Here is a 271736-nt window from a genome sequence, read left to right as displayed (position 1 = left end):
TTGGCCAAGGTGGTTTCTCGGAGGCCACTTTCAGTCCTGACTCCCTCAGTGTTGTGGATTCAGTGGGGACAGCAGGACCTGTGTCCTCATCTCAGCCATACCAGGGGATGCTAATGTGTTCTGGGTCCCCTCAGCTTTCCCTGAGACCTTCATCCAGAGGGGCAAGGTGGAGGGGCTTCTGAAAGGGAAGTGCATTATGCTGAGTGACAGGCTGGAGAGAACATAGAGGTCACCTTTCAGTGTACCTAGGTCTCTGACTCCCGTCCCAATGCTCCTTCCCTGCCCAGGTGCAGGACTGATGCAGGCACATGGCCAGTTGTGGGTCAGACCCACCTGGAGCCAGTGCCAGGCCAGGGGGAGTTTCTTAGTAGAGACTTGGCTCAAGTTCTAGTTCTGCCACTAGTTTGCTGTATGACTTCAGACAGGGCCCTTCCCCTTTCTGGACCTGTGCTGGCAGTCACAGATCTACCCTCATGAAGCTCAGGGCCCAGCACTGTCCAATAGAATACAATACAAGCCCCATATGTAATTTTCAATTTTCTAGCAGCCACATTAAAAACATAAAAAGAAACAGGTGAAGTTAATTTTAATATATTTATTTAACCCAGTATATCCACAATATTATTGTTTCAACATGTAATTAATGAACTATTTTACTTTTTTTTCTTCATACTAAGTCTTTGAAGTCTGGCGTGTATTTTATATTTCTGCATCTCTCAGTTTACCCCCTCCACATTTCAAATGCTCAATAGTCACATGTGGCAAGTGGCTAGTGGCTACCATATTGAATAGCATAGATTTAGACATTGACATCAATAATTACCCAACGGAGTGAAAAGTGCTCTTTTATAAAGACTGTTCAAACCTTTCAGGGACGCAGAGAAGGGAATCACTACCTCCACCTGGAGAAAGACGGAATGCTTCCTGGAGGAGGTGACAGTTGAAAGACAAAAAAATCTTATTGACAGCTAATATCTTTCCTCTCCATTTTGAGAAAAGTTTTTCTACCTCGTGATAAAGGTAGCCCATGCTCATTGGTAAAAGGAAAGAAGATACAGAAGAGTTAAGAAGGGAAACAAAAACGACCATAATTTCCCCAGCCTGAGAGGCATTGTTAATGTTTCAATCCATTTCCTTTCAGGCATTTTTTTAGGCACAAGTATTTTGCATATAACTATAATCTTGCTGTATGCACAGTGCTGTGTCCTATTTTTTTTCCCCACCTAGCACTGTAGAGCGAGCATCTCCCTGGGTTGTTAAAAACTCTCATGCGGGCTTCCCTGGTGGCGCAGTGGTTGAGAGTCCGCCTGCTGATGCAGGGGACACGGGTTCGTGCCCCGGTCCGGGAGGATCCCACGTGCCGCGGAGCGGCTGGGCCCGTGAGCCATGGCCGCTGAGCCTGTACGTCCGGAGCCTGTGCACCGCAACGGGAGAGGCCACGACAGTGAGAGCCCCGCATACAGCAAAAAAAATAAAAAAATAAAAAAAATAATAATAATAAAAAAAATAAATAAATAAAAACTCTCATGCAACACTATTGCTATTGGCTATGTACTATTCCAGGGAAGGACTGGCCATAAAACCTTTGTGCCTTCCTGCTTCACCTAAGGGTGCCTGCAATCCCAGCTCTGCTTTGGATACCCCTCTGAGAACAGAGGATGCAGGGATTGGTGCAAGGAGCAACCAGGAGGGTCAGGTGCCCTGAAAGCCATGCTGTGCTTCATGCCTCACTGCCAGTCCTGGGCTTTTGTGGCTTGGAGCTGGAGAAGGCTGGGCTGGGCTGCAGCTCCGAGCAGCCAGTCTCCCCACTGCCACCTGGCGGTCCTGGAAGTGAATGCACCCTCCAGGAGCGCAGCACCACCCAGGTGGCCTGTGTCAGGAGGTGCTGGGGTCCTGGGTTTCCACTTTTTTTAAAAAATAAATTTATTTTATTTATTTATTTTGGCTGCTTTGGGTGTTCATTGCTGCACGCGGGCTACTCTTCGTTGCGGTGCGGGGGCTTCTCATTGCGGTGGCTTCTGTTGTTACGGAGCATGGGCTCTAGTCATGCGGACTTCATTAGCTCTGGCACTCGGGCTCAGTAGTTGTGGCTCACCGGCTTAGTTGCTCCGCGAGCATGTGGGATCTTCCCGGACCAGGGCTCGAACCCGTGTCCCCTGCATTGGCAGGCAGATTCTTAACCACTGTGCCACCAGGGAAGTCCCCTGGGTTTCCACTTTTGACCCCTGGTCTCTGCACCACTTTGTGAACAGCCTTCTGCAGTGGAGGGCATCTGAGTTTTTATTCTGGAGTAGGGCTTCCTTCCTGCTCTCATTCTGAAGGGTTGTAGCTTTGGAGAAAGACTGCCCAGGTTCAAATCCAGCTCCACTTTTTAGGAGCCTTGTGACCTTGGGTAGCTACTCCATTTTTCTGTGCCTCAGTTTCCTTATCTGTAACATGGGATAATAATAGTCTATCCACCACAGTAAGTGCTTGATGTTTTAATTATTTGATGTCAGAGGGAAACTAAGTGCAAAGTATAGAGGGTGGATCTTATTTAGTCTCATCCCTTTTCTCTAGATCTCTGCTACTAACCTTCCAACCCCTGGAAGGTTTTCCTGAAACTTGAAATCTCCAATTGAGCTACTTTCCTGCTCAAAAGTCTTCAGTAGCTTCACGCTGCTCCCTGCAATAAATACAAATGCCCTAGCCTGGCATTCAAGGTCCTCGGGAACAGGACCCAGCTCAACTTCCCAGTCTTGTCTCCCAATTTTCACCTTTAGGTCCCCTTTGCTCCAGCCAAAGCGTCGTCCTCAAGACTCCAGGGGCATCCTCCATTTTCCCACCTCCACGCTCCTGTCATACTTAGCTTCACTTTGGACCACATTTTCCCCGTCCTCCAAAGACCTCATCACATACCACCTCCTCCAGGAAGCCTGCCATAGATCTACTCCCCGACTCCAAATCTCCACAGCAGGCTGATGGCACACGTCAATTTCCTTCATCTTGTATTCTTGTAAATCGCCTCCTGGGATGGAGAGAATCTGGGCTTTGGGGTTAAGGGAGGTACTTGTTCAAATCCTGTGTGATCTTGAGCAGGGAGGATACTTAACCTCTTGGAGCCTCAGTTTCTTTCTAGGTAAATGGTCCTAATCCTTACAGGTTTGTTATGAGTGTAGAAGGAGAGGACACAAACAACACACCTGCCACCTGCAGATACCTGTGAGACGTTAGCTCCATTCCCTGCTAACTTATGGCCCCTCTAGACGGGAAGCCCCTTTGGGGCAGGCTGCATCCTGTTCACCTCAGAATCCCAGAGGGCCTGGCACATGTGTCCTGTGTAAGTGCTCGCTATAGTGAATCGAAACTTCTCTCCCACCAACACAAAAAAAACCTTCTTGGCATTGGAAACAGGTGGTGAAATGCTATTCAGTATCCGTGAGCCATGGGAATTACCACTCAGAACCACAGTCACTTCCTCCTGGGAGCTGGGAGGGCCCGGATTATCCAGCTCGTAGCCGAGGGTCCTAGAAGGGGTGTTGTTCTGGCTTGCAATGGGCAGCCTGTCTCCACAGCCTGTTCCCACCCATCATCGCTTTGATCCTTACAACAGTCTAGGGAGCCGGGAAGCCCTCCCCATATTATAGTGGAGGAAACAGCAGCCAAGAGAGGATGTGACTTAGCTAAGGTCACTCAACAGACTAGTGAATGTTGGGCGTGGTGCCAGGTGTCCTGACCCCCAGATAAAGACCCTTTTGAGGCTGTTGCTATGGTGCGCCACCAGATTAAACGTTAGGAGGCCTGAGTTCAAGTCCCGATGCCCCCATTTACTTTCTTCATGGCTTTGGGTAGCTGTGTCACTTCCTGAGCCTCCGTTTCCTTGTGGCAAGGGGCCCTGTTGGGAGCTGAAAGGAATGGGGAGATAGGAATTGCTTCTGGAAACTGTGGAGTGTCGTATCCAGGTAAAAGGTTGTTACAGTTGACCACCAAGCCTGATACAGGATGCTTTGATCTTTGCACCACATCGGGAGTACACAGGGCTTTTATGGCTGCTCGCCTGGTCGGCTCTTTCCCAATTTGCCTCTCTCTTGGAGTTTGAAAGAGCTGTTTTGATAGGTGCCTGGCAACAGGGGTGCAGTAGGGTGGGGCTGCTGGACAGGCAAGCTGGGTGTGGCCAGGAGAAGGCATTGAAGGCCAGGAGAGCTGCCCCCTTCCAGAAAAGGCTCAGAGTGGGATGGGCACTGGGGTTGGGGAAACCCACAGAAGGGTAAATCATTCTTTAAGGACACTTGTACGTGAAAAGAAGAAGTCATAGAACCAGGTGTAGCTGAGCTCTCCAGTATAATATTGAAGTCCCATTAGGACAAAGATTACAGCTGGTTCATATTTAAATAGGACCAGGCACAAGGAAGTGTTCTAGAAGCTTTTACCAGATGGATGAGTGGATGGATGGATGGATGGATGGATGGATGAAGAGGAGGGAGGATGATGACAAGCAGGCAGGCTTCCAGGAGGTGGTGACATATGAGCTGGGAAGATTCTCTGGATTACAAGAAATTGACTCAGGAGTTTTTGGAAGGACACATCTGGCAATCAAAAAATAGGAATCTCTAGTCTATGATCACGTGTTAATGGAACGCGGGCAAAAGACTCAGGAGGCCTGAATGTGATCTGTGATTATTCAGAATCTAAGGCATCTCTAACCATTGAGATAATGATAGCAAAAACAATAGCTGCAAGGGGCTGTGCTGAGCATTTTATAAATGTTGTCTCATTCACCCCTTGAAAGAGTCCCTCAGCATGCTTGCTTGAGGCATTGGCCCCCTTTCTTCTCTCTGCAGTGTATTCCTCTCTGCATGTACCTTGACTGCCTGACTGTGCTTCTCGGGAGAAACTGGGATTGGTCCAGCCAGCAGCTCAGCCCAGGGTGGGCACAGCATTTATGTCACCCCATGGGTCCCTGGTCAGTCCAAAGTCCTCTGCCATTGGGTATCATGGGAGAGGGAACAGCGCTGCCCAGGGTCTCAGGGGGGTTGGGGCAATGTCAGGATGAGAACTCAGATCTCCTGGTGATTTTCTATCTCTGGGCTGGGGTGAGAAAAGACATCTGGGGTCCAGGAGAGGTTCTGAGAAGAGGGAAGGAGAAGGGGATTGAAGCAGTGGGCCTGAACTTCCCAGCCTTCCCAGACTTCTCTTGGACACACTCTGTTCCTGGGAAGAGGGCCTCAAAGTGCTGTGCCTCAGGACAAGTGTTTGATATTGGTGATGACAGAACCCTAGAATTTTTAAACTCGGAAGAGCCTGACATCAGCTTCTGCACCCCTCTCATTTTATAAATGAAGAAACTGAGTCCCAGAGAAGGAAAGTGACTAACTCAAGGTCACACAGCAAGTTAGTGGGTGACAGTGGTGAGGTGTTCTCTGGGCTATGGAGCCGACTTGGCAATTGGCCTCAGACTTCCAACCATGGAGCTGGGACGAGAAGCTCAAGGCGAGTCCAAGGAGACCAGGAAGGTGGTTTTCATCTTTCTAGCACCATCTCGAATGCTGTGCAGAGCTCAGCACTGTAACTGCCTGAGTTGGCATTGGAAAGTAGCCAGTTTGTCAATTCTACACATTAACTAATAGTCTATTATTTTCCTCTGGGATTAATGTTTAAATACAAATAGCATGTTTTATCACACAGTTGAACACTTAACATCCACCGATGGCTGATCTCTGAGCAGGGGCCAGGCCTTCCGTCCTCCAGTGGTTCAAGGGGCTCAGGCAGCCCCATGGGAAGGCAGGCATGGGGGTACACGTAGGAGCAGGTTTACACCTCTTGTTCCAAAGTTCCAATTCTGCACCTTACTCATGATATATTTGGGAAGGGCGAGCAGGAGGGTTGGCATGAGGGGACAGTGGTTGAAAATCAGGAGCCAGTTCTCCTTGCCCAGGACATTTTCCTCCACTTAATTAATATCACAAAGGGAAACTGGGTCTGCATTGGATTGTGGGGATTATGCAAATGAAGCCATGGAAAGGGAGATTTCTGAGCTCCTGGTTGTTCTGGCTGTGTAAAGGCCTGTCCAGAAAACACCCACAGAGGCCAGGGCTGGCACTAGGGCCATGGGGGAGGCCTTTGGAGGGACCCTGACTTAACAGGGCCCAGGCTGGGGCCAGAACTTCTAGAGGGAGTCTGGGAATAGGTTTTCCTAGCCGAGAGGAGCTTGGACTGGTCACCCTACAGGAACTCAGCCATAGAACCCAGAGCTTAGTTCTTCCTCTCCAAGAAGACAGAAAGGGTGAGGACTTTGGAGTCAGAACTGGGTTCAAATCCCTGCTCTGCTACTTACTGGCTGTGTGACGCTGGGTGAGTCATTTCACCCCTAAGCCTCGGTCTCCTCATCTGTGAAATGGGGGCAATGATAGCACCCTCATAGAGTTACACAGAGTTGATGTAAGGATTGCATGAGATAAAGTCCATTAACTGCCTGGGATGGCTCAATAGTGCCAACTCCGCCTCCTCCTCCACCTGCTTCATGTGGGATGACTGTAACAATAGTTCATGTAATATAATAGCATCAGTAATATAAATAATATAATAGTATAACATCAAGCTATATGTTATACACACACATATATATTTAATATAACAGTGAAAAATAATGTAACAGTGAACACTTGAAGAGCACCTACAAGAAGTGGGGACTGTTCTGAGCTCTTTATACGCATCAGCTCATTTAAGGCTCACAACAACCCTATGAGGTAAGTAGTCATACACCCATTTTATGGATGAGGAAACTGAGGTAAGTTAAGAAACTTACTAAAGGTCACACAGTTTGTGAGTGGCCAAGCCAGGATGACAGGCTGGCTCCTGATTATGAGCTGTGCCATCTCTTACCTTCCTCAGTGGAGGGAGAAGGATGGCAGGTGCCTCAGGGTCAGGAGACCTGGGGTCCAGGCCTGGCTCCCCTCGGAGTGCAGGGACTGGGCACTCTGATCTGGGGTCCCCAGGAGTGTGTGTGTCAGGAGGGACGCATTTGTTGTGCTTCTGCCTCTGAGCAGAGACTGACCGGTCAGGGGCCCTCATTACCAGCTGTATAGCTGCCATGGGAGGGCCCTGACATTCATCAGGTTTGACCTGCCCATTTTACAGTTGGGAAACTGCGGCCAGAGAGGGAAAGGCACCCACCCAAGGTAGCAGATGGAGTTATCAGCAGGTCTCCTGTCTGCCAGCCCAGAGCGTTCTTGCCCCCCCCACTGCCCCCTCACCACAGGAGAATTGATTTCTGAACCACCAACTGCCTCACGGGCTGAAAATGTTTGCTGAACCTGAGTCATGAGCTCTGAGCTAGGCCCTGTGGGTGGGGGCCAGCCCGAGAGCTGAAAAGCTTTCCTACCTGTCTGACCACAGAGCGAGGCCCAGACAGAGGGGAGCTCTGGGTCAGGGGCAGAGGAATGGGGGAGGGTATGGAGGGAGGGGGCAGAGAAATGAACAGACCCTGGTCTCTGCCCTCCAGGAACTCACGGTCTGTTGGAGAGGTCAGACCCGTAATAGTGACATCAGCCCCCACCACAAGTGGCATTTATCAGGAGCTTACCCTGTAGCATGCGTTGTGCTACAGGCTTATATTCAGTCTGTTCGTCAATCTTCACAAGGGTCACTGGCTGTTATAATCATAAGGTAGAAGATAATGATATAATAATACAATAATCGCATATAGAATATGATAGTGTCACCTCCATAATAATATCACATATAGAGAATCATAGACATTTTACAGATAAGGGCATTGAGGCTCAGAGAGGCTAAATAACTTGCCCAAGTTCACACAGCCCTACAGCAGGTGAAGGAGGAAGCATTCACCCCAGCTCTGCAGGTCCCTGAGCCTGTGCTCTCCTACTACTCTGTCCAATACACTAGCCGCTGGCCATAGGTGGCTACTGAGTACTTGAAATTTGCCCAGTGGGACTCGAGATGTGCCATTAATGTGAAACACACACTGGACTTCAAAGGCCTGGAAGAAAAAAAGAAGAATGGACGACATCTCATTAATATTTTTAAATTGGTGACATGTCAAAATAATATTCAGGATATATTGGGTTGAATGAAATATGTTATTAGAATTACTGTCATCTATTTATTTTTACTTTCTTTAACGTGGCTGCCAGAAAATTTTAAGTGACACACGTGGCTTGCATGATGTTTCTCCTGGACCCGCTGCTCTAAACCGGTGCTGTCCAATAGAATTTTCTGCCACGATGCAAGTGTTCTATTCTGCCTGGTCCTGTATGGTAGCCACTAAGTCCTACGGGGCTATTGAGAACTTGTAATATGGCTATTGTGACTGAGAAAGTGAATTTTTAATTGGATTTTATTTAAATTAATTTATATTTGAATTTAAGCAGCCACACCTGGCTAGTGACTACTGCATTGGACCAGCACAGCTCCAGAGAGTTAGGCTTTTCTGCCTTGTGAAGACAGTTAAGCACCATAGTGTGTTACAGGCGTCCTGATAGCTGTGTTTATACCAGGTATGGGGGTGTACAAAGAGAAGTTCAGTGGTTATTAGTCTCCAATGTAGTTGTGGAAACAGAGACTCAGAGAGGTACAGAGATTACACAACGGCACACAGCTTGGAGGTGTTAGAGTCGAGTCAAGGTTTGGCCTCAGGAGAACCTTACTCCAAGGCCCAGGCTTGTCCTCGAGATTTGCTGTCTGCTCTGCTGGGGGAACTGTCACCTAGGAGCCCCTCCAAGGCTAACACTGGCCTGCACCATCCCACCCCAAAGTCCTTCCTGCCTCTCATTCCCTTGCCAGAAAACCCCAGACGTGGTCACTTGCATCAGGCTGTCCTCAGGTACTGCCAACACCTGCCCCAGGTCTCTCTCCATCACCCCTTCCCTGCTCTCATCCCTCAGCACTTCATGCTCGAATGCCAGCCACATCCTGTCTCGTCCCATCCCTCTTGCACGCTCACCAGACCCTTTCCATCCCATCCCACCCCCTCCTCCAGGAAGAGTCGCTGCCCTTGCCAGTGGCCTGCTAGATTTCTATGGCTTCTAAGACTTCCCAGTACTTCAGAATACAGAACTTGAGCTCCCGTCTTGTGTGGAAGCAATACAAGGAGTAGCTGGGCTTGCTGCTCTCCTACCAGTGGGCTGGCTTCCCGCCCTGCTCTGCCACCCCTGTCTGTTTGACTCTAGGTAACTCACTTCTCTCTGAGCCTGTGTCCTCATCTGTAAAATGGAAATAATGACACCACAGGGTTCTTATGAACATTAAATGTAGCAAAGGATGCAAAAAACCCTGTTAACTGTAAAACGAAATACAAACGTGGGAAATAATCATGGCACTCACAATGAACGCTTACTTACCAGATCCTCTGCTAAGCATTTTCATGCTGTTTGAAAATATGTCCCCAAATTCTGAGCTCCTCCCCGCTTCAGGAGATGGAGGCTAATTCCCTCCCCTTGAAGGTGGTCTGGACTTAGTGACATGCTTCTAACTAATAGAATACAGCAGAAATGATGATATGTGTCTTTGGAGACTTGGTCGTAAAAAGGCACTGTGGCTTTCTCCTCTAGCTTGGATCACTCACTTTGGGGGAAGTTAGCTGCCATGTCTTGAAGACACTTAGGTACATGTTGGGAGGGCCAGGTGGTAAAGAATGAAGGCCTCCTGCAAGCAGCCAGCAAGGAGAGCCACGTGAGGGAGTCAGCTCAGAAGTGGATTCTCCCGTCCCAGTCAAATCTTCAGATGAGTGCAGCCCCTGCCGCAGACATTCTGACTGCGACCCGGTGAGAGGCCCGGAACCAGAACCACCCCACAAAGCCACTCATGAATTCCTGACCCACAGACACAGTGAAGTTATAACTGTTTTTTAAGCCATGAAGTTTGGGGAATAATTTGTTGCACAGTAATAGACAACTAAAACACACACATAATCTAGTTTAACTCTCATAACATTAGGATGCAGGCATTGTTATTATCCCCATTTTACAGATGAGAAAACCAAGGCTCAGAGAGGAGCTGACACTTGCCTAAGGCCACTCAGTAATGATGGGGTGGACTCAAGACCTCAGCCCTTGTCCATTTGAATTAAAAGCTGGTCTGTGTGGAACCACATGCGAGACATCTCTTAGAGATGCTCCAGTGACTGAATACGGGTCTTTCTGAGCTCCACAAGGAGCCGGTGCACTTACAAGAACGGGGGCTGTAAACTACACTCTTTGGCCTAATTCCCATGCCTAGCAACCAGTAGGTGCTCATTAAATGCATGTTTGAATGGGAGGCAAGTCATTTGGATCATGTGTGGCCCTGGGCAGGTCCCTCGACCAAACCCATCCAAACATTTGTGGGGTTCAGGGCAAGATACAAATGGAGGTTTACATACCATAAATCTGAATATTTTAAAGCTGCAAATCAAACTAATGAATAATAAATGAGTTATGACAACTATACGTTCATTACAACAAAATACAAAATCTGTGCAAAGCTGTGGTTTCTATATGAGTGAAAGTCAGCCAAGTATCAGAGATGACTACACGTGCCTGGGTTGTCTCTTGATGGGCTGATGATGCTTGAGTGAGTGATAAAATAAAAACAGACAGGATTCATAAGTTATTACACATTTAGTCTGTCAATTTTGTTTTTCCTGCTTTTATTTCAGCAAAATCAGTAATTGTGTTGTTATAATCAAGATTTTCACATAATTTCTGTTCTGTTGCTAATAATGTGAAATTAGACCACCTTTCTCAAGCCACTGTATTTCTCAGATAGTTTTATTTATTTATTTATTTATTTATGGCTGCGTTCGGTCTTCATTGCTGCGCGGGCTTTCTCTAGTTGTGACGAGTGGGGGCTACTCTTCGTTGCGGTGTGTGGGCTTCTCACTGCGGTGGCTTCTCTTGTTGCGGAGCACAGGCTCTAGGTGCACAGGCTTCAGTAGTTGTGGCTCACGGGTTCTAGAGCGTGGGCTCAGTAGTTGTGGCGCGTGGGCTTAGTTGTTTTGTGAGCTGTGGGATTTTCCTGGACCAGGGCTCAAACCCGCGTCCCCTGCATTGGCAGGGAGATTCCTGACCACTGCGCCACCAGGGAAGACCCTCTCAGATAGTTTTAAATTAATTTCAGTTGGGAAACACTTGCTCTGTTGAGACGTAAGAAGAAATTGTCAATAATATTCGAAAAGCAATGTTTAGGTTAGGAAATGAGCCATGAGTATCACATAGCAAGCTTAAATGTTGTAATGGGATTGCATCTGATAAATTATGATTATTGTGGAAAATATTACAAACTCTTTGAGTTCCTCATACAAATCCTATCATGTATATCTTGAGTTTTACTATCTCTCAAAGCAATATCTAGATCCAACACTCATGTGAGCGATTGGTGTCATGTGTCGTTTGTTACATCTGGACCTTCATATATACCAATTCAAGGACAATATGAATTATTTAATACTGCAAAATGTTCCCCAGCCGCCCTGTGCGTTTTGGATACCATGCCCTTTTTTGTGTACCTCTGGAACCACAAATTGGAACAGGAAAAGAAGCAAGGAAATGGACACTCAGTACCATTGGGAATTTACTGCGATTGTGCTAAGAGGAAGGATCTAAGAAGTCAATTAGTCTTCTCTCTTACCGAAGAGCAAAGGCTTTTCTTACTGTTCAAAGCCTCCCTGTGCTCCAAAGCAGGGAGCATCGGTAATGTCAACAGCCATACAACGCACAAGTGTTGGTGGCATTTGAATGCAGCCATCTTTTGTGTTGAGGACACAGCGAGGGATGAACAGAAGCATTCCCCTTTCCTCCTTGGGACCTGAACAGCGTCAGGCTCGAGAGTGTGCTGTGCCAGGTGACCGAGGCTCCAGGATTCCTTAAGAAATTGTTTGTACTGTGACATGCAGGTCTCTGGACGACTCATGTGTGGTCTGGGGGACCATGGCTGGCGCAGGAGCTGTGCAGGAACCGAGGGTGTTTCAAAACTTTCACAGCCATTGCTGCTACGCCCAAGCTCATGTTTGCTTTCCTAGTCATTCATCTTCTTGTAATCATTTTATAAAATGTTCTAAGACAAATACAATGTGTTTCTCTCATTTCCTGAACAAGTTTAGTACCGTTGCTTTATGAAGCATTGACTGTCATTTCAAAATAGAATTTCATGTATTGGCATCTATATCATTGTAAGTTATGAAACTTTTTTTTATTGTGGTAAAAAAAACATAACAAAATTTACCATCTTAACCATTTTTAAATGAACATTTCAGTAGTGTTAAGCATATTCACAGGGTTGTGAAACAAATCTCTTGTACTTTTTCATCTTGCAAAATGGAAACTCTATGCTATTTAAACTCCCCATCCCCCCCCACTCCCCGAAGGCCCTGGGAACCACCCTTCTACTTCTGTTTCTATGAATTAGACTATTTTAGATGCCTTATTAGTAGTAATTCATTTTTATTGTCTTTATAAAACGTTCAGTCTGTCACAGATTGGAAATTTTAAAAGCCAAACGGTCCTTTGCAATAGATAGTTTGCAAGCACTGCTTACAAAACGCAGGGACTAGGGACAGGGCTTCTCTTGCCCAGGTAGGTCTAAAGACATTGCTGATCCACTTGACTGGATCTCAGTTTCCTTGAGTGTAAAAAGGGGTGACGGAGCAGCAAATGCTCTGAAGGCCTTGCAGCCAAATCGCTCTGGGATGCTCTGGTCGCTGGAATTCCCCGTGTCAGGACTGGCTGTCCTGCTGGACAGCCGCCCTCTGTCCCCTCCCGGTGGGCCCTACTCCAAGTCCCATTTCACGCCCTGAGGAATTTTTTTTGTCTGCACTGACACCTGGTTTCCTGCCTCTGCAGTCACAGAAAAGCCTTCTCAGGGATGACAACTTCCACTGCTCATGTCCTGGCCAAAGGTTCACGGCATTTCCCCACCAAATCCACATTCCTCTAAAGTTGACTGTTGCTCCTGTTTTCCATGATTCACACCAAGGCTGAGAGGGACAAGATGATATTAATGAGGACGCAGCCAGGGAAGAGCCCCACAGTCTAGAATTTCAGAGCTGAAAGGGACTTGATTCTATTTGTTGTCTTACTTTATAAATAATATACAATCACTGCAAAACAACCCCAAAAGGATATTTTTTTTTTTTTTTTTTGCGGTACGCGGGCCTCTCACCGTTGTGGCCTCTCCCGTTGCGGAGCCTGTGCTCCGGACGCGCAGGCTCAGCGGCCATGGCTCACGGGCCCAGCCGCCCCACGGCATGTGGGATCTTCCCGGACCGGGGCACGAACCCATGTCCCCTGCATCGGCAGGCGGACTCTCAACCACTGCGCCACCAGGGAAGCCCAGGATATATTTTTTAATCACCCATAATCCCAGCACCCAATGATAACATCTTTAACATTTTAGTGAATCTTTTGCTTGTTTTTTTAACACACATTTTGAAACAACAACATTAATAGGAATGTGCTACCTATATTGTTTATCATCTGCTTTTCCTAGTCAATATTTTTCTACATCTATATATGCACTGCTATGTCATCAGTTTTAGTGGTTACAGAATTATTCCATTGAGTGGTTGCAGAATTATTCCATCAGTTTGAGTGGTTGCCATTGCCAGGACCAGTGTCCTTTGATTGGACACTTCTCTCTGCCTGTCTGTCTCGCTCTCTTGTATAAACAATGAACAACATTCAATGTTTTCATTATTTCCTTACAGTAAGATCCTAGAAGTGAAGTGTTCTAGGCCAAAGGATATGCATACCATATTTAAATGACTTTGGCTATAGGATTTGACAATTTTGACTAATCACTGTCATCAAAAGTATCAAGAGTGCTGGGGCTTCCCTGGTGGTGCAGTGGATAAGAATCTGCCGGCCAATGCAGGGGACACAGGTTCGATCCCTGGTCCGGGAAGATCCCACGTGCCGCGGAGCAACTAAGCCCGTGCGCCACAACTACTGAGCCTGTGCTGTAAAGCCTGTGAGCCACAACTACTGAGCCCGCGTGCCATAACTACTGAAGCCTGCACGCCTAGAGCCTGTGCTCTGCAACAAGAGAAGCCACTGCAATGAGCAGCCCACGCACCGCAACAAAGAGGTAGCCCCCTGCTCGCCACAACTAGAGAAAGCCTGCGTGCAGCAACGAAGACCCAACACAGCCAAAAATAAATAAATAATTTAATTAATTAAAAAAATCATACTGAAATGTATTTTGGAGCTTATCCATCCAGCCCTTTACTTTGACAGATGTGAAAACAGCCACAGAGGGGAAGAGCTTCTTCCGCAAGCAAGTTAGGACACACCAGAATGGTAACCAAGTAGTCGATGCCCAGGTGAGGATACCAGTTTCTGGGGTCCCTTGAGTTGACAGAGGAAGATACAGGGTTAGGAATGGAGAATGGAAAATGGCCCTCCTGTGGTCCAGACACTGTGTGACGTTATATAAGTAACTCCTCCCACCCAAGGCTCAGTCTTCTCACCTGTAGTTGAGGAGGTTTGATGAGTCGTTGCTCAGATCTTTCTCAGCTCTAAGATTAAGGCTATCCTGTCATCTCCAAGTTCCTTTCCATTTTTAATAGTTATAATGAAAATCTTGCATGTGCACAGCCCTTCATGGTTCACAAAACATTTCTGTGAGGTAGAGAGGAGAGGTATTGTCATTAATGCCATCTCCTAGATAAGCAAATGAAGGCTCAGAGAGTTCAAATGGCTCACTCTGTAAGAACCACTGTAACTTCAGACAGATGCCCTAGTCCCCCTCGGAAATGCCTTTTAACAAAACAGTGACCTCGAAGCTTTTCCTGCATAGGAACCCTGGACCCACCAATAATATCTATCCACCTGTCACAGACTTTTCATTCAGCTCCAAAATTCACTGAGCACTTACTGAGTGCCAGGGGTGGGGCATACAGAGGTGAGAGAGAAGCTTGCAATCTGATGGGGGAGACACACCAAAACAGAGATGCTAGATGCTCTGAAAGAGGGCAGTGTGAGAGTGGTGGGAGCACAGGGGAGACGAGAGGCATCAGGGCAGGCTTCCTGGAGGAAGTGATGTCTGACTCTCATCTTAAAGAGGGAATAGGTGAAGGAAGCCAGGTGAAGGAAAATGAAGAGGGTATTTGAGGTAGAGGGAAGAGTGTGGGCAGAGATCTGGAGACAAAAGAGGGAACAGCACCTTCAGGGAACTTTAAAAGGCCATGGGGCTTGGATTCAATCCAGTAGACTGAGAAAACTTTAAAATATTTACTTGTTCATTTCAAGGTAACAATAATAAACCCATTTCATTTAAAAATAAGTAATACCTTTTTATGAAAGATAACTGTATTTTCCAAAATAAAAGTATAGACTGGGCAGAGTGGCATCGTCTTACATTTTTGCAGATCTCTCTCTCTCTTTTTTAAATAAATTTATTTATTTAATTAATTTATTTTTTTGGCTGTGTTGGGTCTTGAACATTGCTGTGCGCGGGCTTCTCCAGTTGCGGCAAGCAGGGGCTACTCTTCATTGCGGTGAGCGGGCTTCTCATTGCGGTGGCTTCTCTTGTTGCAGAGTATGGGCTCTAGGTGTGTGGGCTTCAGTAGTTGTGTCACATGGGCTTCAGTAGTTGTGGCTCGCAGGCTCTAGAGCGCAGGCTCAGTAGTTGTGGCGCACGGGTTTAGTTGCTCCACAGCTTGTGGGATCTTTCCAGACCAGGGATCGAACTGTTGTCCCCTGCATTGGCAGGTGGATTCTTAACCACTGTACAGCCAGGGAAGTCCCTGCAGATCTCTTTTATGTCTGGTTTATTATCATGAAAAAAATTTGACCTCACCAACTCCCTGAATGGGGATCCCTGGAGCACAGCGTGAAGAGGATGAATGGGAGGAGGGGATCCTGGAGGCAGAGAGGCAGGTTTTGCATCCCATCCCTCGGAGCTGAGGCAGAGCCCTGCCTGAGGGCCTGGAGAGGAGGGGCAGGGTTGAGAGGTGTTAGTGGGGCTGAGAGGCGGGGCCTGGGGTTATGGTTTTGGCTGCAGGGCTGGGAAGCAGGCTCCAGCTCCAGCCCCAGCTCAGGTGCCTGAGTGCTGGCTGCCTAGTCAGGGCTGTGGTCGAGGAAGGTTTGGGGAGCAGATGGTGAATCGTGTGGGAAACTACTTGAGTTTGAACCCCACAGGCAGGACCCAGAGACTGGCACCTGGGTAATGGAGGAGATGAGCTTGTTTGGGAGGGAGACTGTCACTGAGGACAGAGCTGCCAGGATTGGGGGAAGGTCCCCAAGCTGGGTGCACCCACCACTGCTGTGAGACCAGCAGGGAGATGGGAAGGGGTGTGTGGCCTGGAGGCTGCACACCAGCCGGCCAGGAGCCAATCGATGGGGGTGGGGGGTCTGTCTCCTCCCAGCCTTGCTGAGCAAACACTGTGTAATCCAAGCCAGCTCCAAGGAGCAGCCCAGGAGAGGCTCAGCGAGGGCTCAGCCCAGAGGAGAACTGGGGACGTGGGAGGAGTAGGTGGCTGAGCGGGTGGCTGGAGACCCAGGAGCTGGGTGCGCAAGGTGCTCAAATGGGGGTGGGGGAGATTCAGGGGAGCAGCGTGTTCAGTGCATCACTGAGAAAGGCCCCAAAAGCCGTTCTGCTGTGTTTTGAGAATGTGGACACCCTGCCAAGTAGAGGCAGGTGCTGGGCCAGGTGAACGCGATGTGGGTCCTTCCACACAAGCCATGGGCCTGACCTCTAATACAGAGCACATCGGTCCTGTGCTCTGATACGCTTCTGGGAGGACCCTTACGGCTGACCTGGGCTGTAAGAATGCTAATTCCAGGCTGCCCTGGTCCTTCCTCGGGCAACTGGGTGAGCTCTGCCCATGTGCTAGCCCCACTCTGGCATGGCTGGATCCAGGACTCCCAGTGATGTCATCAGCCACCGTCTCTTACCTCTGTTCTCCTCCTCAAGCGCTTTATCCCCAAGCATCGTCTGCCCACGTTGGCAAGATGGCTTCCTGTATAGCAAGCTCAGTAAAAAGAGGGCTCCTGGGCTTCCCTGGTGGCGCAGTGGTTGAGAGTCCGCCTGCCGATACAGGGGACATAGGTTCGTGCCCCGGTCCGGGAAGATCCCACATGCCACGGAGCGGCTGCGCCCGTGAGCCATGGCCGCTGAGCCTGCGCGTCCGGAGCCTGTGCTCCGCAACGGGAGAGGCCACAACAGTGAGAGGCCCGCGTTCCGCAAAAAAAAAAAGAAAAAAAAAGAGGGCTCCTTTTCCCCAATATTTGTCCACAGAATTCCCGGGTAGACTCTCACTGGCCTGACGTGTGTCACGTGCCCGTTTTTGAACCAGTCACCGCTGCCATAGGAGAATGGCCTATGCTGATTGGCCAGGCCTGGGAGGTGTGCCCACTCTTGGAGCGGGAGGTGGGATGGGTGGAGGCAGCAGGATCAGCCCCTCCCAAATTGCATAGACAGAGAATGAGGATGGCGGGTCGCCGAAGGAAAGCCACGGGGCTGCTGCCAGGGGAAGGGCCTGGACCTTACAGAGGTGAGAGCCATTCCCCCAGGGTGGACGCCCTTGGAGCTGAGGGCCTTCCTCCCATAGAAGTAATGAGTGTCCAGCCCCCCTACATGTAGTATAGCATTGGGGTCCCCACATAACCCTTGGGGATCAGTTGGACTTGGCTCCCCAGCCCCTGGCTGTGTGACCTCCAGTGAGTCATTTCTCTTCTCTGAGCCTCAGTTTCCTCCTTTGTAAAATGGAATGAGTCTTTATAAGAAGAGGAGAGGACACAGAGAAGAGGTCATGTGAAGACAGAGGCAGAGATTGGAGGGATGCTGCCACAAGCCAAGAAATGCCAGGAGCCATCAGAAGCTAGAAGAGGCCAGGAAGGATTCTTCCCTAGTCTTCAGAGGACTCAGGGCCCTGCGACACTTTGATTTCAGACTTCTGGCCTCCAGAACTGTGAGATGATAAACCTCTGTTGTTTTAAGTCACCCAATTTAAGTCACCCAAGTTGCAGCAGCCCTAGGAGACTAATATACCATCTGAAATGATTTTATTTAGTTATGTGTTTATCCTCCATCCTTCCCCCCAAGGGATCAGCTCCATGAGACCATGTACTATCTGTTTTTTCACTGCTGTGTCCCTAGTGTTTGGAAAAGTATCTGTTGCGTAGTACACGCTCATGAAATATTTGGTCAAATCAAAGAATGGGTGATTGCATGAACACTTCACTGGCACTTTTTGTTTTTGTATTTTTTTTTGTGGTACGCGGGCCTCTCACTGTTGTGGCCTCTCCCGTTGCAGAGCACAGGCTCCGGACGCGCAGGCTCAGCGGCCATGGCTCACGGGCCTAGCCGCTCCGCGGCATGTGGGATCTTCCCGGACTGGGGCACGAACCCGTGTCCCCTGCATTGGCAGGCAGACTCCCAACCACTGCGCCACCAGGGAAGCCCCCAACTGGCACTTTTGAAGCACCTTTTCTCAGACTGCCCCCAACCTGCTGTTCTAGCCAGACCCTTCTCAGGCCCTTCCACTGCACTTCCCAGACCCTTTGCTTTTGACAAATTGGTGACAGACCATGACCTCATCCTCTTCTCATGCTCAGAGACACACATGCACACACACTATTCCTACATGGGCAGCACAGCCCAGCGGTGACAAGCTTGGAGGTATGGGGACCCCAAACTGGTTTAAATTCTGGCCCAGGCTTGCCCTATGGCATCAATCCGGTCCCTTACCTCTCAGTTTTCTCCTCTGGAAAATGGGAATAGGCTCCCCATCCTTTCAGTGCCTGGAACACAGTAGGTCCTCAATGAATAGTAGCTGTAGTCAACTCTCCTTGGACATCCTATCTCCCCCACAAGGCTGGCCTGAGTCCCTTCCTCCTGCAGGAAGCCCTCCCAGACCACCCCGCCCTGGCCCCAGCTCTCCCCAGCTCAGACTCTCTGAATGGCTCCCTCGCCGCCCGGCACAGTCTGCCTGGGATCATTAATTCTCTTTTTGTGCATACGTGGCCCGTCTCCCTGGCTGCCTCAGCCGTTGGCCATGTTTTAATGAGGATTTCTCTTTGTGAATAAAGAAGCAGGCCTTTGATCTCCCTTCTGGAATCGGCTGTCTTTGATAATCTGCACCGAGTAACTGCTGAGAGCCAGGCCAGAATTCAAGTCTGGGCGCAGCTGCCTCTTGCTGTCAGACCCTTAGCAGGTGGGCCTCCCTTCTCCCAGCCTCAGTTTCCCTATAAGTATAAAGGGCCCATGCAGAGCAGACATTTTGTTGTATGTAAATTAGCCAATCCATGAATTCAGCAACATGTCACCCTAGCCCCAGTTTCTTTTGTAACATCTCTTTCTTACATTTCAGCTACAAATCAGTAATTATCCCCACCTCACTGATGAAGAAACATAAGGCCAAGAGAGTTAACTTGCCTAACACCCTCAGCCAGTTATGGACAGAGGCGGGATTTGAACCCAGGTTGCCTGACTCCTGGTGACCTCATGGCCAAAGTTAACTAAGAATGCCGTGGTCCTTTGGTGACACCTTGGGGGTGAATCAGAATCAAGACCCACAGGCCCACTCTGCTCTGGGAGGCGGCAGTCTGAGAGCTCTGGGCAGGCGGTCAGGACAGGGGGTTGAGATGGGGGTCCCTGGGGGACACAAGGCATGGGAGGTTTGCGGGGGGAGGGGTAGAAGAGACAAGATTTGGAGGAAGGACCCTTTTCAAAGGTGAATAAAGTTCTTACATAGCTCCTCAAATCACTCCATGACTCTGGTTCTTGAGGACGGGAACGTTTGTGGCACCACACCTATCATGTGTCTTGGCCATGTGCACAGAGGGAGACAGAGGCCCTGTCCAAAACTGGCCCCGGACGATGACCTTGCACTGACCATCACCCCATGCTCCAGAGGGGGACACCATCAGTGGGGGAAGCTCCCAGGAGAGCCCCTGGTACACAGAGAGGAACACACAGCCAGGTTCCCTGGGGAAAGTGTGTCAAGGGCCAGAGTGGGGGCAGGGGAGCAACAGAGAGAGACAGTGTGAGTGAGAGAAAAAGAGAGAAACAGAGAGCAAGCAGGGAAAAGATAGGAAGGAGGGAGTGGGGTGTGGGAGGAGAGAGAGGGGAAAGAACCATGGGTTCACTTCCATCTTCCGAGCAGAGTCCACCTCCAGATCTGGGGAAATGAGAGGGGAGGATGGCTCACTCAGGCCACCCTGTTCACTGCGTGGCTCCTTGCTGGGCAGGGCCTGGAGGAAGGCTGGTGGGATGCAGGGACAGATCCCCTCAAGGGAGGGGAGAGGGTGGCTGGAGACAGGGCTATGCTCATTAGCTGGGTGATCTTTAGAAAGTTCACAGCCTCCCTCGTGAGCCTCAGTTTAGGAATCTGTAAAATGGTCAGAGTTGGGCCGTGTGTGTGTGTGTGTGTGTGTGTGTGTGTGTGTGTGTGAGTGTGTGTGTGTGTGTGTGTGTGTGTGTGTGTGCGCGCGCGCGCGCAGAGACAGCATCTGGGCTCTGATATTCTGAATTCCGCTACTCCCGGGCTCTGGGCCTCATGTGGTGGGGTGAGGGCCGGGGGCAGCTTGTCCACCGTCCCCTCCCTGGAAGGGGTTCAGCCTGGGCTCCAGCTGCTGCCTCCCTCCCCCTCCCTCTGGCTCCTTCCTCACTCTGTCAGACAAACCCCATCCATGGAAAAAATGAGTGTTTGGGGCCATCCATTAATGGGCGGAAACTCACTGTTTCCTTCTCTTCCAGTTCTGGGATCCATCCTGCTCTGGGCCAGTTGATACTATTACTGGCCACCTACTGTGTGCCGGGCCTGAGTTAAAGTCTTAACTGATGATCTTATCAAACCCTCAGAACCACCCTCTTCACAGATGCCCATTTACAGATGAGGAAAGCAAGGCTCCGAAGGGTGATGTGACCAGCCCAAGGCTGTAAGCCAGAAGATGGGAGAGCTGGGCCTGGGACCTGAGTCCAGCTGAGTCTAAAGACTCAATCTTCTCCAGCACCACCCCAACTCCGGACTACCGGATGAGCAGTCAGAGAGGTGAATTCAGGTCCGCATTCTACCATTACCCTTAAGTCAGTCACCTCTCCACGCTGAACCTGTTTCTTCATCAACAAAATGGGACAAATATTATCCGTCCACTCTTCAAAACTCTCGTGAAGAGTTCTACAACTGATAATGGTTAACATTTTGGAGCACTTAAACGTGAACTAGGCACCATTCTAAGTGACGATAACGAATGATTTCATCAGTTGAATTCTCACAACAACCCTATGAGATGGTTAATCTTACGCCCATTTTACAGGTGAAGCTCTTGAGCCTCATAGATGCTAACTTGTCCAAGGCTGCACATAGATTTATGAGGGCTGGGACCAGAATGCAGAGTAGAGCTAGGACTTTTATCTGGTCTGTGACCTTGGGCAAATCACCTTCTGCATCTGGGCCTCAGTTTCCCCATGTGTCCAAGGGTTGCAGGAAGAAATGGAGATGGTTGTAGAGCCCTGGCATAAAGAGGCTCAGCAAACTTCAGACTCACCCCAGTGAATGAATTTAGATTCAGCTCAGAGCTGAAATCCCAGCTCTGCCATGAAGCAGCTGGGTGACCTTGGACAAGTGACCTAGGCTTTCTGAGCCCATTCATAAAATGGGGTGCGGCAAGAAAAAGTAAGGGGTGCATATAAAGGGGTGCACTGGGGGTCTGGCACTCGAGAGAGGACCTTGGATCCCAGCCCCTCCCCCACTCCCATCCCTTGCCCCAGCCAGGCGCAGCGGTGTGGGAAGGGAAGGCGCAGGGCAGGAGGGGATTAGCCCAGGGTCCCCCTCCCGGGGCGGCCCTTTTAAGTGTGTTCTCCCCAGGGCTCAGCCGTGCCCCCTCCCAGGCCCCAGGCCAGGCCTGTGTTTGCTGTGGGGATCGGGGCTGGCCAGGCTGGCCTTTCATTCCTGGGCAGCTTTTGCTTGCTTTCCGCTGTGGGGCCAGGCGCCAGCTCTGCCGGGCTCCCTAGGAGCAGATGGGCCTCAGTGGGAAAGCGCCCGGCTGGTCCTAAGAGGATTGGCGCCTTTCTTCCCACCCTTTGTGCTGCTACCCACGGCTGCCCGCGCCCAGCCCACAAAGGCTGCTTGTTTGGCCGCCTCTGGGGGTGCAGGGGTCACAGCTGACGGTGGCGCCCCTGGAGACGGCGGCACCCCGTGTGAGCCAGAGAGCCGGGGGCACCCAGGCTCCAGGGAGGGCAGGAAGTCCTGGGCTACAGGCTACACTCCAGGGTTCACTGGAAGCAGGGGGGATGCCTCAGGCAGTCTGTTGGGGGACAGGCCCCGATTTTGTCTTATTCCCGTCACCTGGCAAGTTGATGGCCAAGCAAGACTTGCTCCCAGGGCCCACAGTGCCCAGCAAAGCTCCCTGCCTTCTTGAAAATGCGGTCGCCCTTTCGTGCTGGCTTGTTCCACGTAGCTGTGTGGGCCAGGAGGACCTGAGAAAAGGAAGGTTGAGGCCAGGAGAAACTGGAGGGACTTGGCAAACTGAAGCCTGGAGACCCAGGAGGAGCCCCGCTTGAGGCCAAGCTCCAAGTGAGAGGTGGTAGCTGGGCAGAGAAAAGGACAGGAATTATCTCACCTATGAATTTATTTTAAAAAATAATTGTTGATTGAGTGCCTGCTCTCTGGTGGGTGCTGAGCAAACAGAGAAATAAGCTGAGGGTCCACTCTGAGGGTCCTCAGTGTGCTGGGGGGACAGATTTGTACGTAATAAGCTCTAGACCAGGGTTTCCTAGCTTCGGCACTACTGACATTTGGGGACATATAATTCCTTCATGTGGGGGCTATCCTGAGAGTGGTAGGATGTCTAACCATTTTCTTGGCTTCTCCCCACCAGATCTCAGTAGCACCCCTCCCCACTGCTGTGACACCCAAAAATGTCTCCAGACATTGCCAAAAGTCCTCTAGGGGTGAAATCACTTCGGTTGAGAACCATTGATCTAGACTGTAATCCTGGTCATTTGTCTATTCCTTCATTCAACACATGTTTCTTGAGCTCTGAGTGTGTGCCAGGCGCTGTTCTAGGGCCTTGGGGATACAGCCATAGAGTTATAGGTGTCGAGTTCATTCCCACTGGGATTGCCTGTCGGAGGACGGAGTAAAATATTTCATGCAGGGATGAAATGGGGGCCAGGGTTACCCAAGGCTCTTGGAGGAGGTGACATTTAGCCAGGCCTGGAAGGATGAATAGAAGGTACTGGAACAGAGAAGGTGGGAAAGAGGACATTCCAGACTGAATAGGACAGAGTGGTCATCCTGCGTTTGTTCCGCAGAGGTTCACAGAGGACCTGCTGCATGCAGGGCATCTTCTGGGGATACAGATAGTCTACAACAGGGCCCGTCCGGCATGCGGAGGATTCAGGGCATCCAAAGAAGGGTCTCCATCTTGTCTGGAGGCTGCAGAGGCATCAGGAAGGGCTTCCCAGAGCAGAGACAGCAGCCAAATCTTGAGGCTGAGCAGGCTGGAGCTAGGCAGGCGGGGGTGGGGAGGTGGAGGGGGTGCGGGGAGGCGGAGACGGGGGAAGAGGGAACAGCTCCTGCAAGGGCCATAGTGCCTGAGAGAGCCTGAGGCTTTGGGGGAGGGGCAAGGAGGCTGCTAGGGTAGAGCACGGCATTCTGACAGCAGGGGGAGGGAGATGAGCCTGGAGAGAAAGGTCGGGGAGAAGGACTCAGTTAAAGAGCTGGACTTTATCCTGGAGGTGCCGGGGAGCCACGGAGGGCATTTGAGCAGGGCTGATTTATTTTAGAAAAATCACATGGCTGCCGTGAGATCGGCTGTTCGGGGAGCAGAACGAGAGGCAGGGGACAGTTGTAGAGGTTCAGGAGTGAAATCAAGGTGGCAGGAGTCTGGAGTGGAGGGGACAGACGCCACAGACACTTAGGAGGTAAAGCATTAGGATGCGGGCTTGAATGTATGGCTGAGGGAGCTGGAGGCGGCATCAGGGCAGATTATAAGCACTATAAGCAGTGCAGCCCTGAGACGAATCAGCAGATAAAAGACCAAGCAGAGAAGGATATGCCTGTGAATCTCAGGATGCAAATTATTTTTGAAACTTTGCTCTCATGCATCATCTTTAAATATGAATAACCAACATTTTTTTAGAGCTTAATGCTGTGCCAGGCACTGTTCTAAGCACTTCATGTGCATTAACTCGTTAAGTCCTTGCAATAGCCCTATGAGGGAGATAATTCTTACCATCTTCATTTTGCTGAGAAAGAACTGAGGTACAGAGAGAGTAAGTCACTTGCCTAAGGTTATACAGCAAGCAAGCGGCTGAGCCAGGATTTTAACTCAGGTAGTCTGGTTCTTCCAGAGACTGTGCTGCTACTATACTGCCAAAATGTAGAGTTTGTTTAAAGCCTGCTTAACTTCAGCTATTGATAAAGCCCTGTAGCCTTAATATAAAAGTAAAAAAAAAAAACAAGCAATGGGATTACATTTTATAGGTTGTGGTAGAGGATGTAAACTGGAAAATCACCTTCTGGAATCTCAGTGAAACCCTATACCTTGGCACTGACTGCCGCCACCTGGTGGCAGTGTACCCCAAATGGAGGAGCTATGACAAAGGCCACACCCAGTTCCTTTGGGTGTTGAATTTATGAAACCCCAGGCCTGGTTGATGAGAGCCTGCTAAGACAGGCATTACTATTATGAAAATGTGTCCTCTGTTAGACAGGAAGAAAGAGGCGAGGCCCACAAAGCCCAGGCGGCAGGGTGTGTCCCTGAGGATTGTGACTGTGGGCACTTGGGATGGGGTTGCCAGACCTCAGCCACACTCCTTCACCAGTTCCCTAGACGACCAGCACTAGGCATTTCTGAAACAGCTGGTGGGAGCTAGGGGTGGGGTGGGGTGATACTCTGCAAACACGGGCTGTACCCATGACCCCGACCTTCTAATCCCAGGGCTTAACTGACCTTATTAACTCCACGGGGCTCCAGAGAGACCCCCCAAATCATTCTCTGTCGAACCACATTCATAAAAATCCTGGTCCTGAGGACTGTGCAGGAAAACCTCCTGCCTGAAGACTGGGGACTGGAGGTGGTGACCCTTGGATGTGAACCCTCTGCAGGCTGGTGACGGGGCAGAACTGGCCCCACCCCCCTGCCTGCTGAAGGGCAGCGAGGGAGAAAACTGGGTGAAAGCAGAGCATACTGGGTAGCCTGGCCAGGAGCTGAGCGGTCCAGTCTCCCTCCCCTGCCACCCCCGCTCCCCCCCTCCCCCGCCCCGTAGTTGCCATAACAACTGAATGGGGGAGGGACGAGCAGAGGAGAGACCACTTGCCCCTCAGACAATGGAAACCTATTCCAGGTCACACTTGGCCTTGTCCTGAGGGCATTGGGGTGGTCAGAAGTTCTGGGTTCTTCATACCTTGCAGTATTGGGTTTTGGGGGAGCAGTTCTTAGCTCAGGCCAGGCTTGGGAACCCAGAATGGGGGTCACAGACAGGATCCCTTCTCCCGGAAAATCCCAACCCTACCAGAGCCTCCTTCCCGGGCTCTCCGACACCCCATCATAGGCTAATTCCAGATGAAGTTCGGTTCATATTCTGAGTGCTGTGCCCCTCCACTGAAGAACTTGACCTTGTAGTGGGAGGTGAGCGGCGCTCGCAGGGAAGAGGCGGCAGTCGCTTTGGGGACAGGCCAAACATTTTATGAGTAATTTAATATCTGGAGTGCGAACCACTGAACAGAGAACCCGTCAGCTGCCCGGAGCAAGGAGTGGGTCTGGTCCTCATAATGCAGGGGAGAAGATGGGAGACTGACAGGGACGACCAGGGGCCTCAGGGAAGTTAGCCCATTAAGTGCCCTGGGAGGGAGCTAGGAGGGCGCAGGGCGGGCTTCCACTCTGGGTGTGCCTGCTGTGCACCAGATACCGTGCTGCCGTGCACTTACCAGGGGTTTGAACACTTGAACTTGGATGGGAAAGTGTGCCCTGTGGAAGAGGCACTGGCTTTGAGACCCACAGACCTGAGCTTGGCTCCTGCTAAGTATGTGACACTGGACTAGTGACTCCAATCGTCTGTGCCTTAGTTTCCTTATCCATAAAATGGGGATGATGACCAATGGTACCTACATCACAGGTAAGAACTTATTGTCTAGTGACAATAAATACAAAGAATTCAGTGTGGTGCCTGGGACACAGCAGGTGGTCAATAAAGAGACCTGCTTCCACAACTCTGATGAAGTCACAACAGCTCTCTGAAGCTCCCAAACTTCCTTTGTGGGGTTGTCCCTGCCACCTGGCTACACCCTGGCCCCCTCCTCTCTGGCCCCGGAGTGGGGCCTGAAGGGCTTTTGTCACGTTACACACAGCCATGGTTGTGTCTCCTCCTGACACCTGCTTTAGAACCCTCTCAGGGTTTCTGGGGAGGAGTCCTGTCCAGCTTGGTGACAGGTCCTGGACACAGATCTGGGTCAGATTCCCAGTTCAGCCACATTCTGAACTTCATCTCTCTAGGCCTTCATTTCCTCATCTGCAAAATATGATTAATGAAACACCTTCCTCGTAAAGAGGCTGTCACAATTAATGGAGATCATGCTGTACAGAAGCTAGCAGAGAGCCTGGTACACAGTAGGTGCACATTAAATGATTTATCATCATCATTACTTCAGGAGTGCAGCTCAGGAGACACACTCTCTTAGTCCACGTCCCAGCTCTGCCTTAGCCAAGGTATGTAGCCTCCCTGTACCTCAGTTTCCATATCTGCAAAATGGGAGTAATAATAATACCTGCCTCAATTCATAATAATACCTGCCTTTAATTCATGGGAATTAAATGAGTTAAGATATAGGAAGTGTTTAGAACAGAGCCTGGAACAAAGGAGGAGCACAGTCAATGCCAGCTGCTATTACTCTCTTATTCTGATGTTAAGAAGCAATTGGTGAGAAGGAAGCTCAACTCCCCTCCCCTGCCCTCATTCCACCATTCCTAGGTCTGGGACGCAGGTCTCCCAGTGCCACCTTTATCTGGGGCTTGGGGCTGCAGCCTGGTGAGCTCACTCCCTGCTCTGGGTTTATCTTTCAGCCTGGCTCCGGGACTCCGAGAGAGTCCAGGGGTTTCTCCCCGGATGCAGCTCTGCCCTTTGGTTAATCATTAAACTGCCCTTTTCCCTCAGCCCAGTCCCAACCATTGTTTCCTTTCCTGAAAGAAATTCAATGTCCCTGAGTTGAGGTGGCCCAGAGATCACCAGGTCCAGCCTCCTCATGTTACAGATGGGAAACTGAGGCTCAAGAGGGAAAGCCACATGCCAAGTGGATGTTCAGGCCGGAACTTGAACCCAGGTCTCTAGCTCCCAGTCCAGTGCCCTTTCTCTGCATCAAGTTGTCTCTGAGAGTCTGGCCATAACTTGTGCCCAATGCTACTGATGGGCACATGGAGGCCCAGAGATATGACGGGACTGGCCTGAAGTCCCACAGCCCATGGCCTGGGTGAGGTAGGGGGCCAGGATTGAAATCCAGGCCTAGGGAGCATCAGAATCTCAGTAGCTCTATGCCCTGCCCACCAGGGCCAGCAAGGACATGGGCAGGCCAGCCTTCAGCCTCCTCACAGTGCTCCCGAAGGAAGAGCCTGGACAGACCAGGGATCAGCCCCCCATTTTAAAAAAAAATAAATTTATTTATTTGTTTATTTATTTATGGCTGTGTTGGGTCTTTGTTTCTGTGCGAGGGCTTTCTCTAGTTGCGACGAGTGGGGGCCACTCTTCATCGCGGTGTGCGGGCCTCTCACTGTCGCGGCCTCTCCCGTTGCGGAGCACAGGCTTCAGATGTGCAGGCTCAGTAGTTGTGGCTCACGGGCTTAGTTGCTCCGCGGCACGTGGGATCTTCCCAGACCAGGGCTCGAACCCGTGTCCCCTGCATTGGCAGGCAGATTCCCAACCACTGTGCCACCAGGGAAGCCCTGCCCCCCATTTTATAGTCCCAGAGAGCAGAGTCACTTACCCGAGGTCACAGTGAGTCAATGACTCTGGAACCAGTGCACCTGCATCTTAGTCTGCTCCCATTATCTATTTTTAATGTCCTTTCACTAAGGATCTCAAAGTCCCTACCAGCTTGGGTCCAGCTAAAGGGACATTCTCTGAGCATCTCTGCAGACAAAGTGTGCAGCTCAATTCCCCAGTGTCCACGTCTCTACTTTCCTGGTTGCCATGAACACCTGCTCTGTGCAAGTCACTATCCTGGGTACCTTACAAAAGTTATCCTTTACCTTCTTAACAGCCCGTGGCACATAGATTATTGTTCTTATTTTATAGATGAGAAGAAGGCTCAAAGGGCATAGGTGACTCCAGGTCACACAATTGTGGTTGGGCCTGGTTGGGGGCAGACTGTCCCACTCGCCACCCCTCGCAGGCCCTGTACAGGTTTCCAGCACTGAGAAGCAGGAGGAATGAAGACATGTTTTTCAGGTCTCCTTCCGTGGAAACCAGCTGGGGCGGGTCCCTGCAAGGCTGACATTTATGTCCTGTCTTTAATCACATTAGCTGACATGTTCTAAACAAGGTCTGCAGACGACTTTTTAACAAGGGCCCAGCTGTCTCTCCCAAGGAAACCTGTGCCTGTGGGGAGAGCTGCCCCGAGGGGTGCGAACTCAGGAACCAGAGCCTGCAGACAGCCCACACCGCGGTGCCGCCCACGTGCCCACTGCACACCCAGGCTGGGGGGAGAAAGGGAAGTTTGTCCCAAGGTGGGCACTGGACTTTTCCGCGTGCAAAGCTTGTTCGCCTCTTGCAGCTTCTCCGAACCCTACAGCAAGCAATAGTCTCATTTTTCAGATGAAGATGCCAACGTTTGTTGAGGATCTGCTGTGTGTCAGGTGTGGAATGTGGTTCTTTATAAAAAACACTCTTGATTGTGTGCCTACTACAGACCAGTCAGGTGCTTGACACGCACCAGCGCACTTAGCGTTCATGCCGATATTAGCCAATACAGCTCCATCTTACAGCCAAGGAAACAAAAGCTCAGGGTTGAGCTGACTTCCTTTCCCAAGGTCACCCAGCGAGAACGCGGCAAAGCTGGATTTGAACGAGGTGGGGCTCTCGTGAGAAGCCAATGAGGGAATGCACGCAAAGCATCGGGCGAGGTGCCTGATGCACAGTAGGTGCTCCGTGTACTGTATTTTGCTTCTCCTGCCCTCTTTCTGCCGATGGCTTGTTTACATTCTCCCTGCTCCCCTGGATGCTGTAAGGGCTTATAGGGACAAATACGTGACAAGAGGCACAGATGAGAAGAATCTGCAAAAGACAATGTGAAAATGAGGTAGGGGAGGCAGGAAGATCTGGAACAGAAGTGAGGAAGGAGGCTTCCAAGAAAATATGTTCCATCAGATGTGCCCACTCGCTGCTGGTGCGTCTGTTTGGAGACGCTAGGGGCTCAGTTCTCTTTGCATCATTGGGGAATAAGCCCCAGTCTCCTTGCCTGCAAATGGGGGTGACAATGCCCACATCAGGGAGGGGGCAGGGGGGATTGTCATGAGGATTAAATGGGTTAATGTCTGTATGATATTCATGATCTCAGTTAAGTTTCTCCTGTTGGCCTGTCTTTGTTTCCCCTGGAAATGTCAAGTCTTCCCAAGGAAATTGTCCCAAGGGCCTACGAAACATGACTGCATTCCCTCTCATTCTGGGCAGGACATGATTTTGGCATTCCTTCCATCTTGCCTTTCTTCCTTCCATTCAACAACTATTTATTGAGCCTATATTATGTATATCTGTCTCCAGACCTTGTACTCTCTGGAGTAAGAACTATTCATCAATCAATTAGTTAACTAACACACATATGCTTTCATTCATTCATTTGATAAACATAAATCTTCTGGGCTCTCTGAGCTGTGACATGTCTGTTTCTGGCCTCTTTTGTTTCCTTCTGGGTCCTGCCTATGGTCTGTATAGGTGAGGATGCTGGAAAATTGAGGTGTGTTGGGGGACTTGGCCACTGTGTCCTCCCTGGTCAGTGACCTGGTAATAACTCTTCTCCCTATTCCTATGGGTGTCACAAGCCCTCCTAAGGTTCGTAATCCGTAGGCTTGGGGCGGGCCTGAGAATCTCTGTCACAGGTGGGTCTAATGCAGCTGATCTAGTTCAAGCCCCTCCTTCTGTGGGGAAGTCTGAGGCTCAGAGAGGGGTAGCAACTTGTCTGAGGTCACACACTAAGTCAAAGTCCGAGGCCAGCCTGGAACTGGGAGCTCTTGGCTTCCCATCCAGGGCACTTCCTGCTCTGCCAGGTCCCCTCGCTGTGGGTGTCCCTCCCTGGGTGGGCCCTGCTGGATTTCTCGAACAACACCCTTTTCTCTTACATCTGGCCAACAGGGTTGTCTATGAGAATGCCTCCTGGCTACGTGCAAAAATAAACGCAGCTCGAGGCCTGCTCTGAAAGGAGGGTGTGTGTTTGTGTGCGTGTTGGGTAGTGGGGGGAAAGGCAGGGCACCTGGTGCCCGTTGTCAGCAGGAGACCAGAAAGGCAAAGATGTGGGGGAGAAACAGGAGCTAGATCCGCAGTGCTCAGAGCAAGGGGTGCTCAGCATCGGGGAGATGGACCCTCCGCTCTTCATCCTTTCCTGTGTCTGCCTGCGTACTTGCTCACCACCCCCAGCAGAACATAATCACATGACCACAGTGGCAACAATAACAGTAAGAGGTTCTTCACTGAGAGCTTGCCAGATACCACCACCTCCTGTGCTAACCGCTGCCCGTGGTTGAGAGAAATCCAGTTCACGGCAGGTCAACAGACTGAACCAGGGCCCCTAACCCTGCCCCTTAAAGTGTGGTCCCTGGTCCAGCAGCATAAACTTCCCCGGGGAGCTTGTTAGAAAAGCAAATTCTCAGGCCCCACCCCAAGCCTGCTGCATTAGAAAATGCATTTTACCAAGACCCTGGGTGGGTTTTGTGCACATTAGAGTTTGAGGAGCCCTGCACCATCACAGCACCCCAGTTCCAATGACAGCCCACATTGATAACTATAACTAATACTTTTGGAGAACTTTCTGCATGCCAGGGTCTCTGCCCTTAGAATCCCACTTAACCCTCATCAGATTTCTGGCGTGTATATGATTATCACCCTCATATTACAGATGAGGAAACTGTAACTCAGAGAGGTTAACTAATTAGCCTGAGAACACACAGCCTATAAGTGGCAGAGGTGGGAATTGAATACAGCCTCTCTGTCCTTCCGGTTCCTGAGCCCCCAGGCTTTCCTCCCTCACTGCGTTTCTCATTTTGTGTAGGTCCCAACAGACAAGAAATTTGTTTTCCCTTCTTCCCTCAACCCCGTGTAGCCCACTGACTCCTGTGAGCCAAGGCTGGGCTATACTGGTCGCCGCTTTCATGTCTAGCAGCTTAGCCTTCTCACTTGGAGCAAAGGTCCACCTGTACTAGAATCGCCAGGGGTGTTTGAGAAAAGTGCAGATTCCTGGGGCTTCCAGGTCCTACGGAATCAGAACCTCTGGGATGGGGCCTAGACACCAGCAAGTGTCCAGGGGATTTCGTTGCCCACCAGAATTGGAGACCCAGTGCCTCTGGTCACTCAGGGTAGGAATTGCAATGCCTAATTTACAGTCAAAGACAATGAGGCCCAGAGAGTTTTTCTGTCAATGTCCCAAGGTTGGAACCTGGCAGACTAACCTAATGGAAGGTGAACTGGCTTGGGAATCAGGCAGTTCTGGGTTCAAGTTCCTGCTCTTCCTTTTCCAAGCCTGGAGCCATACCTGGGTCTAGAGCAGAATGGCAAATCCAGCCCACAGACTGTGTGCAACTTGCTAGCTAAGAATGGTTTTTACATTTCTAAATGGTTGGAAAAAAATCAAAAGAAAAATATTTTGTGACTTGAAAATTATGTAAAATTCAAATTCCAGTGTGCTTAAAGATTGATTGGAACAGAGCCATGCTCATTTATTTATACATTGTCTGTGGCTGTCTTCATGCTACAGACCAGGGTTGAGTAGTTGCAACAGAGCCTGTATGGCCACCAAACCTAAAATAATTCCTATCGGGCACTTTACAGAAAAAGTTTGGCAGCCCCTGGTGTACAACAGTGATTCTCAAACTTTAGCTGCATCAAAATCACCTGGTGGGCTTGTTTTAAAACACAGAATGTGGGGCCCCATCACCAGATTTTCGGATTCACCCAATCTGGGGCGGGGACAGGGAACCTGTATTTCTAACAGGCTCCCAGGTGATGCTGTTGCTGGAGACACACTTTGAAGACCCTGGTTTAGAGGAACTCGGGTCTTCAAAGCTGATGCTCAGCCCCACCCCAGAAGCTTGTAGCCCACCCAGGGAGTGAGATAGGCTTGGGGAGAAGGGAGGGAGGAGGCAGGAGCTCCAGGTCCCATCTCAGCTGCCCGTCCACCAGCTCCTCTTCCAGGCTGTCCTTCTCCTGGTGTCTGCTCCCCCCTGGTGGCAGCAAGCCTGGAGCCGGCCTGGCGAGTCCAGCCTTGACAGATAATCCTTTCACATTTCAAAGCCTTCAAAGTTTACACATCCTTTCCCCTAGGGAATCCACTTCGAGGAATTTAATCCAAGAGAAGAATCACCGATACATACCAGGTGCGCACCGCATCGTTTGTTCGTAAGCAGGTAGCATAGAAGACCAGGGCAGTCACTTGACGTGGTCGCACAGCTGGTAAAGAGTTCAGGCAGGATTTGATCTTAAGTCTGTCTGACTCAAGAGGCAGTGCCCTCACCTGCCACACCACACAGCCCCTCAGGGACCTCCTGCCTGCGGTGGGGAGCAGTGACTCCGAAGCCAAACTGCCTTGTGTTGAATGCTCATTGTATTACTTACTAGTTGTGTAACATCAGGCAAAAGCCACTTAACTGTCCTGTGCCTTGATGTTCCCCTCTGTGAAAGGGGGACATGATTGTAAAAGTCACTAAGCATCAGGTACTCTGTGAGCTGTTATTATTATCACTTATCAAGCCCCCACCTTCCTTCTTTGCTTTCACCCTCCTTTCCTCTTCTTCCATTTTTTGGTTTTTTGTTTGTTTGTTTTTTGGCTGCATGGCATGTGGGATCTTAGTTCCCTGACCAGGGATTGAACCCATGTCCCCTGCATTGGAAGGCGCCTGCACTGGAAGGCGGATTCTTTACCATTGGACCACTAAGGAAGTCCCTGGATCTAAATTCTGAATCTTCTGTGTGACATGGGCAAGTAACATCTCCTCCTTGAGCCTCAACATTCTTATCTATAGAATGGGAGCAATAGAATTAGAGCAGTGGTTCCTAAAGTGTGGTCCCTCAGGCAGCAGCACCAGCAGCATGTGGGGACTTTTAGGAAATGCAAATTCTTTTTTTTTTTTGGCCACACCTTGTGGCTTGTGGAATCTTAGTTCCCTGACCAGGGATCGAACCTGCGCCCTCGGCAGTGAAAACAGAGTCCTAACCACTGGACCACCAGGGAATTCCCAGGAAATGCAAATTCTATCAAGCCCTCGTGGTGACTGTGATGCCTGCTGAAGTTTGACAACCACAGGATTAGAAGATTTGCTCCTTAGGCAAATCTTAAGGAGCAAATCTTAAGGAGGTGACTGTGACTAGTACAGGAGAGAATACTCACTGGGCGTTTAGGTCAATAACCATGAGCTACTATTATTATAGGCCTGCTCCTTCTTGGCCTCAGCTGATTGGGCCAGGAGTATTCTTGCTCCAAGCTGGGCCAGTCAGATCCCCTCTCCTGGGAACTGGGAATAGGAGACGTTAGTCTCTGTGTAACTTCCTTGAGGGGTAGGGGATGGCTTGGTGGTCCAGGCTGTTGTTGGGGGCATCCATGTATCTCCACTTGCCTTTAACAGTTAAGAGGGGCAATCTGCAGAGACAGGCTCAGAGCCAAGAGGTCCCAGCGGGAGACACAGCAGCCCCGGTCTGGCACCCATGTCCACTGAGACTGAGCTGTCCCACCTGCTCCTGGGTCCTGTAGGTCCTCTGGCCTCTCCTGGTAAGTCCCTCCTTTTCTGGAAGGTTATTATTTCTAGGAGGTTTCTTGGAAGTCTGGAAACTAAAAGGACTCTGGCATGTTGAGGGTTATGAGTCCGAGTCAAGGTGGGTGCATGAAGGTCAAGGGTCACAGGCCTGAGAAGACCACTTCCCTTCCTTCCCCTGCTCAACTAGCTAGCCCAGCCAGGAGATCTGAGTTTCAACCCCATCCACTCTGAGAAGGGGCAAAGGGGAAAAGGCAGGTCTGGACAGTGATGGAATAGGCAAAATCCCGAGACCCACCTATGGTCACCTCCAGGCTCCCCCCATCATTCTTGGTCCTGGTTCCTGTGATGAAACCTCAATCGTCTCTCCAGAGAGCTGACAAGGTGAACCCTCCTCACAGGGTAGGAAAGAGCAATAACAAAGGTAAAGGGTATGTTTGATTGCAGTGGGCATGGCTGAACACGCAGTGAGAGCCCTGGATTTCTGGCAGATCTGGAAGCTGGGAGGGGAGGCACAAAAGGGGCACAGTTCAGAGTGCTGTCAGGGTAGGGGTCTGACGGAGGAAAGGCGGCAGGATCAGGGTCTACGGGTCAGGAGTCAGAGGAGGGCAGGTCCTGAAGGAAAGCCAGCCGGCTTGAGGCAGCACTAGAGACGAGCTCTGATGTCTTGGCCGTGGCCGGCTTTGCCTGGGTCCTTGCAGCGACTTGGGGTGCCCTGCACGTGCTCACCACCAGCAAGCAGATCTGCCCTTGGGGTGGAGTGTAGCCCTGTGAAGACAGACCCAACGGTAGAGGCTCGGGAATGTGGACTCCTGAGGTCGGATGGGTTCAGGTGAGAGGCTGGGGACTGCAGAGGGAATTCCAACAGGAGAGGGTGGCAAGGAGTGATATGTCTATAGATTTAGCAAGAGCTTTGAGGCAAACAGAAGCAGGCCTCAATCCTGGCTGTATACTTGCATCTGTGTGACCCTGGGCAAATCCCTTGCCCTCTCTGAGCCTCAGATTCTTATTTTTTAAATGAGGATAATAGTATGTGCCTCCCAGGGTTTGTGGTGGGGGTTGAATGAGCTAATGCACACAAAACACTAAGTACACAGTAACTTAACTCAGTCGTGGTGTGGTTGTTATTATTATAACAATTCTTACAAGACACAAAGACCAGGCAGACAGTTGGTACTGAAAGGGTTGAGTAGCAGAAAGAAGGCCCAGCCCCTGGTGAAAAGGCTCAATCCAGGTCCCCTTTGAAGAGTCTGAGGTTGGGGGCAGGCCTGAAGCCCAGGAGATAGGGCAGAAGCTGCACCCAATGAACGGAATCCTGAGAAACAGGCTAGCCAAGCAGGAGGCTGGACTGGTGTTATAGCCCTATGTGATAGGCTGAAGTGCTTTAAATCCCTTCTACCTCTGGTCAGGATTGGTTGAGAGTCTTGGTGGGTGGGACTAGTAGGAGGGGCTGCAGAGAGCAGGTGCAGGGCTGGGAGGGGTTCAGAGATGCGCAGGATAGGGGGCTCACAGCTTAGCTGGGGAGACGGGGTGAGCATGAGAGAAATGCTAGATGCAGGCAGTGTGTGCTCAGACTTGAACAATTGAGAAACGGGGTTAGAGGAGGTTGGAGGGGTAAGAGCTATGAGGGCTGGCATGGTCTGCTTTTAGGGAGAGGGTGTGGCTTGAATGAGGTTTTAAAGGATGGTTAGATAGGCAGAGTGGAAGAGGAACAGTGAGAGTAAGGGCATCGAGGCAGGAAAGCATGTGTCTTGCCTAGAAGACAGAAAGGGCCCAGCTGGTCTGGAGTGGAGATATTCTTTGTCCGGGAGAGGAAGGATTGAGACTGGAAGGTCAATCCATAGAGAGCCTTGAATGCCAGCTCGTGGGCAGGGACTATGTCCAGTTGGCAGTGGGGAGCCACTGAAGATTATTGAGCAGGGGAGTGACGTGTGTTCTAACTGGATGGCTGAGCTTGAGCCAGGCTGGGAAGGCATTGGGAGGGAGAGCATGTGGTGAGAATCAACAGAGGAAGGGTCTTGATTCCAAGGTCACTTAAGACTGAAGAAAGGCTCCTTGATCCCTTGGGTGGAGGTGTGTGACGTTACACAGAGAATACCCCTTCAGGGGCCTAGATGCCTTGCCTTGAAAGAGGTCTCAGTGATCAGTGGGCAGACCTGCCCTCCCAGCTCTTCTGTGGGATCGAGGGCAATCCCTTCATCCCTCTGATCCTCAGTTTTCTCATCTGTGAATTGGGCATGATTTAACCTATCTCCAAGGATGAGTGCGAGGATTAATGAGAGAAGGGGGAAAGGGTCTAGCCCAGTGTTTTGAGCATATACGTGCTCAACAGATGGTGTTCCCTCCCCATCTCCCATTGTGCGTCTGGCACAGAACTGGACACAAAGTCTGGCCCTCCAGTCGCCACCAACTAGATAGAGCTTCTGCTTTCAGAGCTCATTCATTGTTCAGTCATTCAAGCAGCGTTCAAGCAATATTTCTGAGCACCTACTATGTGCCAGTCGCTGGGACACAGATTTGAATTAGACCACTGTCCCTTGGCCTTGAAAAGTTTATTTACTCATTAATTCAGCAATATCCAAGGAGCCCTACTGTGTGTTTTGGCCAGGTGGGGGCTGGTGTTGGGGGTAAAGAGAGCGTGGCTGGCAGGGGAGGGGGTGAATTGGACCCACAGGTCACGCCTCTGCATCTGGGAAGAGCAGGAACCCGGTGAAAATGCTGTTGGCCCCATCGATGCCTACCAGGGCGTTCTTGTCGGTAGCCTGCAGGAAGACGGTCTCCCCCAGCCCCAGCTTGAGCACGACGCTGCCCATGGTGACCTGGAAGGTGTTGTAGACATAGTCGCAGAAGGTGAGCACCTTCTGTGTCTCCTCCCGGCCCCGCATGAGGTTTACGCACAGGTTCCCTCGAGAGCTGGCATGGTAGGTGAAGTAGTAGAGGCCAGGCACCCTGCACGTGAACTTGCCGTTTCGATACTCGTAGTTGTTGTTGGTGTTGGTGATCACGTGGTCGAAGCGGATGACCTGGTCCCGCCTCAGGGGGCTGTTGATGGTGCGTGTGGCCGAGAAGGCGATTTTCTGCGTGGCCTTGTAGTCTCCTGATTCGCCCTTGGGGCCATGGGCTCCGGGAGGCCCTGGGGCACCTTTGGGGCCAACGGGGCCCTTGGGGCCGACTTTTCCTGGAATCCCAGGAAACCCTGGGTCCCCCTTCTCTCCAAGCTCACCGTGGTCTCCAGCTAGCCCCGGCAGCCCTGGAAGGCAGAGACAAGAGATATGAGGGGGCCAGAGATCGCTGAGAACCTGGAAGGAGCTGGGCTGGGAGGCAGGGAGCCTGGCTGCGTAACCTCAGACAGGTCCCCGCTTTTCTCTGGGCCTCAGCTCCCCATCTGTGAACAAGAGGACGGGATGTCGGAGAGGGCCCCCGAGTCTCCTTCCAGCCCAGCTTTCTGAGTCTGAGACGTGCTTGACAGTAATGGGGACCGATGCCCGTGGGTTGGGGAGCGGCGTCTCCCTCAGGCAGGTGCTGGACCTGCCCTCCTCGCCAGCTCATACAGGCTTAAGCCTGGAGCAGGGATCAGGAATTCCGGGCACATGTGCTATCCCTCTCCACCCCCTCCCTGACGGCCCATATCCCTCATCAATCACGCATTCTTTCTTGCTGAAGCTGGAAGTGAGTATTAGAATCCTTCTCACTCCACCACTCCAAACAGCTACTCCTCCTTGGTTTGGCAGAACACAAGATAAAACCTTTTCCAGTAGAGTAGCAGAGTATAGTGGCTGTGGACATGGGCTCAGGGGACAGGCAGATGTGTTTCTCATGTCACATCTGTCATTATTAGTTGGGTCACCTTGACTGAGTCACATTCTCCAAGGCTCAGCTTCCTCATCTGTAAAACGGGGATATTTTGTGGGATTGTGAGATTATGTGAAGAGAGCGGAAGGCTATGGTTAAATGAACACATGAACTACATCTTACAGGAGGGTTTTATGGCAGGAAGTCTCATTTGAACCCTGTGACAACTCTGACAAAGAATCATTATCCACATTTTACAGGTGAGGAAATAGCAATTCAGAGAGGCGAAGCCACCTACCCTGGAGGTAACAACCCAGGACTGTGTGACTGCAGTGGATTTAGTGGTAAGAGAGCCATGGTTTGGCCTCAGCCTCAACATTTACTGGGTTCCCTTGAGCAAGTCAGTAGCCTTTCGGACATCAGTCTTCCCATCTGTAAAATGGGAATCAGAATTCCTTCCTTGCAAAGTTATTGTGGAGGGCTCAGCAAGCTGATGGATTTGCAAGTGTTTTGCAATCCCTAAGGTGGGCAACTGGGACTTGGGAGGTAGGAGATGGGGCCTTGGTCAGTGACACTAGTCTGTTCCCAAAATCCACAGTACCTTTCTCTCCCTTTATCCCTGGAGTCCCTGGTTTGCCGTCGGAGCCCGGTGCCCCGGGGATGCCCGGGATGCCAGGGATGGCCGGGTGCCCAATGCAGCCACTCTGGGCCCAGGAGACGTGCAGCAGACTCAGGAGCACCAGCGGCAGCAGCACTGGGACGCTGCCCCGCGGGGTCTTCATCATGGCCCTGCTCAGCTGCTTCCTGTGTGTGTGGCGGCGGGAGACAAGAAGATGCGGTAGGTTACGGCCATGGTTTGTTCATTCATTCCTTCACTTGTTCCTGTGTTCACTGAGTGCCTTATCCCCCGGACCCTGTTCTGGGCACTGGAGATTCGCTGATGAACAAGACAGATGTGGTCCCTGCCCTCATGGAGCTGACAGTCTGGGAGACGATAAACAGGTCAACATACAAGTCAATAGAACTAGTTATAGGCCGTGGTGAGTGCCCTGGCTGAAATGAAAGGCTGCCTGGAGGGCTGGTTTTGTGAGGGAAGTCCTCCCACCAGGAAAGTCTATAGACATTCCCACCAGGAAAGTTTTTTTGTTTTTTGTTTTTTTTTTTTGCGGTACGCGGGCCTCTCACTGTTGCGGCCTCTCCCGTTGCGGAGCACAGGCTCTGGACGCGAAGACCCAGCAGCCATGGCTCACGGGCCCAGCCGCTCCACGGCACGTGGGATCTTCCCGGACCGGGGCACGAATCCGCGCCCCCTGCATCGGCAGGCGGACCCTCAACCACTGCGCCACCAGGGAAGCCCTGTCCATTCATCACTGATGGGCATTTGGGAAGTTTCCACTTTTTGCCGACTGTGACTAGTGCTAATGTGAACATTCATGTACGAGGATTTGTTTGAAACTTGTTTTCAGTTCTTGAGTATATACTCAGGAGTGGAATTACTGGGTCTTACGGTTATTCTGTGTTTAACTTCTTGAGGGGTCCTCAGCCTACTGTTAAGTCTCCTCAATAACATCTCTGCCAAGGCCCCTTCCGTCCATGACTTGTACCATCTCAGTGATGGGAAGCTCATTACCTTCTGAGGCAGCCCATTCCACCTCTGCCCAGATGCAAATTCTCTCCATCTTTCCAGGCCCAGGTCAAAGCATTTTTCCTCCAGGAAGCCTTCCCTCATAACCCCTCAGCCCACCAAGTCTGAGCAGTTTCCTGCTCTTAAAATAGAAGAGCATAGGGGTCCCTGCTCATCTCCCAAGATAACCGTGGGGAGCCAGGTGAGGCCATGGCTGGGGAAGAACCATAGGGCTTTGGGCTCTAGCTCAGACCCGTAGCTGGGGTTGTCTGATCCTCACAGCACTCCAGGGAAGTGGGTTGTGATTATTTTCCCACCTTGCCGATGAGGAAACTGAGATGAAACATTAGAAAACAGCCCTCCCCAGATCACCCATTGAGCTGGCTGATGGTGGGGCTGTGGCCAGACCCCTGCCCCCTCTGCCTCGTGAGGCCTGTGCCAGCCCAGAAAAACCTGCTGATGTGGGGCTCATGTGCTCAGAAAGTCAGCCCCAGCCGCCTTGGTCTCCTAATCAGTTCATGGCTCAGACCAGGAGCTGAATTAGACCAGGGGCTGTACTGGGTAACAAGGAAAGGAGGGCTGCAAATGTGGGTGCGACCAGGGCCATGAGTGACCGGCTTAGGCTCTGTCACGCTCCCAAGAGAGAGTGGCTCTGGGGACGATCCTGCTTATCTGGCTGGAGGTTTTGCACAACGACAATTTGACACCCTGAATAATCAACGTGTTGGGCGCTTAGCAGGTGCCAGGCTCTGTGCCAAACACTTCACGGGCCACATTCTCTCATTTAATTTGGTCCTTACAGCAGCCCCCTGGGAAAGCACCCCTGCTTTCTCATTTCACAGACGAAGAAACTGGGCAGTGGAGAGGGCGGGAACCTCGATCAAGGTCACGCAGCCCCGCTGTGGCTGAGATTCAAACCCGCTCCCCATTCAAACCCATCCAAACACCACGGGGTGTTACATCAAGAGGCCTCCCTACCTGGTGGTTAAAACATGGGCTTTGGAGCCAGACAGCCTGACAGAAGGAGCTACAGCCTGGGTTGTACTTAGAGCAGTGCTGGTTGTGGGCCGGTGCGTGGTGATGGCTTGGTGATGGCTTTTATCATTACTATTATTGTTGCTGTTGTTTGGCAGCAAACATTCACCAAAGGTGAGAGGCCTGGAGTGTCATAAGGAAAGGGACACTGCCAGGGTCCAAACCAGGCCTGTGCCCCTTCTTAGCTATGGGCCTTAGGCCAGTTGCTTCTCTCCGACCACAGCTTCCCCTTCTGTAAAAGGGAGATAATAGTAATCTCTACCTCACAGCGTTGGCAGCAGGACGGATGCGTTAGGGCTCACGACAGCCCGACATGTTGGAAGTGCTTAGTGAATATTAGCTAGTTTTTTTATTATCACTATCATCTGAGAGTCCCCAGGTTTCAGGACACAACGGAGGATGCTTGGAAAAGTAAAAAAGAATCTGGTCCCTTTGGGAGATTGGGCTCAGGGAGAGGAGGTCTCTCAGGTGCAGGCAGCGCAGGGGTGGGGAGCCCTGGCCACCTGCTGGGGGGTGGGGGGTTGAGGGGAGCAGGGTCCTGACCCATGATGAGACTTGGGCTTTTTCGGGGGAGCCGGAGGTGGGGGGGGTAGTGGGGAGATCTGGGTTCTGGCCCATTTCAGGGGCCAGCGAGTCTCAGACTTGGGAGAGGACTCAAAGCGCATCCGGTGACAACCCCCTGCCTTTACCGCCTGTCACCGCCATCAGCCTGGCTCCTCACACGTTCCCCATATCAGCCGCCCTTCCATCTCCTTCCAGCCCCAAGAGCCCCTTTCCCCCTGACTTGGAGTCAGGCCAACTTGACCTTGAACTCCCGCTCTGCTGCTGCCTCGCTGCAGGACTTCAGGCAAGTGCCTTAACCTCTCTCTGAGCCTTTGGCAAAGTTAATTTCAACCTGACAGAGCTGCCAGAGGATTACACGCGAGGGAACCTAGAAGGAGCCAGGTCCCTGGTGCAGTGCCCGACCCCACACCCTCCTTCACAAGCCTTACTGAGTGGTATCAGTACTGACTAACAACTCATCACAACTCCGCCTGCAAGTCAAATCATTTCCTTGAAAGAGTCAAGCTGAGCTTTCTCATCTGACTGTGAGGAAATAAGAGAAGGCGGGTGCTGGAGAAATGCTGGGCTGAGCAGAGGGGAACCTGGGTTCTAATTGCATCCCTGCCTCTGACATATCTTGCACCAGGTAGTGTGCTAAGCGCTGGCTGAGCTGGTATATCCTTTAGGGCTCACAGCAGCCCTGAAAGGTTCTGATATCCCCAGAGAGGGTCCAGGCTGAGAGGGGTCATGTGGCTTGGCCCAGATCACCAGCACCTGAGAGACAGAAGCAGGGCTCAGCTCCAGTCTTGGTGACCCCAAAGCCTTTATCCTGGCGCCTCCCCATTACCTGGGACCCCAGGTAGCAGCAGACTCCCAAGCTGACCCCCAGAGAGTTTGACTCCCGAGGTCTGAGCTTGGGCCCAGGAATCCACACTCCAGGTGTCTCTGAGGCAGGGGTTGCAGGGCCTATACTTTGGGAATCACCACCCTCTACCATATTGGTCCTGCCCGCCAGTCCCCCCAGGTGCCAAGCCCCATCCTCACCTGGGAACCTGGTGTCCTCTGATGCCGCTGGGCTGGGCAGCAGTGGGACAGGCAGCTGGGAGCCTCCTGTTCTCAGTCCAAAGCCGAAGTTCCATTCTCCAGCGAGAACAAGGGCCTTCCCCTGACGGTCCCCTCCCAGGGGCCCAGCAGGCCGGCCCCCCTCCCTGTCACCCCGCTCTCACCCTGTTCTGCTGTCCTCAGGCAGTTTCAGGTCCCGTTTCCGCAATCTGGAGGGATTTACTGTAAGTAGGACGGGTGGGTGCCAGTTTGGTTTTGCCAGCTCAGCAGCTGTGGGGGAACCGGGCTGTTCCGGGAGAACGTCCACAACCGGGGGCTTGCCTGCCAAGGCCCCTGACCTCATGCATTTCTTCAGGAACATGGGTGTTCCTCAATGAAATGGAAACATGGCTGCCCTGGTGCCCGAGGGCTGGATTTGGAGTCAGGAACCTTGATTCGTATGCTGGCTCTGCCACTTACCAGCTAAACATTCTCAGCCAAGGGAACCCCAGGGAGCCCCCATTTCCTCTGCCATATGGTGGGACCATAACTGCACTTGCTCTACAGACTGCGCTGGGGGGCTCAGATGGGATAGTGGAGAAAGAGGAGGGTAAACTGTAAAGTGCAGTGCACATGTTAATTGTTAATATCACACCATGTCCCAGGCCTCCCCTTTCTGGGCTCATCTTCTGCTTTCTTTCCCTTCTACACCCCGGCTCTTTCCCTGTTCTCAGAAAATAATCTAATAATGAAAAATGAATTTTAAATGTGGTCATGATTTGCTTATACCCCTTCCTCTGCTTCCAGCAGACCTGTGGCTGAAGACTGTAATTGGCACAGCCAGGAGCCTGTTGCTTGTTGATCCTGGCATCAGAGCAAGTTAGGACAGGAGAGGGGCTTGCAGGTCACCCAGCCCGTGCCGCTCATTTTATATATGGGGAAACCAAGGCCCAGAGGGGAGAGAGCACTGTTCAGCCAATATTTATCGTGAGCCTCTATGTACTCCGGCGATAGAGCCACAAGCCAATCAGCCCTGGGTCCTGCCCCGTGGGGTGTCTCTTCTCCCGGGGGAGACTGGTATTACACATCAAGTGACACAGTGGTTTCATTGCTCCTGTGATGAATGGCACAAGAAGTAGCTGCTGGAGCCCACACCTCTCACTAGTGGCAGATGCAGGACTTGGAGTCAGGCATCCCTGGCACCGGGATAGCAGCCCTCTTACCGAGGCTGCGTCTGAAGCAACGTGATGCCCCTCTCAGGGATGGTTGCCCAGCAAGTCCCAGGAGCTGCCATAGGTCAGGAGGGCTCTCTTGACATCTGGCCTTAGAGAGAGAAAATCGTTGGACTTGTGGATGCTTCTTGGCAGAAATTAAGTGTTTACTGCCGAGGGTGATAGGGAAAGAAGAGACTTGTGTGATAAAACCCAAGGGTCTCTGGGTTCAGCCAACTATAGACCCTCCAATGATTTGGTGGCTGGTAAAAATGGGAAAAGATGGGCTTGAATTTGGGGTAGAAACAGAATGAGCCTAAGAACAGGAAGCAGCAGGGTTGGGGGGGTCAGGGCATGGGCTTTGGAATCAGCCCCTCCTAAGTTTTTTCTTTTTGTTTTTTGTTTTTTTTTGCGGTACGTGGGCCTCTCACTGTTGTGGCCTCTCCTGTTGCGGAGCACAGGCTCCGGATGCGCAGGCTTAGCAGCCATGGCTCACGGGCCCAGCTGCTCCGCGGCATGTGGGATCTTCCCGGACCGGGGCACGAACCCGTGTCCCCTGCATTGGCAGGCGGACTCTCAACCACTGCGCCACCAGGGAAGCCCCCCTCCTAAGTTTGAATCCCACGCCTACCTCTTTCTAGCTATGTGGCCTCAGGTGTGTTTACTGACCTCAGTTTCCCCGTATATGAGTCAGGGGCATGGACACCCCCTCCTGGGGTGATTGTGGGGTCAGTGAGGTAACCCCGCATGTCCAGGGCCTAGCTGAGTGCCCAGTCCTCAGTAGGCACCCAAGGCAAACCTGGGAGTCGTGTGATTTCTCTGAAGAGAAGACAGAAATCTTGGAGCCTGGAGGCACAGGAGCCATGCCTGGATTAGGGGTCAGGAGCTAGGGAGACCCTTGGCCTTTGAGTGAGAGCCAGCTGGTCTCTGTACCCTTAAAACGCTGGCTTGCAACCCTGATAGAGAGGGGACAGTCCCTACAGAGGGTGGAAGAGAAGCCTAAGACCCTTGCACATCCCGTGGTCTGAAAGAGGCCCCCCGGTCCTTGGGGTGCCTCGTACTAGCTCCTGTCCCACCCTTGCTACCCCCCTTAAAAGCCCTCCCCCAGCTCCCCTCGGCCAAGCAGACAAGCTGGCATTTTCAAAGGCCTGTCTCTCCTGGCAAAGAGAGAACAACAAGGAAACAATTATGGAAAATAAAAATGGTCGTTTCCGAAATACAGGTTTCTGATCTGACACCGTGGCCTACATAAACGGTGCACTGATTTTTTAAACAAAAGAGAAATGAGAAGAAAGATGTGTCACTTGCGGCATTGCCGGGTGGGCTGCTAAGTAGCTGCTGGAGGTGAGCTGTGAGTGGAGCGGCCCCGTGACCCCCGCCTTGTCCCTGCCAGAGGCTCTCAGACTCTGTGGACCAGGCCGAGTTCCTAGGCCCTGGCCTCTGTTATTGCTGTGTGTGTGTGTGTGTGTGTGTCTTCATCTCTCCTTCCTTCTCATCTGACACATTTCCCAGGCCCCTACTATGCACCTGGCCTGTATCAAAGGGGCCCCGCCCTCAAGGATGCTCACAGTCCAGTGAGGGATGCAGACCTGTAAGGAAATAAGTGCAGAAAAGCCAGGTGGTGGACCTCGTGCATTGACTTCACCTGGCAGACCGTCCACCCACCCATGTCTCTGTCCTCCCCAAACCCTTCTTTTTTTGTATGATCATATTTATTTGTGAAATCCCGAAAAAAATGATTAAACTCACAGAAAAAGAATCATGCATCATGCTTGTGGCTCCCAGCAGCAGAAAATTGGTGGGAGGAAATACAGGATAAAGGTTGTTCAAAGGTACAAACTTCCAGTTATAAGGTAAATAAATACAAAACAGGTAATGTACAACAAAAACTCATACGCCACAATAGCAAATAATCAAACTATAATATAGACTAAGGAACTGAATCGACATTTATCCAAAGAAGATATACAAATGACCAATAGATACATGACAAGTTCCTCACCATTACAAAAGATGGAATGTACAAGAAGACCAAAATTAGCACAGCGGTAGGATACTATCAAAGTTGTTTAGGCAGTAAATCCTATTCATCACAAGAAGAAAAAGGTTTTTTTGGTAACCATTTCATAATATAGGTAAGTCATATCATTACACTTCAAAATTTGATATCATAAAACAAGAAAAACATTTAAAAGGTAAAAACTAAAAGTGCAAAATTATCAAAGAGGACAAACTACTACTGTTTTACCTTTAGAATTATTTTATTAAATCTTAAATGTACAACAGCTTCTTAACTCTACACACGAAATCGATTTTTTAAGAAGAATGATGTTATGTCTTATTACACCATGATTCTGGCTAATAGTCTTTCAAAACTTTGAGAAAAATCTTGAAAAAGGTTTCACATGTCACCCAAAACTTTGAAATTTGACATTATCAAAGAAGGGATTCTTCCACACTTTTATAGAGACCACTGGAAAGACACAACAATTCAAAAGCTAAGAAACTGTTTCAAAAGCATTTTTTATAGTCTTTCCTCCACAGGAAGGTAATGTTCTTACATAATTGAGTCCACTCACAAAATGGCTCTGTGTACCTGCTCTGGTGTCTTCTACCATATCCCTGCATGACTGAGATAAGAGTTTCCTGAACATTGTTATTTCGATAACCTGAAGCTCTTCTGTTACCTCTGGGCTCTAATTCTCTATTTATACAGTCAAGCCCATGGCAAATAAGAAGCTCAGTATCATCTTGTCTGTCCATAACCCCCACTTCCTCCATTGCCTCTTGTACCATAGCTTCCTCCACTGTATGATCCCCCCATGTTCCTGCTACCACTCAGTTTTCCACTCTTCAGTAATTCGTACTTAGAACGTTTCTGCTTATAATCCTCCAAATCACTGTAATTTTTCTTTTAATTTTATTTATTTATTTTTGGCTGTGTTGGGTCTTCGTTGCTGTGTGCAGGCTTTCTCTAGTTGCGGCGAGCAGGGGCTACTCTCCATTGCGGAGCATGGGCTCTAGGCATGTAGGCTTCGGTAGTTGTGGTTTGCAGGCTCTAGAGCGCAGGCTCAGCAGTTGTGACACAAGGACTCAGTTGCTCCGCAGCATGTGGGATCCTCCCAGACCAGGGCTCGAACCCATGTCCCCTGCATTGGCAGCCGGATTCTTAACCACTGTGCCACCAGGGAAGCCCCAATCACTGTAATTTTGACTTCCATAATTCCTCCTGCTATAGTTGTCATAACCAGCTCTGGAGCTCCCATCCTGGTAGCCATATCCACCACCATATCCTCCTCGCCCTCCTCCATGCCCAGGGCTACCCCCCAAATTGCCACCTCCAGGTCCTCCTCCAGACCCATGATAGCCATCCCCAAATGTATGTCCTCTTCCATATCCGTCAGATCCTCCTGTAAAGTTCCTTCCTCCAAAGTTTCCTGCTCCAAACTTTCCACCACCACCATGAAAACATACAAAACCAGCGTTTCTTCCTCTTCCACTTCTAGAACATGGGCCTTCTTGCATTTCTTGTCTAGACAAGGCCTTTCTTACTTCTGCATGATGACCATTGACGGTATGATTTTTCTGCAACACAACCTTATCCACGGGATCATGGTCATCAAAAGCAACAAACCCAAAACCTCTTTTCTTGCCTGACTGCCCATCAGTAATTATTTCAATGGCATTGATTTTTCCATATTTCTCAAAGTAATCTCTAAGATGACGTTCCTCAGTATCTTCTGCAATTCCACCAACAAACAGCTTCTTCACAGTGACAAGAGCCCCCGGCTTTCCCTAGTCCTCTCTTGGGACAGCACGTTTGGGAGTAACCGTTTTCCCATCAGTGGAATGAGGTCTGGCAGCCATGACAGCATCAACCTCAGCCATGGATGAAAACGTGACAAAACCAAATCTTCTTGATTTTTGGCTTACAGGGTCCCGTATTAACACACAGTCTGTGAGATATCCCCATTGCTGGTAGTGGTTCCACAGACGTTCTTCTGTGGTTTCAGAGCTCAAGCCACCAATAAAGAGTTTACGGAATTTTTCCTTTTCTCTCTTATTCCTCTCCAAAGCAACAGATTTTGAAGTTTTCTTCATCATGGGCTTACTAGCTTCAGCCATTTCTCCGAAACTCAGGGGGATGAGGGAGATCTCAGGGCACTAACAGGAACCGAACGGGCCCCTGCGCTATGGTGAGAACACAAACCTGGTCGGTCCTGACCCTGCGGTCAGAACTTCCACTGCTCCAGGAAAACTCTAGGAGCACCTCCACGGGGACCCGGCGCTGCTGCCTCTGGAGCCGCTGCCGCCCTTGAATCAACCTTGAGCAACTTTCAATTTTTCAGAATAGGTTGATTGGTGAAACAGGTCAATGCAGGTTCCCCCAGTCCCAAGAGCTGTCCTGTGACCCACTCCTGAGACGTAGACAGCCTGTAGCTGGAAATAGCAGTCCTCCCCAAACCTTTGTATAACAGGCTTGGGTCCAGAAATCTGTTTTTTATTTTATAAATAAGTCTGCAGGTAATTTTTTGCACCCCCAGATTTGGGAACCTGGGCTCTAACAAGTCATGAGTCTGTGGTTCATGTCAGTGGAGGACGCTGTGGGGACACGAAGGGGAGAATCAGAGAAGGCTTCATGGAGGAGGTGATCTTTGTGTTGATTCCTGACAGCTGAGTGTGTATTATCTAAGTGGACGGAGGATTTGTATGAGTGGGGTGGGGGCTCTACAAAATGAAGGAACATCATGGGCAAAGCTATGGGGGTGTGAAACAGCTTCCTTCAGGAACAAAGGAGCCAAAGTGGATGGCAGTGGCTGGAGAGCTGAGCTCCAACCTCTGCTGTTACAGCCCATCTCATGCCTTTGTGAGCTCTGTGGGGCCTTGTGGAACCAAGCTGAGAGCCCAGTCAGGCAGGGGTGATTTTCCCTGGCCTGAGTGAGCCTTGGGTTTCACTGGGCTCTGAGGCCAGACCCTCAATCTTCACAGGAAAGTTACACTTTTTATCTTTTTGAACCTGAACTGTCAACCCCTTTTCGTGGTGAGCGCAGCGAAAGGGCAGCAGCTTACGGCCGGCTTCCTGGTCCTCCAACAAGGATCGAGGCAGCTGGGCCCAACTGTCAGGAGTCTCACAGTGAAACCCTGATGGCTTGTGGGCAGTAGTGGTTTGGATGGTCTCCTGGGGGCCCCCAGAGTCTCAGTTATTTGGGGAAAATCAGACATCCGGGAGTCAGATTCTCACTCTCTCCCTCACCCATCCATGCCCACCTAGAGCATAATTACAAATATTAAATCATTTAATAGGTGGGTTAGCGTAATGCCTGGTGTATAGTGAGTGCTCAATAAATGTTAGCTATTATGATTGTTTTACTCATTCATTCGCTCTGCTTTTAGTCATTCATTTACCCACTATTCATTCATTCATTCATTCACCCCAATTCACTCATTAATTCAGCACAAATTCATTGCACATCTTGCCTTCATCTGTGCTGGGCCTGCCTTAGCCCAAACCCCTCCTGTGATGGGTGCTCCCAAAACTCAACATCGGTCAACATAGGTCTGGGAATTCAAACACACTCCCGTTTACCTGTGAGCACGAATACCTTTAATGACAGCAGTGCCTCTCACCCAAACAAGTGACAACAGATGGCCCCTTGCGGACCCCTTGCAGCCTTCAGCCACATTTGACCATCTCTCTCCCAAATGGCCAAATGGTGCTGAGTGTCTCTACCTTGGCACCAAGCTTTACTGAACACCAGCTAGATGCCTGAATCTGGAGCCCACACATGGCTGTGGCAGGGGCAAAGTGGAAGATGAAGGGAACTACTTCTTAGGGAATTGGCAGTGAGGATTCGGAGCCGTGCATAGCCTTTGATTTAATTATTTATTCATGTATCTCTCTGTCTCTTCCAAGACTTGGAAAACACTAATGACAGTATCAGAAGGTGTTGATTACGTGTCAAAGCAGTGACTCCTGAAGGAGCTTGGAGGAGGGAGAGAACTCAGGGCAGGAGGGCAGAGTGGGCTTCCTGGAGGAGGAGTCCATCCAGTGGCGAGAATGACCTGAGCAAGGATGTGTGGCCCAGTGGGTTCTTGCAGGGAAGCTGAGGGAGATGGGGTGGCCCCGGGGAGTGGAGCAGGCCTGCCTGCCCTAGTCAGGGAAAAGCAGGAAGCCGGAGAAGACACTGTCGGAGCCCTCGGTGCCCACCATGCCGTTGTAGTCGTTGACCGCCAGCCACACCTGCTCGCCCACCTTCATCCGCAGCAGCACACTGCCTGAGCTGACCTGCTTGGTGTTGGTCATGTGGTCACAGAAGGTGGTCACCTTGACACCGTTGCGGTACAGCTGCACACACAGGTTGGCCGTGTGTGACGTGTAGTAGACAAAGTAGTAGAGGCCGGGAACTTTGCAGGTGAACTTGCCAGTGTTCGTGTCGTAATCCCCCTGTGGGTTTGTGATGACTGAGTTGAACTTGACCAGGCTGTTGGGCGCTGGGAACTGGACTGTCTGCCGTGTGACAGTGAATACTGACTGGTGATTCTGCTTGTACCTGCCCTCATCGCCCGGGTCCCCAGGGGGTCCCATGTTGCCGGGATCCCCTGGAATCCCAGGGGTTCCCATGGGACCATTTTTCCCAGGATAGCCAGGTGTGCCAGGATCTCCCTTCTGACCCTTTGGTCCTCGTGTCCCAGGGATAGCTGGGATTCCTGGGGAGAGAGCAGGTGGGAAGGAAGTGATGGGGCAGGGGACAAGGAAGAGGGACAGGGCTATGCTCCAGGGGACATGCCACCAGGGTTTGGTCTCTGGACTCTCTTTCCCCCTGAGGGTGGCCTACTCACCTGGGCACAGTGGGCAGGGAGAAGAGGGGAGAGAGACCCTGGTTCAAATCCTGCCTCCCCATGGTCTTGCCCTCTGACCTTGGCTGCAGCACGGCCCCGTCTCTTGGCCTCAGTTTCCATGTTTGTGATGGAGAGGAGGGAAGGACCAGCCAGCTCAGGAGGTGGCAGAGCTGGGCTGCATCTCAGAGAGCATGCCAGAGGCCACGACTGTCAGCCCACGGACAGCATGCGGCCTCAGATAACTCTTCACCTAAAAGTCTAGGTTCTTAGTTTTTCTTGACAAACATCAGAAGATCGGTCAGAGGCAGATCTCCTGGAAAGGTCCTAAAACTTAAGCTCTGGGCCCCATTTACTTGCACTGGCCCTTTCAAGGCCCTTTGCATAATTTTACATTTATAATTTTTTCAACTTTTTATGTTGAAATAATTACAGATTCATAGGATGTTGCAAAAAAATAAAAGGACAAGGGGGCTTCCCTGGTGGCGCAGTGGTTGAGAGTCCGCCTGCCGATGCAGGGGACACGGGTTTATGCCCCGGTCCGGGAAGATCCCACATGCCGTGGAGCGGCTGGGCCCGTGAGCCATGGCCTCTGAGCCTGCGCGTCCGGAGCCTGTGCTCCACAAAGGGAGAGGCCACAGCAGTGAGAGGCCCCTGTATCGCAAAAAAAAAAAAAAAAGGACAAGGAAGTCTCATGTACCCTTTACCTAGTCGACCCCAATCTTACATAACTAAAGTACGAAATCAAAACCAAGAAATTAACCTTTGTAGGACCCACAGAGCTCCACTTTTACATGCATTATTTGTGTGGTTATAGTTGTAAAACAATTTTGTAGCACGTGTAGATTTGTGAAACCTCCCCCCGCCCCCCCATCAAATTCTGTACTACTTTTCTTAAAGAGGGTCCTCAACATTTTATAAGATTCAGAGCCCCACAAAACCTGTTTCCATTTCTGAGCCGGAACCACCCAGGCCCAGGCCAGCTTAGCACATGGGATCCACCGGATGGAGCCATAGAGGCTGCCTTTCCCCAGCTACCCCAGCCCCACTCAGCCCAATTCAGCCCCTCTGACAACTGGCCTGTTTCGACTTACTTCATGTTACATATGAGGAAACTGAGGCCAGAAACTTGCCCAAGGCCACGCAGCTGGTAGGAGGTGGAGTCAGGACTCACAGCTAAGTCTGGCTAGTCCCAGTCAGTGTCTGACTCTTGTTACCGCCTTAGTTATCTGAGCCCCTATGAGCTTCTTCTTCCCTTGTCCAAACCATACTCATCTTTTAGGGCCTGGCTCCAGTCTCCTCTTCCAGGAAGCCCTCTCTGACCACCCCTGCTGGCCCTCGTGGCTGCTTCCTCCTCCGACTTCCTTTGGGGTGGGTGTCTGTGCAGACCTACCGTGACGGATCTTCTGCGGCTTGTGAGCCTTTTAGATCCCAGGGTTAGGAGTGGGGAATCAGAACCCAGCAGACCTAAGCGTCAGGCCACGTGATCCCGGGCAGGTGATCTCCCCTCCTGGAGCCTCTGTTTGCCCAGTTGAGATAAGGGCATAATAGAACGGATCCCACAGAGCTGCTGGCAGAGTGGGGTGGGAGAATGCCCATGCCGGGCACCTCACAGGCAGTGCTCAGTAACGTCAGGTCTCGGTGACGGCTGTCAGCTATGATAAGCAGGGCTGTGTCTCATGCTTCAGGTTGACCTCCAGCAACCAAATGGGAGGGGGGGACACAGCAGTGGGGAGGGGGCCTGAGAGGCAGTGCAGGGTAGTGGTTAAGGGCATGGCCTTGAAGTTGGACAGGATTCCAGGGTGTGACTGGGGGCAAGTTGCTCAATCTCTCTGAACCTCAGCTTTGACATTTGTAAAATGGGAGGAAATCGTTTCTTCAAAGGATTTTGGCCTCAGTTTTCTCATTTGTAAAATAGAGTTAATTTTATCTACCTCATGAGATGAATATACGTAGAGCACTTAGAACCACGCCTGGCACAAATTAAGAGCTAAAAATTGGTGTCCGGGACCTCCCTAGTGGCGCAGTGGTGGGGAATCCACCTGCCAGCGCAGGGGACACGGGTTGGATCCCTGGTCCGGGAAGATCCCACATGCTGTGGAGCAAATAAGCCCATGTGTCACAACTACTGAAGCCCGCGTACCACAACTACTGAAGCCTACGCACCTAGAGCCCGTGCTCCGCAACAAGAGAAGCCACTGCAATGAGAAGCCCGTGCACCTCAACAAAGAGTAGCCCCTGCTCTCTGCAGCTAGAGAAAGCCCGCGCACAGCAACGAAGACCCAAAGCAGCCAAAAATAAGTAAATAAAAAATAAATTTATATAAAAAAAATTGGTGTCCATCAGTCATCCCACACAGTGAGATGGCCAGAGGCAGCTGTGAAGTACAGGGTCCTGGAAAAATGGCAGACCTGGGGGCTTCATTTGACTCACACTGAATTGGAGAATTCCTTCTGGAATGTTGGTACAATTCCACTCTATTGCCAGGAGGGAAGATGACAGTGGGAAATTCCTAAGGACATCCCCCTCCACTGGCTTCCCTTGCCCAGTGCCTCTGCCACCCCTGTCACCTCTGCCCAGCCGCACCCCAGCCTCCCCCATGGCCACTCTGGACACATTCCACCCCCAGATGTGCACCTACTCTCAGACAAGTCACCAGCAGACTGCAGTTCTCACCCAACACCAGTGCCTGTTCATGTCCTCAGCTCTTTTCACTCGTGCTAGGGCTTGCCCATGAATCTCCAACAGATGATTCTGTGACTGTGATCCTGACTCCTTACTCCCTACCCCTCCAACTACCCAGAATCCTAGGGAGTGAAGGGAGCACACATCTCTGATAAAAACAAAGATGACAACAGCGGTAACAACCATAGCCCACACTTACTGATACCTACCACGTGCTCGTACTGTTTTATATTTAATTTTATTAATAATCACAGCACACCTGTGCAGTAGGTACTACCATCTGCCCATTTTACAGATGAGGAAACTGAGGCACTGGGAGGTTCTATAACTTGTGCAAGTTCACACAGTGGAAAGTGGTGGGGCTGGGACTTGGACCCTGGCCACCTGGGCGTTGTGTACAGTCACTGGGGTCCATGTTGCAGGGCAAGTCGTGGAGGGGTTGGAATAAAATAGTAGCAGAGCGTTTTAGAGTTTGCCAAAGGCTTTCACCTGGATCATCTTCCGTGATCCTCCCTGCCACCTTCTAGGGCAGGTGCTCTTGTTCTCTCCCTGTTATCAGATGGGGAAACTGGGGAGGCCGGAGGCCTGGGCTCTGAGGGGGAGAGGGGCTAGACCTGCCACAAGAGTTAAGACTCTGCCCTGGGAGCAGGCATGGCCGGAGGGACCACACTCCTCGCCATCAAGAAGCTGTCCACCTTCCCCAGAGTCAGCCTCAGATGGACACTTCCGACTCCTGCCCCCAGGCCCTAGGTGACCCCTCCCCAGCAGGCCAGCAGACTCACCTGGTTCACCCTTGGGCCCTGGCAATCCGTCATGCCCATCCTTCCCTGGGGCCCCGGGCAGGCCCGGTATCCCGGCGATCCCATAACAGTCTGTGCCAGCTTGGCCCCCAGGCAGCAGTGCCAGCAAAAGCAGCAGCAGGTTTGGTACAAGGGGGGGCCAGGAGCTGGGCCCCATGTCCATTTGGGAAGGAGCTGGATGGGGAGAGAGCTGAGTTGTCCCCCAGCCCCTGGCATGCCCTCCTCACCCTCTCTCTCCCCAGGGGCCGTCCTTCTCAGCCCTCAGGAGCTGACCTCCCTTCCCCGGCCCCTCGCCCCTTGGGACTGCACAATGGATGGGGAATGGGGCCTTTTCTTCAAGCTCAGTCCCCGGCTGAGCGGAGATGGGGACCCTCCTTCCTCTCACAAATCAGGCTGTCCCTGGGGCCACGTTTCAGGAAGTGGCAGCGGGGAATAGCTGCCATTTGCCCTCACCTGGACAGGTGGGAGGTTTCTGGTCTGGTCACAGAGATGTCCTCAGATCTGCTTCCCCTCTCCAAGGCAGGAGGACACCGTGTCAGTGTGGACACAGCAAGAAGGGCCTGGGCAGGCTGTGCTGTCCCCTCCCCTCCTCTCCCCAAGACCACATCCCCTTTCCCATAATTTTTCCTGACTCAGTACTTTCTCCTGGGTGCTGAGCCAGGCTGACCGCACTGATGTCCCTGTGTCCCTCCACCTCCAGGTCATGAGTGTCTGAAATGAGGAAATGTCCGCTGCCCCGGGTCTGCTGAAGGGTGCCTATCTGTGTGTGTGCGTGTAAACATCAGCCGGGCAGACTTCCCCCCTAGAGTCAAGTTCAGCCTGGCTAACGCCCGTCCCTGTTTGTTGCCATTTACTGTGCCTGTGACCCCGTTGTTTCACAAGATCCCTAGGGGGAAGTTATAATTCCCCCTGTACAGATGAGGAAACTGAGGCTGAGGAAAGTGAAAACCCTTGCCCAAAGTCACTTAGTGAATGGTTTCTTGGGTCCAAAGCCTTGTTCTGACCCCTCTGCTTAGCCGCCCTAAGAAACAAGCCTCACATGCACCTGTGAAGTGACAGGTCTTATTCTAGAGACTTCCACATGCCCCCTCCCATTTGCCTTACTTGCGGGTAGACATTCAGGGCAAACTTTGACAGCAGGCAGCCTGCTATGGCCGACAGATTCCTCTGGCTACAAAGTCAGCGGCCTTGGGTTCTCCTTCCAGCCCTGCCACTCCCTGGCCCCGAGGCCTTCAGCAAACCACTGGCCCCTAGGTCTCAGTCATCCCATCTGTATACTGGGTGGTAGGGGAGAACCAGGCTTTGCATGTTGGTGCCTCTTCCTTTGCTGGGGCTCCTGATGATCCCACCTTCCCTGTCAGCACCCCCTCCCTCACCTCCATCCCTGGCCTCTCGTCTCAGAGCCTATTATGGCTAGTGAGGGGTTGCCAGTCGAGGCCAGGCTGGCAGAGCTGAGAGAGGCCCCTCCTCTCTTTCTTCTCCTCACATGAGATTCCAGAGAGGAAGGAGGTGATGGGCAGTGGAGGGTTCCAACCCTGATTCCACTCCTGCCACCCATGTGAGTGAGTGGTTTGATCTCCCCGAGCACTGATTTCTCCTCTGTAAATGAGGGTTTCCAGTAGCTTCCATGCAGGGCAGTGCTAATGCATACACAGTGCATAGCCATGAGCAGAGTTCCAAGCCCTGCCCCTGCTTTGCTGGGTGACCCTCAGGGCCTCAGTCTTCCCAGCTGGCTCTCCACCATCTGGCACAGGGCTGCAGAGTGTGCAACAAGAGCAACAACGTGAATGTACTTGTCCCTGGAATTCCCAGGTGGGTGGAAGGCTGGAGAGAGCAGAAATGATGGACACAGCATTATGGGGGGTGGGGGACCCGGCCAATGGCACCCAGGCCTCTCTCCCATCTTCAGTCCTCACCTCCTTCCTGCCTGGGTCCGGCTTCTCCAGCAGGTGGCAGCCTCAGCCCGCGCTCAGCCCGCCCCTGCCCCGCCCACCTGGGTTGTGGCTGGGTCCCCTCCTTCCAGAGGGGCGAGTGATTTGCCTCTGCGAAGAGGGGTGGGTATGGGTGGAATTTAGGGTGAGAAGCAGCGGGGCACTCCCTGCACCCGCCATTTCTATAGCCTGGCCTCTCCAGCTTCTTACGGGCCCTCTACCCCTGACATTGTCTTTGAGCCCCGTTGCGATGAAAGAAGCCCTTCACTTTGGGATCAGGCAGACCTGGTTCAAATTCAGGCCCTGCCACTTTCTGGCAGTGTGACCTTGGGTAGGTGTCTCCTTTCTGTGAGCCTCAGGGTCCTCACCGATTTTGCTGGGATTAAAGGCATCCATGGTTGTAAAATGGCCAGCGCACAGTAGGTGCTCACAGATCTGTTTCTCTTCCCAGTCCGTGGGTGTGTGTGTTCTGGGTGGGCAGGGGGCTGAGGAGTCAAGAACTGCTCTGGGGCTGCAGAGCCTTACTCTCTTCCTCCTGAGCCCTGAAGGCTGTTGATGGGCCTGGGCCCCCCTCCAAGTGGGTCTTGAGTGTGCGGCGAAGGCGGGCGTGGAGGTTGTGGGTACGTGAGGACTTGGAGATCACAGGCGTTTCTAAGGCACACGCATGTCAGAGAGAGAGGAGGGTGTGTGTACCTTCGTGTCAGGGGTGTGTCTGGAACACGTGTGTGTGAGAGCACTTCTGATGGTTGATGGGGGCACGTGGGTGTACGAGGTGGGTGTGCACGGGTATGACGCATGTGCATCCTTGAGTGCGTCTGTGGGTCTGGAGGCGTAAGGAGTGCGTCCAGGGGTGCAGCCGGTGGGTCGCAGGGAGTGGGTGTCTGGGTGAGGCGTAGACGAGTCTTGGTCCAGGAATGTAGGTCCACGTGCATCTCGGGAGGTGTGTGTGCAAGTGTGATGTGTATTCTTGTGCATACATGAACGTGTGCAGCACAAAGGTAAAATCGGCTTCCTTTGGGAAAAAGCACAGGACGCTGGACATTTTCAGGACTGAACTTCTGGTCGCCTTACTTTTCTCACATACGAAGGGCATAGTGGGGCTTTTTGCTTCTGAGCAGCACCCAGACAGGCTAAGTGGGACCCTGGGAATGCACCACAAACATTCCAGACCCTCCCAGTCCCCAGCCCAGCCTCTGTGCCTGCCGGGGTCGAAGTCCAGCGCTGGCCTCGGGCAACCTGGCTTCAGGAAGACTTCTGGATGCCCTTGGATGTGCCTTTCCGGTTGAGCGTTGGAAATGACACGTGTCAGTTGTCAGGCGTGTGTCTGTGGAGGCTGGCTAGGGTAGTAGGTAGACACACAGGCTTGGGCGTCAGTAAGACTTGGAGTCAAACCCCAGCTTCTCCCCTTACACACTAACCTTGGGCTTTAAGTTTGTCCCAGCCCCCTAGCCTCAGTTTCATTATCTGTAAAATAAGGTCATAATACCCACCTCAGAGCTCAACTGTAAAGATTAAACAAACTATCATTAAGGCTAACACGTATGTGTAACCCTTACTGTGCACGAGGCACTCCTCTGTAATTTTCATATATTAAGTCATTTGATCCTCCCAACAGCCCTCTGAGGAAGGTGCCATCAGTATTCCCACTTTACAGATAAGGAAACTGAGAGGCACTGAAGTAACACAAAATGCACGTAACTGGACACCTAGTAAGCGAAATGGTGGCCCAGGATTTGAGGCCAGGCCGATGAGGCTCCCAGGACCTGCTAAATATTTATTGTAAAATATTGAGTGCAGGCCTGGCCTGCAAGCACTCAGTAATTGTCATTCTTAAGCCTCCCTCCCCATGGCCAGGGTAGCAACTGAACTCCATCTCAGCAGACATGGACTCAGGTATTTATTCCAGGGAGAGTTCCAAGAAACGATCTTCCTTCAGGCAGCTAAAGCAACAGCACCCCGACTTTACAGAGGAGGGCATAGACACCAGAAAGGTGGAGTGAGTGGGCCAGGGTCACACAGCAGGAAGCGGAGGCCATGGTGGGGAGGGGCTCAGGTGGATGGGAAGATGAGGAAGCCGCTAAATACGCTGTCGGCCTCTGAACCCTGGTAAATGCGGCCCTTATTGGGGTCTTTTTCAATCCAGACCTGGTCTCCCTGCTGGAGCTGGAACACCGTACCCCCGGACACCACCTGGAAGAGTCCTTTGCTGTTGGCGTCACAGAAGCCCAAGGAACGCTGGACTTGGCCCCTCCCAAAGGACACGATAGACAGGCAGATGTCCCACTTGGACACCACCTGGAAGGTGAAGTAGTAGTAACCCGGCACAGAGCAGATGAACCGGCCCGAGTGGCTCTGGTATGGGCTCTCCTGGTTGGTGATGACCGTGTCAAAGATGACCACGTTGCCACCCATCGGAGGGTTCCGTCTCACGGCCGAGAAGGCCGGCTGCGGCTGGTTCTGGATGTTTCCTGGGTTGCCTTTGATGCCCTTCAACCCTGGGAGGCCAGGGGGCCCCAGGGGGCCGCTGGGCCCTGGGTAGCCCATTCTGCCAGGTTTTCCAGGGGGCCCAGGCTCTCCCTGGTCTCCTTTAAGGCCACGGACGCCTGTCTGGATACCAGCGGCCCCTGTGGGGAGAAAGGCCAGATTGGGAGTGAGAGTCCCAATTGGTCTAGTGTCCTCCAGACCTCAGGGAGGTGGCTGGGACCCCGGACGGCTGTGGGATAGAGGATGGGGGAGTGTCTGGGCCTTCAAGACATTGATTCTGACTGGCTGTGCGTGACCTTGGGCTCCTGTCTCAACCTCTCTGAGACTCAGCTTCTTTATCTGTAAAATGGAGAGAAATGTGAACAGGCACTTGGGAGTGTCACGTTCCGGGAAAAGCAGTCCACTGGCTTCACTGTACTCCTGCCCACAGCCGTGCACTCCACACTCTCCCCAGGGCACTGACCTTGACTTCTTCAGATTCACGGACTACATGTAGGACGCCTGTGTGCAGACTGTTTGCAGAGCAAACAGTCTGGTGGCCTGCTATGGACTGGGAGGCTCAGGGCGATTACATGAGACTTTCCTTTCCTGCTCTGGTCGCGCCCTCCTCCCTTTCCCTTCACCCTTAGCCTTTTTTCTAGAACATGAGAGTTTCTGAAGCTTGAAGGGGCAGGGAAGGGGGAAGCAGGGACAGAGTTGTGGGGAAGCTGGAAGCAAAAAAGATAGTTGCCATGAATTGATCCCTCTCCATGTGCTAGGTGGGGTTATTTCTCCATTTTACAGATGAGGAAACTGAGTCTCAGAGAGGATCAGTAAGTCGCTCAAGGTCACACAGCAAGACAAGGGCTCCTGAGTCTAAAGCCAAGGGCATTAATCTTTCTGGTAACTGAACAAAGACCAAGGACTGAGCACAGCTTTGGGACCTTTCATATTCATTGCTTGCAGTGACCCACTGTCCAGAGGAGGAAGGTGAGGCCAAAGAAAGAGGACCTGGGCAGTAAAGGGGATACAGAGAGGCCACTGGGGCCTGTGGACATGGCTTTGGAAGAAGGCTAGGCCCCCCTCGGCCCCTGGGACCAAGTGCAGACTGCAGAGCCTTCGTGTGTGGGCCCAGGTGGACTCCTGTTTCTCAGTGCCAACCCAAGCCTCCACCCTGGTGGCCAGGCGAAGCCCAGGGATGAGGGACTGGGGTTCAGAGGGAGGGCTTACCCTGCTCCCCTCGCTCCCCCTTGAGGCCTGGCCGTCCGGGTCGGCCGGGTATTCCTGCGGCCCCGTCCCTCCCATCCTGTGCTCGGCAAACGTCCTGGGTCACCGAAGAGGCCAGGGATATGGCCAGCACACCGATCACCAGCCAGCCCCAGGGGGCTTCCATGGTGTCACTGTGGAGACATGCGCAGGGCCTGGGCAGGCTGGACATCACACACTCATGCACACCCAACACCCACACTTGAACCCCCAATCCCGCCCAATTCTATCTGTCTATATATATCATCTCCCTGACCATTGCACACACACCCCCTCGAGGGCCTTCAATGTCCACCCTCCATCCAGCTCCAGGGACCCCAAACATACACAAAGAACCACAAACTCACACAGATACACACATGCAACTGAACATACCCATATAGTTACACACTCAGACACACAAACACAGCTTTTCGCTCACGCACCTACGTAACACAATAAGCAAACTCAAAAGTCCACCACACACTCCTGGACACACAAACTGACACCCAAACTGACGTGCCCCCCCTCACTCACCTGGACACACACAGTCATACACTCCTACAGGTGACTGAACAAATATTTATTGAGTGCCTGCTCCCTGTTTAATTTACACCCTCTCACCCAGATGGCAGAGCTGTGCATACACACCAGAATTCACAAACACCTGACACACACATCTGCTCTCTCCTCCACACACTCGGCCCCTTTCAGCACCCACTGGAGGACAGAGGGCTGACTGGCACTCTCTGCCATCCCTTCGTGGGACCCCTCTGCTGGGCTCTGACACCCCCAGCCTTTTCCCAGCTTCTTGTGTTTTGTGGTGGGGGGCAGAACCCAGGAACTTTGGTTACAGCTCATGGGTCTGTCACTACCTCCCCCCTCCCCCAAGCCCCTGGAGTTAAGGTTCCCCCACTCACTCATTCTGGGTCCTAGATCAGGGTCCCCCCAGCTCCCCCACCCCGCAACACTGTCCTGGCATAGAACCAGCCAGCAGAGCTCTCCCTCCCTCCCTGCCCGGTCCAGCCTCCTGGGCCACACCTCCTGGTTCCCTGAACTTTACAGCTCCCTCCCTGTCAAGCGCTGGCCTCACCTGCGTCTGGTCGTCGATGCACTGGATACTCCCGTCCTTCGCCCAGGGACCCCTGTGGGACACCAAGCAGGGCGGTGCTGGCCTGTGGCCAACTTTCACATCCCTTCCCACTTCCCCTTCTCCTTCCCTGAAACTACCCCCAGTGTTGCCCTAGGGCCACAGGCCTGCAAGGGACATTTTGAGCAGACCTCAGCAAGACTGAGACATGGGACATCCTACCCCAGCCACAGATGGTGTGGGGACAGGGACAGCAAGGCGGGAGTCTGCCAGGGGGGGCCGTGGTAGGGATACTGGGTAGGGCTGTGAGACCCATAGAGGCCTCGAACATCAGGGCAGAAGGAACCTTTACAAAATGAGTAACTTGTAAGACTTTCGTGATTATGAAAGCAGCATGTATTCATTGCCAAAGCTTGGAAATACAGAAATACAGAAGAAAGAAGAACAGTGCAGTAGTAATGGGAAGCTCAGTAATCAGCTTCCTAGACCTGCCACTTCCTAGCTGCATGTCCTTGGAAAGATACTTAACCTCCTGGGGTCTCAGTTTGTTCGTAAATTGGAAACAACAGATTCTACCTTGTCGAATATTATAAAGTTTTAATGACATAATACATATACAAAACAGTGGACGCACGGTGACCACTTAATAATTAGCTTTTATCAACATTTAAAAGTCAGTGACAAAACCCCATCTAGAGAATTGCTGTTAACATTTGGATGGATCATCTAGCCTTACTCACTCTCACTGACGGGGTGCTCACTACCTGTCAGCACAGCTCACTTTGTCATTGACACCTTGGACCTGGAGAATGTTTTTCTTTAGATTGAGTGATTCTGTCTCCTCCAGAATGGAGACCAATGTGTTCAGGCCTGGGCTGACCATGTCTTTCTGTTTCTTCCCATGACCATGTTTTTTGTCGTTGTTGTTGTTTTGTTTTGCTTTCCAGAGGGAGGAGGAGAGGAAGAGGAGGAGGAGAAGAGGGAGGGCTATTGTACCTGGGCAGGTGAAGACAGTCTAGGGCCAGGGTTTTCAAGCCTTTGGGACTCCTTTTTCATTTGCAATCTTGTGTGACATACAATATATATACAACAAATCTAGATGGGGATGCTCTGGTTTAAGGGTGGGGACCCGGAGCTCCTCCTGCCAGTCCCTCTACTGCTCCCCAGGATTCAGGGGCTTAGGGGAACTAGAATTTCTCTATGACCTTGGGCAAGCCACATCACTTTTCCAGACCTCAGTTTCTTTATCTGTAAAATGGGGATACAGTCCCCTCGGTGAGCTGCCGAGGGATTATATGAATATATGAGGAAGTTTATACTGTCAAACACTACATTAAAATAAGTCATCATTATGAATAATATCTGTGTGACCTTGGGCAAGTTACCTAACCTCTCTGAGCCTCACTTTCTCAAGATGAGAGAGTGATGGGAAGCAGAGAACGGCAGAGGCGGCATGAGGGAAAAACAAATACTGTGAAAGGCTTCTCAAAATATAGTTTTCAAAATATTAAATACACAATTCATATAGAAATACATAGTGAGCTCATGTGAATTTTCTTTGTAGCTTATAATGAAGGAACAAAGCTAGTGCAATGAAGGATATGAGAAAAAAATTTATATATTCTTATATATGGTAAAAAAGATTCAGTAAAAACAAAAACAACAATAACCAAAAAACCAAGAATTCTGGAATATTCATAAGGTTGCTAAGTTACATACAAAACTGGTTAATGTTCTATAGGGCAATAAAACCCTAACGTTGGGGCTATCTTCTGTACTGAAAAGAAATCATTTGCATCTCTACCAGACAAAAATAATTGGCAACTTATCAGTTTTGTACCAGCTAACAGCTATCTTTATAGAGCCTGGGCCCTAATCAATAGTAAATAATAAGTCAAGCAAAGTGACATTCCCCTGGAGTGTCAGATGATCCTTAGGAAGGCTTGTGAGACACTACTCGAATTTGACTTTGAAAGGACACCAGTTATCTATTTGCCTTATTTCCAAGTATTGGATGATTTCACTTATCAGGCTGTTACAAGAGTATAAACACTTCCCAAGAAATAAAAGACATCGATAGTAATAAGCATATCATTAGTGTGAAAAGTAATGGGTTGGCAATAGCCCTGTGAATGTCACAGCTGGGACACCTTCAATCAGAGGGATGGCGTTCTCTTCCTTTTCTCCAGAGCTCAGGCTCTTGGAGGGGAGGTAGGAGATATAGGGATGAGAGGAAACCCCTTGTCATGCTTGTGAGGATCCAGGCGCTCCATCCCACAGTATAGCCAAGGGTCTAAGGAATAACCAGAAAAATAATTTCTAAGTTACTCAAATTCCTTATGGTGGAGTCACATCTCACTCAAGGGCTGCGTTCCAAAATCAGCATATAAGGCAATAATTGCAAACGGTCAGTATTACCCTTGGAAGAAATTCTTAGGAAAGGGCCATGTTGGAGACTGTATTACCATTTCGGGATACTTCTATGCTGTCACTTTTAGCTTTGACATCAGAACAGATTTCTTGTTCTTTACTTGCATATCAGTTGGCTCATATATACTCCCTTTTTCAAAAAAAAAAAAAAAAAAAGAAATTCAATCTTTAAAGTTTAGAGTTGTACTCAGTGGTGAGGCATTTAGACCACGAGAGGCTCTGGATTTGAGGCAGACCCGGGGACTGCAGGAAAACGCTCCAGAATAGGCTCCTTGAGGGTCTGGAGCGATGGGCAGCATCCCTCACCTTACTTTCATTGGTATCATTAGCTCTTTCTCACTCTGAATTTTACTAGGCAAAATACAGATAGTCAGGTGTGCATATAATGTAACTCTGAAGTTCTTGTATTCCTTTTTTTTAATGAAAAAACATTGAGGTATAATTTACATACGGTAAAACGCACACATCTTAAGTGCCCTGTTCAGTGGCTTCTCATGTAGATGAAGATATCCTTTACCGCCACCCAGATCAAAATACAGAACGTTTCCATCACCCCAGCAAGCTTTCTCGTGCCCCTCGTCGTACAGTCAGCCCTCAGCGTCCGAGGGTTCTGCATCCACAGATTCCACCAACCGGGGATCAAAAATATTTGTAAAAAATTCCAGAGTTCCCAAAAAAAGGAAAACTTGAATTTGCCTTGCGCTGGCAACTATCATCTACATGGCATTTACATTGTATTAGGTATTATAAGTAATCTAGAAAGGATGTATAGTATAGGGGAGGATGTGGGTAGGTTATATGCAAATACTTCTCCATTTTATAGAAGGGACTTGAACATACTCGGATTTGGGTCTCCGAGGGGATACAGGGGTGTCCTGGAACCAATCCCCTGCCGATACTGAGGGACAACTGTACTCCCCCCTCCCCGCAATGTGACCAGCGTTTCGACTTCTCTCACCATGGGTTATTTCCACCTGTCCTTGAACTTCACGTAAATAGGGCTGTTCAGTGTGTGTCTTTTGTGTCTGGCTCCTTTCATTTCACATGCTCGTGAGAGTCAGCTGTGTTATTGCTGAGCAGTACTCCATGGCGTGCATGCAGCGCACTTCCTGTAGCCCTTCTCCCGTTCGTGGATGTTTTCGGTTATGATGAAGGGAGCTGCTGAGAACATTCTCGTACAATCCTCCTCCTTGTGCCACCCTGTGAACGGATGTGCTCAAATCCCTGTTGTACTGTTTGAACACCAAGTAGGGGACATGGAGTTGACGTGGATACTCCTTCCTCTCCCATCCACTGCCCCACACCTCCCTCTTGCACTCCCTCTCCCTCAAAAACACAAACCTCCTGGACCCTCTACCCTATCCGCTTGTTCTCCTTTTCCCAGCTCTTTATTATGGAGATTGTCTTCATCTTGGCTTTCTTGTGAAATCCTTCCCCTCCTCTGGGGCCTTCTGAATCTCTCCTTCCCTTCTCCTTCTCTCCACCCAAAAGATCAGGGTTTGTTTTTTGGGGGGTTGTTTGGGAATTGGGAAGGGAGCTGTCAGAAACTGCTACACGTTTTCAGGGCATGCTCTTTATTCTTTGCCTCTCTCGGCAGATAAAAGAGCTTTGGGGGATTGTTTTATGAAAAACGGAGGGCACTGTAGAACAAGAAATGATTTATTGTGGAGACGGAGGCAGCATGGGTTCAAATCCAGCATCTGCCTCCCTTTTGCTCTTGCACGAGAGAACTCCTGTGTCTGGGGAATGGCAGTGACCCCTCGGACTGGGACAAGGTTTCTGATCAGTGTGGCTTGAACCTGGCATGTGGCAGGCACTTAGCAAAATTCCCACCTGCTGCTCAGGGGGCCATGCACGGAGACCAGTTGAGAAGTTTGCGGGAAAAATGTAGAAAGAAGACCAAACACAGCACAAATGATTTTGTGGGAAGAGTAAGAAGACAAACTCCCCTAACAGCTGGCCACAGCTGGAGACCAGCATCCTGGCTGCCCAGGAGGAAGCAGCCAAGCCTGCAAGGGGCCAGGTGGAGCCGCTCTGGGAGAAGTTCCCAACGTGTAGATCACAGATCGCGGGTCGAACTGGAAAGGCGCTAATGGAAGCCATCAGGCATGCAGGCAGATGAGATGTAAAAAGATTAAGAGGATTAGGAGAGAGTTTGGAAAACAGACAGTGCAGGCTGTGAGAGCCAGCAAGGAGGACAGGCCTCTGCCTGGTGGGGGATGGACCCCGGGTCCCGAGGGCTGCCTGGACTCCACAGCCAGGAAATGCGGCACCAGGAAGGCCTGGATAATTCGAGCGTCAAAGGAGCTCACATAGATGCAAGGGGGAAGCCCCACCCTACCCCCACCTTTAAATCCCCCGCCACCCTTCTTCCCCCCATCCTCCTCCACCAGCGCCCCCAACTTGCCGTGCAGAAATGACCTCCCTCATTTGCCCATCGCTTGGCCTGCAGTTCCACTTTTACTCATTCTTTCCGTGGGGTAAGCTTTGCCTTCTCTGGGATGTTTTACAATTAAAGTTGTCTTAGTGCATTTGCAAGACGTTCATGGGCTCTACTTAGTGAGCCCTACTGCCAGGCTGAGTACTGGTGCTTAATACACTATCTAAAAATGTCATCATCACAACCCCAGGGAGGTAGTACTATGACAAGCCATTTTTACAGATGAGGATCAGAGAGGGTAAACAGTCCCCACAGGTCACACAGCCAGTAAGTGGTAATGTCGTTTCCACCACAGCGGGTACCTTTCCGAAGATGTTCACTGGCAGCCTGCAGATCGGGGGTCTAAAACAGGAACTCTGAAAGGGAGAGAGGAATGGAGGAGATAAAAGTATTGGGTGTGGGGACTCTGAAGGCAAGATTTGCCAGCTTCACAAGTTTACCTCCCCTGTGCCAAGCATTTTACATATATCATCTCACTTAATTTACACAGCATCCTTACGGGGTAGTATTTTGGTTCATTTTTAAAGAGGAAGAAACTAAGGCTCAGGTAAAGTGACTTGCTCATGGGTCTAGAGCCGCCAGATTTAACAAATAAAAATCCAGGATGCCCAGTTCAATTTGAATCTTAGATAAACAACACTATGCATAGGATATACTTATACTAAAAACATTATTCATCCTGTATTTTACCTGGCAGCCTTACAGAGGTCACACAGCCTGTGGGTGACCATTCTCCCCGCTCTTCCTGGCTCACTGGGAAGCCTATCTTGGTAGGAAAATGTGGGCTGAAGGGGATACTTGTCTCTGCCTCCCAGGGGAAAGGGGAATAGGTGCCTTCACCTCCGTCTGGGGGCCAAGATCACTGCTCTTGTGGGCGAGCCAAGACCCCCAGCCAGGTTCTCCCACTGTGACCCCCCATATCATTGCCAACTCTCTCCCTGCCCCAGACTTTCATCAGGAGAGGCCACTATGGGCGGAGGCAGGGGACTTGGGTTCTACTCCCAGCTCTGCAGGGTGTCCGTGGGCAGATCACCCCTCCGGGCCTCAGTCTCCCTATTTGTAAAAAAGAGGGAGGAGTTGAACCAAAGCAGTAGTTCCCCGGGTGAGGGTCACCCGGGGGAGTTGGGCAAGGATACCGTTGCCTGAGCTGCATCCCTACGTACCGCTTTAGAATCTGTGAGGTGGGGCTTCTGCCGTTTTCATAGGCGCCCTGAGCGAGCTGAGGCAGGCAGCCCAGCATCTTTCTGGAGCTCTGACAGCACCTGAGGGGCTCTCCAATCTTGTCAGGTGGGCTGGCCCTGCCTTTTTTATCAGACAAGTGGGGAGCAGGTGCTGAAGTGCCTAGAAATGCCTTGATGAAGTAGGAGAAGTGGGGGAAAGGCCAGGTTTGTTGGGCTGGGTGGGGGTGGCAGGGAGGGAAGGTCACTAAATCTATCTCCCTGGGGCTGAGACCATTTCCATCCTGGGAATTCAGAAATATTTCTTACATCCGAGTAGAAATTTATGTTTTACACAGCCCCTGCCTGCCTCACGTGATTCCCCGCCAGGGGACTGGTGAGACTACTGTTGTCAGTCCCGGTGAACTGATGGGAAGACCGAGGCTCAGAGAGGGCAATCCGTTTCCGGTGTTACACAGCAGAGCTGGTCCAGTCTCCTGTCTCTGGGGCCGGGACTCCGCCGCCAACCCCACCCTAAGGCGGTCCTGGAAGAAGCTGCTTTCTTCAGTGTGACGTTCTGAGCCTCCGCCTCTGTCCTGCCAGCCACTCACAGCGGGCAATTGTCCTACACTTCCCTACCTCAGGTCCAGTCTCCTTTCTCCTTTCCCTGAACGGGGGCAAGCCCAGGGGCAGAGCCGGGATTTGGGCGCAGGTCTGCGGTGATCAGCTCCTACTCATTTTTCCACCCACAGGGCGGCTTCGGAATTTGGGCTAATGACAGCTGCTTCAGCCTGTTTCCTCCCCCTCTTCCCAGCCCTCTGCTGATTACAAATAAACACCAGTCTACCCGGGAGAGTAATTAACTCTCCAACGTGGGGAGAACTAATCAGCCTGGAGTTTGCTGCAGGTGGGAAAAATGAAGGCTTTTCCTAAGTATATGCAAATGACACCCCTAGTATGCAAACCACCCTCTCAGGCTCCCAGGAAAGGCTGTCAGAGCTGCCGGCACCGGCTGCTGAGAAGGGAGAGGCTCTGGGAAACGGTGGCCCCAGCTGCAGGGGTCCTGGGCCGTCAAGTTTAGGGAGGTTGGAAGGGTCAGCGTAGGAGTAGGGGGCTCACCTTCGGGGCTCCCCCGCACACCTGCCGTCCTTGTGTCTAGAGCTCTGCGGGAAGGCAGAGGGAGAAATAGGCTCAGGGCTCAGAGAGGACTGGCTTTGAATCACAGCACTGGTCCTTGCTTATGTGACCCTGGTCAAGTCACTCCCACCTTCCTGAGCCTCCGTTTTCTCATTGAAAGATGGGGATACAAAGACACACTTTTCAGGCTTGTACAGAGAGTTGGACAGCACACAAAGTGTCTAACATGGCCCGGCATTTCAGCGTTCAGTAAATGGAAACTCTTACCAGAAAGCATCAAAATATGCCCGTGGCATCCCTGTGGGCCACGGACCCCTGAGTCAAGGCTCCGCCTCCTTGGGGGCTCATCCTCTCCCAGTCTGCCTTTCAGGGCTGCGGTCAGTCTTGTGACATGTGACTTGAAAGGCTTCAGGAATGGCCCTTCTATTCCCAGGTATGTTATTTCTCCTGCCTTGCCTGTAATTCTGGACCAGGACTAGGGTAAGGAGTGTAAGACTCCCAGGGAGGAAAATTTAAGGAGGCGTTCACTCAGGACCCTGTGAGTGCAGAACTGATACTGAGAGTGAACACCTCCTTAAAATGCATGCCCTGGGCACCTCACTCACCTCATCCTGGTCCGGGCTCTGCTGAAAGCCCACATTTGTCAAATCATCTCTCAGAGTTAAGCGTCGTCCTTTAAAGTGCAGGGATGGGAGAGGGGAGCAGGGAGAGGGACACGAGGAAATTTTTTGGGTGATGGAAATATTTTATATCTACGCTGGGGTATCAGGTACACGGGTGTACACGTTTGTCAAAACTTACCAAATGGTACATTTGTGTGTATTTCACTGTATATATATTTTACTTCTGTAAAACATAATTTTAAAATAAATAAAATGTAGGTGTCTTCTGGGAGACATCACACATTAATGTATAATGATGACGATGACCAAGGTGGTCATCCAGCCTCTGCTTGTATACCTCCGGTGACAGGGAGCTCACTACCAATGGAGCCAGGACATCACTTGTTTGGCAGTGGAACTAGGATTTGAAGCCAGATCTGACTCCAGAGCCCAAAGCCTTAGCCTCTACTCTACTGACTGTCCCAGGATTGTCTGTGCTCAGGAATCATCATGAGGGTTAAGTGAGGTGCGATATGTGAAATGTTTGTCACATATTGTGAGATATTAAGAGCTTCTGCACATCTGGAGACACAGGGGGATTGCACTTCCCCACCTCATCCTAGCAGTTAGGCGGGGTCTGGGACCAGTTCTGTGCAATGACACGTGAGCATAAGTGACATTGCTGGTGCAAATCCTCTAACACACTCTTGTTCTGCTGCTGCTGTTGTGGAGTCCTCATGGTGCGATGGTTAGAGCCACAGAATCCGAGTGGCCTGGCTCGCTGAGTGTCTGCATGGAGGACAACTGCCCTGCAGAGTCATCTGGACCACAACAGGCTTTGCAGGAGCGATGGGTAAATCTTGGTGGTGTCAAACCACTGAGGTATGGGTTGTTTCTACAGCATAACTTCCTTCTCCTGAGCCATACAGCACAGGATGGGCCTGACACAGAATGATAATGACGTTGATATTGTTGCTGGCCTCATAGTCTGAACCACCCTCCTCCTCTTCATTTTCAGGCTGTCGTTGTCATTGACAACACCCTCAAAGAACCCTTCAGGCTGCACCCTCCCCAGCTGATCCCCGTTGAGCTCCAGGGTCCTGTCCTCAGCCTGAGCTCTCCAGCACTGCCCAGACTTTCATCAGTTCTGTGTTGTCTAGGCTGGGCTCCCAGGATTCTAATATGAAAAATACCCAGATTCACCTTTGGAGAGCTTAAATTCTGTGGCAGGGAGGCAGATACGGAAATAACTCCCAAAGTGGAAGGCTTATCGGGTGCCAGACAGTGTAGAAACCTGAGGTGGGAGCTCCCAGTTGGCAAGACAAGAGTTACCGCAGTGCAGGAATCTTGGGAGACTTCTTGGAGGAGGAGGAAGAAGGTGGCCACAGCAACTCCCCTCTGGGTACTCATAGGCTCTCATCATGACTCAAGTCTGAGTCCCAGTTCCTTTACTTCCCACTGCGTAATGCAGAGCAGGCATCTTCCCTCCTAAAGTCTTGGTTGTCTCATCTGTAAAATGGGGACTATAAAAATACATCTTTATAGAGCTGTTCTGAGAATTGAACAAGTTAATATGTGTAAAGAGCTTTACTCAGTGCCTGGCATGTGGTAATTGCTCAATGAAGAGCTGTTTTTATGACCACATTTGACCTTTGCAACAACCCTGCAAGAGAATAGAAATAACTAGTATTGTCTCTGTTTCACAGATGAGAAAAATGAAGCTCAGAAAGGACAAGTGACTTGCCTAAAAACACACAGCTAAGAAGCGGCTGAGCATGGACTAGGAGCTGTGCCTGCCTTTCACCAGAGCCTGTTTGGTGTTAGGATTTGTGTCCTCACTGCTTCTTCTGACTTGACTACTCTTTCCATGCCTGACCTTTGAGATTCCACTCTTTTTTTCCTAATTGGGGCAAAATATACATAACAAGAATTTTTACCATTGTAACCATTTTAAAGTGTGCAGTTCAGTGGCATTAAATACATTTACCTTGTTGTGCAGCCGTCACCACCATCCATTTCCAGAACTCTTTTCATCTTCCCAAAGTGAAACTCTGTTCACATTAAACAAAAACTCTCCGTTCCTCCTCCCTCCAGCCCTTGGCAATCATGTTCTTTTTTCTGTCTCTGTGAATCTGACTACTCTGTGTACCTCACATAAGTGGCATCATACAGTATTTATTCTTTCATGACTGGCCTATTTCACTTAGCAGAATGTCCTCAAAGTTCCTCTGTGTTGTAGCATGTGTCAAAATTTCCTTCCTTTTGAAAGCTGAATAATATTTCATTGTATGTATTGTCCACATTTTATTTGTTAATATCTATTCATCTATTGATGGAACTTGGGTTGCTTCCATCTTCTGGTTATAGTGTGATTAATGCTGCCTTGAATATGGATGTACAAATATCTATTAGAGTCCCTGCTTTCATGAGACCCTACTATTGCCACCATCTTGGGGGGCCATTCCAAGGTCTTTGCCAGGAGCCCCAGTTCTCAATGATCCAGGAACAAGACCCCTACCCAGCTCACGGCCCACTGGCCATTCTGCTACCTGTTCAGCTCCATGCCTTTGCCGTCACAGTTCCCCTCCACCTGGCATGCCCTGCTGTACCATCTCCATAGTCCAAATCCACATGTTCCCCAAGGCTCATCTTGAATGCACCCCAAATCCAGGAAGCCATCTCTACCCTCCAGGGTTCTCTCCTGCCCCTATAGCGCCCAACCCTCCATCTGTCCCTTGCTTAAGTCTCTGATTACTTTAAACCTTAGATTACTATTATCTGTGCCTGGTGCCTCACCGACACCCTCCCTTTCATGATAGGGAATTTCCTTCAGAATATTGTTGAGATAATCTCCATTTGAAGAAAAGCAAAAATGAGAGTCCTCCTCCCACCCCCCAGAATGTGTCCAGCTTGGGTGACCAAAGACTCTTTGGTTTAAAGCACTAGAGGGATGAATTAGAGGTAACGTGGCTTCCTGAGTCTTGTCACGCTCTGACTTTTCAAGCTAGAAGAGGCAGCAGAGTCAGTAGCTAAATACTCCTTTTCTGAGTGGGTCTTAGAACCGAACAAGCCCTGGGGGGGCAAAGATAGGAAGCCCCCCGGAAACCAGACCCAGCTTGAAGGCTGTAGTGAAGGGAGGTGGGTGGGGAGGGATCATAGCAAGAGGGCTGAGCTCCGTGGCCTCTTCTTGCTCTACTGGGTGGGGATTTGAGACCTGGCCCGGCGCAGAAGCTTCTCCATGAGAACACACAATTGAAGATGGGAGCCCAGGCATAACCAAGTTCCACCCACAAGAGACTGTGGACCATGTCCTCCTCAAGAGAGAAAATGGGGGAAGGCAGGGGTGGGGGACAGGGGCCATGGACTCCCGCAATTTCCCTGGCGCGGGCCCTGAATTCCAGGTGAGAGGGCTTTCGTCTGTTCTGAGATGCCTGGCGTGGAGGGTCCTTGTGCGTGGACCCTGTGGTGGGTCAAGAAGGGTCACAATGGACTTTGAATTGTTTGAGCCACATAGAAGCCCCAGCAGAGTGTTAGTCCTGGGGGACAGGGGCAGGGGCAGGTGAGAGTCACCTGTTCCCAGCTTAACACAGTACCCGGCCCATGAACGGAAACTCCTCCACCATTTCCTCCCTCTCATCCACCCAGCCCCCTCACCCACCACCCTTGCTCACTTGCTAGAGAAGCAGCCTAGAGAGCCTGGGTTCAAATCCTGACCCTGCATCTCCCCAGCTGTGTGATATTAGGCAAGTCACTTTATTCCTCACTTCTCTGCACCTCAGTGTGTCCAGCTGTAAAATGCGGATAGTAATAGAAGCCACCTCACGTGACTGGGCTGGGGCTGAGTGGGGTCAAGACAGTAACGTCTTCAGAACAGTGCCAAGCACATAACAAGTGCTTACAAACTAGTAGATGTTATTTATTCCAGAAACACATAGTGCTGGCTCAGGGAAACTTGGCCAAGTTAATGGGAAGGAGCATGGAGAAGGAACTTGGGCTCAAAGTCAGCAGGTGCCTGGTTGCCTTGAGGCAACTTAAGCAAGGAGAGCTGCTTAGCCTCTGGCTCCTCCTTGTCTCCAGGAAGTAAAGAAGTGAAGGATGTGCCTGCTGCCTACACTGCAGGCTGCTGTGGGTGTTAGTGGGGGGCTTGGGGTGAAGGCACGGGGTTGGGAGGGAGAGTAGTGCAAACGGCCTCGGCTCAGCTATTTTCTCCCCTGGGAAGTGGACTTCAAAGCAGCCCTCTGTGGGCACCCCCCCGCCCCACTCGATTTCTCCAGCCTCTTGGCTCCCAGCAGACAGCAGTCGCTGGGAGACCCTGGTGGGAGTTGGCACACACTGGGGTAGGGGCTGGTGGAATCAGCACCCTTCCCTTGGTTCCCACCATCTCCCACAGGAACCGAGGCTGCTAGGGGGTTTTCCGGAGGCCGGCTTGACCTGGCAGGGAAGAGACAAAGCAAAAACTCCTGGGTTGGCCTCTGGGGCCAGCCTGGGTATGGGTTCCAGGCTGCTGTTAGCGTCAGGCTGGGGCACTAGTTCTGCCCAGGCACCTAGAGGGGGCCCTGGCTTGGGCGCTGGAGACTGGGTGCTTGGCCAGGCTCCGTCTATGCTGCCTCAGCCCCTCCCTTCTTTCTCGGGGTGTATCTTCACCTCTAACAAGCACCATCCTGCCTGCCTCGTGGGGCCGGGAGCAGACTCCATGGGGTGATGCTCAAGAAAAAGCATCCCCAAAGCCAGGCAGATATAAGGGTGTCAAAGTTCTGCTCGCGGGTGACTTGCTCAGGGTCCCCCACAGACATCCCACAAGAGGCAGAGCTGGGTCTGAACTTAGACACGTTTCTGGAACAGAAAGAGTGCTGGCTGGGTAGCCTCTGCTCCCTCTGCAGCCTGCGTGCTGGCCTTGAGTCCGTGACACCATCTCGGGGCCTCAGCTTTCCTGTTGCCAAAGGCGACGGCAGTTAGCCACCCTGTAGGGCAGGCAGGGATATTTAAAAAAAAAAAATCTCAATGTTCACAACTTCCCTGCCTGGGACATATATCATTCCTAGTTTACAAATAAGAAAATGGGGGCTCTGAGAGGTGATGTCATTTGCCCCAGGCCAAACACTAAGAGAATAAGAGAGCAGAGGTGTAAACTGGGTTTCGCTGTATACAGCTCTGTGGCCTTGAGTGAGCACCTTTGCCTCTCTGAGCCTCAGTTTCCACATCTGTAAAATGGGAGTGGCAGTCTCTTCTGTGCAGGCACTAAATAACGGCAGACAGTATAAGTCCTAGGAGGCCTGGCTGAGGTTTGAACCAGGGCTGTGTGACCTTTTGGACCTGCTCACATGCCAGGGTGCCTCTGTCACCTGAGGGGTGGGGCTGGGTGACTTCCAAGAGCCTTTGCAGCTCGGCTTGAATGTTCCCTGCCTTTAGCTAAGCCTCTGGATTCCTGGAAGGCCTCTGCCTGATTTCATTTGCTCCGCTGCCTGATTTTACTCAGCACTCAGGCTTCAGGCCCCCGGGGCTGGTTCTGGCCCCCCCTCCCAGCTCTGTTTCCCAGAACCCAGGTGTGTGCAGGGTCTTCTGTGGCAATGAGGTGTCGTGACTTCCTAGGGCCTTCAGCCTCTGTGAAGGGCTAACTGGGGGTGCCACCCCAGCGTACTCCCCTTGGCTTCTCAGCAGGAGGGGGTGGCCAGGTTATTTTTGTGATAAAAGTTTAATAAATTGAAAGGCACGGTTTTCATTCTGTGGGTAATTAGCTGCCGCCGCTGCGCTCCCTCTTAATTGTCTCGCTCACTCCAGACGGGTGTAGATCAATAGGAAGCGGCCACTGCACGGTGAAAGTCACAATTAATTAATTGTCGAGCACGTGTGTGTCTCCGTCTCTGTCACATCAGAGACCCGGGGGCGGCAGCTGCCCACATTTCTGGCTCTGTTGGCCCAGCCCAGGCCAGAACCCCCAGATGCATGTGACCACAAGCCACACCGTGCACGCTTCCTGCCTCTCCCTCGGGCAGCAAGGTTCTGGAGAAGGGGTCCCCTGAGACCCCAGGCTCGAGAGCTTTCTCTGACAGCCAGCATTTTCCTGGTACCCCACTCCAAATGCAATCACCACTAGATCTCTGCCCAGATGCCTGTGCCCTGGTCCCCTGCCTCATCCTCCTATCCATTCTCCTCCCTGCAGTCTAAACCCGCAGCTTTTCTAGGTTAAAACTTTGGCTGTATCCTAAATAGTGGTTGGTTACCTCCGGTACTGGTCGGGGGAGGTACTGACTGGAAGAGAGAACATTCTGGGCTGCTGGGAATGGTCTCCAGTTTTATTTGGGTGGTGGTTTCATGGGTGTATACCTATGTACTAAGCCATTTTTCTATACACTTAAGATCAGTGCAAATGGTTAAACACGTGGGACCAATGTCCCTCCCTCATTCAGTACTAACAACTTACATTGGTGGGCCAGGCACTGAGACAGGATGACGAGAACACGGCCAGAGAGTGATGCAACCACCTGCTTAAACATATCTTTCCTAATCTTCACCACCAACCTTGGAGAGAGACAGCGTTATCCCTGTTTCACAGATGAAGAAACAGAGGCACAGAGAGGGGAGAGGGGAGAAGAGGATGGGGGTTGGAGAGGAAGGACCTGTGTACACTGGGGGCTTGTGTGCACCAGACACAAGCTCGGGGTTCACACACCTCCACCGCTCCAAGAAGGCAGAGCGATATGTCCCATTTTACAGACAGGGAAGCTGAGGCTCAGAGAGGCGGGGCGCCTAGTCTGAGGTCACACAGCCTGGGGTTGCTGAACTGGGTCTGGAACCTCGGTTGTCTCACTCCAACGTCTCTCTGAGCAGCAGATGTGGAGGAGGGGGAGGGAAGACAGAGAGAAGTGAAAGGGTAGTGGGGGCCTGAGGTGGGATGAGCCCGTCGGGAATACGCCCAGCAGGTGTGAGTGTGAAAGAGGTGGTGCTGAGGACACACACATGGGTGCACCCACACATATGCACACTTATGCACACTCGCCACTACTTCTGCTTCACTCTAACCTTTCTAGTGGGGCTTCCTGCTGCTTCTCTGCGGCCAGTGGGTCCAGCCCTCTCTCCTCTGTAAAGGCGGACAGGAACCGCGTGGCCTGAGGTTTGCGGTGGCCGCACACTGCCCGGCACCCCGAGGGGCCTGGGTGAGGGAGCTGGGCCCTTCCTCTTCCTCCATCTCAGCCCGGCTCCCAGCCCCATGGCCACCCTCCCCTGCTCCTTCCCCAGCGGCTCGAGGCCTCAGCTCTGCAGGTGATGCTTGGTTCTGGGAGGGGTTAGGCCCTGGACCCCAGGGTCAGTGTTCCGTTCTGCTCCCACCCCTTTCCGCTTCCTCAAGCAGGACCATCCACCCACCCTGGAGCTCAGGGTTTGACAAATATTACAAGAACTTCCTCGCTGGTGGGGCAAGGTGGTGCCCGTCCTTCTGTCGGCTGTTTCTTGGTGAGAGCACAGCAGTGAGTCCAGCCTCCCCTTCACAGCTGGTCGTCAGGGGAGGCCACCTCTGTGCTCCCACCACCGGTGCCGACTGTCATTGAGCCTTTGAAGTGATGCCTGATTTTCCAGTCTGTCTGAAGTCACCGGCTGTTTATGCAGCAGCTGGTCCAGCAAGTCCCCCCGCCACCCCCCGCCGGGCCTTTCTATGATGGTGCCAGCCGCCAGGGACTCGGGGAGACAGCCACTGGGTCTTCAGGGGGGCAGCGAGAGGAAGCCGAGATGCCATTTCTGTCCTCAGGGTCTTCTAGACTGAATTTGCTTATTTTTTGTTTAAAAGGACAAAAAAAAAAAAAGTTTCCAAGAACCCTAATGTGCTGTTCTCTTCAAAGAGAAAGAATAAGGATTAAAAATAATAATAATAATGGGGCTTCCCTGGTGGTGCAGTGGTTGAGAGTCCGCCTGCCAATGCAGGGGACACGGGTTCGTGTCCCGGTCTGGGAAGATCCCACATGCCGCGGAGCGGCTGGGCCGGTGAGCCACGGCCGCTGAGCCTGTGCTCCGCAATGGGAGAGGCCACAACAGTGAGAGGCCCGCGTACCACAAAAAAAAAAAAAAAAAAAAAAAAAAAAAAAGGGCCAAAGGTAAAGCCTTAAATTTCTTTGAACATTTTAACTGCTGTGGCAGCTGCACAGGGGAAGGTGCTGGACTGGGAATCCTTTCATGATGCTAATGTGCCGTGGGACCTTGGGCAAGTCACTGCTCTCTGCTCATCAGATCCCTGATGAGGGCTGGACCGATTCTGCCCCACTCCACATTTTGGGAGCCTTCTTACAGGCTGTGCTGTTTGTTTTTCTCCGAGACTGACTGCCACAGGCCACCTCCTCCTTCTTAATATGAAAGTCTTCTTCAGCCCAAGAAATCAGAGAGTGAGAGGGTGGAGGGGATTTTAGGGATCAGACAGGCAGGATGGTCCCTCTCAGACGTGGGTGCATAAAAGTCTCCATTTGAGGATGTCACAGCTGGGGATCAGAGGGGTGAAGTAACTTGCCCAAGGTCACACAGAGAGGGAATCTGTAGTAGCAGGATTGAATCTGTGTCTTCTAGCTCCCCAGCCAGGGGCTTTTTCTCCTACCTCATCAAATAGTAGGAGGAAGTTCCCAGAGAACAGGGGCCACATTTATGTGACTTACTTTTTTCAGCTGAGGCCTCTGAGAGGGGAGTTTAAGGGTGAGGACTCTGGGGTTGAACAGAATTTGGCCCTGCATCCACCGCTCCGTTTGTGTGACCTTAGGCAATCAATTTCATGTCTCTGAGACTCAGTCTCTGTAACTGTAAAATGGGGCTATTCCGTGTGCCTCCTTTGTGCACAGCTGTAAGAATAAAGGGTAAGATGTGGTTCCTGGCACACAGGAGCCCTCCCTAAACACCGGCAGCTCCTCTTGCAAGTCCTTAGCTTGGGGCTAGAGCTACATCTGTTTCTTCGTCAAGCACTTGGAAAAGGAGGGCACCCGGGGCCAGCCTCCAGGGCCTGGTTGTCACATCTGCCTTTCACGCCACACCCCTCCCACCAGAGCCCCTTCCTGGGAGAGACAGGCAGCCCACGGCAGACTGTGCAGGAAATGTCAACCTCATCTCGCTAAGAGGTCTTTGCTGACACTGTTGAGACCCCTCCGGCAGGCAGAGTGGGCAGGTAGCGGCCCAGGGCCTGGCCTTGCTCCCCCTGGACCTAGACTTTCTTGGTCTCCCTGTCACAGCACTGGCTCCAGCCCCTGGGAGGTGGCCCTGAATGCTGCCTGGGGCCGGGGGGCCGTCAGTCCGGGGGCTGGTCTTAAATGTAGCTGGTGGGTGGGCAGCTGGGTGGGCTCAGCCTCAAGCAAGGGGTGCACAGGGCAGGTGCCCAGTGGGTGTGGGCTCAGGGCTGGGAGACAGAATAAACTGAGTTGGAATCCTGACCCTGACTCAGCCACCCACTAGCTAGGCGACCTTGGGCAGGTCTCTAAACTCAGGTTCTTCAACTGAAAGTGGGGACAGGGTTAATGCGCACCCCACAGGGCTGTTGGGAAGACTGCAACCATCTTCTAGTGCCAGCACCCGACACACGCACTAGGAACACAATAGGCGGAAGATGCTATGAATACTGTCATGCTCTTGCCCTCACCGCTGGGCATGGGATTCATCCATCCATCCATTCATTTACTATTCAATAAGGACTTATTGTGCACTTAATATAGTTTGCCAGCCCAGTTCCAGGTACTGGGGAGACATCAGTGAACATAGAAAATGTCCCTGACCTCATGGAGTTGACATTCTAGTGGGAGTGGTCCAGAGGGGACAAAGGATGGAGCTGCGCAGCAGCAAGAAGTAGAAGAAAGGACACAGAAGACCTGTGTTCAAATCCTGGCTCAGCCACGAACTTGCTGTGTGACTTTGGACAAAGAGCTTCCCCTCTCTGGGTTTCAGTTTCCACATCTGCAAAAAGGAAGTAATTGCCCAGCCTTGCATCACCAAGAGACGAGTCTCCGGTGAGGCACTAGGAGAATCCTCTTCCTGATCAGCTTCCCTACCCTGAAAAAGAGGGCTGAGAAACTAGCAGAGGACCGGTTGGTGCTGCCTGCCGCACTTCTACGCAACCTGGACGCCCCGTCCAGCATACCCCAAAGCTACAGACCTGGAAGTGGCTGCCCCTCCTGTTAGAGTCTGGCCCTAAGGTGGGGGCAGGAGCTCTGTATGTCTCCTCTGGCCCTAGAGCCTCCAGACTAGGACCTTGAGATCTTGTTTCTTCTAGTCACCCTCAGGGTGGGATGCTGGGGATCTAGGCAGCCTTGTTGCTGGAGAAGACCAGTGATATTCACTCATTCATTTAGTTGTTTGTTAGCAGTCACCCAACACACACTCATCCAGCATTTACCATGTGGCAACCCCATGTTAGGTACAGGAGATCAAGGGTGTGTCCATTTCTTTAAGCCTCTGTGCCTGGCACTGGGACAAAGTGATTAGTTGATTTATTCGATGTTTAGAGACACCTACCACGTTCCCTGTGCAGAGTGTCAAACAAATACTGAGGTCCTACTCTGTGCCAAGCACTATGACTGGTGCAGGAAACATAGACCCACAGGCTCTCTGAGCACCAGCTCTGAGTCAGGCACCACACGCGTGGGAGAACGGCAGCCTGCATTTTGTATGCGGACATGAAACTCAGAGTCTCCCTGTGGCTAATGAATCGTTGGGCTTCACGAGAGAAGTGCGAGCAGACCCCCTTGTCCATGAATTTGCTAATTGAGCTCCTCCAACTCAGACATTAACCTGCATTACCATAAATACTGCAGAGAACAGCCATCCACAATTGATGCTCAGTGCTAATGGAGAAAATCAGTCGAGGAATAAAACTGAAATGGAATCATAAAACCTTATTTTCACCATTAATTTGAACCTAGTCTCCCTTAAATACCTTTTGCTAAATCTTTCTATAACACTCCAGGGCTGGAGAGAGGGGGTGGATGCCGACAGAAGGGAGAGGCTCTGCAGTGGAGGTGGGGTGGGGGGGAACTGGAGCTGGAGGACTGGAGGGGCTCCTGGGCGGGCCGGCCAGTGTGCTCTGCTTCGCCGGGGGCAGCCAGCCCTGGTCCATGGCAGACAGAGGTGGGTTTTGGTGATGAGTGAACCCAGCTCCACACACGGAGAAAAATGAGGCGTGGGAAGAGCAAGGTGGATGGACGGGCAGACAGAAAGGCAGGACTAATGGACCCCCAGGTAGACAGAGGAAAGCACACAGACACTGAGAGACAGATGGGCAGCTGGCCTGACCGATAAGGGAGTTAATGCACAGACAGACTGACAGACGATTGTGATGACAGACTACAGGTGGACTGAGAGGTGGGAGGTCAGTCTGACCATTGGGAGGACAGGTAGATAGACCTAGTGGGAAAACAGAGGGGAAGACCAGTGGATAGACAGACTGACAGACAGATGGACAGCCAGACTGACCTACAAGAAGGCTGACAACCAACAGGCAGACCGACAGAATCACAGGCCGACAGACGGGCACAGTGACAGTCCAAGAAGCAGATCAGGGAGAGGCAGGTGGCCAGTCTGCCCATTGAGAGGACAGATGGACAGAAGGACTGACGGGCCACAGGGAGTGGAGGCTGGAGTTGGGGCAGAGGCTGGGGTGGCTAACCCTCCCTAGATGTGCTTGGGGGCAGGGGAGGGGAGGAGGAGGCCTGGTGGATGCCTTCCTCTCGCGTGTCAAGGACTTGCGTGAGGGAGACAGGCGTGCCGGGTGCTCCTGGGGGCCCCAGGCTTCCCGGCCTCTTCCCCTCCTTCTCTTCACAGCCACATGCAGTGTCTGTCACGCAAGGCAGGAGGCTCAGAGCTACCGCTGAGACCTGCTCCATGGTTGGGGGCTGCGGACAGTGACTGGACCCCTCCCTGGGTCACCTGGGCCCAGGTGTCTGTAGGTGGCTCAGATCCAGTGAAAGGTCCTAGCCCTGGGGACATGGGGCCTTTTAAAGCCCCGGAGGGAGCCTTCTGGTCCGCTGCCCCTCTGCCTCATTTATACCCTCTAACCCTGGCCACACCTCTGTGTGGAAGGTTCTGTTGTTACCCCCATTTAACAGAGCAGCAAACTGGGGCTCAGATAGGGGAAGCACCCAGGCCAAGGGCTCAGCCTGAGTGGTGGGAGCCAGGCTGCGCGCAGGAAGCCCACGTACACGCTGCTTCTTGGCGGTTGAGGCTGCTTCTGGGTCCAGGGCCCTTGTGGCTGGGCAGTGTGTCTGTCAGCCCCTGGGGTCACCATAGGAAACCTCCCAGCCCTCAGACAGAGGCCACTTCCTCCAGTATCAGCTTTTCCAGTGATCAAGATGCTTTGGGGCTCCATCTGAGGGCCTCCCATCTGCCTCTCAGTTGGTTGCAGAGTTAGGTGGGGCAAACCCCCAGTAATCAGGGCCCTGGTCAGTCGGACTCTGTTGCTTGTTCCCTGCTCTGTAAACATGGCTGCTGGGGAGAAATTTGGGGCTTCCCTGAGGAGCTCCCTGCTCCTCCATGAATGGAGCCTCAACTCCCACTTCCTTGATTTTCATCCATTTCTCGTTTTGGTCATCAAGCACTCAGGACAAGAAATGCTTCCATTCATCAATATAATGATGGTAGTAGCAGCAGCAGTAGTAGCAATAACAGCCTTCGAAGGAGGGTTCACTAAGAGAAGATAAACTATGTTCCAAGCTCTAGATAGGTTAACTCACACCTCACAGTGAGTCTGTGAGGCAGGCGTCCTCCCCATTTTACTGGAGAGAAAGCCAAACTTACGTGGCTTCTCTGAAGTCTCGTAGTAAGAGGCAGAGTCAGGATCTAGCTTCTGGTCTAATCCAAAGCCTGGGCTCATTCTGCTGCTCCAGGCAGGATTGGAGATGCAGCCAGAGCTTGGTGGGGCTTCCGAGAGCCATGGCTGGATCACGGGGAGCACGGGAGGAGGGGAAGGAGGTGGCAGATGGTAGGGCAGGGCGGGTCCGAGAACCTGCAGAGCTGGGAGGCAGGCGGCCTTGGTGACTTACAGACACCCTGGGCTGCTGCAGGTGAGAATCACTGTCCCATCCCTCATGAAAGAAACATCAGTGTTAATCGGATCAGGCCCCACACCCTGTGCCCGGCGCCTCATCCATTTTTAATTTATTTCTTCCTTAAAACTTAACCCATGAGGAGGAGGTGGGGAGGGAGCTGAGAGAAGGCTGTGGAGGGATGTCGAGGAGAAGGTAGTAATTCCACACCTTCTGGATTGGTTCAGGGAGACTTTGTAGCACAGAGGTTAATAGCACAGTTTGGAATCACATGCGTCGTCATGATTTCAGCTCAATTACCTACTAGTCATGTGACCTTGAACAAGTCACTTCCCCTCTCTGAGCCTCAGTTTCCTCTTCTGTAACATGAGGCTAATGAATACATGCCCATAGGTCGTGGCAGGCACATAATAGGTGTTCAATAAATTGCAGCTATTGTGCCTAAGGGCTGGTCTGCTCTCATGAGGACCCTAGAAAAATGGGATGTTTTGTCTTTCTCACTGTCTGGAAGCTCATTTCTTCCTGAGGCAAAATTATCCTTCACTGGGGGGACTCTGACCGTAAGAAGGGTTTCTAAAGTAGAGTTGAAATCTGCCTTTCTAAAGCCTCAAGCTTCCGATTGTGGGAGGAAATATCCCAAATCCCTTTCCCAGGACAGCCCCTCCAGGATCTGAAGACAATGATAGGCGATGCTCCCCTGTCCTTACTAGGGTCTTGACACAATCTCCTGTTTCCATGGCTCCCAGATCCCCCTTTCAGCATGGTATCCTCCCCTTGACACACCCAAGGCTCTGTTTACCTCCTTCAGCACAGTCTAGCAAATATTACTGAACCAGGACCTAGGCTGCATCAGCCTCACCCAGTCCCTGAGAAACTCCAAAAGAAGTATTTAGGCAAGAAGAGAGGCAAGGCTCTAGACGTGCCAAGCCAGCATGGAGCATGGCAGGAAAATCACTTCCCCTGACTATGACCCAATACTTCCAATAATCCAGCCTCAGCTCCTCTCAAAGTCCAGAGGTGGCCCCAGCCCAGGCCCTGGAGTCAGGCGCCTGCAGATGCAGAATCAGCACCAAGGACAGCTCCATAGTGTTTGGCTGCAAGAGTGTCCTGCTGGGTTTGAGGCTCAGTGCAGTCCACGGAAGGTGACGGCTCCAGTCCTTAGACCACTGGCTAAAGACTGGCAGGCCAGGTTATCTGGTCACAGGGTGGAAGTGCTGAATAAATGTTGAATAAATAATTTACTAAGTGTTGGTTTCAGGCAGGACAAGAATTAGGAGAAATTATGGAGCATAAGTTCAGAAATTGGGGACCTTGGGGGAAAGCAATTTGGCCTGACGTTGGAGGCAAGAGTCTTAACTTGTATGAGCCTCAGTTTCCCCAGCTGTGAAAGGATGGGAAGAATGATGGAGATATATATAAAGGGCCTGGTACATAATCCCTCCGAGACTTGGCCTTTCTTGAGGATAGTGCCAGGAGTGTTTGCCTGGCCTGTGAGTGATGCTGGGAGGATCTCAGAGGAGGGGCCAAATGCATGTGTTAAACTGGATTCTGGGGCTCTGCTGTGCATCTGAAATTGGACACTACGTGTCCACGATGTTCCTGTGAGGATCCGCACACTGAGGCAGAGTGATTCCTATTCTGAGCATCTTGACAAACATGCAGTTCTGTCACTGGAGGAGAGATTAGGGGAGGGAGGGAATCAGAGGTGACCATCCGAGCTTGGCATCCCTGCATGCACAGACACACACAGACACACACACACACACACACGCATGCTCCTACTACCCTCTACATAGTGACACACCACTCATACACTCAGTCATGCACTGATTCATGTCACAGTCATGGAAATGCATATATCACACACACACAGATACAACTGCATATACAATAGTACACCAACACCAATCACACACACTTGTGTGTTTTATGTATTTTACTCGCTGGGTTCTACATACAAAGACACATCCATTAACCACAGCCGCCTTTACCTTCATGGCATATACTTACTCATCAGAGTCATACTCGCAGAGACACAGGCACATACACTCCTACACCAGCAATCATACATACCCTTGGAGATAATGTCATACGCACCCTTTTGCACAGTTACTTGCTACCGCATGCACAAAAGTATTTGCACGATCTCTCAGAGTCGTCAAAACACAAATGCATAACAGTGTCTCCCCCCACCCCCGCCCCGCCGCCACTCTGTCCCATCACTCATCCTCTTGGTCCAGTGAGACTGGGAGGGTTTCCCAGGTGTGATCTGCTGACTGACTGGGTGATTCCTGAGCTTAGGACAGGGCCCACATCCCTAACCCCTCCCTCCAGCACACCTCACCACTGCTCTTCCCCAAGGAGTCATGTTGACCTGGTTTGAATCCTGGTTCACCACTCACCAGCTCTGAGCAAGTTACATAATTTCCCGGTGCCTTGGTTTCCTTACTGGTAAAAATGGAATAGTAATAGTAACACTCTCATAAGGCTGCTGTGAGGATTGGAAAGCATGCATGGAAAGCACTTGTCACTGTGTCTGGCACATGATAAAATTGTGGTAAATAGTGATCCATTAGTATTAATAAGAACAATAAGCCACCCATATAGGTTCCCAATAGATACCATACAGACAGCCTTCTTTTCATGGCCTCTTTCACACAAGTGCGTGGTCGGGGAGCAGGGGAGGAATAATTACTTTTTAGCATCCAAAGATGATGTCAGCATTGGGAGGGAGGGGACTGCAGCTGGGCTCCCCTCCCCTCACCGCCTTGGCCCCAGCCCCTGTGTCACCGTGGCCATGCCTTCACTTGAACCTTCCCTCGATGGTTTCTGGCTTCCTTCACCTGAGTCTGCATCACCTCTACCCCTGCCCTCTGCCCAGCCAAGACCCTGGGCCCCCTTCTTCTTCCCTTGGGCTCCTGCCACCTCAAAGCAGGAAGGTGGCTTTCTGGTTTATTTTGGTTTATTTTATTTGATGCTGGACCCCTCATCTTTGGTATTCAGAGAGGAGCTCTTGTGATAATCTCTCCACTCTAAATGCTCATCACATTTCTCTTAAAGCCACAGGCGCTCCCCCCATTCCCATCTTTTATTCATCATCTTCCACCAGCCCCAACACAGGAGACATGGAAATGCAAGCCCTCCAAGGACTGCGAATTTCACGCCAGTAGCTGACCCTTCCCCAGCCACCGAGGGTGGGAGAGATGGAGGTGTCCTAATGAGGTGCCCGGGGAATTGGGAATGGAGTTTGAGAGGTGGTGGTCCACGGGCCTAGGCCATCATCCCCTAGGTGAAATGAGAGATAGAGGAAAAATGGTGAGGGGCCTTCCGTGGGGCTAGGATGTTAGCCTACCCCTTCCTGCTTCCAAAACCTCACCCATGCTCATGGACTGCCTCACCCTTGCACCATCCCAGAGATACCCAGCCACCTTCCTTCAGCTATAGTGACCAACACCAGACACGACCCCTTGTATCTTACCCTCATCATCTTCTAATCCTCATGACAAGCCTGTGTGGTGTGTATAGTATTTGATCCCACGTAATGGACTCAGGGTCACATGGAAGGGAAGGATGAAGAAACTGACCCCAAGATAGGGCACTTACCCAGGACCCCAGTAAGGGGTATTTTTCTGTGTCTCTCTCATTCACTGAATTCTGACCACGATCTAGCCCTGGGCTGAGCACTGGGGTCCTCTGGCTAAATAGGAACAGCTCTGGCCTTAATCAGTCCACAGGGAGTGGGGGGATCTATCACAGTGTAATATAAGTGTTTTAATGGGAGGTCTGGGGGCCTGTGGGAGCTCAGAGAAGGGAGGCATACATCCCTAAGTTAGGGAGAGGTGTACCAGAGGTTGGGATCTTCAGTAGGGGAGGAATTAACCAGAGGGGGAAGGAGAGGAAGAACATTTCTCTAGTGGAAAACATACATGTTCCACAGCCATGGGAGAGGGCCGAGCATGTTTATGGACCTGCAGGTGTTTTCTTGCGGCTGTAGGGTCCTCTGTGGGTTTTCTGGGGAGTGGGCACAAGGGATGAGACAAGATACAGGGGTAGAGCCAGGTTAGAAACCTTTGCTTGGTGCCTTGGATCACCTCTTCTTACACCTCCTCTAACCCCCAGTCGTGCCATCTGTTTTCCTCTCCCCATAAGATCCCTCAGAGGGCTGGGGGGGTTTGGCCAGCTTTGCCCACACTCAGGGCCCAGAGAGTTATTCTTCCAGGGGGCTTCTGTTTCCTCAGGGGAGTCCAAGTAGAGCAAGGCTTGCTCCAAAGAGATGAGATACTAATGGTGAAAATTCAGGCATTGTATCTGATTAAAGTGTAAGGTGTTCATATGTCTGAGGATTTCCTTTTGATCATCAAACTGCTCCTCTGGGGAATTTTTTTCCCTTCTGCAGGTGGTCCTAGAATGGCGATACCAAGATCCAGGAGGTAGAAGACAGTCCAAAGCTGCTTTGGGAAGCCTTCCTTTAATGCACGTTATGAAAAGTTAGGTGGCCTGGGTTCAGACCCAGACTGTGCCTCTGATGCTGTGGGAACTTGGGTGAATCCTTTTCTCTCTCTGGGAAGGGCTGAGTTTCTTTATTTAAGAAACCTAGAGGGTGTGGAGAATGAACAATCTGGTTCCTCAAAGCCCTCTAATTCTATAATAAAACAAAGGAACTTATTCCAACATTCTATGATCCTATGATTTGGCTTCTATGTTTTCTCTAGCCTGTGAGCATCTTGAGGGCAAAAATTATCTTATATACTCCAGAATTCACAGATTCAAGGCAGGACCTATCACAGAAGAAGTGCTCAGTAAATATACATTCATTCATTCACTCATTCATTCATTCAACAAACACCTGTTACACACAAATGAGGGCCACAAATGTGCTGTGTGCTAGGGTTAAAGCATTGAGTAAGTTAGATGCCATACTTGCTTTTTAGAATGTATTGAATGATGGGGGCAGAAAATAAGTAAATAGACCATGTATAACCTCAACAGGTTTTAAGGGCTATAAAAAAATAACATTGGGTAACATGGTAGAAAGTGACCCAGGAAGAAGCAGTCACTGTCGGGCTGAACATTTTGAAGACATGGAAGAGCGTCCCATGAAGGAGGAAGAGCTAATGCCAAGGCCTGGCACGTTCAAGAAGTAAAAAGAAGGGCGTGAGTGAGGGGAGGATGAGTGGAGGGAGGTTGGAGAGGCCAGCTGGAGCAGGTTGTGTTGGGTGTTTTAGGCCAGGTGAGGGTTTTAGATGTCATTATCAACTTGATAGAAAGCTTTTGGAGGGTTTTATAACTAGGGAGGTGGCATGATCTCTTTAAAATTTTTAAGATCCCTCTGGCCATCCATGGAGAATGGATTATGGGGGCGAGAGAGGAAGCAGGTGGACCCATGAGGAGGCTCCCGCAGACCGCCAGGGGAGGGGAGTAGTGGTGGCTCAGACTTGGGGGCAAGTGGAGATACACGGTTAGATTTAGAGTGCAGTTCGGAGAGAGCTGACAGGACCTGCTGATCTGTTGCTGCACAGCCAGCCCCCAGCCATTGGAGTCCAGCACCCTGGACAGCGCACTCCACTTCTCCGAAGGGCTGGTTCCGGTTTCTCCCGAGACGCTGAGATCCCTGAAAGCAGCCCTCATTACTTTCTAATTATAAAACATGTCAACATTCAGAAAAAATCAGAAAATAATGTGACAGACGGGTATGTGTCCACCAAGATTAAATGGGTTTTTAACATTTTACCATATTTGTTTCAGAGCCCTCTCTTTTTAAAAAAGAAAATAACTGAAACCTATCAATACAGTTCAATACCCCCGCCTCCTTGCCGTTATTCCCCAGATGTAACTGAGCTGAAGCTTGTGTTTATCTGTTCCAGACGTGTACTGTCTTCATCTAGTTATGCATGCAAAACCTGTAATTCTACTGTTACATAAATTTTAAAAGTTTATATAAATGGTATAGTACCGTACACATTCCTTCATCATTTATTTTTTCACTCCATGTTTATGTTCTTGAGATTTACCTATACTGGGACATGTTGATATAATTTGTTCATTTTAACTGTGATAGATGATTTCACTATATTTATAAAGCAGCTTATTTTCCTGTTCTCCTGCTGAGAGGCAGTTAGGCTGCTCCTCATTTTTCTATCACATACTAAGGTGCAATGAATATCCTTGTCCATGTATCCTTTTTCATATGAGTTTCTCTAGGATGCATAGAAAACACTCTGGGTTCTCCACCCAGGTTCTTTGAACTGCAGGTGCACTCATCCTCCAGCTGCTGTGAGTGTTGGCTGCTAAGGGCTCACAGCTGCTCACAGCTTCTTGGGAATGTCCTCATCCAGGAAGTTATAAATTGCCCCCCTGCATTGGGCAGCCCATAGCCAATGACTGATGGATATGGGGGGGTGCAAAAGTCTGGCCCCCTTGCCTTAAGGCAGATTCGCTCTGCAATGTTATTAATCCTCCAGACCTCCCCACAGGATCAGATTGAAGCTAATCTCCAACTGAGAACCCACCATTACTTAACAGTTCCTCCTACCTTATCTGCCTGCCTCTCTCTCTTCACATGAGAGCCCTCCTTCAATAAATCACCTGCACAAGAATCTCAGGCACTGCTTAGGGGACGTAACCTAGGACAGGCACACACTAAGGCAGAGCTGCTGGGTCTCATCTTAAAATTTACTCTTTCCAAATTTCTCTCCAAAGTAGTTGTACCAATTTACATTCCCACCAGCAGTTTATAAATATTGCTATTCCCCCCCCACCACATTCATCAATACTAGTGTTATAGATTAATTTTGCCAATCAGATTGGTGTAATATGCTATCTAATTTTTGTTTTAATTTTCATTTCCATGCTTACTAGTGATGTTGAGAATCTTTTTAATATCTTTATTGGCCATTCAAATTTCTTCCTCTGTTATTTGTCTGTTCATAGCTTTTGTCCATTTTCCTATTGCTTTGGAATGTTTTGGTAAATTGATTCTTTGAAGTTGGAAAAAAAATTTTTTTTTTAAATTTTGGAAACTTATTCTCTCTTGGTTGGTTGCACAGTTTACCAATATCTTCTCCCAGCCATGGCTTTAACAAATTTATTTTTTGTCATGTAGAAGTTTTTGATTTTAATGAAAGAAGATTTATCATCATTTCCCTTTATCATTTGTGCTTGTTGTGTCTTATTTTCTACTCTAAGATCGTAAAGTTATTTTCCTGTTTTCTTGTAAAAGCTTTATAGTTTGCTTTTTCACATTTAGGACTTTGATCAACCTGGAACTTACTTTGTGAGTGGTGTGAGCAGGAATCTACTTTTATCTTTTTCCATGGGGGTATTTAATTGTCCTAACATCACTCACTGACTACCCCTTGCCATGTTTCAAACACTCATATATATTTGGATCTGTTCCTAGACATTATTCTGTTCTTTTTATCTGTTTCTCTATTCCTGGGACTAAGTCAAATGATTTTAATTATTAAAGCTTTAGAGTAATTATTGAGATCTGGCAGGGCGCAGTTCCCTTCCTCTTCCTCTTATTTCTTCTTCAAATCTGTCTTAGCTATTCTCGGTTCTTTATTATTCCATCTACATTTTGGGATGACCTTGTCGAGTTGCAGAGAAAACCTCATTGCAAGTGTTACTGGGAATAAAATGTATAGATTAAATTGGAAGCTACTAGTAAACTTTATAGCAGGGAGGCTTCCCATCCACCAGCATGATTTGTTTCTCCTGTGGCTGTTATTCTTTATCTCCTCTGCATTCCATCCTTGCACAGGGCGCTACCTAGGAAATGAATCTCCAAACCCTTCTCATCCTCCAGTGCCCAGCTGAATTCTCTCTCCTCCAGGAAGTCCTTGCCCTCCAGGCTCAATGTCCCCCACACGCCTCCTCTAACCTCCTTTAACCCCTCTGCATGCACCATTTTCTGGACACTTAGCCCCCTGGATCCAATTGAGGGAACCATTTTTGTGCGCTCTGTACCTCCGCCTAGAGTTCCGCTTTGTATCCCCAGTGGCACACACTACATAGTAGGTGCTCTGTAGGTCCTACCGAGATGGTTGGTCCTTAGGGAAGAGAAGTTATGTAATAACAGGTTCTTCCTCATAGGAGACAGCTGGTTCCGAGGGGTGGCGCCTAGATCGGAGTTTAGAGTTCCAGGGGGAAACACATCTGGCTTGAGCTCAGGCAGATCTAGCTTACATGATGGTTCTGCCACGTGGGACATTGGCCTGAGCATGATTATTAGTGAGATTGTAGGAAACACATTAAATGTGTTTTTTCCATGGTCCCCCTTTCCCAAATTGAGGGAGAGGCAGGAACGAAGACACTTCCCTCAGCTGGAGGGGCTACTGGAGATCATTTACTTGTTCATCAGCAAGACCCCAGGGGTATCTTCCCCAAATGTCTGAGCCATTGACCCAAATGGACACAGTTGGGCTCTGCTGCCACCACCCTCTCTCCTGCTGCTGTCCCCTTTCTCTGGGAGCAGAGTTGGGTCCTCTGCCTCTTGATGTAACTACGGAAGCTGCTTGCATCCTGTCTTCCCTTCCTTGCCCCATAGGACCCAGGTCTCTCAATGGGCCCCTTGTTCCCAGGGAAGCTGTCCCATGAGACGCTCTTTTCTCATGCATTCCTCCTCCAGGGCTGTCCTTCTTCCCCAAGAGACCGCGAGGCAAGGGCGATGCCCAGCTACAAGGGATTGAGCTCCAGTGTTAAGCACCATCTGTACCTCACAGAAGAAAGAACTGGGGTCCCATGGGGGTGCTTCCTAGCAGAGCATGAGCTTTGGAGTTGGACAAAACCTGGGTTCCAATTCAGACCCCCCCAAACTGACTTTAGGCAAGTTACAAGACTCAGCCTCCTCTTACACAAAATGGGCACATGAATCCTACCTCCTAGGATAGATGAGAAGACCAGAGAGGGGAAAAAGTATGTGTGGGATGCATACAGTAGGTGCACAGCATAAGGTTGGTCCTTCCTTACCAGGAGAGGTCACGGTTGTAGGAATGGGAAAAAATGGGGGACACAGGCAAAGATGAGGCAGAATTTATTCTCAATGTGGGTAAGTACAAGATTCAGGATGGAGACCACAGAGAGGCGGATCCCTGGGACTGTGAGGGGCACCTCACACTGGGGGCAGGGACCACACTTTCCCAAGTGCCAGGCCCACTCTGTTCCCCCTGGCTGTGAGGATACAGAGCCCAGGAACTGGGTGAGAGTGGGGTGGGGGTGGGAGGAAGACAGGGTCCTCCCCGGATCGTGTCCTGACCATGTTTCCGACTTCCATAGGAAGGAAGAACAGCTCGGCTATATAGTAATATAATATATAGAGGTGTAGAGAGCTGACCGCGGCACCTGGGCGGGGCTGAGACTCCCCGAATTATTGCAGGAGGGAGAGGGGGCTCAGTGCTGGTGTCTCCGTGGAACAGCTGTGCTGGCTACTGGAAGGGCTGGGCAGGGGGCGGGGCTGAGCTTGCCCCTCCTTCGGGGCCGGCAGGGGTAACCCGGCATCCTGCCCAGTGGGGTCCCTTGGGCCCCCGCCAGCTTCCCCTGGGATGGGGCTTTCTCACCCTGGGTGCTTCTTATGTGCTTTGAAGACCATTTTTGCATTGTCAGGAGCGAGGAAAAAATATTCTGACATGGTAGAAAAAGATATTTACATACCCTGGTGGGCCGTTAGAGGGAGGGTCAACTCTGAGTGGGGGGCGACTTCCTCCTCTGTGCGGAAGGATGTGGGGAAAAAGCCCCGGGAGGAGGCTCAGCTCTGAAACTTCGCTGCCATGTGACCTTGGACAAGGCACACTCCCTTGGTCTGTCCGGAAGGTGCAGGAGGGGTGGACTTGGGGCTGAAAAACCAGGATGTTATGGTCCTTGTTCCTAGGTGTGGGTCTGGGGGGCAGGCCAGGGCTGAGCAGTGAGGTTGGCAGAGGGACTTGCAAGTGAGGAGCCCTAGGCTGTGCAGGGGCATCAGAGACTAGAAGGAAGTTGGTGGGCCCTGGCCCCTGGTCAGGTAGCCAAGTTCAGCTGAGGGCATCTCACGTACCCTGTGTTGATGCCTACACAGAAGGTGGCCAGAGGGGTTGGCCGGGAACCCTGTTTCCCTGTTGAAGCAGTGGTGGGAGCCAGGTGGAGGATGCAGGTGGCCCCCCACCAGCTAGAGGGAGGGCTCAGACCTGAGATAGAGCGGGGGGTGGGCTCAGCTGGGCGGAGACAAGGGTGGGCCTGGTGCTGGTGTGGTTTGGAAGTAGCCCCTGGCCCCAGCCCCCAGGCTTGGGGGAGGGGTGAGCTTCTCCCCAGTCCCTGTGCGTGCTGGGACCTGGGCCCACAGCTGATGGGCAGTGTCACACCGAGTTCCCTGCTCACGCATCCTCACGCTGTGACACGCATCCTCATTCATGACATGCCATCCACAGTCACACACACGTGCCCCCAGCACTAACGAATAAGCACACTCACCATAACTGGCACACATCCACGGGGGACCTCATGGGTGGACACACACACACACACGATCACACGTGTTCACAAGGGCTCCTGTGACCTCGTGAGAACACACCCCTACAGCATGTGAGTGCGTGCACACAGGCACCCTCACGCACACGCGCACACACACAGAGGCAGGTGAGCGACATCGCCGTTGGGCTCAGTGGCATTGAGGCCCCAGCCTCTGGGAAAGAGAAGGCCCTCTGCCCTGGGGGCAGCTGTCCCCTCCCTCCTGGGCACCAAAGGTCCCTTCCCAGGTGGCCTGACCCCAGATAACTCCAGGTCTTGTGGTGGAGTCCTCGGCCTCCCTGGCACCTGAGGGGAAGGCAGCCAAGGAGGAGGGACAGAGGCCTGGGGCGGCCAACCCTGCGAGTCCTCTGACGGCTGGCATGACCCGGGCCTGGCTCGGTTTGGTCAGAGGTGCCGGTGGGGCCCCTGCGTGCTGGTCAGCTGGGCCCTCATGGTCTCGATGCTGCCCAGGATCTTCTTCTGGTGGCCCATGAGGGTGATGCCCAGGGCATGCACATCCCTGTAAAGGAAGGCGGTGCTGACCTGGGAGTCTGGGAGCTGTGGAGACGGGGACACACCCATCCCTGGAGCTGCCATCCTCAGCGGCTCCACCTCTGGCCTCTCCCCCTGCTCCCGTCGCCAGGGGCCCACCACTTACTGAGCATTCATACGTAGCACCATGCCCAGAGAGGAGTAACCCCCAGCAGCGAAGTGGTCCCGGTAGCGGCCCATGCGGATGGAGTCCAGCCAGTCCCCCACGGTGAGGCCCCCGCCGCCACCCCCGCCCCCGCGGAGGTCAAAGCAGCTCCGAGCAAAGGCGGGGGGCGGGCACCTGAGGCACAGGGGCCCTTGGTAAGTGGTCTGCCAGGAGACACTGGCGCCAGCCACTCAGCCTCCATCTAGGCTTGGCAGTGGCAAGGAGGGTCTGAAGGGTTAGACCGCAGGCTTGGAAGTAGAGCTCTGAACAGGGCTCAGAGGCCCAGGCTGGGTCTGGTCCAGGGGTCAGGGCAGAGCCATCCCAAGGCCTGGACTAAGTCTGGGCCTTGTCTAGGGCAAGCGGGGAGGGCAGCTGGGGCGGGCGGAGCTGGGGTGGGCAGAGCTGGGGTGGGCGCCAGGCACCTGTTGACAGTGGCCGTGGCCCTGAGACTCTCAGGGCTGCGGATCAGCGTGTCCAGGACGCTGACGATCTGGGAGAAGCGAGGCCGCTGGGCCCGGTCCTTGTGCCAGCAGTCAAGCATGAGCTGGTGCAGGGCACGGGGGCAGCCCATGGGCGCGGGCAGGCGGTACCCCTCCTCCACGGAGCTGATGACCTGTGGGGGGAACACAGCAATGGGCTGGAGCGGCCCTTCCCTCCAAGGCCCCGGCCGCCTCTGCCCAGCCAGGCTCCGGCACTCACATCCCGGTTGGTCATGTTCCAGTAGGGCCGCTCCCCGTAGGCAAGCACCTCCCACATGACCACCCCAAAACTCCACACATCGCTGGCCGAGGAGAAGGTCCGGAAGGCGATGGCCTCGGGGGCTGTCCAGCGGATCGGGATCTTCCCTCCCTGCGACGGACACACGAGTGTTGAGAGCTTCTCCCCAGCTCGTCAGGGAGCTGAAGGCAGGGATCTGGGCTGGGAAACTCGAAGGCTGGATGGAGAGACACGGCCTCCACCTTCCAAGAGCACCTGTTCTGATGGGGGAGACCTGCACATGGAGCTGGTGTGGAGACTGAACAAAAGACAGTGGGTGGAGGGCCTGGCACCCAGTAGATGCTCAGTAAGTATCAGTCAACAGGTTGATGCCTGAACAAGTGACGAAGCTCGGAGAACGTGGTCTAGTAATTTTCTAGCTCCCCTGGAGGGGTTTTTTTTGGTCACAAAATCCTTTCTCTAAGTGAAACCTTATTTGGGGTCTCAGTGGGCGAGATCCTAAGGGAAGGTCCTGACAGAGGCAGGGGTGGAGGCCCTCCACCCTTAAGGCAGCCCCTAAAGCACTGCTAGAGAAGCCCAAATCCCCCCAGAACACATTTTGAAAATGCTGGGTTTTAGTCAAACGTTAGAGACAGACGTGGAGTGGAGGCGATTCAGAGAGATGCCAACTCTCCCCAAAAATCCTAGTGAGTGAGTGATGGGGGGACCGGCCCTGGTATCTCCGCAAGCCAGTTAGTGACGGAACAGAGGTGGGAAAGCTTTGGTGCAAACTGAGGTGCAGAGAAGAGGTAGGACTCGCCCCAGGTTGAAGGCAACCCTGAAACGTCCAACTTCCCTAACGACACGTGGGGGGCTCCATCCCAGGGCCTGCTGGAAAGGGGGTGCGGGCTACGCACCGTGGTGGTGTAGGCGGCGTCGGGGTCATCCTCCAGCACCCGCGAGAGCCCGAAGTCAGACACCTTGCAGACCAGGTTGCCATCGACCAGGACGTTGCGGGCAGCCAGGTCGCGGTGGACATAGCCCAGGTCCGAGAGGTAGCGCATGCCGGCGCCCACTCCTCTGAGCATGCCCACCAGCTGCATGATGGTGAACTGCCCATCGTGAGTCTGCAGGGGGACGTGGCTTGGGCTTCAGGAAGGCTCTTTGCAGTTTACAAAGTGCCTCACTGCTTAGGAAGCATATTGCTGTTTAAGGTTTGTTCTCACGTCTCATTTACACTCACAGCAACCCTGAGAGGTAGGTAGGGTGGCAGTGACTGGTCATCCACTTTGCAGAAGGAGAAATGGAGGCCCAGAGAGGTTTCGCCCTGTGCCTAAGAGCACCCAGCAGATGAACGGCACGGCGAGGGCTGGGCATCTAGGGATTTCCACCACTACCCGCCATGCCTCCCAGCTGACTGGGGCCCTGGGTCCCCACAGAGGCACCCCTCTTAGCCTGTCTGCAGGACAGGGCAGCAGGACCCGTGCCCAGAGGGACTTCCACGTGATGGGGGGCTGAAAGGCAGTTTGATGGGCTGACCTTTAAGACCCCTCCCCACACCTGGCTCGCCTTCCCCAGGTCTGTTGGGTCCAAGCTCTGGGGAGGAGGGGGTATCTGGAGGTCTCACATTATCTCCCACCACCCAGACTGAACTTCCCTCCCCCGGCCCAGGTGAAAGGAGTGGCGGGGCACGCACCCTCAGGAAGGTGTCCAGAGAGCCGTTCTCCATGTACTCGGTCACGATCATTGCCAGCTGGCCTGGGGACGGCGCCGGGGAGGAGGTGGCTCTTGGTGGGGGGATCAGGAACATGCCCCCCCGCCCCCGCTATGAGCTGCCAGGAGCTGGGCCAGCACCCAGGGCCCCAGGGAACGTAGGGTTTCCATTGGGGTTCCAGGCTCTGGGCCCCCTTCCATGCCAAGTCATCTGGGGACCTGAGCCAGGGGGATGGGGCAGGGCAGGGTGGTCTGGGGATGCAGCAGAAGGGGCCCTGCAGGGTGAGGCTGCTGTCGCCTGGCACCTACCACGGGTGACGACACCTTCAAGGCGGATGATATTGGGGTGGTCAAACTGGCCCATGATGGATGCCTCGCTCAGAAAGTCCCGCCGCTGCCTCTCCGTGTAGCCGGCTTTGAGGGCCTTGATGGCCACGGGCATGTCCCGCTGCCCCGGCACCTGCAGATGCCCGTAGCAGACTTCCCCGGACTCTCCTGTGAACCCAGGTGGGGCAGGCAGGGGGTGGGCGGTGGGACCTTCCTCCCCTCACCCCAGACTCTGCACTCTCCCAGCCCCACATACCCGAGTGTCTGGCCATGCCGGGCATCTTGGTTCCCCCATCCCTCTGCACTGGGTGTCCCTCCCCTGGGCACCCCCTGTGATGTCCCCACACTCACAATCCCTGAAGCTCACCGGAGCCAATGATCTTCTCAATGTGGATTCTAGAGGCCTTGATCTCGCGGGTGAAAACGCGGCCCGCCCGGCCCGGCTCCTCGTAGGTGTGGGGTTCTGCATAGAACTGGGGCTCTGGGATCTTCCCCGGAGGGTGGTGCAGGGGCAGGAAGACGGGTGGAGGCGCTGAGGGGCCAGGAGAGAAGGGCCATCGGTGGGCTCCATGAGGACATTCTCTCCCAGCATTCCCTGGGCCTGGGACGGGACTGGTGGTGAAGTGAGAAGTGTCTCCGGGAATCCCAGGATGTGGTGGCAAACAGGTGCCCAATCAGTGCTTGCCAAGTGTAAGCAGGGTCTCTGTGGAGTAGCTCTGAGCTCTCTAGGGGACTTTGGGATTTCTCGTGAGTTGTGAGCCTGTCTGTCATTTTTCTGGGGTTAATTTTAGGGTCCTTAAGACCTTTCTCAATTGTCCTAGGGTAGGAATGTGACCAAAAAAGGTCACATCACAGTGCCAACTCAGACTGATGGAAAGCGGGTCTCTAGAAGACTGTGTTAAGAAGGATTCTGAGACCGCATTCAGGCTCCATGGGAATCAGTACCATGATTGATTCTGCCGTGGGCAAAGAAGTGGGGCATTGAGGTAGGCATCCCCATATTTGCCCTGTTTTCTGAGGTTTCTGCAGAGTCCTGAAAAAGTTCTTTGTAGCAGGGGTTCTTGTCCAAGAGTATATGACCCCCCAAAGGTGTATGTGAAATTGTGCGTGAATGCCAATATCTGTGCATTTGCCTGGGGAGAGAGAGGGTCCGTAGCATCCTCTTCAAACCCAGGCAAGTTGCACAGAACTGCACCTTGGGGTCTCAGGTCTCTGTGACAGCCTGCCGTCTCTCTCTGGGGCTCTAGTCTTTTCTGTGGGCGCCTTTCCCCTTCCCACCTGCACCACCCCCAAACCAGCACTGGGTCCTACTGTGACCTCTGCTTTTGCATTCAGATTCCTGGGCCCTGCACTCACCCTGCCCGTTCTGATAGTGCATCTTCTCCTCGTCCGAGTGCTGGAAGGCCTTGCTGTAGCCGCAGTGCCTGTGGAGGGTGGACTGTCCCTGGTTTCAGCCCTGACCCCGTTCAGGAACACGTCCAAACTCCTCCCTTCTACCCCCCTTCCCCTTTCAGGTCAGCTTCTGCCACCCCAGTCCCTGCCCCTGCAGGGGGGCAGTCCCAACCTCAGGCTCTCAACCCAGCTGAACTGTGACATTTATAAACACCATATAATTTACAAAATCAAGTCCACTTGGCCCTCACAGCAAAGTCTATGGCATTATTAGCTCAATTTTACACGAAAGCACCCCTGGTAGAGGGGCTGGGAGATGAGGCTTCTGAGGCCAGCTCCGCCGTGTGAGCTTGGCAAGCGCCTTCCCTTCCCTGGACCTCAGTTTCTCCATCTACGGATGCTCTTTCCAATCCTTGCTGAGTGGGACCCTAAGCCCGCACCACCTTCCTCTGGAACAGAGTGGGAGGGGGAGAGTAACTAAGGGCGTGGTCTTTAGTTTTAACAGACCTGGGTCCTGTCCCACTTCTGACACCTACTTAGTCGGTGGGCTGGTTTGGGGGTGCTGTGTGTCTGACACACATCCGAGTGGAGATGGGGCTGGGCAGCTGGGCCTCAGGAGGAAGGCCTGTGCTGGGGGCACACCTGGGGAATGTCAGCGTGAAGGCAGAATTCAAAGCCGTGGGCCCTGACAAGGTTACTCATGAGAGCTGGAGCTGGGTAAGTAGGAAAGAGAAAAGGGTCCCAGACCAGCCTGGGGCCCTTCTGCTTTCAGGAAGTTGTGCAGAGAAGGGGCTGGAGGAGATGGAAGACAGGCCAGACAGGTGGATGAAAGTGGGGGGTGAGCCGGACATGGAAGGCAAGAGAAAAGCGTCCCAAGAAGGAGGAAGGAAGAACAGGTATATCTGTCAGTGAGCCCAGGCACAGGGGATCACTGGCTCAGCAGGGCTGGGGACAGGCAGGAGACACAGTGCTCCAGGGGAGGGGGTTGGGGTGGCCGGGGGCCAGGACCACCCACCTCTTCTTGCAGATGACCAGGAGAAGCAGCACGACCAGGCCAGTGATGAGTGTCAGGCAGATCCAGACGATGGTCCGGGTGTCGTAGCGGGGACCTGTGGGGGGAAAGCAGGCTGGGGGGCCAGCCACTCAGCCCTGTCCTCAGGGCCAGAGGTCTGGTGGCCTTCCCGGGGCCCGGCGGCAGCCTCCTCGGCTGTGAGCCAGCCCAGAGCTGGGGCGCAGGCCGCATCCTCCTCTGCCCCACCCTCTCCTCTACAAGTCTCCCCTTCAATATCCTGCTTTCCAACCTGGTGCCAGCACTTCCTGGGACTGTGTAACCTGGGCAGAGTCACTAGACTTCTCTGAGCCTTAGCTTTCTCACCTGTAGTGTGAGTCCAGAAACGCCTGTCCTGCCCATTACTGTAAGAGTGACAAAGCTGAATATACGGAGAGCTGCACATTCCAGCCAGTAACCCACATCCCTTCCAGGGATAACCCAGTATTATCGTGAGTTGTCAGATGAGAAAACCGAGGCCCAGAGAACTCAAGGAACTTACTCAAGGACACACAGCAAATGGGATGGAGCCGGGCAGGATTCCTACCTGGGTGGTCTCAACATGGTATCAGACCTAAGAGCACTTGAGACACACAAGTGCCAAGGGGGTGCCAGGTTGAGGAAGGTAATCAACTCAGCCTTGAACCATCTGTCTTAGCACTGCCCCCCTGGAGGGTGCTGAGTATAGGAGAAGACCCCAACGGGCTGGAGATGGGGGCAGGGGGTTCCCAAGCTTGAATGTGCCTCAGAATCACCCTGAAGGTATGATCAAACCAAAATTTCTGGGCCCCCAGCGCCAGGGTTTCTGCTTCCGAAGGTCTGGGGTGGGGCCTGAGAATCAGCATTTCTGATAGCTCCCAGGGGCTGCAGCTGCTGCTGGTCCTGGACTACACTGTGGGAACCGCTGTTCTGGAGGCGGGGGGGTGCAGGGCAGGATGATACTGGGGAAGGGCACAGAGTTTGTCCCCAAGCTGACCAGGTTCAAGTCTTGCTCTGCTGGGTAACCTTGGGCAAATCACTTTACTGCTCTGACCCTCATTTTCCTCACCTGTAAAATGGGGATGTAGATATTGCCAACTCACTAGAGGGTCTCTGGGACGATTATAAGATAGTCCTGCTAGCAAAGGGCACCATGATGCCTGCAAGTCACGCTGATGCTCGGGGAAAGCCTGCAGCTGATGGGCTGTTACGAGCTCTGTCACCTCGGGCGTGTAACTTTCCTCCTCTGAGCCTGTCTTTTCACCTGTCAAAATGCTGATCTGGCCCACGCACCAGCTCAGCATGCACTCGTTCCCGTACTCTGACCACCACGACCCTGGCCCTGGCCCTGGCGCCTGGCCCAGCTCCCTCGCCCTCCCCCCTCCCTGCACTCACGGGGTTTCCCGGTCTCCACCTCCACGGCCTGGCTGAAGCGGCCGCAGCCAGCCGAGGTGCGGGCTCGGACCTGGAACACGTAGCGGGTGCCCGGCTTGAGGCCCGAGACGGTGGCCCTGGTGGTGACAGCCTTGAGGGTGGAGTAGCTCTGCATCTCCTTGTCCTGCCCGTGGGAGGGGTGGTCAGCCAAGGGTCCCCGGCCTGGTGGCCTCCCTCTTTCTCCCCTCCCTGTGGGTACCTTCTCGTAGTACTTGATCTCGTACTCCAGGATGATGCCATTGGGCTGCTCTGGCTCCTGCCACAGCAGCGAGACGCTGGTCTGCCCCGCCCGCTCCTGGCGGATCACCACCACCTGGGACGGGGCTGGGGCAGGGGGAGGGAAGGGAGCTTGGTCAGGTCAGATGGGTGGACGGGTGATGATGGGGAAGGGCCTCTGTCTGCTCCTTCCTCAGGCCCCGCCCAGGGATGCTGGCTTGGGCCACACTCACCTTGCTAACTGTCCTGCCGCCGCCCCAGGAGAGCCAGTACCCTCTGCTCCTCCTGGCAAATCATTGGCTGCCGTCCTGGTCAGTTATCTGGGGTTGGCACAGCCTGGCTCCCAACTGGGATGCTGGGGTTGGCTTGACCCAGAAGAGGCCTGACCCCGCAACTTCCACTGTCTCCTCCTCCTCTCTGGCCAAGCCCACCCACTGGAAACATGCTGGACCCCCGCCAGCCCCATCAAGCAGCCGCACTTGTCGACCCTGAGGCCCCATCACCTGATGTCTCTGTCTCCGTGTCACCCACCCCCGCCCAGGGCCTGGCGTGGAGCATGCTCTCAGGAGCACTGAGGAGGGAGGAAGAAAAGGAGAAGGGAGGGGAAGAATCAAGGGAACCAACGCCCTCACTGCCTGGGTTTGGAGGGACATGAGCTGAGCCTGAGGCCCATGTGAGCTCAAGTATTCTCGAAGTCACACTAGGTCACACTTTCGCCCCCTTGCTCATTCCCTCCCCCACTCCTGTGCTCAGTGCAATTACCCCTGAGGTGAGTCTGTTGGGAAGGGTCGGATGTCGACCCGGCCACAGCCAAACCGAAGGGACTGCCCTCAGAGCTGCAACCCCGTCCTCCCCGACCCCTCCAGCCGCAGCCCTCCCCTCTGCTCACCCGAGTTCCGACTCTGCCCTACTCCTCCCGTGCCCCCCACCTGCCCCATGTGACCAGCTCTGGCCTCATAACTGGGCATCCCATCTCTCTGGCACACGTGGGAGCTCCCCGAGGCAGGGGTTGCACATAGTAGATGCCCAATAAATGCTGCTGGACGATGCTGACATGAAAAATTAAGAAGCGACTCCACAGTTAAGCTGCAGAGTGTGGTACAGGGGAGACCCCACCAGCCTGGGAATCAGGTCTGGCTTCGCAACCCGGCCCGTCTCTTGCTGGCTGGGCCCATGACTACCTCCGGGCAGTTTCTCCACCCAGAAAGTGAAGCTGCTGGGTACCAGCTGCCAGGCGGAGGTGAGGCTCAGAGAAGACCACTGTACGTGTGGGACAGACACCAGTGCTGGAACACATGGGTGCCTCTTAAAAACCAAAAAATTTGCAAGGCAAGAGGTGCTGTGTGAGTCGGGCAGACACAGAGGGAGACTGGGGCTCAGAGGTGGGATGGAAACAGGGCGGAGCACCAGAGAGGGCTCCAGGGAGGAGGGGGGTGTAGAGAAGAGGCTACGGGGAGGCACGGGGAGGGGGACGGGCAAGTGGTCTCTGAGGACAGACCTCCGGCATTTGCTCAGGGCTGCTGTCTGCCCCAGGCCCCCAGCCCAGAGCTGTGGGTGTCCACTACATCATCTCCCTAGAATTTCCTGAATGACTCCCACATGCTGGGCAGTGGGCTAGGACCTGGGGATACAGCAGTGCCCGACAGCCCTCAAGGAGCTTATGGTCTAGTTAAGAGAGACAGAGTTAATAAGAAAACGAATCAATGCATAATTACAGGTATGCTAGGTGCATGGAAGACACGAAGAGGGTGCCGTGATGGAGAGGACCTTACGTCTGCAGGGGCCCAGGAGGGAACGGGGCCATTTCAGCTGAGGTGGTCCAGGTGGGCCTCCGAGAGGCAGGGGGACAGCTAACCGAGGACTGAAGGAGGCAGCGAGGGGAACGTCACAGGGAGGAGCACGTCATTCCGACCGAGAGGCAAGGCCAAGTCCCAGGGCAGGGAAGGGCATGGTGTGTCCTTCCCTGGACACAGGGATGAGGACCCGAGGCCAGTGTGGCTGGAAGGGAGAGAGCCCGGCGACAGTGGATGGGGTGCGGCTGGGGAGGTGGGCAGGGGAGGGTCTGATGGGTCCCCTGAATCATGGTGCAGGGTTGTCCAGGCAACATGAGATGGACTGAATTGTGCCCCCCTCCCAAAATTCGTCTACTGAAGCCCTAACCCCCAACACGATAGTATTTGGAGATGGAGGCTTAAGGAGATAATGAGGTGTAGATGGGGGCATTGATGCCTTTCTAAGAAGAGACACCAGAGAGTTCTTTCTCTCTTTCCTTCTCTCTCTCTGCCATGTGAGGACACAGCGAGAAGGCAGCCGTCTGCAAGCCAGGAAGAGGGCTCTCACCAGGAACCAAATTGGCCGGCACCTTGACCTTGGACTTCCGGCCTCCAGATCCGTGAGCTGTAAACGTCTGTGCTTTAAGCCCCGGCCTATGGTATGTGTTATGGCAGTCTGAGCTGACTAGGACCGATGGCATGTGTGTGTACGGGGTGGAGGGGTCGGAGTGTGGAGGGGGTCACGCTGAAGGGAGACCCAGTGGGACTGGCTGGTGGGTGGACGAGGCACGATGGAGGGATAGCCAAGGATGACGGCTGGGTTTGGGGCTCAAGTAACCCCACGAACAGCGGTGCCACGTCCTGAGATGGGGGCCTGGGGAAGGGGCTGGTTTGGGGGTGCTGTGTGTCTGAAACACATCGAGTGGAGAGGGGAGTGGGCAGCTGGACCTCAGGGGAGAGGCCTGTGCTGGTGACACACTTGGGGGACATCAGCACGAAGGTGGAATTCAAAGCCGTGGGCCCACTCTGGCAAGATGGAGCTGGGTAAGTAGGAAAGAGAGGAGGGTCCGGACGTGCCTGGGGTCCTCCAGCTTTTGGGAATTTGTGCAGAGAGAAGGGGCTGGTGGAGATGGAGAAGGACAGGCCAGAGAGCTGGATGGAAAGTGGGGGGTGGGCTGGGCATGGAAGGCAAGAGAAAAGTACTCCAAGAAGGAGTAAAGAAGAGCGGGGGGTGGGAGGGTGGAGTGCCCACTGCAAACTGAATTTCTGGGGATAGGTGGGCAAAGGCACCTGACTGGAGGTGCCCGAAGAGGCCCACAGGGGAGAGGACGCAGATGTGTGAGCAAGAGAGCTCTTTAAGGAAGCTTCCATGTAAGAGAAGGAGTCTCGTGGCTGGAAGGGTGTGTGGGCTCACGGGAGGCTGTTCTTTTTTTTTTTTTTGCGGTACGCGGGCCTCTCACTGTTGTGGCCTCTCCCGCTGCGGAGCACAGGCTCCAGATGCGCAGGCTCAGCGGCCATGGCTCATGGGCCCAGCCGCTCTGCGGCATGTGGTATCTTCCCGGACCGGGGCACGAACCCACGTCCCCTGCATCGGCAGGCAGACTCTCAACCACTGCGCCACCAGGGAAGCCTGAGGCTGTTCTTTTTAATGATGGAGCACACGGAGCAGTGTGAGCACCGTAGGTTCTCTGCTCCGCCCTCCACCCCTGACCAGCTGGACACCTGTCTCGGCCACCCCAGAGACATGTGGGCAGGGGCGGGGCCTGGCACCACGCACAAGGGCCTACTCCTCATTGCGTCACTAGCACTGAGCAGAGAGCTTGGCATCTCACAGGTGCTCCACAGGTGCCAGAGGAATGAGGGTCTCTTGGGAGGAAGAAGCCCTGGCGTCAGGGACGGGGTGCCCTGGGTTCAGGGTTGGGAAGCCTATTTCACTTGGGAGTGAGGCAGACCTGGGTTTGAATCCTGACCTGCTGCTTCTATGTGGTGACCCTGGCTGCCTCCGGGCCTCAGCTCCTCCTCTGTGACACGGTGGGAAGGGAGTCACTGAGCCAGGCCTGTGTGGTGTTGGGAGGAGACGGGGGTGGGGAGCCACAGGGCACGTGCTAGGGGCGCTGTTAACAGGGAAGCTGCCACAGGCGGCCCTCGGGTCAGGCTGCCACTCGACAGGCAGGACGCACCAGAATTTGGAAAGAAAGGGGCTAACTTCAGTCCAACAACTGGCTAGAAACAGAGAGATAAGTGGTTGTTGTCCAGACCAGTCTGACCAAATCCATCCCAGGGGCAGCAGTGGCAGCTGTTCTGGAAAATGATCATCAGAGTGATTTGATATTTTAATGACATTTATTGAGCACGTACCGTGGGCCAGGTACTGGGCTAAGCATTTTCAGTTCCTTCATTTAAGCCTCAGTAACAGAGCAGGTATGATTACTCCTATCACAAAAGGGAGGAGACAGAGGCAGAGAGGGAAAATTCTAGAACCCAGGCCTGGGATGGTCATGCTAGCCTGCCTCTGTGCTTTTTGGTTTCCTTCCACTTATGGAACATGTTTTAATTTTCTAAGGGCGCGAAGCCTGTAGCTCAGAGTCCTGGTGAGGAAGGCGGAGCCCAGAGAGGCAGGCGCTTGCCCAAACGCCACAGCAAGTCCGCGCAGTGCTCGGATGCCAGGGGGGACGAAGGGCCCGGGAGCTGGGGACGGGCGTCTCCGCCTACCTGCCTGGTTCGTGGTGATGTTGACGACGGCAGCCCGGCGGGGCTCTGGGCTCAGGTCGGACACACCGTTGACGGCCTCGATCCAGAAGGAGTAGTTCATGTGGGCCAGCAGGTTGGCCACCAGCAGGCTGGCCTGCACCAGGCTGGTCTGCTGGGGCACGAAGCGGGTGCTGCCCCCGCACGTCTCGCAGTGGCCCAAGGCCCAGGGGCAGCGGCGGCACACGGCATTGTAGGTGATGTCACTGCGGCCGCCCCGGTCCAGTGGAGGGGCCCACTCCAGGGTCACAGAAGTCCCATTCACGCTGGAGATCAGATTCACTGGTGCCGAGGGGGGGCCTGGAAAGCAGAGAATGACAGGTGGGCATGGAGGGCATGTATTTGGGCTGGTCTAGTCTCCCCCATCAGGTCAGGGAAGGGCTGTGGTTCCCCCATGATACTTGGGGCTCCCTAAGGATAAGGGCACACCTACTCCATCCTCTGGAAGCTCCCCGAGGGCAGAGGCAGTGTCTCTGCCATCAGATTGGGAACACAGTCAGGGTCTGGGCACAGAAGCCACCCTTCCCCCACCCCATGTAGCACCACCTGGATCCTGGGGTTTGTGCTTCACAAGATTTTCATCCAGAGCTGGGGAGAGTCTGCACACAGCAGCTACCCTGGGCGTGAGATGCCCCAGTCATCTGCATCCCCCACCCCACTCCTTAACCCCCTGGCTGGATTTAATGTCAATGACACTGAACACTGTGGTGGAGAAAAGCAGAGCCCCGTGTGCCAAGTGACCCCTCCCCACTGCCCAGGACGGGAGCCCCAGTCTGGGCAGCACAAGGACACTGGAGAGAGGGGCGGGGCTGGGGGCTGGGAGTCGGGGCAGGATCCTGGGCGTGGGGATTTGAACCAGGAGGGCCTGAGGGGCGATGGAATTCCAACTCCCAGAATCTCAAGCTGGGAATCTTAGATCTTAAGAAAATAGAATTGTAGAATCTCAGGGTCATAAAGAACCTTAGAATCTGCAGGGTGTGGAATACTAAAAGCCTAGTCGTTTACAATCTTAAGATTCCTAGAACTGGAGGGCACTGGGTTGTGGATTTGGAGAGAAACTGGAGTCCAGCCAGCTGAGTGCAAATGTTTGTGACCTAGAGCCGGGCTCACCTGGCCTGAGGAGCCCAGAGCAGTCACCACGCCCCTCAGCAATCCTTTCTGCCCCAGCAGGTCCCACATGGGGCAAAGGCACAGGTCTGGGCACAACAGGGGAGGGAGGGAGGGAGGGAAGAAGGGTTTACTCGTGCGCGCATGTGTGTGGTGTGGTGTGTGTATCTGTGTGTAGTGTGTGTGTGTGTGTGTGTGTGTGTGTGTGCGCGTGTGTGGTATGTGTGTGTGTAGCAATGTGAATACACCTAGGCCCTTACCTGCCCTGTGCAGGGGGTCTGGGGAAGGGTGGTGATGGAAGTTGGGGGAGGGGGTGATGGAGATCAGGTTGGGGTAAATTCTGGGGCAAAACCCGTCAGCACCGAGTAAAGTACCCCTCACCCCGTCACAAGAGCCCAAGGCTGGTGAACAGCGTGGGCTGAACTGGCTGCAGCTCTTCCCCAGCGGGGGTGGGAGTGAGAGGCCCCTTTGGGCCAGGGGAGGGGAGGCCACGGAGGAGCTGCATCAGCAGAAATGCCGAGACAGTCACGCAGCCCTGCAGGCACGGCGCCGGAGTCCCTCAGAGTCCCCTCAGGTATGGGGCATGCGCGCTGCCGCCTCACCCTCTCCAGGCGCACACCTCCCTTGCAGGGCCAGGTGTGCCCATGCTGAGCTCCCAAAGCAGGCTCGTTCAAGCTCCATGGGGACTCATGAGTCCGTTCCAGGTACCCAGATGCACACACACGTGTGCACACACCCCTCTAAGAACACTTTACACACGTGGGCACAAGCACTTGAACGCTCACACTCTATGCAGGCATCTTCTGCATGAACTGCTACCGACAAGGACACACACAGTCATAATCGCTGCAGGCCTCCCAAGGCACACACAGAATCTGACACACGCAGGCACACCCACTCCATATACACAATCATGCACCCCCCCCACTACAGCAGCTCCCCGAATTCTGCAGCTCCCCCCAGTCTCTCAAGGATGGCAGTGAGGCGGGGCAGGGGTGGGGGCGGCTCCTCTGATGCCCGCCTTGCCGCACGGGCAGTCCCCCAGCTTGCCCACCCCAGCCCCCAGGACATTGGCATGACCCTTGGGTCAGAAGATGACCAAAGCCACCTGGTGCTGGGAAGGGCATGAGTCCAGTTCTGTTCTGCCCTTTGGAGCAGAGAGGAGAGACCGAGGGAGGAATGGAAAGATTTCCATTGGAGAGATGGCAGGTGACCTATGATTTCCACTGGAGAGATGGCAGGTGACCTATGACAAGAAGCTGGGAGCCCAGAGAGGTCAAGGCCATTGTTGAGGGGTCAGAGTCACCCCCCATCGCCAGACTGGCCCCTGGCCCATGAGAGCCACCTGTCCCTGCCTCACCCACTGAGACCTGGCTCCCTGGGAGCTTGAGGGGCCGAGCATAGGGTCCTAGCCTAGTCTCGAGGGTTCTGGGGCCACGGGGTGGTACTCACGGGTGCAGGCTGCAGACGGCGGGTCCAGGGCTGCACGGAAGTAGCTGAGGTCGCAGCGGCAGGCCTGGGCGGCAGGGGCTGCAGAGTGGCTGTGGGGAGGGCAGCGGGCGCAGAGCTGGTCCCCGGGGGCCGACTTGTAGAAGTCCAGCTCACAGGCTGTGGAAGAGAAGGAGGCTTCAGGTGAGCCTGCCGGGCCACCCTGATGGGCCTCAGGGGCAGCTCTCTGGCCCCGGGGTTCCTGGGGGATCCCCTGAGGGACAGAGGTGCAGCCCTGCAGCATCACCTGTTCCTACTCTCATCTGCAGATGGAGGGACTGAAGCTCAGAGAGGGCCTCTGACTTACATAGGGTTGCACAGCGAGTCGGAGGCAGAGCTGAGGCTGGGACCCTGACACCTGAGTCCCAGCCCCATAGTCAGCACAGGGCGGAGCCTCTCTGAATCCTCCAATGGCCCCTCCCACCCAGGCTCTGTCGTTCACAGGGCACTTGTCCTTGAGCGAGACACCAGCCTCAGGGGCAGGGGTCAAGGCTAAGAATCTGAGGGGGGCCGAAACCCCAGGGGTGTGACCTGAAAGCCAGAGAGGGAATGGGGGTGGGGGAGGAACGTGACTGGAAGAGACGTGTGTGATGAGACCAGAGGTTCCCAAACACGGACAGGCGTGGAACCATCCCTATAAAAACACAGACCCCGGCCCCATCACAGCCACTGAGTTAGAAGAGCCAGGGGTGGGGCCTGGGAATCTGTGTTTTACAAGCGCCCCGAACAATGCTGATCGTCCAGGAATTGCAGGCTCCTGACCCTCCCAGTCTCACCGTGGCTGACCCGATATGTTTCTCGTATCTGACCTTCTCTCCGGCCTCTGAGAGGCACACACATCTTGCTCCTGATGACCACAGCAGCCTCCAAACCTGGCCCCCAGCACCCCCTCCCCAGCCCCACTGCCCGCGAGATGACTATTCCTTTAGCCAGTATCTATAAGCACCTATTCTGTGCCAGAGACACAGCCACAAACAAGGTCCACATGGCGTCTGCCCTCAAGAAGCTGGCATTTTTCAAGGCGGCAGGAGGAGACACAGTAAATGAGGCTGTGATCATTTCCAGAAGGAAATAAAGCAGAGGATGTGGCAAAGCGTAAATGGTGGGAGGAGCGACCTCCCCTGAGAAGGTCTTTGAGTTGTGGCCTAAAGGCTGAGAACGAGTCAGCCGTGCAGGAAGTGCGATGTTGTGGGTTGAGGGACTCTCTAAAATGACACTGCTGCTGGGCCAAACCGTCACAGGCTCCGCATGGCCTAAACAATAAAGCCTGGTGTTCAAAGCCTCCCTGCAGCCTTCTTCAGGGCCACTCCCTCTCCCTCAGGCCGAACTAAAGGACTGGCCATTCCCCACACTCAGGAGTTGTTTCCTGTCTCGGGGCCTTTGCACATGCTGTGCCTTTTCTTTTTGTCACCCTGTCGAATTCTTTCAAGATTCATTTTAACTGTGCCTTTGATGAAACCTTTCTGGACCGCTCCACATCTCCACATGTACACACACACACACACGCACACACACACACACACACAGAAGCAACCACTCCTCTCCCCATCTTTGCATCCCTGTTCGGTCTCACCACCTGCAACATTATGGCTGTACTTTTTCATCTGTGTGTCTGACTCTCTCTCTGCTTGTGGGTAGATCCTTGTGAACAGGGCAGGGCCGCCTTATTCATCTCAAAGTTCCTAGGGTCTGGCTCAGGGTAGAAGTTGTCAACACTGGTGGGAGTTTTCAAAGTGAGCTAATCCGGCCATTATCTGCTCTGGGCAGAAAGACAACCCAGGGGTTCAGGAGGACCAAATGCTGCCCAGCCAGGCAGCTCCCAGCTCCATCTGTGGAACTGAACTCCTCTGCAACGGGGACCACCAGGAAACTCACTGGGATCTCTCTCCGATAAGTCTCTTTCTAGAAAACTCAGTGCTTGAGAGAAGCTTCATTTGCAAAGCTATGTCACTTATTTGATTGTACCTCTTTATCGTAATAGCTAAAATTAGGTTAATTTGTAAAATTCGACAAACTTGAGAGAAAACCTGAAATCAGGAGAAATGATGATGCCCTTAAGTTGCTTCCCAGACTCAGAGGCCATGGAGCCAGAAGGGGCTTATAGGCTGGGAAGTCAGCGAGAATGTGCCTCAGTTTTGAGACCTCTTTCCTGCCCCCTGGGGAGACCCCAAGAGGGCTCAGGCCTGACTGGGGGCTGGGTGCTTGGAGTTGTGGAGAGGGTCCTAGTTGACACCCTGTGATCTCCCCTCCTCTTCCCAGAAGCCCGGGCACAGCCTAAGAGCTTCCTTCTGAGCCCAGGAAGCAGACAGAGGAAACGGGCTTTGCGCTTCACCAGCAAACATTTATCGAACCTGTGGCTGAAATGAATGACACTCTTCCTCACTATACTGATCGGGTCCACCTTGATCAAAATCTCGGGAACCGTTTGCTTATTCTGTCCTTTATTTATTCCTTCACCCAAATTTACTGAGCCACGGACCGGACGTAAATAAGACCTAGTGCTGCTTTCAAGGAGCTGTCAGAGCAGTGAGGGGCAGACCAGGACACGTGCGGTGACATCTTGGTGTGATGCATGGCACAACATGACAGCCTTTTTTTTTTTGTTTTTTTTTTTGCGGTACGTGGGCCTCTCACTGCTGTGGCCTCTCCCGTTGTGGAGCACAGGCTCCGGATGCGCAGGCTCAGCGGCCATGGCTCATGGGCCCAGCCGCTCCGCGGCATGTGGGATCCTCCCGGACCGGGGCACGAACCCGTGTCCCCTGCATCGGCAGGCGGACTCTCAACCACTGCGCCACCAGGGAAGCCCCAGCCTTTGTTTTCTGAGTCCCTGACCATTCAGAGCTGTGCTAGTCCTCGGGTGTTAAAGAGCAGAAACTTGGGAGCAGGCTGCCTGGGTTCCTTTTCTTTTCCAGCCCCTTCCCCTAGGCTAAGTGACATTAGGCAAGTTGCTGGGCCTCTGTGTCTTCACCTGGAAAATGGGGACAATAATAGTTCCCACCTCCGAGGGCTGTTGTAAGGATGACAAGAGTGAATACACGTGAATTCACACGAGCACAGCGCCTGGCACTCATTACCACTGTACGCAGTCAGCATGTATACGTCTGTTTGGCAGAGAGGAAACAGAGGCTGGGGAGCTTGAGTGCCTCGCCCCAGGGTCCCCGCTGAGCCAGGTTGCAAACCCCAGTCTTTCCCCCACCAGCCTCTCAACACCCGGCCTCTGCTTAGAGACGGCCCCGCCATCCTGCCACTTCACCGGTGGGCGGTTCTCACACGCTCGGCTAATACCCATATGGCTATAAAGTGTCAAGGCTAGATTAATCCGCTCAATGAAAATAAAATAATCTTGAATAAGAATACTAATCACCAGGCCTCGGGGAGCCCGGAGACCTGGAGGCAGAGCCGGGAATTAATGGCCGAGACAGATGGAGCGGCTCTGGGCTGGGGCCCGGCTGCCCGTAGACCCAGGGCGCTTCCGGAGTCTGCAGTGCCCGGTGTCGGCCGTGCGCCAGGAGGGGCTCCTGCCCCTGCCGAGGGCACCTTGCCCAGGCCGCCTGTCAGGCCGGCAAGCTGATGGAGACCCCGGCCACCTCTCTCCTCTCCCCCACGAAGAGCTTGAGATTTGACAAATAAGGTGTCTGCTGGTGGCCGACCAAAGGAAATTAATTCTAAATCAGATTTTGAACACAGTCAGGAAGGCAGAAGAGCTCGTTGTTCATGCGGCCCCTCTGAAATGAGATGCTCTGATATTTATAGAAAGATGATTAGGGCCACAGAGGGTGGTTCATATTCTGTGTCCAGGTGACAGAAAGGACGGTAGCCAGGAGACTCTGGGGGCTGCTCTGTTGGGTGATGTTCTGAGAGGTCCTTCTTCTCTCTGGAGGGGGTGGGGGGATGCAGCCACGTGTGGGGGGAGGTCACTGGGTCAGGAACTGGGTAGTGTGGGGAGCTTTCTGGTCAGGGGGTTGGGAGATTTGGGATTCAATCAACCACTCCTAGCTGTGTGCCCTTGGGTCAGTCACTTCGCCTCTCTGGGCCTCCATTTCCCCACTGGTAAACTGGACTAGCTCCGCGTGGCTCTGACGTTCTTCCGTGGGTCCCTGAGGCCCGAGTGCAGTCTCCATAAGGATGCTAAAAAGCCATGTGATTGGGCTGGTCCCCCCTCCTGGGCTTTATTGTCTTCTCCGTAAAAGCAACTGCTACCCAGCCACTTCTGAGGGGAGCCTTGAGGGTGAGACTAGCGAGATGGGAACCTGGCAGCTGGGAGGGTGGCTCTCTCCATGGGCCTGGCCGCTGTTGCAGCCCTCAAGCGCTGGGTCCCTTCTCCTATCACCAGAAGGAAGGCGGGGGGGGGCACTCGGGTGGGGGAAGACGGGACCCCCTCTCCCAGCCCTGTTTGCTCAGACAGAACTGCCCGATGGAGAAGGCCAGGGCCCCTCGGGTCTCAGGAGGCCCCGCTCAGGCTGGGCAGGGGGCTCCAGCTTTGACAGGCCATCTCAAGCAGCCCAGCAAAGGCACCCCCAGTCTGTATCCAGCTCCTGCTCGTGCCCCACCCTCTCCCACTCTCAGGCTACCCATTAGGGAGGGGTGGGGATGGGCGACACTGCAGGGCCGCTGGCCCAGGCCTCCCGTTGGGGGAGGGCCTCAGTTTTGCACCTGTGCTGTTTCTTTGAAGGAGGTTAACAGACAAGCACAGAAGCCCACCTACAGGGTTAAGAAAAGTCTCTCCTCGTGCGATTTAAAACCGGCATCCCCCTGGGCTTCCCTGGTGGCGCAGTGGTTGAGAGTCTGCCTGCCGATGCAGGCAACACGGGTTTGTGCCCCGGTCCGGTAAGATCCCACATGCCGCGGAGCGGCTGGGCCCGTGAGCCATGGCCGCTGAGCCTGCGCATCCGGAGCCTGTGCTCCGCAACGGGAGAGGCCACAACAGTGAAAGGCCCGCGTACCGCCGGCATCCCGCCCCCAAACGTCACTGCCTGCAGTGCACTATGAATTAATATTTTTTATAAAACCTGTAATTATCTTGCAACTGGCATAATTACACTGCATTGTGATTTAAATGTAAAATTCATAATATGCTGCAATTCCCTAACCCTGCTTTGGCATTTCTTCATTATTTTTTATTAACGTGCCAGCAGCGTCAGGAAATGGGAGTGGCCTTGGCTTCTCCCAGCTCTGAGGAGGTCCCCCTGCTCAGGCCGTGGAGTTTCCACCAAGAGTCCTGCCCTTGACATGCTGTGGGTCCTTGGGCAAGACGCATTCCCTCTTTGGGCTCCACTTCCCATCTCTATCAAAAAAGGAGGCTGGAGCAGTACCTCTGAGTGAGGCCCCAACCCCGAAGTCAGGAGGACCAGTCTCCCTCCTAAGGGCAAGGATGTACTCTGTACAAACAAGTGGCCTGCTGTGCTCACTGGCTCAATCCAGGGTTGGGGGCAGCTGACCTTGAGCAGGTATCTACTGGCTAGCCTGCCCGACTGTTACAGCTTATACTGTCCTGGTTACTAACCTTTTTAACGTTACCCCAGGGGGCTTCGCAGAGAGCTTTGTGGGCAGAGGAAGCAGTTCAGGGCTCTGGAGTGAGACAACACGGGGTCAGATCCCTACTCTGCCACTTAAGTTGAAGGGACTCAGTTTTTCATGTCTGTAAGATGGGGATATAATACCTCGCTTAGAGGAATATTGTAAGGATGAGAAACTGTGAACTCCCCGAAGGCAGGGATGCCCTGTGTCTCTATTCCTGATGCCCGGGACACAGTAGATGCTCAACAGAATGAGTAACTGACATAATGTGTACTATGTGCTCATTAAAGTGCCTGGCACACGGCAAACACTCAAAAAATTGTCACAAAGGGACTTTATATCCCCATCCGAATAAGGGGATGTTGGGAGCTGGCTCTAGTGGGGAATGCAGTCAGGATAGGCCAGGGATAGGTGAAAAGCCTACACACATGGCTCAGAGTAAGACAGACCTGACTCAGAGCCCAGCTCCACCTCTCACCAGCTCTGAACCTAAGCAGGACACTACCTCTTGAGCCTCAGTTTTCCCATCTGTAAAATGGAATTGTAATACCTGCCTTGCTACAACGAGCCAATGAATGGATGTGCTAGGAATCCCCTTGCAAGCTGTATAGGCAACAGGGATGTTTGTTGTTATTGTTACTACCCAGAGGGAAGTTGAGAAGTACAGGGATGTCTGTGAAGGAACCAGGAGAGGCTGGAGGCCTGGAGAGCATTGAAAACTAGGCCACAGAGGGTAGAACAAATCCAGAAACAGGCAAATGTCACAGAAGGTGCTTTGGGGTTTAGGGTCCAGGAGAGTGAAGACTCGTGGCAGCTGGAAGTATGAAAAAAGCTTTCTTAAGGAAATCAGAGAGCCCCAGAGAGGGGCCAGAAAGGGCCTGATGGCTGGACAGAAGAATCTAGTCCTGGAGATCTCGGGGCAAGATAACTCCTAAGCTGGACCAGGCTGGACTCTGAAGCTACTTTGCACATCACCTGAAACTGTCAGCCTGTGTCCTGCTCAGTCCTGCGAGCACCAAGGGGCCTTCCTGCCGGCTAGGGCAGAGGGGTGATGCTGAGAGGCCTGAAGGTCCCTCTAACTGTGGTCTCAGGGCCTGTGTAGTACCAGCAAAGGGCTCAGAGGATATTTCTAGTGTCCTTCAGGGCCCCGTCCCAGTTTTCACTGAGGCTGTCTGGGGACAGGCCCTAGTCTCTCTAATCCCTGCCCAGGAACATCTCCTCCCTCAGGAGAACCGTTGGTCCCAGAAGCAGGCTTCACTGAGCTCTGAGTGTCATGTGTCTAGTCCCTGGGGAGATCAAGGAAGGGCAACCAGGTGGAGACCACTAATAGCTGGGGCACCAGCTGTCTGTGCACACCAGCCCTCCCAGGGTTCCTGGGCTGTCAGGATGCCTGGCTGCACTGCCCCCACATAGGCGTCTGCTGGCCACACACACATGCACACAGCCTGGGCTCTGGATCCGGCTCCTGGTCTGTGACACAGGAACCCCAGCAGTACACTGTGGGAACAGGAGTTATTTCATGACCCAAGTGCTCCTGGCCGTCCCTTCCCCCACATCCCTAGATAAGTTCCCCCTGAACACAGGCAGGCTGTGACATGCCCACCCCAGACAGTCCTCCCGGGGTGCCCCTGCCCGCATAAGCTCACAATGGCCTTGTACGCCACACATTCGCCCTGAGCCCTGATTCTAACCCACACCTCCTCCCGCCCAACAGGTTAGAAGTTTAGTGGTTCTGAGCCCAGACTCTGGAGCCAGACTTCTGGGTTCAAATCATAGCTCTGCCACTTCCTAGCTGTGTCACCTTGGGCAAGTTGCTTTGCCTCTCTGTGCTTCAGTGCCCTCATGTTTAAAGCCAGGATAACAGTAGTTCCTGTTTCACTGGATGGTTGTGGGGATTAAATGAGTTAATACGTGAAAAGTGCTTAGAATAATGCTGGACCTGTTAGGTCACATCACTGTTCCCTAGCACAGGCACGTACCCAGTAGTATTCCCAATCACACTGGTGCCCAGAGATGTACCTCTCTGGGTACATCATGATGCCCACGGAGGGTCCACCTGGTTGTGGTGTGTCTCCCACCCCACAGCACACACACAACACACACGTGGGTGGCCTGGTGACACAGGAACGCTGGAGGTTCACGCATCTTCCCAGGTGCTGTGTGCACCACCCAGGAGCTTGCTGACTGTGCCAAGCCTGCTCCCCGGCCCCCAGCATCCCTGCCCAGACCGAGCCCAGCTGCCGGCCCACCCGCACAGAGGCACGCTCACCCACACAGGCATCCCGCCGCTCCTCGTAGCCCGCGCTGCACACGCACTTGCCGATGGGCACCAGCCACTCGCCCTCGGCGCTGCAGTACATTTTGGGTGTGTCCCGCTCCTCGGAGTGCCGCACGCACTGGCCCCGCACCTCCACCAGCGAGGATGAGTCGGCCCCCGTCACCGCCTCCGAGAAGGCGGCCAGGTTGCGCACCATGGTGGGGCACTTCTTGTAGTAGATGCGGAGAGACAGGATGGCAAGGCAGGCACCGATGTCCTGGAAGGCCAGGTAGAAGCCACGCTTGCTGAGGGGGCCCACACCTCGCACCTCCGTGTTGAGCTTGAGGCGCCGCACACCCAGGTCGGCCCCGGTGAAGCTCTCGTCGGCCGCGATGGTATCGATTTTGAGGAACTGGCTCTCCTGTGTGCTGGCGCCCAGGTCACGGTCCGACTCCAGGTAGTAGAGGTTGAAGGTCTCCTTGCAGGTGCCTAGCACTCCGGGCATGCTGTTGCAGTCCCGCAGGGTGAACTTGATCTCGGCGTAGACGCGCCGGGCGCCGTCGCGGGGCACCCAGCTGGTGCGCAGCCAGTTGTTCTGGTTGGGGCTCATGACGTTGCACACCTGGTATGTGTGGATGGGCCGGAAGGACTCGTCCACCTCGTTGATGGAGTCCCACTGCGGGCAGAGAGAGCACAGCCAGCTGAAACGAGAGGCAGCACCTGGCCCTCTCTCACCACAAGCCACATGCACTGTGCTGGTAGCTTCCTGGGGAAGAAGACGGAATGTTCTTCAGCCTCGAGGAGCTGACCTTCCAGCGGACTGCCAGCCAGATGCCATGCACCCTACAGAAATGATCTCATAGAGTGTCACATCCTTCTGGGGAAGTGTTATTTGCTGCCTTTTCACAGGTGAGGAACAGAGGGGCTCAGACATAGAGCCAAGCGTCTGGGGTCACATAGCTAGTGAGTGATGGAGCTGGGACTGGAACTGATGCCAAAGCTACAAAGCTCTGACCTCATTTCTACACGGCTACTCCATCACTCCCAGAGTGGGGTGACCTTTCTAATGCATGAACCTGACTGTGTTGCACCCTCCGCCTCAAATCCTTCAGATACAACCCCTGCATTGGTGCTTGTTGAGTGACTGTCTGATGGATGGACTCCCTCTGCCTTGCTGTGTGTGATGTTCCCTCTGCCCCCAACCTAAGGCTGGGGGCTCACGGGCTGGCCTGGATCCCACGCAAGGGGGATACCAGGATGTGAGTTGAGTACGATTGCTCCTGTGCCAGGTGCTGGCCAGGAATCACTGATTCAGAAATAAACCAGTGACCATCACTGACACTATCAACAGAGTGCAAAAGCAACCCACAGGATGGAAGAAAATGTCTGCAAATCACATATCTTAGATGGGATTAACATCCAGAATATGTAAGGAACTCCTACAATTGAACAACAAAGAACCAAACAGACCTGTTAAAAAATGGGCAAAGGACTTGAATAGACATTTGTCTACAGAAGATACACAGATGGCTAAACAGCACATGGAAAGATGCTTGACATCACTAAGCGCCAGGGAAATTCAAATCAAAACCACGATGAGATACCACTTCACACCCATTAGCTATTATCAAAACAACAGAAAATAACAAGTGTTGGTGAGGAACCCTGTGCATCGCTGGTGGGAATGTAAACTGGTGCAGTCACTGTGGAAAACACTATGGCAGTTCCTCAAAAAATTAAACATAGAATTACCGTAAATTCCTCTTCTGCGTGTACACCCCAAAAGAAACAAAAGCAGGGGGCACTTCCTTGGTGGCCCAGTGGTAAAAGAATCTGCCTTCCAATGCAGTGGACGTGGGTTCGATCCCTGGTCAGGGAACTAAGATCCCACATGCCGCAGGGCAACTAAGCCCGTGGGCCACAACTACTGAGCTTGCATGCCTCAACAACAGCCTGTGCACCGCAACTACAGAGCCCACGCATTCTGGAACCCATGCGCCACAACTAGAGAGAGAAAACCTGCATGCCACAACTAGAGAAGCCTGCGCACTGCAACGAAGAGCCTTCGTGCTGCAATTAAGACCCAAAAAATAAATAAAAATTTAAAAATATTTATTTATTTATAGGGACACAGACATTTGCACATCCACGTTCATAGCAGCCCGAAGGTGGAAACACGGATGTCTATCAGTGGATGAACTGATAAACAAAATGTGTCTATCCATACAATGGGATATTATTCAGTCTTAAAAATGAATGAAATTCTGACACTTGCAACGACACGGAGGAACGCTGAGGACATTATGCAAAGTGAAATAAACCAGACGCAAAAGGACAAATCCTGTATGCTTCCACTTATCTGAGGTACTTAAGTCAGATTCCTAGAGACAAAGTACAGTGGTACTTGCCAGGGGCCAGGGGAAAGGGGGCAGGGGAGTTACAGTTTAATGAATACAGAGCTTCAGTCTGGGAAGATGAAAGACTTCTGGAGATGGAGGGTGGTGATGGCCATATAACAACGTGAATGTACTTAATACCACTGAACGGTAGGCTTAAAAATGGTTAAGATGGTAAATTTTATGTTAAGTGTATTTTATCACAATTTTCTTTTTAAAAAAGAAAGAAATACACCAGAAATACTCCCTGCCCCCAAGCACCTCACGTCCTCACAGAAAAGGTGTGGAGGGTGACACATCGAAGGGGGTGGGCACATAGGGTATGGCGAACCTTCCTGTAGGCTGAAGCAGGACCCTCCTTCGGGGATGGGAGGGACGAGCCCCAGCAGAAGCTGGGAGGTGTAAGTAATGTTCTGCAAGCCCAGTGTGGACACAGAAGCGTCGTACTGAAGACACAGTGTTGTGAAATGATCCGAAAGTCCAGAGGCCTGGGTTCTGGGCCTGGGTCAGTCTCTAAATGGCTGTGTGACGTTGGGCAAATTGCTGCTCCTCTCTGGGCCCCAGCTTCCTCAGCTGCAGAATGCTGATCAGCCAGGGGCAGTCACTGTTGGGCTGAGCTCAGTGGACTCTGGAAGAGGAGGGGGAGGGGCTGGTGGCCAAGGGCAGAGGGAGGGGCCAGGCTCTGGGTCCCCATCCTGGCTCCACCAGAGGTGTAGCCCCTTGATCTCTCTTGGGCCTCTATGTGTATTGTCCTTGAACTAGAGATCCTACTGCTTAAGCAGGGGGTCGGGGAGGGGAGGAAGGAGGTGAAGACCACGCCTCACGGGGCTCCGAGAATCTGCGGGGTCCTGAGCTGTCCCACAAGCTCTGGAGTGGGGACTGTGGGCATCTCAAGTCTTTCCTTTCTGACGAAAGTCCCTCGGTCTGACTTCGTCTTGGCCAGTTATATATGCCAGTCCTCAGTGCCCTTATCTGTAAGAGGGGCTCAGAAAGGCCCCACTTCAGTGAGGCTTGAGAGGATGAAAGGAGATGCCTACAAAGTGCTTAGCTTGGGCCTGGCACAGAAGGCACCCGAGGAACAGGACTGGTATGATGCTGAATGGGCAGCCTCTTCCCAGCCCACCTGTGCCTGGGGAAGCAGTCCAGGGCGTGCCCGCCTCACCTGAAAGGCTGCGTGGCTCCTGCCTGCCCCACTCCAAGAAGGGCCCCCACACTGCACCCCGCTCTGCAGCTGGGGCTCTGGGCCGCACTGAGTCACATCTGGGGTTAAAGTCATTGTCACAATTAATGGAGCACCAAAGAGCCAGCCAGCTGCTCACTGTCTGTTTCCTGCCAGGGACCTGGATAAATTAATCAGCTCAATCTGAGTCTGCTCCAGCCGCTCCACCAGTGCCAATGGCCTGGCTCAGCCCAGGGGCTGCTGCAGACACCCAGAGGGGCATAAATTCCTGGAGGGTGGGAAAGGGCGGAATCAGCCCTGTTCTCCACCTGGGGCACTCCCACCCCAGCCACCTCTCTGCCCCCTGGCACACTCCTCCTCCAGCCCCCACCACCGCTCTGGAACTCTGTCCCCCTCCCGGAACAGAATGCAGCAAACCAGCTGTGCGTCCCTGGGTATATCACATTCCCTCTCTGAGCTTTGGGCTTCTCATGGGTCAAAGGGCGTAGTTAATGCCTGCCCCTTTCATCTACTTCATCAAGCGAGACAATAAAAAGGAAAGTTCATGGGCTTCCCTGGTGGCGCAGTGGTTGAAAGTTCGCCTGCCGATGCAGGGGACACGGGTTCGTGCCCCGGTCCGGGAAGATCCCACATGCCGCGGAGCGGCTGGGCCCATCGGACACGGGTTCGTGCCCTGGTCCGGGAGGATCCCACATGCCGCGGGGCGGCTGGGCCCGCGAGCCATGGCTGCTGAGCCTGCGCGTCAGGAGCCTGTGCTCCGCAACGGGAGAGGCCACAACAGTGAGAGGCCCGTGTACCGCAAAAAAAAAAAAAAAGGAAAGTTCACAAATGGCTGTTAATTCACCAGGTAAGGTGGAGCACCACCCAGTATGTGGAAGGAGGGGTCCAAAGAGAGGGGCGCAGCCTGGTTAAAAGCATGAGCTCTGGGGCCAGACTCTCCTGACCTTAGCAGAGATGCTTAACCTCTCAGAGCATCTGGTTTCTTGCCAGTACGATTGTCCTTTTCCCGCATCATCTCACGGATGAAAACTGCGTGGAACAGGTTCTGTGATCATCCCTGTGTTATAAACGAGCAGCTGGAGGCGAGGTAAAGCGACTGGCCTGAGTCACACTGATGAGAGGCGGCACAGCACCAGCTCGTTCAGACCCAGCACCGCTGGCTTTAGGCCTGTGGCCTGGCGGACAATCTGCTAACTCTGTGATGCTGGAGACAGTCCTGGATAACCCTGCTACCCAGGGTGCTTAACAAACTCCAGAATCAGAAGCGTGGATGGAACCTCAAGGACCATCACTCTCCACCCAGCTGACACTTATTAAACAAAGGATTCCCAGGCCCCTCCCCAGACCCACTGGATGTGGGCATCTGTGTGTTTCACCTGCCAGCCTGGCACAGGTTCAGGATCTAGAGTTTGGAAACCTTCTTTCCTCTCTGGGCAAGCCCAATCTCCAGGCCCCATAATGATGGGAGGTGGTCCCTGGCTCAGTAGATAATGCAGCATTGGTTCCCACCCCTTCACAAGGTGGCACAAGGGACTCAACACAGGCTCCAGGCCCAGAGAGATCTGAGTTTGCGTCCATCACTTGGAACCTGTCTGATGGTGGCTTTTTCTCATTGCTCTGAGCCTCAGCTTCCTCATCTGTGCAATGGGATGGCTGCACCCACTTGCAGGATTGGTAGTAGGGATGAAATGAGATAACGTCCATGAATTGTTAAGAGCTATGTGAATATAAGTTATTTGTTCTAACTCCTAAACGAAATGAGGTAACTCTGAGCCACTCTTGTTTTTTTTGGTTGTGCCACACAGCTTGCGGGATCTTAGTTCCCCGACCAGGTATTGAACCTGTGCCCTCAGCAGTGAAAGAGCAGAGTCCTAACCACTGGACCACCAGGGAATTCCCTGAGCCCCTCTTTACAGCACCCAGTAAACAAAAGAACCTTAGATCACCAACGTGATCGACCAAAACCCAAGTCTGGCCATATTCCTCACCCCCCGCTTAAAACCCTTCCAACTTCTTGTTACCCTAAAAACCAAGTCCTAAGCTCTGAGTGGGACAGAGGGACAGAGATACCCAGAGCCAAGCCGGGGAGCCAGGCCCATTCCTTCCTAGCTGCTGGGCCTCAGGGGAGATGCTGACCCAACCGACATCCAGGCAGTCACCTGCTCACGGGTCAGCCCCTGCCACTGGCAGAGCCGGTTCACCGTGCCAAAGCCCTTCCACACCCACGCTCACCCTGGGAGACAGCCACGTGGGACACACAAAAGAGTGCTTCACAGGGAGAGACTGAAGCCCTGGGGGGTAAAGGGACATCCCAGGACCCAGCCTTTGTCCTCAGGCAGAGAAGGGGGTCCTCTGGGCTCTCGGGGGTCCCTGGCCTGCCCCTCCAGCTCCCTGAAGCCTGGTGCATCGGGGCTGATGACAGCAGACTCAGCTTACTGATACCTGGGGACGAGACCCCCAGAGAGAGAGGAGTTGGGCTCATCCTGACCCCAGTCACAGGCCACAGAGAGCCCAGATGACAATCTTACCCCAAAGTAAAGAAATATTCAAATACCAGCTCAGTATCATCATCATCATCGTCATCAATATATTATTATCCCTCTGTCTCCAGAGGCATGGGGGCTGCCCAAGTGTTCGTGAAAGAAGTCCTGGGTGTATGATGCGTTTGTGTCTATGGTGGGGATGTGCGTGCTTGTGTGTGTGCGTTTCTGAGCACGTTTGCAGGAGGAAATTTACTGAGATGTAACCATACTACACACTAATAACAATGATAACGATTATACATTTAATGAGGGCGCACTGTGTGCCAGGCACAGTGCCAAGACCATGGAGGCCAGATGGGCCTGGGACACAGACATAAGCATCCCACATCCACGCCTCAGACTTGGAGAATCGGGAGGCGGCACTAGGGTCGGTTCTGGAATCCCAAAGATCTGCATGCACTAAATTTAAGAAATCAGCAGCTCTGTCTCTGACTGCTGTGTGTCCTTGGGTAAGTCCCTTCACCTCTCTGGGCCTCTGCTTCCTTTTGATCTGTCTGATGATAAGACTGTGAGTCACAGCCTCTCCCTGCTCACAGAGGGACAACACTGGCCCCACTGCCCATCACTTACCCCGTGAGCGGGATATGTGAGCCAGCCCCAGTCCCCATGGATGGTCGACGTGTCCAGCAAATTCACTGTAGAACAGGAAACAAGAGCACATCAGACCCCTGGGCCCCCGTTCCCCAGTCCCATAGGACCAGCCCAGCCTGGCCACACTGGTCTGCTCTCAGCCCAAACACGCCAGCTCCAGTCTCTGGGTCCTTTCTCACTTCCCCATCCTTCAAGGCTCAGTTCAAGTTCTTTCTCTTCCTTGAAACCTTCTTCCACCATCACAGCCAAAACATAATCGTCTCACCTCCCAGAACACAAGGGGCCCCGAGTGCCAGGCTACCCTGGTTGGTGGTGCAGTGGGGTGGCTAGGAGCTGGGCTCAGCAGTCCAGGGGTCTTGGGTCAGAATCCCAGCTCTGTCAGTTAGACGCTGTGTGTCCCTGAGCAAGTTTCCTCCCTTCCCCAAGCCCCCATTTCCTCCCCTAAAATGGGGTGACAGTGATGCCTGCCTTACAGGGGCTTGTGAAGATGACCTGACCCTGGGCCACTCATGGGACATGATGGCGTTCAAAAGCACCCACCGACGTTCGCGCTGTTAGGTCAAACCTCCCCCCAGAGGACTGGCCCCAGCTTTCCCATCACCAGTGTCCCCCAGTGGGTGCCTCGCACCAACAGGTCCTCTGTGCACACGGGACGTGGAGGGTCTTGGAGGAAGAAGAGCTGCCTCGTACGGAGCACCTGCTATGTGCTGGGCTCTGCTAGGGGAGCCTGAGATGCCTCATCTGCGGCCCCCACAACACGGCTGAAAGGTGTTCATTCTTATCTCCATTTTCCAGATGAAAACACTGAGCCTCGGTGAAGATCAGGAACGTGCCTGGAGCCCCACAGGTGTAGCTGCAGGGCTGGCATCCAGGGCACCACAGACAAGGCCACCAGCCCTGGTAGCTTGAGCCCAAGGAGCAGAACCTCTGGGCTGTCACTGTGGTGGGAAGGAGCGCTGGCCTCAAAGGCAAGTTTACTCTAAGCCAGACCCTCAAAGGGGACCCTGCAAAGTACCAACAACAGGGTGGAGAAAAGAGCCTGCCTTCAGAATCAGATATCACTGGGCTCATATCTCAATACAGCTACTTGGTAGCAGGTGACCTGCACTTCACCGAACCTCAATTTCCTCATCTGTAAAATGGGGATAATAATATGTAAGGGTGGGCGAGGGTAAACTGTAAAGCCTGGAGTCAATGCCTTACTAAAGCTCGTTCCTATTCCCTAAGTCCTGGCCCTCCTGCCTCTCTCTTGGGACCTAGGAGCCATCCACTCACTTTAAGGTGATAAAGATGCACTAAACTGTGAAGAGCAGGGCTTGAATCTCAGCACTGTCTCTAACTGCTGTGTGTCCTTGGGTAAGTCCCTTCCCCTCTCTGGGCCCCTGCTTCCTTTGATCTAGCCGATGAAAGGGCTTTGGGCTCCAAGGTCCACAGCTTTCACTTCACTTTCTCTTCTATGTACCCCCTCTCCCAGCCAGCAACCAGGGGCTTCCAAACAACCCAATCTGCAGACTCCGGCAGGTCACAGAGGGTTCAAACGGGGCCCTCCTGGAACTTTCCCGAAGAAAGGCTGGGTGTCCTTCTGCCTGAGATTTGCATAGCTCTGCGCCTGCCCCTCAAAGATGGAGACAAGTGTCCTCAGGAAATGTAGGAGTGAGGATGTTCTTATTCGCTGATTTTCTTCCTCTTTCTCCTCTCACCCTCCCCACCTATTGTCAGGGGCCCCAGAGGCTGGCTGGAGAGATTACTTGCCGAACCAGGAAGGGGCTTCTGAGGTCCTCCCCTGGGTCCCCAGGGGCCAGGTGGGATCAGGGGATGGAGCCAGTGTCCGCAGAGGGATCTCCCTTCCCCGAGCCCAGCCGGCCTCATGCCAGGGGCACAGGCAGAGAAGCCTTCCCGCCTCCCTCCCTCCCTCCCTCCCTCCCTCTCAGGCAATGGAGAGAAAACTGGGTCAGGCAGCTCTCTCCTCCTGCTGGCTGGGGGGAGGGGGAGGGGGCCGCACTGCAGTTTCCCCCAGACCAGCAGGGCCCAGTTTGGGGAGAGGGTGGGGAAAGGGGACGTGTGGGCTCCCCCGCCCCACCCACATCCCAGATGGGGTCTCAGCCCTTCGCCAGCATCACCCGGATACAGCTCAGACCTGCCTCTACCCAGGGGCAATGAATGTCCCCCACTGGGACTTCTCCCCATGAACACCCTGACTCTAGAGGCAACTGCCTGCAGACTCCACTTTCTAGACCCTTCCCTCCCCTCTGGAAATCCCCAACCACACCTGCAGCTGCTTCCTGATCAGTCAGCCAGGGGGCTCAGATAATCCAAAAATAAGTCAGAAGTCGATTCTATTGGATTCAGGAGGAGTTATAGGATTCCAGGGCTGCTTGCTCCAATTCCCTCCAGATCCTTCTCTGTCCATCCCCTCCCCTCCTCCCCCTCTGTCCCCTTCTTCCCTACCTCATGTCCCCTTCTGTGGGGGGAACACAGAGTGCCTCTCATGGGAAGCTCCAGGCCCACAGGAGGGCTCATCAGGGCTGGAGAGAATTCCAGCGTTACGCCCATCCAGCTTGGGCCTGAACCCCCTTGGAGATTCCAACCTTTCTGCTCACCTGGGCTGGGCTCTCTCCTGCCTCTTGCACTGCTGGACTGCAGGTCTGTGTGACATCTGTGAAGTCAATGACCCTCTCTGGGCCTGTCTCCCCACTTGTAAGTGGAAGGATTGGACCCATGGTCTCTTAGGGCCTTCAGTGAAGCAACCACTTAACCCCTCTGTGCCTCGGTTTACTCATCAGCAAGATGTCTGTAGGCATCCTTCCTGGGCCTACTTGCCAGGCTATTCTGGGGGATCAAACGGGTCCCTCTCCTGCTCTGAGAAGCACAGATAATTCCTAAGCCTCTCCTATTCGACTGTGGAAGGCATTATGCGATTTCTTTTTTTCTCCAGCACTGTCACCTTCCCCCATTCCATTTCACTGAGACTAATACCTAAATTGATTTACATTCCCTGAGGACGCAGCGCATGATGGTGAGGCTGGAGAGTTCAGGGTGGCCAGGGGATGTCAGCCAAGATGTGAATGCCTTGGAGATCACCCCAAAGTGCTGTATAATCCACACCACAGAGTGATAAGGGTTCGAGCCTGGTGGGGCTCAGGGGCATCTCTGCAGGTGTCGGACCGTCCCCAGCAGTGTGAGGGACCTGGCATATGGGCACTTGGGCAGCCTGGGGCACTGTCACCTTTGCAGGACCCCAGCTGGGAAAAGAGCCCCCTCCCTGAGTTCCAACAGTCTCCCTGGCCGATCCTGGCTCTGCACTAGCCCAGGGACTCCTGGCTGTTCTATGTGGAACCCATGCCCCAGGTCTCCACCCAGGACTGTCAGACCTGCGTGGGTAACCCATGTCCAGCCATGGGTACCCTGCTGTGTTGATCAGATAGGTATGGCCTGGCCCTTGGACAACGTCTCCCTCCTTCTCACCCTTGACAGACATCCCCCCTTCCTCTCTTTGAGACCTTGCCTCTTCCCCAACTGTCGCCCCTCCCTGGACACATCCTCTCTCGCAGGCTAATGGTCCGTCCTCTGCTTGGGAGCCTGGTCAAAGTCCCCTCCCCAGGGGCTCTGGGGTTTGCCAGCCTGGGATTCTGGAGGGTGCTGGCTCCTCGCTGGAGAAGAGAGTTGAAGCAAGGAGCGGGGGATGCACCACCCAACGCCCAGAGCCTTGGTGTGGGCCCTTCAGAATCCTGCTGGGTGAAGAATCTGTCCCCTTCTCCCCACCCGACCCTGGGAAAACCGTGTCCTCAGGCCACAGCCCCAAGAGCTCCCAGGCCCCTTGTGCACTCTTCCCCTCAGCTCCCTTGCTATGGTCCCTGCTCCCTGCATGGCCCCTGTTTCATTGGAGATTATGAGTTTATCCATGTCTCTGTGCGTTTATTCTGTGCACATGCATTTCTGTGGACACGAATGCAAGTTTGAGGGTCTTTTTATATGTGTGGTGTCTGCCCATGGATGTGCACATTTTCATGCGCGTGAATCTTTACATGTATGTGTGCACATGTGTACTGGCCGCATTTCCGTGCATCTGACTATGGCGTGGGGAGGGGGCTGTCCATGCACATGAGTCTCTACAGGCCTGGGTCTAGGCGCGTGAATCCTAACATGTGTTTGTTTGTGCATGTCCGGTTGTGGGTACGACTGCATCTCTGTGAGCCGTTCGTGTGTGAGGGGGTGGATCTGTGGTATATCTGAGCGTGGATGAGGAACACTGGCTCTGGAGCTTCCTGGAATCTGGAAGTTCATCCTGCCAGAGTGAGAACACAGCTCTGGACCCAGGATGTCAGTCCCAGGATCCTGCACAGAGCACCAGGTCTAGCCTCCCTCTGGCAGAGCTGCAAAAGCAGAGGAGGTCCAGGGCAGAGGCTGGCGTGAGGAGCAGAACCCAGGGTGGCATCCTGAGCCGGACCTGGAGTGTCCAGCGGGGCTAAGATGTACGTGTGTGTGCGCGCGTGAACGCTTGCACATAAGTGTGTGGAGACCCAGACCCTTTTGGTTCCGACTGCTCAGCCCTCACGCCCATCCTGTGTCCCCTGAGTGACCAGACTGCCCCAGCCTTGACTCCGGACAAGACCCAGCTCTCCAGGGCCTTTCCATCTGCAGCCCTCTCAGCCCCCTCCTCACTGGTTCCTTCTCCCCAGTGCCCACCAAAGCTGCCTCCCCTCCGGCTCTCACCCCCTGGCTGCTGTCCCTCGTTCTCCCCCAGTCCTCCAACCCTCCAGCCCGGCCCACTTCCAAGACCCTCACTTGCTGCCGCTCATTCCCATCTTCCCCCAAACCCAGTCCTGTTCTCTGATCCTCCTTGCCCTGAACCTCATCCTGCGTCCTTGTGTCCCTCTGCTCTCTGTCCTCTGTCCCCACCCCTGTCCCCTGCCCTGTCTCCTCTCTGCCCTATACCTCTTCTCCTGTCTTCTGTCCCCCCGTCCTGTCTCCTCATCCCCAGTGTCCGAGCCTCAGTTCCCTGTCCCCCGCTCCGAATCCCTCAGTCCTTGTCCTCCTGTCCCTGTCCCGGTGTCTCTGTCCCTCATCCTCAAGCCCTCCGGTCCCTCTCCCTCAGTCCTGTCCCCATCGCCATCGCTCTATCCCTTGACCCCAGGTCTCACCCGCGGTGCCACGCCTGCCCCCCAGACCCAGAGATCCCAGCTCCTTTGGCATTCGGGGTCGAGGGAAAGGAAGTTGAGCCTCACTCTGGTTGCGCGCGCCGCGCCCCCAGGCCCCTCGGCGCCCCCCCCCCCCCGCCCCGCCCCGCCGCCGCCGCCGCCGCTCACCTTCGCCGCGCGCCGCGGACACGCAGGTGGCAGCCGCCGCCGCGGCCGTGACGACCCAGAGCGCCGGGGGCAGGCGGCCCCGAGCGGGGGCCATGGCCGGGCCGGGCTGGCGGGGACGCCGCGCACCCTGGGCTCGGCCGCAGCGGCCCGCGCGTCGGCGCGCTCCCTGCTCACCCGCACACCCGGCTGCCGGGCGCACACACCGGCGCACACACCGGCGCACAAGCCGACTCGCAGCGCACACGCGGGCACCCGCGCCCGCCGCCGCCGCCGCCGCCCCGGGCGGGGGCCGGCCCGTCACGGCGCCGAGCCAATCAGCACCGTGGCGGGTGGGGGGGACACGGAGCCCGCACCGCGGACACCGACCCGTGGACACCGACCCGCGGACACCACAGACCGCCGCCCGTGCGCACGCTCGCCCTCGCCCGCCCGTACCTTCGGGGGCGGCGCGCGCCCCACGTCTGCACGTGGACTCAGCCACCGCGCACCCAGCCACGGTTCGGACGCCACGCGACACCGGGACCCACGGACCCACCCGGGGAGGCCCCGCGTGGACACACGCGGCCACACTCTCTCTTACACACGTGACCCTCAGGCACACGCGCCCCCAGAAAGTGCCTCGTGGGGTGATGCATACACACTAGTTCACGGACAGAGGCTCAGAGGCAAACTCGGAAGCACTTTTACTTAAACGTTCTCTCCCCTCCCCCACCCCAATGACTGGGCACCCCGGGAGGCCTTAGAGTGCAGTGATCATGAGCTCAGGCTCAGGGACCAGACAGATGTTTCAATGCTGGCCTTGGGCAAGTTTCTTAACCTCCCTGAGTCTCAACTTCCATGTCTGTAAAACAGGGACAAGGGTGTCTATGTCCTAGGGTGGTTTGGAGAACTATATTCAAGGACCCAGGTAAAGTGCCCGGCATACTGCCAGACACACAGCCAGTGGCCAGCTTGGATGACGGTGGTTACTATCCCCTGCTTTCCTCTCCCCTGACTTCATTCACTCCAATTCTGTTCCCAGGATTAGAGATCTCATCCTGGGGAGGCTGCAGGCTGTAGGGGGAGGACGGTGTCGTGGGGCTCCCTCCTGAAGCCTGACCTACCAGCCTCCAGCCTGGTGAGCACCTGGTGGGCCAAGCTGTCCAGGAAGCAGATAAGAGATCTGCAGCTCCTGGGGACTGGCTGGCAAGTGTGTGCCCACTGGGGCAAGTCTCACCGCTGCTCTGCCTTTCAGCTGGTGCAGACCACTGCTCAGCCCCTCTGAATACACTTCCACTCCTGTGCTCACTGGGGAAGAGTTAGACCAACGGCTGGAGGTTACATGGGATGATAAAGGCCATTTGGGGAGTGTGTGCTGTGTACCAGACCCTGTTTTAGGCGCTTTATAAACTTGCGTTACTTTAAGCCTCACACAGCCCCGCAGGGGAGGTGCAGCTAAGGAGACTGAAGTGCAGAAAGGCCATCATTCGCGTTAGATCACACAGCTGGTTAAATGTTAGAGAGGTGCTCAGATCCAGATCCGCTGGACTCCAAAACCCACTTCTTTCCTGTGCGTCTTTCTTTGTTACAGAAAGGGGAAGACGGCTCGTATTAGGAGCCCTTTTCTAACAGCTCAGACCAACTGCCTCAAAGATGTAGTAAGCCCCCTGTTAGCCGAAGCGTTCAAACCGACACTAGCTCGAGACTGTTCAGGGACGCTGTGAGGGGGGCTGGGGTTCAGGGGAGCAGATTGGATTAGACCCGGAGAGGCAAACTCCAATGCCCATGTGAGACAGGCAGGCAGGCTAATGAAACCTGCCAAGGGAAGTGTTCCCAGCTCCAGTCAACGTTGCCCTGGGGGTATGAGCCCAATTTTCTGCGTTTTCAAGAGAAGCTGTATATCTGGAATTTTTATGTGGTGTCTCTTAACATTTAAAGTTGGCAGCTAACGGAAACATTTTAATAACAAGTGTGTGCAAACCTGGAGAGAGGTGGCCACAGGCCTCTAGACCTTCCTTCTGAGCTTCTTTTAGACAGAAAAGTCCCTGGCTGGCACCTCGCTCCTGGGCCACTGGGGCAGTGGGCAAGGTAGGGCAGAAAGATGCAGATCGTGCAGTGTGCAGTCACGGCACTCATGGGCATCCTGTACCCTGGCCAGGGCTCCCAGAAATATTTGCTGGTGGACGAAGCTTTGTTGGGGGCTGGGGTTCTGCATCCCCAGGTTGAGGTGGAGCCAACCACACCTGGGTTTTGTCCATTTTGCAGGTGAGGAATCTGGGGAATCCTTGAAGGACTTGGTGAGCATGAGGGTCTCTGTCAGGGGCCTGCTCCATGTTCTGAATCCTCTTTGACAAAATAAGAAATTCATTTCACCAAACATTCTGCGGGCTAAGAGTGGTTTGCTTTCAGTTGTATCTCTGCCCCTCTGATACTCCCAGGACACCCCAGCCCAGGTGCACCCTCTCCTGGGGTCTCTCCTCCCACCCCTTCCCCTTTGCTTGTCCGGGGTTTCCAAGTAGCAAGTTGCCAGCCTGCCAACGGGGAGGAAGAAGCCATTAGCACCCCCTGCCAGCTTCACTTCTCTTCACTTCACTCACTGTGCACCTCCCAGGCTGGACTATGCATCCCTCTCTCATGGAATCCCTGCAACTTGGGGCTTTCACCCCATTTTTTTTTTTTTTTTTTGCGTAACGTGGGCCTCTCACTGTCGTGGCCTCTCCCGTTGCGGAGCACAGGCTCTGGACGTGCAGGCTCAGCGGCCATGGCTCACGGGCCCAGCCGCTCCGCGGCGTGTGGGATCTTTCCAGACCGGGGCACGAACCCGTGTCCCCTGCATCAGCAGGCGGACTCTCAACCACTGCGCCACCAGGGAAGCCCTCACCCCATTTTAAAGACAAGGAGAGTGAGGTTTGTGAGGGCTGACTGATGGAGTGGGAAACTCTGTGAGGCGCACGAGCGGGATCCGTGATGGTTGTGGAATGTGTCTCCTCTCCGGACTGGGTTCTGAAAGCCCACGGCAGGGTCCCGGCTGGGTCCTGCTGCATCCTTCTGGTGCACAGTAGGTGCTCTGGGGACGTTTGCTGAATGACCCAGCAAATCATGAGCAGACGGGCAGAAGCCCGCACCCCGTTGACCCGGTGCTTGAGGCCGTCGCTGCTGGAAGGCGCTTCTGGGTTACAGAACACCTTGCTTTCTGGAGTGCTGCACAGCTGTGCTAGCCGGATCTGCTACATGAGCTTGACCTCAACTCTCCAGGGGGTGAATCTGAACAGCGCTCACGCCCTCCCATTGGCACGCTGGCGCCTTGGGACCTTACTCTATGGAGCAAGGTGGAGGTGGGGCGGAAAGGGCTGGACTTGACCAAGCAGGGAGGCCACTGAGCCAGTCCTTTCCCACCCGAGGGCCCCTCCCTGACCCCTATCTTTTCCTTCTGGGAGTTGGAAGGGGGGTTGCAGGAACGTCTGACAAGCCCATTACACTCTCCGTTTCCTGGGATAAATACTCTCCCAAGAGTATTTCTTCTCACTGTACCTTTCGGAGCCTCAGTTTCTCCAACTATGTGAGAATAACGAGAATAATGCATAATGACGATATGCCACCAATTCAGAGGGTTGCTGTGAGGCTCATATGAGTTCACAGGTGCAAATGTGCTTGGATACCTAGAAAGACAGCTAGGATTGGAAGGCATTCTGTACTTTAAAGGAGGGGGCTGGAGCCTGGCTGTCCTGCACTCTGAGGGATGAGCTATGCAGGGCGTCACTTTAGGCACAGGTAGAAGAGGTGTCTGGCGGGAGGTGGGTGTGCGTGAGTGTGTGGGGTTGGGTTCAGTGGACAGTGGTTAAACCCCGCTCATCCTTGAGCCACCCTAGCCCCTGCCCTGGATGTCTTATTGCCTCAAACTGTCCACTCAGGGCCTAGACTCCTGCAGAGAAACACCACTCCGCTGCCCCGCCTCACCCTCCACCTGGCTCACTCTGTGACGGGACCGGAGGGGGCGGGCATTCCTCATATTTGCATAGAAACTTCTTCTTCTCCCCCAGGCATGGACGAGCCATTGGAGATCTTAGCTGGCTTCCTAACATGAAACCCATGTTGCTTCCCCACTTAGGGCCTCAGTTTTCCCATCTGTGACGTGCCTGCTGTACCCATTTTCCCGAGTTGCAACGGGCATGAAGGGCGTGTGGAGCTGGCCCTCCACTGGGCTGGTGCTGGGGTTCCCAGGTCATAAGATAGTACCCTGCCTGTGATGTGCTCCCAGGCTGGAGGGGAGGCAGCACCCCAGGAACTAGTGAGGAAGTAGCTTACATTACATAGGAGAGATTCACCCGGACCACGGGGAAGGTGTTTAAACTTTGTACTTCTAGAGCCAGGGCAGGAGTGCCTAAGACAGCCCTGTCAGATAGAAATATAGCGTGCGCCACATGTGTAACTTAATTTTTTTCTAGTAGCTATATTAAAAAGTAAAAATAGGTGGAATTAAGTGTAATAATATATTTGTTGAGTGCAATTGCTCAGTATGTAATATTAATTTTGTTAATCAATTCAGTAATTCAACAGCTATGTATTGAGCCCCTCCTGCAGGGCTGTACCAGATGCTGGGGATAAGATGGGGGTGCACCCCCGCACAGATTGTCCGTCTAACGGGAGAGCAGATCATTAAATAGGCAATTACAAAACCCCCCTCCACATAAGGGACTATTTCAGGAACTTTAGGCACCAAAACTTAAAATAAAATTTACAATTTAAAATATTTCAAAAAAAAAGTCCTCTTGAAGCAGAAAATACCGAATGTAATTCAGCCCTTTCTCAGGGGCTCAGAGTCATTGCTGTGAACACAGAACCGTTGAATCTCCATGTGGAAAAGGACCTAGAGATGAGTTAGTCAAGCCACTGCTTGCGGGACAGTAGGAGACAGAGGTGCCTTCAGGGCCACAGAGGTGGGTGGACCTATTTTCCCTTGTCCAATAAATGAGCCTGGGCTTCTCTGCTTAATAACATTTCTGTCTCCTCCCTCACTCTCAGGATGTCAGCTGCCTCTGCTCTCTGCCGTAGCGCTCCCACCTCTGACAGTTGCCAACTGCCCCCTAAATTGCTGCTTCGAATCTATTGTGGACTTTAAAAAAATGAATATTTATTAGCATTGCATGTAAAGTAAGAGTCAACGGGTTCTAAGTGAGGGACTTTCGCGTGAGTAAAGAATATATGAGATTGGTGTCAATGGTTGGGGCTGTTCAGAGGTCTCTTCCGCTTATTCCTGGCTGGTCTCTGGATGTTTGTTCTCGGGTTGGAGGGTAAATGAGGTGTTGTTATAAATACATAAGAGGCTTATTAATGACCAGGCATGCACGGACTAATTGCTTCCTCCTGTTTGCATATAATCAATCACTTCCACAGTTTGGAACCACTGGCCAGCAGCAGAATGGAGCGGGAAGATGACAAGATTGGGACGCGCCTCAAAGGTCTGGGCTGCTCAATCCTTCATGCTCAAGTCTTTCCTGTCCTGAAAAAACACGACCAACCCTTCCTTTATCCCTCATCCCCCTTGCCCATCCCTCTCTCCTCCCCTTCCCAGAAAACTTCTTGAAGGAATCATCTGTCCTCACGGACCTATTTTTTTCCTCTCTGTTTCTCTTTGTCCATTATCACCTCCACGGTCCCCCAATCACCCCCTGCCCAGATCCACACTCCGTGATTCTCTGTCCCACGCCTGGTCCTTGTCCGACACCACCATCCACCCAGTTGTACGTGTCAGGAACCTGAGCTTCATCCGCCTTCCTCCTTCTCCATCAGCTGTGTACCCAGGACATCCCCAAGTTCTCTGATTTTACCACTCAAATGTATCTCGACTCCATCTGCCCCTCACTATGGCCAACAGCCAGGCCTGAACCCCATCAGCTCCAACCGCGACAACTGTGGGGGCCACATCGCTGGCCCCCGTGCACACTCTTTAAGCCCCTTCAGTCGTGCACCACACTGCAGCCAGAAAGACTGGTCCGTGCAAAATATCATGGCCGGGCCCTGCCCCGTGCCCTCCCCTCCCCGGATTAGAACCTTTCCAGAGCCTTCCACTACTCTGCTAGATAAAGATCCCAATCCTTACCATGCCTGCAAGGCCCTGTCCAGGTGGTCTGGACTCTGTCACCTCTCCAGGCACCACCGCCTCCCTGTCTGCACTTCCTCGAATGTGCGGTGGTGGCGCGCCCTCCCATGCACAGCCTTTGCCTCTGCAACTCGGTCTTTATGACGCCCCCCACCCCACCTCCAGTACCCCCTGCTCGTCCTCAGGGAAGCCATTCCTGAGCCCTGGCCCAAGTCAGCTCTCTTGAGGAACCTCCACACCCTGGCTCAGTTAGGAAACTCACCTGCACCTTCCTGTGAGAGCAGGGACCACCTCTGCTCTTGCTGGACTCCAAATCCTCAATGTCCAGTATGTGACCACCTCCGTAAGGATTTTTGCCTTGGTCCTGGCACCTTTTGGGGGCCTGGCCCAGACCTGGAAGGGGGCCTGGATTCTCTTTGCCACTACCTGCCTGTGTGACTCCAGGCAAATGACATTACCTCTCTGGGGCGCTGCTCAGCGTGGGGGAGGCCTCCAGGGCCTCTCAACATCTAGGATGATGTGGCAGAGTATTCACTATTCTTATTAATCTTAATAACAGCCCTTGAAATAAGTTCTATTATTATCTACACTTTATAAATGAGGAGAATCAGGTGGGGGTGGCGGGGACATGATTTGTCCACGATGCCCCAGCTACAAAGCGGCAGACCCAGGATTCAAACCCAGATCTGTGGTTGCAGAGCCCGCGGGCTTCGTCTCGAGGCAGCTGGGAGAGGGGAGAGAGGGGGTACTCAGATGAGTGGGAGGTCCAGACTCGGGGTTGGTTGGCAGCGAGGGAGAGCAGATGCCATACTGGGCAACAATTTGTGGGTTATCCCTGGGGGCGTGCTGGCCCTTCCCTGAGCTGTGTGTCTTTGGGAGGTCACTTCACCCCTCTGAGCCTCAGGTCCTGGTCTGGAAAATGGGACACCACCGCCTGCTCTTTAAGGGGTATGGTGACTAAAAGGGTGCCTGGCACACAGGAGGCCCTCAGGCATCACAGCCCTTACACACTGTTCTCCGCCCGGCCCAGGACCTTCCTCAGGGAGGAGGAGGGATCGGGCTGTGGCTCATCATCAGAAAGAGGAGCATTAATATCCCCGATATTAAAAAATAACCTTATCATCATTCTGCCTGTCGGGAGGAGATGAGCCCACATCAGCGCTCTGACAGATGGGAGCAGCTCTCTGTGTTTGCGGGTGTTTGCGGGAGACAGTCAGACAGAGAAGGAGGGAGGGAGAGAGACGCAGAGAGACACAGAGAGACACAGAGAGACACACACACAGAGAGACCCTGTGTGTGTGTGTGTGTGTGTGTGTGTGTGTGTGTGTGTGTGTGTAGGAGAATGAGAGTGTCTGGGTGACATGACTTGCCGGGGGTGGGTGTGAGTGTGGGGCTAGGGGTGGGTGGGTAGTGATGGCCCCTCTCCAGAGCAGGGAATAGCTTTAGGAGGGTGACTTGGTAATACCCAATATTGAATGTATTGAAATGCTAAGCAGCTCTAAAGATCTGTGTCTGATTTTCATTAAGGCTGCTGAGGCAGAGGGTGTGACGGGAGGGGCAGGCGCTCCCTCACTGCCTGGGAAGGTCTGATTACAGGAGGCCGAGCCAGGGTCGTGACCAGCCCCGAGGCCACTCTCACCCGCACCACGGCTGCCACGACCACTGCCTTCACCACCGTCACCGCAGCACAGGGGCAGCCCTGGGCCTAGGTTGCTTGGCCACTGAGCAGCCTGATCGCTGCTCCTCCAAACTGAAGGGCGCCCCGCAGTGCTGCACCAGGCCTCCTTCCCGGGCCCACGTGCTCCTCTGTCATGCGGGCAAGGAACCTGTTGCACTTTCATCCCATTCTCTACACCCAATTTTCTGAGGCCCAGAAGTGTTAGGATGGGGAGTGCTGTGCTGCATGCTGGAGGGGGGTGCACACCAACAGGGCTGCGGGAACTGATGGTCTGCCAGTACAGAGAGACCTAGAATAGATCCTTTCATGGCCACGGTGGCAACACCGACAAGCTACTGAAGAGCCCAAAGGAGGGAGAGCTAAACAGGGTGGTAATGATGTGCATGTGGGGAGGAGGGGGGGAGGCGTCACAGGCCCAGAGAAGGCAAATGATTTCCCCAAGGTCACACAGCCAGCAGCAAATCTGGGACCAGAACCCAATCTCCTGGCTCTTTGTCCAGTGCTATGGCCCTCACAGGAGGCCATCTCACCACAGAGCAGCCAGGACATGGAGAGGGGACCAGGCCGTGGGTTTGCTCACATGCCAGCCTCAGGGAGAGGTGGGGTGGATCTCTGTGCTGCTTCCCAATGGCAGGGAAACGAGCAGCCAGAAGGGGTCGCCATCTACGCGGTGCCAGCTGGGGGCTGGATGCTTTGCAGTCCCCTCTCCAGTCACCCCACACCGAGCTTGCAGGGGTATCATACCATTTACTTTAGGCTCCCTGGAGGCTTGGAGAGGGAGAGCAAGCTGTCCAAGGTCACCCAGCCAGGAAGTAGCCGAAATGAGATGTGAACCCAAGGATATCTGACGCTCAAACCAGTGTATGTCACTCTCGGCCAGATGACTCCCTGGGGCGGGGTTCTTGGGAAGGAGACAGAGTGTAACTCGGAAGCTGGAGACCCATCTGTGTCTGGGGTCACTTAGAAGGAGCTCCCAAGAGTCCAGTTTAGTTTGTAATTGTCCCAGATGCAGATTTACTCCCTGGGATGTGACTGGAAGAGGGGGTAAGAGCCCAGGGCTGCCGGAGGCCCAGGCTGTTTGAATTCTGGCCAAGCTGTTCCCGACCCTGGCCCAAGGTCATTTGTTCCGGGAAGAAAGACAGCTTCTCAGCCCTGTGCGCCCTGCCCTCCCTGCTCTGAGCTGGGAGCTGGGGGACGCTGAAGGACAATGTTCCTGGTGAAAGCAGATTACCCAGTGAGGGGCCGGCTGGGCGGGATGGCACTGTGGTGACAGGTCCATCAGGGCCTCTCCAGGGGGATATTTCCTGGGGCTGCCGGTAACAGGCCTGGGCTGCGGAGGGAGTGCTGATGAGGGGGAGACAGCCTGGAGACAGCGATGGGCAGGGGCTCAGCCTCTCTGAGCCTCCTCCCCAGACGCCCAAGGAATCGCCCAGCCACCGTCCCTGTTCTGGTTTGGGACCACCCAGTGAATCCATCCCCCTCTTTAACCCCATCACCTCCCTCTCTCCTTGCCACTCCTCCAGTCCCGCTTCCACCTGCAGGCGGGGTAATCTTTCTGAAGTGCGCCACTCCCCTGCTTACCGCCTGCAGCCGTCCCACTGCCCCAGGAGAAAGCCCGGCTCCTTGGGCTGAGCAGCGAAGCCCTTCATGGCCTGGCTTCTGCTCTTTGTGGTCACACCCTGCACTCTTCTCCTACCTGCACTGGGCCTTGCACACGCCTCTGTCTCCTAACACCCACCCCTCGCCCTGCCACTTCCCCAGGGGCCTAATTCTTCTTCTCCAAGTAGGTCTCAGCTTGGACATCACCTCCTTCTTGAAGCCTTCTCTGAACTGAAGCCCAGAAGTCTGCGTTAGGTGCCTCCCTCCCAGTGTCCCTGGCACTCACCCCTTAATCATCCTCGTCATCCTAACAGCTCACTGGGGTAAATTCTCAAGCTGTGCAGGGTGTGCGCTAAGTGTTGTGTCCACGTTGCCTCATTCCATCCTGGCACCCAGCAGAGTGTGGTAGATGCCTGTTTGTCTGTCTCATCCACCTTATGGTCACCCACTTTGAAAAGGAGGAAATGGGGGCTCCAGGTGGGAACGATGTGCTCAAAGGTACCAGCTGGTAACTGGCTACTGTGAGCCAAGAATTCAAGGATCCTGATCACCTACGTTCTATCCCACATCCTACCCTCGGTATCTCGGCTTCTGGGGGCTGGTCCTGAGCTCTCGCTGGAAGTAGCCCTGGTAAGTCAGACTGTAGCCAGGGCCACCCCTCCCAGCAGCCCTGGGCTTCTGGGCCCTGACAGATCTGAGCAGCTTCTAGCTGGCGGCAGGAAGGGGCCGCTCTTCCCAGTGCGGCCGGGAATTCACAGCCCGCTCCTCGGACTCTCTCAGCTCCATTTCTGCAACCCCTCAGCTGACTCTGGAGTTCCTGACCTCACCCAGCTGTGACCTCCTGGCTTCCAGATCGGATCTCGTCTCCCGCTTGGCCCGGATCCCCATCTCCACACTCAGATCTGCCTCTGGCCCAGCCCACCTCCAGCCGGCTGGCTCTGCGCCAGCAGCTGGGGGTCCCACCCAAGGCCCTGCCCCGCCACCGCTGTCAGTCTGGCTTTGAACCCCAACGTGGGAGCTCAGCGCTCTGACCCCACCTCCTCTCCCCACCACTGCCGAGGGGCTGGGGTGCTGCAGATGATGAAGTCGTCTCCGAAGGAGGAAGCTAAAGGTGTCACGAGCCCGTGAAATCCCGGATGACAGCCGTGACCACTGTGGCCGTTAAACACAGAGCTTTAACGCCCCCGAAATACACCTGGGGCACTTGTCAGCAGCTGCTGCTCGTCACACGTGCACATGCGAGCCGTGCACACGTGTGCAAATGCGTGCACGCACACAGGCTCAGCGAGCAGCCCAGAAGGGTAGGATAGGGAACCCCGGCAGATGGTTTCAGCAGTCCCCTTGCCTCAGGATGGGGAGAAAGGGGTGCAGGGTGGGTCCCAGGCATCTTTCCATAGTCTGCATCCCTCGTGGTCTCTTCCTCTTTCAGATAGCACTTTATATTTGCATAGCACTCCCTCATCCCCTGCATCCTTCTGAAACGGCTTTGATGTGGGTCAGATGCGATCTAATATCCCCCCCGCCCCCCGCTTGTCCCACAGCACAGCCTCCGAACGCGCAGCACAGTGCCCGGCACACGGCAGGCACCGGGAGATGTGTGCTGGCTGAATGCATTCAGTTGCTGCAGCCATCAGGGAGATTCCTAACCGAGACCCTATTGTGCTTGGTCTGAGGCTCATTTGGTTGAGTTGAAAGCCCTGGATGGGGAGTCTGGGCTCTGAGTTCTGGCCTTGACGCTAACTCCTGTGTGACCTCGGCTTCTTGTATGACCAAGGCGTCCCCCTTTTTGGTGTCAGTTTCCTTATCTGAAAAGTCCTTGTCCTGCCCTGGTCATCGGAGCATCCGTGATGGTTGTCTGAATCACGTGGTGAATACTGGCTGGCCTGTGGCCCCTGCAGCCTGGCCTCAGGGCCGAGGAGGCTCTCTGAGGGGTGTTTCCTCTGCTGACAATCATCTTTGTTCACGTAGTGCTAAGTACACTGCACGTAGTAGATACTCAGGGAAGTCTGGCTAGTCTGAACTCAGCCACCAACTCCTGTAAGAGTGAATTTTTAAGAAGCGTTCAGAAATCCCTTCTTCTGTGTCAATTCCCCACACAGAGAGTTCTGTGGCCTGGCTCTTGCTTACCTCTTCAGCCGCAGGTCTCACCACTCCTCTGTCCCCACACTAAGCAATAACCACACTGAACTTCAGTTTCCGAGTCTGCCGTGGCTCCCCTGCGCCCCTCCGCCAGTCCCTCGGCTGGCGCACTCCTCTTCCCCTTGCCCTATCCCTTCGCCTGGTGAACTCAACTTCAAACTACTCCAACTTCAGGTGTCCAGAACGCCTTTCCCGGTTCCCCGCCCTGGGTGGGTATGTCCTCAGGCTGCTCAGCCTCCTGAACTTCTGCCATCACAGAACTCATCTCTGTGACATGTCCGTGCTGGGCGCCTTCTCCAGCCACCTTGAACTTGGGAGAGCTGGGGTGGTGTCCTCTCCAAGGGAAACTCAGGGTTGGGGGGGTTCTGGGATACACCCATGTCCCCCCACTGGTTCCCACTGTATGATTTGAGTGCCCTCCAGGCTCTTCAGGCAGCCGAGGGCCTGCCACATGTGGCCATTTCTGGGGCCAAGACCCCTCCACGGGACTGCTTGCCCAGTGGGCTCCACCCCTATGCCACAGCCACACTCAGCTGGGGACTGTCCTTCTACAGTGCCAGGCACAGGGCCGGTGCCCAAATGGCAGCCATGCCCTCGTGGGTGCCTTTTCCAAACACAGCGGGTCCCTCTCACATTCCCAAGGGCCTCGGGGCTCAATCTTCCCATCTCAGTCTCATGACTTTTGCCCTTTGCAGGGATCATCTTTCAGCCATAACGGGAAGAAGAGTCCAAGGACTTTTCAAGTTCCTGAGCAGAAAACTTCCTGTCCTTGCCGGTGGTAGCTTGTGACAAGACCAAACTCAAAGGATTATCTGCAGTGGGAAAGGTCAGACTGGTGGGGGGACAGCAATGGTGGAAAAGCAGGCAGGCCCGGCGGGCAGGGAGGGCGCTCCAGGCAGGCGGCGGGAATAGCAAGGGGCCCGCAGACACCTCGTGTCACAAGGGCAGGTGGAAGGCTGCCGGGGAAACTGAAGTGCAGGCCACCGGCGAAGGGCAGGCTCGGGACAGAGCTCCAGACCCTGGGATTGGGGACGCAGGAGGGCCAGCAGAGGAGGGTGTGGGAGAGCCGCTGGGGAGGAGCCTGAGCTGCTTAACAACTCTGTAAAATGGGGATAATCCCAGCAGCTTCGTCCCAGGGTTGTTCTGAGGATGGAACGAGTGGACGTAGACACAGCTCTGAGAGGCAGGCCTGGTGCGTAAGTTGGTGAAGATGCTGGTTGACTACCCACGCTTTTGCTCTTACTGTTGAAGTGATGGTGGTTATTTATTGAGCAGTGTGCTGGCCCTAGTCACGTGATGGCTCATTTCATCCTTGCCACACCGTGTGGGTAAATACTCTCACCCCGGGCCGTGGAGGAAACCCCGAGGGGTGGAGTCAGCTGCCAGGGAGCAGCAGAGGGACGGGGCCCTGGAAGAAGAATCTGTGCAGAGCCCGCATCACACCTCCTCCCAGGGCCTCAGGATCTCCATCCAGGACTCCTTCCTCTGTTTCTTGCTGCCTCTCCACAAGTCCATGGCAGGCTGATCCCCTGGGGAGAGGTGGGGAGCCTATGGGGCAGTGGGATCTCAGCCTGGTGAGGCTGGCGGCTGACCCAGGGAGCCCCCGGGGGGGGACCATGTGACAGGGCATGTCTGGGGGTGGCCTGTCAGGGAGGGGCCCCCACTCCAGGCCCGGGGATGGTGGCCCTGCCCAAACCCTCTGCCCAGCCCTCATTTCCAACAGAGACTCATTTAAGAGCAATGACCAGCTTGCTAAGGGACTTCAAAGATAGTATTTGATGTGTTTTAGCAGCTTCTGCAAAACTCTAATTTGAATTTCAGGCGCTGGTGTGTGATTTCCTTGGTGACAGCTCCGAGGGAGGCTTGGGCTCGGCTGTCATCCAGCAGCGGGGCCTCTCGCTGGCTGCCGCTGCCGCCACCCACATTCCCGGGGAGGAGAAACAGGAGGCTGAGAGGAGCCGGGGCTCCACTGAAGCTCAGGGAGGAGAAGAATAAACAAGTGACAGGGAGAGAGGGGAAGGGGGTGGCGAGAGCAGATGCAGAGGAGCAGAGACGGGGGAGGAGAAGGGGGAAGAGGAAGAGGAGGCTGGAGAGGATGAGGCTGAGGCCAGAGACCTCGGGAGAGACAGAGCCCCAGAGATCAACCCTGAAAGGAGGGGAAAGAGAGGAAGACCCAGAGGGAACAAGGCGAGAGAAGGAGAGAGGGAGAGTCAGAAAGGGGCAGAGAGACAGGCTGAGGGAGCCAGCGAGACAGCCTCACACTGAGCCCAAGGACGGAGGTGGAGACAGAGATGCAAGGACAGGGGAGGGCAGGAAAGAGACGGGGAGGGCAGGATGAATAGACAGATGAGAGCGCTGGGACGATGCTCGTTCACGAAGCGCCCAGGGCCAGGCCCGGGGCCCTGGGGTCCCAGCAAACACGTGGGGTGCCGGATCCCGGGTGTGGGGAGGGGCGTAGCTCAGGGCACTGGGTGGGGCAGGAGAAGAAAGTTCTCCCTCCCCCTCACACCTTAGCTGAGCTGAGGGAGCTAAGTCCTGTGTCTCCCCATCCCAGAGTCCTGCTGTGAACCCATCCTCCCTCCACTGCCCCGACCCCCAGCAAAAGGGCAGCTTGCAAGCAGGAATGATCATGCCTAATGCCAAGGCAGTGTGTGTGTCCCAGGGAGATCGTGGTCCCCTCTACCCCAACAAACACAAACTCGCACATACGCATGATGGCCGGGAAGGAGAGGGAAAGGGAGACGCAGAATGAGAGAGGGTTCAAGGCGCAAGGAAAAGAGTCCCTTCATTTCTCTGAGCCTCAGTTTCCTCCTGTGGGAAAAATCAGGATCAGAATATCACACATCCCCCCGGGCTCTTGGGAGGGTAAATTCGATGATTCATGTAAAGGGTTTAGCCCAGCACCTGGCTCAATTGAAGGGACACACACTCAGAAATGGAACCCGGGTCCTGAGATCTATTTTCCCCATGACATCACCCCCTCCTGGGGACGAGGAAGGCAGTGCCCTTCCCCCCTCCGTCCTCTCTTCCCATGCTGGGCAGAGAGAAGCCTTACAGGGCTGCATGTACCTTCAAGCCCTCGTAGGACTCCCCCAGCCTCAGAGGGAGCTCTTGGTGTCACAGGCCCTATAGCTGCTGTCCAGACTGGCTCTCAGCAGGTGGGGAGGGATGGGGAGAGAGAAGGCAGCCCACAGACCCAGGCGGGGGCCACAGCTCTCCTGGATGCGTGAGAGCAGAGGCTGGGGGTCAGGACAAGGTGAGAACTCCAGCCCAGCACCGTCCAATATGGCAGCCACTAGTCCCACGTGGCTACCGATCACTTGAAAAGTAGATAGTCTGAACTGAGATGATTTAGTACGAAAAAAATGTCAAATATCTCATTAGTATTTTTATATTGATTACACATTAAGATGAAAATAATTTGGATGTATTGGGTTAAATAAAATATATTGTTAAATTAATTTCACCTGTTTTTTTCTTACCCTTTTCACATGGCTGATAGAAAATTTAAAATGAAACTTGTGGCTTGTATCGTATTTCTATTGGTTTCAGAACATCTGAGCTGGAAGAACCACTAGACATCCTAGAAGGGAAGGGACTTGCTCCAGGTCACACAGCCAGAAAGGAGTGTCCAGAAGATGGAACTTAGGTCTCAGGGACAGAATTGGAAAGACAAACACTAGTCTCCTCTGGTGTTACCTGGGCCACTGGACGGGATGAGAAGGCAAAGCTTCCGAGAGTTCTAACAACTGCGAGGTGGATTAGGAGCTTGAAAATGCTCCTACTACGTCCATCAGAAGACCTTGACCTGAGGCTCTCACCAAGGATGGGGACTAGAGAATTAATGACGCCACAGCCACTGAAGGGTGTGCTCATTTAAAGAGGTGGGAAAAAAAGGCAAAGCTGAACTCTGGGCAATTGTGAAGGCTGCAGTCTTTACGTGCTTAATAAAAGGCAGAGTGGAGGTACTGCAAATAGGACCTGCTCTGGGCCTCAGGCCCCCAGGGACCCAGCAGAGGGCTGTGCAGAGAACAAAGCCAGTGTCTTCAGGCAGGAGACCGGGGCCAGTTCGTTAGCCTCTCTGGTGCCAGCTTCCTCATTTCTGGCCTAGTGTCCGAGAGTGCAGTCTTTGGAATCCCATGGACCTGGACACTGGCTACCCTATCAGAGGCCCTGAGCAAATTACTACTTAACGACTCTGAGGCCCCACTTCCTCTCTGAAAAAATGTGCCTAGCTCCTAACTTCAAGGATTGCTGGGAGGATGGGTGGGCGGCAGACGTGAAGGGCTCAGGCCCTCTGGGCAGATGGGCACGGGAAGTATTCATTTGCTCAGCAAGCGCTTTCTGGGCTCCTGCCATGTCATAGGTGCTGGGAATCCAACAGTGAGCTACACGGGCCAGGTCCCTGCCCCTATGCTGCCTACGGTGTAGGTGAGGAGACAGACCAATGAGTAGAGACATTTATAAAACTGTAGATGGAGACAAGTGCGATGAAAATGACTAAAGGAGAGTGAAAGGATGGAGAGTGATATGGGACCGTTTTAGGCAGTGTGGACAGGGGAGGCTCTCTGGGAAGGTGACACTGAGCTACAATTAATATTATTAGAATCTGAGAACCCTGGTGCTGGGAAGGTCCACAAAGGCTACGGGGCTCCCCCTGCCCCCACCAGGAAGAAGTGCTCTTCCTGCACAGCTGAGATGGCAGCTCTGGCATTGGACTTCTGGGTTACAACCCCAGTTCCACCTCCTAGTAGCTGTGTGACCTTGGCTAAGTGTCTCCATTTCTTCCCCTGTGCAATGGGGATGATAACACAGAACGAGGCTGCGCTGGCCTCCTGTGAGAGCCAGCGAGGCAGTTGGTCCACCTGCAGATCCGGACTCTGGCCCGGCCCTGTCCGGCAAGGCAGACCCAGAGACAGCGGCTCCTGGGGTCAGGGAAAGGCTAGGTTGCAACAGAGGCATGAAGGAGGGCTTCCTGAAAAAGCTGCCATCTGAGTCACAGCTTGGAATGCCTTCCAGCGGAAGCAGGAGTCGGCCAGGGAAAGGGGAAGGACAGGCACTCTGGCCTTCGGGACAGCACGAGCAGAGGCTCAGGGAGCAGGGGGCCGCTCTTCCTTCTCGCCCCAGTAGCGGGGTCAGGCACAGTGCGTGCGGGGCTACTGGCAGTTTGAAAACGTGGAGAGTGAGGTTTGAGGCGGGGAATCGTGAGTGATGAGGCTGGAGAGGCTGGCCAAGGTCAGGTTGCAGAGAGCCCTGTCTGCCCAGCTGAGTCGCCAGGACTTCATCTTGGGCTCTCTGGGGGGTTGGAGCCAGGGCACGATGTGACCCCATCCATGTCCTAAGCAGATCCCTCTGACGGTTGCAGGTCTGTGAAGACAGCTGTATGGCCCCGTGGGCCTTCCTTTTTCCAGCCTGGGATCTCCAGGGCCTCCGGCTGCCCCAAGCCCACCTCTTCAGCGTGTGCTCTGCTTGTAAACGGCGCCCAGAGAGTGAGGGATCGTGGCTCTCAGACGGACACCCAGGGCCGCCCTGGCTGCGCATCCAGTGCATCTGCCTCCCTAAACCCACCCCTGTCTGTGTCTTCGCACACCACACCCATGCCTGTTTTCAGCCAGTGGGTTCAAATCTTGGCTCCCCCACTAACTACCTGTGTGGCCTTCGCAAGTGACTAGCTTCTCTGTGCCTCAGTCTCCTCACCTGTAAAATGGGGAGGAATCTCCTCATCACCGGGGGGTGTGTGTGAGTAGATGAGCTCATGTGTCTGTAGGCTGAGACTGGCGGCTCCTGTGTGTTTTCCCATATCCATCGCCCTTGTGAAGTAGGCGGGGGAAGAGACTGTACTTATCTCCCGTTTTAGAGATAGAGGATGCTGACTCAGTACATCAGGGGCACTGCTGGGACCAAGAGTCAGGTATTTTGGCACCTGGTCTGGAATTCTTTCCACCATATCTGCTTGCCATCAAGAGCAGTATTTCAAGTTGAGGGATGGAGCTCTAGTGGGAGGATTCCAGGCATCTTCCAGTGGTGATGTTATTTTTGAGCTGAGGGTCTGAAAGAAGGAAATTCTCAGCCTCCCCTCAACCCACTCTTCACCCCGTTTACCCTGCTCACTCGGCATCTGCTCACTCGGCCCCTGGACGGGGAGCTGGGATCCAGCAGGCTGCCCTTGCCCAGAGCTACCTAGTCACCTGTCCAGCCCTGCTTGGCCCTATCTTTGGAGGCTTCCTGAGCCCCATCCCCACTCATACCCCTGGCCCCAGCACGGCACTTGTCATTGGGTATAATGATTGCCTAGTTTCTTGCCTGTCCTACACTAGACTGTAGCTTAAGGGCAGTGTCTCTGAGCTTGGTCACTTCTGTCCCCAGCACCAGGACTGAGCCCTGTTATTGTGTGGCCAAATGAGTGTGTGCTCCAAGCCCTGACCCTCCCTCCCTCCCTCCCTCTCTTAACCAGTGTGAGGGGTACGCTGGTCTTTTGGCTGTGCCATGTGGCTTGTGGGACCTTAGTTCCCTGACTGGGGATTGAACGCAGGCCACGGCAGTGAAAGTGCTGTGTCCTAACCACTGAGCTGCCAGGGACCTCCCCTAACTCTTTTTTTCATTATTGCTCCCCAAGGAGCCTTTTAAGACATCCTCTCCCCTAATCTCCATGCTCATGAAACTTTAATACCACAGATACACTGTATCTGTATATTTGTGTATGTAATTTTCACATATCTGCACTTTATACATAAAAAAGAGTAAGGTTTTTTTCACTCTCCAGTTGCCAATTATCATCCCCCTTAACCTTAACCCACGTCACTCGTGAGTCCTGTGGACTGCAAACCACACTGGCTAGGTTGACTTAATTGCTTCATCACAGTTAATCACTTCTTGGTGGAAGATGAACACAGCAAAATTTAGGTTAGGGCCCATTTGCTGGTCAGATGGGTGTTATGGGAACAGGAAGCCAACGTGGACCCCAACCCCAGCTCCATCCACCCCAGCTGTGGGGCCCAGCTCAGGGGAGGCCGAGGGAAAGTTGGCCTCATGAGTTTATGGGAGGTCTGAGTTGGTTGAGCGCTTCAAGATTGTCTGGTCTGAACTCATTTTACCAAAGGAGAGATTGAGGCCAAGGGAGGCATGGGGGAGTGGGAGGCCTGGAGAATTTATAACCAGACTGTGAGCCTGATGAGGGGGGGACATGTCTTACTAATTCCTGTATCCCCAGCACCTGCCACCATGTCTGACACAGGTTAGATGTGCAGGGCATGGTGGATAAACAGGTGAACGGGTGGACGGATGGATGGATGGATGAATGGGTGGATGGATGGATGCATGGATGGACGGATGGACGGACAGGTGGAGAGATGCACAAAGGAAGGGCAGATTGTGACACCTGGGTCTCTGGAAAGCTCTGGTGATGCCAGGTGCCACCTGGGCCTCAGGAAACAAAATAGGAACGCTGGACAAGGTGATCACTAACGTCCCTGACTCCAGACCCATGTTTCAACTGCCTACTCTACAACTCTCCTTGGGTGTTTAACTGAAATCTCAAACTTAACATGTCCCCAAGTGAATTCCTTATTTTTCCTCCAAAACCTGCCCCTCACTCTTCTCCCCTCCACAGCATATGGCAACTTCATGCTCCCACTTTCAGACCAAAAATCTTGGGAATCATCCTTATGCCCTCTTATTTTTCTCAGGTCCCACGTCTAATCCATCAGCAAACCCTGTCTTCTCTACTTTCAGCATCTGACCACTCCTCACCAGCACCCTGGTCCAAGCCAACATCATTTTCCTTGCTTGGCTAACAAATGAGCCACTCAGAAACTTATTTAGGTTGCAGCCTCATTTTAATTTTTTATCTTTATGAAATTCTTCTGTGATGCAATATTGCAATAACCCCTAAGTCATCTCCCAGCACCCACCCTTTCTCCCTATGTTTATTCCCTACACAGCAGCCGCAGCACTCGATCAAACCCTCCACTGGCCAAACCCTCGCAATGCCCTAGAAGGTCCTGTGTAATCTGGGCCTGACTACTTTTCTAACTTGATCTCCTACTACCCTCTCCCTGGCCCACTCTGCTCCAGCCCACTGGCCTCCTCTGTACCCCTCACACTGGCCACGTGCAATCGCCTCAGAGCCCTTGCATGGGCTGTTCCCACTGCTGGGGATGCTCTCCCCTAGACATTCACACGGCCAGGCTCTCAAAGCCATCAGGTCTCTGCTGGAATCATTTAATAAGTGAGGCCTTTCCCAGCCCCCCTATCTAAACCTCTGCCATGCCTCCTGCCCCGCTGCCAATTTAATTTTTCTCTTGGGCGCTCAGCAATGCTCGGCAGACTATATATATACTCATCTATTGTCTGTCTCTTCTACTAAAATATGAGCTCCACGAGAGCAGGGATTTTATTCTGTTCTGTCCACTGTGGTGTCTCCAGCACCTGGAACCCTGTCTCAGCCACAGTGCGTGCTTAATAGATGCCTGTCATCAAATGACTGGATTCTAGGAGGTTAGTGATGTGAGGGGCGTGGCAGGGGACCAGGCCTGTCTCAGGAAGCCTTAGGCATCACCTTTGTTCTTTTGCTCCTTCATTTGCCGCTTTTACTCAGTCGCTCAGTAGAGGCACAGGGCTCTATGGAGGGTTAAGACATGAACACAGACAGATACTGCATAATTCTACTTCTGTGAGAAACTTAGACTAGCCAGAGTCAGAGACAGGAAGCAGAATAGAATGGTGGCTTCCAGGAGGAGTGGGGAATGGGGGGTGACGCTAACAGGAATGGGGCTTCCTTCAGGGGTGATGAAAATGTTCAATGGGGACACAGTTTCAGTATGAAATGATGAGAAAGTTCTGGAGATGGACAGTGGTGATGGTTGCACAACAATGTGAATGTAGTTCACACTGAACTTTACACTTAAAAATGGCTAAAATGGGGCTTCCCTGGTGGCGCAGTGGTTGAGAGTCCGCCTGCCGATGCAGGGGACACGGGTTCGTGCCCCAGTCCGGGAAGATCCCACATGCCGCGGAGCGGCTGGGCCCGTGAGCCATGGCCGCTGAGCCTGTGCGTCCGGAGCCTGTGCTCCACAACAGGAGAGGCCGCAACAGTGAGAGGCCCAGGTACCGCCAAAAAAAAAGGCTAAAATGATAAGTGTTATGTATATTTTGCCACAAAAAAAAAGTTAAAAAAAAAAGACATGAACACAAATTACCATATGATCAATATTGTGGGTCACACAGCGTATCAGAAAAGTCCAAGGGAAGACAATTTTGGCTGAGGTAACTGAAGGAAACTTTCTGGAGTGAGAGACATTTGGGCTGGGCCTTGAAGGATAGGGAAAAGCTGGGTGGAAAAGGCTGGCAGGGGGCAGGGGCGGGTGATGGGGACAGCTTGGGCCAAGTCCTGGAGGTAAGCTTGCCCCTGAGCGTGTATGCTCGGCTGGGGCACACAGGGCTCCATGCTGGGAATCTTGGGTCCCTGTCACTTCTCCCTTCCACCTGGCAGCCTGCTCGTGAGCCCCCAGGAAGGCTTGTGGGGAAGCTTCTGACCAGAAGACGGGGGCAACCTGTGGAATCCAGGGGGTCCTATCTCCTCAGGCCTCCTTACTGGTGGGTTGAGGAACCCCCCATAAACCTGGGGTTCTGGTCTCGATTGCCCAGCCAGCCAGCCGGGCCTCTCCCTGTTAGTGCTAAGGTCACAGCCTAACTAAGGTCAGGGGTGGAACTCCTAGCAGGACTCCCTCCTCCTGTTACCCTGTGGGCATCAGAGTCCAGACTATGAAGCACAGTCTCCTCCTGCAACAGCTGGCCTTCCTGGGGTCGGGTCCAGGGAAGCTAATAATAACCACTTATGGAGTCCCTTCTCTGCCTGGCACATAAGGGCCTTCACGGGTGTAATTTTATAATCCTAAGAGGCAGGCAAGGACTATTATCCTTCCCATTTCATAGACAAGGACAGTAAGGCTCAGAGAGGTTAAGTGCTTTGCCCAGAGCCAGAGAGCTGGGCAGTGGCAGGGCTGACGTTAGACCACATGACTCCACAGCCCTGACTCTCAGCCCCTGGGCTACCCCAGGCCCTAGGCTTGCTTCAGACCAGGGCTCGCAGGGCCACTGTGCTGATGGCCCTCTAATCCTGGGGCAGCTCCTCCCCACAAGCTCCAGGAAGCTTCCCTCTCCCAGGCCTAGATGCTTTTGTCGCCTGTCCCTGCCAGCTCCTCCCCGCTGTGCTGGCGGTCCCTCCTACGGTGAGGAGAGGCAGGGCTGTACCAGCTGGATGGTGCCACAGGAGGCTCTCTTTGGTATAGCTCTTGGCACCTGTGCCAGCGTCTTGGCCCAAAGAGGACACGTTCCCCTTCTTCCAACTTCTCTTCCTTGAGAGTGGGGTGACAAGGTACTGCTGGGTGTTGTGCGTGCAGCCCTGAAGCCCATCAGGGCCTTCCCTGCACACTCGCCACGTGGCAGCCCCTTGTCCAGCTCAGGCCTCACGGCGCTGTGCGGTCAGCACCAGGACAGGTGAGGAACCAGAGGTTCAGAGGTAAGTCACACAATGTGAAAGCAGTAGGGTCAGGCCCAGATCCTGATTTCTCTACTACTTGTGGGAATCATAGGACACTGGAGAAGGGCGCTTAGAGGTCACCTAATCCACTCGCTGGGGTGGGTGGGGCTGAAGAGACCTGTCCAAGGTCACGCAGCTCGTGAGTGACAAGGAACTTAGTTTTCCCATGACTCTCATTATAAACGTGCTGGCACGTTGCCACATATCTTATTAGCTCCAAGAGAAACAAAACTTGCATTTAAGATTGTGGTAGGCTTTTAAAAAAATGTGTTTTGAGGCCAGTGCCTTCCACTACAATAGTTGTCAGAAAGCCACAGACACACAAAGGTGAGCCTGTCCCCCCAAAGCATGCGTGGCCCCTGGCGCCCCCCTCCTGTGTGGACAGTGGCTGGTGCCCAGGCAGCGTGCTCAGTGCAATGTCTTCTCAAGGACAGGACAGGGAGAGGGCTTCCTGGCTGCCTCCGTGGCACCTTCTAACTTCAGTTTAGCTCTGGTCTAGAGCTGGAGAGAAACAGGAGTAAGAACTGGGCATTCTGTATTTATTATACCAGCGTGACTCTTCCAGCAAGAGGTTACCCAGCTTGGACAAGTTTCTCAACCCTTTTGAGCATCAGCGTGCTCGTCTGTGGAATGGGGTAACAGTAACGTCACTGTGGAGGAATTAGCAGCATCAGTCACGATGGAGTAGAGCCCCTGGTACAATAAACGGTGGAGATGACGACGAGGATGAAGATGGGGGGGCACAGAGCAGCGATGGCACTAACCATATGAGTGTAAAGCAAGGGACAGCCTTACTGAACGAAATTAAGTGTTCTGAGCCCCGCAGCCAACGTCTACCACTCACTCACGTGCACCTCCCTCCTGACACGGCACTGGGGAAAGGTCATGGTTTTCGGAGTCTGACAGACCTGGGTTTGAATTTAGGCTCAGCCACTTGCCATATGACGTTCATCCCCGGGCCTCCAGCTAGTTCTATGCCATCCAGACGATCACCACTAGCCACACGTGACTATTTAAATTAAAACGTAAAATTCGGCTTCTCAGTCACACTGGCCATGTTTCAAGTGCTCAAAGCCACATCTGACTAGTGGCTCCCGCATGGCACGGTGCAGGGTAGACCGCTTCCCTCATCACAGGGAGTCCTCCTGGACAGTGCTCACCTGTGCCCTGAACGTGGACGTGGCGCCTGCACGGGGGATGCTGCACACACGGCCTGGCGGGGCAGAGGGCCACAAGGGGCGCTCAGCCCGTCCCTGCTGCGAGCACTCTGGCTGAGCCCTGAGTCTCCTCCCTCACCTGGCCTCAGTTGTGCTCTTTCTTGCAGCGTGGATGTAATGCTGGGCCCAGCAGCTCTGACTGCATTTCTGCTACAGACTTACCACGTGACCAAGTGACGTCACCTCCTGGAACTTCAATTTCTTCATTTGCAAACTAATAATCCATACCCCTCCAGTCTCAGAGCAATGGTGCCGGTCAAGCAAGTAAATGATTGCAAGTGCTCTGAAGTGTGCGGACTATAGAGTCGCAGGGACAGCACAGTGAGATGGGGAAAGCCTCCATCTGGTGTCAAAACTGGACTGCAATCCCACCTATCACTAGCTGAGGACCCTTAAGTCTTCAGAGGAGGCCGCATCTAAACGCCTTCACTGTAAAAGGGTAACAATGAAGATACTGTAAACTTTCACATTACTGAGAGGATCAATGATGTATCTGAAAGCAGCAGAGTGCTACTCAAGAGCAAGGCATTACGGGACCACTGCTCCTGTACAAAACGAGGGAGGCCCAGCTGAGCCAAGCACCTGCCACCTCCACTCCTCTCTGTGCTCCACTTGCCGGAGAGCCCTGCTCCCACCAGGTGAAACCCCTCCTGCTCCAAGCCAAGAGACCAGGTTGGGACAGAAATGGGGGCACCAAGTGGGTCAAGAAAGCCTGTTCTGCTGATGCCCGAAAAAGACACCAAGCCCGCTTGGGCCACACGGCTAGGTCACATCTAGGAAGTCCGCTTCCATCTGTGACGTGTCCCTTGGGCTGCAGGATCTCGCTCCAGGTGGCTCCGAGGTCCCAGGCCTCCAGAGCCCAGCGCTGCTCCTGGGTTTGCTGCTCAGCAGTCATAAAGCAGGTGTTCCCTGGACACCAGACAGGTGCCAGACACCAAGGAAATGGGGGATGGAGAGACGGCTAATACCAGGCCCTGCCCTCCAGGGACTCTGTCTGGCTGGCCCTCTTTTTCAGCTTCCACTCCCTCACAGAAGTCCACCCTACCTGAGCTTCAGAAGCACCCAGTGGGGTCTCTACACTGGGACAGGGACCACCCGAGGCTTTGGGCCCCTTGATAACATGAGTGGTATCATTTTTATTGAGCACTTCCTACATGCTATGATCTACACCAGAGTCTTACACGTGTTCCTTTTAATTTCCACAATTCTTAGAGTTTTTATTACCTCCAATTTACAGATAAGAAAAAAAAAATCAAGGAAAAGTTAACGTGCCCAAAGCACACATCTAACAAGGGACAGAGCAGGGATTTGAACTCAGATCTGAATACTCTAAAACAGGACCCTGAACCACGGCATTTTATATTGTCTTCTGATCCTGTATTCTCCAATGAAATGACTGCTCTTCTAGAAAACGTTTTTTCCTTCAGGAGCCCAGGATAAGAGGAGAGATGGGGAAGGCAGAGAGGCCAAGATGCTTCCCTGAGCTGCCTGGTGGGGAACCACCCTCACCCACTTGGGCCAGGCCCAAAGCTGGGCTCAGTGGGAGCCGAGGCAGGACCTGTAGCTGTCCTCTGACTCTAAGGAAGAGCCCCGCCCGAGCCATCAAGGGTCAACTGAGGATGGGTGACACTGTGAGGGGCAGTGGGGCCCCCAAAAGTGACAGTTCCCAGGCCACAAACAATCTAGTCCCCAAACAAGGCAAAGAACACGACTCCTGCTGCTACTGGACACATTTCCAGCTGAGAAAAGCAAAGTTTCAGGCCTGGCGGGCTGTCTCAGGCAGGATGGATAGAGGGGAAGAGGAAGGAGAGAGGAGGCTGGGAGACGTGGTAGGTCCATGACAACAGCCCAGGTGGCACAGACCCGTGGCTGAAGGACTGGGAAGTATGGCTGCCTAGGTATTTTCTGGCTACCTGGGTATTAAGCAAGAAATGCTTGAATGTAGCTTGGTGTTTAAGAGCAAGCCCTGGAGTCAGGTAGCCTGGATCACATCCCAGCTGTGCAGCTCACTGGCCACTTAACTGTCAAGTGGCTTTTCTGGTGTAGGTTTCCTTGCCTGTAACGTGGGGTAACAGTACCTACATCATGGTGTTGGTGAAATAAAAATTACATAAAGCTCTTTGCCTAGTATCCAACACGTAGTAAGCACCTAATAACAGTAATTATTAATTATGAGACTGTTTCTCAAAAATATTAATCCTCCTCCCCCCAAAAAAAGACAAAAATAAAAAAGAAACACAGCATTTATAGGTATTTAGGTTGTGCGTTTGGATTGGCACGGTGCTTTTTTTTTTAATATTTATTTATTTGGTTGTGCCACATCTTAGTTGCGTTAGGCAGGCTCCTTAGTTGCGGCACACGGGCTCCTTAGTTGTGGCATGCGAACTCTTAGTCGTGGCTTGCATGTGGGATCTAGTTCCCTGACTAGGATTGAACCTGGGCCCCCTGCATTGGGAGCACAGAGTCTTATCCATTGCGCCACCAGGGAAGTCCCTGGAATGGTGTTTTTGGTACTTGTTTCTCATAGACAACCCTTGCCTAGCCAACCAGGTTAACAGTCCCCTAGAAGCAGACATCACACACTATTTTAGCCCGATATGGCCCCAACCTCTACAGCATTGGGCATGGGTCCACGCACATAATAGGACCTCAGAGACTCCAGAACTTCAGGACTAAAAGACACCTTCTGTGCCGGGCTAACTGCGTGTGTGTGTGTGTGCGTGTGTGTGTGCGTGTGTTAACTAAAAGGATAACGCACGGTTCTTGCCCTTGAAAGGGTCACAGTTTAGCGAGGAAGGATCTTAAATCATCCCGTGACAATCTAATAATCCCATGCTCCCAAACCCACACGCACTCTTACCTGACATCTCTCTCACCCCGCCAGAGTCATGCATGCATGCACATTTCCCCTCAGTTCCCTGGGCTCACAGGCAGCTCTAGCCCTGGCCTCTCTGGAAATGCTAGCTTTGGTCTGGACCCTGCGTGGAGCACAGAGCTTTCAACCTTAAATGGAGTGAAAAGCCGTTTGGCCCTGTGCCAGCCTCATGGGTCCCCTTCCCCACCCCCTGCACATTTTTATCAGACCCTCCTGATGGCAGGCCTATGAAATCTCCCCTGGAGAGGGCTGTGGGTCCCTGGACTGATGTGTTTGACCAGCTGTTTCTGGTCTGCGCTGGGGGAACCAGTGCAAGAAGAGCCGGCAGGAGTGGTGTTTGATCAGAAAAGCTGGGAAGCTCTGGGCCCAGCTAGCTGCTGTTAGCCTTCTGCTACGCTCTCCTCAGAGCACAAAGAAAGGAGGATGTTCTGATGGACCAGCCCACAGGGAACCTGGGAACCTGCTCGCTGGCCAGGGTGAGAGGTGGAAGCTGGGCTCTAAGCGCATGAGGGCTGGCGGGAGCAGCACTGCCCGCTCCTGGCTGAACGGCAGCAACACCTGCCAAGCTCCCCAGGCTCACTGTCTGGTGCCAGGTATGTCAGGGAGACAAGCGTCTAGTGGACGTGGGACCTCTGCTCTGGTAGCACTGTGTGACAGAGCAGAGGACGGGACAGATGCACAAGGAAAAGCCTGGAGAACATTCACCAGAAGGTGAGCGCAGCTTCCAAGCCCATGTCCTAGATCCTCTCTTCTCAGTGAAAGCTTGAGTCCTGGAGTGTTTCCCAACAAAGGTCTAGGACGAGTCCACATTGAGCCATAAGCTATTTCTCTTTTTTCACCCAAACACGTGCCCGAGTACCAGCTCATGGAGGGGAAGATAAACAATGAATCTGAAAGCTCCAGAGGCAAGGTAGGAAGGCCGGAAATCATCACAAACGTAGTGCTTCCATTTCCCTGGCTCTCACTGGGTGTGCTCCCGCCTGACATCCAGTCTGTGTCTTTCCTCGGACATGACCCCTCAGCTGTGGCACCAAGGAGCTCTGAGAGTCTGGCTCCAACCCAGGAGGTCCTGTCCCCCCTCTTATCACCATCCACCCTGGCCTGGGACAGAGGCTCTGGATTATTATATATAATGCAGCCCAGAGAGCTCCATCTGACCTTGGTCTGGGGCTCCCCTAGCCTCCACCCCAGGCCCTTTATCTTAGGATACATCAGGCATCCTCCTTTCCTGCCCTTCTCTGCCCTCTTCCCTCAGGTTCTTTTAAAGTGTTAGAAACACTAACACACACCATCTACAAAGCATCTATACTGTTAGCCATTTTACAAATGTTGCCTGTCCTCCTCACTGTCATCATTAGGGATGACTACCCCAAGGTCACAGTCTGTTTAGAGGGGGGGCTGGGAAGCTCCCCAGCCCGTGCACTTTGCACCACGCTGCTCTGCCTCTTGCAGCCAGCCCCCTGGCCCAGGCTTAAGGTAACTACACCACCAGGGAATCGCTCGGCCCATTTCCTACCTCTGCTCAATCACTCCTGACCCACAGCAGCACTTCACCTCTGTACACACACAGTTTCATGGCCGGAGCCCAGCTGCCTGGGACACTCAGGATTATTGCTCCAGATACGACACTCCAGCCCCTCTCCAAAGACATCACTTAGGCAGAAAGGCATACTTCCTAAAGGTCCTGTGGGCTCTGGGCAAGGGTTAGGACTGTCCCAGGAGAAGTGAGCAGAGTCACCCCCAGCCCTGCCTCAGGGCAGACCTGAGCTTAGGGGCTGCAGTATATGACACCCCCGCCCCTGGCCTTACCTGCAGGACTCTTACTGCAGAAATTACGCACATCCTATCCGTGTGTCTGCCTCTCTTGTCTCTTTGTTGGCTGTCAGCAACATGACATTTTCAGCTGTTCACCATGAAAAGTTTCTGCTTATTTTACAGTTATCTGCTGAGCACTTTGTGCTTTGGGGGCAGTTGAGATTCAAGAGATAAACGAAAAGTGCTGTTATAAAGATCCCTAAGGATGCAGACAGAGAGAGGAAGATGAGAGACACGTAAAGGTATAGGAATGAACAAGACACGTAAAGGTGCAGGAATGAACAATCTTCCCAGTGCTAGAAAGTGTAGGGAATGGCTGACCTGTATGTGAAGGACTTTATTAATTACAACTAAAATTTTCAACACCAAATTTCAAACACCAAACGTTAAATCTAGGCTTTTGATTAGTACTACAATTCTGTGGGGTAAATACAATAATTTCCTCCATTTGTGAACGGGAGCTGGAAGGAGGGAGCTCAGAGAGGATAAGTATCTCACCAAGGTCACACAGTCATAAAGTGGCATAGCTGGGATGTACCCAGGTTGGACACCAAAGCCTGTCTCTGAAACCCTGCACCACACTTGCTCCCTGGGAACGAGGGTTTAGAAAAATGAGGCTCCACACGACAGGAGAGTTTTTTGTCCTTCCCAGGCCATGCTAACAAGGCCCGCAGGTACACAATAGCCCCTAGGAAACCAGGCCTATCAAGCCTGGTCCCATCTGACAGCTGCCCAGAACCAAAGAGAAAACAGGTTTATAGCATCACAGTCCATTTGAAACTCATGCAGCATGATTTTTTTCAAAGTACATATTTTATTTACATAGAGTAGTGCAAGTTGAACACGAACAATGGTTTGTAATCCAATTTAAACAGCCATAGTGTGCTGGCTGACCTGGCCTGACATGTGCACCCTGTCCTGACCGTGGGTGGTAGCAGGTGTGACTGGCCTTTGTAAGGGAAATGATGCAACATTTCCATGATTTGGAAGCAATCTAAATTAGTTGATGGGATAATTTTTTTTCTTTTTTTCCCCAACAATGTAATCCCCGAAGCACAGCAACTTCTCCCTTCCTTACAGGCCAAGTCACAGATATAGCAAGTTTCTGAGTTCTGGCTGTGCTTCTGGCCCAGGTCCTACCAGCCCCAAGGTTTTCCATGGCGACAAAATACTCCCTTCAACCCCTAATTTTTCTTTCACTCCCACTTTCTCCCTACTTCCCAAGTATCCCTGCAATACACTAGGCCAAGTGGAGCAGGGCAGGGGCTGCTGAAGTCTTCCTTTGGGAGGACTGGTTAAAGCATCCCAGGATTTTCTCCACCACTGTCCAACTTCCTAGTCCCAATTTAATAGAAATATTGCTTGTTCCCTAGAACCATGCTAGGTAAGGCTTGCAGCTCCTCCAACCCTTAGTCAGTTCTTAGATCTCAGGCACATGAGAGTTAAATCCCCCGCCCCATATTATTAATAAGTAATCAGCCTATGGTGACCGCAACATCACCTGGGGTAGAGAAACTCTTTGGGCCCATCTCATCTTTCTCCTCGATTTACACCATGAGCAGAGAACAGGGCCTTTGTCTCCCCATTTACCCCTGTTTGACTGGATCTATTTCACCCTCAGTCCGCGACTCTCAGGGCTCTTCCCTGGGGGATGAAGCTGAAATACACTCCATGGCTGGTGGGAGGGGAGAGTCAGACAGCTTCCTCAGAGGACATGAATGACCAGGGAACCTGGCATTCACACAGTAGACTGCGGCACTTGCTGGACTCAGGCTTTATAAAATAAACAAGTCTCTGCCCCTTTGCTGCCCCTCAGGCTCTGCTCACACACTGCACAGTCCCATCTTCCCAGAGCGATCCTCGCTCTTGAGCCATCTATCTGCTGTCTGTCTCACTCACCAGGGATGGGCAAATGCCGTTCCGTAAGTGGTCCCCACGGAATCAGACTCCAGCTTGGAATCTGTCTGCCCTTTTCTCCTCACCAGGTGTTTCATAAGCTCTGGAGGCAGAGAAGAGTTGGGGTCTTACTGAATAAATATGCGTTCCAAGCAGTCCACAGACTCCTCTACACCACTGCCAGTGCCCCCAGGGTTCAGCCCTGAGGCCACAAGGGCAGCACCACGGCAATAAGGCAGAGACCACCACTGCCACATGAGAGCAAGTGATGTGGACAAGGGGACCCCGGTAACATGTCCTCCGTGGCAGCAATGCAAAAGGTCTCTTGGGCAGAAGTGGGAGAAAAGAATAAAGTGGCCAAGTAGGGCTAGAAAAAGTCTTCCCACGATAAAGTCCAGGCTTGGGCGTCTCTAGGCAGCAGCGCTGTGAAAGCGCTGTTGGCGCAGCAGCTTGCCGAGGCCCACTCGGAGCAGAGACGAAATTCGGGGCGGACCTTTCGCTCATGTTGACCAGAACCAGCACAGGCCTCGTGCTCCTGTTGGCTGTGCCACAGGGTGAGGGTGCAGCCGGCAGCATATCCCACTGCTCTGTCTGCTCTTGGCAAAGTGAGTTGTGAGTCTGGTGATTCTGAAGAAAACGAGTGTCCTGCCACGATCTGGGTCTCCACCAGCAACCTGAGAAAGGGTGCCTCAGTACTTGAAAGGATCTGGAAGTTGGGTTTAAAGCTTATAGCTTTCTTTATTCAGAAGACTTTTTAAAAAGAAAAATCACTTTCCCCTACAGGTCCTCAGCAATTAATTTTTAAATTTATTTTGTTTTTTTTGGCTGGAAGAAGTTTTGATAACGCTGCGATTCCCACCCACCCATGCACTCTTATCTGCCGGGCTTGGCCTCCGTGCCCTGTAAGCAGGGCTGCTCCACTCTTTCAATGGGTTTTATCTGGTGCTAAGGGGAGATTCAGTGCCATCTCATCACTTGCTGATCAAGAGCAATCCCGGTCCGACAGCTCACAGAACTGAAAACCCTTAAGAAGACAGAGACGGCCTTGGTAGAGAAGCAGTGAGGGCCTCACAGGGAGGCAAAGTCTTAAAGGTTTGAGCACCATCTTCTGGTCAGTTATTGGCCTCTGAAAACTTCATTTACTTCAGAATGGGACGATCCCCGAGCCGACAAGCTCAAGTGATTTGCACATAAAATGAGCACACAACTGGAGGCGGGGTGAGCTGGCCCAGCTGCCTGCACAGAGCAGGATGGATGCCAGCAGACACACTGGCAGTGTTAAGGTCCCACCTTCTGCCCTTCCGGCAACGTGTGATGGCGACAGAAGTAGCGACCATGACCCAGATCGACCCCTCCCCTGCTGGTACCTGGTGATGTGAAATGTGCTTAGAAAGAAGGGGTGGCCTTGTCTTCTGCCAGCCTGTATTTTGAGGGTGAGTGATCTAACTGGGCAGTACCTTCCGCAGGGGGTCAACCACACAAGGTGGCAGGGAGCCGTGCTGGGTGTGTAAACACTGCCCTAGCAGACTTCAACCTTCTGCCATCAGGGAAAGGAAGATAAATGCTAGTCATTCCTTCCATCTAATTGCACTTCATAATGGATTCCATAAACCATTAATTATCAGATTATATTTTAGGAATTGAAGATGAAAAAGCTTTGTAAAATTCAGACTCCAAAGGATCACTGACCTGCAGTCACAGTGGCAGCTGGAAAGAGCTCAGACAACAGGCTACTCACAGGCAGGGAAGACCCTGGCAGGAGGAAGCCTCAGGGGCCACCACGGGTGCTACTCCACCTGGCGCTGGTTCACTGCTACGTTACATGTATCACGTGCTCCTCAGGGAGGGGACGAGGCCTCCAGGTTGGGTAGAAGCTTTAGGCTTTGATTAGGGAAAGGGGATTGAGGACACCACAGAAAAGCTATGGGAACCAGCCTCAGGTGCAGAATACCATGAAGAGTTTCCTGGTAAGGCAGAGACGGTTTGCAGCTAGATGGCCTCACACTGAACACTCCCAGAAGAAACACTCCAAAGGCTTTGTTTTGGGAATGGCTGACTATACTGACAAGGTGGGACTCAGCATGGAAATGAAGCCTTCCTGTGTCAGCATGCTGCTACCTGTCCTACTGCCACCATGAGAGGAGGCTGGAAGGATGACAGACGTGAGGAAGGTGCTGAGTGTGCTCAAGGCTGGGAATCCCCAGATGGTCTGATGGTGCTTTTCTTTCTTTTTTTTTTTTTTTTTGCGGTATGTGGGCCTCTCACTGTTGTGGCCTCTCCCCTTGCGGAGCACAGGCTCTGGACGCACAGGCTCAGCGGCCATGGCTCACGGGCCCAGCCACTCCGTGGCATGTGGGATCTTCCCGGACCGGGGCACGAACCCGTGTCCCCTGCATCGGCAGGCGGACTCTCAACCACTGCGCCACCAGGGAAGCCCCCTATTTTCTCTCATGTTTAAATGGCCAGAAGGCACTGGCAGCACCTGCAACCCCACTCTGTGGGCCACTGTCCTGCACTGAACTGCTGCTCTGCATGCTGAGGGCTGCCAGCACATCACACCGCTCTGGTTACTCTGGTCACCAGCTCCTATCCCACTGCTCTTTCAGGCTCTATTTCAGAAGCTATACTCCACTTGGGGATGGACAGTGTCAGAGAGGCCACAGCAGCAGGCCTGTGAGGAACAGGCCTGCCTGCTACGGAGGGCGGTCGCGTTGGTGTTGATGACTCAGACTTGGTTTTATGAGAACCATGATGCTTCTGTCCGTTTCCCAAGTGAGACCACTTAGGTTGGTGCTAAGCTAAGATGCTCAATACTCAGGACATCGAGGGAGGAAGGGCAAAAGGCAAGTGTGGAGCATTCTCTCTATTGCAAACGTAGGACCCTCCACGATGAGCAGCCACTCACTTGGCCTCTCCACAGATTAGGGTCACGGTACCGTCTAGCAAGTCCTCCACGGTCACTGCCACAAGCTCAGAGCTGGTCTGGGATGTCTGCGAATCTGGCAACGTCACAAACACCTGTGAACCAGCAAGCTGGGTCTCCTCCAAAGTGATCACCTGCTCCGTCTGGGCCACCGGCTCTGGGGTTTGGATCACCTGAAAGGGAAAGACGGTGAGGCTGCTCTGGGCAGTGTCCACAGTTGGCTCCCCAGAACTTACATGGTTTTCATCTCACGCTGTAATGATGATATTTATGTTTTCACCAGAGGACAGCAGTTACATGTGCTTAATGGGAAGAGGCAAGTCTAACACACCACTGATGCAAAAGAGAAGGCAGGCTAACAAGTTAAGTAACTCTGTGCCAAACTGCTATAATTTAGCTCCGTACGCCACCTCAGGGTGCCTGGACTCTGATTACACACCAGTGAACGCGGGCTCAGTTTCTCACACTGGGTTTTCCTGTCTTGAGGATTACACTGCAGAAGTAAGTGCCGTGTGAAAGGAATGCTACTGAATCAAAGTGGTTCGTGTCATGCTTGAACCATGGAAATGGGAGTGGTTTACCAGAAGCCTCGGGTTGCCAAAGGTGGCATGTCTGGACCTTGATCAGGCTAAGAGCCTTACTTGGAGGCTACGTGGCTACAGAGCTAATGGCTACAGGAAGAAGAACGGGTAGACAAAATGTGGCTTCTGTCAGCTCCCTCACGCAGCTCACCAGGCTGGAGGGCACTGGCTTCTCTCCTCCACAGGCCACACACACCCCTTCCAAATCTGCAGCATCTGTTAAAGATGACTTTCCCATCTCAGGGAGAACTAGTCTGGTTAAGTACACCCAGTTCTTGCCTGAACCTCCGAGTTGATGTTTCTGAGCCATGGAGCTCGGAACAGCTGGATGTTTTCAATACAGAGCGCCCGCAGAGGGCACAGCAACCCTGGATCTTGAGAGCTGCCGAGAGCAGAAAGTGCTTTCCACTAGACCTGAGTGGGCAGAAATGGAGATGCCAAGCTCAGCCATGTCTCTGCTGTAGGAGTGAAGAGACCAATTGTGATGTTCAATAAAAAATCATCCAGGACAGCAGTTTTCAAACTGTTTTTCTTTTTCTTTTAGCAATGGAATATTTTTTTCGCCCCAAAGGACATCTTACCCAGAATCCTAATATATAAAAAAGATAATAGCAGCGCTGTTCTCATTGAAATGGCAGCAGGATTGGCACCCAGAGGCCTGGCCGCCTGACTTGCCCTCTGCTCCCCACAGAGGCCTGTAAGAACACGGCTATAAGGGGCTGCTCTAAGGGACAGGACGGGGGGCGGCCCAGCCAGCTCACAGTTCCTCTCCCATCCATTCACAAATTACTGTCAATCAACAGAATGGAGTTTCTTTTCCCTTCCTGCCCACCCTCTCTGGAGAAGACGGGAAGGCAGTAATAGAACTAGAGACACAGAGAGGGGCTGGAGCAAGCGTACCCTTGAAATATCAGAAGAGGGGGGGCTTTACACCCAGGTAAAGGTGAGAAGCCCAGACGTTCAAATGTGCCCTGTGCCCAGCCCAGAGGAGTTACCAAAGCATTTCAGCTGAAGGTGGTCTCAACAAAGAGCTCATCTACGCTCCTCCAAGGTTTCCTGCAACTCTCACTACATCCCATGGTGTTCTGCAGAAGGTGAGGGAGTGTGTGAATTGGGAGGAGAGGCCAATGTCATTCTGCTTTTGAAAATTCTTGTTCCAGCTTCCCTCTACTCAGGGGCCATTTCACATGTGGTTACCAGGAGGCTAGAATTTTCTGTTCTGTTTGGTAAGAGGTCCAGAGAGACTCTTCTGCAAGATCCTCTTGGTCATGAATGCATCACTCACGGGGCCCTTTGAGAGCCCCGGGGAGAAAGCCTAGGTGTCGTGATGGGACTGCCTCCAGAGAAGCCTCAGGGACCCCGTGTCAGCACCCTCATATCTGATGGCCCCAGAATCACCTGCACCATCTGTGAGGCGGCCACTTGGCTTTCAGTGCCCGTCACCTTTGGGTGTTCAGACTCCAAGTGACAGTCCAGCTGGGCCTGGGAGGTGAAGAGCTCCCCGCAGAGCTCACAGGGGAAGGTGCTCTCCGACTGCTTGAAGTGCTCAGTGGTGACGTGGTGCTGCAGCGCCCCGGGAAAGCGGAAAGTGGCTGCACAGTACAGACACCGGAACGGCTGTGACCCTGGAGGAAGGGGACAGAGGGAGTGACTGAGGGAAACGAGAGGAGGGAGGGGAGAGGAAGGTACAAGCGGGGGCGAGGAGCACAGGCAGGTCCAGAGGCAGCTCTTCAGCTCCTGTGGGGCCTGGAGCGTGTACAATTTGGGGAGCCCTCTCTAGGAAGACTGATACAGAATTACACATACAGGATTGGGGCAGATCTTTGGAAGGGTCCCACCAAGTGCAAGGCTCCAAGGCACAGCTTCATTAGCATCAGATTCAGGCGAAATCTGCCTCTGCCAAAGTCCATTATTCATTCAACTGTAATGATGCTGACAATGTTTATTTCGTCAATTCTAAGAAGCACCTTTTAACATCTCTGAAATGGGATCAATGGCATCTTACTACTGTTACAGGCCATGGAGGTGGGTGTAATTGTCAACAAGTGCACTTGCACGGACATCTAAAGGGGCAGCATCAAGACTTGCAGAATGCATGTCCACAGTCTGAAAGAAAAGCCCTAAGACAGGAGCGGTGCATGTTTTAAACTCACAGGAAACAAACGGTTTAGAGGGAGGAGGTAAGGGTTGGATGTTCAGCTACATTCCCAAAGCAGGAATCAGAAGACTAGTTTTGCTAATGCTCGAGAGACCAAAACCACCTTACCGTGCTCTCCATCACCAATGCTCTTGACGGTGGAGGGCAACACCACGTGGAATAACACTCACGCCAACAATGTGAACTGAGAGCTACTCTGGGAAGCTGAATTCTTACGTTGATCAACTTATTTCTTACGTTTCCTTTTTTTATGTATGCATACAAGAGTGCATACAATCTACATCAAATTAAGTCCAAAGCAGCACTTAGGATAACCTGCAAACTCTAAGTGACAAGAAAGCATAGTTTAACTGGCAGCAGTTTTCCTTTCTTAATGGTTCATTAAAAATGGTGCCTCTTATAGAACTGGCATTTTAGATTTGATAAGGTATAGCAGGAACAATGATAATCATGGGTAACGCTTACGAGATGCTTACTGGTGCCAGGCCTTAAGTGTTTTCTGTGTATTAACATATTCAACTCTCACGGTTCCCCTATGACGTAGGTACTGCAACCGTCCCTGTTTTGTAGATGAAGAAACTGAGGCCAAGTTAGCTGCTACTTAGCCTGGGTCGCGCAGCTGTGGGTGGTGGAGACGAGACCCATCCCTGGGCAGTGCAGCTCAGGAGCATCTTGGAAGGGGCACTGACCTGAATGCTGGCACTTGATGTGAACCTGCAGCAAAGCTGGCGTGGGGAAGAGCTCCTTACACTGGCCACATTCATGGAACTTCATATCTGAGAAGCACACGAGGAAAGAAGTGGTGGGAGAGAACAAAAGGAAGATTCTCTGAGCCTGGGGAGTAACAGGGCTGGGGGCGGGGTGACGGCTCACACTTAGCGAGCATCTACGAAGTGCCAGGAACCTGATGCCTATGCTACATTAGTGCAATCTGTGGTAAAGAGCACCAGATCCGGATCCAAGTGCCCGGACGCAAAGAGGGTTGTTGTGAGAATTAAAGGAGAAAACACACGTGGGTGCTGAGCACAGTGCCGTGCACTCAGGAGACACTTCATAACTGCGAGTTGTTGTGATTATCCCCCAATTTATCTGTAACACAGGTATGAATAATTGACTTTCTGAAGAAAAGGAAACAGGTTCAGAGAGAGATGTCACTTGCCAAGGTCACACAGCTAGAGTTAGGACTCCCACCCTGGCCTGTGTGCCACCCTTCCCACATGCCACGACCAATCACCACCGAGGCTGGCAAGAGTCACACTGCTCTAGGTCTCCAGTTGCAAGAACTACTGCTACTCAAGCTAGTGTTACTGATGGACTGACGTGGCACCTGCCGGTGTGCTGGGGAGGAAGAGGGTGTCACTGCAGCACACCACACTCTAGCACTAGAAGTCGGGATTTAGGGCTAGAACCCAGGATGCTACGTCACCAAGCCCCTTCCACTCCTCAGCCCCCACTCCCAGTCCAGGGCACCCCAATTCACCTGCGTGCTCTGCTTTGATGTGCTTCTTGTGTTCAATGGTGTTGGGAAAGGTTTTGTCACAGGAGCTGCACTGGAGTGATGAGAACTTGGAAGATCGATGGTTCTGAGCAGCAAACACGTCAGGGTGGTGGGTCCGATTGTGGTACCACAAACCAGACAATTGCTAAAAGGAATGTGGCAAATGTTAGATCTTGGATGTTCCAGCAAGCTGGAGAGTTCACAAAGCCTCAGGAGAGAAAAGCGCTCCCAGGGAAGCTTATGGACCTGGAGTCACACTCTTACCCACCACAGTGAGTGCTGACATGCGAGGGGACGCTGGTGCTCATGGGAACAAGGCACCTGTGTATCCACTGAGGTCACCACAGGGCAGGGCCGGGGCCTTCAGAAACCCATTCCTCACAAGCTTAGGAGGGAGGTGTTAGGCTCTTTCCAGTGACGTGGAAGCTGAGGCACAGAGGGGTGAAGTGACTTGCCCAAGGTCACATGATCAGTAAACAGGAGGACCAGGATTCACACCCTGGCCTTCTGAATGGAGAATCTGTGCTTCACCACCGAGCTGTCTTGCTGCCTGTCAGAGGCCCAGGGCGCAGTAGGGAAACCTGCTGGAGAGGGGCAGGTGCTACCCCTACTCCGTACGCCAGTGCCCCCTTCTTCCCGGGTTCCAGAGCAGCGCTGCGACACTCTCCGTACAATTCCATGGTTTCCTAGAGACCAAGCCCAGGTTTTACCCAGCTCTGTAACCCTAACGTCACAGCACAAGGCTTGGAACAAAGTTAGCTCTCAATTTCTGTTGAGCTGAAATTAGCTGCTGGGTTTCTCTCTCTGTACCCAAATGCTATAGGTGCCAGCGAGGGCCATTCTTTTCTCTGTGGTCTTAGAGTTTCTCAAAGAAGTGGTTTCTTTTCAGATCTGTATGGGGTTTCCCTTCAATTACATAGCAAATTCTAAGGTAAAAAAGCAGAGCTCTTCCCCAGGAGTTAAAAAATCCTCCAAAAAACACCAATAATTGTGCTAAACAAGATAATTCCAGGTAGTGTTACACACCCCAGTGTCATTCTCACATCCCTCAACACGTGGGATCAACAGGTTCTAAAGAATGTAAATATCCAGGGAAAATGCAGGATTCAGTTCAGGACGAGGCTGAAATCTAAGAGAAGAAGTGCAGGAACTCTTGCCTCCAATTAAAGCTCCCCCACTGACCCCACTCTGACCAGGTCACCACAGAGGATCTGAATAACCTATCAGCTGCATTCTTCATGAGAACCGGCCAAATGGTCATATCCTGGAGACAAGAGGTGTTCTGCAAGCCACAAACACGGGGGCCAAGGGAGACCAAAGGGAGAGCGGATGAGGGCCCGGGAAAGGTGCCCGCAGAAGCTGAGCTCACCTGATAGGCCTTGTTGCAGATCCCACAGCTGAAGGGCTTCCCTCCGACGTGGGTCACCATGTGCCGCTCCAGCATCGAAGGGGCGCTGAAGATCTTCCCACACGTGGGGCAGGGGTGGTACTCCTTGGAGTGCACCTCGTGGATGTGCTTTCGGTGATCCTGCAGAGTGGGGAAGCTCATCCTGCACTTCTTGCAGTCATATGGATCTTCTATGTCTGGTTCCATGAGGGGAGGGAGGGAGACACCACAGGCAACAATCAGTGACAAGTGGTTTTCTGTGTGCAGCTCCAGAAGCCAGACTGTTTAGAGGTCATGCAGGGTGACAGACTCGAAGGACCAGAAATCACTGCATCCAACACCTAACTACCTCCTGCTTTCATCCTGGGAGGTGGGGTTCCTCTGAGGCTTCTGGATTAACCACCTCTGAGCATGAGTTTACCTCAATTCCTCATCTTACATCTTACAAGTTAAATTCCATCTTACTACTTTCCAGGGAGTATCACCTTTGCTCTTCCCCTGCCTGCAGTGGGTGTTTTGAGGTTTTCTAATTCTCTGTAGAGATTTCCCACATACTCCCCAAAGCATCACTATTTCCTTTTTTGTCAGTAGTACAATGCAGAGGATGAATGCTTCCTTGATCCCCACTTTAGATTCAACAACAAAAACATTTTCATAAGTAATGTTTATTAAGTGCTATATGACATGCGTGTTTTAAGTGCCTACATATATTAAATCACTTAAAACTTCCAATAACCCTATGTGTAGGTTCTACTACCAGTCCTATTTTATAGATTAGGAAAATCAAGGTTTAGAGAGTGCCCAATGGCACAAGTATGATATTGCTGAGCTGGGTAACAATCCCAGCTTTCACTCCCAAGGTCATGCTCTGAGCTGCATGCTGAATTGGACAAGGCAACTCCTCAGTGGGACCTCAAAAGTAAGAACTAGCACTGATGAAGAATACATTTGCCATCCCTGTGGCAGGAAAGTTCAGTCTTTTTCTGAAGGTAACAGAAAGTAAAACATTTGAATAATAAAATCCTTTGCCCACAGAAAGGCCCAGCCCATCAGCCAATCTTATGTGTGTGCTGATCCAGGCTAATTCAGGGATTCTGACACGCAGCAGCACTCGGCATCATTAACTAGTATCCCTGTGGACGTGAGCTCTTGAGATCTCAGTTTCACACTATCTTTTAAGATACACGGAAGGAATTCTCCGTAAGCAATGATGTGATCCTATGAAACAGGCAAGGAACAGTCAATGAGAGAGGGGCCTGGATGCTGGGCCTGCTTTGGGTGATCCGCTCCAAGTCATGGCAAAGTTTTTCGGGTCTTCTCTATTCTGAAAATTGATAATGTCTTCCCCTTTCCTGACTTCATGTGATGCTACTGGGAAAAGGAGACTAAAGCGGAACGTCATTTAAAGAGATTGAGAGGACTTCAAAGTTGTGGCACTGGATCCAAGCCAAATCCCACTCACCTGGAAGTCTACTGCAACTGGATTTGCTGGACAACCTTGTAAACTCCTTGGGGGGAGTGGGGGGCAGCACTTTATGTTTTCCTGTATTGCCCAGTGCCCAGCCACATGCTGGGCACATACAAGCTCTGGCGAAGTGCCTTGTTGGCTGGCTGACAACAGACTTGAATGTGTTGACAGAAAGCACATGTTTGTGAGATACTGTATTTGCCAACAGTTAGGAACTGGTGTGTGAGAAACAAAGGTAGGGAGGGGAAAAGGGAAGAAGGGTATGCAAGGTGCATGGCATGAAAAAAAAGGCAGGCTCTTATGGTGACAGGTGGCCCTGGAGAAGGCTGCTCTTGTCACCAATACTCTCTAGCATTTACTGAGCATTCTCTATGTGGCAGGCATGGAGCTTCATGCTTTACGTGTGATACCTCTTTTATTCTCACAACAGCCCAATGTGGTAGTGTTACTATTTTCTCTACCTTACAGAAGGGGCATAAGAGGCTTAAAAAGGTAAAGAAATTTGTCTAAGGCCTAAAAGAAGTAAATGGCAGAGTAGTCAAGATTCAAGCCCAGGCCCGTGTGATTTCAGAGCCCAAGCTCTTAACCACCCTGCTGGGCTGTGCTGATCACATGACTGCTACAACAAGAGCAGCTGAAGATGATGTGACGTGACCAGCGGATGCCTCCTTGGCGATTTCCTGATGATGTGATAAGGAATCACAAAATCTCCTCTTCCTCCCCTGTGTGTGTTGAATGGAAGTGTGTTTTTGTCTGTATCAGTTCTAGTAGAAGGGGACAAAGATGGGGGCAGACCCTACTAACTGGGTAAATACAAGGCATTTGGAAGAGAATGCTGGGCAGAAGGCTTTTAAGGGAACATGACTAGGGACCACTCACAGTGGTACACATTAACTCAGAAAGTGTCCAGGCTGCTCCTATGGGGAAAGGCACGTTATGACCATAAGATGAGAGTGGGAGTAGGAAAACGAAGCTCAGCGGACAAATGGAAATATTCTGGTGCTCTGCGAGCCTGTCTGTTATAGAGACCCTTTCCTTCAAACATAATGGGCCTCTGTCAGCCAAAAAGAGCCAGGTGGGCTAAAACGGAAGACAAGGAAACAGCCTGGACAGAGAATCACACAATGACACGTTAAAATGGGATTCTTCTTGAAATAGGAATGAGGGACTCTGGCTTTTGCAGCAGAATAGGAGAGGGGAAGGCACTGAACGGGGCCCAGCTCTGGTGGAGTGATGACTTCTGTTATGACTGCTGCGTGCCTTCCCAGCGCCAGGCCTGGTGCTGAGTGCCTAATATCCACAATCTCAGTACATACTGTGAAAGGTGTGCAGGTGGATGGAGAGGCCATTGGCTTGCCGGAAGCCCTTGCCACAATCTCTGCAGACGTATGGCTTGTCCCCGGTGTGGGTCCTCACGTGGCGGGACAGCTCAATGGACTGGGCAAACACAGCGTCACAGTACTGGCACGCATACATTTTTCCTGGAAATATACGTGAGTTTATTAGAGGCAGCACTAAGCATTTAGGGCATTCATAAAAACAAAATCACATTCTAAGGCACACAGCAGGGAAACATAATCTGGGAGATGACAGTAAAACACGAGGCAATTTGTAATACACTGGGTGAGAGGTCTGAGCCATCCTATCAGATGGTACCTCACAAACACAGTTGATCACACAGGGAGGGTATCAGTGTCTCCCTACCCTGAGGGATAAGGACAGAGTTCTCATCACACAAGACTAGCCATCTGTTAATCTGGCCACTACAAGTATGTAAGAGCTCATTCCATTCCCAGGAAACAGATATATCCTTGAGCCCAGAAAGACGTGAGCCTGGATCCCTTAAAAAACATACAGGGCAGAAATGCAACTGCACATAAAAATGACAGACATGGACTCAGAAAAGAATGAGAGCTTTCTGCCAGCGACTTGCTATAAAGATTCTCTTGGCTCCTCTATTTTCTCATGCACTAATGAAAATACAATGACCAGACTGCCAGAGAGCATTAGAAAATACCGGTAAAGAGCAAGTCTGGAAAATCAGCATTTGTAAAAAAAATGCTAGACCAAATGTACCTTCAGTCTCCCTTATGGGCTAATAGAGAAATGGGAAAATCAATAAGGTGAGGGTCCAGACAGCCCAGATCCTAGGGGTGACTTCAACTAGGGCAATCCACCTCATTTTCATTTTTTATATTGTTACACTTTGGAATAAGATTTTGTTAAGAAAAAAAGGGTTTCTTACCATTTCCTCTAAGATCAGAACAAGACAAGGGTGCCCACTCTCACCACTATTATTCAACATAGTTTTGAAAGTTTTAGCCATGGCAATCAGAGAAGAAAAAGAAATAAGGAATCCAAATTGGAAAAGAAGTAAAACTGTCACTGTTTGCAGATGACATGATACAATACATAGAGAATCCTGAAGATGCTACCAGAAAACTACTAGAGCTAATCAATGAACTTGGTAAAGGATACAAAATTAACGCACAGAATTCTCTTGTATTCCTATACACTAACAACGAAAAATCTGAAAGAGAAATTAAGGAAACACTCCCATTTACCATTGCAACAAAGAGAATAAAATACCTAGGAATAGACCTACCTAAGGAGACAAAAGATCTGTATTCAGAAAATTATAAGACACTGATGAAAGAAATCAAAGATGATACAAACAGATGGAGAGATGTACCATGTTCTTGGATAGAAGAATCAACATTGTGAAAATGACTATACTACCCAAAGCAATCTACAGATTCAGTGCAGTCCCTATCAAACTACCAATGGCAGTTTTCACAGAACTAGAACAAAAAATTTTACAATTTGTATGGAAACACAAAAGACCCCGAATAGCCGAAGCAACCCTGAGAAAGAAAAACGGAGCTGGAGGAATCAGGCTCCCTGACTTCAGACTATACTACAAAGCTACAGTGATCAAGACAGTATGGTACTGGCACAGAAACAGAAATATAGATCAATGGAACAGGACAGAAAGCCCAGAGATAAACCCACGCACATATGGTCACCTTATCTTTGATAAAGGAGGCAAGAATATACAAAGGAGAAAAGACAGCCTCTTCAGTAAGTGGTGCTGGGAAAACTATACAGCAACATGTTAAAGAATGAAATTAGAACACCCCCTAACACCATATACAAAAATAAACTCAAAATGGTTTAAAGACCTAAATGTAAGGCCAGACACTATAAAACTCTTAGAGGAAAACATAGGCCGAACGCTCTATGACATAAATCACAGCAAGATCCTTTTTGACCCACCTTCTAGCGTAATGGAAATAAAAACAAAAATAAACAAATGGGACCTAATGAAACTTAAAAGCTTTTGCACAGCAAAGGAAACCACAAACAAGACGAAAAGACAACCCTCAGAATGGGAGAAAATATTTGCAAACGAAGCAACTGACAAAGGATTAATCTCCCAAATACACAAGCAGCTCATGCAGCTCAGTATCAAAAAAAACAAACAACCCACTCCAAAAACTGGCAGAAGACCTAAATAGACATTTCTCCAAAGAAGATATACAGATTGCCAACGAACACATGCAAGGATGCTCAACATCACTAATCATTAAAGAAATGCAAATCAAAACTGCAACGAGGTATCACCTCACACCAGTCAGAATGGCCATCATCAAAACATCTACAAACAAAAAATGCTGGAGAGGTTGTGGAGAAAAGGAAACCCTCTTGCACTGTTGGTGGGAATGTAAATTGATACAGCCACTATGGAGAACAGTATGGAGGTTCCTTCAAAAACTAAAAACAGAACTACCATATGCCCCAGCAATCCCACTATTGGACATATACCCTGAGAAAACCATAGTTCAAAAAGAGTCATGTCCCACAGTGTTCATTGCAGCACTATTTACAATAGCCAGGACATGGAAGCAACCTAAGTGTCCATCAACAGATGAATGGATAAAGAAGATGTGGCACATATATACAATGGAATATTACTGAGCCATAAAAAGAAACAAAACTGAGTTATTTGTAGTGAGGTGGATGGACCTAGAGTCTGTCAAACAGAGTGAAGTAAGTCAGAAGGAGAAAACAAATACCATATGGTAACACATATATATGGAATCTAAAAAAAAATTGGTTCTGATGAACCTAGGGGCAGGACAGGAATAAAGACACAGACGTAGAGAATGGACTTGAGGACACCAGGGGGCTGGGAGGGGAAGCTGGGACGAAGTGAGAGAGTGGCAATGGACATATATACACTACCAGATGTAAAATAGCTAGCTAGTGGGAAGCAGCCACATAGCATAGGGAGATCAGCTCAGTGCTCTCTGACTACCTAGAGGGGTGGGAAAGGGAGGGTGGGAGGGAGGGAGACGCAAGAGGGAGGGGATATGGGGATATATGTATACGTAGAGCTGATTCGCGTTGTTATACAGCAGAAACTAACACAATATTGTAAAGCAATTATACTCTAAGATGTAAAAAATAAAGTAGCAGTACAGCAGGGTAAAAAAAAAAAAAGAAAAATAGGGTTTCTTGAATCAAGAGTTGAAATTATTGAGAAGCCCAGGACTCAGCCTTTGGCCTTCTTCTCTGTCTCCACTTTCTAGATGATCTTATCTCAGAGCCTTACATTCTACCTGTACATTGCTAGCTCCCACATTCTCTCTAGCTCCCACATTTACTTCTCTATCTCCCAGCTGTCCCTAGAACTTCAGACTTATATCCACTGCCTATCAGCCTAGTTGTCCAGCTGGAGGTCCGAGTAGCTCAAATTTACCACCACGCCAAAACAGAGTTCCTGAGTCCACCGCCACCACCCCCGCAACCCACCCACCTATAAATACACACACACTCCAGTTTCCCCCGTTTCAGTAAATGGCAGCATCATTTACCTGGCTGCTCATGTCAACACCCCCAAAGCCACCCTTAATTCCTCTCTTTCCCTCATACCCCACATCTAATCCATTATCAGTCCTGTCACTTCCACTTTCAACAACATATCCCCAAACTTGAACATTTTTTTACAACTCCTCCAACACAGCTTCGTAAGATCCATTCTGGATTTTTAACCTCCAAAGTGATGAGACAATACATTTGCAATGTTTTAAGCCACTGCTCCTGGTAATTTTTTACAGCAGCAATAGAAACGAACACACCTCACATAAAAACCAAAGTCCTTACCTTGGCTTAGAAGATCCTATAAGATCTGGCCTTTTGCTTTCTTTTTTTTTTAAAATAAATTTATTTATTTTTATTTATTTTTGGGTCTTTGTTGCTGAGCGCGGGCTTCCTCTAGTTGCGGCGAGCGGGGGCTACTCTTCATTGTGGTGCACGGGCTTCTCATTGCGGTGGCGTCTCTTGTTGCAGATGACTTCTCTTGCTGCAGAGCATGGGCTCTAGGCACGTGGGCTTCAGTAGTTGTGGCATGTGGGCTCAGTAGTTGTGACTTGCGGGCTCTAGAGCGCAAGCTCAGTAGTTGTGGCGCACGGGCTTAGTTGCCCCGCAGCGTGTGGGATCTTCCTGGACCAGGGCTCGAAGCCGTGTCCCCTGCATTGGCAGGCAGATTCTTAACCACTGCGCCACCAGGGAAGTCCCAAGTTCTGCCCTTTGGTGACCTCTCTGACCTTATCTCTCAACACTTTTCCCTCACTTACTGTGCTTTAGCCCCTTCTACTTTTCTTCAGTCCCTCAAACAGGTAAGTCTCATTCGTTCCCACTTGGAGAGGGGGTGCTCTGCACTCGTGATGTTCTTCTCCTAGATCTTCCATTGGTTCTGTCTCTCATTGTGTTCAGGTTTCTACTCAAATCTCCTCTGCTCTCTCTGATGATACAAATATTAATAAATAGTTCCCAATCCCCACCCCTGCTGCTTATTCTGCTTTATTTTTCCTCATTGCAGTGACTACTATCTGAATTTATATTACACATATATATATATGGTCTGTTTTACCCACTGGAATGTTAGCTCCGCGGGCTTGTGTATAGTTACACTATCCCTAGTGCCTGGAATAATGCTCAATAAATTCATTCACTCAGTAAATGTTTATTGAGGACCTCCTATTGCTAAGTACTATTCTAAGTTCCACAGATACATCAGAAGGAAGGAAAAAAAAAAGACTAAGAGCTTTACCCTCATGGAGCTTGTATTCTAACAGGAGGAGACTAACTATAAACAAAATAAGTTAATACGTAGATGATAGATCCTATGATAAGTGAGAGGGAGAAAAATAATGCAGGGGAACTGGGGCTGGGGCACTGAGACTTTACACAGGGTGGTCAGGAAAGGCCTAAAGGAGAACGTGAGGTTTGTGTAAAGACTTGAAGGCGGTGAGGAAGTGAAGCCTCGAGGTGTCTGAAGGGAAAGCATTCCAAGCAGAGGTCAGAGGTCAGAGGCCTGCAGGTCAGAGGCCTTGCAAGGAAGCTGCAACGGGTAGAACAGGGCAAGTGAAGGGGAGAGCAGTAAGAGATAAGGTTGGAGAGGTATCGGGGACTTGATCATGCGGGGCCTGGCAGGCTACCCTTCAGATTTTACACTGAATGAAGTGAAAAGCTTTTGCAGGGTTTTGAGCAGAGAAGTGACCTAACGTGGTTTAGCTTTAGAAGGATCACTTGGGCCTGTGTACTGAGAACACTGTCCAGAGAAAGGGTGAGAGGAGGAGACCAGTTAGGAGGCTACAACAACACGCCAGGCGAGATGATGGTGGCATTTGTACTCACACATAAATGCTCCAAATGATGTACAGAATCCTCCGAGAAGCCTTCCGTGACAACACACCGCCCCCCACTCCAACTGGACTAGAAACCCCTACTTCATTCTTCCGTATCTCCCTGTAATGGTATTATTCCATATCACACCTCTGATGGATGACCCTGACCCTGCACGGTAACTGTCTCTATACTAGAGACACGCTGGACCGTCAGCTCTGTGATCCCAGGTATTCCAGGTAAGTCACTTAGTGTCTGCCATTGCCCAGTCCACAGCAGATGCTCAACCAAGGGTTTTCTTATGCTTGAACTCCACCTCAAAGCCCAAAGGATTCCTGGCTTTATGTAAATTCTATAACTAGAAAGTCATAATATTATGTTAACCAGCTTCTCTTCAGAAACGCTCACCAAAAGCATTTTACATGTCTTTGCACATATGTATTTCCCAGCAACTGTGCACCTAGAGAGTCCACGTCTGTTTCTGTTTTTGATCTCTTTGAGATATATATCATGCCTAATCCCAAATGGGTTTTTAGGCAGCTCACAGTGTTAAAGTTTGTAGGAAAAGTGAAGAAATTCTCCAAGCCTTACCTTCTGAGTGCTTCTTCTTGGTGTGGTAGGCCAGGGCAGAGGCCTGGGTGAAGGTCATGAGGCAGTGCTTGCACATGAATGGACGGTCCCCAGTGTGAAGGCGAAGGTGGTTCTTCAGGGTAGAATTGGCCGCAAACTTTGCCCCACACTCCTCACAGGAGAACGGCTTCTCGTCAAAATGCTCCGTCAGTTTGTGGTATTGCATGCCTAGGGAAGCCATACCAGGGGCCAGAGATGCTAGTGATCAATGTTATGAATTCAGCAGGAGGATACACCTGAGTACTGTCTCAGGCCAGGCCTCGAGAGGAAGCACAGTGTGAGCCACAGGATGCCAGGCCATGCTGCTCATCAGCCCACCACCCAGCGCTCCAAGCAGCCTTGGTCCGTTCCTGGCTGGGTCAGGCATCAAGTGTTCTGGGTTTATCTTGTCTATCTCCTCTCTCTCTCTTAAATAGGACCCAGTCACCCAGAAAGAGTGAAACAAAACTCACTTTTCTGTTTCATTAGGTTTGGGGCAAGGGAAAACAATTCAAATTCTACATCCCCTGGTTTCTAGGACTCGTTTACTATCAAGAAACAAGTGATACATAGAAACCTAAGAGTCAGGTGTGAAATAGCTGACTATTATTATTAATAGGTATTATTATTATGAATAATCATAGCCACAATTTACTGAGTACTAACTCTATTGAAGGCACTGTACTAGGTGTTCAGCTATATTATCTTAAATCTTCATAGCAATTCAAAAAAGTAGGTGGTATCAGGGTGCCTATTTAACAGGGGGAAATTAAGGCTCAGGCAGCTGATTCCAAAGCTCATGCTCTTCTCAAAACATTACCCTGCCTCTGCTCTATTTTCTAAGCCTTTCCACAGCCCTTATCGCATACTGGAGGAAAGGCCTGGAATGCAAACTACAATATCTGAATTATCATCCTATTACTTCGCCTTCTTGAATGTACCTGAGGCGTGAGCAAATTCTCTTCCACAGAGGTCACACGTCACTGGAAGCCTCTTCTTCTTCTTCTTGGGGACGTCAGGCTCTCCACCTGTACCATGGGCCTCCAGCTGATGTTTCTCCAGCTCTTTCTTAGAGTCCTTGGTCTCGTTACACTCCTTACACTGCACCTGTTTGCTCTTGGCCACCCGACAGCGCTTCATGTGCACCTTGAGGCGGCAGTAGAAATGGAAGCTCTTGTCGCAGGCCTTACAGACGAAGCTCTTCTTGGCAGAGTCTGGGGAGGCAGAAGTATCTTTCTCTTGTTGTTCTGGCAAGGAACCAGTCTCTCCTTGACCGTTCTGTTTCCCAGGCTGGCAGTTTTCTTCAGCTGGCTCAGCCGCCTTTTCATCTGCTTTGTCCTTGGCTTCAAGGTAAAATTTATTACTCACCATCCACCTTTCCTTCTCTCCCTTTTCCTCAGTAAGGAAACCTGCACAGGAGAGAGATCTGATGGCTCTGGGAATTTCCTATGTTTCTACTTTGCTTTCTAACTTTCCTTCTTAGGGGAGAATGGAGACTACTTGGGACTGTCATCTTTACTCTCTGATAAACACAGATAGCATCATTTTACATCTATGTCTATGACTTTTCTAAGTATTTGAGAGCATATAAAATAAAGCAGCGATGGGTGAACTCCTAAATGAACTGCTGCCTCTTCTCTCCGATAAGGAAACAACCTGGGGGCCTAACAGGACCCCACCCACCCTGTTTCTTACCAGCATACGCCAACTCCTGCATGACAGGCTGCAGGCCTGGGGAAGATCTGTGGATGCTGCACAGGAGCTGACATATTTCAATGGCCGAGGTGGTTTTTTCCATGGCTCTGCTCAGCAATGCTCTCAGGGAAGCTTCAGGGCTGGCTGTCTCAGAGGAAATGCTCAGAATCTAAATGAATACCATGAGACAAAGGTTTGCGGTTAATATCAGCAGATTTTCTCCATGGTTTTCAACGTAGAAAACAAAGCTAATTTCAGGGAGGCATTGCTCCATCTGTAACAAGTATACATTTCGTGCCATAAATATAGTGGAGAGCCCTCTTTCTCCAAGAATAGGGAAATTAACAAAATTTTAACAAGGAGGCACATATGAAGACAAATGTGCAAATATAAAGGTGCAAGCAAGGAAGCATTGAGGATTTTCTGTGAGAAGTATCTTCTCAGAAACCAGGAGTCTCCCAAAGAACTTTTCTAGAGTTTAGTATTATATGCTTGGAAAGCTATAGGACTTGGTTGTTGGCATTTCTGTCTTGATGATCAAGATAATTTTTCGTAATATATAACTGTTTCAATGTTGGGAAGTAATTCTGCACGATCAGTGGCTTCACGTTTTTAGATACTTAGGTGTACCCTTTTAAACATCATTTTCTTTCATAAAGAAACTCAGGTTGTTTTTTTTTTTTGGCGGTACGCGGGCCTCTCACTGCTGTGGCCTCTCCCCTTGTGGAGCACAGGCTCTGGACGCGCAGGCTCAGCGGCCATGGCTCACGGGCCCAGCCGCTCTGCGGCATGTGGGATCTTCCTGGACTGGGGCACGAACCCGTGTCCCCTGCATCGGCAGGCAGACTCTCAACCACTGCGCCACCAGGGAAGCCCGAAACTCAGGTTTTTTTTTTTTTTTTTAAACAGATTTTTCTTTCTTTTTTTTTTTTTTTTTAGTTTATTAATTAATTTTTGCTGTGTTGGGTCTTCGTTTCTGTGCGAGGGCTTTCTCTAGCTGTGGCAAGCAGGCGCCACTCTTCATCGCGGTGCGCAGGCCTCTCACTATCGCGGCCTCCGTTGGAGCACAGGCTCCAGACGCGCAGGCTCAGTAGTTGTGGCTCACGGGCCTAGTTGCTTCGTGGCATGTGGGATTCTCCCAGACCAGGGCTCGAACCCGTGTCCCCTGCATTAGCAAGCAGATTCTTAACCACTGTGCCACCAGGGAAGCCCGAAACTCAGGTTTTTAAAGAAGGTTCAAATAGGGGCTTAAAGAAGCCAAGAAAATTATTTCAAAGCCATCCTCTCAGAATGTTACAGCTATCAGCAGAAAAGAGTCAGTACACTGAGAAAATAAAGCTAAACCATCCACAGATGGCCAAATGGAATTTTCATTTTGGAAGATATTTTATTTCTGCCCTTTTCAAGTCTATCTAAATAAACCTGATGTCCCTGGAGGCAGGCTTGAGACTAATTAGTGAGGCTAAAACTGATCAACGGCAGAAGCCCCATGTCTGAAGTGCGAGGCATGCTGGAGAGAGTCTAGCAGATGAATCTCTCCTCTGAAGCCCCACAGAAATGTGTGCCATCTTCTGCCCATCTGAGAGTCAGACCAAGGTGGGGCTGTCACCTGTGTAGACAGAGTTAGGACAGCCTTTCTACACACCTTCCACGCCTACTCGGATCAAAAAGCACGACAGGTGAATTTGTAATTTAATTTTATGCTCCTTTATAATTCTTTCCCACTCAAGATGCACATGATCCTGGGATGAACATCCGTGAATTCCCCCTGCAATCCCCACCTGGTTTTTCTGGGATGCTGGCCACACCGTGAGAAGCCTTACAGAAAATGAGTTGGCACTATTTGTTATCCCATATGGGCAAAAGCTTTGTTCTTTCTATGTTTATTTTGGCTCTTTCTAGAAGCCAGAATAGAGCATGTAATAAGACCAATTTTACTTTTCTTCCTCTGAAAAAAGTTGCTTCTTACAACATGTGAGAGACCAGTATCATGGTTCCCTTTGAGTTTTCCTAGGTTTAAACAAATGGAATAAATCTGGGTTTGAGTCACTTGAACCTGAGTTCCAGTCCTGGCTGCTTCTATGACTAGCTGGTACATCCTATAAACATCACTGACCTATCAGAGCACGAGCTCCCTTATCTGTAAAATGTGGGTGGCATCACCTGTCACCCAGAGTTGGGAGGATTATAAGAGCAAAAGCATGACAAGTGTTGCTTAGCCTGGGCCTGCCCACAGCAGGTGCTCCAAGGAGCTGGTTCCTCCCTTAGGAATGAAGACAGTCCCGGGCATCAATGCTGTAAAACTCCCCCAAACACTGTGTTGTTATCCCCACCACACCTCTTTCACAGTCTCTGCCAGGCGCTCTTCCTCTGAGGCCAAGCACTTGAGTTCAGCCCTTTGCTGGATGGCCTCTAGGATCAACCTGTGATGCCTCAGGATGGTTTCGAAGGCAGCACTTTCTGGGGTCATCACTGAACAAAGAGGGATTGAAAACTCATTAGTAAAACTATGAGTACCATTTTTCCCTTTCATCTTTTCTCAACTCAGTTCATCATAATGAGAATATACTTCATCTATCTCCCACCTGGAGTTGGGAGTGAAGAAGATGGCAAACATCACTGTAATCAGAGTATAATTAATATAAGCTTAGAAGAATTGCTGCACATTTTACTTTGAAATGTTTACAGACTCCCATGTCCTTGAACAAAATTGCCAGTCCTTACTTCTACTGGTCAGGATGTGGAAGACTACCGTAAGAGAGCTGTTTCCTGCAAAGACTGACAATAATCTCTGGTGGGGGCAAAGCCAGCACAGAGGCCAGGCAACCTACCTGCCCGGAAGTAAGCGTCTGCGCCAGGCTCCCTTCGTATTTCCTCCGTGAGCAGGTTCAATGGGCAGGCCTTTGTCTCCTGAGCCACAAGCAGCAGTCGCCAAATGGCTGCTGCAGAGAGAGTCTGCTCTTCTAGAACTGCTGACATCAGAGCACTGAAACCACCTGAACCAGAGTCACGTTTCACAAGCTTCTCCATGACCTTCAAGATGCGGCACAAACATACACATAAGGGACTTTCTAGCCACTGGCCCAGCTGCAGAGCTGCAAGTCTGAGCACTGGGTCGTAGTGAACGTATTTCTGGGGAGGAGTTTTTCAACATCCTTCACTTCTTTCAACCTAGAGATGTTTATACACGAGAAGGTTCTTCATTCCTCCTTTTGAATGCTTTTCCTTATCACTGCAGAAATTACAACTATCCTACTTGTCACTCTTAGCAATTGAATCACCTACTATCTCCTTCTCTGCTGACCCCTTAGCATTTCTCAACACGGCTGCATGTGTGTATGTTTATATAAAATAGAAATACATTAAAAATATATATATGTTAATCTTTTTTCCTTCTTTCTCAATTTTGCCCACCCTTCCTCCCTCTCTCTTACCTCTCTTTCTCCAGGGGCTAAACTCTTCACATGTGGGATCATTTTTTGTAACATCTGGTTGTCTGTGAAAATCTCTGAGAGGTTTTCGTGATACCGCCTCAATAGTTCAATCCCATAATCATCAGGGCTTGCTTGGACTGTAAGGATATTAGCACAACAACAAAACCTCCTTAACGCCTTTTCTACACGACATGAGGGGAGTTACAAATGCGGACAGAAGAACAGATTAGCACAGCAGCTCTGTCTCTTCTGGAGCATAAGTGCAGCTCGTGGCTTGGGGCCTCACACATGTATGCTCACGTCTCCTCTGGTCTACACTTAATCACTCAGTGTTGCAGGGTCACAAAACCACCAATACTTTGAAAGTTAGCGCCCAGTGGTAGAAGCTAGTGATTGCTCAACCAGGGGGTAATTAGAAGGCTGCACTTGTAAGAGGTGCAGATGTAGAGATTCAAGGGATGTTATCTACCAGGCCTGAGGTAAAGGATCCATGCAGCGATCCAAAGTACAGGCAGGCACGAGTCAGGACGGCGGTAGCAAAGCTGACCCATTGTTCTTCTGTTTATATGCCCTCTCAGCCAATCTGTTAGTTACTCTCTTTTAAGAAAGGTTATATTTATTTGAAAGTAAAGAAAAATCAAAACTATCAGGCATTCCCATTAGCTTTGTAGATATTTAAAAATTTATTTTCCTCTCTGGCCCAGTAACTCCACTTCTGGGAATCTAGCCTTAAGAAATGATCTGAAGGCAAAAAAAAAAAATCTGTGTACAAAGGTATTTGCCACTGAGAAGCTTGTGATGATGATGATAACAACTAATATTTACTGAGTGCGTATTATATTATGTGCTGAGCACTGTGCTCCATGTTTACCTATATCATCTCAAAGTAGCCACAAAAATGAAGGTGGAAGGTACCATTCTTACCACCATCTCACAGGGGAGACAATGAGGTGCAGAAGGGTTAAGTCACTTACTCAGGGTCACAGAGCTACCAAAGAAGTCAGGATGCAAATCCCAGTAATCTTGATAGTCTTTACCATTATGCTACATGTGCCCCTAGACATGGGCATGAGTAAGACAGCATAAGTATACTTATGATAGAAACTACATAGCCTTAAAAAAAATAGAATTCTAGGGAGTGTTCTGAAATGTGGAGGAGAATGTTTATGTTATATTGATAAGTGGGGGAAATGGTAAAATATGGTAGAGTATCTCAACATTGTAAAAATAATGTGATAGATAAAATATGTCAATGTGTTTAATACTGAAATTATCACGTGGTGGGATTTGAAGTTTTCTTATTTTTTAAACTGTTCAAGTTTGTATAAGTATATATTATTCTTACAAGCTAGTTAGAAAGTTCTCTCATTTCCCAAATAGCCTTCTTCTGAAAACCATTTCATTCTCAAACGTTCTGGGACAGGGGATGATTGGCTAGAGTTGGGTTGTTTTTCAAAGGGATAGTCGCAAACTGGCTGGACACGAGGGGTGGTTAATTCTGGGCACTGCTGGGACTGAACAGCACTCCAGTGGGAGTGGGGACGTCAGGACCTGAGTTCCTGCTGCTCACACGTGTGAGTCCATCTGCTCCACAGGCGTTCACAGGTGGCACGTGACAGCCCCGGGAAAGCCACACTTCTAGACCCTGAACCACGGAAACATCACGGGGGAGCTTAATGGAGAAGAAATTCTTAGATTTCCGATCCTAACTCCAGAGATATCGAGAATCACTGATTTGTGACAGCTAGTTTCTCTTTCACAACGGCCTTTCTTAACATTGTCTTATCTCCCCCGCCAGCAAGGAGCCAAAAGGGTGTTTTAAGCTATAATTTTCTGTAGGAGTGGTTCCAGTCCAGAGAGTCAATAATTAACTAATACCTGTGGTGCTCGGCAAAGCAGCTAATTTCTGCAAATTCTCCAGCAGAAGGCCCAAGTTTGGGAATGTCATCTTCACAGCCTGAAGGAGTTTTACCAAACTCTCAGCGCTCAGGGTCTTCTCTTCAGTCATTCTGTGCAACAAATTTTCTATTGTCTCCTTGGGTGTTCCACCCTCACAGCAATTCAGAATCACCTGCAGTGGCAAGCAATCAACCCGACACCAGTTACTGGAAATTCTAAGTGCATTTGACACACCACTGGAAAGACCAGCAAGACAGCATTACAAACCGCCCCGACTCCAGGTCCTCTTCTGCTTGTCTCTAGCGCTAGTTTTGTCATAGTCTCTTCCTTATTCTGGTTCAATAAAAATCCAAAACATTCTCCAAACAAACAGCTCCATGAAAATCTTTCTTTCTCAATTGCGGGTCTGTGCATATTCTTTGCCTCTGACAGTTTGCATTTTGTGAAAATATTCTTACGCTAGGCCTATATGATAGAGCAAGCAGCTTACATCTAAGCTTTAGATTGAGTTTGTTCAGACACTAAGATTGCAAAACTGACTGGCAATTAATAAATACAGTTACAGTGTTTTTCATCTCTGTTCAGTCAAGTACATGACAGTGGCAGAGGCTGCAAGTTCAGAGCAATTCTATTACTTTACTTCCTTTTACGTTATTTGCATTGCAATTTGAATACCCGGATACTTCATACATTTGTCTGTGGCCTCCAAAATAATAGATTTAAAGTGCACTTCAGGATAATTTTTCTAGCAGATTCCTCATTATCCAGCCCTCTCCTCCCCAGTGGCCACATGCACCAGCTCCAGTCACCATCCCACAGTTCTACCCACTTGTTCTTCCCTGGTATGCTAGAGGGTTTTCTGAGTCAAGAGGGCACAGGTCTCCAGCAAAAGGTTGAAAAATCAAACACCTGACAGTTATTTTAAAGATATTTTCCAATCACAATAGAACTAGCCTTAATGGACTGCAATTAAATATGTATAACTTGGCTCTTGTGGATAATGCAGGGGATTATTTCAATACATGTAATCTACAGTAACTGAATTTTGAACTTTCCTTTGGGAAAATGCCAGCTCTCCGGAGAAAGAGTCAAGCAGATGGTCACAGTAGCATGCCAGAGGACGCTATTATCAAATTACTTCTGTTTTAAAATAATAAATTTAGCTATAAAACCAAATTGTTTTTATATATGTAAAAGAAATATCTATATTACATATATGAAAGGCATGTGTATATTATAAATTAAGTTGTCACATACCTTGTCCATACAGAATATAGTCTTTCTCTTTGTTTAAGGTCTAATATATATTAGATTTCTACTAAATGAGCTAAAATTTAAAACTTAAGGGCTTGTATCTAAAAATCATACTGATTTTTGTGCTATGTCTTAGCTCGTAAACAATAACCTGATACAAAACGAGGCAGCCAGATACTGTAAAGAGTGGGTATGAACTTTAAAGCCGGACAGGCCTAGTTTGAAATCCAGTTCTAAAATGTATGGCCTGTGTGACCTTGGGCAATTAAGTCTTTAAACCTTATTCTTCTCATCTGCAAAAGAAGATAATAATACCAACTCTTGCACTGTCAGTATGACAATTCTCTAAAATGAAGTTGCCATTTGTACAGCTGAGCAAAACTCCTAGGACATATGTGATTGTTAATAAATGATAGTGGTTATTGATATCATTAGGAAGCAGGATGCACAGTGGGTAAGAGATGTGCTTTGTTTAGAAGTCTGGGTTCCAATGCTGGCCCCAAGCAGCTGTGCCTTTGGGTACGCTGCTTACCATTCTTAGCTTCTGTTTCTTCATCTTTAAAGTTAGGGTATTAACCATAACTTCATAAAGTTGCTGCGGGGGTAGAATTTAGTAATGCTTTAAAGGTCCTCAGTACGTTACTTGGCACACAGTAAACAATAAATAAATAAATAAATGGCAGCTATAGCAATTACTATTCTTGTATCTGTTTCCAATCCTGAAGTGAAAAAATGCCTATTTACCCCCAGAACCCAAGGTATGTTTACAGAAGGGCCACGGTACCTATGATTAGCATCATTCCATAAGAGAGAAAAAGTTCCAAAAGGCCTGAGAGCATGTTCCACATGGTGTAAAAACCCTGTGCCTATGCGATCAACATTCACCTCTACACTCATGCATTATTATTTTGCTTCAATTTTCATGAGAAAGAGTAGCCTAATGAAGCTCTGGTGGAACCCCAATCCTAAGAAGTGTTTTTGTGATTTACAACTAATTTAAGTTCTTCTGCTTCAGCCCTTTCTGTCAAGTAAACTGAAAGTGACAGAAGAAACAGACAGCATGGTCTGCCTGGCTGCAGGGAATGGGGCTGAGTTTGGGCTCTACCTATAAATGCTATTTTTATCAAGATAATGAAACAGTTCAAAGGACACATTCAATCTAGCTAATAAGGAAAAAGTTTGAATGAGTAATTGAATGAAATCGCTAAACGAGGAATGAGATATTTCTAGAGCTATAAGCAACTTACTTAAACTGAGTGCCTGAAATTAAACTTAATCTGAAGTCTAAGGAGAAAACAGGGGTTTAATCTTATTCTGTTCATATATTATCTTTCTCAAGAAGTGCAAAAGAGTTAAACTTTTAAAAACATAATTTGCAAAATACAAGTTTGAGATTAAAGGTTTTCCCATTTTATATGAAAAAAAGAGCAATATAAGATCGAGAAGAAGAAAATCTAGGATCCAGTCCTCACTATCAATCCAGTACGCAGCCATCACACCAGTGGTTTCTAAACATTTTCTCTCCTGAACATTTAAGCCACTTCCCACAGTTTGATACCACAGAAGTTCTCTGTCCCTATTCCTTCCTTCCAGATATAAAAATATTTTTAGCACAAAGTTGAAATCATAACACCAACAAATACAGTTATCTAGTTGATTTGAGAAGTCATGCCAGCAGTTTTATGAGGATTTTAGCAGCTGGCTGGTGGGAGTGTAAATTGGTACAACCTTCCTGAAGGGCAATTTGGCAATATATATCAAACACTTGAAAAATTTTACTCTCTATTCCAAAATCTCACTTCTTAGAAATTATCCTGAGAAAATAATCTGAGAAGTATGCAACAATTTGTGTGTAAAATGTTCCCCTGTAACATTATTTATAATAGCAAAATATTGAATAGCAAAAACTAAGAAACAAATGCCCCAAAATAATTAATGAATTATGGTATATCCATTAGATAATACAATGCAGCTACCAAAATCCTTATGTAGGTATGGAAATATATTCACAATATATTCAATTAAAAAATAAAGTTACAAAGCTATATGATAATCCCATCCCAGGATGATTCAAATGAGAAAAAGTGGGAGCACATGTTCCAAAATGTTAGTAGTGATCATCTCTGGGTGGTGAGATGGTGGAAGATTTGGACTTTTTTCTTTCTGCTTGTTTTCCCAATTTTCTAAAGATGAACAGTGTATCATTTCTGTAAAAAGTGTCATAACAATTAGAAATGTGCCTAAACACTTTAACTCTTGGGGCAAATGTTTTATATCAAAATCCCACAGAGTCAGAGCAGGAATATCCAACCATCCACGCATCTAAAGATGTAATGTTTGACTATAGTATGCAAGGCACTCAGCAAGCTGGTGTAGCGGATACACGGAGGCATGAAGCAAGAGCCTGAGCTTCAAGGTGCTTACTATGTAGTAAGTGAAGAAATACTGCAAGGTAAAAAGTGCTCGGTGTCACAAAAGAGGTTTAAAACAAGTGCTGCAGAAAGGAGGAAGAGATACTCGACAGTTACCCTTTTCTCAGAGCCAGTCAGGAATTCCTCCTCGCCCGTTTCCAGGAACTCCAAAATAGGTCTCAGCTGTGTTACACACCGGATCAGGTCCTCTTTGTGCTCTAGTAACAGAACAGACAAGGTCTTTCCCTCCTCTGTGCTCCCTGGGGGAGAAAGTGCTAGAGACGAACAAGAGAAGCTCGTCAATTTGAAGAAAATGACAGCATGGTTTGTCAAGAGAGATCTAACAGAATAGTAAAGTGATTCTCAGCCAATTCTGAGCACCCGAATGCAGAATCTCCTTTTGGAGAGGAAAATGCTTTGTTATTCTGTTTAAACTCTATGAAAGGAAAAATGTTTCATGTATATGTCGAAACACAAAGCTGTAAAGCCAGCCAGAGGTTAACCTCTGGTTGGCAAGGCCACTGCTTTGTATCTAACCCAAACGAGAGAAACTTCAGCCTTTAAGTGCTGTCAGCAAACCAGTTCACTGTGGGCACTCAAAACACTGATTTGGATGTGTGGCTTTCTGAAGGGCAGGAGAACACTGATGGTATTCTCCAACTCCAAGGTGTCAGATTAGTTAACTAGGGGGTAGAAATGAAGACTCAAATTCAGTTTGTATATATTAACATGCAGTCTCTGGAACTACAGGTAGAATTTATGTGAAAATCACTTTAACAATAACTAAGCCATTGAAGAAATGTATCACTGGAGCAAGCTTTACAGCATCTGCCCAGAATAAAATTCAGTCACTCAGGTGGATAAGGTTTCTCGTACCTTTTGGCTGCACTGCTTCTACAGCCTCTGGCTGTCTGTCTAACAGTGTTGTCTTTACCGCAGGATTAGAATCTTGGAACAGCCTCAACAGGGACACGACAGTCTGAACATCCAGGCTCTCACTTCTTACTTTATCCAGGATTCTCCGGAATGCTGACTGTCCTTCTTCACCCACAAGACATCCCATTATGGTCTGTAGAACACAAGTGCCCAGAAAGACAGATTAGCCAGCCACAAGAACTCCATGCTCCTTGGATTTGGCAAGTGGGCCCTCAACAGTTTGATCCCCACCTACTTGACCTTTCTATGGCATTTGACGGTACTATCACCTCTACAGCACAATTCTCCTCTGACTTCTTGACACTGAAGCATTTTGGGTAAGAACTCACCTTTCTGATCACTCTTTTTCTGCCTTCCTCACTGGCTCTTCTTCCAAATCCATAAGCAAAAGCAGTACCTAAGACTGGTTTCAACTCTTTATTTTTTCTCACTTTATATACTCTCCTTTTGAAAAGCTCTCACACATATAGCTTTAACTATCACCTTTATGAAGACAACCCTGAAAACCAGTGCACTAATCTTGAACTCTGTCTCAATCCAGAGCCACAGTGTCTGTTAGATGTGCCTTATTCTCCATGGGTCTCAGCACCATATGCCCAAAACCCAACTCCCTTCATGACTTTTCAAAACCTAGAGCATTAAAATATCAACAACTCCAGGGGTAAAATAAACAACATTAGCATTCCTTTCTTCGGTCTGACAGAGCATCTCTCACACAAATGGAAGGAATGCCAACTGGAAGGCAGAATTAATATCTCTATTTCAGCAATAATGAAAAATCTGGTAATTGAAACTTAATTTCATGAGTATAGTCTTATGTATAATCTTTATATTTCTACTTGGCAAAACTACAACTTACCTCTGATGTTTTTTAGTGTCGATACTATAAAAGAAAATATTTTCTCATGAGAGTCTTTAGAGAGCAAAAAGGTTTTCTAGACACACACATGCACACACAGCCACATACACAACACAAAAGGATCTCTTGAACATGTACACTGGCAAAGTTCACCTAGACAGTTATTATATATTCTGACAGTAATTATATGTTTAAAATTGTTGTTTAGAGGAACTTTATCTCCTTCTCTCCTCCCAAATAAACAGGATTATAAATGAGTTAGACTTTGTATTTCTTGAGTTTGTTCTAGCTTGTTTCCTGATCAGAGAGCTAAGTTAAACTTAAAAAAAAGGTTCCTATGAATTTTGGTCATCTCCAAAAGTAAACATAGATAAAACACAATTTAATAATCCTTATTAAGTTTTTATTGGAATAAGTAACTTCCATGAACATAAGATAAACTCATTTTGTCTCTATTTTAAAAATAATAAACAAATGAGATAAAAATGTAAGTTGAATGCTTAATTCTCTTTGGTTGCATTTATTCATCCTTTCTTGCTTTTATTAGTTGGCCTAAAATCTCTTTAGAATGCCTCTTCCCTGACAGCAGTAGGGACCTGAGTAGGCAGCCTGGGGTTCCCAGTATGCCTCCAGGTTTTCATGCCCTTGAGCTGAACCTAATGACTTGCTTCTAAGGAAAAGAATACGGCAAATGTAATGGGACACCACTTGTGAGGCTAGGTTACTGTGACTTCCATCTTGCCCATGTGTGGACTCCCTCAGTGTCTTTCCTCTATGGGATGCAAGCTGCCATGTTGAGAGGTACCCTATAGAGAGGCCCATGTGGCAAGAAACTCACATCCCCGGTCAACAGTCAGTGAGTGAGCTTAGAAAGAGACACTCCCCAGCTGAGCATCGACATGTCTGCAGCCCAGGCTGACACCCTGAGTACAGCCCTGTGACAGACCCTGAGCCAGGGACTCAGGTAAGCTATGCCTGGATTTCTGACCCACAGAAACTGTGAGGTCATAAACGTTTGTTCTTTTAAGCTGCTAAATTTTAAGACTAATTTGTTCAACACAGGAGTAGGTATCTTATAAAGACCCACTATTGCTAATGTCCTTAGTTTTAAACCTGTTTCTTCCTCTTTATTCTCCATTTCTATCCTCCCTCCCTCCCTCCCTCCCTCCCTCTTGTGCACTTAACTGATACAACATACAGCTATCTCATTCTATCCTAGGCCAGTTTTCTTCCCCCCGAAGCTCTCTGAATACCCCAGATCCACCTCTCTCAGTATCCAATTTGTCTGGCATTATCATTTGAGCCAGTGGGGAAGAGAAGCTTTCATCAATGGTGGCATCTGATGCACTTCTCATTATCCTCTCTGCTGTTTCCTCCTCTGCAGAACTGCTCAGCAGTGAAATTAAAACATTTGTTAACTTCATTGCTCAGCAGTGACACCAGGGTGACCATCTGGGAAGAGAAGCGGGGGTAGGCTGATGAAAGGGCCAGAAGGGAGCAGACAGCTGCCTGGAAAGCCCTGCTCTCTGCTCTTTCTTCCAGTACCTACTGGGGACCTGCACCAGAGCCAGTGCTGTAGCTTACTCTACCAGCCCCCTAAGCTGCCTGGGGTTCCACAGTGGAGTTAGCCCTTTTCTGAAATAGGCGATCTGACTAAACAGAAGTTTGTCACATATTGCAATAGGCTGGAATTCACTGATTGCTATCACATAACAGAACTCTAAGAAATGGACCAAAACAGTGTTTTATTCTTTAACCAGACATTTGGAACTCCTTTGATTCTTAGAGTTAAAGGTACTTCAATAAATTTGTATCAATTCATGGTCACAGAAGTACTCAAAGTACTTTTATCTATGAGTGAAATATAGGTCAATATGTTTAAAGATGGGACAGTTTTCTTTCCCTCTGTTATATGTGAAAAAACCATTTAATCTTTCCCTTACGCTCAGATCTTTTAATTGAATTTACTTATTTTCCCAACCATTTGCCTACTGCCTTCGGATTTGTCTTTGTTACACTATATTCTTGTTCGCTCATGCCTTCCTGAATGCTGAGGGCCAGGCAATGGCAATAATGAGACAGACCACAACAGCTCAATACCATCCCAGATACCGTGCATACTTGCCATCTACTTTACTACTTACATCAGATCCTGGAGGCATTACTACGACTACTTAAAGGAGAGTCAGAGAGGTGAAGTAACTTGCCCAAGTTTGCATGGCTAGTGAGCAGAATACCCTGATGAAACACTGAGCTCATTCCAATGATCTGGCACACCTTTCACCCAGTTCCATCTCCCAAACTTCGAGTGTAACCAAATCCATTTCACTGGATTTTATTGGACTTACTAGAATCAACATCACTTGAACACTGGGTAGCATCTAGACAATCTGTACCATTCCTCCTGGTCTCACTGATTAGTGAAGAGACTGGTATACAATAGGTGATTAATAAATGTTTGTTTAACTGAATGAAATTCCCTTCCCATAAGACCACTAACCCTTCTAGCTATAGCTGCATATCTTAGATTTAATAATTAGCAGAGAGGAGATCTGAAAAAAACAACTTAAGTTCATCTCTCATAGACCTGTAAAGTGAACCCTATCCACTCACTTCTCAAGAAGGTTACCCTATACTGTGTCAGTGAACACAGTCCACAAAACACAGACCTACAGGTCTTGACAAACCTCTGAAGTAGTAACACAGATGAAAACATCAGATTCACATAAGAGCCTTCACTGTTGTCTGCCTTTGAAACAAAGCTGAAGGAAAAAAGGATGCTACCAGGTCTTCAGCTTTGGGAGTCTTTCTAGAACTTTAGGTGAAAAGTGGATCAAACAGCAAGGAAATCAATAGTAGAAAAAGTTATCTCCTTATTCTAGTCAAACACTCACCTTGCTATCTACACAATTAATTAAAAGCAGGGACACAGCTAGGAATAAAGCAAGTAGACAATTAAAAGTTCTAACATAAAAGGTGTAAAAAAGTATAAGTTTGCCTTTAAATACAGGTTTTACTCAGCTCAGCCAGAAAGCCTCTTAGGTCAGTATCAGCTTTTTCTAATGGTAAGAGATACTACACTGAGATAGAGACAAGGGGAAGCCACTTTCCCATCCCGGCACCCAAGAGATTTCTCCTTAATCAGTTTTGGCTTTGGTTTCACGCAATTCAAGCTGCCCAGATTCTTCTCATATTGCTGCAATCACTGCTCAGGGAATGGCTTTGCCACCTTTCATCATTTATCTCAGGAAATAAAATAATCAGGACACTGGTTCATGATGTCCTCCCTTAACGCAATCCAGGTCAGGTACATACCTCATATCTGTTTTTAAGAAAAGGAACAGGCTGGTCCATCTCAATCAGAACATCACTCACAAGCCTTAACAGGCCTCAAAATTACACACCTAAGTGTAGATTATAGTTAACGTTGAGCCATTTTTTTAATTTATGATGATGAACCAAATAACAGCCAACAACAACAAAAAACATTCAAAGCTCTCTGGGAGCTAAAGATGTATAAACAGAACAGTGACAAACAAAACCCCCAAACAACCTTTACAACTGTAGCTAAAATGCAGAATGATGTTCCAAGTGAACAGTTCTAATAAATACGTTCGACACTGAAGTCTTTTGGGGATTCCTGTAGTTGGGTGACTTCTGTATACACGTCTCAAAAAATTACATACGTGGCAGGATTTCTTTGCTGTCAAGACATTCTGTAAGGATAGGGATCCAGTCTTATTTATGTTTATTTTCCTAGCAACCAGCTCAATGCCTGGCACATACCAGTTGCTCAGTAAATATCTGCTGAATCAAGGAGAAAGCAAAGAATAACACCTGGGAAATGCGTATTCAGCAGCTACTCAAAACACTGAGAGCTGTCAGCACAGACACTGTGACATCTGCCATCATACATTAAGAATTTTGTTAAGCCATTAACTTCTCCAGCAATGCTTCTCAAAATGTAGTCTAGAGATACCAAAAAAGCAGTCCACGGGGAACTTGTTAAAGATGGAGATTCCCAAGCTCTACCACAACGTAAGAATCAGACTCTGGAAATGCGGTCTGGAGGTGTACATTTTAACAAATCCACCATTTTAACAAGTGCATCATTTTTATATATACTGAACTGCTGTTCTAGAGACTGATGGCTTTGTATGAGACACTACACCTGCAGTTCAGGAAGCTACTTCCAAGGGTAATGGTATCTATCTGAAAGCATGACTTAAGCAAACTAAGCTTAAAACATCAACAGCAAACCATCTCATGTCAGAGTAAGTGACCACGGCACTAGGATATTATAAGGCATTAAGTGAAAAAGGAGTTTCAAGACTGACTGAGTCTAAAAATGACTTTTTTTAAATGACTTTTTAATTTTTAATATTTTTTAAAATTTTAATCACTTTATTTTATTATTTTTTTCTTTCTCTCTTTTCTCCCTTTTCTTCTGAGCCGTGTGGCTGACAGGGTCTTGGTGCTCCAGCCGGGTGTCAGGCCCGAGCCTCTTAGGTGGGAGAGCTGAGTTCAGGATATTGGACCACCAGAGACCTCCTGGCCCCACGTAATAGCAAACGGCAAAAGCTCCCCCAGAGATCTTCATCTCAATGCTAAGACGCAGCTCCACTCAACGACCAGCAAGCTACAGTGCTGGACACCCTATGCCAAACAACTAGCAAGACAGGAACACAACCCCGCCCATTAGCAGAGAGGCTGCCTAAAATCATAATACAGTCACAGACACCCCAAAACACATCACCAGACACAGTCCTGCCCACCAGAAAGATCCAGCTTCATCCACCAGAACACAGGCACTAGTCCCCTCCCCCAGGAAGCCTACACAACCACTGAACCAACCTTAGCCACTGGGGACAGACACCAAAAACAACGGGAACTACAAACCTGCAGCCTGCGACAAGGAGACCCCAAACACAGTAAGTCAATCAAAATGAGAAGACAGAGAAACACACAGCAGATGAAGGAGCAAGGTAAAAACCCACCAGACCAAACAAATGAAGAGGAAATAGGCAGTCTACCTGAAAAAGAATTCAGAGTAATGATAGTAAAGATGATCCAAAATCTTGGAAATACAATGGAGAAAATACAAGAAACGTTTAACAAGGACCTAGAAGAACTAAAGAGCATAAAACAATGATGAACAACACAATAAATGAAATTAAAAATTCTCTACAAGGAATCAATAGCAGAATAACTGAGGCAGAAGAACAGGTAAGTGACATGGAAGATAAAACAGTGGAAATAACTACCACAGAGCAGAATAAAGAAAAAAGATTGAAAAGAATTGAGGACAGTCTCAGAGACCTCTGGGGCAACATTAAATGCACCAACATTCAAATTATAGGGGTCCCAGAAGAAGAAGAGAAAAAGAAAGGGACTGAGAAAATATTTGAAGAGATTATAGTTGAAAACTTCCCTAATATGGGAAAGGAAATAATCAATCAAGTCCAGGAAGCATAGAGAGTCCCATACAGGATAAATCCAAGGAGAAACATGCTGAGACACATATTCATCAAACTATCAAAAATTAAATACAAATAAAAAATATTAAAAGCAGCAAGGGAAAAGCAACAAATAACATACAAAGGAATACCCATAAGGTTAACAGCTGATCTTTCAGCAGAAACTCTGCAAGCCAGAAGGGAGTGGCAAGACATATTTAAAGTGATGAAAGGGAAAAACCTACAACCAAGATTACTCTACCCAGCAAAGATCTCATTCAGATTTCACGGAGAAATTAAAACCTTTACAGACAAGCAAAAATTAAGAGAATTCAGCACCACCAAATCAGCTTTACAACAAATGCTAAAGGAACTTCTCTAGACAGGAAACACAAGAGAAGGAACAGACCTACAATAATAAACCCAAAACATTTAAGAAAATGGTAATAGGAACATACATATCAATAATTACCTTAAATGTAAATGGATTAAATGCTCCAACCAAAAGACACAGACTGGCTGAATGGATACAAAAACAAGACCCGTATATATGTTGTCTACAAGAGACCCACTTCAGGCCTAGGGACACATACAGACTGAAAGTGAGGGGATGGAAAAAGATATTCCATGCAAATGGAAATCAAAAGAAAGCTGGAGTAGCAATCCTCTTACCAGAAAAAATAGACTTTAAAACAAAGACCAGGGCTTCCCTGGTGGCGCAGTGGTTAAGAGTCTGCCTGCTGATGTAGGGGACATGGGTTCGTGCCCTGGTCCGGGAAGATCCTGCAAGCCGCGGAGCGGCTGGGTCCGTGAGCCATGGCCGCTGAGCCTGCGCGTCCGGAGTCTGTGCTCCGCAACGGGAGAGGCCACAACAGTTAGAGGCCCGCGTACCGCAAAAAAACAAAAAACAAAAACAAAGACCATTACAAGAGACAAAGAAGGACACACATAAGGATCAAGGGATCAATCCAAGAAGAAGATACAACAATTGTAAATATTTATGCACCCAACATAGGAGCACCTCAATACATAAGGCAAATGCTAACAGCCATAAAAGGGGAAATCGAAAGTAACACAACAATAGTAACACCCTACTTTCACCAATGGACAGATCATCCAAAATGAAAATAAATAAGGAAATAGAAGCTTTAAATGACATATTCAACAAGATGGACTTAATTGATATTTATAGGACATTCCAGCCAAAAACAACAGAATACACTTTCTTCTCAAGTGCTCATGGAACATTCTCCAGGATAGATCATATCTTGGGTCACAAATCAAGCCTTGGTAAAATTAAGAAAATTGAAATTGTAACAAGTATCTTTTCTGACCACAGTGCTATGAGACTAGATATCAATTACAGGGAAAAATCTGTAAAAAATACAAACACATGGAGGCTAAACAGTACACTACTAAATAACCAAGAGATCACTGAAAAAGTCAAAGAGGAAATCAAAAAATACCTAGAAACAAATGACAATGAAAACACGATGACCCAAAACCTATGGGATGCAGCAAAAGCAGTTCTAAGAGGGAAATTTATAGCAATAAAATCCTACCGCAAGAAACAAGAAACATCTCAAATAAACAACCTAAACTTACACCTAAAGCAATTAGAGAAAGAAGAACAAAAAACCCCCAAAGTTAGCAGAAGGAAAGAAATCATAAAGATCAGATCAGAAATAAATGAAAAAGAAATGAAGGAAATGATAGCAAAGACCAATAAAACTAAAAGCTGGTTTTTTGAGAAGATGAACAAAATTGATAAACCATTAGCCAGACTCATCAAGAAAAAAAGGGAGAAGTCTCAAATCAACAGAATTAGAAATGAAAATGGAGAAGTAACAACTGACAGTGCAGAAAAACAAAGGATCATGAGAGATTACTACAAGCAACTATATGTCAATAAAATGGACAACCTGGAAGAAATGGACAAATTCTTAGAAAAGCACAACCTTCAGAGACTGAACCAGGAAGAAACAGAAAATACAAACAGATGAATCACAAGCACTGAAATTGAAACTGTGATTAAAAATCTTCCAACAAACAAAAGCCCAGGACCAGATGGCTTCACAGGTGAATTCTATCAAACATTTAGGGAAGAGCTAACACCTATCCTTCTCAAACTCTTCCAAAATAAAGCAGAGTGAGGAACACTCCCAAACTCATTCTACGAGGCCACCATCACCTTCATACCAAAACCAGACAAAGATGTCACAAAAAAAGAAAACTACAGGCTAATATCACTGATGAACATAGATGCAAAAATCCTCAACAAAATACTAGCAAACAGAATCCAACAGCACATTAAAAGGATCATACACCATGATCAAGTGGGGTTTATCTCAGGAATGCAAGGATTCTTCAATATACGCAAATCAATCAATGTGATAAGCCATATTAACAGAGTGAAAGATAAAAATCATATGATCATCTCAACAGATGCAGAGAAAGCTTTTGACAAAATTCAACACCCATTTATGATAAAAAACCCTCCAGAAAGTAGGCATAGAGGGAACTTACATCAACATAATAAAGGCCACATATGACAAACCCACAGCCAGCATCATTCTCAATGATGAAAACCTGAAAACATTTCCACGAAGATCAGGAACAAGACAAGGTTGTCCACACTCACCACTATTATTCAACATAGTTTTGGAAGTTTTAGCCACAGCAATCAGAGAAGAAAAAGAAATAAAAGGAATCCAAATTGGAAAAGAAGAAGTAAAGCTGTCACTGTTTGCAGATGACATGATACTATACATAGAAAATCCTAAAGATGCTGCCAGAAAACTACTAGAGCTAATCAATGAATCTGGTAAAGTAGCAGGATACAAAATTAATGCACAGAAATCTCTTGCATGCCTATACACTAATGATGAAAAATCTGAAAGAGAAATTAAGGGAACACTCCCATTTACCAATGCAACAAAAAGAATAAAATACCTAGGAATAAACCTATCGAAGGAGACAAAAGACCTATATGCAGAAAACTATAAGACACTGATGAAAGAAATTAAAGATGATATAAACAGATGGAGAGATATACCATGTTCTTGGATTGGAAGAATCAACATTGTGAAAATGACTCTACTATCCAAAGCAATCTACAGATTCAATGCAATCTCTATCAAACTACCAATGGCATTTTTCACAGAACTAGAACAAAAAATTTCACAATTTGTATGGAAACACAAAACACCCCGAATCGCCAAAGCAACCTTGAGAAAGAAAAATGGAGCTGGAGTAATCAGGCTCCCTGACTTCAGACTATACTACAAAGCTACAGTAATCAAGACAGTATGGTACTGGCACAAAAACAGAAATATAGATCAATGGAACAGACAGAAAGCCCAGAGATAAACCCACGCACATATGGTCACCTTATCTTTGATAAAGGAGGCAAGAATATACAATGGAGAAAAGATAGCCTTTCGATAAGTGGTGCTGGGAAAACTGGACAGCTACATGTAGAAGAATGAAATTAGAACACTCCCTAACACCATACACAAAAATAAACTCAAAATGGATAAAAGACCTAAATGTAAGACCAGACACTATAAGACTCTTAGAGGAAAACATAGGTAGAACACTCTATGACATAAATCACAGCAAAATCCTTTTTGAGCCACCTCCTAGAGTAATGGAAATAAAAACAAAAATAAATAAATGGGACCTAATGAAACTTAAAAGCTTTTGCACAGCAAAGGAAACCATAAACAAGACGAAAAGACAATCCTCAGAATGGGAGAAAATATTTGCAAACGAAGCAACTGACAAAGGATTAATCTCTGCAATATACAAGCAGCTCATACAGCTCAATATCAAAGAAACAAATAACCCAATCCAAAAATGGGCAGAAGACCTAAACAGACATTTCTCCAAAGGAGATATACAGATTGCCAACAAACACATGAAAGGATGCTCAACATCACTAATCATTAGAGAAATGTAAATCAAAACTACAATGAGGTATCACCTCACACCAGTCAGAATGGCCATCATCAAAAAAATCTACAAACAATAAATGCTGGAGAGGGTGTGGAGAAAAGGAAACCCTCTTGCACTGTTGGTGGGAATGTAAATTGATACAGCCACTATGGAGAACAGCATGAAGGTTCCTTCAAAAACTAAAATCAGAACTACCATATGACCCAGCAATCCCACTACTGGGCATATACCCTGAGAAAACCATAATTCAGAAAGAGACATGTACCACAATGTTCATTGCAACTCTATTTACAATAGTCAGGACATGGAAGCAACCTAAATGTCCATTGACAGATGAATGGATAAAGAAGATATGGCACATATATTCAATGGAATATTACTCAGCCATAAAAAGAAACAAAATTGAGTTATTTGTAGTGAGGTGGATGGACTTAGAGACTGTCATGCAGAGTGAAGTAAGTCCGAAAGAGAAAAGCAAATACCGTATGGTAACACATAAATATGGAATCTAAAAAAAAATGGTTCTGAAGAACTTACAGGCAAGACAGGAATAAAGATGCAGGCATAGAGAATGGACTTGAGGACACAGGGAGGGGGAAGGGTAGGCTGGGATGAAGTAAGAGAGTGGCATGGACATATATACACTACCAAATGTAAAATAGATAGCTAGTGGGAAGCAGCCACATAGCACAGGGAGATCACCTCAGTGCTCTGTGACCACCTAGAGGGGTGGGATAGGGAGGGTGGGAGGGAGACGCAAGAGGGAGGGGATATGGGGATATATGTATACATATAGCTGATTCCCTTTGTTATAAAGCAGAAACTAACACACCATTGTAAAGCAATTATACGCCAACAAAGATGTTAAAAATAAATAAATAAAAAATTTTAAAAAAATACTGAGTTAATGTATCAGCAAACAAAAGCAGTCGTCACCTACTGAGCTCCTTCTATGTGCCTGCCGTTTTAGTGTGAGTTTTACATAAAGCTTAATTAATTTCACAATGACCCTATGATGTAGGTGATAACACTACCAAATTTTACAAATTAGGAAATTAAGGCTTTCAGGTATTAAGCTGCTGAAGCTAACAATACTAGTAAATGGTAGAGCTGGATAAATAAATGGTATGTCCATACAATGGGACCCTGCTCAGCAATAAAAAGGAATGAACATGCAACAACTTGGGTGAACCTCAAAATAGTTATGCTGAATGCAAGAAGCCAGACCAAAAGGAATACAGATTATATGATTCCATTTATAAAATACTCTAGAAAATGCACATTCATCTAGAGAGAGAGAAAACAGACAAGTGTTACCTGGAAAATAGCAAGTGGAAAGGGGCAGGATGGACGGATTGCAAAGGGATGTGACAAGATTTTTAGGGGTGATGATTATGTTCACTATCTTGATTGTGATGATGATTTCAGGTTTCAAAACTTAGCAAACTATAACCTTTAAATATGTACAATTTGCTGTACATCAATCATACCTCAAACTGTCTAAAATAAAGTGAGAGAGAAAGAGAGAAGTACAGGGCCTACATACAAAGCAGTACCTCCCCAACTCTATATTTAATTTAATCTTACGTTCTTAAAGTATTTTTCCTTTTTTCTTTCTGTAGCTGAACAATTTATTATAGAATAAAACAGAATCAGTTTTAAATATAGCTACCAAGTGATTTGTAGTGCTCTTACTCTGACCTCTAAAACCGAGGAAGAAATAACATAAGCCTATAATGATCACCAACAGTGAATCAGTGTTATTGCAAAGTACTATTAACGTTATTGCCATCAAATGATTAGGACAAGCAGTGGGGGGGAAATGTTGAATGAATCCCTGTACAGCAAACATTTCTTGAACACCTGTATGTGCCAGACACTTTTAGGTACACGTGTTGGGAAAAAAATGCATAAGGCACAGTTTAAGTTAGTACAGAGGTGACACTAATAATTTGAGTATTGCTGATCTAAGGAATGATGTTGCTCCTCTGTAACCAAAGTTAAGTGGAGAGGAAGTCTTAAGAGAGAAAATGAAGAGGTGTGTCTATAAGCTATCGAGGTAGCAAACTAGTGACAAAATGATGGATTGAACAGCTAAGAGAACATCCAAGTGCAAAAATACAAAACCATAATGTCCTTCAGCATAATCAGTACAAAGAGTATCAAGGATTTACCACTTGAAACCTCCCCTAAGAGAGTCATCAGGGTCAGCCCAGTCTTGTAAACAGCTTATCTCTCAAAAAAACAATTTAGAGCCAACTGTCGATAAACCATGGTTAAAGTAAATACTTGATCTTGAATTTGTTTTTTAAAAAGTAACTTGCTATGAATCAGGGAACTATTTAAATAGTAGAAGGCATTTATTGCTTGGATTAATAGTAAATAACAGGGCTCCCCTGGTGGTGCAGTGGTTGAGAGTCTGCCTGCCAATGCAGGGGACATGGGTTCGAGCCCTGGTCTGGGAAGATCCCATGTGCTGCGGAGCAACTGAGCCCGCGAGCCACAATTACTGAGCCTGCGCGTCTACAGCCTGTGCTCTGCAACAAGCGAGGCCACGATAGTAAGAGGCCTGCGCACTGCAATGAAGAGTGGCCCCCGCTTGCCACAACTAGAGGAAGCCCTCACACAGAAACGAAGACCCAACACAGCCATAAATAAATAATGAAAAAATTAAAATTGCAACCTCCCTTTAAAAAAAAAAAAGTAACTAACAGACACTAAATTGTCTACAGCAACATGGGAGGCCTCCCCACACTAACCCCTCAGTCAGATGAGCAAGACTACAGGGGCAGTGCCCGCTCACTCTGCCAGCACCTCTCAGAATGGGAAGCATGGCCGGAAGAAAGGGGAAGCAAGGGAGTCCTAAAGTGGCAGTGCAGTCAACCCTACAGCACCAGGTGTGAGGAACTGGGTAGTGAGGGAGCCCACAGGTGGGGATGCACCTCACTGAGATAATGAAAAAACAGAAAACGTCAGCTAAGAAATAGAGCATGATAACCATTTGACAGTTTTCTGTCAGGTGATGCCTATGTACCTTTATACATACATGACATACACGCATCATTTTTATCCCTTTGGGAGGCAGTAACTCAATGTGTAAGAGGAGAGCTCTAAAGTCAGAATGCTTAGGTTTGAATTCTTGCTCAGAGCTTAGTTTTATGAGCTCTGCAACCTTGGCCGAGTTACATCACCTCTTTGAGACAGTTCTTCTCATCCATAAAACAGTGATAAAAAATAATAAAATAGTATCCACCTCAATGATTTTTGTGAGGATTAGATGAGATAACATATGTATTGATACCAAGTGTATCAAGGTAAGAATTCAATAAATGTTCACCATTATTGTTTTTATGTCTGAAAATGACCACTGTATTCCTAAACACGATGCAATTTACTGTGTAAGTCCATATTAAATCCTTTTCGTACCATGTTTTGAGTATTTATTGTTGTTTGGTTTTTTGTTTTTATTACTTCATCTCTGATTTGGGGTTATCCATAACTACCTTCTGCCCCATTTTATTCCTGATTAATCAGGAGGAAATGGTAAGCTCAGTTAAGTATCCTGGATCAAAACCGGTTGTAAGCTGGGATCCACCTAGTGATCAAAATATAACTTCGTTTTGAAAGTCTCTTGCCTAGCACTTTTGCATGACTGTCCTTTAGGGGATAAATGTCAAAAAAAAAAAAATTTAAAGTTTGAAAAAAATTGAGATCCTGATAACTGATCTGCTATCCTGAGAACACTAAACCAGCAAACAAATAAAACTCATGGTACCTACCTCCTTCTGTGCACCTTTAATTTCTGAACATTCTTCTAGTCTTTTTAAAACATCCTGGGTAATCAAGAGTGCATCTGAGAAGATTTTTTCATTTTCTAGAAGAAAATTCAGCTGGTAATGCTTCCCCTCATACTCTGAATGTAAAACAAAACAAAATTTAAAAAATCAGTGATTGATTACTTGAAATAATTTTTAAAAGTTTAAGCTGCCTGAGAACCTTTAGGTCATGTATTGCATTTGTAAACAAAACAGCTAATGTATCAGTTATGAGTAATAGCAAACAGCATCTCTAATAGCTTCCTCCTTTGTGCCATCATCATCCTAGTTAAAATAACGGGTAAGAATCAAAGATGGTACATGGTTATTTCAATACTGCTTTTCTGCTCTGTGGTTCATCTTCAGGCTTGCAACACTCAAAACCACAGACACTTTTAAAAGAAGAATACCCTAGTACAAGTACTGCATTGGATTTTGGTTTCCAATCTAACAGTGATCTTTGATAAATTTATCAATGAAACAAACAAACAAACAAAAAAATCATAAAGATCACTGAATCTAGTAACTGACAACAGAAGGACAGATTACAAAACAACTATTAAATGAATATTACCTGATTCTGGGCTTGCTTCCTTTGCCTCACTAAAGGTTTGTACAACAGGAGAAGGGGAAAAATCTTCAGCTGTCAGAGGAGTCTCCACTGGGGTGTCTGCATTCCCCTGAATCCCCTGGGCAGCGGAAGGATCCACACTCATCTCTTGCACAACCGTCTGGATCACTTCCCCCACCTCGGCTTTCACAGGGCCCCCTGGAGGGGTGGAAACATCCGGGGAAGAATGAAGCTCTCCAGCACCCTCGGAGGAAAGGATTTCTACTTCAGGCTTCTCCAACTCCTTCCTGGATGACTCTGAGGATGGTGTGGAGACATCCCTCACCAGCTGACCCTGAACAGAGCAGTTTACAAGGCTAGCTAGAAGATTTTTACAACTAACAGCCACATCAAACATCTGTAGGCTGTCGGCTAAGGAGATGATTTTGGAGAAGTTGTGTTTGCCCACAGGTAGTTTGCCAGTGTACATCATTTCTAACAAGAGGGCAAACTCCTCAGGGCTCACGACAGATGCATCGATGGAGATGGTGTCTGTGTTGTCCAGCAGGGTTTTGAACAGGAGGCTGGCAGCAGCCAGGACAAGTTTGTGGGCCCTGAAGTAAATGGTACCAATGGAAATGGTGCAGTCACAGAACTGCTGCTCCTTGCACAGCGTGTAGAGCTGCTGCAGCAGCTGCCGGCTATAGTTGGGAAGCTCCATCGCATCAGCTCTGTCTGAGGACTTCCTTTACTCTCTTCTTCCAGAATCACTTTGTGAGGATCAACACTAGATCCTGGAAAAACCCCAAAAATGCCATGTTAATACTTCATAAGCACACAGGGAAATGCCCTGAATGAAATATGAAAATGAACAGGCAATTCACTGGTTCATTCAGCAAATGCTGCTGAACAGGAAGGGGTACTGTGCCAGGTATACTGAATTAATCATGATAATAACTGGCATGGGTTTAACTGCATGAACAGGACTATGCTTAGTGTGTCATCTGGATGATCTCATTTGATCCTCACAAAAACTCACTGGAAAAGTACTGTATCCTCTCCATTTTATACATAAGACTGAAGCTCAAAGAGACTGAGAGAACCAGCTTAAGGAAAAACAGCCATTAAGTGGCATACCCATGTCTCACTGATTTCAAAGCTGTAAGTGACTATATTGCTAAATGCATTCTGCTCTCAAGTTCTCAGCCAAATGAAGGAGACATATATATATATATATAAACAGATTTATAATACAATGTCCTCATATTACTTGACTTATCTGCAGCCCTGAATACAGGTCGTCATTCCCTCCCCTTTAAAATGCATTTTTCACTTGATCCTGCACTCTCTGGTTCCTTTGCTGGGTTCTCTGCATCACTTTGGCCTCTAAAGTTTGCTGTGCTCCAGGACTGTCATCTCACTTCTTCTCTCTCATCTGATTCCATACCTTTGAAATAGCTAAATGTTGAGAGCTTTTAGATTTGTATTTCCAGCTCAGCCCTTTCCTCTGAACTGCAGACGCACACTTCCAACTACCTATTGAACATCTCTAATTGGAGGCCTGTTAGGTTTCTTAAACTTAAATCCAAACTCCCCTGCCATCTTCCCCACTTCACAGCAATTCTTCACAGAACAATTCTTCTAGTTGTTCAGACCAAAAACCTAGAAATCATCCTTAACTCCTGTTTTTTCTCATATCCCTTACCCAATCCTTTATAAATCCTGTTGGCTCTACCTTCAAAATATATCCAAAATCCAATCACTTATTACTACCTCCACTGGTTCTACTCTGGTCAGCCCAAGCCGCCATCACCTTTTATTTGGATATTGCAACAATGTCCTAACTGGTCCCCCATGCCTCCACCCCTTCCTAGCCCTACCCCTACCCTACTCTATCTTCAACCCAGTAGTCAGAGAGATCTTTTTAGCACATAGCCATATATGTCACTTTGCACAAAAGCCTCCATGGTTCCTGGTCTCAGAGTAAAAGCCAAAAGCCAAAATTCTTACTCTGGCTGTCATTAGCTCTAAAACCTCATCTTCTGCCTCGCTCCCCCTCACCCATTCTGCTGTAAGCACCACGCCTTCCTTGCTGATTGTGGAACACCCTAAGCATATTCACCTGTAGGTTTCTTCACATGTGTGCATGGCTCACTCTCTCACTCCCATCAGGACTCTGCTCAATGGCCACATGATCAGGTCTTCCCTGACCATGTTCTTTATTTTATTTATTTTATTTATTTATTTTATTTATTTTATTTATTTATTTTTTAATGATTTAGAACATTTAATCAAATCTGACCATGTTCTTTAAATAGCAACCTCCTCTCCAACCACAGAACATTCCATCCCTCTTACTCTATTTTTTATCATAGCCTACTGACACATATTTTTACTTACTTATCATGTACCCCCCTTCACTAGAATATAAACTCCATTAGGGAAGGAACTTTTTTTTTTCATCATCTGCTGCATCCCAGTGCTTAAAATTCTGCCTAACACAAACACTGTTGGTTAGTTGGTGGAATGAATAAATGAATGGCAGGAAATGTAATGATAGAGATTTGTACTTAGAAGCCCAGTTTGGGGAATAGGGATATCCAAGAGTTACAGTAAGGTTTTTGTGGAGGAGCTAACAGCTAACCTGCCTTAATAAGTGAGGAGGCACTGATGAGGTGAAAAGAGTGGGAGAAAAAGGCACTCCAAGCAGGGAAGCCTGCGTGAGGCACACAAATAAGAAAACATCACATGGCAGGAAGGAGGTTTAGGAGGGGATTATAAGGAGTTCAGTGATACTGAACATATAGAAAGGGACAGGGAGTGTCAGGAGATGAATCTGGAGAGGCAGGCAGAGGTTCTGGCCACAGAAAGATAAATGGGCCATGCTTAGGAGCTTGGATTTATCCTAAAGACAATGAGGAGTCAATGAAGGGTTTGAAGGGCTTTAAGCAGGAAAGTCACATGGTCTTTGACATTTGTCAAAATAACATTGGTTGCCTTTGTTACCTTTCCACTCCACCACTATTCCTTATTTTCCCACATTTGAAACTGACAAATAAAAATAAAAATGAAAATATTTCCAAGTTCTGGTTTCCAGGTTTCTGGTCTGGCATGGAAGGAGCTTAAAAGTCACCATTCTAACTTGGCAGGTAAAAAGGCAAACAGATGGAAAAATCAACAACTCTTCTTAGCTCTGTCAGAGAAGTGAGGTCACAGGGCAAAACTACTGCTCCCAAAATTGGAGAGACTGGCAGAGAATCACAACTTCTCAGAGCAGAAACCCACCAAGAGAAATCCATGGGAAGCAGTGCCAGAATAGGAAAACTAAACCTAAGTTAACGAACTGATGGAGGCTCAGGGTGGACAAGTCTGAGAGTTAAAAACTCCAGAGGGACAGAGTCATAATTTTGTGAGTTTTAACTCCAGGAGCTCTACTGGGTACTCAAGTGAATACTGGGGGAAAATTCCCTTCTGCTTCTGGCAGGAGGAAGGAGAAAGTAACCATTTTAAAATATGACAGAGGATTCTGTTCTTCTCAACAAGGCCTAGTATCAGAAGAAACTATTTTACCAGAGTCTAACCTAACTGGAGGAAAGGAAATACCCAACGTCAGCCCACTCTAGCCATCCTGTACCACTTAAGGAGGTGGGGAGGGGGAGACTGAAAAGTATCAGTGAAGTTCACAGTCCAGGGGCACAGACTTACCAAAAGACTGAGACCTAATGATAGGTCTATAAAACACACTTCCTCCCTTCACATCTTACCACCCCATCACTATAGTTATACTTACCACAGTTCCTTTTACCCAGTACTTTATGTCTCCCTTTCAAGAAAAAACTACCAGGCATACTAAAAGGCAAAAAACACACTTCAAAGAGACTGAACAAGCATCAGAACCACAGTCAGATATGTCAGGAATTATCAGACAAGGAATTAAAAAAAAAAGATTAATAAAGGATTTAAAGGAAAAAGTAGACAACATGCAAAAACAGATGGCAATGTAAGCAGAGAGATGGAAATTCTAAGAAAGAATGAAAAAGAAAAGCTAGAGGTTAAAAACACTGTAACAGAAATAAAGAATGCCTTTGATGCACTTACTAGTAGACTAGATATGGTTGAGTAAAGAATCTCTGACCTTGAGGATATAACAATAAGAAACTTCCAAAACTGAAAAGCAAAGTGAAAAAGGTCTGAAAAAAACAGAACCAATATCCAAGAACTGTGAGACAACCACAAGAGGTAAAACATATGTGCAATGGGAATATCTGAAGGAGAAGAGAAAAAGAAACAGAAGCAATATTTGAAGCAATAAAGACTAAGAATTTCCCCAAATTAATGTTAGACACCAAACCACAGGTCTAAGAAGCTCAGAACCCCAAGCAGGATAAATGCTCTTAATAACTATACTTAAGCACATCATATTCAAACTATAGAAAAATCAAAGTTTAAAAAACAAATCTTGAAAAAAGCCAGAGGAAAAAGGACCTTTCCTTCAGAGAAGCAGATAGGAATTACATCTAATTTCTCCTCAAACAACCATGCAGGCAAGAGAAGAGTGGAGTGAAATATTTAAAATGTTGAGAGAAGAAAACAAACTACCAACCTAGAATTCTACCCTGAAATTTTTTCCTTTAACAGTGAATGTAAAATACTTTCCAGACCAGCAAGGTTGAGGGACTTGCCTGCCAGTAGACCTGCCTTCCAGGTAATGTTAAAGAAGTTATTCAGAGAGAAGGAAATGATAAAGTACAGAAATATGGATCTACATAAACTAATGAATAGCACTGAAGAATGAATAGGTGAAGGTAAAACAAAAATTGACATAGATAGCAGTTTTATTTTTTATTCTTAACTGACATAGATAGCAGTTTTATTTTTTATTCTTAACTGACATAGATAGCAGTTTGTTCAAAATAATGACAGCAACAATGTATTTGATTATGCATGCTTATGTTTATACAGGTAACCCTTGAACAACACAGGTTTGAGCTGTGAAGATCCACTTACATGTGGATTTTTTCAACACTAAATACTACAGTACCACGTAATCTGCAGTTGGTTGAATCCACAGATACAGAGGGCTCACTACAAAGTTATATGCAGATTTTTCCCTGTGCCAGAGGTCAGTGTCCCTAACTCCTGCATTGTTCAAGGGTCAATTCTATATGCTTATGTATAAATGAAATGAATGACAGCAATAATACAAGGGAGAGAAGGGAAAGATTAAGATTATGTTATTATTATTATAAGGTACTTATAATACATGTGAAGTGGTACAGTGTCATTTGAAAGTGGATTTAGATTAGTTGTAAATCTATTGCAAACTATAGGACACCACTAAAATAAGTTTTAAAAAGAAGTATAACTGATATGGTAAAAAGAGGTGAAAATGGAATCACGTCAAATGCTCAATTAAAACTACAAAAGAATGAAAAAGTATGTTAGACAAAAGTAGGAACAAAGAACAAGGGCAACATACAGACAACATTAACAAATATGGTAGATCAATGCTCTAAATATACTAATTAAAAGACAGATTGTCAGAGTGGATCAAAAAACAAGACCCACTCTGATGCTGTCTACAAGAAACTCACTTAAAGTTGCATATAGATTAAAAATAAATGCATGGAGAATGATATACCATGTTAACAGTAATCAAAAGAAAGCAGGGGAGCTATATTAATTTCAGACAGAGCAAACTTCAAGTAAGGAAAGATATTAGGGATAAAGGGGAGTTACTTAATGAAAAAGGGGTCAATACTCTAACAAGACATAATAATCCTTATTGTGTAGGCAACTAACAAAAGAGCATCAAAACATGTAAGGTAAGCTGAAAGAAATACAAAGAGAAATAGGTGCATCACTATTATAGTTGGAGACTTTAAACACCTCTCTATCAGAAATGGATAGAGCCTGAAGGCAGAAAATCAGTAAGGACATCGGTGAACTTAATGGCACCATCAAGCAATTGACTATAGACTACTTCATCTACAGCATATTACATATTCTTCTTAATATCACATGGAACATTCAACAAGATAGACCACATTCTGGGCCATAAGTTACCTTTCACAAATTGAAAAGAATAGAAACCATACACTCTGTTCTCAGACCACGATGGAATTAAACTAGAAATCAATGACAAAAAGATAGCTGGAAAAATCTCCAAATACTTGGAGATTAAACAACACACTTCTAAATAACACATAAGAAGAAATCTTAAGACAAATTCAAAAATATTCTAAACTAAATGAAAATGTAAATACAACTTATCAAAATTTATAGGATGCAGCAAAAGCAGTGCTTAGAGGGAAACTTATAGCACTGAATGCATACATTAGAGAAGAAGAAAGATCTAAAACCAATAATTTAAGCCTCCACTTTGGGATACTAAAACAAGAAGAACAAAGTAAATCCAAAGTAAGCAGGAGAAAAAGAAAATAGTGGACAAATAAATGAAACTGAGAAAAGGAAATCAAGAGAAAAAAAAAACAAACCTAAAAGCTGGCTCTTTGAAAAGATCAATAAAACAATAAGCCTCTACCAGGCTAACTAAGAAAAAAGAGAGAACACAGATTCCTAATATCAGAAATGAAAGAAGGGACATCAGTACAGATCCCATGCACAATAAAAGGATAAAAAAGGAATAATATAATAATATGCCCACAAATTTGATAACTTTAATGAAATGGATCAATTACTTGAAAGACACAATCTGCCAAGACTCACACAAGGAGAACTAGACATCTGAATAGGCCTAATCTATCAAAGATACTGAGTCAATAATTAATAACTTTCCAACACTTGAAGCAGCAGGCCCAGATAGGTTCACTGGTAAATTCTGCGAAACAGTTTAGGAAGAAATTATATCAAATATCCACAATCTCTTCCAGAAAATAGAAACAGAGGGAATACCTCCTAACTCATTCTATGAGCCTAGCATTACACTAACAGCAAAACCAGACAAAGACATTATAAGAAAAACAAAGACCAAAATCTTCAACAAAATATTAGGAAATCAAATTCAACAATAATAAAAATAATTTAACACCATGACCAAGTGGGATTTATCCCAGGTATTCAAGGCTGGTTCAACCTTTGAAAATCAGTAAATGTAATCCATTATAACAACAGGTTAAAAAAGAAAAATCGCATGTTCATATCAATAGATGCAGAAAAAGCATTTGAAAACATCCACAAAATTCATGATAAAAACTCTCAGCTAACTAGGAATAGAGGGGAACCTCCTCAACCTGATAAAGAACAGCTACAAAAACCAACAGCTAAGATTAGAGTCGAAGCTTTCTGCCTAAGATCAGGAACAAGGCAGGGATGTCTCATTTCACCACTGCTTTTCAGTATCATTCTGGAATTCCCAGCTAAAAGGTATACAGACTGGGAAGGAAGGTGCGAAACAGTCTTTGTTCACAGATGATATGACTGTGATGAGGTATGTAGAAAATCCAAAAGAACTGACAAAAAATTTAATAATAATAATAACAAGCAATAGCAGCAAGGCTGCAGGATACAAGGTAAATATAAAAAACTTAATCACTCTCCTGTCTATCAGCAATGAACATGTCAAATTTGAAATGAAAACATCACCATTTAATTGGCACCCCCAAAAAAGAAATTAAAAATGTGAAAATACTTGAGGATAAGTCTAACAAAATACATACAAGATGTATATGAGAAAAACTACAAAACTCTAATGAAAGATATCAAAGAAAAAATAAGTAAATGGAGGGATATTCCATGTTCATGGATAGGAAGACTCTGTAGTGTCAAAATTTCAGTTCTTCCCAAATTGATCTATAAGTTCAACACAATCCTAATCAAAATCCCAGCAAGTTATTTTGTGAATACTGACAAACTGATTCTAAAGTTTATATGGAGAGGCAAAAGATCCAGAATAGCCAACTCAATATCAGGGTAGAGGAACGAAGTAGGAAGACTGACACTACTCAATACTCAACTTCAATACTTACCTACAAAGCTACAGTAACCAAAACCGTGTGGTACTGGTGAAAGAATAGATAAATAGACCCACAAAAGTACAGTCAACTGATCTCTGATAATGGAGCAAAGACAGTATTTTCAACAAATGGTGCTGGAACAACTGAACATCCACATGTAGAAAAATGAATCTAGACGCAGACCTCATAGCCTTCACAAATTTAGCTCAAATTGGATCACAGACTTAAATGTAAAAACACAACACTATAAAACCTCTAGAAAATACAAAGAAGAAAACCTAGGTGACCTTGGATACAGCAATGACTTTTTAGATACACCTCCAAAGGCATGATCCCTGAAAGAAATAATGGATAAGCTGGACTTCATTAAACTTAAAGAACTTCTGCTCTATGAATGTTAATGTCAAGAGACTGAGAAGACAAGTCATAGACTGGGAGAAAATATTTGCAAGAGACATATCTGTTAAATGACTATTATCTAAAACATACAAGGAATTCTTGAAACTCAACAATAAGAAAACAACCTGATTAAAAAATGGACCAAAGACCTTAACAGACATCCCACCAAGGAAGAGATGCAGATAGCAAGTAAGCATACAAAAAGATGTTCAACGTCATATGTCATATGGGAATTACAAATAAAACCTATTAGAAATGACAAAACCCAAATCACTAACAACACCAAATGCAGGTGAGGATGTATAGCAACAGGAACTGCTATTCATTGCTGGTGAGAATGCAAAATGGTACAGCACTTTGTAAGACAGATTAGGAGTTTATTATAAAACTAAGCCTATCCTTATCATATGATCCTGCAATTGTGCTCCTTGATATTTACCTAAAAAAACTGAAAACTTACGTCCACACAAAAACCTGCACGCAGATGTTTACAGCAGCTCTATTCGTAATTGCCAAACTGTCTTTCACCAGATAAATGGATAAACAAACTGTGGTACATCCAGACAATAGAATATTATTTAGTGCAAAAAGAAATGAGCTATCAAGCAATGGGAAGACATGGAGGACACTTAAGTGCATATTATTAAGTGAAAGAATCCAATATAAAAAGTCTCTATATTATATGAATATAACCATATGACATTCTGGAAAAGGCAAAACGATGGAGATAGTCAAAAGATCAGTGGTTGCCAGTGGTTGGGAGTAAGGAGGGATGAATAGGTTTAACACGGAGGATCTTTAGGGCAGTGAAATTATTGTGTATAAAACTACAATGGTGAATTCATGTATCATATACATGTCAAGTTCCAGAGAACGTATGAAACCAAAAGTGTACCTTAATGAAAACTATGGATTTTGGGTGACAATTACGTATCCATGTAGGTTCACTGATTGTAACAAATGTATCACTGTGTTGTGGGACAGTGGGTGAGGTTGTGTGGGGACAGGATTATAATGGGAACTCTGCACTTTACTCTCAATTTTGCAGTGAACCTAAAACTGCTCTAAAGAATAAAGTGCATCTATTAAGAAATTTTTCCTTTTAGGAATGTAAATTTTCAGTACTAATCACCCCAAACCCTATCTATACTATGGTATAGATTGTAGAACATTCATGAATTCATATAATTTTTTTAAAGCTTACTCAAAGAGTAGCTTTGAGAACATCTAACCTTACTGTTTCACTACAGCTTGTTTTAATATCTGTGTTATAAAAATGCATACTTTTTAAAGATAAACTGTGGCCTAGGAGCTAACTGACTTGTTGCTGAAATAGTAGTAGCAACAGGAGCAGGATTGGAATATCTCCCAGTTCTTGTGGAAAACAGAAAAAAAAGTTCTGTAAGATTTAAAACAGACAAAAGTACGAGCTATCTTTAGAAAAAAAAGGAGGTAAGTCTGAAAATTTGTAAATTAACTTATTTTAATATCTGAGAAAAAAATCAGAACAAGAATTCAATTTGCAAATAACACAAAACGACTAAACAGACACTGATGTGGTTTTTCTAAAGAACAAATGATATCAGGAGAATATGATTTTCTTCCTAAGACAAGACATAGGCTCTATGGATTACAGTAAATCAAAAGACTTACCTGGACATAAATCTTTTCAAACAATCCTATTAATAAGGAACACATTATTGGGATTATATTTTTAGGACAAACTAAAACTTACTTAAAATGTCGCTTTGGGGTCATTTCTGGTCAGTCTTTCATCAGATTAAAAAATACGAAGAGCCACCAATGATGCAGAGGGAGGTACTTTGAGCATTAACTACAGGATTGTGGTCAGAGCTATTTCACATTTTTGTTGACAACTAAATTAGATAAGAAAATAATAGAATAACTGTAACAGAATAAGCAACTGAGCAAGGTTAAAAAAAAACTGAACAAAATTATGTGGTTTACCAATATATAGATACTAAAACCATGGTTATAAACTTGAGCAATAAAAGGAGAATGGGGATAGTTAAGGCAGAATAAATTCAAAGGTTACTTAATGAATGTAAGCTGGTAAAGTTGAAAGTTGAAATTTTACTGAGATTAATAGGAATACTAATTAAAGGAAAGACTTTTGGCAAAATGGCACACTGAGCTGATGTAAATGGACCTTTTCCTCCCACTTCACACACAGAAACACTGGATAAAATGTAACAAAAATGCTTTAAAAATATATATTCAAGCTAGGGCTTCCCTGGTGGCACAGTGGTTAAGAAGAATCCGCCTGCCAATGCGAGGGACATGGGTTCGAGCCCTGGTCTGAGAAGATCCCACATGCTGCGGAGCAACTAAGCCCGTGCGCCACAACTACTAAGCCTGTGCTCTAGAGCCCGCGAGCCACAACTACTGAAGCCCACACGCCTAGAGCCCGTGCTCTGCAATGAGAGAAGCCACCGCAATGAGAAGCCTGAGCACCACAACGAAGAGTCACTCGCCACAACTAGAGAAAGCCTGCAGGCAGCAACAAAGACCTAACGCAGCCAAAAATAAATAAAATAAATTAAAAAAATATCTATATATATATATAGTCAAGCAAGAAAAAAAAAAAAGGAAATTCCCAGGTACCTGAAATGGAAGTGACATCAAAATCAAAGCTGAAACAGTAAAGTGGGAGTTGAGACCATGATGGCCCAAAGGGGTTTCAAACTCTAATACAGGCCCTAGGCTTGGAGGAGAAAGCATTAATGCTCACATGGAGACTGGAAATATAGCTTCAGGCAGGTAGAAGGTGGGGGAGTTGGAACTGAGACCCTTGCACAAAGCACAGAGCCTCAAACAACTATCCCTCCTTTATATGCAGTCTGAAAAATCTCTGCTCACTGGCTCAGGGAAACAGAATAAAAGTTGCTAATTATCTGGGCCTTGAGTAGAAGAAATGGCACCCACAAGAAATCTAAAATGTAGGCCTATGACATACAGAGGTGAAGGATCCAAATTTATATATTATATCGTATAAGAATCTTGGGCTGAGAAATTAACATAAAAATTGGTCTTTGACATGCAGGAGAAAAAAAACAGAATACTTTCAAAACCCAAGGCACAGAGACTCTCACAGGAAAAAAGAAAAACATAGAGAGAAATGAGCTCACTATTACAAACCATATGAGGAAGACCTGAATGTGAAAGGTAAATTTATAAAAGTTAACAGTAGAAAATGTCAGAGGGTATCTTTGAAGCAGGTGTTGGGAAACTTCTTAAACATTGCCCCAAAAGCTTAAAAAAAGAAAAGATGAATATGATTATACTGATATTAAAGGTTTCTGTCAAAGAACTCTATAGTCTATAGATATGATTAATAGACAATGGACAAATGGTAGAACCAGGAGATATTTATACAGTTTAAAGACAAGGAGTTAATATCTAGAATACATAAGAAATTCCTGGAAACCTTAGGGAAAAAAAATCCAATGGGGAGAAAAATGGGCAAATGACGTAACATGGCAATTCAGAAAAGGAGTTCACTTAACTGGCTAACAAGTAAGAGTAGTTGTTACAATAGCAGTAAAAGCAGCTAACATTTATTATATATTCAGGAAGTGCTTATTATATTCAGGAATATGCTTTACATATATTAATTCATTTCATTCTCTTAACAACCTGATGATGCAGATGCTGTTATCATTCCCTTTTACTGATGGGGAGACTAAGGCCCAGAGAGGTTAAGTAATTTCTCTAAGGTCTTACAGTAACATGTGGTAGAACATAAATTTGAATCTAGAGTAAAACTGGTGGTATATAAATTCATATAGCTATTCTGGAAAAACACTCTGGTAATATTTAGTGAAATTTTCTGTGCATATATGCCTTGTGGCCCAAGAATCATATTTCTGAGTACATTTCCCAGAAAAGTTCTCACATAGGTTCATAAGGACACATGGCCAGAAAGATCACTGGGCCATTGTTTTCTGTAGCAGGGAAATGAGAGGTCATTTAGATGTCAGTCACAAAAAGAATTTAAGTAAATATGCAAAATGTATCCTATGGAATATAGTGCATTAGAAAGAAGCAACAACTGACTATTCAGACAGAAACAGATCTTAAATACCCAATTGAATGAAACAATAACAACCAGAATGAGATCTAGAGCATAATTCCACTTATGTAAGTTAAAAACACAAAAACAAAACAATGAATAACAGTAAGGTAAAGTTACATTGTAGCAAAAGACATTTTATCAAATACATTAGAGTAAGTGCTATAAAGGGGAGGGAAATAGGAGTAGCGGTAGGAGGTGAAGGAGGAAAAAAAATCAAACGAGAAGGGCCTTGCCAAGATAGATGCTAGAGTGTCTCAGATGAGGAGGATTCCTGTGCCACCCCCAAAAGGCAAACAGTAAAAACAAAAAGTCACATGAGGAAATGAATCACCACAACGGAAAGACATTAGATGCAAGAAAGAGTACAAATAGCATCTCCAAGAATTGAAAACCCTAAAAATTATAGAATACTATGAAAAAATGCTACAAATTAATTGTTTCATTTTAATAAACAGGCAAAATGAAGGGAAGCCATAATGGAAGAAAAAGATAATATGAAAAAAGAATAGGCAGATGTGAAAAAGAACCAAAAGAACTTCTAGGAATAAAAGTTAAGTCACTGAAATTCATCTATCAATGAATTAAACAGATTAGATACAGCTAAAGAGAAAATGAGTAATTAGGAAAAGAAGTCTGAGAAAATTACTCAGAAGGTAGCAGAGAGGTAAAAAACAAAACAAAACAAAAAAACCCCAAAAACAGAAATATGAAAGAGAGGTTAAAGGATATGGAAAACAGAATATGAAGGTTTCACATGCATCTGAATAGGTGTTCCGGATAGAGATAATGAAGAACATGTGGCAGAAGCAATTTGAAGATATAATATCTGAGAATGTTCTAGGACTAAAGTCAGACATGAGTCTTCAGAATAAAAACTTTGAAGTATCAACAACACTGAGAAAAAGAAATTGTAAGCAAACCAAAAGAAAAGATTATTACTTAATCAAAGAAGACGGTTTGACTGGTACAAACTTCTCATTAATAACAATAGGTATAAGAAAATGGAGTAACAGTTTTCAAATATTAAGGAAAATAACAATCAACCATGTATCTATATACAAGTTGAAACAAAATCACCTTCAAACAAAGATAAGAGGCTCAGAGACTGTCACTGAAAGAATTACTATAAGAAGCAAACTGAACCAGAAAGAAAGGATAGAATGTAAGAAAAAATAGCAAGTAGCAAGCAAAGAAACTGCTAAACGTATCCACTAGAAAAGTTAAAATCAGAAAAACTGATAATACCAAATGTTGATGAGGATGCAGAATGACTAGAACTTGCATACATTACTGCGGAAAGTGCAAAATGGTACAACTACTTTGAAGAACTGTGTGGAGGTTTCTTATAATAAAAGATTAACCATTGATACAAGCAACAACATGGATAAACCCTAAAACAGTATGTTAGGTCAAAGAAGCCGGGCACAAAAGAGTACATATATATGATTAAATCTACAGGAAAGAGACATACAGAAAAAACTAATCTACAGTGATAGCGATCAAATACTGTAGTGGTTGTGGAGGTTGTGGGGTGGTGTGGGGGAAGGGAATTAAACAGGAGGAGACACAAGGAAACCTTCTCGGGGAATGGAAATGTTCTGTACCTTATTTTGGATGGTGGTTGAAAAGTAGATATTTGTCAAAACTCTTCAAATAGAATTCATTGAACTGTATGTTAATTATATCTTAATAAAAAAGAAATTAAGAAATGTGTTTTAAAATGCACTGGCTATTTTAAAATGGATATGGGAAGGGGAGGTTAAAAACAAAGTAGAATAATGACAACCATAGTAGCTACCACTTATTTAATGCTTACTATGTGCCAGGGACTGTTCTAAATGCTTTGCATCTATTAACTCATTTAATCTTTTCAACAACCCTGTGAAGTAGGTACTCTTATCATCCCCATTTTACATATAAGAAAATGTGGCACAGAGACGTTATACAACTTACCTAAGGTCACACAACTAGTGTGTGGCAGACCTGGGCTCCAAACTCAGGCAGTCTGGCTCTGAGGTCTATATTCTTAAAAATCCACTGCCTCTCTGAAATTAAAAATCAACAAGAACATGGAAGATGAGAGAAAGAGCACTAGAGTTAGGATGTTCTAAGAGTCAAGGGGATGACAAAAATAATGATTAACTTTAGCTTTTAGCCTAAGAAAAGTATGTATGTTAACAGGTAAGGATACAAGGGAACAGAAACTGAACAAATATTTGCAAACAAGAAGTATAAAAGGGAATTAAGAAAATGTGATTAATACAATAGCAAGTGGAAAAGGGGAAAAAGAAAGGCAAAGAAGGTAAAGGCAAAGGTAAATAGAAAAAAACTTAAGACGGTAGAAATAAATAAGTCCAAATGTATTAGTAATCACAATAAAGAAGCAGATTAAACGTTCCTGTTAAATGGCAGAGATTCTCTGATTGGATTCTTAAAAAAACAGCCATATGCTACTTATAAGAGAATTAATGTGTAGGTGTGTTTACACTTAAAACAGTGCCCAGCACGTAGTAAATACTATATGTGTTAGCTGTATTATTATTACCAAGAAAGACTGAATTTTCCTCATTAAATAGTTTTGAAACTAGCCATCTGACATGACAGCTGAAGTACCTACCTGTAAATAAACAGTTAAACTATATAATCTTTGTAGACCACTTTCAGGTACAGAATACTGTTATTAAATAAATCTAATATATAATCATGAGGGATACATTAGTGACTTGGGGGCTACTGAAATGTACTATAGAGGCTAAACTACACTTTGTTGATCGCACAACTAAAATGTAAAAGCCTCTAACATATATTTTACTATTTCCCCCTAACTCCCTTTGCAAGGAAGTTAAATGGAGGGGAGAGAATATAGCGCTAAATATAATGGCACGAAAGCATGCTTTTCAGAGCTAAGAAACTATAGTGGAACACAGCATGTTGGAATCTTTAAGTCCTGTAGATTCCTGTATAGAGGCAACCTAAATTATGTTATTAAGCACTTAACTGAAATCACTAGGCTTGGGAAAATTGTCAAAGGTCCCAAGGGAAGAACATTTAAGCAACAAAAGAGCACCAGAAGGATGCATGTTCCTCAAAGCAACAATATTAAAGCTTCAAGACTATACTGATATAGAATAAAGATACTTAGAAAAAACTTAATTGGCTGAACCTAGTGCTGCATAATGACCCAAAACACAAATGGGAATTCAACACAAAGTGGAAACTAGGCCAGCTTTCTAAAAGAAGCACAAAGATTTTATTTATTTATTTAAATTTTTATTTTGTCTACTTCCAAAAAGAATCTGAAAGTTTGAGGATTCTTTAAGCTACAAACAAACAACAGTTACACACAGGGGGGGAAAAAACCCCAAAAAACCAGGAAAAGCACAAGTGAGAACTTAAGTCAGAGCTGGTAAGAAACATGGAATCCCTTTGATGAACAAGAAGGAAAGTAACACTAAAGACTTACAGTCTCTTATATACATCAGTTAATTAAATAAAGTAGATGTTCTGAAATCCACAACTGCTGGCAATGTCCTCAGCAAGACACTCAAATAAAAGACTTTGCTGCCACTGATGAAGGGTAAGAGACTCTTTTCTGGGCCTCAGGAACTGGACCTGCCATTCCCCAATTTACTGTACTTATTTCCCCATAAGTCTTCAGCCAGCAATACACATATGTCAACTAACAACTATTTATGGGTCAATTGCCTACCAATTACTCAGCCCACTGCTAGGTGCTGTGTGGGAGCCAAGTGAAATATAAAACAAGGTCCTTGTTCACAGAGAGCCTGTAATAAAGTTGATTCAACTTATTTCAACTGGAATGACTGAAAACAGAAGTCTTAAAAGGACTCAAGAGACAAGAAGAGGGAAAGGAAGACGAGAGAAAGGAAAAAAACAGATTGATCCCAGTGAGTGGAAAGGAAAAGGGTAGGACTGGAGTTGGTAAATGCAAGTTAGGTACAATTTCAACAGGTAAGAGGGAGAGTGCTCTGGAATCATGTATGTGCACAGGCAGTTAGCACTGGACCCATTGGAAAGGCACTGGAAAGCCCTCCAGTAAGTTGTTGCCATCATTATTATGGACACTGGGCTGGCTAGGGTGGGTCTCCAAAGATACCCACTTAAGAGGAAATGTGGAACACTAGGCTGCCTAGGTCAGGGAGGCCAGAAAATGAGCAGAGGAACTTAACCTGCTTTGAGGGAGGAGTTTCTGAAATATAGCACAATTAAAGCAGAGCTATTCCAGTGACAGATGGCATGGTCTAATACGGAAAAGTGCCTAGCAATGGGAAGGAAGAACAAGCAACCTATATATATTGTCTAATAATAAATAAAGCTCCGTAGGAGCAGAAGTTGGACACACATCTGCCTAGATTTCTATAGCCCAATACCCAAGAAAGAAAAGCCATCCTAATACTTGATCAAGGGCCCTCCATTCCAGTTCTCCTAACAATTCTGCACTCTCCTTTGGGCACATCTATCTCATAGTCTGAGACATCTCTCATATGGCCTGGCTCAATGCAACCTTATCTGCTTAAAGTTTGTTTTGTTTTTACTGTTGCTATTGATAATCCCTATCTCCAGAATATAATCTTTAGTTCTGTCTTGACTTCTGGATTCTGCTGGAACCAGAGAGCTGGAAGGGACCTTGGAGAGCCCTATTCATTGCTTTCAGCAAACAGACGTTCATTACTTTATTACTTTATTCTATCACGTACTCTTGTCCAATGACCAAATGACCTTAGTCCAATCCCTCCCCTTTTTAACAGAGGAAACTGAGGTCCTGAGAGGCTGAGTTGCTCTTTGATCCGAGTCAGCTTTAACCCCATGGCTATTTAGTATCTCACAACCAACCAGAATCAGGTGAAATAACAGGCACTCTCAACATAATTAGAGCAAAGATCACACACTCAGAGACAAGAAATGGGGCATCTGCTACACACAAAAAGATGATTTAAAATGTAACGTATCTAAGGAATCAGCTAAGTTAAAAGAGAACCACTAGCAATTATTTCTGAGAATGCAAGGAGGATTGGTGAGGTTAGAAAAGGGTGACCATAGCTTTTAGCAGGCCCACATTGCTCAAGTTCAAAAGCAGCTGTCATTTGGTTTCTTCTCTTACACTGCCAGCCTGAAAGGCAGCAATATATAGTGTAAGGGATGGAGATTTTTGTATTTGATAGTCCTGGGTTCATGGTAGTACCTTTTTATATGTATTGTCATCGTTGTTTCTAATATTATTATCATCACTATCATCATCATTCCATCCCAAATACTAGTCTACTACTGTTCCAATCTTTGAGATTTGTAATAATACCTGAACGGCCTGTGTGCTTTCCTAAGGTACGTTCTGGTCATTGGGAAATCCAGGTAGCCAGAACAGCTCTGAAGAATATCAGTACTGAAGATTCTAAAAGCAGCTGAATTGGCCTAAGAGTCACCTTTGGGGATTCGGGAGGCTGTCTACCGAGCTCTATGGTACATATCAAGTAGGGATAATACCTTGCTATATTCTGGGATTTACACCTCATCCTTCCATTTACCTTTGTTTTACAGATGAAGACTAAGGCTCAGGGATGTTAAATGGCTTGTTAAGGGCCACAGAACTAACAAGGGGCATAAGTGAGCCCATGTCTCAATTCTCAAGCCATAGTTCTTTTCTCCATAATAGGAAGGCCTCACTGGAGTCCAAGACTTAGCTACCACTTCTGCAGATTATTCTCCCTTCCAAGGGCTCAGTAGCCATTAAAGAGTATAGCTGTCAACTCTTGGTTACTTAACGTACACTTACGGTCTCACCCTGAGGGGAACTGTTTAGTGAGCCAACCACATCCACGGACCCATCGGCTCAGGAGACTGTACTTTTCTCAATTACCAATTCATGTCTCGTGAACAGTTAGCCGTAATGGTATCCTGCTCTCTCTTTTCATATTCTATCAAGGATATTATTTATCAAATAATCACAAATAAGAGCTACTAATAAGCACATTTTACATGTTACCCCCTTTAATACTAATAACCCAGCAAGACAGTTAAACCCAATTTATAATTAAGTCCCAATAGTGGAGAGGTTAAGGAACACGCCCAAGATCACATACAAAATCCAGTCTGAGCCTTTTAAAGCTCATGCCCTTCTACCCACTAGAACAGTTTCTCGTACTTTAGTGTGCGTGAAAATCACCTGGGGATCTTGTCAAAGAAAAGATTCTGATCCAGAAGGTCTGCAGTGGGATCTGAATTCTGCATTTCTAATAAGCTGTGGGTTGACTCAGATGTTGATAGTCCAAGGAATCCTCTCTGAATAGCAAAGCACTATACAACATTACCTGTTCTCAAATCACATTTTTTCACATCTAATTATTATCAAATATGTTTTAAGCAACCCTTCACCTCTAAAAAGTTCCAAGTCATCCTCAAAACCTTCCCTTTTGCACCTGCCCTTGCTCCAGTCAGAACAGCTTTAAGAATAAAACCTACAAAATACGGAGGATTCTAATAATCAGGCCTTAGGTGAATAGCTCTGTGGCCTGGCACCAACCAAAACTCCTTTAGAATGCATTCCAGCAACCCGGACTTCCAGGGCTAGACAAGCTTCCCTGGCTGCTACTAAAGTAAATGGAGGTCAAACTGTTCCTGATCTAGAGTAAACTGGTCACCTGAACCTGGTTAAGCCCTGGCAGGTTCTAGGATGGTACAGCCAATCAATAAATGTATGCTGAACTGGACACAGTGAAGAGATCTGGGCTCATGGCACCATACATGACCTACTGTGACATTTCCATTCTAACTACTATGCCCATCTGTCTTCTCCCACAGAGAACAGGACAACTCTGCTTGTCTTCCATAGCCTTCCATACCCAGATTCCCTAAAAGCCATATCGAACAGCATTTCAAGGTCTATATTCTCTTTTGTGGTATAAAGTCTAAAGATTAAGGCTTAATATTACGTGCTGCCTTGACAGCTGGTAAAATCAAGAAGGCCTCAAATGTCCTAACCACAAATTCCAGTACCCACTCTGCTCCCGTGGACAAGGTCCCCTAGTCAAACAATCCTCCTTATCAAAGGGGCCAGGCACTGTTCCTGTTTATTCCTGGGTAGTGGGTTTCAGTTCCCTGCCAGCCCCCAAAATTATTCAAACAAGTCAATCACATCCTCTGGCATAAACCAGAAAGCACCCACCTTCTTGATACTGCAAGCCTGCCTCCCACAGCCCCTGGTTGTTAATGCTGCTCCTGAGTACACCCTCTGTGTCCTCCTCTGGGGCTGTGAGTATAAATTGCTTTCAGTCTCATCTGCCAGTGTCCAGTGTTGTGTGCTTAGCCATCCCCACAACCCTAGGGTAGGAATCCCTCCCTCATCAACGAGGTGAAGAGGAGGTGATTAAAACATCGTTTTTTGCCCAATCCACTGATCTCTGCTCTTTTTCCTATCCTTGAATCTCCTGAATGCCTTTGGCAAGGTCATTAACTACTCTATGATGGTAATGATGTCCAGCATTTGTTCTAAGCTCTGTCCATACATTTTCCCACTTAATTCCCCAAACATCCCTATGAGGTAGACACCATTATTATCCCTAATACACAGATGAGGAAACTAATGTCCAACAAGATTATGCAACTTGCCCAAGACCATACAGGTATTAAGTTAGAGCAAAGCTCAAATGCAGATCTACCTGGCTCCCTGTTCTTAATTACTACCTTAGTCTTGAGAGGATTTCGGGGCTCAGTGCTATCATTCCTCAACTCCTCTCACAGACAGAGATGTGCGGCTAGATGCCCTGACAGGATCACCTGCATTTGAGATGCCATGTCTTTTGCTGGTCTCTGCTAAAAGATGGATGGAAATGTGTCTATTGGAACAGGCCAGCTGGCTTGCCAGGAAGAGACTGGCAAGAGACTTCCCTCAATGGCTTGAACTTAATTTACCAAAGGTCTAGTTTGGTTATCAACCTCATAGATACAAACACCCTATCCTGTAAAAGTCTCAAAATTAATCAGACTTGGGGAGTTTGGATAGTACTGTCTAAACTAATTGTTTAAGAGAAGAAATATAAATCAGAAAGTCAATTTATTAGTTCATTTATTAGTGAAATGTGCCTACTCTCTGCAGTCATCTGTGAAAAAATTCCAGCAGCAAGGTCAAGTATGATCAGAAAGCCTTTTAGGAATCACAGAAGAGACTACATCTCTCAACATTCAGTGGTGGCCTGGTGCATCTGTCTTTGACACTGCACAGTGCTGATGGGAGTGTACACTGGTAAAAATCATTCAGGGAAGTAATCTAGTAAATAATCTGCTCATGTAGAGCTATAAAAAATGTCCTTGGAGAGGGACATGAGAATTTGGGGGGATTGAGGAGGATATACTTTACGTGCCCTGTTTGAATGTTTTACCAGGATGTGTTTTACAGAATGTATCTGTAATATATATCAGTTGTATAATTACAAATTAAAAAAAGAATGAGAATCCTATGATATTAGAAGAAAAAAATTGTTAATGTTTATTCCTTTAGACCCACTTCTAAGTATCTATCTATAAAGAGATAATAATTAGAGATATAATAAAATATTTATGCACACTGTATTCAGAGCAATAGATTTAATGGTAAAAAACTGGAAACTTAGATGTATAATATGAGATTTTTAAAGTAAACATGGTATACGGACATATTATAGAATATCATGTAGCCATTAAAAATCAGGCTCTCTATATGGTACCTACAGCACAAATAACCAAAGGGAAAAAAAAATAAGTTGGACTTCATCAAATTTAAAAACTTCTGTGTATCAAGGGACACTATCATGAAAGTAAAAAGACAATCCACAAAATGGGTACAAATATTCACAAATCATATATCTGATAAGGGTCTGGTATCCAGCAAGTGCTCAATAAACTGATTATCTGCTAGCTGCCAGCATCAGCATCAGCGTCATCGTCATCATGATCATCACTACCACCACCTCACCACCATATTCTCAAGGAGGTAGAGACAGGAGATTAAGGACCACTAGAAAGGTTGTTTTTCACGTCTCAAAACTGGCAGCTAGCATCTGATTCTTGATAAGCCTATAATAACTATCACATTCAACTAATTTCTTTTTCCAGATTCTCTCAATCTCTAACGAAACTCTTCTTTTGAGGTGTTCAAAACAATGAGGCAAAACATCAAACTGTTTGGCATAACAAACTGCTTGTGTCCTCTTATCTTTTGTCTAATTCATAGAAACAAGCAATTTTTCAAGGCTATTATAATGGAAGGAGGCTTTGAGAGACTTATCTGCCTTTCCCCTGCCTTTCCGGGCCATGCTGCTCTGATCCAGTAGTTCATCAACGATGACTCTTCACAGGCCAAACTGCAAAATCTCCTGAGCAACATATTCATCTAATGAGTGGCTGGGGATTGTGACTGCATTACACCTAATGCCGACTCTTCCATCGTGCAGTCAAGACTCTCAACAAGCAATCATCACTTCAGTGCTTTCACATTCAACCTCTTAGGTGTTACAAAAGACCCTTGGCTTCATCACTGACACTTTTGTCCTGACCTGAAAATATGGATGAGTTCTGCGTTTTCACCAATCTGATTATGATAATACACTTTTCTTCACGGGGGAATAAATCTCAACCACACAGTAGCAAATTCCAAAATCAAAGATACCCATCTAATGTAAAAGTAAAGAGCTCAAGCAACTGAAGAATACCAAAACAGGCCTTGTGACTTCGGAGGCTGTGTGTTTAACAGTAAAGGTTTAGGGCACAGGCTGTAGAGACAGCTCGCCCGCGGGTGAATCACAGCTCTGCCTCTCTTACCAGCTATACAACTTGAGGCAAGTTGCTTAACTCTCTGGGCCTCAGTTTCCTAATATGTAAAATGGGGATAATATTAGTTTTATCTCATGGGGTAGCTGTAAGCATTAATAAGCCTCTGTTAGTAAGTCAATGCACATGAAGGGCATTTCCTATAACATTGTAAATATTCATTAAATGTTAAAAGGAAGCATAAAAATACACCTGCCAAAATACTTGTTTTTACAGTTTTTGGCTGGTGATCAGTTCACAGATACACTGTTTTTCGTTTTTTAAAATATTTATTTATTTATGACTGTGTCGGGTCTTCGTTGCTGCACATAGCCTTTCTCTAGTTGCAGCGAGTGGGGACTACTTTTTGTTGCGGTGCGCAGGCTTCTCATTGCAGCGGCTTCTCATTGTGGAGCACGGGCTCTAGGTGCGTGGCCTTCAGTAGTTGTGGCACATGGGCTCGCGGGCTCTAGAGCACAGGCTCAGTAGTTGTGGCACACAGGCTTAGCTGCTCTGCAGCATGTGGGATCTTCCTGGATCAGGGATCGAACCCGTGTTCCCTGCATTGGCAGGCGGATTCTTAACCACTGACCACCAGGGAAGTCCGATATACTTGTTTTTAATCACTCTGCCTCATCACTTATATAAGTTACATATATATCTTCTATATACTGTATGTCAAATATTATATAATTCTTTAAAAAGAATTTATAGACAATCACATTGCAAGTTTCACAGCTGAGTCAAGCTAGGAAAGGGAGAGGGTTAGGCCTCTCATAACAGCATGCTGGATTATATAATCTGAGAGATTTCACACAAAGCCTTTAACTCACTGAAATTAATAGGAGATACAAAGAACTTTCGAAATCACCTGCTCCAATTCCCTTATTTGTAGATGAAGAAACTGAGGCCCTGAGAAGTGTTTTAAGATCTTCCAGTTCACTAATAACAGAAATCAGACTCTTCTGTTAACTATGACTCAGATATATATTTTTTAAGTGGAAAGCAATGAGGAAGACATTATGGCAAGGGGGAAAAGAAAGACATAGTTTGGAAGAGTTACGGTAGCAACCTAACAATGGGAGCTAACATTTTATGAAGATTTATTATATCCCCGACACTGTGACAAGCATTTTGCATGGGTGCTCTTATATAATTTTTGCAAAACCTGGGAGGTAGTTACTATTATTAACTCCACTTTAACTGAGAAAGTGGAGACCTAGAGAGATTAAATGACTTGCCCCAAATCATAAAGCCAGTGAGCAGTAGAGTCAGTAAATGAACCCATGCTGTCTGACTCTGGAGCCGGACCTTTACCACTGGATATTGCCCAAGCTTAAGAATTTAAAAAGCAGTGAAGCGCTTGATCCTTGAGTCTTTCTCCTACTTTTTTGGTAACTTCTCTGTTCAGAGGCAGTGCAAAGATACACAGTAAATGAGGTAGTTTTAAAGGAAGAACATGACCTTGATTTAGAGCCTACTTATTCCCCGCTATATGAGGCAGCATACACACATTACTCTGGCCCCCTGACTTGTCCAAGGCCATACAGCTGGTAATAGTGCCACTGGGGGATGTGGAGCCCATGCCGTCCCAGCAAACCTCCAAGACCCATTTCCCAGCCTAGTCAGTGGACAGTGTATGCTTGTCTGTCCAGCAGATCTTTACTGAGCTCAGCCAAATGGCCTTAACTGGCTTGGAACTACACAGAGAAGAAATCAGCATACTCCCTGCTCTCAAGGAGTTTATGGCACAGCTGGGAAGAAGAGACCACTTACAGCTTAAAATCCTTCTTTTCTTCTACATTGTAGTTAAGCAGCAGAAGCACTGAAGAGTCTATGGAGCCCCAACTTCCTGTGAGACTGTCCTATTACCCTACTCAGATCACCCAGCCTTCAGGACACTTCTGTGTATATTTCATACATGAACTCCATTCTCCTCTCCCCTTAGTACTGTAAGCTTTTTCTCTTGCCTTTGAAGAAGTGGGAATTATTTTCATCTCTATCTTTCTCCCATCCATCAGCAGGGATTATGACAAGAGGGTTAACTTAAGGAACTAATATCCAAAAAAAAAAAAGCAAAAGAGGATCACTTCTCTATTGTCTTTAACGTTTGGAAAGAGCCTATGGGGCTCCATAGTATTTGCTCAAAAATGTTCAAAGAAATACATGGAAAACTTCATTTTCTGCTGCCCAGGAAAAAAAAAATCCGGAACTTTAGGGGCCAATTATTCTGCTGTCTTGGACTTTGACCTTAGAAAGTCTCCCTCTGGTTTAAATCTGACTGGAACTGAGGGCAGTTGACAGCAGAGTACCAGCTATAAGAGCAGCTTGTGTCTAGGTGGTCAAATTTAATGACTGCCAGGGCTTCTGAGCGTCATTCAGAAGTACCGTACCAAACCTACGGGCTAAATGAATAAGAGCAGCAAGTTCCACTGTTGTTTAAATTTATAAGTTCTTACTACGTTCCCAACATCATGTTAGGAGCTGGGTACTCAAAACAGTGACAGGCCTTTAAAAATGAACTAAGATCAGATTGCACTAACAAAACTCTAAGATAAAGAGAAGGCAGAGCAAAAGCAGAGGACATAAGAGAAGCAATAAAGAGGGAGAGAGAGGAGGGCTTACTGTTTGCAAACAGTAGAAGTGAGGGAAATATTTGTGACGTGAATTAGAAGGGAAGACTAATATACTACTACTACCAGTTACAGTTTAGAAGAGTAGCTCTTGACCATCTCCCTTGCTTCTGCTTTTCCCTGGCCAGCTGGAGTTTAAAATTTTAAAAACAATCTTAATAAGGAGCTAAAAAGAGTTGGGTTCTACACCTGACTTTAGCTCTGTAACCTTGAGTTACTTAATCTTTCAAAACCTGTTTTCTCAAGTGCAAAATGAGTGAACATGTATATGGGAGCTCATAATGCTATTCTCACTTTTATGTTTGAAATTTCCATAACAATTTTTTAAATGGGGATAATAGTATCTATTGCTTAGTTGCTGTGAGGATTACAAGAAATTGTGTAAAACACTTAGTACACTGCGTGGCACTTTTTAGGTGTTCATTAAATGCTAACTATTATTATCAACATGGTATTTTTTTAAGTTCTGGGATGGGGATAAGGAGGAGAGCAAAATGCTATGAACCAGTGAATTAAGGCTACAGACTTCAAACTGAGGAACAACTGTGCAAGGAAAACCTTCCCAAATATACTCTTATAGGTTTCTCACTCTTTTATTCACTTTTTCCCCTTACTGCTTTATTCATTCCATTCAACAAATAGGTACTGACTGCCTACAGTATGCAGGACACAGAGCTAGGTATTGAGAATGGGAAAGAGAGGAAGACAGACAACAGAAGGGGTTTTGAGGGGACAATATAATGGGATGGGCTTTTGGAGGAGGGTATCTATGAACCACCAGAAACGATATGCAAAAATTTTTGAGTACGTGGGTGTATATAACTTCTCTGAGAAGTTCTGGAGGGATTCTTAAAGGAATTATTTATTTTTTTAAAAAGTTAAGAATGAAAGTCTAATAAACTGAGCAAGAAGCAAACAAACTTTATATAAGGAAAAACACAAAATACTCTTGAAAAATCACAAAAGTAGCCTTGAGCAAATGGAAAGACAGACCATGATCTTGGATAGAAATATTCAACATCATGAAGATGTCAGTTCTCCCTAAGCTAATTTATAAATTTAGCATAATCTCAATAAAAATACCATCAAGTTGTTTCATCCGGAAATTAGACAAATTTATTACAAAGCTCATATGGCAGAATAAACAAGCAAAACAGTGAGGAAAACTCTGAAAAGGAGCAATATGAAAAAACTAGCCCCTCCAGACAGTAAAACAAATTACAAAGCCTCTAAAATTAAGATAGTTTTGCAATGGCATATGAATTGACAATCAATGGAACAAAACAAAATCCAGTAGGAAACCCAAATGCACATAAGAGTTTAGTATCTGCTAAAGACAGCATCTCAAATCAGTGGAGCAAAGATAAGAGCTTTTAATAAGTAGTGCTGGGACACCTGGCTGGCCATTCATTGGAAAAAAGATAAAATTGGATCCTTCCTCAAACCAAATGCCAAGATAAATTCCAAATGGATCTGAGTCTTAGATACTAAAAAAAAAGGAAAAAAAAGAAAAAAAAGTGAAACCATATATGTACTAGAAGAAAACATTAATGAATTCCTCATAAATTGAGAGTGGCGCAAACTTCCTAACTCTGACTCAAAATCTAAAGCAATACACTGAAAGACTGATCATTATGACTATGTAAAGATGTAAAACTTTTGTATAGCAATAACACTACATATGTAAAGTCAGACATGTGACAAACTGGAAAAAATATTTTTGTAACTTATACCACAGACATTGGGCAGATATTCTGTAACTCATAAAAGGAGAAAACAAAATTAAACTATACTGAAATATTATTTCTTACCTAACAGACTGACAAAACTCCAAAACTCTAGCATCAAGACTCAAGAGAAACAGAAAAGAAGGGTCAGGCATGAAATAAAAACTTCTATGAATATACCTTGCTGTATAGTTTTGATTTTGGAACCATGTAAATGGTTTTCATAGTTAAAAAAACAAAATTAGATTTTTATAATCAATTCTTAAGTTTTAAAACAAATGGGTCTGTTTATCAAGTTGGTGGCATACCACATAGAGAAAATAATTACATGAAGTGACTTTTAGGACAATGTTTGACTATACAACTCAAATAGCATATATTCTAAGGACAAAAGGAACCACAAAGAAAACTAAAACAACATTCAATAACCTAATGGTCAGGACAGACAGCAGCATTGCTACTTGCCGGGTTAATAACATGGCCAGGGAAATCCAGAGAGAAGGAACAGCCCGAAAGCCCCAGAGCATGGCCCATAGTCCAGGAAGGGTGAAGTTCCATGTTGCCCATTGAGTGTTAATGACTGACGCTCAAGTAGAAGGGTAAGAGGGAGTGGAGAAAGCGCTAAGAGTTGAGGCTTGAGGTGGGCACAGCCAGGGCTTGAGGGCAGCCCAAGCCATGCCAAGGAACCACACAGAGGGCAGGCAAGCCATCTTGGAGTTTTACAAAGTGCTTTACAAAGATCACTGGCAACAATGTACAAAATAGATTGGATTGGAACAAAGGTGGAAAGCTGGCTGGCCAGCTACAGACTGCTGCCGCAGTAATCGAAGACAAGAGATTACAGCGGCTTTAGCCCAAAGAGAAAGGGGACATCAACAGGCTTGCAGTCTAAAAAATGTGTGCCATTTGTGGGTGGGGAGTGGAAGGGGGTGGAGAGTTGAGAGAAGGGGAAGAACACTGGATGACTCCTGGGTTTCTGCCTCTGGCAGCTCCGTGGTGCCATCCACTGAGACCAGGAACCCAAGAGAAGTACCATATGGAAGAAAACTGCTAAGTTCACTGCTGCCAGAGCCCCTCGTGGGGGCAGGGAGCCAAGGGAGTCAAGAAGGAAGACCCAACTGTCAGGCCACAGTCCTAGAAAGCTGAGAAACAAATGAAACTGCAGAGTTAGATTACCTCTTGTAAAATTTTCTCAAAGTCAGAAATAGAATCATATACTGTTCATTTTTGTTTTTTATATTAAAAAAATAAGTCAACTAACCAGTACTTGTAACAGTAACAGTACTTGGAGCCTCAAAAGCTATTATTCACACTTACAATCCTTTGTTTCTAACCTCCCTCAACCTAGTTGGGCCCTTTCCTTCATAAAACATGCCCTATTGTATGTCCCAGAACCAGATTCTAGAGCTTATAGCAGAAGTCACTCATGCAAACACCTTCAGGGGTCTGACAGATGTAAAATGTTTAAATGTAAGCAACTAATTGGTAAACACAACACGGGCCAAACTCTGGCCTAAGCCATTTTCTACTGAGGTCCCATTTTCACAAAATATTCTAACATGAAGATTTAAAAGATACTTCCTTCCTTTTTTTTTTTTTTCCTTTCAGGTACTAATAAAACCAGAAATTACATCACGAACTGACTTTTTCAGAGGTCCTAATATTAGACAAGTTCTGAGATAAGTTTGGTTTCAAAATAGCAGCTCTACTGTCACCGATACAGAGGGTCTCCAGGACAAATGCAGGGGAAGCATCCTTGCCTCCTGTCTCTGCTTCCTTGAATCTATCCCTCTCCTCCTCTCTCCCTTTTAACCCTACTTTCCTAACCCTGAGGAACTGACTCCACCTGCAAAAAGTTGATGCCTAGAGCCAAAGTACTGGGCTTCTACTACTCTTCCTTTCACCTGTCAGAAGAAACAAATACGTTCATCTGCTAACCAGGTTGTCGAGACAACACGTCCCCATTTCACCAGTCTCATGTAAAATAATGACAATGATCTCTAAGGTATCCCTGAAGCACCTCATTGGGTGAATGCCTATATTATACACAAACATTCAACTATGTTTGACCAGTTTAGACAGGAAACAAAGCAAGAAAAGACACTTTTACTTTACATCTTTGAGGTCAAAGTCCCAGAACAATAGAAAGTACTAGTTTTAGGGGGATTCTCCTCACTGTTTCGGTTCAGTGGTGTTACATGTTCATTGTTGGCTCAGTACCTTTTGAAGGGTCAAGGACCCCTCTGAGACCTGACTACAGTACAAGCACACCTCATTTTATTGTGCTTTGAAGATAGTGCACAGTTTTTACAAATTAAAGGTTTGTGGCAACCATGCATTGTCAGATGATGATTAGCATTTTTTAGCAATAAAGTATTTTCTATGTGACTCGCTTTATTACAATACTCACTTTACTGCAGTGGTCTGGAACTGAACCCACCATATCTCCAAGCTATGCCTGTAATGGGCTCTCTTCCCAGAAAAAAAAATGGCATTCACACAAATCTGCAGGCAAATTCAAAGGATTCATGGATCCCTTGCAACTTGACCATTTACCCCAGATTAACAACCTAATGTGGATCAGCAATAACATATTTACTTTATCTATGGAAATGAAATACTTGATGTCATGATTTTGAGGATATGGAGTTAAATAACAACATTAGGGAAATGTAAGGAAAGATAGCTTTCTTTCCCTACCTTTCTCTCCCTTGAGAGCTGTAGGAGTCTTACAACTGCACACTCTCTGCAAATGAAATACCGCACCCTCTGCATGACTTAAAGAAAGTGACAACCTCATCTCTGAATTTAAATGCCCTTAATATTTAATTCTTTCCTCTATAGGTTATAGCTTGCTTTCTCCACATTATCAAGATGATGGCTTTAGAAGGCAGGCTATTGGAGATCCAGAAAACAATATATCCCAATCCAGTTTCCTTGTGAAAATCAAAGAGCTCACTCTCTTGAAGAGTTGAAAGAGGCTGAAGGGTCACCGCTTCCCCCCAGGGTGCTGGTACAGGCAGTACTCCAGAAGGGTAATGTAAATACTCAGTATGAGGCAACAGGGCACACCAATTTGTTTTTCAATCTGTTTTATTTCAGTTCAAAGCACCTTTGCAGATAGATAATACAGGAAAATAAGCCACACTTTGGTTATACCCAGTCTTCCTCAATCTCCAAAAGCAGGTGAGTATTGCCAAAGTGTGGCTTGTTTCCCTGTGCTGCCTGTCTGCAATGATGCTTTGAACTGAAATAAAATAGACTGAAAAACAAATTGGTATGCCCTGGCTCTTCCTGCAGTTTTATATTATCCTTCAAAGCTAGTGTTACCACCTACTCTTTACTGGAATCCAACAGACCCAAATCACAGAGTAAAACTGCAATACTTTAAATGTGAAGGCCCCACCCAAATCTAAAATAGCAATTTAATTCAGGGCTTGTTGGTTAACATTGCATTAACATGCCACTCTCCATCCAGTTCCTTGCTCCATTTGCTGGGCTGGATTACATCTTCTGATGACACGTGCAATATGGTTACTGGATACAGTTTAAAACAAAACTTGACATTGCTGATCTTCCTATATGGTTTGCTCAATTTATTACTGCCTCTGTAATTTTTCATGTTCATGAACCCAAACATCATCATTTATTTTTACCTATTCAAAAAGTCTACCAGCTTTAAAGCATTCAACATTCTGCTTAAAGTATGCAACATTATTTTGAAAACTTTTAGAGAAAACCCCAAATCATTTGCAAACCAATTCTAAAATTACTACCAACTAGAAGAAGCCTATCATTTTCTTAGAATGAAGGAATACAAATAGTTTCAAGCTTAAAACACTAAAATGATAAAAAACGCTCTCCACAGACAGTTGTATAATTTTGTTTAAAAAATTAAATCCTAATTGGAAAAGATCCTCTCTTAAAAAAATTAAAGAAAAAAAATAAGATCTGTTCTCCTCCCCCCAAAGACAGAAACACACACACACATACCCATGCACACACACACCCCCCACACACCCTCATCTGTAACATACTTCTGAATTTTTGTTATTATTTATCACTTTAAGTAAGTTTCCATTTGGGGTCAAATTTGGTTAGTTTTCTCTAATTGGAATTAAGCAATATGTGTGTAACAAAAAGAAAACACACAACAATCCTTTGAGAAGGTAACATTATCCACATTTGACAACTTAGACAATAACCTGTAACTGGCCCAAGACCATGCAGCTCTATCAGCAATAAAGCTGGGTACAGGGCCGGGACTCAGAGCACAAGACTGTGAAACACAACACATTCACTGACTTCTTTCTTCTGTAACTCTCCAAGTTCTTGCCATCTCACAGTCTCTGAACCTACCGAAAAGTTCTTCCTCTCTAATTCTCTCCCCTTTCCCTTCCTTTGGACTGGATCCTGGTCACGCAACAAGTTTCAGCTTAAACTACCCAGAAGAGAGGTCTTTGGGGACTATCCTGGTAATAATAGGTGGTCTCCCAGGTCAACACTGTTTTGTTTGCTTTATAGCAGTTGCCACAATCTGGAGTAACTTTGGTACCTCTTTACTGTGTTAAGACACTCGGTTTTGGGTCCATGTTTCACCCTGATAATCATAGCCACAGTGGTGCCTGGTAAATAGCAGACACTCAAATATTTGTTCAGTGAATGGCCTGGATTTATTTACTATTTACCAAATACCAGGGTGTGGGCACTGGCTAGCAGCTGATACAAGAAGAGGTGAAGTGTGGTCCCTGCCCTTCAAGACCTCCCAAGTTAGCAGGAAAGATAACAAACAGATGGAATAATTCAGGGTGGTTAGTGTGATCAGTTTAGGTTCAGATCGCAGCTCCCTTATGCATTAGCTATGACCAAGGTCATCTCTCCTGACTCTGTTTCCTCATCTTTAAAATGGGAATATTAATACTACCTATGTCATAGTGTTGGTGTGAGGATTAAAAGATAAGCCATGGAAATAATGCACATAGTGAAGTCCTTAGCACACAGGAATCACTCAATAAATATTAACTACTGATTTTATTATGATGCAATGACAGCTATATATGAAATTATCTTTGTTTACCTGTATGCCACCTGTCCAAGCCCCTACAGAATTTAAATTCCATGGAAGGGCAGAGATTACGTTGATCTTGTTCACCACTGTACTTTCAGGGATTTGAATCATTGCTAGTATGTTCTAGGTGCTCGACAAATACTGAATGATTAACAAATGTATGCAGGCAAGCATGGGTGTTCTGAATCTATTTGTTAGTTAAACTAGTGACGAATAGTTAGGTTTGGGAACAACTCTTATAAAAGAACAATGTCTACTAAACAGACATGTCTCCGAAGAAGATATACAGATTGCCAACAAACACATGAAAGGATGCTCAACATCATTAATCATTAGAGATATACAAATCAAAACTACAATGATGTATCACCTCACACCGGTCAGAATGGCCATCATCAAAACATCTACAAACAATAAATGCTGGAGAGGGTGTGGAGAAAAGGGAACCCTCTTGCACTGTTGGTGGGAATGTAAATTGATACAGCCACTATGGAGAACCATATGGAGGTTTCTTAAAAAATTAAAAACAGAACTACCATATGACCCAGCAATCCCACTGCTGGGCATATACCCTGAGAAAACCATAATTCAAAACACTGTGGTCATGTACCACAATGTTCACTGCAGCACTATTTACAATAACCAGGACATGGAAGCAACCTAAGTGTCCATAGACAGATGAATGGATAAAAAAGATATGGCACATATATACAATGGAATATTACTCAGCCATAAAAAGAAATGAAATTGAACTATTTGTAGTGAGGTGGATGGACCTAGAGTCTGTCATACAGAGTGAAGTAAGTCAGAAAGAGAAAAACAAATACCGTATGCTAACCCATATATATGGAATGTAAAAAAAAAAATGGTTCTGAAAAACCTAGGGGCAGGACAGGAATAAAGATGCAGATGTAGAGAACAGACTTGAGGACACGGGAGGGGGAAGGGTAAGCTGGGACGAAGTGAGAGAGTGGCATGGACATATATACACTACCAAATGTAAAACAGACAGCTAGTGGGAAGCAGCCACATAGCACAGGGAGATCAGCTCAGTGCTTTGTGACCACCTAGAGGGGTGGGATAGGGAGGGTGGGAGGGAGATGCAAAAGGGAGGAGATATGGGGACATATGTATACGTAGAGCTGATTGACTTTGTGATACAGCAGAAACTAACACACCATTGTAAAGCAATTATACTCCAATAAAGATGTTAAAAATAAAAAATAAAAGCGTCTAAATTAGGAAGTGGGGTGTGGCAGAAGTTTGATGATTTAGCCAAGTAGAGAAAATTTTCAGTTGAGGCTGTAATTAAATCTCCACAAGCCATACAAAGATTTGGATTCGATTCCAAGGAAGAACCAATAGTCCCTGTTTGAGAGACGTGAAAGAATGAAGTGCAAGCAGAACGACATGGGTCCCCAGGCAGGGCGCTCCCAGGGAAGGGCTCAATTTGCCAGACCTATAATCTATTACAGTCTTAGACAGCTTAACCTCTCAGAACCTGGGCTTCCTCCTCTTACGCAAAACAGACACGGACACTTCTAAAAAGTTATTGGTACAAAAAAGCTGTGTATGAATATAAATAAGCAACTGGCTTACCGTAGGCGCTCGGTAGAATGGTATTATTGTTATTCAAAGTAGAAGAAACAATTCCATTTTGAATAATACACCAATAAGACCAGAAAAGGTAATGGAAGCCAGAGTGGTTGGTCAAATAAAGAGCTCTGGGTGCATAGGGCAGTTGTAACTCGAGTTTCCCACTCCGTGAGAAGGGACCTGAGGAATCCCTGAAGGACAACACTGACCCGGTCTACTTGTGTCTAGAGCTGGGGCCGCCACAGTTTTTCTGTGAAAGGCCAAAAGCATTTTCGGCTTCGTGCGCCAAGGGATCAAAGCCATCAGATATCTGTTGCAACTACTCAACTTTGCTCTTGTAGAAGGAAAACAGCCATAGGCAATACATAAACCATGAACACGGCTGTGTTCCAATAAAACTTCATTTACGGACATGAGAATCTGATTTCATACAACTGTCACAAATTATGTGAAATATTCTTCACAGCCATTAAAAAAAATGTAAAACCTTCTTAGCTCCCGGCTGACAAAAACGGGGGAGGGTGAGGGGCGGATTTAGCCCAAGACCCTAACTTGCTGGGGCCCGGGGTCGGGATTTGGCGGGAGGGGAGGAGGGGTGAGAGTGCGAGAAGCAGCTGCGAGGAGTGGCCTCCGATCGCGCCGAGTAGCAGGCGACGAGGGTTGAGGGCAGGTCCCAGGCGGAGAACAGGCCCCAAGCGGGGAGTAGGCCCGGCCGAGCGTCCCGGCCGGGACCCCGTGGCCTCTCCCCGCCACAGACGACAGCGGAGCCTGCGCTCGGGGTGTAGGCCGCCCCGGGGCTCCACGTCCCGGGGCGGGGAGAGACGGCCGGGACTTGGCAGAGCGCAGCGGACTTCGCCACGCCGAGGGGTCTCTGTTCGCCCCTCATTCGGGGCGCCTCTTAGGCCACAGCTGCAAAAGGGGTCTCCACGCTGAGTCCCAGCCCCGTTTCTATGGTTACCTGTTCAGCACCGATTCAAACTGCGGTTCTTTATTGACAGCGCCATAAAGGACACGAACACTCCTGCCCGAAGGGAACAATAAAGCTTTCTCCATTCAACAGCGCCAGAGACGCCAGCAGGCGGCCATTTTAAGGCCGGAGCGGAAGAGATATAAGCAAGGAGGCGGCGGCCCGGCCTGCCCCGCGCGCCACAGTCACGTGCTGGGGGGCGGGCCTCACGGGGGCGGGACGCGCGCTCTCCACCAATGCTAGCACGCTGGGAGAAACCCGTTGCTAACCGCTTCTCTGACCTCTGACCCTTGACCACTCCTTCTTCTCCCCACACTCCCTTAGGAAAGTTCTAATGGGTTTCTACCATCCCTCGCCCGGGCAGCACTAAAGTTGAGATCTTATCTCAAACAACAGCAGAGAATTAGGCACAAAAGATTTCTTTCCATTTTTCCAAAACAAGTTCACGTGCAAGGCGGAGACGTGACGTGAGCCGCGCCCCATTCTCATTGGTGGAGAGGCTTGGCTCGGACGTAATAGGCTAACAGACCCGTATCAACCAATCGTGGCGTCTTGAAGGCATTTTGGTCCCGCCTCTCCTTCCTCCCCATTTTGGGATGTAGAGGCTTGTGGGTAAAATCGTTAGTTTTGCTTGTGCTCCGTTTTTCTGTTACGCACTGTCTCACCCTATACGTTCCATGTTGGAATTCCTCTCGCCACCTTCACACAGCCAATTAAATGAAGTCATATCCATACAGTATCACATTAAGTCACATCGGCTCTGGCCCCCTGAGCCTCACAATGTCTGTCTGTCCCTGACACGCAATTTTTCTGTCACTAACAGTCATGCCGCCCAAATCCAGTTGTCTCAGCACAAAGACAAGTTCCCTCTTTGGTAACAGCTGTTGCATCCACAGGGTCGATAGTGAGTCGTTCTGAGGGATGTCATTGTCGGACTGACTCCCATCACCGTTTTAATCACAAATTCAATCTACCGGGCAAAACTGTCATTTGCATTGTTGCTGTCATCCAGTTCATCATTTTTTTTTTACTGTCACTGTCCAGTATGCGACCCCTCTCCATAACCACAAACTTCAAACAGTTCTGTACAATATAGCAGTTGGAATGTGTGCACAGCTGTCACCCTTTCCGTTGTTTTCACCATCATTATCACTCAACTACTTTCACTGCCACAAAATCAAGTCAATATTAGTAGACCCTAACAGGGTAAACAGCTGTCCTTGTTACTGACCATTTAGTCACTTTCACTATTATACTCACATGTCACTGTCACATTCAGAGTCAAATTTCCTGTCCACAACAGTCACTTATGTAGTCACTAGAGTCACACCTACAGCTATTGTGTCTCCTAATCACTCATTTCCACCATCTCTGCATTGTCCTTTAGTGGGAGCCCTCAATACCGGCTTGACACATTTAACAAACAAACAAACACATAGAATGGTGCTTGGCACATAGTAGGTGCTCAGGAAATATTTATCTAATCAGTGGATTTTTGAAAAGCAGTATTATTGCCAATGTACTATATGGGAATGTGGATGGCTTGATGCTTATCATTCTTAACAGGAATAAGTGCAGACACAATCTGTCCTCCCTATTTAACTTAACAAGACTCTGCATCTTATAGGGACAAGAAGGAGAAAGCAGGAGAAATGTGGATATGCTGAATTCCTGGGACCATGGTTATAAAGAATTGGATGGTTTTTTAAAGTTTTCATTTCTTACTTTAAAAGGAATATATGTTTGTTGTAGAGTATTTAGAAAATATAGGAAGGACTCTTTCCTTCTAAAGGATTGTTTTATTTTTTTTTAATTTTATTGAAGTGTAGTTGATTTACAATGTTGTGTTAATTTCTGCTATACAGCAAAGAGATTCAGTTATATATATATATTCTTTTTCATATTCTTTTCCATTATGGTTTATTACAGGATATTGAATATAGTTTCCTGTGCTATACAGTAGGACCTTGTTGTTTATCCATTCTGCACATAATAGTTTGCATCTGGTAATCCCAAACTCCCAATCCGTCCCTCCACTACCCCCACCCCACCCCTTGGCAACCACATATCTGTTCTCTACATCTGTGAGTCTGTTTCTGTTTTGTACATAAGTTCATTTGTGTTATATTTTAGATTCCACATATAAGTGATCTCATATGGTATTTGTCTTTCTCTTTCTGACTTACTCCACTTAGTATGCTAATCTCTAGTTCCATCCATGTTGCTGCAAATGGCATTATTTCATTCTTTTTTATGGCTGAGTAGTATTCCATTATATATATATATATATACACACATATATATATATATACATATATATATATATATATATATATATATGCCACATCTTCTTTATCCATTCATCTGTCGATGAACAGTTAGGTTGCTTCCGTGTCCTGGCCATTGTAAATAGTGCTGCTATGAACATAAGGGTCAATGTATCTTTTCAAATTATTGTTTTTTCTAGATATATGCCCATAAGTGGGGTTGTTGGATTATATGGCAACTCTATTTCTAGGTTTTTGAGGAACCTCCATCCTGTTTTCTATAGTGGCTGCACCAATTTATTCAATACATTCCCACCAACAGTGTAGGAGGGTCCCCTTTTCTCTACACCCTCTCCAGCATTTATTATTTGTAGACTTTTTAATGATGGCCATTCTGACCGGTGTGAGGTGATACCTCATTATAGTTTTGATTTGCATTTCTCTAATAATTAGTGATGATGAGCAAGCATCTCATGTGCCTATTAATTATCTGTATGTTGAGGGATTGTTATAGACATAACAAAGAATGTCATTCCCCAACACACTCACACATAGTCAGTGGAAAATGGCTGCAGTTCCCTTGTAATTGTTCACCTGAGGTTTTACATTATTAGAAATTCTCATGGAAATGACTTGCCTACAGTCCATGAAGAACAGTATAAGGTGATGGAGAGCAATGGCCCTGGCTTCTGGCTAGCCATCATATGGAAGAGTAAGAAAGCAATGGTGAGGCACAAGAGGGAGGAGATACGGGGATATATGTATATGTATAGCTGATTCACTTTGTTATAAAACAGAAACTAACACACCATTGTAAAGCAATTATACTCCAATAAAGATGTTTTTTAAAAATCGAAGGAAAAAAAAAAGAAACCAATGATGGACCCTCTAAGGACCTCATCTCTTGGGAGAGTCTCAAGAGTTTTGGAGAAATAACTTGTGCTTCCCAATCACCAAAAGGAAGGACCCAACCCTTGACCATGTGGGGGAAGGTGCTTGAGGTCTTTTCACTCTTTTTTCTACCTTGACAAAGAATGTTCCCAGGCTTATGCCTGAGGTGGCCCCAGCTAAACTACCAACTGTTTCCAGAGTGACTACTACATTCCAAGAACACTGAAGTAAATAGAACATGATCCTTGCCCAAGAAGGAAATAACACAGCCAGGACCACTTCTACTGCCAGTAGTAACAGTCATTATTTATCTCACTCTTACTCTCTGCCAGTTACCATGCCAAGCTCTACCTAGATTATCTCATTTAATTCCCATAACCACCAAATGAGGTAAGTAACATTATTACCCCCTTCTATACAGGAGAAAACAGACTCAGAGGAGGTAAATAATTTGCTCAGGGTCACACAGCTATTAATCAGTGGAGTTGGGGTTGAAACCTAGGAAGTCTGACTCCAGAGCCTTCACTTTTTCCCCCCAGAATAATGACTTGTGGTTTTTACAAAATATTTGTGTTCATTATAAAGAATTCAAGGATTAAAGAAAAATACAAAGAAGAGAGTTAAAAACATACTCACTATAAATCCAACCACTTAGCAGTAACATATCATTATAGATGAGCATTTCTCCATCTCTGGGCAAATATATGTAGGTAGGTAGATTGGGAGATAATGACGGTAATAATGACAGTTTCCCTTCAAGAAGCACTATGAGCTGGACACTGTTCCAAGCGCTTTCTATGAATTAACACATTTAATTTACTCAGAGAGAGATGGTTAGACCTATTTTTATTAAAATGAACTCATTTAACATATTCAGTGTTCATATCGGCAGCCAACCACCTGGTGATGTTTTTCCCCAAATCTGGTTGTTTCCTCAGTCTTTGCCGTCTTCACTCTGCCTTCCAATCAAATCCTAAGCCTGGAGTTGGGCTGCAAAAGCTGAGTCTTTAAATAGCACTCTCTGCACAGCTGCTGCCTGGTCAAATGTCTCTGCTGTTCCCCAAGGCGGTGGTGTTATTTGTAGAAGTGAAGTTTGCTAGAGGCTCAGCATATGCTTTTCATCTGCTAGAGTACGTATCTGGGCCTTAGCATTCTTTTTCCTGGCTTTCTAAGTGTTAGACTTTCCCTACCCTTTTCTCCAATCCAAATGAAGCTTGGTCTTCAGATCTTGCCCAGTGGAGGCCAGAGAGTCTCAGATGAGGGTGCTGTTAGAATTTGCCAAATGACTCAGAAAGGTCAGCTTGCTCATCCATCTGAGATGGCAAAAGACCAGGAGAAGGGAGAGACTGCCTCGATCCAAAGGGGCTCCCAGCCAATGAGAGTCTCGGGTACTTCCCTGGGGTCTGGTCCTACCAATATCTTGTACTGTGAATGAATCTCTTGCCCCACTTTCCCCTGAGACAAAAGGCTCTGCTGCATTCAGAATGACAAAATCAACATCTTTGGAGATGGCTCACAGCCCATCATAACCATCTAATCCAAAACAGAAGCTGTAATTTTCCAGCCAAACCTGCTCCTCCCCTCCAGCTCCTCAGTTCAGAGAGGACAGCCCACCCACCACTCTTCCTGATTGCTGCAGTTACACAGCTGGGAGCTGTCCTTGACACTTCTGTCACTCGCCCTCGACTAGTCACCAAGTCTTGTTGATTTTACCTCTAAATATACTCTCTCTATTTCCACAGCCAAAGTGCAAATGACTTTTATCCCTCACCTACTGTATATGCTCCTCCTGCAGTCTCTTTTATTATCCTTTACTTTGTTCTGCAGACAGCAGGCCAGTGTAATCTTTCACCTCATTTAGAATCAACTTTATTAAATATAATTTAGATAAAAGAAAATGTACTAATTTAAAGTGCATTTTGGAAAATTCATACACCCATGTAACCACCACCATAGCAAGATATAGAATATTTTAACTTTTTAGAGCAGTTTTAGGTTCACAGCAAAATTGAGAGGAAGGTACATAGATTTCCTGTGTTCCCCTGCCCCAGCAGTCCCCACCAGAATGGTACATTTATTACAATTGATATACCTACATTCACAGATCCTTATCACCCAAAGTCCATAGTTTATATTAGGGTTCGCTCTTGGTGTTGTACATTCTGTGGGTTTGGTCAAATGTGCAATATGTATCCATCACTATAGCATTATACAAAGTAGTTTCACTGCTCTAAAAATCCTTTGCTGTACACCTGAAACTAACACAACATTGTTAATCACCTATACTCCAATGTAAAATAAAAAGTTAAAAGAACCCACAAATATATGTACTGTTAATAGGATTTTCTTCAAGGGAAGGGAATTTAATTGCTGGAAACAGGGAAGGAAAGAGACAATTTTTCCTATAAACTACTTGGTAATTTTTGAATTTTGAACTATTTGCATATATTTCCTATTTAAAAGTTATTATAAAAATGAAAAATTATAAACCCATCAAACGCTTAACATGCTATATATAAGGCAGAGTATGAGATTTGGGGATGGCTTTTCACTTTTCTGCTATACATTTGGTGATATTTGAATTTTTCTAACAAATGTGTTCACATGCTATGTTTATAATTTAAAATTAAAGCTAAAAAAATCACTTGAAAAAATAAATAAATAAAAATCCCCTGTGTTCTGCCTATTCATCCTCCCTACACCCAAATCCCTGGAGGTCACTGACCTTTTGACTGTCTCCATAGTTTTGCCTTTTCCAGAATGTCACATAGTTGGAGTCATACAGTATGTAGCCTTTTGAGATTGGCTTATTTCACTTAGTAATATGCATTTATTTCTTCCTTGTCTTTTCATGGCTTGGTAGCTCATTTCTTTTTAGCACTGAATAACATTCCATCCTCTGAATATACCACAGTTTATTCATCCATTCACTTACTGAAAAACATCTTAGTTGCTTCCAAGTTTTGGAAATTATGAATAGAAGTGCTATAAACATCTGTATGCAGGCTGTTGTGTAGGCATAGCTTTTCAATTTGTTTGGGTAAATACCAAGGAGCACAATTACTGGAGCATATGGTAAGAGTATGTTTAGTTTTGTAAGAAACTGCTAAACTATTTTCCAAAGTAGCTGTACCATTTTGCATTCCCAGCAGCAACGCAAGAGAGTCCCTGTGGCTTCACATCCTCACCAGCATTTGGTGTTGCCAGTGTTCTGGATTTTGGCCATTCTAATAGGTGTATATCAGTATCTTATTATTTTAATATGCATTTCCCTGATGATGTATGGTGTGGAGCATATTTTGGTATGCTTACTTGCCATCTGTATATCCTCTTTGGTGAGGTGTCTGTTAAGGTCTTTGGCCCATTTTAAAATTAGGTTATTTTCTTATTGTTGAGTTTTAAGAATTCTTTGTATAATTTGGATAATAGTCCTTTATCGTGCAAATGTTTTCTCCCAGTTTGTGGCTTGTCTTCTCATTCTCTTGACTTTGTGTTTTGCAGAGCAGAAAAGTTTAATTTTAATGAGCCCAGCTTATTGATTCTTTCTTTCGGGGATTCTGCATTTGGTGTTGTATCTAAAAAGTCACCACCATGCCCAAGGGCATCTAGATTTTCTCCTATGTTTTGCATTTTACATTTGGGTCTGTGATCCATTTTGAATTAATTTTGTGAAGAGTAAGGTCTGTGTCTAGATTCATTTATTTGCATGTGAATGTCCAGTTGTTCCAGCATCATTTGTTGAAGCTATCTTTACTCCATTGTATTGCCTTTGCTACTTTAGTCAAATATCAGTCGACTTTATGTGGGTTTATTTCTGGGCTCTTTATTCTGTTCTATTGATCTATTCTTTTGCCAATACCATAGTCTTAATTACTGTAGCTTTATGGTAAGTCTTGAAGCTGGGTAGTATCAGTCCTCCTACTTTGTTCTTCTCCTTCAATATTGCATTGGCTATTTGGTCTTTTGCCTCTCCATAAAAACTTTAGAATCAGTTTGTCAAAATCCACAAAATTATTCGCTGGGATTTTCATTGGGATTACATAGAACATATAGATAAGTTGGGAAGAACTGATATCTTGACAATATTAAATCTTCATATCCATGAACATGGGATATCCTGCCATTTATTTAGTTTTTACTTTTTTATTCACTATTAGTGGGTGAGTTTATTTTTTTTCATTTTTATTGGAGTATAATTGCTTTACAATGTTGTGTAGTTTCCACTGTATAGCAAAGTGAATCAGCTATACATATACATATATCCCCTCTTTTTTGGATTTCCTTCCCATTCAGGTCACCACAGAACATTGAGTAGAGTTCCCTGTGCTATACAGTAGGTTCTCATTAGTTATCTATTTTATACATAGTATCAATAGTTTATATATGTAAATCCAAATCTCCCAATTCATCCCACCCCTCCCCTTCCCCCTTGATATCCATACGTTTGTTCTTTACATCTGTGTCTCTATTTCTGCTTTGTAAATAAGATCATATATTTATTTAGTTTTATGATTTCTTTTACCAGAGTCTTGTAGTTTTCTTCATATAGATCTTGTACATATTCTGTTAGGTTTATATTTAAGTATTTCATTTTGTGGGGTGTTAAGATAAATAATATTGCATTTTTAATTTCAAAATTTACTTGTCATTGATGGCATATTGAAAAGTATTGACATTTTTGTATTAATTTTGTATCCTGCAACCTTAATATAATTGCTTATTAGTTCTAGGAGTTTTTTTGTTTGTTTGTTTGCTTGTTTTGCAGTATGCGGGCCTCTCACTGTTGTGGCCTCTCCCGTTGCAGAGCACAGGCTCCAGACGCACAGGCTCAGTGGCCATGGCTCACGGGTCTAGCTGCTCCGTGGCATGTGGGATCTTCCCGGACCGGGGCACGAACCCATGTCCCCTGCATCGGCAGGCGGACTCTCAACCACTGTGCCACCAGGGAAGCCCAGCCCCTAGGAGGTTTTTATTGGTTGATTCTTTCAGAGTTTCTGAATAGACAATCATGCCATCTTTAAACAAAGACAGCTATATTTCTTCCTTCCTGATCACTATACCTTATATGCCCTTTTCTTGTCTTATTGCATAGCTAGAATTTCCAGTATGATGTTGAAAAGCATTGGTGAGAGGGGAAATCCTTGCTTTTTTCCTGATCTTAGTGGGAAATCTTCAAGTTTCTCACCATTAATTATGATGTTAGCTGTAGGATTTTTGTTGATATTCTTTATCAACTTGAGGAAGTTCCCCTCTGTTCCTAGTTTGCTGAGAGTTTTTATCATAAATGGATGTTAGATTTCGTCAAATGCTTTTCCTGCATCTATTTTTATAAGCTTTTTTAAAAAAATTTATTTATCTTTGGCTGTGTTGGGTCTTTCTGGCTGCGTGCAGGCTTTCTCTGGTTGCAGCGAGCAGGGGCTACTCTTCATTACAGTGCACTGTTTTCTCATTGTGGTGGCTTCTGTTGTTGCAGAGCACGGGCTTTAGGCACACGGGCTTCAGTAGTTGTGGCACATGGGCTTAGTTGCTCCGCAGCATGTGGGATCTTCCCGGACCAGGGCTCGAACTTATGTCCCTTATATAGGCAGGCGGACTCTTAACCACTGTGCCACCAGGGAAGCCCTCCTGCATCTATTGATGTGATCATGTGATTTTTCTTCTTTAACCTGTTGACGTGATGGATTACATTGATTGATTTTCAAATATTGAACCAGCCCTGCATACCTGGGATAAATCCCCCTTGGTTATGGTGTATAATTATTTTTATTCATTGTTTTATTTCATTTGCTAATATTTTAGTAAGGACTTTTGCATTTATATTCATGAGAGATATTGATCTGTAGCTTTCTTTTCTTGTAATGTCTTTGTTTTTGGTATTAATGTAATGCTGGTCTTAACAAATTAGGGAGTATTCCCTCTGCTTCTATCTTTGGAAGAGATTGTAGATACTTGGTATAATTTCTTCCTTAGATGTCTGGTAGAATTCATGAGTGAAACCATCTGGGTCTGGTGCTTTCTGTTTTGGAAGGTTTCTAAGTATTGATTCAATTTCTCTAATTGATACAGACCTATTCATTTTGTCTATTTCTTCTTGTTTGGGTTTTGGTAGATTGTGTCTTTCAAGGAATTGATCCATTTCACTTAAGTTATCAAATTTTTGTGCATAGAGTTGTTCATAATATTCCTTTATTATCCTTTTATTGTCCGTGAGACCTGTAGTGATCGCTTTCATTTTTGATATTAGAAATTTGTGTCCTCTCTCTTTCTGTCTTAGCCTGGCTCGAAGCTTATCAATTTTATTGAAGTGTTTCCCAAAGAACCAGCTTTTGGTTTTGTTAATTTTCTCTATTGATTTCCTCTTTTCAGGTGCATTGGTTACTACTCTAATTTTTATTATTTCATTTCTCCTGCTTACTTTGGAATTAATTTATTCTTCTTCTTCTAATTTTCCAAGGTGGAAGCTTATATTATTGGTTTTTAGCTCATTCTTCTTTTCTAATATATGCATTCAATGCTATACATTTCCTTCTAAGCCCTGCTTTTACTGCATCCCCAAATTTTTGATAAGTTGTATTTACATTTTCATTTCGTTTAAAACGTCTTTACATTTCTCTAGAGATTTCTTCCTTGGCCTATGCGTTATTTAGAAGTGTGTTGTTTAATCTCCTAGTATTGGGGGATTTTCCAGCTATCTTTTTTTTTTCTTGTCATTGATTTCTTTTTTGATTCCATTGTTATCTGAGAACAGAGATTTTATGATTTCTATCCTTTTCAATTTGTTAGGGTCTGTTTTATGACCCCGAAATGTGGTCTATCTTGGTGAATGTTCCATGTAAACTTGAGAAGAATGTGTCATCTGCTGCTGTTGGATGAAGTAGTCTATAGATGTCCATTATATCCAGTTGACTGATGGTGCTGTTGATTTCAACTATGTCCTTACTGATTTTCTGCCTGCTGGATCTGTTCATTTCTGATAGAGGGGTGCTTAAAATCTTCGACTATAATAATAAATTCATCTATTTCTCTTTGCATTTCTTTCAGTTTGCCTTACATATTTTGATGCTCTGTTGTTAGGTGCACACACATTTAGGATGATTATGTCTTCTTGGAGTATTGACCCTTTTTTCATTATGTAATGCCTCTCTTTATCACTGATAATTTTCCTTACTTTGAAGTCTGCTCTGTCTGAAATTAATATAGCTTCCTCTGCATACTTTTAACTAGTGTTAGCATGGTATATCTTTCTCCATCCATTTACTTTGATTTATATGTGTCTATATTTAAAGTGGGTTTTTTGCAGACAACATAGTCATGCCTTGTCTTTTGATACACTCTGAGAATCTGTTTTTAAGAAAAACCACTTATTTGAGGTATGGTTGACACAAAAACTGTGTATATTTAATGTATATGATTTGATGAGTTTGGAGATAAGTATACAGCTGTGAAACCATCACCACAGTCAATGCCATACACACATTCATCACTAACAAAAGTTTTCTTCTACCCTCTTTTATTATTATTGTTTTTATTATTATTTTGTGCTAAGAATACTTAACATAAGAGCTATCCTCTTAGTGAATTTTTAAGAATACAATACAATATTGATAACTATAGTATAACTACTATGCTGTACAGTAGGTCTCTAGGAGTTATTAATCTTGCATAACTGAAATTTTGTACCTTTTGACCAATCCTCCCTTATTTCCTTTTCCTCCAGTCCCTGGCAACCACCACTCTACTCTCTGCTTCTGAGTTTGGCTATTTAGATTCCCCATATAAGTGCAATCGTATGTCATTTGTCTTTTTGCATCCAGCTTATTTCGCTTACCTTATATCCTCTAGTTTCATCCATGTTGCTTCAAATGGCAGAATTTCTTTCTTTTTAAAGGCTGAATAACATTTCATTGTATGTATATACCACATTTTGTATCAAATTAAATGTTTGATACAAATATTTACCTGTTTATGGACATTTGCACTACTTCCACGTCTTGGCTATTGTGAATAATGATATAATGTACAGAGGAATGCAGGTATCTCTTCAGAATCCTGATTTCAATTCCTTTGGATATAAACCCAGAGTGAGATTACTGGATCATATGGTAGTTCTATTTAATTTTTTGAGGAACCTCCCTACTGTTTTCCATAGCGGCTGCACCAATTTACATTCCTCCCAAGAATGCACAGGGGTTTCATTTTCTTCACATCCTTACCAACACTTGCTATCTCTTGGTTTTGTTTTGTTTTGATTTTTGTTTATAATAGCTATCTCAAGAGGTGTGAGGTGATATTTCATTGTGGAGTTGAGCACCTTTTTCATGTATCAGTTGGCCATTTTTATATCTTCTTTGGAGAAATGTCTGTTCATTTCCTTTGTGCATTTTAAAATCAGATGATGATGATGACTACTACTACCACCACTATTACTATTATTATTGTTGTTGTTATTTTACTATTGAGTTGTAGGAGTTCCTTACATATTTTAGATATTAAGCCCTTATCAGATATATAGTTTGCAAATATTTTCTCATTTTACAATTACGTTATTATTTTGCTATTGAGTTGTAGGAGTTCCTTATATGTTTTACATATTAACCCTTTATTAGATATATGGTTTGTAAATGTTTTCTCCCATTCTGTAGGTTGTCTTTCACTCTGTTAATTTTTCTTTTGCTCTACAGAGCTTTTTAGTTTGATGCAGTCCCACATGTGTACCTTCACTTTTGTTGTCTGTGCTTTTGGTGTTGTATCCAAGAAATCATTGCTAAGACCAATTTCAAGTAGAATTTTTTCCCTATGTTTTTCTTTTTTTCTAGGAGCTTCATGGTTTCAGGTCTTGTATGTAAGTCTTGAATTCACTTTGAGTTGGTTTTTGTGTAAGGTGTAAGACGGGATTCAATTTCATTCTTTTGCATGTGAATATGCAGTTTGTCCAAAATCATTTATTGAAGAGACTCTCATTTCTGTGCTCTCAATTCTGGTTCATTTGTCTATATGTCTTTTTTTATGCCAGTACCATACTGTTTGGTTACTGTAGCTTTGTAATATATTTTGAAATCAGGACGTGTGATGCCTCCAGTTTTGTTCTTTTTGCTCAAAATTGCTTTGGGTCTTTGAGGACTTTTGTGGTTTCACATGAATTTTAGGATTGTTTTTCTGTTTCTGAAAAAAATGCCAGCGGGATTTTATGGGGGTTACATTGAACCTATAGATTGTCTTGAATAGTATGGACATTTTAACAATATTAATTCTTCCAATCCATGAACACAAGATGTCTTTCCATTTATTTGTGTCTGCTTTAATTTCTTTCGTCAGTGTTTTATAGTTTTCAGTGTATATGTTTTTTCCTTCTTGAATAAGTTTATTCCTAAGCATTTTATTCTTCTTGATGCTGTTGTAAATGAGATTGTTTTCTTAATTTCCTTTTTGAATAGTTTCTTGTTAGTGTTTAGAAACACAACTAATTTTTGTATGTTGTTTTGATCTCTTTTAGTTGGTGCATTTAAATCATTGATATTCAAAGTGATTATTATGTAGTGGGATTAATATCTTTCATATCTGTTACTGTTTTCTATTTGTTGTCATTTTTCTTAACTTTGTCTTCTACACCTTTTCATTCTTTTGTTGTTTTAACTGAGCATTTTATATTATTCCATTTTCTTTTATTTTTTGGCATATCAGTCATGCTTCTTTTTTTTTTTTTTTTTGCGGTACACAGGAGTCTCACTGTTGTGGCCTCTCCTGTTGCGGAGCACAGGCTCCGGACGCACAGGCTCAGTGGCCATGGCTCAACAGGCCCAGCCGCTCCGCAGCATGTGGGATCTTCCCGGACCAGGGCATGAACCCATGTACCCTGCATCGGCAGGCGGACTCTCAACCACTGTGCCACCAGGGAAACCCTCAGTTATACTTCTTATTGTACTTTTGTTAGTGGTTGCCTTAGGTTTGTAATATACGTTTATAACTAATCCAAGTTCATTTTCAAATAACACTATACCACTTCACAGGTAGTGTCAGTACCTTATAATAACAAAATAATCTTAATTCCTCCTTCCTATTCCTTGTATCATTGCAGTCATCAATTTCATTTATACATAAGCATACATAAATATATATGTACTTATATATATTTATATATATTATATACTTATATAATCAAACACATTGTTGACATTATTATTGTGAACAAACCATTATCTGTTAACTCAGTATGAATAAGAAAAATAAAAGTTTTTATTTTACCTTCACTTATTTCTTCTTTGATGCTCTTTGTTTTTTCATGTATATCCAGTTTTCTGACCTATATAATTTTCCTCCTTTCTAAAGAACTTTTAATATTTCTTGCAAGGCAGGTCTACTGGCAACCAATTCCTTAAATTTTTGCTTGTCTGAGAAAGTCTTTATTTCTTCTTCACTTTCAAAGGATAAGTTTTCAGGTACATAATTCTAGCTTGGTGGGTTTCTTCTGTCAACACTTTAAATATTTCACTCCACTCTCTTTTTGCTTGCATGGTTTCGGAGAAGTATGATGAAATTCTTATCTTTGTTCCTCTATAAGTAAGGTGGGGGTTTTTCCCCTCTTACTTCTTTCAAGATTTTTTCTTTATATTTAATTTTTTGAAGTTTCAATATAATATACCTAGAGGTTTTTTTTTTTTTTTTTTTTTTTTTAGTATTTATCATGCTTGGCATTCTTTTAGATTCCTGGATCTGTGGTTTGGTATTTGTCATTAATTAGGGGACGTTCTCTCATTATAGCTTCAAATATTGCTTTTGTTACTTTCTCTGTTTCTTCTCTTTCTGGTATTTCTATTATATATCTGTTACCCCTTTTGTGGTTGTCCCACAGTTCTTAGATATTCTGACTATTTTTTTCAATTTTTTTTTCTCTTTGCATTTCAGTTCTGGAGGTTTCTATTGAGATAGCCTCAAGCTCAGAAATTCTTTCCTCAGCCATGTCCAGTCAACTAATATGCCCATATAAAAGGCATTAGTCATTTCTGTTACATTGTTTATGATCTCTAGCATTTTGGACATTCTTTCTTATAATTTCCATCTCTCTGTTTGCATTGCTGATCTGTTCTTGCATGCTGCCTACTTTATTCATTGAGCCCTTAGCATGTTAGTCATAGTTGTTTCAAATTCTCAGTCTGATAATTCCAATGTCTTTGGTGTATCTAACTCTGTTTTTGATGCTTGCTTATCTCTTCAAACTGTGGTTTTGCTTTTTATTATGCCTTGTAATTTTTTTGTTGAAAGGTGGACATGATGTACTAGGTAAAGGAGTTGTTGCAAATAGGCCTTTACTGATGGGGTGGGAAGGTATAGGGGGAGGGAAAGTGTTTTGTAGTCCTACGATTAGGTCTCAGATTTTTGACGAGCCTGTGTCTCTGGACTATGAACTTCACCAGTGCTTCTCATCCCCTAAACACCTTAGGTGGGACAGGATGGCTAGAGTGGGCTGGAGTTGGGTATTTACCTTCCCCCATGTCAATTAGGCTCTGACAAAACGCCAGCAGGATAGACTCCGGTTAAATGGTTTCCTGTGAAGGAAGACCTTATTCTTAAAAACAATAGAATGTTCTGGTGTATTACAGAATGGTTCCTTTCCTCCTCCCCTTGCCAGAAGCACTAGGGGATTTTTCTCTGTTATTCACTGTGAGAACCTAGTAGAGCTCCAGGAGATAAAACTCACAAAAGTGTGGTGTTTCCCCCTTTACCACCCACCCCCCATAACTTGGTCCCTCTGGAGTTTTTAACTCTCAGACTTGTCCACACTAAGCCTCTAGCAATGCATCTATTTCAGTTTAGTTTTCCTATTCTGGTACTGGTTCCCATGGAGGTTTCTGTTGGTGGGTTTCTACTTAGGTGAGTTGTGATTCTGTGTATGAGCCTATCTGTCTCTTCAATTTTGGGAGCAGCAGTTTGACCTGTGACCTCACTTCTCTGATGGATCTAAGAAGAGTTATTGATCTTTCAGTTTGTTCAGCCTTTTACTTCTTGTTAGAATGGAGTGGTGACCTCCAAGTTTCTTACGTGGCAGACTAGAAACCAGAAGTTCTAGAACATGTTCATCACCTGAAAAAGTTCCCTTGTGCCCCTTCCCAGTTCAACTCCCCTTCTCCCCCTCCCAGTCCCCCAGCAACCACTGATCTACTTTCTGTCAGTATAGATGACTTTTTATCTGTTCAAGAATTTCATATATTGGAATTATGTAATAGGTAATATTTTGTGCCTGGCTTCTTTCACTTAGCATAATGTAGTAGAGTTTCATCCACGTTGTTGCATTTATCAGTACTTTATCCCTTTTCATTGCTGGGCCCATGGTTATAGATATACTACAATTTGTGTGTTGATTCACCTGTTAATTTGGATATTTTTAGTTTTAGGATATCAGGAATAATGTTGCTGTAGATATTTGTGTGCAAGTCTTTGTTTGGACACATGCTTTCATTTCTCTTAGGAATGCAACAGCTGGGTCACATGGTGGCTATTTACATACCTTTATAAGAAACTGCCAAACACTTCTCCGAAGTGGTTGTACCACTGACGCTCCCAACGTCAGTGAATGAGAGTTCTAGCTGCTCTACATCCTCATTAATATTTGGTATTGTCAGTTATTTTATCCTTTTTTTTTTTTTTTTTTTTTTTTTTTTTGAGGTACACGGGCCTCTCACTGTTGTGGCCTCTCCCGTTGCGGAGCACAGGCTCTGGACGCGCAGGCTCAGCGGCCCTGGCTCACAGGCCCAGCCGCTCCGCCGCATGTGGGATCTTTCCGGACCGGGGCACGAACCCGTGTCCCCCGCATCGGCAGGCGGACTCTCAACCACTGCGCCACCAGGGAAGCCCATGTCAGTTATTTTAAATGTAGTCACTTTAACAAGTGTGAAGTGGTATCTTATTTTGATTTTCTTTTGCGTTTCCCTTTGCATGTTTATTGACCATTAATATTTTGGGAGAGGGAGAAGTTTCTGAATATTTTACCATTGCTTTTGGGTGAGTTGGTTTTCTTCTTATTATTGAGTTATAAAAATTTTTAAATATATTTTGGATACAAGTCCTGTATCAGATATATGTATTATGAATTGTGGGAAACGGTCAGCCTTGAGAGCAAGCTGCGGACATGCCAGGCATGCCGCCGCTGCTCGAAGGGACTGTGCCTACTTGTTCCCCTCCTTGTTTCATTCCATGGGAGATAAATGACCAGGGCCCAGAGATCAGAAAGAATGGAAACTGAGACAAGCAAAGCTGTCTCCCCCCTGCACATGCAGGTTATTTTTGATGCTTCTGGGTTTATGGGTTTTCTCCCAGGGATGTTAACCTTGAGCCGAGACAGTCTGTAGATAATGTAAACCATCAATTGGCAACCTTCCTTTTTCTAGTCTATATAATCTGCAACTGTAGCGCAATAAAATTTGCCTTGCAACCATCAGTTGTCTTGGTCTTTCTGACCCCATTCGTTGGTGCTACTTCAGTTCCTTACCCCTTCCCTTCTGACCCTGGGCGGTGAAATCCTCTTTCTCCAGCTGGTCCTCGGCAATGAATATTTCAATCGATGGCTTGCCTTTTCGTTTTCTTGGTGGTGTCATTCAAAGAGCAGAAGTTTTGAATTTCATGAAATCCAATTTATTGGTTTTTAAGAGGAAAACTATTAGCATGGTGCATCTATTAAACAGGGAAACCCTGATATATTCCTTCTAAAAGTTAGGAACAACACAATCATGGCCGCTCCACCACTATTTTTTTTAAACATTAAATTAGATATATTACTCAACACAATAAGATAAGAGAAAAGAGAGATAATAGAATTATATACCTGGAAAACCCTAAAGATTTGATTGAATAACCTATTAGGAGAGAAAGAAGACAGAGAAGGATGGTGGGGAGAGGGAGGAGAAGGTGGTAAAGCAAGGTGGTGCCAGGGAATTAAACAAATATACAGGAAGCAGTTAGAATAGAAAGGCCCCAGGACTTGGGCTGGGAGATCCAGCTCAACTCCCCCAGTTCTCATGTCTTTGGATTCAGACTGAATTATACCATCGGCTTTCCTGGTTCTTCAGCTTATAGATCGCAGATCATGGCAGATCTGTATCTATAATTGCAAGCACAAATTCCCATAATAAACCTTTTTTGTAGCTATATGTATCCTTTTGGTTCTGTTTCTCTGGAGAACTTGAGTAATACACCAATGTATAAAGTTTATACAGGAACCGGGTAGAGGAGATAATGGAAGAAAAGACCATATATACAATAGCAACAAAAAATAATCAATAAATCTTAAGTATAAACTTAAAATATTGGTGAAGAACACAACAGAAAACTTGAGTGGAAAGATATATCATTTCTTAAATATCAAGAAGACTAAACATCATAAAAATGTTAATTCTCAGCAAACACACTAACAGAATTTTTTCTGCAATGGGAGAAGCTGATTTGTAAAGTTCAAATGGAAAAATAAACAACAAAGAATACGGAGAACCAGACCTATCAGATATTAAACTGTATTCTAAAACCTCAACAATTAAAATAATGAGTAATTAGCACATAAACAGACAAACCAATGGAATGAAATAGAAAGCCCAAGAATAGACCAAAATTCATACAGAAATTTAATATATTCTAAAGGTGTGAGAGTAAAGATAAACTTTATAATTAATGGTTTGGGGATAACTGGGTAATCATTTGAAAAAGGAGTTTTATCTATACCTCACATGTTATGCTGGGATAAACTAAAAATAGATCAAAGATCTAAAGCTAAAAAACTGTAGACATTAAAGCACTAGGAAAAAATGAGCAAATTTCTTTATAACCTTGAGGTGGTGAAGGACTTTCTAATTGACTCAAAATCTAAAAACCAAAAAAGAAAAGATTGATCAATTTAACCACATTTAAAACCCATAAACAAAGTTTAAATACAAATGGCAACCTGGGAGGATTTATTTGCCACACATATTATAGACAAAGGACTAATTTCCCTAATACATGAAAAGCTTCTAGAAATTAATAAGAACAAGACCAAAAGTCTTCTGAAAATCAAAGAAAAAAGAGCAAAGACATGAAGAGGCAGTTCACACACACATAAAAAGGCATGAAAGGACTTCCCCGGTGGTCCAGTGGTTAAAACTCTGCCTTCCATTACAGGAGGCATGGGTTCAATCCCTGGTTGGGGAACCAAGATCCCACATGCCGTGGGGTGTGGCCAGAAACTTAAAAAAAAAAAAAGACATGAAGATGACCTATAAACACACAAAAATATGCTCAATCCATTCATGATATGAGCAGTGTGAATTAAAACTACTCTGAAATATCTTTTCTTCAACCTATCAAATTTCGAAAAATTTTGGAAGTTTGACAATGAGATGGGAAACAGGCACTCCATTGCTTATTGGAATGTAAATTAGTACAATCCCTATGTAGATTAACAATTTTTATCAAAATTTAAAAACGCTTTTTCCCTTTGATCAATAATTTCACTTCCAGGTATTTATTTTGTATATATACCTGCAGGTGTACAAAATGGTACATATACAAGGTTATTCACTGAAATAATCCTTGAAATAGGAAAAAAAATGGAATTTAAACCAAAGGAACAAACTTAAGTATATTGTGATGTGTCCATTCAATGGAATATTATACAGCTTCAAAAAAAGAGCAGAATGAGGAAGCGCTAACATTCTTATAGGGAAAGAACTCCTATATATATTGCTAAATTTAAAAAGCAAGATATAAAACAGGGATCAACAAATGTTTTTTTGTAAAGGACCAGACAGTAAGTATTTTCAGCTTTGCAAGCCATGCAGTCTCTGTTGCAACTGCTTGACCTTCACCTTGCCATTGTAGCATGAAAGCAATCAGACAGCATATGGGTGTGGACAGATTTAGCTATATTTGGTCTGCTAGCAGTAGTTAGTCAAACTTCTGCTCTGTATACATAGTTTGCTATTTTTGTGTAAATAAGTGTGTGTGTTGTGGCGGGGGCAGGGGTGTAGAGATAAGAATATATATTTGTATTTGCTTATACTTGCATAAAAACATTGGAAAGATACGTATGAAAAATGGAATGTGTATCATTCACAGGTCAATCAGGAGACAGAAACCATGGAAATTAGAATAGGAAATAATATAAAGAATTATTAACTAGTAATGTAACTAGTATATTAATTTATACAATTTAAAGAATTATTCACTAATAAAGGAGACTAAATCCTAAGAGAAATAGAGAGGCTGCCAAAGCAGCACTGTCCAATAGAACATTCTGCAGTGATGGACATATTCTACACCTGCACTGTCCAATGCAGTAGTCACTAGCCACATGTGCCTACTGAAATGTAGCTAGAATGACTGAGGAACTGAATTTTAAAACTGACTTTATTAATTTATATTTGAATCTAAGTAGCCACATTTGTAGAGTGTCTACCACGTAGGACACAGATGTAGGGAGTAGCTGCTACCTCTAAGGCTGAGGAAGTATACTAAAGGAAGAACAAACTTTGAAGAGTCCCTCACCCCAAAGCTGAGATTCACACTTCACTGGAGAAGGTATGGCTATAGGCCATGGGACGCTGGAATGTGTGTACCACTGGGTTTCCTGCACACCTTTGACAGAGAAGCCACCTGCTAGCAAGGAAGCCATCTGCTGGCAACCACACTATAGAAGCCAGAAAGAAAAGCACCAGAATCAAAAGATTAGCCCCTTCCTCTTGCAGCTTCCTTCAGCCCCCTCTACTTGACAAGGTCTAGTATTATACCATCTGCCAAAGGAGAAATGTTGACAGGGTCTAGTTCCAGTATCACAAAGCAACATAAAGAGGGTGAATTTAGAGCTGGGAGGTGATAAATTGATGACGGGCATACAGTGGATGGAAACTGGGTAGGAGCACAACTTCTCACTGTATACCTTTACACATCATTTCAAGTTTGAGTCATGTAAACGTACTTTTGAACAATTAATGAGCTTAAGCTAATATATATATATATATATATATATATATATACACACACACACACACACACACACACACACATATATATATGCACACACACACAAAGCCAGAATACAATTCTCAAAATCACATGAAATGTGGAAAAATGTATTATATATAATACTAAGCTACAATGATTAATAAATTCCTAAGGGCAGATATCATATTGAACAGTTATCTAAATCAAATGCAATAGAAGCAGAAATCAATAACAAAATGGAGAACTGAAATATTTCTGAAAATTAAAAATCATATCTCTGAATAACCCTTGGGGTAAAGATGATATGACAAGGAAAATTAAGAAATATTTAATATTAAAGACAAAGATATATAAAATCAGTGAGCTGATACTAAAACATTTCTTATAGAGAAAATTATAGCTTTGAATACATTTCTTAGAAAACAAAGAAGTGCAAATAAAATGAGGTAAATATTAAAGAAGCTGAAAAATGAAAACAGCAAAGTAAATCTCCCTGAAGAATAAAGGTAATAGTATGTATAAGAGCAAATATCAATGTGATGAGGGGAGGACGGGGGCAATTAACAAAACCAAAAGTTGGTTTTTGAGGGAAAAAAGTCTCTAAAACTAAAATAGACAAATACTTAGGAAAGACAGAACAGATGAACAAAATACATAATAAAAAAGAATAAATTAGTATAGCCACAGCAGAAATAGAAACTTTAATTTTAAAGCTATTAAAATAAAACCAAAGAACTACCCAAAAAACTGTTGATGATTTTTGTTGTATCAGGATACTTTGGGCTGCAATTAATAAAAAAGAAATCTATCTAAACTGATTTCAAGAATAAGAAATTTATTACTTTATATAACAAGAAGCCCCAAAGTAGGATAATTCAGGGATGGGTTAACTGCACCTTCATTAAGTCATCAAAGTCAAGTTTCTTTCTATCTTTCTACTTTTCCATCCTGAGTGCATCAGACTCATGCATAGACGAGCTCCCTTCCTGGACACAAGATAGCTGTAGCAGCTCCAGGCTTCACACTATCACAACTACATTCATAGGCAGAATGTTTCTTTCTGTGTTTCCCATTCTGTCAGAGAAAAAATATATTTCCCCATATACCTTCATCCCCTACTATGTACTCTTCTGCCCCATTACACTATAATCTCATATCTAAGCAAATCACTGACAAAGAAAAGGGGACCACAATGTTTGGCATAGGCTAAACCTGGGTCAATGTCCAAGTCACTCTCTAAGGCTGAGATGGACTGTACTTTCCTGAAGTATATGACCGAGTGGAGAAAAATGGAGGAGTAGGGAAATGACTACTGGGGAGGTGGTCAATAGTGTCTGCTCTTGTTATGAACAACTTTATGCCAAAAAACTGAAAACCTAAGCAAAATGTTCTTGGAAAAATAAGAAATGCCCAAAATGGTATAAGAAGAAGAAAAATATTTAAATAAAATATTCATTTATCCAATTAATAATTGTGGAGTGCCTATTAAGTGCTAGGCACTGTTGAAAAATGTGATAGTAAGTGCCACTACCACTCCCCCTCTCCCACCCCAATTCCCACATCCAATAAGAAAAATCACCAGACCAGGATGGTTTTGCAGGTAAATACTATCAAACTTTTAGAGAACAGCTAGTTTCTATACTAAGTTATATTATATCAAGTTTTCTCAGAGAAGAGGGGAGGGAAAATTGCCCAACCAGTTAAGGAATCTAGTTAAACCTTGATATTATAACCAGATGTGAACACTATGAGAAAAAATAATTACAGGCCAGTTTTACTTATAATTATCGATGCAAAATTCCTAATTCAAAAAAACCCAAGTAGAATTTAGTTTAGGAATGTAGAGATGGCTTAGCATCAGATGAGTCTGTCAAGGTGTTTCAGATTAAAGGAAAAGAATCAATATTTCAATAGATACAGGAAAAGCATCTATTTGTGATTAAAGTAGCTTTCTTAACCTGATAAAAATTCTCTATCAAAAACTTATAGCAGATACTATATTTAATGAAAAAACCCATAGATTTCCAGTTAATATGGAAACCACACATATATGTCCCAATACCACTATTGTTCAATGTAGTACTGGGAACCTGGTATACAATGGAGATGGTATCACAACACAGTGAGGAAAGAATGAATTACTGTTTAATAAGTGGTGGTGAGAGAATTGACTCATAATATAAAGAAAGTGAAGGTAGCCTCCTAAAAAATGTCAGAATACCTCCTGATGGATTAAAAATGTGAGAAAGCAAACCTATAAAAAGTATTAGAAGAAAAGTGTACGCAAATATCACTGTGACTTTGGAATCAGCAAGAATTTCTTAAAGGAGAAAACAGATGGATTTGACTAATGAGACTTTTGCTTATATTAGTTAGATTTAAGTTTAGCTCTGAGAGAAGTAAGCAGTCTAGAAGTAAGAAGTCCAGGGCTGGCATCAGGGACCCAGTCCTTCTATCATGGTTTTCCCATCCTTAGCACATGGCTCCCAACTCATGATCCAATACTCCAAATGGTGAGAAGGAGAAAAAGAAAGAATGAAGCTCTTACTCTTTAAGAATATTTTCTGCAAATTTCCCATAATACTTTCTCTTATATCCTATTGGCCGAATTTAGTCATATGGCCACACCTGCAAGGTGTGCTGGGAAATGTAGTCTTTATGCCAGGAAGCCTTGTGTCCAGTTAAAATCAGAGTTTGTTTGTTTAAATTAAGAAAGGAAAGTTGAGCACAGAGACTGAGTTAATGCAATTAACAGACTGGAAGAATATGTTTTTAACATATATGACTGACATTAATATCTGAAATGTATAACCTAGGAAAAAAAAAGGAGGAGGAGAATTTTATATAAAAATGTGAAAAGGAGAGGGTATGGGCAAGCAATTCACAGAAGAGGAAACCAGAGAACAGAATGGCTAATAAACAGATAAAGAGATGTTTAACCTTATTAATGATCAGAGAAATACAAAATAAAGCTATAAACAGAAACTACTTTACAGCCAAAGAAAAAACATGGGCTAATATCAAAGTGCCAAAGATGTGGGGAAAATGTAACTTTTATACATTGTTGGGAGAGTGAAAATTGGTGCAGTCATTTAGGAGAGCAATTTGGGGGTATTTAGTGATATGGACAAAATGCATATTACTTCATGCTGCACATCCTGTCTTGTGTATAAATCCCAGAGAAATTCTTGATTAAGTGCGCAAAGGGCTATATATGTTCAAGGATGTTTATTGCAGCATTACTTTATAATAACAGAATTAGAAATAAATTTCATTTTTTGCCTTTTAAAACATTTTTATTTTATATTGGAGTATTGTTGATTAACAATGTTGTGTTAGTTTCAAGCATACAGCAAAGTGATTCAGTTATACATATATATGTATCTATTCTTTTTCAAATTCTTTTCCCATTTAGGTTATTACAGAATACTGAGCAGAGTTCCCTGCTATACCATAGGTCCTTGATGGTTAAATACAGCAGCATGTATATGTTAATCTCAAACTCCCATATAAAGAATTACTAAATAAAATATGTGTAAATGATGGAATATAATGCAACAGGCAAAAAGTAGAGGACTAGATCTACATTAATCAGCATGAATAGATCTCAAAGAAGCAGAATGAGATATATAGCAATATATCACTTATGTACATTAAATATGCAAACATAGCAATATCATATCTTGTTTATATAAATGAATTTATAAATATAAATAAAATGGGCAGAGAACCTGAGAACAGTGGCTATGGGGAAATGGGAATGGACTGGAAATGGAAGAAAAAATTAAATTGAAAAATAAAAATAATAATAAATAAAATTAAAATAAATAATAAAAATGTGCCAACCTGGGGCAAGATTAAAGCTCCGTAAGCTAGATCTGGGTTCAACTAATCTTTCAAGCCACAAAACAATCACTCAGTTTTACAAATAATCGGATATTCCATAATGTTTCTTGAGTGAATGGATGACTATTTCCCAAACAGAAAATTGCTGAGTCTGATGTGCTACAACATGGGATTTGCGTAATGGTTCATATGAATATCTTCCTTTTGGGAGCTTGCATCATTTGCCTCCAACTGTTTAAGCTTATCAAGCAGCACACCCACAATTTCAAGTTATTTCTTGTGAGGCCATTATCATTGCTGGGTTTTTTTGTTTTGTTTTTCATTTGGAATTGTGTTTCTAAAGCATCTATTTCCCTGCAGGTTTTGAGCCATCTGTGATAAAGGAGGTACTTAAGATTTCAATAACAATGAAAACAGATTCACTAAAGGTTTGCCTTTCATGTGGAGTAGTTTCTGTTCAACTTTCAGGCGATGCACTACAAAGAGTCTTTATTTTGTTTCAGTAGATTGAAAATGAGGCCTAGGTACTGGATGAAATGCATTTGTTCTCTTTTCAACTATTTCCAAGTGTGGAAAGCTCTTCCCTCAGATACCCACATGGCATCACTCATGTATCTACTCAAATGTCATTTTTTGGAAAGGCTTTCACTATTTATAACAGCATCTCCATTACTCCCTAAATTCTTTCTTCTGCTTTATTTTTCTTCATAGCTCTTATTACTATATCATATTATATGTTTATTCATTTATTATCTGTCTCCGCACACTTGAATGTGAGCTCCATGAGAAAGGAGATCCTGTCTCCTTTGTTCATTGCTCTGACCCAACACCGGGAACAGTGCCTGGAACAGAGAGAGCCCTCATTAATTGTCCACTGACTGTACAAATGAGGAATTTTCTCAAGAGTTTTGTAAAAACTTCTCTATTATGCTCCTATTGAGTCCAGCATATTTTTTATAATGAATCCAATAAGTATTTTTCCCTTCTGGTGTTCATCTTTCCACCCTGTCTATATAGTCATTCTTCCAAAATTTATTGAGCTCTTACTATGTGCCAGGTACTGTGCCAGGTGCTGAGGGAATCTGTGGCAAATGACACAGACTATGCCCCATCGTTTTTGGGTTTTGCTTTCAATGATGACAGTGACCTCAATCAGAATTCACTTACTAAAAGTTTACTCCATGCCAAGCACAGAGTGAACTTCGTTACATCCATTATTTTTTTCAAACGTCACAACAATCCTATGAAGTTGATATTATTAGTGTGTCTCAAAATTTCTTTCCCCTAAGCATGCAGTTTATAAGCAATAAATGAAACAACAGAATTATCTTGCCCCAGGTAGAAGTTTCCAGAGAGTGGCATACAAGGCACCACTACAAGAGACAGGTGCCGAGCCCCTGCAGAGACCCCCCACTTCTAGTCCCCCCCGACCTGTTCCCCAGGGGCACTTGATGCTCTTTGCACATCAAGCACTTGTTCCCTTCAACCTCACCGATTTATTTAGTGACTATCTTATCACTCTAGGAGTTTATCCAAAAGAAACGTAGACAAGCATGGTCAGGAGGGCTCTAAGACATATTTGAAAGTGATGTCAAGCATGTTTATATGAATTGCCTTTTCCATCCCATGCTCAGCACTGCCCCTTCATGAGAAAGGACTTTTGAGACACCTTAATATTTTTTACATCATTTTAGAGACAAGGAAGTTGATGGTCAGAGAGGTTAAGAAACTGATTCAAGGTGAGTAAGCGGTCAATTCAGGATTCATACCCAGGTCTGTCTCCCAAACGCATGTTCTCGTCCACTGAACTGTGCCCAGTCCAGTGGGATCATTTTTACCCAATGAGGGCTCTGCCAGCTTCCCTTTCATATTTCCCACTAACCTGGAAGACAAGAGATCTAGATTCTAGTTCTGACTCTGCCCCTAATTTACTCTGTGACCTTGGGCTGTGTGTCTTCCCCTCACTGAGCTTCATTTTCCTCATCTGCAAAATGAGAGGGGAAAGATGAGCACTTTTCATATTAAAAAAAAAAAAGCTCCTTTCTTCCAATGAAATCACGTGTAGAAATACAATATGCAAATATGTAAAATAGGTGAACATGGAGCTTCTCTAGTTGAATCTGGAGTTGGGGGTTCCAAGCTCTGTTCACTGGGGAGAGTTGTGGATGTGCTTCAGGGAATCTGTGAACATACAAATTTGTGGGCTGAGTTGTGTGTGTACATGTGCACATTTTCATCCATCTCAAAGGAATCCTGATCCCCATTAAAAAGTGATGGTATGATGGTCCCAGGCATAGCTGACATGCACCAGGGGCCATGCTAAAGCATGTTATAGGCATTAACTCATTTCATCTTTACAACCTCATGAGTAGGTATTAATGATAGAATCTCCATTTTATAGATGATAAAACAGAAAGAGAGTGGCTAAGTCAGCTGAGGAAGGTTATATAGCTAATGGAAACTTTTCTAAACATCTCCTAGGTTTTTGCAAGGATGACCTACCTACTCTCTTTGGCTAAGCTTTATACACTCAGAAAATGTTATACTGTTTCCTATAGGATATTGTTTTTCATTAACTATGATATTTTGCGCTCAAGTTGTTGCTCTTTTTAGCCAGACTTTACCCAGGACACATCTCATGTAGCTCTGAGCCCCTACTTCACTCAGGTCTCTATTCAAACATCCCTCAGAGAGGTCTTCCTGACCATCCTAGAGAAAATGGCCATTTTCTCCATCAATCTCTATCTCCTTCTCTGCTTTATTTTTCTTCCTAGCACTTACCACTACTTGACGTCTATCACATGTTTACTTGTATATTTCTCGGTATACATGCACTAGAAGGTAAATGCTATGAAGGCAGGGCCTTTGTCTTGACATACTCCAAATGATATAATAAATAATGTTTGGCCTGTGGTGGACCAAATACTATTTATTGAAGAAGTGAATAACTGACTGAGTGAATGAATGAAAGACTGGGAGGGTTTTAAGCAGGAGGATGCTATTCTAATATCAGAATCATCACTCTAGTTGTAGAACTGCAAATAGATCACTACGGGATAGGACTGGAGGCCATTGGGCAGGCTGCTGGGTGGCTAAGATGGTGCACAGGCTTGGGACGATGGTGGCTTTGAGCAGAGTGGTAGTGAGTGGTGGTGGAGAAAGTGGGCAGAGAGAGGTTTGGAAGGGAAGTAGCTCCAAGACTTGATGGCCAGGGGGCGCTGAGGGACAGGTAGGAGTCAAAGATGGCCCCCATAGTTTTGACTTGGACAACTGGCTGGCTGTGGCTCCATTTACAACTTGTGGCTAAAACCCGCCTTCAGCCGCAGATGAAACCGCAAGCCCACTGGAATGGTGTTGGGGTCGCCCTGGTGACTCCAGAAGACACTGACTAAGTAAAGACTGATTCCACATTCAAATCCACCTCCTTCTCTCCTAGGGAGCGGAGGTGGGGATGACTCCCAGTAGCAGAGGGGAGAGCACCTGCAGGGGAGGGAGCTGCTGGGCATAGATTATGGGCAATGGTTTTAGCAATGCAGGCATTTCAGACTTCCTGGCATTCACACAATTGAGGCTCCCTTAGGACCCTGGAAGAAATATCATCCAATAACCAGCAAATACCCCTGGCCCCTCAGGGATGCAATGCTGCCAATGACCTTGGTGGTAATGACATTCAGAGGAAGGTCCAAGTTAGCACAAGGCCATTTGGAGGAAACTCTGCGACCCCGGGGGCTGTAGCCACACCGACTTCAAAGTGCCAAGCTGCCCGCTTCTCTGACCTGATAGCAATTAGAATATTTCTTCTGCATCGAGCATGTCAAGATGAAGTAAGTAGAGATTTGCTGAAGATCTGCCTTCAGCTGACACCCAGCTTTTATTCTGATGACTGTTTAGATGTGATGTGATACCTGGCCTCCATCCCAGGTTCATTTACCCAAGGGGGGATGAATTCATATTCAAAACACCACAAAGGGCAAACCCAAGCCCATCTCCAAGACAGAGTCTCTCCTTAAGGGCCATTGGTTTGGGTCCCGCTTAGCAGTTTGGGTGAGCAGTGGTTTCTTTATGACATGAGAACATCTTTGTGTTGGCTGCTTCTTCACCATGGAGCAGCCATCCCAGTGGAGGGAACTTGTTACACTGCCTGGTCAGGGCAGTGTGGGGAGCGTTTGCTTCACTTGGATATAACTCCAGTCTCCTTGTCATGGGTCACGCAGAGAATGGCATGTTTTGGGGTCTGGCCTCTAGGCTTTGGCATAGGCTGTTCCTTCACCCTGGAAGGCCTTTCCTGCCCCTTCTTTACCTGGCCAACCACCTTTGTCCTGAAGGGCCCAGATCAACTATCACTTGTCTCTCCGTCACTCCCACCTGCTGGCCAGGTGGCCCTCCTCTGACCTCCACAGGCCTTGGTCTCCCCACTCCTGGTGCTAATCACACCAGTGTCTCTTGGTATCTATTTGCTTTTCTATCCTGTGTGCCTAACACAGGGACTGGCATGTGGCAGCCACTCACTCAATGTTTGTGGAGGGAATGAAATGAATTTACACTATTGTATCGGAGAAAAAGAACCAGAAGATTTAAATTGTGTGAATGACCTCAGAAACAGTAGGATTCCTTTGTACCAACTGTCATGGGAGAAACTAGGATTGGAAGATCTAGTGCCTGATTTGAGTGCCTGTTGCTGGCACTCTTGGAACTGGGCTCTTCCCTACCACCTGATGCCGATTCCTCGCTTCCCTTCTTCAGAGGCGGACATCACCACCTTCAATGTGGAGACCTGGCATTGAGGCTCAGCTTGGCCACTCACCTGCTGTGTGGCCCTGAGCAAGGCATCTTCCTCTCTGGGCTTCGGTGGTGTCCTTCATGAAGTAAAGTGGGTGGACTACATACACAGAGCTGATATATATATTTTTTGGGTGCTTGCAAGTGCCCAGCAATGTTCTAAGTGCTGTACGTGTATCACCTCATTTAATCCTTATAACAACACTAGTATTTCCTCATATTCTTAATGAGGAAACCAAAGCAAAGAAAAGTTAAATCACTTACCCGTGGGGACTTTGCTGGCAGCACAGTGGTTAGGAATCCACCTGCCAATGCAGGGGACACGGGTTGGAGCCCTGGTCCGGGAAGATCCCACATGCCGCGGAGCAACTACTGAGCCTACACTCTAGACCCTGCGGGCCACAACTACTGAGCCCGCGTGCCACAACTATTGAAGCCCACGCACCTAGAGCCTGTGCTCTGCAACAAGAGAATCCACTGCAATGAGAAGCCCGCGCACTGCAACAAAGACTAGCCCCTGCTCGCCGCAACTAGAGAAAGCCAGGGCGCAGCACCAAAGACCCAATGCAGCTAAAAAATAAATAAATTTATTTATTTAAAAAAAATCATTTTCCCAAAGTCTTCCAGCAAGTGACGAATGGAGCTGGGCTTTTACCCAACAGTGTGTTTCCAAAGACCACACTTTAGCCCCAAAGCTCAACTGCCTCTCAGGTGGATGATTTATTCGACCCTTTCTCGTTTTTACAATGGAACCTCTATTATTCTCACATTGAGGATATTCACATTTGGTGCCTTCAGAGACCACTTTAACTGGCCACTTCCCCGATAGAACACAGGAATTCAGTCTTTTTTCCCCTCTGTCCCTTGTGTTGATTAGAGAGGAAACTGGTGAGGGTGCAGGTTCAGGCACTGGGCAGAAGCTGGTTTGGAATTACAGCCCCTCTGCTCACCTGCTGTGCAATGTGGGCAAGTTCCTTCACTTCTTGGAACCTTGGTTACAATGCAGGTTAAAGTGAAGATGGTTGCAGAATTTTCCTCCTCAGGGGCTGTAAGGATGAAATAATACAGATTAGGTTTGCCAGATTTGGCAAATAGAAATACAGGATGCTCAATTAAATCAGAATTCCAGGAAAGCAAGGAATAATTTTTTAGTATAAGTATGTCCCATACAGTAAATTAGAGATACTTATCCTAATAAATTATTCCTTGTTTATCTGGAATTCAAGTTTAACTGGGTGTCCTGCATTTTATCTGACAACCTTACACGCAGAGGAAGCACTTAGCATCGTGCCTGTCCCTTTGGAAGTGCTCAGTAAACTTTAGAAAGATCTCTGCTGAAACCCACTGCCTTGCACTTCTGGGGCCTCATTTAGGACGCCTGGACTGTGGTTAGCATCTGCATTCACCAATGTTTGGACGCACTGGACTGCTTGTAAGTGTGCACCCCTGATTAAGCGTGTGGCTCGATTGTCTGGATTTGAGTGGACTTGCCTAAGATTTCAGTAGAGGAGACTTGGAAGAGCCTCTCTGAAAGACAGCCCTTCCTCACCAGAGGCTGGGTGGAAACTGCCAGTCACCTTGTCTGCTGTCCTGCCGGTCCCCAGCCTGCTCCCCCCACCACTCCAGTCAGCTCCCTAACCAAGGGCGCCATCTTGTGGCAACATCTGGATCGCCAGCCTGGCATGCAGCTCTGAGCAGAGGCTGGGACATGGGGAGGGGTCCAGAGGGGCCTGGACTGTCTCATCCTGTTCTGTCTTGTCCTGATGCCACAGCGCAGGACAGAGCCTCCCTTCTGAGCTCCCAATTCGTCCTACTTTCTCTCCTCCCATCCTCCTCTGCCGACACTCCCATCAACCTACTAAACAATACTCCTGCGACACAACACAGGGTCTCAGAGAGGCTGCAGGTACGCGAGAAACAGCACAGATCAGAAGTCAGAAAAAGGTAGGTTGGGACCCAGGATCACTTCCTAGCTATATGACCTTGGGGGTATTCGCCTAACTCCTCCGAAGCTATTTGCTTTGTAAGGTTGTGATAATAACCCCTGCCTTGCATATCTTGAAGAACTTTGGTGAGGAAAAATTGGTTGTGCATGCAAAAGGGCTCTGAAAACTATAACATGGCAGGACAATGTAAGTAATTTTATAGTATATTCTTACATAGCATCAATAATAATGTTATGAATAACAGTAATAACAGTAATAACAGCAACATTTCCTGGGCACCCTAATACCCTGGTTCTGAACGCCTGGAGGCATTTGTGCCTCCTTGTCTCTATTGCTTTCAACTTTCAGACCCAAGATTCCCCCTTTGGGGTTTGTCCATCTGGGCTGCATTAGGTACCACCAGCATCTGGGGGACAGAACGGCTTATGCAGTAGTAAAGAGCCGGGCATCTGCTGGTAGTTACCCAAACTCCCTATGCCTCAGTTTCCTCATCTATATAATGGGGATGATAGACAGCAGCCTCCCTCCTTGTGAGGATTAAATGAGATAATAACTGAAGCACCTGACAACTTTAGCAAACTCTAAATAAATGCAGTTATTATTTTCTTCGGGGGCTGGCTGTTATTCTGACCTGCCCCCTCTTAGGAAGCATTGTGGAGAAGTGGAAATTACATGGGGTTTGTAGCCAGAGAGAAGTGACTCAGAATATCGCCTATGTCACCAGCATCAGCGTGTGTCTTTACCTCTCTAAGCCATCTTCCCCTCCTATGAACTGTGGAGATAGAATCTGTCTCCATGGTTGGGGTGAGGATTAAATGACATCACTTTTTAAAGTGCTCTGCCTGTTTCTATCACTGCCTAATTACCAGATAAATGGCAGCTCTTACATATTTTTTCCTCCTTTTTCAGTCACATCCATTCATCCTTCCATTTGAAAAAAATCTATTGAACTTCTGCTACGGGTCAGATCCCATGCTAGTTGCTGGGGATACAAAGATAAATAAGACATGAGTCTTGGCCTCTAGGAACTTGCGTCTTGTGGGGGGTGGTATTAAAAAGAATCACTTCCATTTCTTGAGTAGCTACTATGCAGTAGACACTATGGGAGGGCTTTACACCCATCCTTTCAGTGAAGACTCACAGAGACCCAGGACTTAAACCCAGGTCAAATGACATGACCCTAGGGGCCTTGGTCTCAACCAGTGTTCTCTCCTGTGTTCTGGGATTGACTGGTCGGGCGAGAAAGGCCATCACAGAGCTCTGAGAGAGGCCAGGGGGGCCCAGAGGAGGGGGTGCTCAAGTCCATGAGGGGAGAGTTGGGGAGGTGGGGGCAGTTGGAGGGCTTGAAGAGGAGGTTTTAGAGGGAGATGCTCTGCGTGGTTGGGGCAGTGGGCAGAGGCTTAGAGGTACAAAGTAGCAGGATGTTTTCAGGGGACCTGAGTGCTTTGGGATGGCTGGAGCAAGGGAGTGGGGGCGTGGGAGGAACGATGCTGGGGAGGTGGGTAGGGGTCTCTCCGATCCTGGGGGGCCTTGGGTGTCCCGGCTCTGCTGAGCGGGGATGCCACACTGCAGGGGCATGTGGGTTACAGAGTGAGCGTGGGAATGGAGAGGAGGCGATGTAACCACCATGGCGGCAGTGCAGGAGGTGGAAGGAGGAACGACCATAACCTAATCCTGGATCAAGAGCAGTGGCCGAAGAGGGTGGACAGGGTCAGCCCGGCAAGGAAGGCGTGATGAGCTGACACAAAGTCAGAGGACATGGGCCCCATCTCCCTGGATCGCTGGGTGGATGCTGCCACCTACCAGGACAGGGAATCCAAGAGGAAGAGCAAACTTGGGGATGGGGGGAATTATGAATTTATTCTAGTTGCTGTTCAATAAACAAGTCGAAGTACCACATTCCATGTACTGCACTGTGCACTTTATTCCAAATCCAAACAGCTCTGTACAATCCTGTCATCATCCCCACTTTACAGATGAGGAAACTGAGGTTCAGAGATGTCAAGCCTCTTCCCAACATCACACAGCTCGTGAGTGGCAGGGCCGGGATTTGAATGCCCATCTGCCTGGCTCCAAGTCCGTTGGGAAGGAAAAATTGGAGAGGGATTTTCAAGGTTCCATCATGAAACCAGAACCTGCTGGTGTCCAATTGTTAGAGCTGGGTCCTCAGAATCATTCCAGAAGCTCTGGAAGGTATTGCTCGGGCTCCTTAACCTGTTCTCCTCTTGGCCCCAGAGAAACCCTCTGGGGTTTCAGCCCCTCTCTGAGACTCAGCCAGGCTCACCCGAGGCCAGAGTGGCCTGCTGACTCGCTAGGGGCAGTGTCCAGGGTGCCCAGTTCCTGACCAGGCCACCTCCTCTGTAGGGCCTCACATGGGAGAGACATGAGGTACTGGGATTCCTTTGCCACTTTGGGGTTTGGTGAAAAGAAATGAATGAGAGAAGGGAGGAGGAGAGATGTGCTTGGGAGAGCTTGTAGCCCCTCAGCAGTGAGCCAGTGTGTTAAGGGCACCAGATAAATGATAATAAAAATTGTAGCAAGGGTTACACGTTTGGGGCTGATTACTACTTACCAGATATTGTGCCACAGACCTTTTCTACTTGACACCTTATTTGTTCCTCACAGCAGCCCTGTGACATAAGTGCCATTATTTCCTCATTTCACAGGGGAGGAAACTGGGGCACAGAGAGGTTAAGTAACCTGCACAAGGTCACACAGCCATCAAGAGTTTGAGTGCCTGTTGCTGGCACTCTGCCTCTTCAACCTGTCTCACTCTACCTGGTGTGTCTGGCAGCCCTGGGGGTGTTGGCCAGGCAAAGGGGAGAAAGGAGGTGGGAGGGGGCAGGTGCAGGGTTGGTGGATCCAGCCTCCCTGAGCTTCCTGCTGGGGCTGGAGGAGAGGACAGACGATCCAAGCTCTGGTCTCCACTCTGCCCCAACTCCCTGTGTGAACTTGGATGTACTGTCTCCACTCTGGGTTCAGTAATTTCCTCTGTGCAAAGAAAGGGTTCGTTTACGTGGTGTTTAAGTTTCTTCCAGATTAAAATGATGGAATTCTAAGAGCCTTGGGACAGAGGGAATATTGGGTGTCAAGAAGCCAGTGACCCTGGCACTCAGCTGGGCAGGTTAGGGCGGGCATGGGACTGTGCCCCTGATCTGGGCTGCAGCCCTTGTGAAATTGAGGTTCCCTGGCTTCAGCTTCCCTCACTGCTGCACAGAAGCCACTGGAGGGCGCTGTGTCCTCACAGTTCTCTATGAGCTTCCCTCTGATGGCCCAGAAGGTTCACTTGAGGTTGGAGAGAACTTGGGAGGCCTGGGGCTAGTACTTGGGGGCCCTCTGAACACAGCTGGGCCCACTCAGGTCACATGGGGCCGGTAGGACCTGCCCTGTGAGAGGATGTGCCAGAGCACTGGCCAGGAGGCCGCTGACTCACGGTGAGCTCTGGACAAATCGCTTCACCTCTTTGAGCCTCCGTTTCAGCAGCTGTAAAATGGGGACAATGGTGTCTGCCTTATGGGCCTGTTGTAAGACATGCTGTAATGAGAGAGCACGTATGAGTGCTTCCCAGAACTCAGATGTTCTCTATGCCTGAGTAAATATCTATCATTTTTACCCTCAAAAAATCGTTCAACAACACTTCTCACAGGAGGAGAATAATGTTTAATAAGGCCTATATGAATTTAGAACTGGCTTGGGCCCTTCCCCTAGACTACCTCCCCTAAATTCTCATAACGGCCCCATAAGGGACGAATTATAACCCTCTCCATTTCACAGTTGGCAAAGCCCAGGCCCAGAGGGGTAACTTGTCTTGCATGGGGTGGCCTTAGTGACTCCTTAGTGGAACTCAAACGCAGGTCTATCCAGCTCCAAGCACTGCCCGAACCCACCTGCCTCGTGCCCAGCAGGATGGGGCTCCGCACATCTTCCTGAAGTGCCTCAGGCTGAGGTTTCAGATGATGGCCCTCTATCTGTCCTTTGGAGGTGTGTGCTCCCCTCCTAAGGGCTTTCCCACGAAACACTATGTCAGTGGACAGGGACCCTGAATTAATTTTGCAGTTGTCTCTTCCCTTGGACTTGTGCATGTCTCTTCCTTCCCCCCTGGGAAGCCGAGCTGGCCCTGGGGTGGGGGGGTGGCGGGGAGCAGGTGGCTTCACCTGCAACTTGACCAAGCTCTCAGCATGCGTAAGTGGCAGATGGGTGGAAGAAGCTCGCCTAATGGTCCATCCCCTGTCTCCCCGAGATGTTTGGGATGCAGGGTATTTGCTGTGGTGGAGGAACACGCCTCCAGGAGATGGTCTAATAGAAGGGCTTGTAGTTTTTCTCAGTTTTTATTTTCTATCTTGGTGAGAGAAAGATTGTGCTATTTGCACGGTTGTAGATATATAGAAGTGTGGCTCCGTTTTCCCAATTTCTGTTCTCTTTCTTCCTATCCTTCCATCGACTTGAGAAGTGTGGAGGGCAGAGCCAGGTGAACTCTGGCATCTTCCAAGCTGGAGGGTTCTTAGGGTCCCAGAGTCGTGGAATCGTGGTCCTGGAAGGAGCCTGAGAGACCAGGTAAGCTAGACCTCTCAGGGCAGAGATGAGGCACTGAAGCCCAGGGAGAGACCCAGACTTGCCCAAGGCAGCCCAAGGTCAGTGACAGGTTGGGACCAGAATCCACCTGTTCTCCTGGTCTCATGCCAACACGTTTTGCTAAGTTACTTGCTGCCTGGAGTGTGGTTAGTTTAGAAAACTCAGACAAGGAGAGAAGGGATGGGACAGTGCAGGGAGGATGGGGAGGTGCTGACCTTGCTTTTTGAAAGCCTCGTAGGGAGTGGATCGTCTTCATCTGACTTCAGGCAAATAATGGCCACGGAAAGCAAATATTATGAGAGTAAATGTGTAAACATGGAGCTGGCAACAGTTTCAGTGTCAGAAATAGGCCAAGGACTCCAGGCCCTAGCAGGCCGGCCCCCTGATGCTGCCTCTTAGCAAATGCTGGGGAAGTAAGATCTGTCAGAAAAGATAGGGGGTGGGTCCCCCCAAGAAGCTGCAGTGGGGCTGAGGGGAACAACTAGGAGGGTCCTGGGAGAACTGAGAAGAAGCTTGCCCAGGTGCTGAAAGAGAACATATAGGGATGCAGGAAGGAAAGATAACTGTCAGTTACTGAGGACCCAGACCCAGCTGAGCAGTTTATAGAGATTCACATGTAACCTTCCCAGTAGCCCTAAGGGACAGGCGTTGTTGTCCCCATTTTGTAGACGAGGAAGCTGAGACTCAGAGAGGTTAAGTAATTTGTCTGCAGTCACACAGATAGGATGTAGAGAAGTAGGGATTTGATCCCAGCTCTATCTATCCCAGGCTGTTTCAAAATCTGGACTAAGAACCTCCCTTTATCAGAACCACCAGGAACACTTGTCAAAAAGGAGTTACCCAGGCCTGACCCCAGACATACTGAATGGCAACCTTGGGGTGGGCCTGGGAGTGGCACTTTTAACAAGTTCCCAAGAAAAGAGCATGGATCTATGCAGCTAAGACCTGGGAATAATTGCTCAGTGGCAGGAGTCAGCCACCTTTTCTGTAAATGGATTACATGATAAATGTTTTAGACTTTGTAGACCTTACAATCTCTGTTGCAACTACTCAGCTCTGCTGTTGTAGTGTAAAATACGCCACAGACAATACACCTGTGAATGAGTGTGGCTGTGTTCCAATAAAACTTTATTTACAAGAGCAAGTGGTGGGCCAGATTTGGCCCTTAGTAGTTTGCTGCCCTTTGCTTAGTCTACAGCATGCAAAGGACCCTGACAGCCTGTCTCTCTTGTTGTCTCCCCAGCAGCCCCAAGAGGAAAGTATGATTAGCTCCATTCTGAAGATGGGAAGACTGAGGCCTGGGAGGTTAGACATCCATGATCACACAGGGAGTGTGTAGCAGGGCTGAGGTTAGAACCAGACCTCCTGACTCCCAGTCCAATGGTGCTGGAAAGTATGACACCTGATAAGAAGGCCTGGGCCCTGCGGAGTGTTCTTTAACGAAAGCAGCCACTATTCATTAAGCACTTACCACGTGCCAGGCAGAATCATTAGCTCATATAAGCTGCTACCCAGATGTTGAATGTCATTGTCTCTGTCACATGGGTCCGTCACAACCTCCCTGGGAGGTAGGAAGGCATCTGTAATGTGTCAAAGCCAGCTTATCTCGAGCGCCCCATACACCTGATGTGCTGCAGCTGGACAACTGGAAGGTGGAAGCTGCTGACAAGACGTATTTGCCTTTTCATTCTTGAGTCTGCACACACACACACGCACGTGCACACACACACACATGCGCGTGTGCACACCCCCCACTCAAACATCAAATAGACATGTGGTCATTTCAGTGACCTCCTTGTCACAGGTAGGAGAATACGAATTCCAAAGCCTGGAACGACTTGTCTGGTTTACATGAGATATTCCCCACTGAGATCAGGAACCAGGAAACTACCAGGAATGGGAGGGGGGGGAAGAATGCTGGACTTCCAGTTGGCCTGGATTCCACACCACTCTCTGCCCCTGGTCTGCTGGGTGACCTTAGGTGTCACTTTTCTCATTTATAAATGAGTGCCACTGTCCTGCTTCAAACAATGGGTGGGGAAGAGGGTCGCTCAACTGTTTAAGCCATTCACTCATTCAACCACTCACTCACCATGTATTAAGCACCTACTGTGTGATCATTTTGATTCAAAATTCCAAAGATTTGAGACTCAATCCTCCCTGAATAGGAGTTAGTACACGAATGATAGGTCCTTTAAGTCAAGGATGCCTTGGGCTAGGATGTCTCTCCAAGGAAAAAGTTTCTGTCTCTCCTTTGCATAAAGTTGGTCTTGGCACGAATGTACAGCCAGCTCCACCCACCGATCCGTTTATCGATCCAACCTTCCATCCATCCATCCTTCTGTTTATTCACCTACCTTTGCTTCCCTCCATTCAGTCATCCATATATCTCTCTCCATCCATTTGTCCATCCAAGTATTTGTTGAGCACTGACCATGTGTCTGGTCCAGCACTGCATCTGCTACCTCCCCAGGAAGTCCCCAGTAGTGCCCACAACAATCTGGGATTTGAAGTAGAGGTGATGAAAAGCTCAGAGCCTGGGTAGCAATAATTCTTCATGCTCAGAATCCAGGGAGTTTCTGGAATGACTTCAGGCACGTTAAGAGTATATAGGGCCAGAGACTGATCTGCTCAGGTGGTACACACCTCTCCACCCAGACGTGGCCTCTCCCCCTGGTTCTGCACTGACCTCCCTCACTCTGAGAACACTGGAAGCCCCAGCCCTGGGCCTGTGTGAGCTAAAACAAACAATCCTATGTGAATGGGTAAACAAAATGTGATACATCCATTCAAAGGAATATTATTCAGCCATGAAAAGAATGAAGTATTGATACGTCCTACAACGTAGATGAAACTTGAAAACATGTTGAGTGAAAGAAGCAGACATAAAAGACCGCATACTACATGATTCCATTTATATGAAATGTCCAGGACAGGCAAATCCACAGAGATGGCAAATAGATTCGTGGTTTTCAGGGGATGAGG

The 271736-nt window shown here is 48.0% G+C and overlaps 5 protein-coding genes and 1 pseudogene across 12 annotated transcripts; all 6 read right to left on the bottom strand.

Annotated features, from left to right (window-relative positions):
• Nucleotides 1-36401: 36401 nt before the first annotated feature.
• C1QB (complement C1q B chain) lies at nt 36402-155482 on the bottom strand. 2 transcript variants are annotated; one of them, XM_067723412.1, is made up of 3 exons: nt 155476-155482; nt 38260-38462; nt 36402-37116 (listed from the first exon to the last, which is right to left on the bottom strand). In XM_067723412.1, the coding sequence occupies exons 2-3, from the start codon at nt 38441-38443 to the stop codon at nt 36542-36544; spliced, it is 759 nt and encodes a 252-aa protein (XP_067579513.1). In that variant the 5' UTR covers nt 38444-38462; nt 155476-155482; the 3' UTR covers nt 36402-36541. The 2 variants fall into 2 exon arrangements, with proteins under 2 accessions (XP_067579513.1, XP_067579504.1); XM_067723403.1 differs by lacking the exon at nt 155476-155482 and adding an exon at nt 41905-42059.
• LOC137217061 (heterogeneous nuclear ribonucleoproteins A2/B1 pseudogene) lies at nt 44868-48834 on the bottom strand (annotated as a pseudogene).
• Nucleotides 48978-54044, bottom strand: C1QC (complement C1q C chain). 2 transcript variants are annotated; one of them, XM_067723327.1, is made up of 3 exons: nt 53888-54044; nt 53417-53608; nt 48978-49820 (listed from the first exon to the last, which is right to left on the bottom strand). In XM_067723327.1, exons 2-3 carry the CDS (start codon nt 53595-53597, stop codon nt 49264-49266), a joined length of 738 nt encoding a protein of 245 aa, XP_067579428.1. In that variant the 5' UTR covers nt 53598-53608; nt 53888-54044; the 3' UTR covers nt 48978-49263. The 2 variants fall into 2 exon arrangements, with proteins under 2 accessions (XP_067579428.1, XP_067579436.1); XM_067723335.1 differs by lacking the exon at nt 53888-54044 and having other exon boundaries at nt 53417-53624.
• On the bottom strand, nt 57245-60300 carry C1QA (complement C1q A chain). 2 transcript variants are annotated; one of them, XM_067711706.1, is made up of 3 exons: nt 60167-60300; nt 59059-59228; nt 57245-57989 (listed from the first exon to the last, which is right to left on the bottom strand). In XM_067711706.1, the coding sequence occupies exons 2-3, from the start codon at nt 59219-59221 to the stop codon at nt 57415-57417; spliced, it is 738 nt and encodes a 245-aa protein (XP_067567807.1). In that variant the 5' UTR covers nt 59222-59228; nt 60167-60300; the 3' UTR covers nt 57245-57414. The 2 variants fall into 2 exon arrangements, with proteins under 2 accessions (XP_067567807.1, XP_067567809.1); XM_067711708.1 differs by having other exon boundaries at nt 59059-59249; nt 60167-60217.
• Nucleotides 89958-125907, bottom strand: EPHA8 (EPH receptor A8). Its single transcript, XM_067723304.1, has 17 exons — nt 125811-125907; nt 120484-120548; nt 113807-114470; nt 105985-106140; nt 103390-103725; nt 98889-99013; nt 98651-98813; nt 97244-97337; nt 96193-96260; nt 95204-95368; nt 94819-95004; nt 94493-94554; nt 93714-93923; nt 92800-92949; nt 92523-92713; nt 92062-92235; nt 89958-91923 (listed from the first exon to the last, which is right to left on the bottom strand). Exons 1-17 carry the CDS (start codon nt 125902-125904, stop codon nt 91809-91811), a joined length of 3018 nt encoding a protein of 1005 aa, XP_067579405.1. The 5' UTR covers nt 125905-125907; the 3' UTR covers nt 89958-91808.
• ZBTB40 (zinc finger and BTB domain containing 40) lies at nt 154547-233647 on the bottom strand. 5 transcript variants are annotated; one of them, XM_067723360.1, is made up of 20 exons: nt 233480-233647; nt 213653-213744; nt 209339-209480; nt 199253-200022; nt 198643-198776; nt 184532-184724; nt 183773-183930; nt 179970-180162; nt 178092-178228; nt 177489-177690; nt 176996-177129; nt 174658-174826; nt 173904-174371; nt 172945-173151; nt 166980-167144; nt 164178-164392; nt 162791-162953; nt 162000-162086; nt 160551-160777; nt 154547-158744 (listed from the first exon to the last, which is right to left on the bottom strand). In XM_067723360.1, the coding sequence occupies exons 4-20, from the start codon at nt 199947-199949 to the stop codon at nt 158550-158552; spliced, it is 3744 nt and encodes a 1247-aa protein (XP_067579461.1). In that variant the 5' UTR covers nt 199950-200022; nt 209339-209480; nt 213653-213744; nt 233480-233647; the 3' UTR covers nt 154547-158549. The 5 variants fall into 5 exon arrangements, with proteins under 5 accessions (XP_067579461.1, XP_067579450.1, XP_067579481.1 ...); XM_067723349.1 differs by lacking the exon at nt 209339-209480; XM_067723380.1 differs by lacking the exon at nt 213653-213744.
• Nucleotides 233648-271736: the final 38089 nt, after the last annotated feature.

This window comes from Pseudorca crassidens, chromosome 2 (assembly GCF_039906515.1).
Source record: "Pseudorca crassidens isolate mPseCra1 chromosome 2, mPseCra1.hap1, whole genome shotgun sequence".
Taxonomy (NCBI): Eukaryota; Metazoa; Chordata; class Mammalia; order Artiodactyla; family Delphinidae; genus Pseudorca; species Pseudorca crassidens.
The sequence above is the reverse complement of the archived record's forward strand: the minus strand, read 5'-3'. Positions and strand labels throughout refer to the sequence as shown.

Bases quoted from the DNA above. Each gene is read 5' to 3' on its own strand.
- C1QC (XM_067723327.1), bottom strand. From the start codon at position 53,597: ATGGACATGGGGCCCAGCTCCTGGCCCCCCCTTGTACCAAACCTGCTG. The intron at 49,821-53,416 runs GTGAGTCTGCTG...CTCTCTCCCCAG, and splicing joins AGGGCCCAAGGGTGAACCAG to GAATCCCAGCTATCCCTGGG.
- ZBTB40 (XM_067723360.1), bottom strand. From the start codon at position 199,949: ATGGAGCTTCCCAACTATAGCCGGCAGCTGCTGCAGCAGCTCTACACG. The intron at 183,931-184,531 runs GTACGAGAAACC...GTTCGTCTCTAG, and splicing joins AGAAGCAGTGCAGCCAAAAG to CACTTTCTCCCCCAGGGAGC. The intron at 162,954-164,177 runs GTGAGCTCAGCT...CATTCCTTTTAG, and splicing joins TCTGCAACAAGGCCTATCAG to CAATTGTCTGGTTTGTGGTA.
- C1QB (XM_067723403.1), bottom strand. From the start codon at position 41,999: ATGGAACTTCGGCTTTGGACTGAGAACAGGAGGCTCCCAGCTGCCTGT. The intron at 38,463-41,904 runs GTGAGGATGGGG...CCACACACACAG, and splicing joins AGAGGACACCAGGTTCCCAG to GAAGCAGCTGAGCAGGGCCA. The intron at 37,117-38,259 runs GTACTGTGGATT...TCTGCCTTCCAG, and splicing joins AGGGATAAAGGGAGAGAAAG to GGCTGCCGGGGCTAGCTGGA.
- C1QA (XM_067711706.1), bottom strand. From the start codon at position 59,221: ATGGAAGCCCCCTGGGGCTGGCTGGTGATCGGTGTGCTGGCCATATCC. The intron at 57,990-59,058 runs GTAAGCCCTCCC...TTCTCCCCACAG, and splicing joins GGGGGAGCGAGGGGAGCAGG to GGGCCGCTGGTATCCAGACA.
- EPHA8 (XM_067723304.1), bottom strand. From the start codon at position 125,904: ATGGCCCCCGCTCGGGGCCGCCTGCCCCCGGCGCTCTGGGTCGTCACG. The intron at 114,471-120,483 runs GTAAGTGATGGG...CTCTGCCCGCAG, and splicing joins TCACATATCCCGCTCACGGG to TGGGACTCCATCAACGAGGT. The intron at 98,814-98,888 runs GTACCCACAGGG...TCCCACGGGCAG, and splicing joins AGATCAAGTACTACGAGAAG to GACAAGGAGATGCAGAGCTA.